The sequence below is a fragment of the Leiobunum rupestre genome, chromosome 2 (genome assembly GCF_980474605.1).
Source record: "Leiobunum rupestre chromosome 2, qqLeiRupe1.1.hap1, whole genome shotgun sequence".
Classification (NCBI taxonomy): Eukaryota; Metazoa; Arthropoda; class Arachnida; order Opiliones; family Sclerosomatidae; genus Leiobunum; species Leiobunum rupestre.
In genome coordinates this window covers 23,510,090-23,768,177 of record NC_143385.1, presented here as the reverse complement: position 1 = coordinate 23,768,177, position 258,088 = coordinate 23,510,090, and the positions used below count along the sequence as shown (strand labels likewise).

General features: G+C 38.5%; 10 protein-coding genes and 242 non-coding genes across 252 annotated transcripts; 249 read left to right on the top strand and 3 right to left on the bottom strand.

Annotated features, from left to right (window-relative positions):
- Positions 1–34,243: 34,243 nt before the first annotated feature.
- LOC149956602 (acetylcholinesterase-like) lies at positions 34,244–43,657 on the bottom strand. Its single transcript, XM_090166882.1, has 5 exons — positions 43,252–43,657; positions 37,224–37,538; positions 36,936–36,979; positions 35,276–36,402; positions 34,244–34,460 (listed from the first exon to the last, which is right to left on the bottom strand). The coding sequence occupies exons 1-5, from the start codon at positions 43,655–43,657 to the stop codon at positions 34,244–34,246; spliced, it is 2,109 nt and encodes a 702-aa protein (XP_090023008.1).
- Positions 43,658–44,603: 946 nt separating this feature from the next.
- On the top strand, positions 44,604–44,676 carry TRNAM-CAU (transfer RNA methionine (anticodon CAU)). Its single transcript has one exon. It is a non-coding gene; the product is annotated as a tRNA-Met (tRNA).
- Positions 44,677–44,743: 67 nt separating this feature from the next.
- TRNAM-CAU (transfer RNA methionine (anticodon CAU)) lies at positions 44,744–44,816 on the top strand. Its single transcript has one exon. It is a non-coding gene; the product is annotated as a tRNA-Met (tRNA).
- A 207-nt stretch (positions 44,817–45,023) lies between these two features.
- On the top strand, positions 45,024–45,096 carry TRNAM-CAU (transfer RNA methionine (anticodon CAU)). Its single transcript has one exon. It is a non-coding gene; the product is annotated as a tRNA-Met (tRNA).
- A 67-nt stretch (positions 45,097–45,163) lies between these two features.
- Positions 45,164–45,236, top strand: TRNAM-CAU (transfer RNA methionine (anticodon CAU)). Its single transcript has one exon. It is a non-coding gene; the product is annotated as a tRNA-Met (tRNA).
- Positions 45,237–45,863: 627 nt separating this feature from the next.
- TRNAM-CAU (transfer RNA methionine (anticodon CAU)) lies at positions 45,864–45,936 on the top strand. Its single transcript has one exon. It is a non-coding gene; the product is annotated as a tRNA-Met (tRNA).
- Positions 45,937–46,842: 906 nt separating this feature from the next.
- Positions 46,843–46,915, top strand: TRNAM-CAU (transfer RNA methionine (anticodon CAU)). Its single transcript has one exon. It is a non-coding gene; the product is annotated as a tRNA-Met (tRNA).
- A 67-nt stretch (positions 46,916–46,982) lies between these two features.
- TRNAM-CAU (transfer RNA methionine (anticodon CAU)) lies at positions 46,983–47,055 on the top strand. The gene has a single exon. It is a non-coding gene; the product is annotated as a tRNA-Met (tRNA).
- Positions 47,056–47,402: 347 nt separating this feature from the next.
- On the top strand, positions 47,403–47,475 carry TRNAM-CAU (transfer RNA methionine (anticodon CAU)). The gene has a single exon. It is a non-coding gene; the product is annotated as a tRNA-Met (tRNA).
- Positions 47,476–47,542: 67 nt separating this feature from the next.
- Positions 47,543–47,615, top strand: TRNAM-CAU (transfer RNA methionine (anticodon CAU)). Its single transcript has one exon. It is a non-coding gene; the product is annotated as a tRNA-Met (tRNA).
- A 67-nt stretch (positions 47,616–47,682) lies between these two features.
- Positions 47,683–47,755, top strand: TRNAM-CAU (transfer RNA methionine (anticodon CAU)). The gene has a single exon. It is a non-coding gene; the product is annotated as a tRNA-Met (tRNA).
- A 67-nt stretch (positions 47,756–47,822) lies between these two features.
- TRNAM-CAU (transfer RNA methionine (anticodon CAU)) lies at positions 47,823–47,895 on the top strand. Its single transcript has one exon. It is a non-coding gene; the product is annotated as a tRNA-Met (tRNA).
- A 207-nt stretch (positions 47,896–48,102) lies between these two features.
- TRNAM-CAU (transfer RNA methionine (anticodon CAU)) lies at positions 48,103–48,175 on the top strand. Its single transcript has one exon. It is a non-coding gene; the product is annotated as a tRNA-Met (tRNA).
- Positions 48,176–48,242: 67 nt separating this feature from the next.
- TRNAM-CAU (transfer RNA methionine (anticodon CAU)) lies at positions 48,243–48,315 on the top strand. The gene has a single exon. It is a non-coding gene; the product is annotated as a tRNA-Met (tRNA).
- A 67-nt stretch (positions 48,316–48,382) lies between these two features.
- Positions 48,383–48,455, top strand: TRNAM-CAU (transfer RNA methionine (anticodon CAU)). Its single transcript has one exon. It is a non-coding gene; the product is annotated as a tRNA-Met (tRNA).
- Positions 48,456–48,662: 207 nt separating this feature from the next.
- Positions 48,663–48,735, top strand: TRNAM-CAU (transfer RNA methionine (anticodon CAU)). The gene has a single exon. It is a non-coding gene; the product is annotated as a tRNA-Met (tRNA).
- A 485-nt stretch (positions 48,736–49,220) lies between these two features.
- On the top strand, positions 49,221–49,293 carry TRNAM-CAU (transfer RNA methionine (anticodon CAU)). Its single transcript has one exon. It is a non-coding gene; the product is annotated as a tRNA-Met (tRNA).
- Positions 49,294–49,500: 207 nt separating this feature from the next.
- On the top strand, positions 49,501–49,573 carry TRNAM-CAU (transfer RNA methionine (anticodon CAU)). Its single transcript has one exon. It is a non-coding gene; the product is annotated as a tRNA-Met (tRNA).
- A 207-nt stretch (positions 49,574–49,780) lies between these two features.
- On the top strand, positions 49,781–49,853 carry TRNAM-CAU (transfer RNA methionine (anticodon CAU)). The gene has a single exon. It is a non-coding gene; the product is annotated as a tRNA-Met (tRNA).
- Positions 49,854–50,200: 347 nt separating this feature from the next.
- Positions 50,201–50,273, top strand: TRNAI-GAU (transfer RNA isoleucine (anticodon GAU)). Its single transcript has one exon. It is a non-coding gene; the product is annotated as a tRNA-Ile (tRNA).
- A 346-nt stretch (positions 50,274–50,619) lies between these two features.
- On the top strand, positions 50,620–50,692 carry TRNAM-CAU (transfer RNA methionine (anticodon CAU)). Its single transcript has one exon. It is a non-coding gene; the product is annotated as a tRNA-Met (tRNA).
- Positions 50,693–51,038: 346 nt separating this feature from the next.
- TRNAM-CAU (transfer RNA methionine (anticodon CAU)) lies at positions 51,039–51,111 on the top strand. Its single transcript has one exon. It is a non-coding gene; the product is annotated as a tRNA-Met (tRNA).
- Positions 51,112–51,318: 207 nt separating this feature from the next.
- Positions 51,319–51,391, top strand: TRNAM-CAU (transfer RNA methionine (anticodon CAU)). Its single transcript has one exon. It is a non-coding gene; the product is annotated as a tRNA-Met (tRNA).
- Positions 51,392–51,458: 67 nt separating this feature from the next.
- On the top strand, positions 51,459–51,531 carry TRNAM-CAU (transfer RNA methionine (anticodon CAU)). Its single transcript has one exon. It is a non-coding gene; the product is annotated as a tRNA-Met (tRNA).
- Positions 51,532–52,018: 487 nt separating this feature from the next.
- TRNAM-CAU (transfer RNA methionine (anticodon CAU)) lies at positions 52,019–52,091 on the top strand. The gene has a single exon. It is a non-coding gene; the product is annotated as a tRNA-Met (tRNA).
- A 67-nt stretch (positions 52,092–52,158) lies between these two features.
- TRNAM-CAU (transfer RNA methionine (anticodon CAU)) lies at positions 52,159–52,231 on the top strand. Its single transcript has one exon. It is a non-coding gene; the product is annotated as a tRNA-Met (tRNA).
- A 487-nt stretch (positions 52,232–52,718) lies between these two features.
- TRNAM-CAU (transfer RNA methionine (anticodon CAU)) lies at positions 52,719–52,791 on the top strand. The gene has a single exon. It is a non-coding gene; the product is annotated as a tRNA-Met (tRNA).
- Positions 52,792–52,998: 207 nt separating this feature from the next.
- TRNAM-CAU (transfer RNA methionine (anticodon CAU)) lies at positions 52,999–53,071 on the top strand. The gene has a single exon. It is a non-coding gene; the product is annotated as a tRNA-Met (tRNA).
- Positions 53,072–53,138: 67 nt separating this feature from the next.
- TRNAM-CAU (transfer RNA methionine (anticodon CAU)) lies at positions 53,139–53,211 on the top strand. Its single transcript has one exon. It is a non-coding gene; the product is annotated as a tRNA-Met (tRNA).
- Positions 53,212–53,558: 347 nt separating this feature from the next.
- Positions 53,559–53,631, top strand: TRNAM-CAU (transfer RNA methionine (anticodon CAU)). Its single transcript has one exon. It is a non-coding gene; the product is annotated as a tRNA-Met (tRNA).
- A 67-nt stretch (positions 53,632–53,698) lies between these two features.
- TRNAM-CAU (transfer RNA methionine (anticodon CAU)) lies at positions 53,699–53,771 on the top strand. The gene has a single exon. It is a non-coding gene; the product is annotated as a tRNA-Met (tRNA).
- Positions 53,772–53,978: 207 nt separating this feature from the next.
- Positions 53,979–54,051, top strand: TRNAM-CAU (transfer RNA methionine (anticodon CAU)). The gene has a single exon. It is a non-coding gene; the product is annotated as a tRNA-Met (tRNA).
- A 1,669-nt stretch (positions 54,052–55,720) lies between these two features.
- Positions 55,721–55,793, top strand: TRNAM-CAU (transfer RNA methionine (anticodon CAU)). The gene has a single exon. It is a non-coding gene; the product is annotated as a tRNA-Met (tRNA).
- Positions 55,794–55,860: 67 nt separating this feature from the next.
- On the top strand, positions 55,861–55,933 carry TRNAM-CAU (transfer RNA methionine (anticodon CAU)). The gene has a single exon. It is a non-coding gene; the product is annotated as a tRNA-Met (tRNA).
- Positions 55,934–56,140: 207 nt separating this feature from the next.
- On the top strand, positions 56,141–56,213 carry TRNAM-CAU (transfer RNA methionine (anticodon CAU)). Its single transcript has one exon. It is a non-coding gene; the product is annotated as a tRNA-Met (tRNA).
- A 347-nt stretch (positions 56,214–56,560) lies between these two features.
- On the top strand, positions 56,561–56,633 carry TRNAM-CAU (transfer RNA methionine (anticodon CAU)). The gene has a single exon. It is a non-coding gene; the product is annotated as a tRNA-Met (tRNA).
- Positions 56,634–56,840: 207 nt separating this feature from the next.
- Positions 56,841–56,913, top strand: TRNAV-CAC (transfer RNA valine (anticodon CAC)). Its single transcript has one exon. It is a non-coding gene; the product is annotated as a tRNA-Val (tRNA).
- A 67-nt stretch (positions 56,914–56,980) lies between these two features.
- On the top strand, positions 56,981–57,053 carry TRNAM-CAU (transfer RNA methionine (anticodon CAU)). The gene has a single exon. It is a non-coding gene; the product is annotated as a tRNA-Met (tRNA).
- Positions 57,054–57,260: 207 nt separating this feature from the next.
- On the top strand, positions 57,261–57,333 carry TRNAM-CAU (transfer RNA methionine (anticodon CAU)). Its single transcript has one exon. It is a non-coding gene; the product is annotated as a tRNA-Met (tRNA).
- A 347-nt stretch (positions 57,334–57,680) lies between these two features.
- TRNAM-CAU (transfer RNA methionine (anticodon CAU)) lies at positions 57,681–57,753 on the top strand. The gene has a single exon. It is a non-coding gene; the product is annotated as a tRNA-Met (tRNA).
- A 207-nt stretch (positions 57,754–57,960) lies between these two features.
- Positions 57,961–58,033, top strand: TRNAM-CAU (transfer RNA methionine (anticodon CAU)). The gene has a single exon. It is a non-coding gene; the product is annotated as a tRNA-Met (tRNA).
- A 67-nt stretch (positions 58,034–58,100) lies between these two features.
- Positions 58,101–58,173, top strand: TRNAM-CAU (transfer RNA methionine (anticodon CAU)). Its single transcript has one exon. It is a non-coding gene; the product is annotated as a tRNA-Met (tRNA).
- A 2,136-nt stretch (positions 58,174–60,309) lies between these two features.
- On the top strand, positions 60,310–60,382 carry TRNAM-CAU (transfer RNA methionine (anticodon CAU)). Its single transcript has one exon. It is a non-coding gene; the product is annotated as a tRNA-Met (tRNA).
- Positions 60,383–60,589: 207 nt separating this feature from the next.
- On the top strand, positions 60,590–60,662 carry TRNAM-CAU (transfer RNA methionine (anticodon CAU)). Its single transcript has one exon. It is a non-coding gene; the product is annotated as a tRNA-Met (tRNA).
- A 67-nt stretch (positions 60,663–60,729) lies between these two features.
- On the top strand, positions 60,730–60,802 carry TRNAM-CAU (transfer RNA methionine (anticodon CAU)). The gene has a single exon. It is a non-coding gene; the product is annotated as a tRNA-Met (tRNA).
- Positions 60,803–60,869: 67 nt separating this feature from the next.
- On the top strand, positions 60,870–60,942 carry TRNAT-CGU (transfer RNA threonine (anticodon CGU)). Its single transcript has one exon. It is a non-coding gene; the product is annotated as a tRNA-Thr (tRNA).
- A 207-nt stretch (positions 60,943–61,149) lies between these two features.
- TRNAM-CAU (transfer RNA methionine (anticodon CAU)) lies at positions 61,150–61,222 on the top strand. Its single transcript has one exon. It is a non-coding gene; the product is annotated as a tRNA-Met (tRNA).
- Positions 61,223–61,289: 67 nt separating this feature from the next.
- On the top strand, positions 61,290–61,362 carry TRNAM-CAU (transfer RNA methionine (anticodon CAU)). Its single transcript has one exon. It is a non-coding gene; the product is annotated as a tRNA-Met (tRNA).
- A 66-nt stretch (positions 61,363–61,428) lies between these two features.
- Positions 61,429–61,501, top strand: TRNAM-CAU (transfer RNA methionine (anticodon CAU)). Its single transcript has one exon. It is a non-coding gene; the product is annotated as a tRNA-Met (tRNA).
- Positions 61,502–61,707: 206 nt separating this feature from the next.
- TRNAM-CAU (transfer RNA methionine (anticodon CAU)) lies at positions 61,708–61,780 on the top strand. Its single transcript has one exon. It is a non-coding gene; the product is annotated as a tRNA-Met (tRNA).
- A 207-nt stretch (positions 61,781–61,987) lies between these two features.
- Positions 61,988–62,060, top strand: TRNAM-CAU (transfer RNA methionine (anticodon CAU)). The gene has a single exon. It is a non-coding gene; the product is annotated as a tRNA-Met (tRNA).
- A 626-nt stretch (positions 62,061–62,686) lies between these two features.
- TRNAM-CAU (transfer RNA methionine (anticodon CAU)) lies at positions 62,687–62,759 on the top strand. Its single transcript has one exon. It is a non-coding gene; the product is annotated as a tRNA-Met (tRNA).
- Positions 62,760–62,826: 67 nt separating this feature from the next.
- Positions 62,827–62,899, top strand: TRNAM-CAU (transfer RNA methionine (anticodon CAU)). The gene has a single exon. It is a non-coding gene; the product is annotated as a tRNA-Met (tRNA).
- Positions 62,900–63,245: 346 nt separating this feature from the next.
- TRNAM-CAU (transfer RNA methionine (anticodon CAU)) lies at positions 63,246–63,318 on the top strand. The gene has a single exon. It is a non-coding gene; the product is annotated as a tRNA-Met (tRNA).
- A 67-nt stretch (positions 63,319–63,385) lies between these two features.
- On the top strand, positions 63,386–63,458 carry TRNAM-CAU (transfer RNA methionine (anticodon CAU)). The gene has a single exon. It is a non-coding gene; the product is annotated as a tRNA-Met (tRNA).
- A 207-nt stretch (positions 63,459–63,665) lies between these two features.
- On the top strand, positions 63,666–63,738 carry TRNAM-CAU (transfer RNA methionine (anticodon CAU)). Its single transcript has one exon. It is a non-coding gene; the product is annotated as a tRNA-Met (tRNA).
- A 485-nt stretch (positions 63,739–64,223) lies between these two features.
- On the top strand, positions 64,224–64,296 carry TRNAM-CAU (transfer RNA methionine (anticodon CAU)). Its single transcript has one exon. It is a non-coding gene; the product is annotated as a tRNA-Met (tRNA).
- A 67-nt stretch (positions 64,297–64,363) lies between these two features.
- On the top strand, positions 64,364–64,436 carry TRNAM-CAU (transfer RNA methionine (anticodon CAU)). Its single transcript has one exon. It is a non-coding gene; the product is annotated as a tRNA-Met (tRNA).
- A 67-nt stretch (positions 64,437–64,503) lies between these two features.
- Positions 64,504–64,576, top strand: TRNAM-CAU (transfer RNA methionine (anticodon CAU)). Its single transcript has one exon. It is a non-coding gene; the product is annotated as a tRNA-Met (tRNA).
- Positions 64,577–64,783: 207 nt separating this feature from the next.
- TRNAM-CAU (transfer RNA methionine (anticodon CAU)) lies at positions 64,784–64,856 on the top strand. The gene has a single exon. It is a non-coding gene; the product is annotated as a tRNA-Met (tRNA).
- Positions 64,857–64,923: 67 nt separating this feature from the next.
- On the top strand, positions 64,924–64,996 carry TRNAM-CAU (transfer RNA methionine (anticodon CAU)). The gene has a single exon. It is a non-coding gene; the product is annotated as a tRNA-Met (tRNA).
- A 206-nt stretch (positions 64,997–65,202) lies between these two features.
- TRNAM-CAU (transfer RNA methionine (anticodon CAU)) lies at positions 65,203–65,275 on the top strand. Its single transcript has one exon. It is a non-coding gene; the product is annotated as a tRNA-Met (tRNA).
- A 67-nt stretch (positions 65,276–65,342) lies between these two features.
- On the top strand, positions 65,343–65,415 carry TRNAM-CAU (transfer RNA methionine (anticodon CAU)). Its single transcript has one exon. It is a non-coding gene; the product is annotated as a tRNA-Met (tRNA).
- Positions 65,416–65,481: 66 nt separating this feature from the next.
- Positions 65,482–65,554, top strand: TRNAM-CAU (transfer RNA methionine (anticodon CAU)). The gene has a single exon. It is a non-coding gene; the product is annotated as a tRNA-Met (tRNA).
- A 66-nt stretch (positions 65,555–65,620) lies between these two features.
- Positions 65,621–65,693, top strand: TRNAM-CAU (transfer RNA methionine (anticodon CAU)). Its single transcript has one exon. It is a non-coding gene; the product is annotated as a tRNA-Met (tRNA).
- Positions 65,694–65,759: 66 nt separating this feature from the next.
- Positions 65,760–65,832, top strand: TRNAM-CAU (transfer RNA methionine (anticodon CAU)). The gene has a single exon. It is a non-coding gene; the product is annotated as a tRNA-Met (tRNA).
- Positions 65,833–65,899: 67 nt separating this feature from the next.
- On the top strand, positions 65,900–65,972 carry TRNAM-CAU (transfer RNA methionine (anticodon CAU)). Its single transcript has one exon. It is a non-coding gene; the product is annotated as a tRNA-Met (tRNA).
- A 67-nt stretch (positions 65,973–66,039) lies between these two features.
- TRNAM-CAU (transfer RNA methionine (anticodon CAU)) lies at positions 66,040–66,112 on the top strand. Its single transcript has one exon. It is a non-coding gene; the product is annotated as a tRNA-Met (tRNA).
- A 205-nt stretch (positions 66,113–66,317) lies between these two features.
- TRNAM-CAU (transfer RNA methionine (anticodon CAU)) lies at positions 66,318–66,390 on the top strand. Its single transcript has one exon. It is a non-coding gene; the product is annotated as a tRNA-Met (tRNA).
- Positions 66,391–66,457: 67 nt separating this feature from the next.
- Positions 66,458–66,530, top strand: TRNAM-CAU (transfer RNA methionine (anticodon CAU)). Its single transcript has one exon. It is a non-coding gene; the product is annotated as a tRNA-Met (tRNA).
- Positions 66,531–66,596: 66 nt separating this feature from the next.
- Positions 66,597–66,669, top strand: TRNAM-CAU (transfer RNA methionine (anticodon CAU)). The gene has a single exon. It is a non-coding gene; the product is annotated as a tRNA-Met (tRNA).
- Positions 66,670–66,735: 66 nt separating this feature from the next.
- On the top strand, positions 66,736–66,808 carry TRNAM-CAU (transfer RNA methionine (anticodon CAU)). The gene has a single exon. It is a non-coding gene; the product is annotated as a tRNA-Met (tRNA).
- Positions 66,809–66,874: 66 nt separating this feature from the next.
- On the top strand, positions 66,875–66,947 carry TRNAM-CAU (transfer RNA methionine (anticodon CAU)). The gene has a single exon. It is a non-coding gene; the product is annotated as a tRNA-Met (tRNA).
- Positions 66,948–67,013: 66 nt separating this feature from the next.
- Positions 67,014–67,086, top strand: TRNAM-CAU (transfer RNA methionine (anticodon CAU)). The gene has a single exon. It is a non-coding gene; the product is annotated as a tRNA-Met (tRNA).
- Positions 67,087–67,153: 67 nt separating this feature from the next.
- Positions 67,154–67,226, top strand: TRNAM-CAU (transfer RNA methionine (anticodon CAU)). Its single transcript has one exon. It is a non-coding gene; the product is annotated as a tRNA-Met (tRNA).
- Positions 67,227–67,571: 345 nt separating this feature from the next.
- TRNAM-CAU (transfer RNA methionine (anticodon CAU)) lies at positions 67,572–67,644 on the top strand. The gene has a single exon. It is a non-coding gene; the product is annotated as a tRNA-Met (tRNA).
- A 207-nt stretch (positions 67,645–67,851) lies between these two features.
- Positions 67,852–67,924, top strand: TRNAM-CAU (transfer RNA methionine (anticodon CAU)). Its single transcript has one exon. It is a non-coding gene; the product is annotated as a tRNA-Met (tRNA).
- Positions 67,925–68,130: 206 nt separating this feature from the next.
- TRNAM-CAU (transfer RNA methionine (anticodon CAU)) lies at positions 68,131–68,203 on the top strand. Its single transcript has one exon. It is a non-coding gene; the product is annotated as a tRNA-Met (tRNA).
- Positions 68,204–68,269: 66 nt separating this feature from the next.
- TRNAM-CAU (transfer RNA methionine (anticodon CAU)) lies at positions 68,270–68,342 on the top strand. Its single transcript has one exon. It is a non-coding gene; the product is annotated as a tRNA-Met (tRNA).
- A 67-nt stretch (positions 68,343–68,409) lies between these two features.
- TRNAM-CAU (transfer RNA methionine (anticodon CAU)) lies at positions 68,410–68,482 on the top strand. Its single transcript has one exon. It is a non-coding gene; the product is annotated as a tRNA-Met (tRNA).
- Positions 68,483–68,549: 67 nt separating this feature from the next.
- On the top strand, positions 68,550–68,622 carry TRNAM-CAU (transfer RNA methionine (anticodon CAU)). Its single transcript has one exon. It is a non-coding gene; the product is annotated as a tRNA-Met (tRNA).
- Positions 68,623–68,689: 67 nt separating this feature from the next.
- On the top strand, positions 68,690–68,762 carry TRNAM-CAU (transfer RNA methionine (anticodon CAU)). The gene has a single exon. It is a non-coding gene; the product is annotated as a tRNA-Met (tRNA).
- A 67-nt stretch (positions 68,763–68,829) lies between these two features.
- Positions 68,830–68,902, top strand: TRNAM-CAU (transfer RNA methionine (anticodon CAU)). The gene has a single exon. It is a non-coding gene; the product is annotated as a tRNA-Met (tRNA).
- Positions 68,903–68,969: 67 nt separating this feature from the next.
- TRNAM-CAU (transfer RNA methionine (anticodon CAU)) lies at positions 68,970–69,042 on the top strand. Its single transcript has one exon. It is a non-coding gene; the product is annotated as a tRNA-Met (tRNA).
- A 66-nt stretch (positions 69,043–69,108) lies between these two features.
- TRNAM-CAU (transfer RNA methionine (anticodon CAU)) lies at positions 69,109–69,181 on the top strand. Its single transcript has one exon. It is a non-coding gene; the product is annotated as a tRNA-Met (tRNA).
- Positions 69,182–85,627: 16,446 nt separating this feature from the next.
- On the top strand, positions 85,628–89,899 carry LOC149956517 (uncharacterized). The gene has a single exon (XM_090166881.1). The coding sequence runs from the start codon at positions 85,628–85,630 to the stop codon at positions 89,897–89,899; it is 4,272 nt and encodes a 1,423-aa protein (XP_090023007.1).
- A 12,600-nt stretch (positions 89,900–102,499) lies between these two features.
- Positions 102,500–102,572, top strand: TRNAM-CAU (transfer RNA methionine (anticodon CAU)). Its single transcript has one exon. It is a non-coding gene; the product is annotated as a tRNA-Met (tRNA).
- A 67-nt stretch (positions 102,573–102,639) lies between these two features.
- TRNAM-CAU (transfer RNA methionine (anticodon CAU)) lies at positions 102,640–102,712 on the top strand. Its single transcript has one exon. It is a non-coding gene; the product is annotated as a tRNA-Met (tRNA).
- A 67-nt stretch (positions 102,713–102,779) lies between these two features.
- Positions 102,780–102,852, top strand: TRNAM-CAU (transfer RNA methionine (anticodon CAU)). The gene has a single exon. It is a non-coding gene; the product is annotated as a tRNA-Met (tRNA).
- A 209-nt stretch (positions 102,853–103,061) lies between these two features.
- On the top strand, positions 103,062–103,134 carry TRNAM-CAU (transfer RNA methionine (anticodon CAU)). The gene has a single exon. It is a non-coding gene; the product is annotated as a tRNA-Met (tRNA).
- Positions 103,135–103,202: 68 nt separating this feature from the next.
- Positions 103,203–103,275, top strand: TRNAM-CAU (transfer RNA methionine (anticodon CAU)). Its single transcript has one exon. It is a non-coding gene; the product is annotated as a tRNA-Met (tRNA).
- Positions 103,276–103,343: 68 nt separating this feature from the next.
- TRNAM-CAU (transfer RNA methionine (anticodon CAU)) lies at positions 103,344–103,416 on the top strand. The gene has a single exon. It is a non-coding gene; the product is annotated as a tRNA-Met (tRNA).
- A 69-nt stretch (positions 103,417–103,485) lies between these two features.
- TRNAM-CAU (transfer RNA methionine (anticodon CAU)) lies at positions 103,486–103,558 on the top strand. The gene has a single exon. It is a non-coding gene; the product is annotated as a tRNA-Met (tRNA).
- Positions 103,559–103,625: 67 nt separating this feature from the next.
- On the top strand, positions 103,626–103,698 carry TRNAM-CAU (transfer RNA methionine (anticodon CAU)). Its single transcript has one exon. It is a non-coding gene; the product is annotated as a tRNA-Met (tRNA).
- A 68-nt stretch (positions 103,699–103,766) lies between these two features.
- On the top strand, positions 103,767–103,839 carry TRNAM-CAU (transfer RNA methionine (anticodon CAU)). Its single transcript has one exon. It is a non-coding gene; the product is annotated as a tRNA-Met (tRNA).
- A 209-nt stretch (positions 103,840–104,048) lies between these two features.
- On the top strand, positions 104,049–104,121 carry TRNAM-CAU (transfer RNA methionine (anticodon CAU)). The gene has a single exon. It is a non-coding gene; the product is annotated as a tRNA-Met (tRNA).
- Positions 104,122–104,189: 68 nt separating this feature from the next.
- Positions 104,190–104,262, top strand: TRNAM-CAU (transfer RNA methionine (anticodon CAU)). Its single transcript has one exon. It is a non-coding gene; the product is annotated as a tRNA-Met (tRNA).
- Positions 104,263–104,330: 68 nt separating this feature from the next.
- Positions 104,331–104,403, top strand: TRNAM-CAU (transfer RNA methionine (anticodon CAU)). Its single transcript has one exon. It is a non-coding gene; the product is annotated as a tRNA-Met (tRNA).
- Positions 104,404–104,471: 68 nt separating this feature from the next.
- On the top strand, positions 104,472–104,544 carry TRNAM-CAU (transfer RNA methionine (anticodon CAU)). The gene has a single exon. It is a non-coding gene; the product is annotated as a tRNA-Met (tRNA).
- A 350-nt stretch (positions 104,545–104,894) lies between these two features.
- On the top strand, positions 104,895–104,967 carry TRNAM-CAU (transfer RNA methionine (anticodon CAU)). Its single transcript has one exon. It is a non-coding gene; the product is annotated as a tRNA-Met (tRNA).
- A 68-nt stretch (positions 104,968–105,035) lies between these two features.
- TRNAM-CAU (transfer RNA methionine (anticodon CAU)) lies at positions 105,036–105,108 on the top strand. The gene has a single exon. It is a non-coding gene; the product is annotated as a tRNA-Met (tRNA).
- A 68-nt stretch (positions 105,109–105,176) lies between these two features.
- On the top strand, positions 105,177–105,249 carry TRNAM-CAU (transfer RNA methionine (anticodon CAU)). The gene has a single exon. It is a non-coding gene; the product is annotated as a tRNA-Met (tRNA).
- Positions 105,250–105,458: 209 nt separating this feature from the next.
- On the top strand, positions 105,459–105,531 carry TRNAM-CAU (transfer RNA methionine (anticodon CAU)). Its single transcript has one exon. It is a non-coding gene; the product is annotated as a tRNA-Met (tRNA).
- A 68-nt stretch (positions 105,532–105,599) lies between these two features.
- On the top strand, positions 105,600–105,672 carry TRNAM-CAU (transfer RNA methionine (anticodon CAU)). The gene has a single exon. It is a non-coding gene; the product is annotated as a tRNA-Met (tRNA).
- A 68-nt stretch (positions 105,673–105,740) lies between these two features.
- Positions 105,741–105,813, top strand: TRNAM-CAU (transfer RNA methionine (anticodon CAU)). The gene has a single exon. It is a non-coding gene; the product is annotated as a tRNA-Met (tRNA).
- Positions 105,814–105,881: 68 nt separating this feature from the next.
- On the top strand, positions 105,882–105,954 carry TRNAM-CAU (transfer RNA methionine (anticodon CAU)). The gene has a single exon. It is a non-coding gene; the product is annotated as a tRNA-Met (tRNA).
- A 350-nt stretch (positions 105,955–106,304) lies between these two features.
- Positions 106,305–106,377, top strand: TRNAM-CAU (transfer RNA methionine (anticodon CAU)). The gene has a single exon. It is a non-coding gene; the product is annotated as a tRNA-Met (tRNA).
- A 209-nt stretch (positions 106,378–106,586) lies between these two features.
- Positions 106,587–106,659, top strand: TRNAM-CAU (transfer RNA methionine (anticodon CAU)). Its single transcript has one exon. It is a non-coding gene; the product is annotated as a tRNA-Met (tRNA).
- A 68-nt stretch (positions 106,660–106,727) lies between these two features.
- TRNAM-CAU (transfer RNA methionine (anticodon CAU)) lies at positions 106,728–106,800 on the top strand. Its single transcript has one exon. It is a non-coding gene; the product is annotated as a tRNA-Met (tRNA).
- Positions 106,801–106,868: 68 nt separating this feature from the next.
- Positions 106,869–106,941, top strand: TRNAM-CAU (transfer RNA methionine (anticodon CAU)). Its single transcript has one exon. It is a non-coding gene; the product is annotated as a tRNA-Met (tRNA).
- Positions 106,942–107,009: 68 nt separating this feature from the next.
- TRNAM-CAU (transfer RNA methionine (anticodon CAU)) lies at positions 107,010–107,082 on the top strand. The gene has a single exon. It is a non-coding gene; the product is annotated as a tRNA-Met (tRNA).
- Positions 107,083–107,290: 208 nt separating this feature from the next.
- Positions 107,291–107,363, top strand: TRNAM-CAU (transfer RNA methionine (anticodon CAU)). Its single transcript has one exon. It is a non-coding gene; the product is annotated as a tRNA-Met (tRNA).
- A 68-nt stretch (positions 107,364–107,431) lies between these two features.
- TRNAM-CAU (transfer RNA methionine (anticodon CAU)) lies at positions 107,432–107,504 on the top strand. Its single transcript has one exon. It is a non-coding gene; the product is annotated as a tRNA-Met (tRNA).
- Positions 107,505–107,572: 68 nt separating this feature from the next.
- TRNAM-CAU (transfer RNA methionine (anticodon CAU)) lies at positions 107,573–107,645 on the top strand. The gene has a single exon. It is a non-coding gene; the product is annotated as a tRNA-Met (tRNA).
- Positions 107,646–107,713: 68 nt separating this feature from the next.
- TRNAM-CAU (transfer RNA methionine (anticodon CAU)) lies at positions 107,714–107,786 on the top strand. The gene has a single exon. It is a non-coding gene; the product is annotated as a tRNA-Met (tRNA).
- Positions 107,787–107,854: 68 nt separating this feature from the next.
- Positions 107,855–107,927, top strand: TRNAM-CAU (transfer RNA methionine (anticodon CAU)). The gene has a single exon. It is a non-coding gene; the product is annotated as a tRNA-Met (tRNA).
- A 67-nt stretch (positions 107,928–107,994) lies between these two features.
- TRNAM-CAU (transfer RNA methionine (anticodon CAU)) lies at positions 107,995–108,067 on the top strand. The gene has a single exon. It is a non-coding gene; the product is annotated as a tRNA-Met (tRNA).
- Positions 108,068–108,134: 67 nt separating this feature from the next.
- Positions 108,135–108,207, top strand: TRNAM-CAU (transfer RNA methionine (anticodon CAU)). Its single transcript has one exon. It is a non-coding gene; the product is annotated as a tRNA-Met (tRNA).
- Positions 108,208–108,274: 67 nt separating this feature from the next.
- TRNAM-CAU (transfer RNA methionine (anticodon CAU)) lies at positions 108,275–108,347 on the top strand. The gene has a single exon. It is a non-coding gene; the product is annotated as a tRNA-Met (tRNA).
- A 68-nt stretch (positions 108,348–108,415) lies between these two features.
- TRNAM-CAU (transfer RNA methionine (anticodon CAU)) lies at positions 108,416–108,488 on the top strand. The gene has a single exon. It is a non-coding gene; the product is annotated as a tRNA-Met (tRNA).
- A 68-nt stretch (positions 108,489–108,556) lies between these two features.
- TRNAM-CAU (transfer RNA methionine (anticodon CAU)) lies at positions 108,557–108,629 on the top strand. Its single transcript has one exon. It is a non-coding gene; the product is annotated as a tRNA-Met (tRNA).
- A 68-nt stretch (positions 108,630–108,697) lies between these two features.
- On the top strand, positions 108,698–108,770 carry TRNAM-CAU (transfer RNA methionine (anticodon CAU)). The gene has a single exon. It is a non-coding gene; the product is annotated as a tRNA-Met (tRNA).
- A 68-nt stretch (positions 108,771–108,838) lies between these two features.
- TRNAM-CAU (transfer RNA methionine (anticodon CAU)) lies at positions 108,839–108,911 on the top strand. Its single transcript has one exon. It is a non-coding gene; the product is annotated as a tRNA-Met (tRNA).
- A 68-nt stretch (positions 108,912–108,979) lies between these two features.
- TRNAM-CAU (transfer RNA methionine (anticodon CAU)) lies at positions 108,980–109,052 on the top strand. The gene has a single exon. It is a non-coding gene; the product is annotated as a tRNA-Met (tRNA).
- Positions 109,053–109,120: 68 nt separating this feature from the next.
- On the top strand, positions 109,121–109,193 carry TRNAM-CAU (transfer RNA methionine (anticodon CAU)). Its single transcript has one exon. It is a non-coding gene; the product is annotated as a tRNA-Met (tRNA).
- A 66-nt stretch (positions 109,194–109,259) lies between these two features.
- Positions 109,260–109,332, top strand: TRNAM-CAU (transfer RNA methionine (anticodon CAU)). The gene has a single exon. It is a non-coding gene; the product is annotated as a tRNA-Met (tRNA).
- A 68-nt stretch (positions 109,333–109,400) lies between these two features.
- TRNAM-CAU (transfer RNA methionine (anticodon CAU)) lies at positions 109,401–109,473 on the top strand. The gene has a single exon. It is a non-coding gene; the product is annotated as a tRNA-Met (tRNA).
- A 208-nt stretch (positions 109,474–109,681) lies between these two features.
- Positions 109,682–109,754, top strand: TRNAM-CAU (transfer RNA methionine (anticodon CAU)). Its single transcript has one exon. It is a non-coding gene; the product is annotated as a tRNA-Met (tRNA).
- A 350-nt stretch (positions 109,755–110,104) lies between these two features.
- TRNAM-CAU (transfer RNA methionine (anticodon CAU)) lies at positions 110,105–110,177 on the top strand. The gene has a single exon. It is a non-coding gene; the product is annotated as a tRNA-Met (tRNA).
- Positions 110,178–110,385: 208 nt separating this feature from the next.
- On the top strand, positions 110,386–110,458 carry TRNAM-CAU (transfer RNA methionine (anticodon CAU)). Its single transcript has one exon. It is a non-coding gene; the product is annotated as a tRNA-Met (tRNA).
- Positions 110,459–110,949: 491 nt separating this feature from the next.
- On the top strand, positions 110,950–111,022 carry TRNAM-CAU (transfer RNA methionine (anticodon CAU)). The gene has a single exon. It is a non-coding gene; the product is annotated as a tRNA-Met (tRNA).
- A 68-nt stretch (positions 111,023–111,090) lies between these two features.
- On the top strand, positions 111,091–111,163 carry TRNAM-CAU (transfer RNA methionine (anticodon CAU)). Its single transcript has one exon. It is a non-coding gene; the product is annotated as a tRNA-Met (tRNA).
- A 67-nt stretch (positions 111,164–111,230) lies between these two features.
- On the top strand, positions 111,231–111,303 carry TRNAM-CAU (transfer RNA methionine (anticodon CAU)). Its single transcript has one exon. It is a non-coding gene; the product is annotated as a tRNA-Met (tRNA).
- A 68-nt stretch (positions 111,304–111,371) lies between these two features.
- TRNAM-CAU (transfer RNA methionine (anticodon CAU)) lies at positions 111,372–111,444 on the top strand. The gene has a single exon. It is a non-coding gene; the product is annotated as a tRNA-Met (tRNA).
- Positions 111,445–111,511: 67 nt separating this feature from the next.
- TRNAM-CAU (transfer RNA methionine (anticodon CAU)) lies at positions 111,512–111,584 on the top strand. The gene has a single exon. It is a non-coding gene; the product is annotated as a tRNA-Met (tRNA).
- A 68-nt stretch (positions 111,585–111,652) lies between these two features.
- TRNAM-CAU (transfer RNA methionine (anticodon CAU)) lies at positions 111,653–111,725 on the top strand. The gene has a single exon. It is a non-coding gene; the product is annotated as a tRNA-Met (tRNA).
- Positions 111,726–111,934: 209 nt separating this feature from the next.
- On the top strand, positions 111,935–112,007 carry TRNAM-CAU (transfer RNA methionine (anticodon CAU)). Its single transcript has one exon. It is a non-coding gene; the product is annotated as a tRNA-Met (tRNA).
- A 634-nt stretch (positions 112,008–112,641) lies between these two features.
- Positions 112,642–112,714, top strand: TRNAM-CAU (transfer RNA methionine (anticodon CAU)). The gene has a single exon. It is a non-coding gene; the product is annotated as a tRNA-Met (tRNA).
- A 493-nt stretch (positions 112,715–113,207) lies between these two features.
- On the top strand, positions 113,208–113,280 carry TRNAM-CAU (transfer RNA methionine (anticodon CAU)). The gene has a single exon. It is a non-coding gene; the product is annotated as a tRNA-Met (tRNA).
- Positions 113,281–114,057: 777 nt separating this feature from the next.
- On the top strand, positions 114,058–114,130 carry TRNAM-CAU (transfer RNA methionine (anticodon CAU)). Its single transcript has one exon. It is a non-coding gene; the product is annotated as a tRNA-Met (tRNA).
- A 68-nt stretch (positions 114,131–114,198) lies between these two features.
- Positions 114,199–114,271, top strand: TRNAM-CAU (transfer RNA methionine (anticodon CAU)). The gene has a single exon. It is a non-coding gene; the product is annotated as a tRNA-Met (tRNA).
- Positions 114,272–114,481: 210 nt separating this feature from the next.
- On the top strand, positions 114,482–114,554 carry TRNAM-CAU (transfer RNA methionine (anticodon CAU)). The gene has a single exon. It is a non-coding gene; the product is annotated as a tRNA-Met (tRNA).
- Positions 114,555–114,764: 210 nt separating this feature from the next.
- Positions 114,765–114,837, top strand: TRNAM-CAU (transfer RNA methionine (anticodon CAU)). The gene has a single exon. It is a non-coding gene; the product is annotated as a tRNA-Met (tRNA).
- Positions 114,838–115,047: 210 nt separating this feature from the next.
- On the top strand, positions 115,048–115,120 carry TRNAM-CAU (transfer RNA methionine (anticodon CAU)). The gene has a single exon. It is a non-coding gene; the product is annotated as a tRNA-Met (tRNA).
- Positions 115,121–115,188: 68 nt separating this feature from the next.
- On the top strand, positions 115,189–115,261 carry TRNAM-CAU (transfer RNA methionine (anticodon CAU)). Its single transcript has one exon. It is a non-coding gene; the product is annotated as a tRNA-Met (tRNA).
- Positions 115,262–115,470: 209 nt separating this feature from the next.
- Positions 115,471–115,543, top strand: TRNAM-CAU (transfer RNA methionine (anticodon CAU)). Its single transcript has one exon. It is a non-coding gene; the product is annotated as a tRNA-Met (tRNA).
- Positions 115,544–115,611: 68 nt separating this feature from the next.
- Positions 115,612–115,684, top strand: TRNAM-CAU (transfer RNA methionine (anticodon CAU)). The gene has a single exon. It is a non-coding gene; the product is annotated as a tRNA-Met (tRNA).
- A 351-nt stretch (positions 115,685–116,035) lies between these two features.
- Positions 116,036–116,108, top strand: TRNAM-CAU (transfer RNA methionine (anticodon CAU)). Its single transcript has one exon. It is a non-coding gene; the product is annotated as a tRNA-Met (tRNA).
- Positions 116,109–116,176: 68 nt separating this feature from the next.
- TRNAM-CAU (transfer RNA methionine (anticodon CAU)) lies at positions 116,177–116,249 on the top strand. Its single transcript has one exon. It is a non-coding gene; the product is annotated as a tRNA-Met (tRNA).
- Positions 116,250–116,458: 209 nt separating this feature from the next.
- TRNAM-CAU (transfer RNA methionine (anticodon CAU)) lies at positions 116,459–116,531 on the top strand. Its single transcript has one exon. It is a non-coding gene; the product is annotated as a tRNA-Met (tRNA).
- Positions 116,532–116,598: 67 nt separating this feature from the next.
- TRNAM-CAU (transfer RNA methionine (anticodon CAU)) lies at positions 116,599–116,671 on the top strand. The gene has a single exon. It is a non-coding gene; the product is annotated as a tRNA-Met (tRNA).
- A 351-nt stretch (positions 116,672–117,022) lies between these two features.
- Positions 117,023–117,095, top strand: TRNAM-CAU (transfer RNA methionine (anticodon CAU)). Its single transcript has one exon. It is a non-coding gene; the product is annotated as a tRNA-Met (tRNA).
- A 210-nt stretch (positions 117,096–117,305) lies between these two features.
- Positions 117,306–117,378, top strand: TRNAM-CAU (transfer RNA methionine (anticodon CAU)). The gene has a single exon. It is a non-coding gene; the product is annotated as a tRNA-Met (tRNA).
- A 68-nt stretch (positions 117,379–117,446) lies between these two features.
- TRNAM-CAU (transfer RNA methionine (anticodon CAU)) lies at positions 117,447–117,519 on the top strand. The gene has a single exon. It is a non-coding gene; the product is annotated as a tRNA-Met (tRNA).
- A 209-nt stretch (positions 117,520–117,728) lies between these two features.
- On the top strand, positions 117,729–117,801 carry TRNAM-CAU (transfer RNA methionine (anticodon CAU)). The gene has a single exon. It is a non-coding gene; the product is annotated as a tRNA-Met (tRNA).
- Positions 117,802–117,869: 68 nt separating this feature from the next.
- TRNAM-CAU (transfer RNA methionine (anticodon CAU)) lies at positions 117,870–117,942 on the top strand. Its single transcript has one exon. It is a non-coding gene; the product is annotated as a tRNA-Met (tRNA).
- A 209-nt stretch (positions 117,943–118,151) lies between these two features.
- Positions 118,152–118,224, top strand: TRNAM-CAU (transfer RNA methionine (anticodon CAU)). Its single transcript has one exon. It is a non-coding gene; the product is annotated as a tRNA-Met (tRNA).
- A 68-nt stretch (positions 118,225–118,292) lies between these two features.
- On the top strand, positions 118,293–118,365 carry TRNAM-CAU (transfer RNA methionine (anticodon CAU)). Its single transcript has one exon. It is a non-coding gene; the product is annotated as a tRNA-Met (tRNA).
- A 68-nt stretch (positions 118,366–118,433) lies between these two features.
- TRNAM-CAU (transfer RNA methionine (anticodon CAU)) lies at positions 118,434–118,506 on the top strand. The gene has a single exon. It is a non-coding gene; the product is annotated as a tRNA-Met (tRNA).
- A 210-nt stretch (positions 118,507–118,716) lies between these two features.
- Positions 118,717–118,789, top strand: TRNAM-CAU (transfer RNA methionine (anticodon CAU)). The gene has a single exon. It is a non-coding gene; the product is annotated as a tRNA-Met (tRNA).
- Positions 118,790–118,857: 68 nt separating this feature from the next.
- TRNAM-CAU (transfer RNA methionine (anticodon CAU)) lies at positions 118,858–118,930 on the top strand. The gene has a single exon. It is a non-coding gene; the product is annotated as a tRNA-Met (tRNA).
- Positions 118,931–119,139: 209 nt separating this feature from the next.
- Positions 119,140–119,212, top strand: TRNAM-CAU (transfer RNA methionine (anticodon CAU)). Its single transcript has one exon. It is a non-coding gene; the product is annotated as a tRNA-Met (tRNA).
- Positions 119,213–119,422: 210 nt separating this feature from the next.
- Positions 119,423–119,495, top strand: TRNAM-CAU (transfer RNA methionine (anticodon CAU)). Its single transcript has one exon. It is a non-coding gene; the product is annotated as a tRNA-Met (tRNA).
- Positions 119,496–119,563: 68 nt separating this feature from the next.
- TRNAM-CAU (transfer RNA methionine (anticodon CAU)) lies at positions 119,564–119,636 on the top strand. Its single transcript has one exon. It is a non-coding gene; the product is annotated as a tRNA-Met (tRNA).
- Positions 119,637–119,845: 209 nt separating this feature from the next.
- Positions 119,846–119,918, top strand: TRNAM-CAU (transfer RNA methionine (anticodon CAU)). Its single transcript has one exon. It is a non-coding gene; the product is annotated as a tRNA-Met (tRNA).
- A 68-nt stretch (positions 119,919–119,986) lies between these two features.
- Positions 119,987–120,059, top strand: TRNAM-CAU (transfer RNA methionine (anticodon CAU)). Its single transcript has one exon. It is a non-coding gene; the product is annotated as a tRNA-Met (tRNA).
- A 210-nt stretch (positions 120,060–120,269) lies between these two features.
- Positions 120,270–120,342, top strand: TRNAM-CAU (transfer RNA methionine (anticodon CAU)). Its single transcript has one exon. It is a non-coding gene; the product is annotated as a tRNA-Met (tRNA).
- Positions 120,343–120,551: 209 nt separating this feature from the next.
- On the top strand, positions 120,552–120,624 carry TRNAM-CAU (transfer RNA methionine (anticodon CAU)). The gene has a single exon. It is a non-coding gene; the product is annotated as a tRNA-Met (tRNA).
- Positions 120,625–120,692: 68 nt separating this feature from the next.
- TRNAM-CAU (transfer RNA methionine (anticodon CAU)) lies at positions 120,693–120,765 on the top strand. Its single transcript has one exon. It is a non-coding gene; the product is annotated as a tRNA-Met (tRNA).
- Positions 120,766–121,115: 350 nt separating this feature from the next.
- TRNAM-CAU (transfer RNA methionine (anticodon CAU)) lies at positions 121,116–121,188 on the top strand. The gene has a single exon. It is a non-coding gene; the product is annotated as a tRNA-Met (tRNA).
- Positions 121,189–121,820: 632 nt separating this feature from the next.
- TRNAM-CAU (transfer RNA methionine (anticodon CAU)) lies at positions 121,821–121,893 on the top strand. The gene has a single exon. It is a non-coding gene; the product is annotated as a tRNA-Met (tRNA).
- A 68-nt stretch (positions 121,894–121,961) lies between these two features.
- On the top strand, positions 121,962–122,034 carry TRNAM-CAU (transfer RNA methionine (anticodon CAU)). The gene has a single exon. It is a non-coding gene; the product is annotated as a tRNA-Met (tRNA).
- Positions 122,035–122,102: 68 nt separating this feature from the next.
- TRNAM-CAU (transfer RNA methionine (anticodon CAU)) lies at positions 122,103–122,175 on the top strand. Its single transcript has one exon. It is a non-coding gene; the product is annotated as a tRNA-Met (tRNA).
- Positions 122,176–122,243: 68 nt separating this feature from the next.
- On the top strand, positions 122,244–122,316 carry TRNAM-CAU (transfer RNA methionine (anticodon CAU)). Its single transcript has one exon. It is a non-coding gene; the product is annotated as a tRNA-Met (tRNA).
- Positions 122,317–122,384: 68 nt separating this feature from the next.
- On the top strand, positions 122,385–122,457 carry TRNAM-CAU (transfer RNA methionine (anticodon CAU)). The gene has a single exon. It is a non-coding gene; the product is annotated as a tRNA-Met (tRNA).
- A 68-nt stretch (positions 122,458–122,525) lies between these two features.
- Positions 122,526–122,598, top strand: TRNAM-CAU (transfer RNA methionine (anticodon CAU)). The gene has a single exon. It is a non-coding gene; the product is annotated as a tRNA-Met (tRNA).
- A 68-nt stretch (positions 122,599–122,666) lies between these two features.
- Positions 122,667–122,739, top strand: TRNAM-CAU (transfer RNA methionine (anticodon CAU)). Its single transcript has one exon. It is a non-coding gene; the product is annotated as a tRNA-Met (tRNA).
- A 67-nt stretch (positions 122,740–122,806) lies between these two features.
- Positions 122,807–122,879, top strand: TRNAM-CAU (transfer RNA methionine (anticodon CAU)). Its single transcript has one exon. It is a non-coding gene; the product is annotated as a tRNA-Met (tRNA).
- A 68-nt stretch (positions 122,880–122,947) lies between these two features.
- On the top strand, positions 122,948–123,020 carry TRNAM-CAU (transfer RNA methionine (anticodon CAU)). Its single transcript has one exon. It is a non-coding gene; the product is annotated as a tRNA-Met (tRNA).
- A 68-nt stretch (positions 123,021–123,088) lies between these two features.
- On the top strand, positions 123,089–123,161 carry TRNAM-CAU (transfer RNA methionine (anticodon CAU)). The gene has a single exon. It is a non-coding gene; the product is annotated as a tRNA-Met (tRNA).
- A 67-nt stretch (positions 123,162–123,228) lies between these two features.
- TRNAM-CAU (transfer RNA methionine (anticodon CAU)) lies at positions 123,229–123,301 on the top strand. The gene has a single exon. It is a non-coding gene; the product is annotated as a tRNA-Met (tRNA).
- A 68-nt stretch (positions 123,302–123,369) lies between these two features.
- Positions 123,370–123,442, top strand: TRNAM-CAU (transfer RNA methionine (anticodon CAU)). The gene has a single exon. It is a non-coding gene; the product is annotated as a tRNA-Met (tRNA).
- A 68-nt stretch (positions 123,443–123,510) lies between these two features.
- On the top strand, positions 123,511–123,583 carry TRNAM-CAU (transfer RNA methionine (anticodon CAU)). Its single transcript has one exon. It is a non-coding gene; the product is annotated as a tRNA-Met (tRNA).
- A 632-nt stretch (positions 123,584–124,215) lies between these two features.
- On the top strand, positions 124,216–124,288 carry TRNAM-CAU (transfer RNA methionine (anticodon CAU)). Its single transcript has one exon. It is a non-coding gene; the product is annotated as a tRNA-Met (tRNA).
- A 68-nt stretch (positions 124,289–124,356) lies between these two features.
- Positions 124,357–124,429, top strand: TRNAM-CAU (transfer RNA methionine (anticodon CAU)). The gene has a single exon. It is a non-coding gene; the product is annotated as a tRNA-Met (tRNA).
- A 68-nt stretch (positions 124,430–124,497) lies between these two features.
- Positions 124,498–124,570, top strand: TRNAM-CAU (transfer RNA methionine (anticodon CAU)). The gene has a single exon. It is a non-coding gene; the product is annotated as a tRNA-Met (tRNA).
- Positions 124,571–124,638: 68 nt separating this feature from the next.
- TRNAM-CAU (transfer RNA methionine (anticodon CAU)) lies at positions 124,639–124,711 on the top strand. The gene has a single exon. It is a non-coding gene; the product is annotated as a tRNA-Met (tRNA).
- A 632-nt stretch (positions 124,712–125,343) lies between these two features.
- Positions 125,344–125,416, top strand: TRNAM-CAU (transfer RNA methionine (anticodon CAU)). Its single transcript has one exon. It is a non-coding gene; the product is annotated as a tRNA-Met (tRNA).
- Positions 125,417–126,329: 913 nt separating this feature from the next.
- TRNAM-CAU (transfer RNA methionine (anticodon CAU)) lies at positions 126,330–126,402 on the top strand. The gene has a single exon. It is a non-coding gene; the product is annotated as a tRNA-Met (tRNA).
- A 913-nt stretch (positions 126,403–127,315) lies between these two features.
- Positions 127,316–127,388, top strand: TRNAM-CAU (transfer RNA methionine (anticodon CAU)). Its single transcript has one exon. It is a non-coding gene; the product is annotated as a tRNA-Met (tRNA).
- A 209-nt stretch (positions 127,389–127,597) lies between these two features.
- On the top strand, positions 127,598–127,670 carry TRNAM-CAU (transfer RNA methionine (anticodon CAU)). The gene has a single exon. It is a non-coding gene; the product is annotated as a tRNA-Met (tRNA).
- A 350-nt stretch (positions 127,671–128,020) lies between these two features.
- On the top strand, positions 128,021–128,093 carry TRNAM-CAU (transfer RNA methionine (anticodon CAU)). The gene has a single exon. It is a non-coding gene; the product is annotated as a tRNA-Met (tRNA).
- Positions 128,094–128,725: 632 nt separating this feature from the next.
- On the top strand, positions 128,726–128,798 carry TRNAM-CAU (transfer RNA methionine (anticodon CAU)). Its single transcript has one exon. It is a non-coding gene; the product is annotated as a tRNA-Met (tRNA).
- Positions 128,799–129,007: 209 nt separating this feature from the next.
- On the top strand, positions 129,008–129,080 carry TRNAM-CAU (transfer RNA methionine (anticodon CAU)). Its single transcript has one exon. It is a non-coding gene; the product is annotated as a tRNA-Met (tRNA).
- Positions 129,081–129,288: 208 nt separating this feature from the next.
- Positions 129,289–129,361, top strand: TRNAM-CAU (transfer RNA methionine (anticodon CAU)). Its single transcript has one exon. It is a non-coding gene; the product is annotated as a tRNA-Met (tRNA).
- A 632-nt stretch (positions 129,362–129,993) lies between these two features.
- TRNAM-CAU (transfer RNA methionine (anticodon CAU)) lies at positions 129,994–130,066 on the top strand. Its single transcript has one exon. It is a non-coding gene; the product is annotated as a tRNA-Met (tRNA).
- A 1,335-nt stretch (positions 130,067–131,401) lies between these two features.
- TRNAM-CAU (transfer RNA methionine (anticodon CAU)) lies at positions 131,402–131,474 on the top strand. Its single transcript has one exon. It is a non-coding gene; the product is annotated as a tRNA-Met (tRNA).
- A 209-nt stretch (positions 131,475–131,683) lies between these two features.
- On the top strand, positions 131,684–131,756 carry TRNAM-CAU (transfer RNA methionine (anticodon CAU)). Its single transcript has one exon. It is a non-coding gene; the product is annotated as a tRNA-Met (tRNA).
- A 349-nt stretch (positions 131,757–132,105) lies between these two features.
- TRNAM-CAU (transfer RNA methionine (anticodon CAU)) lies at positions 132,106–132,178 on the top strand. Its single transcript has one exon. It is a non-coding gene; the product is annotated as a tRNA-Met (tRNA).
- A 491-nt stretch (positions 132,179–132,669) lies between these two features.
- On the top strand, positions 132,670–132,742 carry TRNAM-CAU (transfer RNA methionine (anticodon CAU)). Its single transcript has one exon. It is a non-coding gene; the product is annotated as a tRNA-Met (tRNA).
- Positions 132,743–132,951: 209 nt separating this feature from the next.
- On the top strand, positions 132,952–133,024 carry TRNAM-CAU (transfer RNA methionine (anticodon CAU)). Its single transcript has one exon. It is a non-coding gene; the product is annotated as a tRNA-Met (tRNA).
- A 68-nt stretch (positions 133,025–133,092) lies between these two features.
- On the top strand, positions 133,093–133,165 carry TRNAM-CAU (transfer RNA methionine (anticodon CAU)). Its single transcript has one exon. It is a non-coding gene; the product is annotated as a tRNA-Met (tRNA).
- A 209-nt stretch (positions 133,166–133,374) lies between these two features.
- Positions 133,375–133,447, top strand: TRNAM-CAU (transfer RNA methionine (anticodon CAU)). The gene has a single exon. It is a non-coding gene; the product is annotated as a tRNA-Met (tRNA).
- A 68-nt stretch (positions 133,448–133,515) lies between these two features.
- TRNAM-CAU (transfer RNA methionine (anticodon CAU)) lies at positions 133,516–133,588 on the top strand. Its single transcript has one exon. It is a non-coding gene; the product is annotated as a tRNA-Met (tRNA).
- A 68-nt stretch (positions 133,589–133,656) lies between these two features.
- On the top strand, positions 133,657–133,729 carry TRNAM-CAU (transfer RNA methionine (anticodon CAU)). Its single transcript has one exon. It is a non-coding gene; the product is annotated as a tRNA-Met (tRNA).
- Positions 133,730–133,938: 209 nt separating this feature from the next.
- On the top strand, positions 133,939–134,011 carry TRNAM-CAU (transfer RNA methionine (anticodon CAU)). Its single transcript has one exon. It is a non-coding gene; the product is annotated as a tRNA-Met (tRNA).
- Positions 134,012–134,361: 350 nt separating this feature from the next.
- TRNAM-CAU (transfer RNA methionine (anticodon CAU)) lies at positions 134,362–134,434 on the top strand. Its single transcript has one exon. It is a non-coding gene; the product is annotated as a tRNA-Met (tRNA).
- A 68-nt stretch (positions 134,435–134,502) lies between these two features.
- TRNAM-CAU (transfer RNA methionine (anticodon CAU)) lies at positions 134,503–134,575 on the top strand. Its single transcript has one exon. It is a non-coding gene; the product is annotated as a tRNA-Met (tRNA).
- Positions 134,576–134,643: 68 nt separating this feature from the next.
- TRNAM-CAU (transfer RNA methionine (anticodon CAU)) lies at positions 134,644–134,716 on the top strand. Its single transcript has one exon. It is a non-coding gene; the product is annotated as a tRNA-Met (tRNA).
- A 68-nt stretch (positions 134,717–134,784) lies between these two features.
- TRNAM-CAU (transfer RNA methionine (anticodon CAU)) lies at positions 134,785–134,857 on the top strand. The gene has a single exon. It is a non-coding gene; the product is annotated as a tRNA-Met (tRNA).
- A 209-nt stretch (positions 134,858–135,066) lies between these two features.
- On the top strand, positions 135,067–135,139 carry TRNAM-CAU (transfer RNA methionine (anticodon CAU)). Its single transcript has one exon. It is a non-coding gene; the product is annotated as a tRNA-Met (tRNA).
- A 68-nt stretch (positions 135,140–135,207) lies between these two features.
- Positions 135,208–135,280, top strand: TRNAM-CAU (transfer RNA methionine (anticodon CAU)). Its single transcript has one exon. It is a non-coding gene; the product is annotated as a tRNA-Met (tRNA).
- A 209-nt stretch (positions 135,281–135,489) lies between these two features.
- TRNAM-CAU (transfer RNA methionine (anticodon CAU)) lies at positions 135,490–135,562 on the top strand. The gene has a single exon. It is a non-coding gene; the product is annotated as a tRNA-Met (tRNA).
- Positions 135,563–135,630: 68 nt separating this feature from the next.
- Positions 135,631–135,703, top strand: TRNAM-CAU (transfer RNA methionine (anticodon CAU)). The gene has a single exon. It is a non-coding gene; the product is annotated as a tRNA-Met (tRNA).
- Positions 135,704–135,771: 68 nt separating this feature from the next.
- Positions 135,772–135,844, top strand: TRNAM-CAU (transfer RNA methionine (anticodon CAU)). Its single transcript has one exon. It is a non-coding gene; the product is annotated as a tRNA-Met (tRNA).
- A 68-nt stretch (positions 135,845–135,912) lies between these two features.
- TRNAM-CAU (transfer RNA methionine (anticodon CAU)) lies at positions 135,913–135,985 on the top strand. Its single transcript has one exon. It is a non-coding gene; the product is annotated as a tRNA-Met (tRNA).
- A 68-nt stretch (positions 135,986–136,053) lies between these two features.
- Positions 136,054–136,126, top strand: TRNAM-CAU (transfer RNA methionine (anticodon CAU)). Its single transcript has one exon. It is a non-coding gene; the product is annotated as a tRNA-Met (tRNA).
- Positions 136,127–136,194: 68 nt separating this feature from the next.
- Positions 136,195–136,267, top strand: TRNAM-CAU (transfer RNA methionine (anticodon CAU)). The gene has a single exon. It is a non-coding gene; the product is annotated as a tRNA-Met (tRNA).
- A 68-nt stretch (positions 136,268–136,335) lies between these two features.
- Positions 136,336–136,408, top strand: TRNAM-CAU (transfer RNA methionine (anticodon CAU)). Its single transcript has one exon. It is a non-coding gene; the product is annotated as a tRNA-Met (tRNA).
- Positions 136,409–136,617: 209 nt separating this feature from the next.
- TRNAM-CAU (transfer RNA methionine (anticodon CAU)) lies at positions 136,618–136,690 on the top strand. Its single transcript has one exon. It is a non-coding gene; the product is annotated as a tRNA-Met (tRNA).
- A 68-nt stretch (positions 136,691–136,758) lies between these two features.
- TRNAM-CAU (transfer RNA methionine (anticodon CAU)) lies at positions 136,759–136,831 on the top strand. The gene has a single exon. It is a non-coding gene; the product is annotated as a tRNA-Met (tRNA).
- Positions 136,832–137,040: 209 nt separating this feature from the next.
- Positions 137,041–137,113, top strand: TRNAM-CAU (transfer RNA methionine (anticodon CAU)). The gene has a single exon. It is a non-coding gene; the product is annotated as a tRNA-Met (tRNA).
- Positions 137,114–137,181: 68 nt separating this feature from the next.
- On the top strand, positions 137,182–137,254 carry TRNAM-CAU (transfer RNA methionine (anticodon CAU)). Its single transcript has one exon. It is a non-coding gene; the product is annotated as a tRNA-Met (tRNA).
- Positions 137,255–137,463: 209 nt separating this feature from the next.
- Positions 137,464–137,536, top strand: TRNAM-CAU (transfer RNA methionine (anticodon CAU)). Its single transcript has one exon. It is a non-coding gene; the product is annotated as a tRNA-Met (tRNA).
- A 68-nt stretch (positions 137,537–137,604) lies between these two features.
- On the top strand, positions 137,605–137,677 carry TRNAM-CAU (transfer RNA methionine (anticodon CAU)). Its single transcript has one exon. It is a non-coding gene; the product is annotated as a tRNA-Met (tRNA).
- A 68-nt stretch (positions 137,678–137,745) lies between these two features.
- Positions 137,746–137,818, top strand: TRNAM-CAU (transfer RNA methionine (anticodon CAU)). The gene has a single exon. It is a non-coding gene; the product is annotated as a tRNA-Met (tRNA).
- A 209-nt stretch (positions 137,819–138,027) lies between these two features.
- On the top strand, positions 138,028–138,100 carry TRNAM-CAU (transfer RNA methionine (anticodon CAU)). The gene has a single exon. It is a non-coding gene; the product is annotated as a tRNA-Met (tRNA).
- A 68-nt stretch (positions 138,101–138,168) lies between these two features.
- On the top strand, positions 138,169–138,241 carry TRNAM-CAU (transfer RNA methionine (anticodon CAU)). Its single transcript has one exon. It is a non-coding gene; the product is annotated as a tRNA-Met (tRNA).
- Positions 138,242–138,309: 68 nt separating this feature from the next.
- On the top strand, positions 138,310–138,382 carry TRNAM-CAU (transfer RNA methionine (anticodon CAU)). The gene has a single exon. It is a non-coding gene; the product is annotated as a tRNA-Met (tRNA).
- A 68-nt stretch (positions 138,383–138,450) lies between these two features.
- TRNAM-CAU (transfer RNA methionine (anticodon CAU)) lies at positions 138,451–138,523 on the top strand. The gene has a single exon. It is a non-coding gene; the product is annotated as a tRNA-Met (tRNA).
- A 68-nt stretch (positions 138,524–138,591) lies between these two features.
- Positions 138,592–138,664, top strand: TRNAM-CAU (transfer RNA methionine (anticodon CAU)). The gene has a single exon. It is a non-coding gene; the product is annotated as a tRNA-Met (tRNA).
- Positions 138,665–138,732: 68 nt separating this feature from the next.
- TRNAM-CAU (transfer RNA methionine (anticodon CAU)) lies at positions 138,733–138,805 on the top strand. The gene has a single exon. It is a non-coding gene; the product is annotated as a tRNA-Met (tRNA).
- Positions 138,806–139,014: 209 nt separating this feature from the next.
- Positions 139,015–139,087, top strand: TRNAM-CAU (transfer RNA methionine (anticodon CAU)). The gene has a single exon. It is a non-coding gene; the product is annotated as a tRNA-Met (tRNA).
- Positions 139,088–139,155: 68 nt separating this feature from the next.
- TRNAM-CAU (transfer RNA methionine (anticodon CAU)) lies at positions 139,156–139,228 on the top strand. Its single transcript has one exon. It is a non-coding gene; the product is annotated as a tRNA-Met (tRNA).
- A 68-nt stretch (positions 139,229–139,296) lies between these two features.
- On the top strand, positions 139,297–139,369 carry TRNAM-CAU (transfer RNA methionine (anticodon CAU)). Its single transcript has one exon. It is a non-coding gene; the product is annotated as a tRNA-Met (tRNA).
- Positions 139,370–139,437: 68 nt separating this feature from the next.
- TRNAM-CAU (transfer RNA methionine (anticodon CAU)) lies at positions 139,438–139,510 on the top strand. Its single transcript has one exon. It is a non-coding gene; the product is annotated as a tRNA-Met (tRNA).
- A 67-nt stretch (positions 139,511–139,577) lies between these two features.
- On the top strand, positions 139,578–139,650 carry TRNAM-CAU (transfer RNA methionine (anticodon CAU)). The gene has a single exon. It is a non-coding gene; the product is annotated as a tRNA-Met (tRNA).
- A 68-nt stretch (positions 139,651–139,718) lies between these two features.
- TRNAM-CAU (transfer RNA methionine (anticodon CAU)) lies at positions 139,719–139,791 on the top strand. The gene has a single exon. It is a non-coding gene; the product is annotated as a tRNA-Met (tRNA).
- Positions 139,792–139,859: 68 nt separating this feature from the next.
- On the top strand, positions 139,860–139,932 carry TRNAM-CAU (transfer RNA methionine (anticodon CAU)). The gene has a single exon. It is a non-coding gene; the product is annotated as a tRNA-Met (tRNA).
- Positions 139,933–140,000: 68 nt separating this feature from the next.
- On the top strand, positions 140,001–140,073 carry TRNAM-CAU (transfer RNA methionine (anticodon CAU)). Its single transcript has one exon. It is a non-coding gene; the product is annotated as a tRNA-Met (tRNA).
- Positions 140,074–140,141: 68 nt separating this feature from the next.
- On the top strand, positions 140,142–140,214 carry TRNAM-CAU (transfer RNA methionine (anticodon CAU)). Its single transcript has one exon. It is a non-coding gene; the product is annotated as a tRNA-Met (tRNA).
- Positions 140,215–140,281: 67 nt separating this feature from the next.
- Positions 140,282–140,354, top strand: TRNAM-CAU (transfer RNA methionine (anticodon CAU)). The gene has a single exon. It is a non-coding gene; the product is annotated as a tRNA-Met (tRNA).
- A 68-nt stretch (positions 140,355–140,422) lies between these two features.
- On the top strand, positions 140,423–140,495 carry TRNAM-CAU (transfer RNA methionine (anticodon CAU)). Its single transcript has one exon. It is a non-coding gene; the product is annotated as a tRNA-Met (tRNA).
- Positions 140,496–140,563: 68 nt separating this feature from the next.
- On the top strand, positions 140,564–140,636 carry TRNAM-CAU (transfer RNA methionine (anticodon CAU)). Its single transcript has one exon. It is a non-coding gene; the product is annotated as a tRNA-Met (tRNA).
- Positions 140,637–146,180: 5,544 nt separating this feature from the next.
- On the top strand, positions 146,181–150,632 carry LOC149956358 (acetylcholinesterase-like). The gene is made up of 3 exons (XM_090166880.1): positions 146,181–146,623; positions 147,841–148,967; positions 150,416–150,632. Exons 1-3 carry the CDS (start codon positions 146,249–146,251, stop codon positions 150,630–150,632), a joined length of 1,719 nt encoding a protein of 572 aa, XP_090023006.1. The 5' UTR covers positions 146,181–146,248.
- Positions 150,633–155,887: 5,255 nt separating this feature from the next.
- Positions 155,888–158,393, top strand: LOC149956357 (acetylcholinesterase-like). The gene is made up of 3 exons (XM_090166878.1): positions 155,888–156,274; positions 157,397–158,335; positions 158,385–158,393. The coding sequence occupies exons 1-3, from the start codon at positions 155,888–155,890 to the stop codon at positions 158,391–158,393; spliced, it is 1,335 nt and encodes a 444-aa protein (XP_090023004.1).
- Positions 158,394–158,457: 64 nt separating this feature from the next.
- LOC149956356 (acetylcholinesterase-like) lies at positions 158,458–161,890 on the top strand. The gene is made up of 2 exons (XM_090164712.1): positions 158,458–158,523; positions 161,644–161,890. Exons 1-2 carry the CDS (start codon positions 158,492–158,494, stop codon positions 161,858–161,860), a joined length of 249 nt encoding a protein of 82 aa, XP_090020838.1. The 5' UTR covers positions 158,458–158,491; the 3' UTR covers positions 161,861–161,890.
- Positions 161,891–193,554: 31,664 nt separating this feature from the next.
- LOC149956355 (uncharacterized) lies at positions 193,555–198,520 on the bottom strand. The gene is made up of 4 exons (XM_090166877.1): positions 197,668–198,520; positions 197,158–197,299; positions 194,944–196,807; positions 193,555–193,806 (listed from the first exon to the last, which is right to left on the bottom strand). The coding sequence occupies exons 1-4, from the start codon at positions 198,518–198,520 to the stop codon at positions 193,555–193,557; spliced, it is 3,111 nt and encodes a 1,036-aa protein (XP_090023003.1).
- Positions 198,521–206,091: 7,571 nt separating this feature from the next.
- LOC149956354 (uncharacterized) lies at positions 206,092–207,883 on the top strand. The gene is made up of 2 exons (XM_090166876.1): positions 206,092–206,856; positions 207,431–207,883. The coding sequence occupies exons 1-2, from the start codon at positions 206,092–206,094 to the stop codon at positions 207,881–207,883; spliced, it is 1,218 nt and encodes a 405-aa protein (XP_090023002.1).
- Positions 207,884–221,183: 13,300 nt separating this feature from the next.
- On the top strand, positions 221,184–222,011 carry LOC149956353 (very long chain fatty acid elongase 6-like). The gene has a single exon (XM_090166875.1). The coding sequence runs from the start codon at positions 221,184–221,186 to the stop codon at positions 222,009–222,011; it is 828 nt and encodes a 275-aa protein (XP_090023001.1).
- An 18,395-nt stretch (positions 222,012–240,406) lies between these two features.
- LOC149956352 (uncharacterized) lies at positions 240,407–245,359 on the top strand. The gene is made up of 14 exons (XM_090166874.1): positions 240,407–241,055; positions 241,114–241,633; positions 241,701–241,845; positions 241,904–242,045; positions 242,103–242,421; positions 242,478–242,578; positions 242,634–242,942; positions 243,000–243,122; positions 243,179–243,265; positions 243,328–243,438; positions 243,523–243,665; positions 243,725–244,101; positions 244,159–244,439; positions 244,500–245,359. Exons 1-14 carry the CDS (start codon positions 240,407–240,409, stop codon positions 245,027–245,029), a joined length of 3,837 nt encoding a protein of 1,278 aa, XP_090023000.1. The 3' UTR covers positions 245,030–245,359.
- Positions 245,360–247,875: 2,516 nt separating this feature from the next.
- On the bottom strand, positions 247,876–249,207 carry LOC149956351 (uncharacterized protein F54H12.2-like). Its single transcript, XM_090166873.1, has 2 exons — positions 248,696–249,207; positions 247,876–248,563 (listed from the first exon to the last, which is right to left on the bottom strand). Exons 1-2 carry the CDS (start codon positions 249,205–249,207, stop codon positions 247,876–247,878), a joined length of 1,200 nt encoding a protein of 399 aa, XP_090022999.1.
- Positions 249,208–258,088: the final 8,881 nt, after the last annotated feature.

The following is a 258,088-nucleotide window of genomic DNA, read 5'->3' as shown; positions in this document are numbered from 1 at the left end:
TTATTTTATTCATAGATAAAAGTTAATCGACTGCCGAACACTAGAAGCATTATAATTTAAAAACGTATATTTAAATAAATAGGAAAAAATGAACGATTCGATCGGAGGCATATCATTAATTTAACGTATTGAACGTAGAGTAAGAGGCTTTTGTAGTAATTACTAACTATATTTGCATTTCAGAAATCTATTTTAACATATTGAACGCCAAGAAAAGAGGCTTTTGTAGTATTTACTACCTATATTTGCATTTCAGAAATCTATTTTAACATATTGAACGTCAAGAAAAGAGGCTTTTGTAGTATATTTCATCCTATATTTACATATTGGAATGTAATTTAACGTATTGAAGGTAGAGTATAGAGATTTTGTAGTATTTACTACCTATATTGGCATTTCGGAAATATATTTTAACGTGATGAATGTAGAGTATAGAGATTGTTGTAGTATTTTTTTTTATGCTCTATACGTGAAGGACGTTGTAAGCTTAAATTCATAATGGTTAATGTGTAGTATTTTTCTACCTTTTTATATTTTATAGTATTTCTTTATCTATATTTGGGTATCGGAAATGTATTTTAACGTATCGAACGTAGAGTAATTTTTTTTAATATTTTCTGTATATATTTGCGTATCAGAGTTGTGTGTTGTCGTATTAAAAGTAGAAAAAGGAATTTTTCATAGTGTTATTCTACCTATTTACATATCGGAAATGTATTTATATTTTACCGTATTTAAAATATAGGTAATTGTTTTTATTATCTTGACTTAAATAAAGCGTGAAAGTTATTAGTTTCAAAATGATATTTACAAATCTTATCCACACAAATTTAATTTAATTTTAATTTTAGTGTTTTATAGTATCTTTCTGACTATATTTGTGTATAAGAATTATATTTTACCGTATTTAAATAGTAAAAAAAGCGAATTGAAAGTTTGAAGAAAATATGAATTTAGTTCGTAAATAAAATCCTTTTATAGTACTTTGAAGGACTCTTAATACGTTTTCAACTTGAATTAAATTAAAAACAATAATCTAAGATACCCTTTAAAGTTAAATTCCTTTAGAGTTTATCAGTAAAACCACTTACTTTAAGTATTTTTTCAATTCTTATACCTATATTTACATATTGGAATTGTTACAAAAGGTTCTTTTAAACGTAACTTAGTAAAGAAAAAAACTTGCGGTCCAATTTTGGTTACATACTCGTGAGATATGGGTTCAAGTGTCAAGCATACTACAATGATATTAAAATGAAGTTTAAAAATGTTTCCATTCTACTTTAACAACGAATATTCCATGACGTCAAAACACTCAAATCCATGTTTTAAATTCAAATTAACCGCGCCCCAATCCGCGCACGTTAACCGCGTCCCATATTCCATAACGTCAAAACACTCTTAAATTCAAATTAACCGCGCCTCCCGGGTAATCCGCGCCCCAGGAAATCCGCGCACGCGCGCTATCTCCCACGCAGGTTATCACTTTTTACATCATTTCAACTTATTCCGTACGATAAAACGCGATAAGATATACGTTCAAGTATCTTTCGAGATAAGCGGAGATATATGAACAAGTTAGCCTGAACACAATATGTTGATATACGGGAAAACAAATCGTCGCGAGGAATACCATAAATACATTGACTTTTCGACGATTTTACCCCCATTTCACCCCTTAAATCCCGGATCTCGATCCCGAACCTAAACCTGAACCTGGGATCGACGCCACACCCTCACTTTCCTTCTACTCACTTGCTTTAAGAATTGTATTTGTAAATTAAAATAATTTAATTTAAATACGGTTGTGCCCAGAAATCCGGCCCCGGGTCATGTTTTTAGCAGGAGGATATTTAACCTCTAAGCTGTTGACGTTTATCCAGTTTTAGAGGAATCTTTATAGTGTATACATTTGGTTTCAATATAATAACGTCAAAAATTCGTATTTGTGAATGGTAAGGTGTTGCGTTTCTTGATATTCTATTTTCTATTGCTTGGTTTCTAAGTATTTCAATTATTTACTGCTTGACTGCGTAATAATATTGTTCTATGAGTTATTTTGAAAAAACCGAGTGAAGAATCACTGTGCGCCTAAGATGGAGGAAATGAGCTTGGACGTCGTTGATCGAGGTAACAGCCAGAAATGTTGGTTGTGTTAGCTCAGAAGGTATCTTGGACCGGTTCTTGTGCTAGGACGATATCCTCGGATATGTTCCTCTCGTGTGCTTGGATCGAAGAGGCGAGCAGGATGGAAAAGCGGTCGACTATCAATCAACATTGTATCATATTGCATTCAGGATCAGTATCTTGGTTCCTAATGCAGACATTGAGTTCCTGGGTGCGCGAGTCATATATGATATTGGAAATTGGACGGCATTAGTATTTTTCACGCGGTATGTGTGACAACGTCAACAGAAAGTCTACGAGTCTTCAACTACCTTCATCAAGGGCAAGTGTTGAAGTAAATTCAGCGTCAAGGATGCGACAAGTATTTCGTAAGCGATAAAACAACAAATACCCTCTGTAGATGTTTCTTTTATTATAATTTGTTTCGTATTATATTTAGTTGATAAACGTGTGCTGTAAATAGGGTTAAATTCAATTGTGCATTTGATTTAGTACGTCTATCTCACTGTTGTAACTACGTAATTTATAATATTCTGAATAATTTATTCTCAGTTGTTTCGTCTCAATTATTTTAGTTATAATAATGTTATATTGGGCGGGATTGAACCGGGATTACGTTTTTAGTAAATAACTTTGAATTGCGGAGATATATCTTTAAGAGTTATCTCGAGAGATTAATACCACTAGGGACAATTCTTCCGAGGAGAGGTATATTTTGGCTTGCCAACTTGTTTGCTGTAACGTGAGCAGTTTGTTTGGATAGACAACTGTTTTCTGTTATTGATTTCTTCAAATTCTCCACAAGTTCTTGTTTATTCATATTATCAATTCTTGGTTTTTTCACTGGAGGCATTTCATCATTAATTTCAGCTTCACGCTGCTTCAGGCCCGTAGCCAGGGGGGGGGGGGGCAGTACTATGATCTCTTTCGGCCGACCTAGCCTTTTCTGCAACTCAACTCCGACGCCCCTTTTGGGACAATTCGCCCCTCCTAAAAATATGATTCGCCCGCTCTATATCGATGTCCTGGCTACGGCCCTGCGCTGCTTGGAGATCATTGCATAAAGTCCGAAGAGCGATTTCGTGTTTTTTTTTGCATTTTTAGAGCATAAACTGACTTTTTTATCCAGATATTTTGCATTAACTTGAGGCGATTTGTTTATTTCACGCTGATAGCCTTCCACTCTATGTAAGTGATCCACGTTTTTTGCATTTGTCATTTTGAGTTTCTAGGAAACTATTTTGAATTTCACATTTCGCATTTTGCGGTTTGATATGTGGAAAACAATTTTCAAAATCCTTTTTAAAATTTGTGTACTTTGGTTCCATTATCGCAGCTCTTGTAGAGAAAGATTATCTGCATGGCTAAACTCACTTACTCATAAGCAGACGGACCTTTGTACAATTTCAAACACTTCATTCCCACGCTGGCAGCGAGAATGACGAATTCATAACTAATTTTTGATTTTAATAATTACAAACTGTGGTATCTAATTAATAATTATTTACAACAGTTAGTAGTAAAAGTGAACAGAGTATATTTAATCAAACATTTTTAATTTTGAAAAACCATTTTCAAAATGCATTAGGTATTTTTATTTCGAGCTGCAAAAACCAATTAACATTTTGCATTTAGAAAAGTCCATTTTCAAAATGCATTTTGCATTTTGCATTTTGAGTTACGGAGAAAGTATTTTCATTTTACATTTTGAATTTTGAGTAATGGAGAAAATATTTTCCATTTCAAGAGTCCTCTTAAAGGTCGCTTAACGCTTAAACGGTATTGCTGGTCCTTTACCAAAAGTAATTCGATATTTGGCAACACCTTTGAAATTTCGTACACATTAGAACCACCACATTCAGTTTTCTATGATTCGTACAGCCAGTATTTACGCGCATTTTGGTTTTTGGTTTCCGAAGTGTTGATATGTACAGGGTGTTTCGGATAAGCATGTCGTGAATTTGAGGGCGTGTTCTTTGGGTCCAGCTGGGTGCGAAATGTCATATATACATGGCTCTTACAGTGCTTGGTTTCAGATATATGGGCTCCCAAAACGTACAGTCTAAAGCAACTAAAATCGCTCATATGTAAGAATGATATTCTGCCTTCAACCAAACTGTTTCCATTAAAAAAGCATTGTTGATTAGCGAAATGTCAGAAGTATGTTTTGTTTAATAATGATTTTACTAATGACAACCCAATTTAAATTACAGATACCATTCAAAAACCAAGTTGGTAATTTTATTTTGCCAAACATTCATATGGTACTTATTAAATCTATATTAAATTTCGCGCCCTCGTTTTGAACAGACTTTTAGCGTCCCTTAACAATTTTAGGGGGTGGGTATATTGTAGCCTTGTTTCACCCCGTTCCTACGCCACTGAGCGTCAAACGGTGCTGCCGGAATCCGGTTCGCCACCAATATTTATGTGCTCGGAAATCAAATAATAAAAACATTATTTTAATATTGTTTATAGTGTTAAAGATGCACTTATACAAATGGAAATAACGACTAAAAGACACCTTATAGAGAGAAAATGAATTTATTTCAATACGTGCGTTACAGCTAGTTATCCCGACTTTAAAACTTTTAAATATTAATCCATTAAGGAATTGATCGTCCAGTTTGCAGCAGTAATTTTTAAATTTAATATTTTAAAGGTCGTGGTCATCATTAAGACACCAATTATCTCAAAATTAATGTTCACTACATTTAAGAAGACAAATCTGCAGACATTATTTTGAGGGCCGTTCACAAATTACGAAATGCGCTATGGGGCAAGAGATTTGCGTAATGCTACTATATTTAACAGAGGGAGGGGAGGATATCGTTTGCTTGGACTCACTATAAGTTTGAATCATATATAGGTTGTACATGTAAAGCGATTTCTCCCAAGTAGAGGGAAAGTAAGGTCGGGATTTTAGATGTCAAATGAGGGTAAAATCGTTGGAAAGTCAATGTATTTTAGGGTATTTGTTTTTTCTCAACATGTTGTGTTCAGGACCAGCTTGTTTTGCGTTATCTTTATCTCCGTGACGATACACTTCTGTGGTACTTGAACCTAAGTAAAGCATACATTTTCAGGTTTGGCTTGTTTCTACTTATCTCATTTTTTAAATAGCGTACGGAATATGTTGAGAATGTATTGAAATGGTGTAAGTTGTAAATAGTGAAACATATGTTCTTGATAACCTGGGTGGGATATAGTGTGCGCGTGATAACATTGCACGCGCGGATTACCCGGGACGCGGTTAATTAGAATTTAAAACGCATATCGTGGTGAAAGAGTAAATCATTTATGTGCTTAGGGCGGGCTTGTTATTTAAAATCTTAAGTTTTAGTAGCGCTTGGACCTATTTTGGATTCCACTTTCACAATTGGAAAAATACGCTAAAATACATTTCACATTACGTAAAATTTAAACTAGGCCTAAAAGCCATCAAAGTGTAAATAGCTAAGACTAAATTTCTAAGCCTAACTTCTTAAAGTACAATTTCCATAAACCATATCCTAACAGGAGGGCATTTTGTATTTTTTTTACTTTTAATAACATGAAATACATTTACCAACACGTAAAATTTAAACTAGGACTAAAAACCATCAAACCGTAAATAGCTAAGACTAAATTTCTAAGCCTAATAATGAGTATATCAATTATACAATTATCTATTCATAAGAGCTAGAGACTGAATTATAATAAAAAAAACAATGCAGAAATGTATATGATATTAATTTAAGAAAACTCAAACAATCGACTGGCATCCCTTTTCTGTTTTAAATCAACAATTTTATTATTCTTTCTTATCATTTTATTTACAACCATTTCCTTTTATATAGTTAACCTGGGGTCGGCTATAATATGGACATATACCTAGAAGAATTTTCATATCAAGGAGATAAACATAATCAAAGATACTCAAAGTTTTCAGTCTGTCTAGGTTCATTATGAAAAAAGAAATGTTTTATTAGGTTGCCCTAGAAGAAGTACATTCGGAAAAATTTTAAAGTTTGTAAATTTGTTCAGAAATTATCTTCAAACGGCTATAGACCGAATATTTTACCCGGCGAGGAATTGTACACTAACTCATATACAAATTAAGACGTTAAACAAAATACACATTTGTAAAGTATTGTAAATATTTTAAGTCAATACAGAAATTAAGAAATGTTTTAAATAATATCTCTTCTATTTTCTACAATAGTCACCTTTTATTTCTTTAAATATTTCAATATTGATATTTACATATATTATTATTATTTTAATATTAAATCGCAAAATTTTAACAGGACTTACGCCAGTTCTAATGCTACTGATTCACGATGTCAATTATTATAGATTTCGTTTTGAACTGAGAGACGCTTTAAACTAGTTCGCGTGTTTCTAGTTCTCTGCTCTCTTCCAACTATCTTGCAATATTTTCAATCCAATTATATCTGTCTTTATATCTTTAACTTTATTTCTCAGTACAATTTATCTTTGACTAGCTTCTTCTAACTTTAATTTCCACTCTTCTATATGCTTTTCCATTTCTTCCAAATGCTTTCTTGTTTCTTGCACATCTAGCCACGTCTCATTATACTCTTCCACTATTTCACTCGCTTCTTGAAATGTATTGAAATCCATACGGTTATAAGTAACAAAACACAATTAAAATAAAAAGTTCAGAAATGCTAAAATGTATGTCATTTGAAAGACCCTTCTCTCTCTTATTATTGCTGCTATTTCAGGAAAAACGACACTATGACGCGTAAACGTCCAGCTTCTACGTTTATATGGCTTATAGTAATATGACGGTTCAATTGTGATTTAAACAATGGACACGATTAAAGTTTACATTTATGGATTTATGAAAGTATAATTTTCATATCAAGGAGATAAACAAAATCAAAGATAATAAAAAAGTTTTCAGTCTGTCTAGATTGGATCCATAACCAAACTATCGTCTTTATTAACTGGTTTATGGAACTCCCTAACGGGATTCTTTGAAACTTAAGAATATCACGTGTTGACGTATATACTTCACGAAAAACAGTATTTTTAGGTTCGCAGATAAATAGTTCATTCCACAACTTCGATAACATAACATAATCGCACACTCTTAATAAAAGTACATTCTTGTATTAAATTTATTTCTTCAGAGGCATCCTAATAAAAAAAATCTTAAAATATTGAACACTGTCTGTAAGTGCCGTCTGCCCTGAATCGAATACTAACAATGTAAGTGAAAAAAAGAATGTACTTTTATTAAGAGGGTTCGATTATTTTATCTTGGCCCGGCAACGAGCTAGAGGCGAGGAGAAAACGCGGGTTATTATCACGACGGTAGCTAAATCTTGGAGGTTAAGTAAAAATATTGCTCGTGTCGGGGTCCAGTTGTAGAAGGCGGTAATGTTTCCGAATGACAGTCTCGATCCGACACATCTGAGGATGGCACGTTAGAACTACAGATGCCCTTTCATTGGTAGACTTCATTCCATGAGACAGTGGACACCCTGTCAAGAGCCGACTGCAAGACCGTATCAGATAAACCCGTTGCCGTCGTCATCTGAAGAGCAAATTCTACGTAAACGGAGAAACTGGGAATAAGGAATAACATTAGTGGTGTGCCTAGGATGGGTAGAAGTCGGCCAAAGATAAGAACGTGAATCTGTTAGCTCGCGATACAACGTGGTTGAAACGCCATCACCAGAAACCAAAATAGTTAAATCCAAAAAAACAACCGTAGTTTCAGAGACATCAAGAGTGAATTCCAGAGAAGGATGCATGGCACAATAGGCAGTAAGGAACGTATCAAAGTCATGACGACTACAAGAGGCAAACTGGGTGACTTCATCGATGAAACGACCATAAAATTCCGGAATGGGACCAGCATAACCTGAAAAGAAGCGCTCCTCGACCCAACCAACAAATAATTTCTCAAAACTAGTTCCCATAGAAACCCCGCTAACCTGTCTGTAGAACTTACCATCAAAAGAGAAAGCGTTCAAAGTCAACACCAGCTAAGCGAGATGAACTACAGTTTCGGTGGGAGGGTATTAGTCGGTTCTCTGGTCAAAAAAAAGCTGAAGGGCGCAAAGTTCATCAGCGTGGGGAATCATCGTGTATAAAGATTTGATATCCATTGAAATAAGCCCCCTGTTAGCTCCTGTTCTCGTTTTCTTGTATTATAAAATTATGTTTGTAAGTAAATCCCTATTAATAAATGTATGACAGGTTTTCTAAAGGTAAAACCAAAATGATTTAATTTTAAACTCATGATGCTAGTTTAAATTAGGATTTACTTATTTGGGGTTGGGTTTTCCGTGAAAAATTTTGTGAACAGCCCTTCGGATGATGTTCATAATAAACGTCCTATATTCAAAATATTCTACCTTTGCTACGTTTTCCCAACTGCTCACGCATTAATCATTTTACAACTAGATGTTTTCCTTCAACGTAACTAATAATTAAAATATCTAGTCGGATAACCAAGTCTGTTAGCATCTACTGTTTTTTGCCACTCGGTCGAAGCACGAAACTCAGACAACGCCACGTTACAGCACAGGTAATTGCTTAGATATAATCAACTTTTTATATAATGAAGAATATATTTATCCTGTTATAGCAGAAAGGCTTTGTTTAAACGATCCAAGGCCATCATGGCCAATTTTTCTTTAGTGAGAGGAAGACGTTAGTTTTTGGGAATAAATGACATACCGGACGGATTGATTTTTTTGGGAAAATAATTTACTCTTTGAGCATGAAGTGGATTAGGAGCAACACCTTAATTAAAATAATCATTCGCATAATCATTATTCTAACTACTTTGTTCGATAGTGACAGATATCAAACAAATGTGTCGTTGGTTTATCTCCTTTCTATATGAACAGTTGAACACGAACTAAGTAAAACTTTAACAGCGGGTTTTGGTTCGCCAAAGTAAACTAGATAGGTAGCGCTATTAGTTTTTCCTCTACGATATTCGTAAATTTTACTTTATAAATAATGATTGTTCCATTGTTATATAATTTTTGGTTTATTAAAAAATGTGTTTTTAAAAATATACAAAAAATAACTGCAATATAATGGGGGAATTCAACCTTGTAAATTTTGATTATGATTTTTTGCAATATGATGCTTTTTTTTTAACTTAGTTGACATTTGATTGGAATATCATGCCCAATATCTCAAAATAATTCAAACGTAATCATTTCGACGCCAATCGTAGTTTGGCGAAGTAAAAGTGACGTCAGACAAACCAACGTTTTTATTTTTCTGTTGATGAAGAAATAATTTTTAAAATTTAAGAGTTGGTTTCTTGAAGAAACAGGGGGTTCTTTGTTTAAAATTTTAGTTTCGCACAGGAAGGTCCATAGATAAGTGTTACGGCATCTAGTGCCCAAAGCCGCTAAAAACAACCCTTAAGTTTCATGCTCGTGTCATTTATATCACTAAGTGTGCAATAGTTATGGTTTTTAGGTATTATATTAAAAAACTCAAATTCGATATATTACCCGATATTTTCTTTCTTAATTTTACAGAGCAAGCTATATTGTAAAACATTGCTAAGATTTCTTATTCCAAGATGAAGTCTCTTAACATCCATGCAGTTGTTTTCTGTCTTTTGATTTGTATTCTTTACCAGGGTGAAGCCAACCCAAAGGGCAAGTATTTAATTTATATCTGTGTTATTCAGTGTCGTAGCAAGAATGTATTTATTTATACTTGGAGAGAATGTGAAGACGATTGTTTTCTAGAACTATTGAGATACCAGGCTGATTATTTTCCCGTGTAAGTAGCATGCTCTTCGAGCAAAAAGTGGGATTTAGTCATATAGTCATTCCATCTAAGTATAAATTAATCTATTCTTGGTCGTAGAGATAAATTTGTCAGGAGTTGTAAAAATTTGTAAATTTGGGTGCACCAAGGTTAAATCACATTTTCAAATAGGCCTTCCACCAAAGGTCATAGGTAAAAAAAGGTCGACATTCGAGGGGGGGGGGGGCGATTTTTCCCTCAAAAGGGGGAATGGAATTGAAAAATTATCTCCAAACGAGTAACGATGTAGAACTGAAAATCATTCAGTTTAAAGTATTTGGGGGGAGTTAAATAGCCACTGCGCACGTCCGCAAAGTGTTGTAATGACCTAGGGCGTAGCCGTATTTGAAAATTTTCAAGAACGTCCGGTTCGATTTAAGTAATTCGAAAAAACAGGTTTTTTTACCACTTCGAAACCAATATTGTAATACGCCACTGAACATGACTTTTGGTACGTATGATTGCCTATTGAATGATGCGATACCAAATATTTTGAAGCCATTAGATAAGGAGATACGAGCTCTTAAATACGCCCTTTTTCAGATTGACATCCCCCTGTTGAAGGGGAAAATCCCCCTCAAATTCCAAAAATTATTTCGATGACCTTTAAGTGTAGGTGTTCTGTAAAGTAATTAAATATTTAAGAATGCACGCTTCGATTTGAGTGACGTTATTAATTTTTTCAATGCTTTTCATCCAGACTAACTCCCGAACGGTGCGTTTTACGGCACTGCATCACGAAACTACGGTTGATTGCGTATCCAATGCACTGATTTTCAGTTCAACATCGTTACTTCTATTGGAGATAACAAGGCTTAACATGGCGATATTTAATTCAATTTTTTATCATCCCTTTGGGAGGGAGGAGAAATCTACCCCCTACGAATGCCCACCTTGGTGCGCCCATTGGTACTGCCAAGCCCATTTTCATATGTATCACATCTGTATGTCTTTTCCTTATCTTTAGCGTGTTTAATTTCTATTCGTAATTATTTTTAGAATGATTTTTAATTTTTTGTGGTCATCTGATTAAATGGGCGTTATAGTGAGCGTTTGCCGGAAATCGTGCAAAGGCGACTGAAAATTTTATTCGATTTTGTCCAAATTTATCACTAGATGCGGTTAGGTTTTCAGTTATTAATAATGACATAAATTTGGTTTTTGTAAGTATACAATGCATCAACAAATTCTGTAACAACTTAAAATCCAACATATATCATCTAAATAATTAAACGTCGTTGGCATAAACTAGAATCACAGCTAGCTGCTACGTACAACCACTGCACTGGCAATGGCTGTGACAGTTCAGTCTTTTAGGTAAAGTGATCACTCTGAAGAAATATTTGATCAGAGTCGGGTTAAAAATTCGGTCTCTTATTATCGGAGACAAACTTCAGAAGGCCAGGGATTCAAACTTTCGCCTAACCGTTTTTGAATTAAAATTAAAAGTATAAACAAAATAATCAACATGAACATTTTAATATATAATAAAATTAATTAATTAATTAATATATTATATATTTTATATATTTAATAATACATATAAAATTTGTTGTAATTTTTCTCTTCAATTAATATTTCGTGGTTTTCATTGTGCATTTGTACAAAATCTCCCAAGAATATATTAAAATTATGACGTAGTTATGTCGTGTTTCTTCCTTATTTCCGTTTTCTCTGCAAAGCGTGGATGACCAGGGCTACGAGGAAACTCAGCCAGTACCCCCCCCCCATTGTAGTTTGTGTGGTTGGAAAAAGTACATTTCCCCGGTCTTTGAAATGTTTCGCTACGTCCTTGTTTAGTGCTCCGGAGCCGGAGCCAGGAGCCGGCTCCGATTGCATTAATTATTTTAAGGGCATGTATTTATTAAGATGACACTAATGTTTCTGTGAAAGAATACACTATTGTGTTTCAAAAGCTAATCAAAGCGTTAAATAAACTTCACAACATCATCATTCATCAATACTAAAAAAATATTTTATTTCATTTTTACACAATATCAACTTTCAAGATAGATAACTACCTGACAAAGCCTAAGTTAAAATCGAAACAGTAGGACTCATGAGTTAAATGAAAGAAACAGAGAAGTAGATATGAAATATTTCTGAAAATAATAAATGACGATTGCTATGACTTACAGACCTAGAAATCAGAAACTTTGAAGCCTGCGTTATAAATAATTTCAAATACTATTAAAAAAAAATGTATATATATATATATATATATATATATATATATATATATATATATATATATATATATAATTAGTTTGTGAGTTTTGGTGGTTAAAGAGTGATCGCTAAAAATTAACATAAAAGTATTGGAGCCTGCTCTTGGAGCCGGAGCCATGTGGAGCACTATCCTTGTTAATGCCGCCTATTTTATTTCACGCTATATATTTTCACTTACCTTGAAGTTTGTCACATTTAGGAAAACTCTTTATATAGCATACTATTGATTTACATTCATTACAAAGCATCACGACCGAGACCCATAAGTCGTTTACATGGTATTTCAGTAGATAGTCAGAGATAACAAGATTTTCCTAAATAAGAGCTCGGTCAAACAGATAAATTAAGTGAAAAAATTTCAAATTATACGCTTTGTCGGTTTCAAACGATAATGACACGCAGCGCCTCTCGTGGTTAGATCACGCGTAACTTGGTTAAAAGTTTTTACCCGCCCCCATTGAAATTAATGTAAAGTTGGTGATAATTAAACGTTAATTAACCTACCAAATGGTATATGAAATATTCCACTGACAATTTTTTCCGTTTATATGAACTTAAATGTAATATAAATTCGTCGTGAAAAATCGTTTATCGCTTTATAACGTTCCAAAAATAATAATTACGAAACTGAAATTAAGTATTTTCGGGCCAAATGAATGATATTCAGATTTTAGAAAATTCTGAAAAAACAGTAATTCTAAAATATTGCACCAATTTTGCTCCATTTTGCTCTGTAGGATTTAAATTGCATCTATGGATTTTCAAAAATTCCCTAGCTTACTAAGCGTTGAGTATGAAGTAAATACATTTATTAGCGGGCTAACTTAATGAAATGTAAAAGCAGTTAAATTATCTTAAAACACAAACCATATTATTGGTCCAATTTTGCTCTATTTTGCTCCGTATCCATCTAATTTTGCTCTGCATCCGTGTTAATTACGAAACTGAAATTAATTATTAGCGGGCCAAATCAATGATATTCAGGTTTCAGAAAATTCTGAAAAATCTACAATTCTAAAATATTGCTCCAATTTTGCTCCATTTTGCTCCGTAAGATTGAAATTTTGCTCTATTGTGGTTTGCCTCTAAATTATTTTAAAAAATTCCCCAGCTTACTAAGCGTTGAGTATGAAGTAAATACATTTATTAGCAGGCTAACTTAATGAAATGTAAAAGCAGTTAAATTATCTTAAAACACAAACCATATTATTGGTCCAATTTTGCTCTATTTTGCTCCGTATCCATCTAATTTTGCTCTGCATCCGTGTTAATTACGAAACTGAAATTAATTATTAGCGGGCCAAATCAATGATATTCAGGTTTCAGAAAATTCTGAAAAATCTGCAATTCTAAAATATTGCTCCCATTTTGCTCCATTTTGCTCCGTAAGATTGAAATTTTGCTCTATTGTGGTTTGCCTCCAAATTATTTTAAAAAATTCCCCAGCTTACTAAGCGTTGAGTATGAAGTAAATGCAATTATTAGCGGGCTAACTTAATGAAATGTAAAAGCAGTTAAAATTTCTTAATACAACAACATATAATTACTTCAATTTTACTCTAATTTGCTCCGTATCTATCTAGTTTTGCTCTGCATCCGTGTTAATTACGAAACTTAAATTAATTATTTGCGGGCCAAATCAATGATATACAGTTTTTAGAAAATTCGGAAAACTCTGCAATTCTAAAATATTGCTCCCATTTTGCTCCATTTTGCTCCGTAAGATTGAAATTTTGCTCTATTGTGGTTTGCCTCCAAATTATTTTAAAAAATTCCCCAGCTTACTAAGCGTTGAGTATGAAGTAAATGCAATTATTAGCGGGCTAACTTAATGAAATGTTAAAACAGTTAAAATTTCTTAAAACACAAACCATATTATTGCTCCAATTTTGCTCTATTTTGCTCCGTATCGTTCTAATTTTGCTCTGCATCCGTGTTAATTACGAAACTTAATTTAATTATTTGCGGGCCAAATCAATGATATTCAGTTTTTAGAAAATTCTGAAAAATCTGCTATTCAAAAATATTGCCCCGATTTTGCCCCGTATCTAGCTAGTTTTGCTCCACAATGTGTTAAATAAAAAACCTAATTTATTAATTTTGTGGAGATATTGTGTTAATTTTACACATTCAGATATTGACGTACATCTAAAATAAGATAGATACATTGCTAACAATAAAGAATTTTAATTATTCGGCATTCAGGTACAGTAATGGATCATTGATTAAAAGTGATTATTTTTGCTCTTAGGTACCGTCGAAGAAACCGAATTAGCCTTTCAAAAACATATTGTTACGTGTCCCATGCTAGTCTTATCTATTTTTGATATATCTTCGCGAGTCAGACTTTACTATTTAATGAACAAAACGTTACACAGCTGATATTGACTATTCTTCAAACCAATTTTGTATAACACATCAAAAAAGAATTTTGAGGCTAAAGCTGGGTACCTGACAACTGTTTCAGTGATTAGATATTAGCAAGGACAGTAGATACAGGGACGAGAAAGTGTACTGTTAGTGTAGTTTAGCTTTGCTGTCTACATTGGATTTAGAACTCCAATAAAGCGATTAAAGCTTTTACCCGAATAATTATCTGCAGGTGGCTCGGTCGGACATTTTGACGGTAAAATCACTCGTATCCCAACTGTACACTCTTTTTCAAAAGTCTTTGGCCGTGGGCGATTTTGCAGTAAGAACTGAATATTTCAAAAACCGTTAATCGCACTGAAACTAAACTCGAGATAATCAATATGGGTATCGTTGTCCATCATGTTGAGCTGTTTCCGTGACGTTATTTTAGGAAAAAATAAGTATGATTTTCAGAATCAGCGGCGTCGATTTATATTTAGAAAGTGTCACTGTATTTGTGGTATCTTCATTATTTCACGAGAAATTCGCGCGTGAAGAAATTTCAGATTTTAGGGATTGCCTACTTTGCTCACTATGAAACATTGCACCTAATATTAAAACATTATACTAAAGATTATTTAATAATGCCGTTATTTTTTTATTTGTGGTAACATGTTATATTTTAACTATCTAAAAAACACAGAAATTGTTTTTTAATTTCACAGCCGCGACTCGAGTTCGGATCCGATAAACCTTTTTTTAGGCGACAACGTTGAAACACACATGTTCATTAAAAAATTATTTTGTTATCATTAATGTGACGAATGTATAGAAACAAATAGAAAGTTCATAACAATAAAAAACGTCACCAATAAAACTTAAACAATAGTTATATTTTTATTATAAACGAAAGCAAGTAATTGTAGGAAATAAAAACGAATCATAAAAATGTGACGGAATTTGAAGCGAAAAGACTCTTCTCGAAGGAGGTACCAGGAGGAAAAGAGTTAAGCACCGAAGCCGCGTTGCTCTGTTTGACAGCGATAGTTGCTTTTGAAAAATGATTGTTGAGAAATAGCGCGAACTTCAAATATTTTAAAATAAGAAAATTTTTTCAACTGGAATTTTAAGGGCCCAACCGGTGTTTGAAAAATGCACCCACAAAATCACGTAGCAGACGACGTGTCGTAGGTTTCCCTCCGTCCGCAATTCCCGGTTGAAACTGATGAAATTCAAACGCCGGTGGGGCCCTTTAACAAAATGACTATTTATCCAGAACCAAGATCTTATCGACGTAAGAGTCAGAACGTCAATTTTGCCCGAAAATAATTGCCATGTGACGCGCTCTTACGCGCGCTATTAGAAGCTTTGGTTCGACAGATTTGGTCCGCTTGCGCCGTATGTTTATTCCTTTGGGTTGCTTTCCCGGTTAGCCGACATTACTCATGTTGTATACTATTCTGTACCAAAGTGACATAATTACCAAAAGTGTGACAATCCCTATACATTCGTATGCTAAAGGTTTAATGAATGCTCGACCACATAAATTTTGGGCGCCCTTTTTTTTCTGGTATTATATCGTAGATAAATGGCGATACCGTCTCCACAGAACATCGAAAAATAAAAATAAATAGGAGACGCTATTTCTTTGTTTTAACTTCTCCCCTCCCAACTTTTATTTCGCTCGTAACATTAATTAACAACTTGGCAAGCCAAAGTATACCTCTCCTCGGAAGAATTGTCCCTAGCGGTATTAATTTTTCGAGATGACTCTTAAAGATATATCTCCGCAATTTCGAGTTATTTACTAAAAACGTAATCCCGGTTCAATCCCGCCCGGTATAAAATTTTAATTATAATTAAAATAATTGAGACGAAACAACCGAGTATAATTTATTCAGAATATTATAAATTAAGTAGTTACAACAGCGAGTTAGACGTACTAAAACAATGCACAATTGAATTTAACCCTATTTACGGTACAAGTTTATCAGTTAAATATAATACGAAGCCAATTTTAATGAAAGAAATATCTACAGAGGGTATTTGTATTTTTCTCGCTTACGAAATACTTGCCGCATCTTTAACGCTCATTTTATTTCAAATTAAACATCTTAATCAGTCGAGAAAACGTTTAAAATAAATTACGAAGTAATGACGACCCAGTTTCAAACCAGACCAACATAAGTGTAAGCGCATGATGTATAAAACTCGATAAAAATATACGACTGAAAAAACGAAATAAAATACAAATAAAACGAAAGATATTTAAAATTAAAAAAACTGATCCTAATTAAACGTGAAAATACCCTCCACGTCACGCACATTCGAAATACGCAGAAGTAACGTTATACTATATCCAGTTTAATATATTAGAGTATCAAAAAATAAAAATAACGAATAGAAAAATACACAATAACAACCCAATCAATCAGACTTCAGAAACAAAACTCATAGAAAAATATTATAACGCAGTCAAGCAATAAATTAGTTCAAATACTTAGAAATCAAGCAATAGAAAATATAATATCAAGAAGCGCAACACCTTACCATTCACAAATACGATTTTTCAAGTTATTATAATGAAACCGGATAAGCTTTTTGGCATGACTTACGCTCTTAAAGGTTCCTCTAAGACTGGACGGCTTTGCGGGAAAACTAGCTAGATACGGGGTAAAATCGGAGCAATATTTTAGAATTGCAGATTTTTCAGAATTTTCTAAAAACTGAATATCATTGATTTGGCCCGCAAATAATTAATTTAAGTTTCGTAATTAACACGGATGCAGAGCAAAATTAGAAAGATACGTAGCAAAATAGAGCAAATTTGGAGCAATAATATGGTTTGTGTTTTAAGAAATTTTAACTGCTTTTACATTTCATTAAGTTAGCCCGCTAATAATTGCATTTACTACATACTCAACGCTTAGTAAGCTGGGGAAATTTTTAAAATAATTTGGAGGCAAACCACAATAGAGCAAAATTTCAATCTTACGGAGCAAAATGGAGCGAAATTGGAGCAATATTTTAGAATTGTAGATTTTTCAGAATTTTCTGAAACCTGAATATCATTGATTTGGCCCGCTAATAATTAATTTCAGTTTCGTAATTAACACGGATGCAGAGCAAAATTAGATGGATACGGAGCAAAATAGAGCAAAATTGGACCAATAATATGGTTTGTGTTTTAAGATAATTTAACTGCTTTTACATATCATTAAGTTAGCCTGCTAATAAATGTATTTACTTCATACTCAACGCTTAGTAAGCTAGGGAATTTTTGAAAATCCATAGATGCAATTTAAATCCTACAGAGCAAAATGGAGCAAAATTGGTGCAATATTTTAGAATTACTGTTTTTTCAGAATTTTCTAAAATCTTAATATCATTCATTTGGCCCGAAAATACTTAATTTCAGTTTCGTAATTAACACGGATTTAGAGCAAAACTAGATAGATACGGAGCAAATTAGAGTAAAATTGAAGTAATTATATGTTGTTGTATTAAGAAAATTTAACTGGTTTTTAGATTTCATTAAGTTAGCCCCTTAATTAAATGTTTTTACTTCATTCTCCTCGCTTAGTAAGCTAGGGAATTTCTGAAACCACTATAGAGCAAAATTTAAATCTTACGGAGCATAATGGAGCAAAATTAGAGCAATATTTTTGTTTGGATGTGCGTTTTCATTTTAGGTACATATTATTATAATTAAGTTGGCCCACACTGTTTCAAAACATTTTATACTTTCACCCGATATGGTGCAAAACTTTAATCTAATGGAGCTAAATGGAGCAAAATGAGAGCATTATTTTTGGAATGATGTACATTGATTTTTCATAAGTATTTAATTATAATTAAGTTAGCCCACAAAGTTTCAAAAACGTTTAGTTTTTTACCTAATATGGTGCAAAATTTTAATTTATGGGAGCAAAATGGAGCAAAATGGGAGCATATTTTGTGTGAGGAGTTTTTATTGTAAATGTGAAATTTTAGGTTACCGTTAATTTAGCCCACCGCTTGAAAAATAATTATCAAGGCTTAACCGAATTGGAGCAAATTCGGGTTTCGATGGAGCAAATTAGAGCAAAATTGGAGCAATATTTTGATATTATCCTATTTGGAAAATTTCCATTTCGGCGGGCTAGCATTTAGTTGGCCCTTAGAAACTAAAGTTAATTTTGTCAGTTAATTGATATGGAGCAATATTTAAAAACGATCGGAGCAATATTAGAGCATTTTTATAGGACACTTTTTTTCTTTTATCTTTTACGCCCGGGCCAACTTAATCGAGCCGGAATGTTTAAATTTTTTGTTGCCACGGCAAAACGGTTAAAACGGTTGCCCATTGTTTAAATTCCCTTTAGGATTTTTCAAGTTACATGGAGGTCTACCAATCCCCCGAGTTTGCACAAAATCGGTGGGTTACACTTCGGGATGTCTCCTTGTTAGTTGTTAACAGTTTAAGCTCTAAAGATAAAGTATTTTAATAACTTTGTTTTTACCAAACAGATTGCGCTGAATTCAACACGTTAAAGAAACAAGGCGAAACCAATGCATTTTGTTCCGCATGCCAAAATAAAGGTTTTAAACGCGTAGGTATAAGAAGGGGCATTCAAGAATTATGCTTACATTGCTGCCCCGATTCGACCTTTTCAAAAAACCAAACTGTAACTACCACATACAAAGTGTATAATATATGCCCAAACAAAATGAACGACCAAACCGACGACACGTGTGGATCCACCGTCTGCAAAACTGGCCTTTGCAACATATCTCTTAAAGATCTGAAGAAGCGCACCAAGTCAACGACCGACAAAGCATTCGAAGAAATTGCAAATAGCTTCTGCAACATCTGTTGTGGGTGCAATTTTAATTTTAACTCATAAATATAACATCTTGTAAGAGATAATAGTTTCAAAATAAAGATTGACTTCATTTTGAAGGTTGAATTTTTACCTGTCCGAGGGGACTTTGTACCCTAGGAAGGGATATACAACCACCGTGTCTGTCAGACCTGCGAACGCATTCGCCTTTTCGGGGCAAAGGGTAATCACTGCGTACCCAGTTTCTTAGAATCAGGGAAAAGGTTTTTCCAAAAGCGCCCTCTTTTTGTCATTGGGTGTAGTATAATTTTTTAATCAGCCGGGATTCGAAACCGAGCCCTCTTGCACGACAGGTGAGCGTTCTACCGCAGAACCACGGATACAGTTACGCTTCATTGAAAATTAAAAACTCTTCCGAGGAGAGATATATTTTGGCTTGCCAACTGGTTATATTAAGCACACTATGCTGGTGATAGCCTGATAGGGGCGCGAAAATTATTATAAAAGGTTAAAAAATTTGGTTAAACAATAGATCGTAGATAACAAGTTGGCAATCCAAAATATACCTCTCCTCGGAAGAGTTTGCCCTTGGGCGTATTAACTACTGGACACGGCACTCAACGATATTCCGCCATATTCGGAACGTCCTCTTAAAAACGTGATCCCGGTCCTATCCCGACCGGTAGAATATTTTTATTATAATTAAAATAAATATTACAAATGTTATTGCCTTAAACAATTTTCAATATTAATAGAACAATAAACCTACTTTAGACCTTAAACGTTATTAAATTAATTAGGCAACATAAATAATAATAAAAACAGAATTAACAATTATTAGAACGCTCAAGAAACGTAATATATACGTGCGGGAAACTATTTTAAAGACAAAAACTTAAAATATAAACGTACGAGAAACTATTTTAAAGACAAAAACTTAAAATATAAACGTACGAGAAACTATTTTAAAGACAAAAACTTAAAATATAAACGTACGAGAAACTATTTTAAAGACAAAAACCAACATATTGTATTAAAGCTCTTAAATAATCAAATATATACGGAAAACGAAAGTTAAAGCGAAACACAAAAATATAAGTGAAAGCATTAATTGAAGCAGAGTGGGCTCACCACGACCACCCAACGAAGCCAGTAAAATTCAATGCAAATAAAAAAAACGTAGACATTAATTATTCCTCACATCATCAACACTTTCGAGAAATGAAAGAAAAACATAAAATAAAGGCGGATGCACACATACGGTCGCGAGCGAGTTTCTCGCGAAATATTCGCGCACGATTCACATTGTCCGTCGCGTGCGCTAAGCAGAAATCTGGATTCATATATTTCATACCGAACAAATTCATTTCTACAAAAATGGAATTCCATGAGTTTGTTTTTGACATCTTGATGGTAGAATAATTTATGATTTATGTTATATAGACGTTTTCTAGTAATTTAAGTTATTTTTACATTTTCTGTTAATTTAATTTCTTTTTACATTTTCTATTAATTTGTTTTCTATATACATTTTCTATTAATTTAATTTCTTTATACATTTTCTGTTAATTTAATTTCTTTTTACATTTTCTATTAATTTAATTTCTATGTACATTTTCTATTAATTTAATTTCTTTTTACATTTTCTATTAATTTAATTTCTATGTACATTTTCTATTAATTAAATTTCTTTTTAAATTTGTTTTCGATAAAAACCGACATAACCACTACACGTGCTTAGCTCCAAACAACCATGAAACAACGAAAGAAAAGATTGCATCATGAACGCGACCATTCTATTGGCTAGCTCGGGTGAGACGAGCGAGGCTCGCGCGTGAAAATAGAAAGAAATCCTATTCCCGGCGACGCTTCGCATGCTCGCTGGCGAGACCGATATTTTTCCACGGCGCATGCGTTCGCGCGACATGTGCGAGCGAAACTCACTCGCGACCGTATGTGTGCATCCGCCTTAACTCAACCAAGCAACAAGTTCATTCAAATAACTAGGAATCAAGAAAATGTCAATCCAAATACCCACAGTAATACAAATTTTAATAGCAGAAATAAGAAATATAGAAATATATAATGATAACCCAATCAAACAACAACGTAATTCAAATACTTAAAAATCCAGAAAAAGTCAATTCATATACCAACGGTAATGGAAATTGTAATAGAAAAACCAAAAACCCCTAACCGTTAACAATTCCCGGCTTATAATACACAAAAAACCCTGAACTGAATAGTGAAGGCTAAACAACAGCGCGTATCTCAATATAAATAAAACCAAAGTAATCACATTAATCAAAATGTATCACACATTTAAAGTCGATAAGAAAAAACGTAAAATAAATTAAGAAGTTACGAGTACGGTAAGCAAAACGAAAGGCATAAGAGCGCGATGTAAACAACTTGAAACTGTTTTCATAAATGACCGAATTCACTTGAAAAATAAATACCGATAGACCAAAAACTATGTAGACCACCCAAGGATTCTAAACTTTGTCCCTCTTATTTCAATATCTCTTCCGACCGCGCTAAAACAAGATTTGATCTTTAGAATTTCAAATGTAAAACAAGATTTGACATTTAAAATTTCATACGTAAACAAGTTGGCAAGCCAAAATATACCTCTCATCGGAAGATTTGTCCCTAGTGGTATTAATTTCTCGAGACGACCCTTTAAGATATCTCCGCAATTCGGGGTTATTTACTAAAAACGTAATCTCGGTTCAATCCCGCCCGGTATAAAATTTTAACTTTAATTAAAATAATTGGGACGAATCAACCGAGTTTAATTTATTCAGAATAATATAAATTAAGTAGTTACAACAGTGAGTTAGACGTACTAAAACAATGCACAATTGAATTTAACCCTATTTACAGAACAAGTTTACCAGTTAAATATAATAAGAAGCAAATTTTAATGAAAGAAATATCTACAGAGGGTATTTGTATTTTTCTCGCTTACGAAATACTTGCCGCATCTTTAACGCTCATTTTATTTCAACACTCGCCCTTGATGAAGATACCGTAGAATAGCTATATTCGACATCTGGTAGTGGACGACTCGTTGACTTCCTGTTGACGTTGTGACACATGAAAAAGACCATGGGTCAATCGATTTTTTTTTAAATTTTAAACACAGACAGATCTGTCTAAAAAACTTTGATATCCAAGGTTTTAGCTGAAAATATTATGAAGTTTTAGAATAAACACAGTTTAACCGAAACCCCACATTTTTTGGTATATCGTACCTCGATTTCAGTACCCCTTCGCTTTAAGTTTAATAACTTTTTATAAATATATTTTATTTTAACAAAATAACACAATCTTACACATTTTGGCAAGGCCAATTCAATGGTGGAGTTTATATAGTCCTAACTAGAATTGATACCAGGTTATTGGATGTCAAAATGTTCATTTTTATTTTTGGGGGGTCTCATTCGAGGGTTTAAAGGGTCATGTGCGCGATTGAAAACACGAAATATAAATACACTTTTAGATAGCTCTATAAAAGAGCTTTAAAATAAGCTTCCTTGTTTTTATTTGATAAATCAATAACCATTTTCTTGAAATTCAACACTTTTGAAAATTTTTATTTTTGATATCATACAAAAAATGGTTTTAATCTTTTAGAAATTATTAATACGTATTTAACGATGTGTGATAAATAATGCTCGAATATTTTCTAAATCATAATCTTTTAGAATAAAGGATCTAGCCCTGGAAGAAGTCGCTGTAGGCGTTGATATTAGTCGCAAAATCAAGTTAAGAGGTACACTCTGTCTGAAAAGTTTGTTCGTCCTATAATTTAAAAATTTAAATGGGGATAATTTATTTTCTAGAAATGCTAGTAACAGAGTTCCTAGCTTGTTGAAAAGAACAGAAAAAGCCCTACAAAACGCATATTTTGACATAAGGAAACTTATAGGTTTTGACCTATTTTCGTCTAAACTTTCCAAAATGTGGAATAGTAACTTTTTTTGCCGCTTAGGAATTGGATTTTTTATTGTGATTTTCATTTTCCTCTGGGTTGATTTAAATTGGAAAAGTGTTTGAATTTTTAAATTTCAACCAATAGTTCGCGAGGTACGGCCATTTAAATATTAGGAGAGAATACGCATTTAACTAATTGGCGCAGCACGCAATACTAACGTATCAAGAAGTCGATGAATAAAAGTGCGACGCCGAAACAACCTTCTTGATATGTTAGTATTGCGTGCTGCGCCAATTAGTTAAATGCGTATTCTCTCCTAATATTTAAATGGCCGTAGCTCGCGAACTATTCGTTGAAATTTAAAAATTCAAACACTTTTCCAATTTAAATCAACCCAGAGGAAAATGAAAATCACAATAAAAAATCCAATTCCTAAGCGGCAAAAAAAGTTACTATTCCACATTTTGGAAAGTTTAGACGAAAATAGGTCAAAACCTATAAGTTTCCTTATGTCAAAATATGCGTTTTGTAGGGCTTTTTCTGTTCTTTTCAACAAGCTAGGAACTCTGTTACTAGCATTTCTAGAAAATAAATTATCCCCATTTAAATTTTTAAATTATAGGACGAACAAACTTTTCAGACAGAATGTACATGGCATTTGTCTTCCCGCTTAGGCCATGACAGACTGTTAACTTATGTATATATTTTTCAACCCTTAATTTTGAGTAGTAAATTGATAAATAGAGGCATTGTTAAATAGAGGCATTGAACTTTTAAGTGTCGCCTGTAATGATTGTTGTGACTGAAAAATAAAACTAATCTATAAATAACTAGAAAAAACCTTATACCCTTCAGTATTGATGTTTTCTAATCCACCATTTTGGTTAGCTTGGAAAATACATTAAGAAACACATTTTATATCATCTATAATGTGTGATAGGTTCAATTTAACCTTCTCATGGACAGCCTCGACTGTGACTAGTTCGTTTAACTAACATTACGTAATTTCTCAAGTACTAGCAATTTTTAAAACTAAGGGTGTTTTTAAATGATTGTGTACCTTCCTAAAATAATCATTTATAAAATTAATAACAACCTGAACTATATATTTCTTCACACTAGATTTTATCTACTCACAACCAGCCTTTGTTCATTTATGCAATAAATACCAATTCCTCTTATAAATGTTTATTTTCCGTGACTGGCACATGCCCAGTTTACATACCAAAATGCAAATTCACAATGAATTATTTTTGAAAAAAATTTAAATTATTTTAATTAATTTAATTGTTATAAACTTTTTTATGTAAGCCTAACTGCTTGTTATTACCTTATTATGTTGTGCAAATTCTAGGAAGGTACCCAATCTTTTAAAAACAACCTTAGTTTTAAAAATTGTTAGTTCAATTAAATTTCGTCAGAAGTAAATGAACCGAAGCTATCCGACTGCTATACTCCCCAAGTTGGAGGCGTTTTCCTTATGAAGTAACATTTTGACCTCGAATTTGAAATTTTGCGCGCTCCTAGGCCGAAAAAAAGTTTTTGTGTTTATGAAACCAATTTTTTATACATGGGAACTGTTGGTATAGCTATTTCTAAGAGCAATTTATCACGTCGAAAGACGGGGATGGAAATTAGCTTTTATTTGACTCGATTTTCTCATCATTTTCATAAGGAAAACGCCCTCCGATTCTGAGCGCTATTTCAATATCTTCGGTTCATTTACTACTGATTTCGTCTTTTATTAATTATTTTAACGTTGACCTTATTTTTAATCATTTTAAACTGGTGCCTCAAAAACCATTATAGAAAATCATCTCTTCCATAAGCAGATATATAAAAAGGTGAGTTTTACGAAGTGAGAAACATGAGCCGCTGAGTATTATTTTAACACAAATTTAGTTTTGTGATTGTATACGTAGTTAAAAATAACATTGTTTTAGGGTTAGTAATTGAAAATATTTCAAAGAACCACTCCTGACTATACATATAAATAATTATTTTTTCTTTAAATTATGAATTCCGCCAAAGATTCAGTGAAAAATGAACTAGTCACAGCCGAGGATGCCACCTAAGAAGGTTAAATTGAACCTATCACACATTATAGATGATATAAAATGAATCTTTTGCACGTGTTGATACTTATGGGAGCTTGGTATTACAAAAGGTAAAAATAAAATTCGGAAGCATTTATTGTACCATGTGTTTCTTAATGTATTTTCCAAGCTAACCAAAATGGTGGATTAGAAAACATCAATACTGAAGGGTATAAGGTTTTTTCTAGTTATTTATAGATTAGGTTAAGTTTTCAGTTACAACAAACATTACATGCGATACTAAAAGTTCAATGCCTCTATTTAACACGCAATTATTTTCAATTAAATATTTTATCAATTTACTACTCAAAATTAAGGGTTGAAAAATATATACATAAGTTAACAGTCTATCATGGCCTAAGCGGGACGACAAACGCCATGTACCTCTTAACTTGATTTTGCGACTAATATCAACGCCTACAGCAACTTCTTCCAGGGCTAGATCCTTTCTTCTAAAGATTATGCTTTAGAAAATATTCGAGCATTATTTATCACTCATCGTTAAATACGTAGTAATAATTTCTAAAAGATTTAAACCATTTTTTGTATGATATCAAAAATTAAAAATTTCAAAAGTGATGAATTTCAAGAAAATGGTTATTGATTTATCAAATAAAAACAAGGAAAATACCCCCTTTTTTAAGAACTTATTTTAAAGCTCTTTTATAGAGCTATCTAATAGTGTATTTATATTTCGTGTTTTCAATCTTCCACATGACCCTTTAACCCTCGAATGAGACCCCCCAAAAATAAAAATGAACATTTTGACATCCACTAACCTGGTATCAATTCTAGTTAGGACTATATAAACTCCACCATTGAATTGGCCTTGCCAAAATGTGTAAGATTGTGTTATTTTGTTAAAATAAAATATATTTATAAAAAGTTATTAAATTTAAAGCGAAGGGGTACTGAAATCAAGGTACGATATACCAAAAAATGTGGGGTTTCGGTTAAACTGTGTTTATTCTAAAACGTCTCAATATTTTCAGCTAAAACCTTGGATATCACCGTTTTTTAGACAAATCTATCTGTGTTTAAAATTTAAACAAAATCGATTGACCCATGGTGACATGAGTGGTTGAAATCGTATGGAATGACCCCAATACCGTCCAATTTCCAATATCTCGCACACCCAGGAAAAATTTACTAAACGACAGCCCGTATATCAATAAATGACCGTAGACGGAATAGTTAGGGCTCTTTATAAATAAAAACAATCGAACCCAATTGATGAACTGCATTAAACATTTTAATCCGTCGAGAAAACGTTTAAAATAAATTACGAAGTAATGAAGACCCAGTTAAAACCAGACCAACATAAGTGTAAGGGCACGATGTATACAACTCGAACTTTTCTTCATAAATGAACTATTACGCTTGAAAAATAAATACGCTAAGCACACAATAGATAAAAATGTACGACTGGAAAAACCAAATAAATTAAAAAAAAGAACTGGGTGGACCACCCACGGGTTCTACCCTCTAACCATCTTATCTCTGCTGACTGCGCTAAAGCAAGATATGACCTTTAAATTTTCATACGTAAAAAATGGTAGACTTTAAAAACTATTAATATACTCTTCCGCTTAAGCTGAGCTTATAATTTTCAAAATCACCTAACGTGTACCGGTGGTTCTGTGGTAGAACACTCGCCTGTCATGCAGGAGGGCTCGGGTTCGAATCCCACCCGAAGTTTTCGCAAATTGATAATAAGTGATTTTTGACGTTGAGACGTTTATCGTAACCCTCAGCACTCGGTCCGTCCGAAAGTCAATAAGATGAAGTTGGAGAGAAAACACCCATACATACAAAAGCATACAATAAAAACTCATCACCCACAACCGCCATAAAAACAAGTTGGCCAGCCAAAATATACCTCTCCTCGGAAGAATAGTCCCTAGTGGTATTAATTTCTCGAGATAACTCTTTAAGATATATCTCCGCAATTTAGAGTTATTTTTTTTTAAATGTTATTCCAGTTCTATCCCGCCCGGTATAAAATTATAATTATATTTAAAATAATTGAGACGAAACGACCAATTTTAATTTATTCAGAATATCATAAGTTAAGTAGTTACAACAGTGAGTTAAACGTAGTATAACAATGCACAATTGAATTAAACCCTTTTTACTGTACAAGTTTGTCAGTTGAATATAATACAAAGCAAATTTTAATGAAAGAAATATCTACAGAGGGTATTATAACGACCGTTCGCTTTTTGGTTTATAATTTTAACGGAATCGCGCCGATTTGAATTAAAGGATAGTTTATCGAAATTTTGTTAAATGAATATTCCCAAATTTCCCGTCGCCGTTATATCGAAAATTTAGTTGATTCGGGATTGCCAGAACTTTAATGTTGTGGGAGAGTGATTAGAAAATAAAATGGCAAACAGAATTATGCAAAATTATAAATGTTTGTTTTTATTCAGAACAGTCTATGGAACGTTCTAGATTTAACTTTCATCAATAACCCAACAATATATATCCCTTCTACGTAATTGTACAGAACTGGTACTCAAGTGTCTAAGACTAGATTTGTCTTAGTTCATCGTGATTGAAAAATAAACCAAAACTCACTTACACTTAAGTAAATATCATAAATTATATCAAAAGTCAAAATTTCAGCCAAAGATTCTAACAGTAGACCGGTTTCACCCTTTTGGGGCTCATCATTGCTGTGTAGGAACTCTGGCTATCCTCGGAAATCTGCCGATATCAGTAAAACTAATAAACAATCAGAGTGCCCTATATGTGAGCAGTCCAGTGCAATTCATAGTGAAATTCTTCACCAGTTATTGCATGGCGGTCGCTATTCAGCAGACATCTTTTACGCTCGGGCTTCCGTTGAAATCCAACGTTACTGATATCGGCAGATTTCCGAGGATAGCCAGAGTTCCTACACAGCACTGATGAGCCCCAAAAGGGTGAAACCGGTCTACTGTTGGAATCTTTGGCTGGAATTTTGACTTTTGATATAACTATCTTAACGTTGGATTTCAAAGGAAGCCCGAGCGTAAAAGATGTCTGCTGAATAGCGACCGCCATGCAATAACTGGTGAAGAATTTCACTATGAATTGCACTGGACTGCTCACATATAGGGCACTCTAATTGTTTATCATAAATTATACTGAGTAATTTTAACTAAATTCAAACTACCTTACTATAAACTCTTAATTAACAGCTGAGAGCTGTTCGCTACTAATTACGTCCAATCTACTTAATTAGCCTCACAGGTTGATTTGATAATTTCAAGGGTATAATTAGGTTATTCCAATTCAAAAAATAAAAACAATCAATTTTATCTTACAGCTGACTTGAGTTAGTTCACAATTACTTTAACACTTTCAGTCTTAAACACGCACTGTTCATACACTTAAGTCCATTCACTCACGTTCCAAACGCGAAACACAATTTAACTCTTTTCTTGACCGAAGACCGAACATACTAATTAAAACCGCAAAGTTACCTCATAACTTTTGACCGACACCAGGACCCCGTCCTGTAGTAGTTCGTCTGACAGCCAAGAACTAAGAAAGACTAAATCTTCTAAATTGACGGCAACGGCTTTATATACTTCTATTTGGTGTTTTTTAGACCTGTCAAGATTTGACTAAAGTTCAAAAAATTGAAAAGATTATATTTTTTATCCGGTTTGATTGATTGTTATCCACACGGTGGCGCTATATTATTACTTTGATATAGTTTCCGCGGGAGTTTTGAATAATTATCCTTTTTCTAAGCGTTATTATAAAAGGTAAAAAACCCGCCTTACCATAATGGTTTCTTTACTTTCTATTTTCCTAAAGGAAGTCAATGGCTCGGCGGTAAACTATCTGCATTGTAACGATGCGACCCTAGTTCAATTCCTGAACACGATCAAATAAATTAAATATGAGATTAATATAATTTATAAATATTTAATTAAAGAAATCGGTGTGTAACACCTCGGGTAGTCTACTTGTTAGTAAATGTTACCTCTGTGGCGCCATGTGGCGATAAGTTTTTTTTTATCTTTTAATTTTTTCTTGGTTTAAATGCCCTCAATCGAGGAAGAAAATTTGTTTTGCGTTTATTGTACTAGTAAATCTAATAAATAAAATAAACAATTTAAAACCCATAATAAATTAAATCATTGTCATAAATATTGTTTGTTTCGTTTGTTAAGTATTAAGTCTGTGTTTTTCGTTGTGTGTCCCATTAATGAATGTTAATAGAATTAAGATTGTTTCTCATTTGTGTATCCCAAACTCCTATATTTGATCAATTTCCATAACATACATCAAATATAATAACAAATCCCCAAATGATTAAAAATCCTTTAATAAACTTAATTAACCCCTACGATACTTGGTATGTCATGCGTGGTATGGTTAGAAAGCCCCAGAAAAATCCCAGAAGATGGATATAATTTTAAACTTCTAAATATTAAAATTAAATTAAAAAACCCATAAAACTGAAAAGTTTATTTAAAAACCATAATTTAGCGAATCTATTCTATTCATTGTCCCACCTTAGTGTTACTTACCCCCAGATAGACAATCCGGCGCCAGGAAAAAATAGAAAATCCACCCAGAAGGTCAAATTGCACCATGAGTCGACAGTTCCAACATGAAAGAACGTCCGAATTCCCCCCCCTTTCCCATGCAAACTGTATAGCGGCCGACCTTACCCCTGCCTTACAGTATGAAAGGTCATATTTAGCTCTGGAAAAATCCCTCAAACTTAGTTGCCAAGGACGAAAAATAGAAAGTCATCCAAAGGGGTAGAAACAGAGACCCCTCCAATAGAAAATAGCACCGCCTTCCAAACCCCGAGAAAGTATAACCGCAAGTAAAAACCACTACCAAGCCTACACTTCCGACCCCCGATTTTCCCACCCCCCCCCCTAGACGGAAGAACAACAAAACCAGAGAACGCAAGGAAACAGGAGAGACATTGACAGGAACAGTTCGACCAGAATCGGAACTAGGAGAGATCCCCAACCCAGTCCGGGCTTAGGCCGCGATATCCCCAGAACCTAGTCCCCGATGTCCCAATAAAAGATGCATAATGCACAAATTTAACGGTCAAACCAAAAGAGGCGAAATGCCCATCGCGTTTAATTTCGAATGAATCCCTAAATCCAAGAACTTTTTTCCGTGATGGAAAAACTATCAGCAGATCGAGTCAACTAAAGGCACCCCTCCAAATCCACCGGTCGTTGAAATATCATCCCACTGGCAAAGGACATTCCTGGGTTCCGTCCCCTTCTTATCGAGAAATAAGTCGTCCAAGTCGCTTATGCAGTATCCAGATATTCGAGACACCAAGAAACAGAGCCAGCGAAAAGAAGACAACATCCCCTGACAGCGAAACCGTAACTTTGAAAATTTCCTTGAAAACCCCCCTTACTATTCCCTGAAAGGAAAAAACTACGTTTAAGAATATACGCTAATCCCCGACAGGTTAAAAGATTGAGTCTAGAGTCCCTAAATCCATGTTAAATCGATACTCAACAATAATTCCTCTAATACCAAGTTGAAGTGTTTTGTCAATTTCCTGTCCCGAGAGCGAGAAAAGCCCCGTGTCGAGAGCCCCAAACAATACCCCTTTATCCCGACTAGTATAAAAACCGAGCCCCCAACCCTTAAAGGTATCTTGAGCCACCCCGATAAATAATATTAAAACTAAGTAAATTTAAGCGCTTAACGCAAGTTTTTTCTATTTTTCCTTATTATTTTTCTTTACCGCCCCCATTTGTAAGTGTATAACCCCCACCATGGCTGCCAGGTATCCCGAGGATACGCCAGATTTACGTAAGAAATCCCATTTTTGATTTACCTGTTATTTTGTATTTTTTCTGTTTTATTATTTTTATCTATCAATAAAAGCATTTCAATCGAGAATTTCATTGAGTATCCTAATAACTGTCCGATATTATAATCTTTCTTTTACTTATTATCATCAACGCACTGCTACGTCATAATTAAACGATACGCGCGGAGCGAAGGGGTAATATAAACTAAAGACATCTTGGGTACTCCAAACTAATCAAAATGTGATCAACACGGCGCAAAGGAAAACAACCGCTCTATTTTCATTTATTCGCGCGGGAACCTTTTATCTTTTAGTTTTGGAAGTCCCCGTCACTAAATTGTACCCCTTTCAGCCACGAAAGTGTAGACGTCGTTATACAAGGCGTAAATATCTAAAATAGTTTACATATTTAAGAAGATATTCTGAAATTAAAAAAATTAGTAATGGAAAAACTTGCTTTAAAACAATAGATTTACAATATATCTGACTGTTTAACTATGTTATACTAATTTACCACGTAATATAATTACATATTTGATTACATTGCTTATTTCATTTTCGGTTTGTTTATTAATTTCATATTTGATTACATTGTTTATTAATTTCATATTTGATTACATTGTTTATTAATTTCATATTTGATTACATTGTTTACTAATTTCACATTTGATTACATTGTTTATTAATTTCATATTTGATTACATTGTTTATTAATTTCATATTTGAATACATTGTTTATTAATTTCATATTTGATTACATTGTTTATTAATTTCATATTTGATTACATTGTTTACTAATTTCACATTTGATTATATTGTTTATTAATTTTATATTTGATTACATTGTTTATTTCATTTTCATGTCTCGGTATATCATTACATTTCACGGTTTGTGTACATTTTCGGTTTGTCACTATTCGTTAGCTGCTAATATTCTATTCCGTTGCTTATTCTTTTGTTTTGTTTTCTTTTGTTTATTTTATTGCGAGATATGCATTCAGGTTACATGGACAGTAAGGAAATAAAAAAAAATTAAAGCTAGAGAAAGGTATGCCACCAAAAAACGAGATCCCGCATTCCGCGAACGTGAAAACCTTAGGCAACGGTTGGCTTAGCGTAACCATCTATTAATTATTTAACTTATGATTCTTACGCAGGGGCGTATTAACCATTAGGCAGAGTAAGCACGTGCCTAGGGCGACATATTTCTAGGGGAGCCAAAATTCTGAGTCTCTGATAAACCCCCACGGTCGAAGTACTTACTGGCCCTACTTAGCTGACAATGCCAAGAAGCGGCAATTTTGTTTGTGCCTAGATGCGCCGAAAGGGTTAATTCGCCCCTGTTCTTACGTTAAGTCACTTTTGACACTAACCTATTACTTCAAAATTTTTGAATAAGTGGCCTGGTATGCCTACAGATTTGTGAGCTTGTAGGAGAGATGGTATACACTCTTTTTTTGGGAATTTTGCTGGGCGCGTTTATGTTGAGTTTACCCACCTTAACCCCCATTCTCCATATCCTGGGACCAAAGACCCGAGCCTAGACCACCCACCGGTGGTTCCAGGTAATGGCCGACTAGCGCGCGGCCAAAAAGAGGGGTCGAAAAGACCGCGAAAAAGAGTGTATTGGTTGGTGCTCATTTCCTGGAAGCATTTCGTCTATAAAACGCAATAAAAAGTCGCTTGCTGACTTGGGGCTGGTTAATGATATCCCCCATAACAGCAAAGTATATAAAGGAAATGGTTCCTATTGAACAGAGTGATCCTAAATTTAGTTTAAGCAATGGATTTATGGTGCCAGTTATTAAAAATAGACCAAGAGGTAAACGGAATTATATTATCGCCTTAGCAAACTTGTTCAATATAAGGAGCAAATGTTTTGTTAATCGTCGAAAACTATTCTCCGCCTGAACTGTATTTTGGAGGCGGCTTGAGAGGATTTTGAAGAACTGCTGAACTGGGGCTTATTTTAGAATTAGGGGGAAGTTTGTGAAAGCTTGGACGTTGACAAACCGAAAGACGCTGCATTTACTCTTATCCCTGGAACTAGGCTGTGCCTGAATTTCCCTGATTCAGCGTAGAAGTCTGAGCTCTACGGTTATACTAAATAAAAGCTCTTAACAATCGTCGACTAAATATGCGATAATTATGCAACATTGAGATTTAAGGCTGCGTCCGTAAACTGCCAGGCAGAAAAATTTGTAATTTTAAAACAAAATCTTCTACCTATGAATTTCTTCAATATAAATTACGATTGATATTATAGATTTATGCCTTCGAATACAGTAATTTCGGTCAATGGAGGGCCCCTTGCTAGGATGGGCCCCTAGGCCACGGCCTAGGTTGGCCTAGGCGGAAATACGGCACCGGAAAGACGGAGATAATATCAGAGGTCATTCATTAGATATAAATTACGCCCGCCTTTTAGACTTTCTTTGCCAGAGAGGGCGCAAAACGATTTTGAGAAATAATAAACCCGTATTTCAATTTCTACGAATCGCCAGTTGCTCTTTGGTGCTGTATGGCGTAAGCTGTTTTAGTCTGAGAACAATTTGACGAAAAAATATTGAAATTATAATTTTATGGAACACTTGGCCGAGCATTTGGCACATGCCTTAATACGGCCTTGTTCGTTGTAGAAATAAAATAAAACATTCTACATATTATGTAGAATGTATAAAAATGTAATAATTTGAAAGTTTTTTTTTATTAAACAGAATTAATTGCATAAAATTTCGTTGTATCTTCAAAGATGTTGCTGAATGAATTCCATAAAGGTATTAATATTTATATAATTAATATTATTTTCTATGCATTTAATAATTCCATAATTATTTTTTGACCAACACATTTTTCAATACCTCTTGATGCTGTCCTTCAAACGGATTTGCAAATAAGCATGTTTTTTAGAAATTTCTTAAGTAATACGTTAGTGCCAATAAGTCACAGGAGAAGTTAAAAAATAACTATGATGACGCGAACAACGTTCCGTGTTCCTTTACGGTACAATTACTTGTTATTATGTTACACGTATTCTTACATTTATTTTAGCTTATTTTTAAATGATAGAGTGTCAAGTGTGACTCCTGGAGATATCTCCAATTGGCGTTTTTCCTTCAATCGGTTTTTGGATTTGAAGTAACTGAGGAATAATTTTCCTCCAAAAAGTGCAAATTTTCTTCCTGAAATAACGACCGACTGCGCTCGAATTGGGATGCAACACCAAGTACTCTTCGTTCTCCGCCGTGTATCGAGGCCAAACTATATTCGTGTCCTCGCCGTTTGGGTTCCTGCAAGAAGAATTTGCCAACAATATTAATGAATTCGATAATTACAAAGATCTTCAGCGCCTATTTTTAGGGTTTTTTACCACAACCCAAAATATCCCAAATTAGGATAATAATTTTTAATTATATTACGTTTGCACAGACTAGCTGTCCTAGCCAATTTTCCCACTACCCAAATTTATCTACAGATTGTACGTTTTGAGGTAGTTATCAATTTTTGAACTAACCAAAAACGGCAGAACTGCCCACTTTTTTTACACAGAATAGATTTAAGCGACTGTTAAACTATAAAAACTTGTAGAGATTATAGGGAATAGTTAGTGTAGGGAGCTGTTGGCTCGCGTGGCATGCAGGGCTTGCCACCACGCTCCTACGCATTGTAACCCGGCCACCTGAATTTATGGCTTTAAAAGTGGCTTGATGACTTAAGCCTAAGGTGGTGCCTCAGGTATTAGCCTAGATGATGATGATTATTATTATTATTATTATGATGTTATACGACAGTTTAACAGTCTTTAACTATTTCGTATGTTTTTACGATCCACGGAAAATCCCATCATATAAGTGAGCCAAACAGCTAAAGGAATTTAAAGATGCTGAAATATGTTACGGCAATTATCATAATACTGTATTTGACTCTAAATTGTCAATGAAATTTACAACTAACAATCTCAATTTAAAACTTGATTTTCTCATTTAGTTTCTACAAATAAAACAAAAAATAAATGAGCTTAGCTAAGACGTAATTTAGGAAGTGGCGGTGTTTCCAACTGCTACCCTTTCTTTACGGGTGTTATTGCGTAGTTTAAAAGTCTTACCCAGTTTTGGCGAAATTTGTCAAGTATCGCATAAATCGCCGGGTGAATTGTTTTTCGAAATTTGGTCGGTGGTCAGCGGGATCCAAAGCGTGTCCGAAGCTGTACTGCAGATCTGACCCGTGAGCCACGCCAAACCACTCTGGGAAGGGTACGTTTTCCGGCCGATAAGTGAAGTAATACTTGAAGACATTGCGGCCGTTGGCGGCGTAGACCTCTTCGACATCCGCCAGAGGACAATGGAAGCCGACGTCGCTACAGACCTTAACTGTCATGTCCCTGAAGACATTGGGATCGTCTTTCTTAGAAGGGTTGTCGTAAATCGCTCTCACGATGTCGGCAGTGACGCCTCTGAGATCAAATACGTCACTGAAGACATTGTTCATGTCGTTCACCGATATTTGAAACTGATCGCGTACCTGGAAAATGAACGGATAAAAAGATGACAAAAAAACGGACGCCTCATCTATCACAGACCCGATCAGTATGTCCACTTTGTTGATGGCCGTAGCGTTATTTAGTATATTCAGCGGATGGTCGTAAATAAAGTTTCCATCAGCCACCGGTTTGAACACGTAGAAGTTACCGTAGCGCACATTAGGTTCATTGTCTAACAAGTCGTAAGGGTCCTTTCCTCGCAGACACTCGAGTACCTTTTCCACGTTGGCGACATTTGAAGGGCAACCGACGTTGGAGGCTAATTGAAAAGCTCGTCTAAGTAAAACGGACTTTGTCTCGAAGGCGAAACTGGCGTGTGGTGCTCCGCTTTGCATGATGGCTCTGTGGAACAAGTGGCGGCTCTGAGGAAGCAGAAGATGGTAACCGACGCTGGAAGAGCCCGCACTTTGACCAGTCAAGGTCACCGAACCGGGATCTCCACCGAAGAAGCCAATGTTTCGTTGAACCCATTCCAAAGCCAACAATTGGTCCATCAGACCGACATTTCCGGGCGCGTCGGGGTGGTCCATGAACAGGAACCCGAACGACGCCACTCTGTAGTTGAACGTCACCACGATAACATTCCCCTCAGTGGACAATGTTGAGGCATCGTACCAAGTCATTTCTGCAGCTCCAGCAGAAAAACCACCCCCGTTGATCGAAACGATAACCGTTGATTTCTCTGGTAAAATCTGTAATCAAAATATACAGCGTACATCAGGCCAACAACGTAAAGTGTATTAATTATGAACTGAAATCATTGGTGGGCCGAAATACGTTTTTGTATTTAAAGAAACACGGAATCTATTTTTATAGTTAAAACCAGAATTTTGAAACCAAACATTTTGCGGTGCTATGGTGCTTATTTTCGACTCTTCTAGCGCGTAAATACTCGTTTGCTCTTAGGTTCTTTAACTGCAAATAATTTTAGCCATTATTTTTCATTTTATTTTATACATATCGGCTTTGTCTCAGGATACCTAAGCTAGGTGTCATTAAACTGCAGGTTGAGATTGGGTATCAGAAAATTAAGTATTAGCTACCTGTTATGACATTTAGAAATGAAGATCCAAATTTATAAACATTAACAATGATGTAATACGCATAAAAATATAAACCTACAAATGAGGTTTAACTCTACTTACGTGATTACGTAACTGATTACAAAGTTATGATTACTCTTTTATACATATGACTGTCAGTGCTGTGTACAGATTGTTAGCACCTTGTTTGAGTTTCTTTGATTTGTATCTTCACTTAAGTCATGCCCTGCAAGTTTTTTTGTTTTATATCCATAACCGAAAACTATTCGAATAAAAACTTATTTTTTGCATATTAAATGGTGGATTTGATCGATTCCCAAAAGATCGAGCGGTCCCATTCGATCGAATTTGCATTTGACCGATTGTACCTAATTTTGATCGAACGAAATCTGATCGAAAGCTGTTTTAGGGTAAAACTACTGGTTCTTGGGAGAAGATCGAAAATGCAAAATCTAGTCAGAATGAGATACAGGTTGAAGGTGGTGAAACTGAAGGCGATGAAGGTAAAGGTGGTAAAGTTGGTGAAGGTGAAGGTGGTGAGGTTGAAGTTGGTGAAGTTGAAGGTGTTGAAACTGAAGGCGATGAAGGTAAAGATGGTGAAGTTGGTGTGGGAAAAAGTGGTGACGTTGAAGGTGGTGAAACTGAAGGCGATGAAGGTAAAGGTGGTGAAACTGAAGGCGATGATGGTAAAGGTGGTGAAATTGAAGGTGGTGAAACTGAAGGTGTTGAAACTGAAGGCGATGAAGGTAAAGATGGTGAAGTTGGTGAAGGAAAAGGTGGTGAAACTGAAGGCGATGAAGGTAAAGGTGGTGAAAGTAAAGGTGGTGAAGTTGGTGAAGGTAAAGGTGGTGAAACTGAAGGCGATGAAGGTAAAGGTGGTGAAACTGAAGGCGATGATGGTAAAAGTGATGAAGTTGAAGGTGGTGAAACTGAAGGCGATGAAGATAAAGGTGGTGAAGTTGGTGAAGGTGAAGGTGGTGAAACTGAAGGCGATGAAGGTAAAGGTGGTGAAGTTGGTGAAGGAAAACGTGGTGAGGTTGAAGGTGGTGAAACTTATGGCGATGAAGGTAAAGGTGGTGAAGGTGTAGAAGGAGAAGGTCGTGCAAGAGAAGGTGTTGAAGGAAAAAGTGGTGAAGGTGAAGGTAGTGAAATTGAAGGTGGTGAATGTGAAAGTCAGGGCCACCTTAGCACTTTTCCAGACCTTAGGTCAAGTCTTCTAACCGGGCCCCAGTGTGTCAGAATTTATAGCCCAGTGTACCTAGCAACAGGGGCCAAACCACCGGAGGCCGATCATCATAGTGCCAGACGCCAGCGTCCCCAAGAACGGACATGTGACAAATCCAGCATGGGTAGTAGTACCCTACTACTGATGGTCGCACCTTAGACGCAAGCCACTCAACCCAGCAGAAGGTGCAGCAATAGATGGACCAATCCCCACTTCGCACACAGCAACAGGGCTGGCGCTAGGATGATCGGGCCCTAGGTAATTTTTACTCAAAAATTAGGTTTTTTGGAAATTGTCAGATAATTTTAGTTAAGCACCCTTTCCGGCGGGCCCCTTTTGGAGGTCCGGGCCCGGGGTACTTTTGCCCCGCTTACCCCCCCTAACGCCGGCCCTGCACGGCAGTGGGAGTAAGAGTGGATGCTATAGCAACTCCAGCCGACACCCTACCTGCCAGAAATATCTACACGGTGTCTGATTTTATTGAGGTTACACAATGCGAAATTATGAAACGTCACACTTGGGGGGGGGGGGGCAAAAATGTATGCTACTGCCATCTTCGAATTCCGGTTTATTTTTCTCAGTTGGTAGTTCGCCATCTTGTGAGGGATTTTGGTATGTTAGATCATAGGATATGGGTAAAACTCATCATCGTTGTTATGTGGCTAATTGTCAAGGGGGGAAACAGTATCAGGAAAAGAAGAATTTGTAGGGTTTTTTAAAATACCAGCCGTTATAAAAAACCAGGGTGTACAACAGGAAGAATTGTCTGCTAAAAGACAAAGCGTGTGGTTGAGAAAGCTAAGGCTTAACTCTTTTAAAGATTTGAACCAAGTTAAAAATGTTCAAGACATTTTTACTCAGGTATGTACCGTATATTAACTATGTTCTTCAAAAATTATAATTTTTGATCCGAGAAATACACACATATATATATATATATATATATATATATATATATATATATATTGTAGGTAAACCCTCATAGCTATATGATAAAACCCATCCAGATTGGGTACGAAACTTGAATTAGGGTTATAAACCCAATCAATCATCCAACGATGTCGCGGATATAGGCATGCAAAACTTCAGAGGCACAAAAGAAGAATTAATCATTTCAATGCGTAACACCGGTTTCTTCCAAACAAAAGCTATCATTAATTAATCCAAATGCTGTATAAAAAAATTGAATATTAGACTATTTAATCAAGTTAAATTATTGTAAATAACTTAGTACTTACAGTGGCTATAACGAGAATTTTAAGTCCAATTTTTTTCACTAACACGTCTCTAACAAAGCCGCACACAAATTGGACACACAGTCGTCTGTGTATATATAGGTAGTCTCGAGTTTAACATTAAATCCTCTTCCTTCACCCACCGTAACGCTATGGAAAAATTAACCCGTTTTTCCACCAAATGCTATGGGACTTTCTAATGGGCTTCACGCTATGGCAAAATCAATATGCCCTACACTAATTTTTGCGCATTTTTAACTTAAGAATGGTTTATCCGATTGTTTTAATTTTTTTTAAGGAATCTTCGTTTGGGAGTAGGTTGTGTGATTTTATTAAATTAAATACCAAATAAGTCTTTAAAAATTAATTTACAAACGTTCTTGTAAAAATTGATACCACCAGATGTCGATGTTGATTATGTCTCTACTCTATCATAAAAAAATAAAATGGCGCGCGTATCGCCACGATGCACCAAAGAGTATAAAAACTACGTAACCTAGAGATATAATGACGGTCGAAAGCAGTAAAGGAAGTTGTAGCAACCGGGGGGGAAGGCACTCAGTGAATTTGCACTTTAAATTTCGGTACCGCAGCGCCACTACGGCAGTTTTAAGTGGCAATCATTTTGATTTAGTTCAACATTCTTGAAAATTCCTTAAGGACTTGGCTACCTTTAGGACTTCGCAACGTTAGAGAACAAACGCCTTATTCTTCACTTTTTGAAAATAAACACCGAAACAACGAATCCACAAATTCTAACTAAAAAATCACGAAACAGTAACCAATTACTGTCACTTTTTTGAATTGACAGATATTAGACAATTAAATATCCAAAATGCCAAATTTAGCACCTCCGCAACACCGTAACTGCCATTTTTCTCCGGTATTATTATTTATTGTACTAAAAACTGCCGTAGTGGCGCTGCGGTACCGAAATTTGAAGTGCAAATTCACTGAGTGCCTTCCCCCCCGATTGCTACAACTTCCTTTACTGCTTTCGACCGTCATTATATCTCTAGGTTACGTAGTTTTTATACTCTTTGGATGCCTTGGCTTACACTTAGACTTCGATTATTAAAATTTTTGTACATTCCTAATTGTCATCCGAGCGTGGTCGAATGGTTAAATGTGAGGAATCTTCGCTAAATGCGGATGAGGGATTAACGAGTTCGAATCTCACCAAAAGAGGAAAAATATTTTTATATTTCAGATTTTAATTTGATATACATAATAATTTATATCCTGTTTACTTAATCTATACAAGACGAAATCATATTATTTTAATTATTATTATTAATATTCCCTGTCCTTGGGCCTAGCTTTGACTGTACTACATTTTCACCCCCTTCTCGACCCCCTCCTAACATTGGCCCACGAGGGGTCGGAGTGTGCAATAACTGGTGGCTTTACCGGGGAGTCGGGGTCCGGCTCTTGTAACCCAGCACGGGCGGTGGCGCACTGGGAGATGTTAGCTCCGTCCAAATGGTCCTATCTCCACTTCCGACTTCGGTCCGGTGTGGGCTGGATACTGGGCTTCGGCCCAGGCTAACGGAGAGGGGCTGGGCAAACTGGCCGTCTCGGCGGATTGAGTAGCCTGCTGTGGGGATATCCGGTGCCAGCTGTGCCGGGTTATGGGGGCTGCCGTTCCCCTTTAGGAGCTCCTTCCAAAGGGCTTGGCTCTCTACCTTTCTAGGTAGGGTGTCGGCTGGTGTTGCCAGAGCATCCGCTCTTATTCCCGCTGCTGTGTGCGAAGTGGGGGCTGGTTGACCCATTGCTGCACCTTCTGCTGGGTTGAGTGGCTTGCGTCGAGGGCGCGACCATCAGTAGTGGGGTTCTGCTACCCATGCTGGTTTTGCCGCCTGTCCGGGTCTGTGGACGCTGGCGTAGGGCATAATGATGACAGACCTCCGGTGGTGTGGTTTCAATCTTACCGGGTAGCCCGGGCTATAAATCTGACACATGTCCTCTCTTAACATTCACATACTTAGACCCCCTTTGTCGAATTTCTGGCTACACAGTTTTGGGTAAAATACTTTAATTTCGGTATTAAAAAAACTGAATACTCCAACGATAAAGTATTTTAAATAATAAAATACTAAATACTCCTACTTTAAATGATTTAAAATATAGTACTAAATACCCACAGCATAAAGTATTTAAAATAAATAAAATACTGTGATTTCTTGAAAAGCGGAAAAAATGAAAGACAGTTCGAAAGATTGAAAATATTCCACTTTTATGCGCGATCTAAAAGACAGATTGTCTCGTAAGTCTCGAGTAGTCGCTACTCCAACGCCACCACGTGCGATAAGCGGAATTTTTCACGAGTTTGTGCGTGAGCATGAATAAGGCGTATTTCTTCCGCTTGATGGTTTTGTGTGGCGACTATTTGATGGATAAAGTATTTTTGCTAAAAAAATGTATGTCTAACATGTAGAAAGCCTTATCGGGAACATTCAGCCCCACTTTTTTCAAAACCCAGGGTACAATATGCAAACGTATGCTTAGGCTTTCTGATATTTATTTTTAAACAATTTTCGTTCTTTATCTGTCACATTTATACTGGCCAAACTTTAAGTTACGTGAATGCTCCATTTGCCAGAACTAGTAAAAAATGAGTGTCTTTTACAAAGGAGTAAAAATTAACCAGTGTCTTTTGCAAAATAGTAAAAATGTACCAGTGTCTTTTGCAAAATAGTAAAAATTACCCATGTCTTTTGCAAAGGAGTTGAAATTAACGGGTGTCTTTCGAAAGGAGTAAAAATGAACCAGTGTCTTTTGCAAAGGAGTCGAAATTAACAACTGTCTTTTGCAAAGTAATAAAAATGAACGAGTGTCTTTGCAAAGGAGTAGAAATGAACGAGTGTCTTTGCAAAGGAGTAGAAATGAACGAGTGTCTTTGCAAAGGAGTAGAAATAAACGAGTGTCTTTCCAAAGGAGTAAAAATCGACGTGTATCTTGGCAAAGGAGTAGAAATTAGCGCGTGTCTTTTAAAAAAGAGTAAAAATGAACGAGTGTCTTTGCTAAGGAGTTATAATTTACGAGTGTCTTTGCTAAGGAGTTATAATTTACGAGTGTCTTTGCTAAGGAGTTATAATTTACGAGTGTCTTTAGCAACAATATTTTGCAAATTTAAAATGAGCAATTATCCTTTAAAAGTTAAAGTAGCTTATATTTGTTTTATCTTTTAACTACTTATTCTAGTCAAGAAATAATTGTATCGTGTATGTTAGTTGTATGAGCGTGCCAATAAAAATATGATTTTCTGCTAATATTATTAACTTATTTTTGAAAATGCGTTTTGGACGAAAACCTATTGAATAGCTTAAAGCACCATATAGTGACTTTTAACGGGTTTTGTATTTATTGTAATAATTTATATGATAAGTTTATATAACTTTTTCTAGAGAAAGATTGACATTTTCTAACATACGAAGACACATGTTTCATTTCATGGATACTTAACTCGTAAGAGGTATACTGTAAACATGTATACGAGTGTATACTTAATTATTGTGTACGTCTCTTAGGAAGTGATTCATAACTTTGTATACAGGTCAGCGGCTCGGCCGGGACAAATGATGATAAAACCCCTGTAATGCTTAGGCGGTGGACGGGGTATGTAAATACAATTGTCTGATGTAAACATGTGTTATGACTGAAATTTTTGGAATTGGGTGTATAAGATTAGACGAAAACCTAATCTATGGCCAACAATTTCATTGATTTGAGCCAAGGAAATTTTACTGCTATTTGCAATGGCCGTCCCCATTGCTAGGAGTACGACACTTCGTAAGTACTCTCCATATGCAAAATGATAAACTGTTTGGTCATTGACCATATAAATCATTACGGGGATAAAGACAAAAACAACCCAGAAAATTGACGAAGTTAACTGCCGATGTAAATTTATTTATAGAATTAGCAAATGCTTATTGAAAATTGAAAGGCTTTCCTTTTACGCAACCACAAACAAACACAAACCAAAATCGTTCACTGCTGTGCATATATTTATTCGGTTACTTACGCTACTCGTACGAATAACTTGAGGCCTGTACACGTTCACATGAAGACAGTCCTCCGAAGGATTCGTAACAGAATCCACATCGAATCTGCTCATGTACTTATCCAGAATTCTAATTGGAAGTGTCGATTGTATGCAGGCGGACTTGAGCGAAGTAGCGTCGAAGACATTGGTCCAGTTCTTGGCGGGAACCGGTGGCTTGAAGCGAAGTTTCCCGACGGGGGGTTCGGCGAATGGAATCCCGTAAAACACCACCAACTGCTTTCCCAGCGTGGACACCTTCTCGACACCCTGAACCAAACCGGTCTCGATTTTCACTACGTTACCAGGCGCGTCACCACAATCACCGATTTTAATAACCAATAGAAAAAGCGCGATTTCAATGAAGGTGGCTGCTACCCAATTCCTTCCGAACCACATCATTCAGCGATTGCAAAGTTCAAAATAAGTAAGATTTATTTCAAATTGCATCTTAAAAGATAATTTTAATTGGCAGTTTTGAACGAAATCGCTAAACCTATTATTAAGATATTTATTATATTGAAATTTAATACTAGAAAGAATATACGGGGAAATAAAACAATGCAGTAGTCCTCGTTCTCATGCGTGACGAAAATGCTATTCACAAGGACATATTGGCGCATATTTTATAAATAAATCCAAAAGTTCGGCTATACTATAAAATCTTCAGCACGCCCGCAAGATTTGTGGACAATGTTGCAATTATTTCCATTTTAAGGAAGGTGTATTTGAAAAATAATCATGGTCGTTAAAAACAGTTGGCAATTGTTGTGCTTAAGAAAAATACTTATAATTAAGAGGATAATTAAAACCAGCGGCAGCTCCAAAACACACCCTTGAATACTATCTATAATTACATCAAAAAGACCCTGTGGAGTATAGACCCAAAATATTGGTTGCAGTTCTATACGTAGATGATCTAATTGATAGCGCAGATGGCAGTACGTCAGTCTCATCATCAAAATGTCATGAAATCGAACTTTGATCCTCACTCGGAGTATCAGCATTTTACTTGGGTGTCATTATCCCCAAAGATATTTTAATTGACGTTTCGAGTACCGTCAAACGCCTCGATAGCGTAGATGGCAGCACGTCAGTCCTATAATCTCAAGGTCGTGTGTTCAATCCTCACTCGGGCATCTCCGATTTACTTAGGTGACATTATTTCCCAAGATATTTGGTTTTTCGTTTCATTTGCCGTCAACCGCCTCGATAGCGCAGATGGCAGCGCGTCAGTCTCATAATCTGAAGGTCGTGAGTTCAATCCTCACTCAGGGTATCGCTGTTTAATTTGGGTGACATTATTTCCTAAGATATTTGGTTGTCGTTTCATATGATAATGACCGCCCCGATAGCGCAGATGGCAGCGCGTCAGTCTCATAATCTGAAGGTTGTGAGTTCAATCCTCACTCGGGGCATCTCCGCTTCATTTGGGTGACATTATTTCCCAAGATATTTGGTTTTTCGTTTCATTTGCCGTCAGCCGCCTCGATAGCGCAGATGGCAGCGCGTCAGTCTCATAATCTGAAGGTCGTGAGTTCAATCCTCACTCGGGGCATCTCCGTTTTATTTGGGTGAAATTATCGCCCAATATGATTGGTTTTTCGTTTCAAGTGCCGTCAACCACCTCGATACCGCAGATGGCAGTGCGCCAGTCTCATAATCTGAAGGGCGTGAGTTCAATCCTCACTCGGGGCATCTCCGTTTTATTTGGGTGACATTATTTCCCAACATATTCGGTTTTTCGTTTCATATGCCGTCAACAGCCTCGATAGCGCAGATGGCAGCGCGTCAGTGTCATAATCTGAAGGTCGTGAGTTCAATCCTCACTCGGGGCATCTCCGTTTTATTTGGGTGACATTATTTCCCAAGATATTTGGTTTTTCGTTTCATATACTGTCAACTGCCTTGATAGCGCAGATGGCAGCGCGTCAGTGTCATAATCTGAAGGTCGTGAGTTCAATCCTCACTCGGGGCATCTCCGCTTTATTTGGGTGAAATTATCGCCCAATATGATTGGTTTTTCGTTTCAAGTGCCGTCAACCACCTCGATACCGCAGATGGCAGCGCGTCAGTCTCATAATCTGAAGGTCGTGAGTTCAATCCTCACTCGGGGCATCTCCGTTTTATTTGGGTGAAATTATCGCCCAATATGATTGGTTTTTCGTTTCAAGTGCCGTCAACCACCTCGATACCGCAGATGGCAGCGCGTCAGTCTCATAATCTGAAGGTCGTGAGTTCAATCCTCACTCGGGGCATCTCCGATTTACTTAGGTGACATTATTTCCCAAGATATTTGGTTTTTCGTTTCATTTGCCGTTAACCGCCTCGATAGCGCAGATGGCATAGCGTCAGTCTCATAATCTGAAGGTCGTGAGTTCAATCCTCACTCGGGGCATCTCCGTTTTATTTGGGTGAAATTATCGCCCAATATGATTGGTTTTTCGTTTCAAGTGCCGTCAACCACCTCGATACCGCAGATGGCAGTGCGCCAGTCTCATAATCTGAAGGGCGTGAGTTCAATCCTCACTCGGGGCATCTCCGTTTTATTTGGGTGACATTATTTCCCAAGATATTTGGTTTTTCGTTTCATATACTGTCAACTGCCTTGATAGCGCAGATGGCAGCGCGTCAGTCTCATAATCTGAAGGTCGTGAGTTCAATCCTTACTCGGGGCATCTTTGTTTTATTTGGGTGACATTATTTCCCAAAATATTTGGTTTTTCGTTTCATATGCGGTCAACAGCCTTGATAGCGCAGATGGCAGCGCGTCAGTCTCATAATCTGAAGGTCGTGCGTTCAATCCTTACTCGGGGCATCTCTGTTTTATTTGGGTGACATTATTTCCCAAAATATTTGGTTTTTCGTTTCATATGCGGTCAACAGCCTGGATAGCGCAGATGGCAGCGCGTCAGTCTCATAATCTGAAGGTCGTGAGTTCAATCCGCACTCGGGGCATCTCCGTTTTATTTGGGTGACATCATTTCCTAAGATATTTGGTTGTCGTTTCATATGTTAATAACCGACCCGATAGCGCAGATGGCAGCGCGTCAGTCTCATAATCTGAAGGTCGTGAGTTCAATCCTCAGTCGGGGCACCTCCGCTTCATTTGGGTGACATTATTTCCCAAGATATTTGGTTTTTCGTTTCATTTGCCGTCAGCCACCTCGATAGCGCAGATGGCAGAGCGTCAGTCTCATAATCTGAAGGTCGTGAGTTCAATCCTCACTCGGGGCATCTCCGATTTACTTAGGTGACATTATTTCCCAAGATATTTGGTTTTTCGTTTCATTTGCCGTTAACCGCCTCGATAGCGCAGATGGCATAGCGTCAGTCTCATAATCTGAAGGTCGTGAGTTCAATCCTCACTCGGGGCATCTCCGTTTTATTTGGGTGAAATTATCGCCCAATATGATTGGTTTTTCGTTTCAAGTGCCGTCAACCACCTCGATACCGCAGATGGCAGTGCGCCAGTCTCATAATCTGAAGGGCGTGAGTTCAATCCTCACTCGGGGCATCTCCGTTTTATTTGGGTGACATTATTTCCCAAGATATTTGGTTTTTCGTTTCAAATGGCGTCAACTGCCTCGATAGCGCAGATGGCAGCGCGTCAGTCTCATAATCTGAAGGTCGTGAGTTCAATCCTCACTCGGGGCATCTCCGTTTTATTTGGGTGACATTATTTCCCAAAATATTTGGTTTTTCGTTTTTTTTGCCATTAACCGCCTTGATAGCGCAGATGGCAGCGCGTCAGTGTCATAATCTGAAGGTCGTGAGTTCAATCCTCACTCGGGGCATCTCCGTTTTATTTGGGTGAAATTATCGCCCAATATGATTGGTTTTTCGTTTCAAGTGCCGTCAACCACCTCGATACCGCAGATGGCAGCGCGTCAGTCTCATAATCTGAAGGTCGTGAGTTCAATCCTCACTCGGGGCATCTCCGTTTTATTTGGGTGAAATTATCGCCCAATATGATTGGTTTTTCGTTTCAAGTGCCGTCAACCACCTCGATACCGCAGATGGCAGCGCGTCAGTCTCATAATCTGAAGGTCGTGAGTTCAATCCTCACTCGGGGCATCTCCGTTTTATTTGGGTGACATTATTTCCCAAAATATTCGGTTTTTCGTTTCATATGCCGTCAACAGCCTCGATAGCGCAGATGGCAGCGCGTCAGTGTCATAATCTGAAGGTCGTGAGTTCAATCCTCACTCGGGGCATCTCCGTTTTATTTAGGTGACATTATTTCCCAAGATATTTGGTTTTTCGTTTCAAATGCCGTCAACTGCCTCGATAGCGCAGATGGCAGCGCGTCAGTCTCATAATCTGAAGGTCGTGAGTTCAATCCTCACTCGGGGCATCTCCGTTTTATTTGGGTGACATTATTTCCCAAGATATTTGGTTTTTCGTTTCAAATGCCGTCAACTGCCTCGATAGCGCAGATGGCAGCGCGTCAGTCTCATAATCTGAAGGTCGTGAGTTCAATCCTCACTCGGGGCATCTCCGTTTTATTTGGGTGACATTATTTCCCAAGATATTTGGTTTTTCGTTTCAAATGCCGTCAACTGCCTCGATAGCGCAGATGGCAGCGCGTCAGTCTCATAATCTGAAGGTCGTGAGTTCAATCCTCACTCGGGGCATCTCCGTTTTATTTGGGTGAAATTATCGCCCAATATGATTGGTTTTTCGTTTCAAGTGCCGTCAACCACCTCGATACCGCAGATGGCAGTGCGCCAGTCTCATAATCTGAAGGGCGTGAGTTCAATCCTCACTCGGGGCATCTCCGTTTTATTTGGTTGACATTATTTCCCAAGATATTTGGTTTTTCGTTTCATATGCGGTCAACAGCCTTGATAGCGCAGATGGCAGCGCGTCAGTCTCATAATCTGAAGGTCGTGAGTTCAATCCTTACTCGGGGCATCTCTGTTTTATTTGGGTGACATTATTTCCCAAAATATTTGGTTTTTCGTTTCATATGCGGTCAACAGCCTGGATAGCGCAGATGGCAGCGCGTCAGTCTCATAATCTGAAGGTCGTGAGTTCAATCCTCACTCGGGGCATCTACGTTTTATTTGGGTGACATTATTTCCCAAGATATTTGGTTTTTCGTTTCAAATGCCGTCAACTGCCTCGATAGCGCAGATGGCAGCGCGTCAGTCTCATAATCTGAAGGTCGTGAGTTCAATCCTCACTCGGGGCATCTCCGTTTTATTTGGGTGAAATTATCGCCCAATATGATTGGTTTTTCGTTTCAAGTGCCGTCAACCACCTCGATACCGCAGATGGCAGTGCGCCAGTCTCATAATCTGAAGGGCGTGAGTTCAATCCTCACTCGGGGCATCTCCGTTTTATTTGGTTGACATTATTTCCCAAGATATTTGGTTTTTCGTTTCATATGTGGTCAACAGCCTTGATAGCGCAGATGGCAGCGCGTCAGTCTCATAATCTGAAGGTCGTGAGTTCAATCCTTACTCGGGGCATCTCTGTTTTATTTGGGTGACATTATTTCCCAAAATATTTGGTTTTTCGTTTCATATGCGGTCAACAGCCTGGATAGCGCAGATGGCAGCGCGTCAGTCTCATAATCTGAAGGTCGTGAGTTCAATCCGCACTCGGGGCATCTCCGTTTTATTTGGTTGACATTATTTCCTAAGATATTTGGTTGTCGTTTCATATGCCGTCAACAGCCTCGATAGTGCAGATGGCAGCGCGTCAGTGACATAATCTGAAGGTCGTGAGTTCAACCCTCACTCGGGGCATCTCTGTTTTAATTGGGTGACATCATTTCCTAAGATATTTGGTTGTCGTTTCATATGTTAATAACCGACCCGATAGCGCAGATGGCAGCGCGTCAGTCTCATAATCTGAAGGTCGTGAGTTCAATCCTCACTCTGGGCATCTCTGCTTCATTTGGGTGACATTATTTCCCAAGATATTTGGTTTTTCGTTTCATTTGCCGTCAGCCGCCTCGATAGCGCAGATGGCAGAGCGTCAGTCTCATAATCTGAAGGTCGTGAGTTCAATCCTCACTCGGGGCATCTCCGATTTACTTAGGTGACATTATTTCCCAAGATATTTGGTTTTTCGTTTCATTTGCCGTTAACCGCCTCGATAGCGCAGATGGCATAGCGTCAGTCTCATAATCTGAAGGTCGTGAGTTCAATCCTCACTCTGGGCATCTCCGCTTCATTTGGGTGACATTATTTCCCAAGATATTTGGTTTTTCGTTTCATTTGCCGTCAGCCGCCTCGATAGCGCAGATGGCAGAGCGTCAGTCTCATAATCTGAAGGTCGTGAGTTCAATCCTCACTCGGGGCATCTCCGCTTCATTTGGGTGACATTATTTCCCAAGATATTTGGTTTTTCGTTTCATTTGCCGTCAGCCGCCTCGATACCGCAGATGGCAGTGCGCCAGTCTCATAATCTGAAGGTCGTGAGTTCAATCCTCACTCTGGGCATCTCCGCTTCATTTGGGTGACATTATTTCCCAAGATATTTGGTTTTTCGTTTCATTTGCCGTCAGCCGCCTCGATAGCGCAGATGGCAGAGCGTCAGTCTCATAATCTGAAGGTCGTGAGTTCAATCCTCACTCGGGGCATCTCCGTTTTATTTGGGTGAAATTATCGCCCAATATGATTGATTTTTCGTTTCAAGTGCCGTCAACCACCTCGATACCGCAGATGGCAGTGCGCCAGTCTCATAATCTGAAGGGCGTGAGTTCAATCCTCACTCGGGGCATCTCCGTTTTATTTGGGTGACATTATTTCCCAAGATATTTGGTTTTTCGTTTCATATACTGTCAACTGCCTTGATAGCGCAGATGGCAGCGCGTCAGTCTCATAGTCTGAAGGTCGTGAGTTCAATCCTTACTCGGGGCATCTTTGTTTTATTTGGGTGACATTATTTCCCAAAATATTTGGTTTTTCGTTTCATATGCGGTCAACAGCCTTGATAGCGCAGATGGCAGCGCGTCAGTCTGATAATCTGAAGGTCGTGAGTTCAATCCTTACTCGGGGCATCTCTGTTTTATTTGGGTGACATTATTTCCCAAAATATTTGGTTTTTCGTTTCATATGCGGTCAACAGCCTGGATAGCGCAGATGGCAGCGCGTCAGTCTCATAATCTGAAGGTCGTGAGTTCAATCCGCACTCGGGGCATCTCCGTTTTATTTGGGTGACATCATTTCCTAAGATATTTGGTTGTCGTTTCATATGTTAATAACCGACCCGATAGCGCAGATGGCAGCGCGTCAGTCTCATAATCTGAAGGTCGTGAGTTCAATCCTCAGTCGGGGCACCTCCGCTTTATTTGGGTGGCATTATTTCCCAAGATGTTTGGTTTTTCGTTTCATATGCTGTCAACTGCCTCGATAGCGCAGATGGCAGCGCGTCAGTCTCATAATCTGAAGGTCGTGAGTTCAATCCTCACTCGGGGCATCTCCGATTTACTTAGGTGACATTATTTCCCAAGATATTTGGTTTTTCGTTTCATTTGCCGTTAACCGCCTCGATAGCGCAGATGGCATAGCGTCAGTCTCATAATCTGAAGGTCGTGAGTTCAACCCTCACTCGGGGCATCTCTGTTTTAATTGGGTGACATCATTTCCTAAGATATTTGGTTGTCGTTTCATATGTTAATAACCGACCCGATAGCGCAGATGGCAGCGCGTCAGTCTCATAATCTGAAGGTCGTGAGTTCAATCCTCACTCTGGGCATCTCCGCTTCATTTGGGTGACATTATTTCCCAAGATATTTGGTTTTTCGTTTCATTTGCCGTCAGCCGCCTCGATAGCGCAGATGGCAGAGCGTCAGTCTCATAATCTGAAGGTCGTGAGTTCAATCCTCACTCGGGGCATCTCCGATTTACTTAGGTGACATTATTTCCCAAGATATTTGGTTTTTCGTTTCATTTGCCGTTAACCGCCTCGATAGCGCAGATGGCATAGCGTCAGTCTCATAATCTGAAGGTCGTGAGTTCAATCCTCACTCGGGGCATCTCCGTTTTATTTGGGTGACATTATTTCCCAAAATTTTTGGTTTTTCGTTTCATATGCCGTCAACAGCCTCGATAGCGCAGATGGCAGCGCGTCAGTCTCATAATCTGAAGGTCGTGAGTTCAATCCTAACTCGGGGCACCTCCTATTTATTTGGGTGGCATTATTTCCCAAGATATTTGGTTTTTCGTTTCATATGCTGTCAACTGCCTCGATAGCGCAGATGGCAGCGCGTCAGTCTCATAATCTGAAGGTCGTGAGTTCAATCCTCACTCGGGGCATCTCCGTTTTATTTGGGTGAAATTATCGCCCAATATGATTGGTTTTTCGTTTCAAGTGCCGTCAACCACCTCGATACCGCAGATGGCAGCGCGCCAGACTCATAACCTGAAGGTCGTGAGTTCAATCCCCACTCGGGGCATCTCCGTTTTATTTGGGTGACATTATTTCCTAAGATATTTGGTTTTTCGTTTCATATGCCGTCAACTGCCTCGATAGCGCAGATGGCAGCGCGTCAGTCTCATAATCTGAAGGTCGTGAGTTCAATCCTAATTCGGGGCACCTCCTCTTTATTTGGGTGGCATTATTTCCCAAGATATTTGGTTTTTCGTTTCATATCCTGTCAACTGCCTCGATAGCGCAGATGGCAGCGCGTCAGTCTCATAATCTATAGGTCGTGAGTTCAATCCTCACTTGGGGCATCTCCGTTTTATTTGGGTGACATTATTTCCCAAGATATTTGGTTTTTCGTTTCATATGCCGTCAACTGCCTCGATAGCGCAGATGGCAGCGCGTCAGTCTCATAATCTGAAGGTCGTGAGTTCAATCCTCACTCGGGGCACCTCCGCTTTATTTGGGTGGCATTATTTCCCAAGATGTTTGGTTTTTCGTTTCATATGCTGTCAACTGCCTCGATAGCGCAGATGGCAGCGCGTCAGTCTCATAATCTGAAGGTCGTGAGTTCAATCCTCACTCGGGGCATCTCCGTTTTATTTGGGTGAAATTATCGCCCAATATGATTGGTTTTTCGTTTCAAGTGCCGTCAACCACCTCGATACCGCAGATGGCAGCGCGCCAGTATCATAATCTGAAGGTCGTGAGTTCAAACCTCACTCGGGGCATCTGCGTTTTATTTGGGTGACATTATTTCCCAAGATATTTTGTTTTTCGTTTCATATGCCGTCAACCACCTCGATACCGCAGATGGCAGCGCGCCAGACTCATAACCTGAAGGTCGTGAGTTCAATCCTCACTCGGGGCATCTCCGTTTTATTTGGGTGACATTATTTCCCAAGATATTTGGTTTTTCGTTTCATATGCCGTCAACCACCTCGATACCGCAGATGGCAGCGCGCCAGACTCATAACCTGAAGGTCGTGAGTTCAATCCCCACTCGGGGCATCTCCGTTTTATTTGGGTGACATTATTTCCTAAGATATTTGGTTTTTCGTTTCATATGCCGTCAACTGCCTCGATAGCGCAGATGGCAGCGCGTCAGTCTCATAATCTGAAGGTCGTGAGTTCAATCCTAACTCGGGGCACCTCCTCTTTATTTGGGTGGCATTATTTCCCAAGATATTTGGTTTTTCGTTTCATATCCTGTCAACTGCCTCGATAGCGCAGATGGCAGCGCGTCAGTCTCATAATCTATAGGTCGTGAGTTCAATCCTCACTTGGGGCATCTCCGTTTTATTTGGGTGACATTATTTCCCAAGATATTTGGTTTTTCGTTTCATATGCCGTCAACTGCCTCGATAGCGCAGATGGCAGCGCGTCAGTCTCATAATCTGAAGGTCGTGAGTTCAATCCTCACTCGGGGCACCTCCGCTTTATTTGGGTGGCATTATTTCCCAAGATGTTTGGTTTTTCGTTTCATATGCTGTCAACTGCCTCGATAGCGCAGATGGCAGCGCGTCAGTCTCATAATCTGAAGGTCGTGAGTTCAATCCTCACTCGGGGCATCTCCGTTTTATTTGGGTGAAATTATCGCCCAATATGATTGGTTTTTCGTTTCAAGTGCCGTCAACCACCTCGATACCGCAGATGGCAGCGCGCCAGTATCATAATCTGAAGGTCGTGAGTTCAAACCTCACTCGGGGCATCTGCGTTTTATTTGGGTGACATTATTTCCCAAGATATTTTGTTTTTCGTTTCATATACCGTCAACCACCTCGATACCGCAGATGGCAGCGCGCCAGACTCATAACCTGAAGGTCTTGAGTTCAATCCTCACTCGGGGCATCTCCGTTTTATTTGGGTGACATTATTTCCCAAGATATTTGGTTTTTCGTTTCATATGCCGTCAACTGCCTCGATAGCGCAGATGGCAGCGCGTCAGTCTCATAATCTGAAGGTCGTGAGTTCAATCCTCACTCGGGGCACCTCCGCTTTATTTGGGTGGCATTATTTCCCAAGATGTTTGGTTTTTCGTTTCATATGCTGTCAACTGCCTCGATAGCGCAGATGGCAGCGCGTCAGTCTCATAATCTGAAGGTCGTGAGTTCAATCCTCACTCGGGGCATCTCCGTTTTATTTGGGTGAAATTATCGCCCAATATGATTGGTTTTTCGTTTCAAGTGCCGTCAACCACCTCGATACCGCAGATGGCAGCGCGCCAGTATCATAATCTGAAGGTCGTGAGTTCAAACCTCACTCGGGGCATCTGCGTTTTATTTGGGTGACATTATTTCCCAAGATATTTTGTTTTTCGTTTCATATGCCGTCAACTGCCTCGATAGCGCAGATGGCAGTGCGTCAGTCTCATAATCTGAAGGTCGTGAGTTCAATCCCCACTCGGGGCATCTCCGTTTTATTTGGGTGACATTATTTCCCAAGATATTTGGTTTTTCGTTTCATATGCCGTGAACTGCCTCGATAGCGCAGATGGCAGCGCGTCAGTCTGGGGGTTGCGTTCGAGCTTTTGGAGAGTGCAGGTCGTTCGATTTTGCGCTCCGTGTTTTCGTCGCTCTAAGCCTAAGCGGGGTATTTTACCAATTTATTTTTCTTTCGGTTATTATTCGTGCATTTAAATCTATAGTTGTTAATTTATTAATTTGGTAAGCCCTCCTGGGTGTTTCTACCCAGGATGGACGCATTCAAGAGATCGGTTTTTATTGATTTTAAACGAAATCTACCAAGTTTTGAAGTTGTGTCTACGGCGGTGATTGCGAACTTTGGTCTCGATTGTGCATCTGCTTTAGTTGTCTGTGATGAGGGTGGTTACATTCTCACCTTGAAGACTTTGGCCGATGTCGAGGGCGTTATTGATTCGGGCTTGGATATTGACGGTGAGATATATGACATTTCAAGCGTTTCTGCGAAGACGGTGACTGTCGCCTTTTCGGACTTACCTGAGTTTGTGACTGATGAAGCCGTTTTATCCAAATTAACGTCGCTTGGCTGTGAAATCAAGGGTCCGCTTGTTTGGCATAGAAAGGCATCATTCTATTGCGGACTTCGTACCGTTCGTGTTACCTTACCTGAGAGTCTGTCATCATTACCATATCGCTTACGAGTTGCCGATGCTGTTGGTCGGGAGAAGTTTTACGCTGTCCGACATGATTCTCAGTTGAAAATATGTAATAAATGTTATTCTCCTGACCATATTTATCGCAATTGTCCGGATTTCAAGTGCTTCAAGTGCGAGAAGCAGGGTCATGTTGTTCGGGAGTGTCCACTTTGGCCGCGTATGGCGTCCCGCGACTCTGATACGGCGGCTGTCGGTGGTGCGGCCGGTGACGCGATGGTCGTTGATCCTGTCTCAGTCGCTATTCCTCAAGGTTCTTCGGTCCGGGCTGGTGGCGGTGAGTCTTCAGTCGTCGGCGCCGGTCTCAAGTCTGATCCGCGTCGGAGTGCTAAGCATTCGTTGTCGTCTAGTGATGGTGATTTCGGAAAGAAAATGTCTTCTTCTGGCTCTGCTCCGAAAGTAAAGAAAGTTCCATCTAAAATGCCTCTGGTCCCTTTCGAGGGTCATCGCCGGTTCTAAGCCTTTGCTTCCCATTTTCAATAAGGAGTGTTTTTTCGTTAATTTATTTCTTCTTAAACGTCTTTAATGCTGTTTAATATCTACTAATGCCTATTTTTGTTCATGAATTATTTCTACAACATGTACTGCCTGATAGTGTTTGATACGTTGCTTTAATTTTTTTTTATTTCTCGCTATTGTTTAATCAATATTATCTAATCGTTTTTCTTTCTTTATCGATGTTCATTTTCGCGACCGATTTATCAAATATTACTTTGTATTTTTTTCCTTGTTCTATTATCTTGGTGCATTTCGCTTTTTGTACCATACACGCGTCGTGTATTTTTTTAATGATATAAATAAAGAAAAAAAAAAAGAAAAAAAAAAGCGCGTCAGTCTCATAATCTGAAGGTCGTGAGTTCAATCATCACTCGGGGAATCTCCGTTTTATTTGGGTGACATTATTTCCCAAAATTTTTGGTTTTTCGTTTCATATGCCGTCAACAGCCTCGATAGCGCAGATGGCAGCGCGTCAGTCTCATAATCTGAAGGTCGTGAGTTCAATCCTAACTCGGGGCACCTCCTATTTATTTGGGTGGCATTATTTCCCAAGATATTTGGTTTTTCGTTTCATATGCTGTCAACTGCCTCGATAGCGCAGATGGCAGCGCGTCAGTCTCATAATCTGAAGGTCGTGAGTTCAATCCTCACTCGGGGCATCTCCGTTTTATTTGGGTGAAATTATCGCCCAATATGATTGGTTTTTCGTTTCAAGTGCCGTCAACCACCTCGATACCGCAGATGGCAGCGCGCCAGACTCATAACCTGAAGGTCGTGAGTTCAATCCCCACTCGGGGCATCTCCGTTTTATTTGGGTGACATTATTTCCTAAGATATTTGGTTTTTCGTTTCATATGCCGTCAACTGCCTCGATAGCGCAGATGGCAGCGCGTCAGTCTCATAATCTGAAGGTCGTGAGTTCAATCCTAACTCGGGGCACCTCCTCTTTATTTGGGTGGCATTATTTCCCAAGATATTTGGTTTTTCGTTTCATATCCTGTCAACTGCCTCGATAGCGCAGATGGCAGCGCGTCAGTCTCATAATCTATAGGTCGTGAGTTCAATCCTCACTTGGGGCATCTCCGTTTTATTTGGGTGACATTATTTCCCAAGATATTTGGTTTTTCGTTTCATATGCCGTCAACAGACTGGATAGCGCAGATGGCAGCGCGTCAGTCTCATAATCTGAAGGTCGTGAGTTCAATCCTCACTCGGGGCACCTCCTCTTTATTTGGGTGGCATTATTTCCCAAGATATTTGGTTTTTCGTTTCATATGCCGTCAACTACCTCGATAGCGCAGATGGCAGCGCGTCAGTCTCATAATCTGAAGGTCGTGAGTTCAATCCTCACTCGGGGCATCTCCGTTTTATTTGGGTAACATTATTTCCCAAAATATTTGGTTTTTCGTTTCATATGCCGTCAACAGACTGGATAGCGCAGATGGCAGCGCGTCAGTCTCATAATCTATAGGTCGTGAGTTCAATCCTCACTTGGGGCATCTCCGTTTTATTTGGGTGACATTATTTCCCAAGATATTTGGTTTTTCGTTTCATATGCCGTCAACTGCCTCGATAGCGCAGATGGCAGCGCGTCAGTCTCACAATCTGAAGGTCGTGAGTTCAATCCTCACTCGGGGCACCTCCTCTTTATTTGGGTGGCATTATTTCCCAAGATATTTGGTTTTTCGTTTCATATGCTGTCAACTGCCTCGATAGCGCAGATGGCTGCGCGTCAGTCTCATAATCTGAAGGTCGTGAGTTCAATCCTCACTCGGGGCATCTCCGTTTTATTTGGGTGAAATTATCGCCCAATATGATTGGTTTTTCGTTTCAAGTGCCGTCAACCACCTCGATACCACAGATGGCAGCGCGCCAGACTCATAACCTGAAGGTCGTGAGTTCAATCCCCACTCGGGGCATCTCCGTTTTATTTGGGTGACATTATTTCCTAAGATATTTGGTTTTTCGTTTCATATGCCGTCAACTGCCTCGATAGCGCAGATGGCAGCGCGTCAGTCTCATAATCTGAAGGTCGTGAGTTAAATCCTCACTCGGGGCACCTCCTCTTTATTTGGGTGGCATTATTTCCCAAGATATTTGGTTTTTCGTTTCATATGCTGTCAACTGCCTCGATAGCGCAGATGGCAGCGCGTCAGTCTCATAATCTATAGGTCGTGAGTTCAATCCTCACTTGGAGCATCTCCGTTTCATTTGGGTGACATTATTTCCCAAGATATTTGGTTTTTCGTTTCATATGCCGTCAACAGACTGGATAGCGCAGATGGCAGCGCCTCAGTCTCATAATCTGAAGGTCGTGAGTTCAATCCTCACTCGGGGCACCTCCTCTTTATTTGGGTGGCATTATTTCCCAAGATATTTGGTTTTTCGTTTCATATGCCGTCAACTACCTCGATAGCGCAGATGGCAGCGCGTCAGTCTCATAATCTGAAGGTCGTGAGTTCAATCCTCACTCGGGGCATCTCCGTTTTATTTGGGTGACATTATTTCCCAAAATATTTGGTTTTTCGTTTCATATGCCGTCAACAGACTGGATAGCGCAGATGGCAGCGCGTCAGTCTCATAATCTATAGGTCGTGAGTTCAATCCTCACTTGGGGCATCTCCGTTTTATTTGGGTGACATTATTTCCCAAGATATTTGGTTTTTCGTTTCATATGCCGTCAACTGCCTCGATAGCGCAGATGGCAGCGCGTCAGTCTCATAATCTGAAGGTCGTGAGTTCAATCCTCACTCGGGGCACCTCCTCTTTATTTGGGTGGCATTATTTCCCAAGATATTTGGTTTTTCGTTTCATATGCTGTCAACTGCCTCGATAGCGCAGATGGCAGCGCGTCAGTCTCATAATCTGAAGGTCGTGAGTTCAATCCTCACTCGGGGCATCTCCGTTTTATTTGGGTGAAATTATCGCCCAATATGATTGGTTTTTCGTTTCAAGTGCCGTCAACCACCTCGATACCACAGATGGCAGCGCGCCAGACTCATAACCTGAAGGTCGTGAGTTCAATCCCCACTCGGGGCATCTCCGTTTTATTTGGGTGACATTATTTCCTAAGATATTTGGTTTTTCGTTTCATATGCCGTCAACTGCCTCGATAGCGCAGATGGCAGCGCGTCAGTCTCATAATCGGAGCTTTTGGAGAGTGCAGGTCGTTCGATTTTGCACTCCGTGTTTTCGTCGCGCTAAGCCTAAGCGGGGTTTTTTGCCAATTTATTTTTATTTCGGTTATTATTCGTGCATTTAATTCAATAGTTGTTAATTTATTAATTTGGTAATCCCTCCTGGGTGTTTCTACCCAGGATGGACGCATTCAAGAGATCGTTTTTTATTGATTTTAAACGAAATCTACCAAGTTTTGAAGTTGTGTCTACGGCGGTGATTGCGAACTTTGGTCTCGATTGTGCTTCTGCTTTAGTTGTCTGTGATGAGGGAGGTTACATTCTCACCTTGAAGACTTTGGCCGATGTCGAGGGCGTTATAGATTCGGGCTTGGATATTGATGGTGAGATATATGAAATTTCAAGCGTTTCTGCGAAGACTGTGACTGTCGCCTTTTCGGACTTACCGGAGTTTGTGACTGATGAAGCCGTTTTATCCAAATTAACGTCGCTTGGCTGTGAAATCAAGGGTCCGCTTGTGTGGCATAAAAAGGCATCATTCTATTGCGGACTTCGTACCGTTCGTGTTACCTTACCTGAGAATCTGTCATCATTACCATATCGCTTACGAGTTGCCGATGCTGTTGGTCGAGAGAAGTTTTACGCTGTCCGACATGATTCTCAGTTGAAAATATGTAATAAGTGTTATTCTCCTGACCATATTTATCGCCATTGTCCTGATTTCAAGTGCTTTAAGTGCCAGAAGCAGGGACATGTTGTTCGGGAGTGTCCTTTATGGCCCCGGATGGCATCCCGTGATTTAGAAGCGGCGTCTGGCGGTGGTGGTGACGGTGAAGCGATGGTCGTCGATCCTGCCTCAGTCGCTATTCCTCAAGGTTCTCCGGTCCGGGCCGGTAGCGGTGAATCTTCCATCGTCGATGCCGGTGTCAAGTCTGATCCGCGTCGGAGTGCTAAGCATTCGCTGTCGTCAAGCGATGGCGATGTCGGTCAGAAGCTGTCTTCTTCTTCTGGCTCTGCTACGAAGGTTCAAAGGGTTCCCGTTGCTATGCGTCTGTACCCTTTCAAGGGTCATCGCCGGCCTGAGTGGTGGCCTAAGGAGGTTGCTTGGCCGCCATCTTCAGAGAACGAATTTTTTGCTCGGGCGTGTCGGTATCAGGGTCAGCCTGTTACCAGTCCTCTGTATAAGGACTTTGTGATCCCGGATGATTACGGTTTCAAAGTATAAGTTACAAATTAATGGTGTTGGATTTTCTTAATGTTTTGCGGCCTTTTCTGTGTTCTGTCGGTTCTAAGCCTTTGCTTCTCATTTTCAATAAGGAGTTTTTTTTTTCGTTAATTTATTTCTTCTTAATCGTCTTTACTGCTGTTTAATATCTAATTTAGCCTATTTTTGTTCATGAATTCTTTCTACAACATGTACTGCCTAATAGTGTTTGATACGTTGCTTAATTTTTTTATTTCTCACTATTGTTTAATCAATATTATCTACTCGTTGTTCTTTCTTTATCGATGTTCTTTTTCGCGACCGATTTTTCAAATGTTACTTCGTATTTTTTTCTTGTTCTATTATCTTGTTGCATTTCGCTTTTTGTACCATACACGCGTCGTGTATTTTTTTAATGATATAATTAAAAAAAAAGCGCGTCAGTCTCATAATCTGAAGGTCGTGAGTTAAATCCTCACTCGGGGCACCTCCTCTTTATTTGGGTGGCATTATTTCCCAAGATATTTGGTTTTTCGTTTCATATGCTGTCAACTGCCTCGATAGCGCAGATGGCAGCGCGTCAGTCTCATAATCTATAGGTCGTGAGTTCAATCCTCACTTGGGGCATCTCCGTTTTATTTGGGTGACATTATTTCCCAAGATATTTGGTTTTTCGTTTCATTAACCGTCAACTGCCTCGATAGCGCAGATGGCAGCGCGTCAGTCTCATAATCTGAAGGTCGTGAGTTCAATCCTCACTCGGGGCATCTCCGTTTTATTTGGGTGACATTATTTCCCAAAATATTTGGTTTTTCGTTTCATATGCCGTCAACAGACTGGATAGCGCAGATGGCAGCGCGTCAGTCTCATAATCTGAAGGTCGTGAGTTCAATCCTCACTTGGGGCATCTCCGTTTTATTTGGGTGACATTATTTCCCAAGATATTTGGTTTTTCGTTTCATATGCCGTCAACTGCCTCGATAGCGCAGATGGCAGCGCGTCTGTCTCATAATCTGAAGGTCGTGAGTTCAATCCTCACTTGGGGCATCTCCGTTTTATTTGGGTGACATTATTTCCCAAGATATTTGGTTTTTCGTTTCAGATGCCGTCAACTGCCTCGATAGCGCAGATGGCAGCGCGTCAGTCTCATAATCTGAAGGTCGTGAGTTCAATCCTCACTCGGGGCACCTCCTCTTTATTTGGGTGGCATTATTTCCCAAGATATTTGGTTTTTCGTTTCATATGCTGTCAACTGCCTCGATAGCGCAAATGGCAGCGCGTCAGTCTCGTAATCTGAAGGTCGTGAGTTCAATCCTCACTCGGGGCATCTCCGTTTTATTTGGGTGAAATTATCGCCCAATATGATTGGTTTTTCGTTTCAAGTGCCGTCAACCACCTCGATACCACAGATGGCAGCGCGCCAGACTCATAACCTGAAGGTCGTGAGTTCAATCCCCACTCGGGGCATCTCCGTTTTATTTGGGTGACATTATTTCCTAAGATATTTGGTTTTTCGTTTCATATGCCGTCAACTGCCTCGATAGCGCAGATGGCAGCGCGTCAGTCTCATAATCTGAAGGTCGTGAGTTCAATCCTCGCTCGGGGCACCTCCTCTTTATTTGGGTGGCATTATTTCCCAAGATATTTGGTTTTTCGTTTCATATGCCGTCAACTGCCTCGATAGCGCAGATGGCAGCGCGTCAGTCTCATAATCTGAAGGTCGTGAGTTCAATCCTCACTCGGGGCATCTCCGTTTTATTTGGGTGACATAATTTCCCAAAATATTTGGTTGTCGTTTCATAGGTTATTAACCGCCCCGAAAGCGCAGATGGCAGCGCGTCAGTCTCATAATCTGAAGGTTGTGAGTTCAATCCTCACTCGGGGCATCTCCGTTTTATTTGGGTGACATTATTTCCCAAAATATTCCGTTTTTCGTTTCATATGCCGTCAACCGCCTCGATAGCGCAGATGGCATAGCGTCAGTCTCATAATCTGAAGGGCGTGAGTTCAATCCTCACTCGGGGGATCTCCGTTTTATTTGGGTGACATTATTTCCCAAAATATTTTTTTTTCGTTTCATATGCCGTCATCAGCCTCGATAGCGCAGATGGCAGCGCGTCAGTCTCATAATCTGAAGGTCGTGAGTTCAATCCTCACTCGGGGCATCTCCGTTTTATTTGGGTGAAATTATCGCCCAATATGATTGGTTTTTCGTTTCAAGTTCCGTCAACCACCTCGATACCGCAGATGGCAGCGCGCCAGTATCATAATCTGAAGGTCGTGAGTTCAATCCTCACTCGGGGCATCTGCGTTTTATTTGGGTGACATTATTTCCCAAGATATTTTGTTTTTCGTTTCATATGCCGTCAACTGCCTCGATAGCGCAGATGGCAGCGCGTCAGTCTCATAATCTGAAGGTCGTGAGTTCAATCCCCACTCGGGGCACCTCGGTTTTATTTGGGTGACATTATATCCCAAGATATTTGGTTTTTCGTTTCATATGCCGTGAACTGCCTCGATAGCACAGATGGTAGCGCGTCAGTCTCATAATCTGAAGGTCGGGAGTTCAAGCCTCACTCGGGGCATCTCCGTTTTATTTGGGTGACATTATTTCCCAAGATATTTGGTTTTTCGTTTCACATGCCGTCAACAGCCTCGATAGCGCAGATGGCAGCGCGTCAGTGTCATAATCTAAAGGTCGTGAGTTCAATCCTCACTCGGGGCATCTCCGTTTTATTTGGGTGACATTATTTCCCAAGATATTTGGTTTTTCGTTTCATTTGCCGTTAACCGCCTCGATAGCGCAGATGGCAGCGTGTCATCCTCATAATCTGAAGGTCGTGAGTTCAATCCTCACTCGGGGCATCTCCGTTTTATTTGGTTGACATTATTTCCCAAGATATTTGGTTGTCGTTTCATAAGTTATTAACCGCCCCGATAGCGCATATGGCAGCGCGTCAGTCTCATAATCTGAAGGTCGTGAGTTCAATCCTCACTCGCGGCATCTCCGTTTTATTTCGATGACATTATTTCCCAAGATATTTGGTTTTTCTTTTCATTTGCCGTTAACCGCCTCGATAGCGCAGATGGCAGCGCGTCAGTCTCATAATCTGAAGGTCGTGAGTTCAATCCTCACTCGCGGCATCTCCGTTTTATTTCGATGACATTATTTCCCAAGATATTTGGTTTTTCTTTTCATTTGCCGTTAACCGCCTCGATAGCGCAGATGGCAGCGCGTCAGTCTCATAATCTGAAGGTCGTGAGTTCAATCCTCACTCGGGGCGTCTCCGTTTTATTTGGTTGACATTATTTCCCAAGATATTTGGTTGTCGTTTCATAAGTTATTAACCGCCCCGATAGCGCATATGGCAGCGCGTCAGTCTCATAATCTGAAGGTCGTGAGTTCAATCCTAACTCGGGGCATCTCCGTTTTATATGGGTGACATTATTTCCCAAGATATTTGGTTTTTCGTTTCACATGCCCTCAACTGCCTCGATAGCGCTGATGGCAGCGCGTCAGTCTCATAATCTAAAGGTCGTGAGTTCAATCCTCACTCGCGGCATCTCCGTTTTATTTCGATGACATTATTTCCCAAGATATTTGGTTTTTCTTTTCATTTGCCGTTAACCGCCTCGATAGCGCAGATGGCAGCGCGTCAGTCTCATAATCTGAAGGTCGTGAGTTCAATCCTCACTCGGGGCGTCTCCGTTTTATATGGGTGACATTATTTCCCAAGATATTTGGTTTTTCTTTTCATTTGCCGTTAACCGCCTCGATAGCGCAGATGGCAGCGCGTCAGTCTCATAATCTGAAGGTCGTGAGTTCAATCCTCACTCGGGGCGTCTCCGTTTTATATGGGTGACATTATTTCCCAAGATATTTGGTTTTTCGTTTCACCTGTCGTCAACAGCCTAGATAGCGCAGATGGCAGCGCGTCAGTCTCATAAACTGAAGTTCGTGAGTTCAATCCTCACTCGGGGCATCTCCGTTTTATTTGGGTGACATTATTTCCCAAAATATTCGGTTTTTCGTTTCATATGCCGTCAACATCCTCGATAGCGCAGATGGCAGCGCGTCAGTCTCATAATCTGAAGGTCGTGAGTTCAATCCTCACTCGGGGCATCTCTGTTTTATTTGGGTGACATTATTTCCCAAGATATTTGGTTTTTCGTTTCATTTACTGTCAATTGCCTTGATAGCGCAGATGGCAGCGCGTCAGTCTCATAATCTGAAGGTCGTGAGTTCAATCCTCACTCGGGGAATCTGCGTTTTATTTGGGTGACATCATTTCCTAAGATATTTGGTTGTCGTTTCATCTGTTAATAACCGCCCCGATAGCGCAGATGGCAGCGCGTCATTCTCATAATCTGAAGGTCGTGAGTTCAATCTTCACTCGGGGCATCTGCGTTTTATTTGGGTGACATTATTTCCCAAGATATTTGGTTTTTCGTTTCATTTACTGTCAATTGCCTTGATAGCGCAGATGGCAGCGCGTCAGTCTCATAATCTGAAGGTCGTGAGTTCAATCCTCACTCGGCGCATCTCTGTTTTAATTGGGTGACATCATTTCCTAAGATATTTGGTTGTCGTTTCATCTGTTAATAACCGCCCCGATAGCGCAGATGGCAGCGCGTCAGTCTCATAATCTGAAGGTCGTGAGTTCAATCCCCACTCGGGGCATCTCCGTTTTATTTGGGTGACATTATTTCCCAAGATATTTGGTTTTTCGTTTCACATGCCGTCAACTGCCTCGATAGCGCTGATGGCAGCGCGTCAGTCTCATAATCTGAAGGGCGTGAGTTCAATCCTCACTCGGGGCATCTCCGTTTTATTTGGGTGACATTATTTCCCAAAATATTCGGTTTTTCGTTTCACATGCCGTCAACTGCCTCGGTAGCGCTGATGGCAGCGCGTCAGTCTCATAATCTGAAGGGCGTGAGTTCAATCCTCACTCGGGGCATCTCCGTTTTATTTGGGTGACATTATTTCCCAAAATATTCGGTTTTTCGTTTCATATGCCGTCAACCGCCTCGATAGCGCAGACGGCATAGCGTCAGTCTCATAATCTGAAGGTCGTGAGTTCAATCCTCACTCGGGGGATATCCGTTTTATTTGGGTGACATTATTTCCCAAGATATTTGGTTTTTCGTTTCATATACTGTCAACTGCCTTGATAGCGCAGATGGCAGCGCGTCAGTCTCATAATCTGAAGGTCGTGAGTTCAATCCTCACTCGGGGCATCTCCGTTTTATTTGGGAGACATTATTTCCCAAGATATTTGGTTTTTCGTTTCATATGCCGTCAACTGCCTCGATAGCGCAGAAGGCAGCGCGTCAGTCTCATAATCTGAAGGTCGTGAGTTCAATCCCCACTCGGGGCATCTCCGTTTTATATGGGTGACATAATTTCCCAAGATATTTGGTTGTCGTTTCATAGGTTAATAACCGCCCCGATAGCGCAGATGGCAGCGCGTCAGTCTCATAATCTAAAGGTCGTGAGTTCAATCCTCACTCGCGGCATCTCCGTTTTATTTCGATGACATTATTTCCCAAGATATTTGGTTTTTCTTTTCATTTGCCGTTAACCGCCTCGATAGCGCAGATGGCAGCGCGTCAGTCTCATAATCTGAAGGTCGTGAGTTCAATCCTCACTCGGGGCGTCTCCGTTTTATATCGGTGACATTATTTCCCAAGATATTTGGTTTTTCGTTTCACCTGTCGTCAACAGCCTCGATAGCGCAGATGGCAGCGCGTCAGTCTCATAATCTGAAGGAGGTGAGTTCAATCCTCACTCGGGGCATCTCCGTTTTATATGGGTGACATAATTTCCCAAGATATTTGGTTGTCGTTTCATAGGTTATTAACTGCCCCGATAGCGCAGATGGCAGCGCGTCAGTCTCATAATCTGAAGGTCGTGAGTTCAATCCTCACTCGGGGCATCTCCGTTTTATTTCGATGACATTATTTCCCAAGATATTTAGTTGTCGTTTCATAGGTTATTAACCGCCCCGATAGCGCAGATGGCAGCGCGTCAGTCTCATAATCTGAAGGTCGTGAGTTCAATCCTCACTCGGGGCATCTCAGTTTTATATGGGTGACATTATTTCCCCAGATATTTGGTTGTCGTTTCACATGTTAATGACCGCCCCGATAGCGCAGATGGCAGCGCGTCAGTCTCATAATCTGAAGGTCGTGAGTTCAATCCTCACTCGGGGGATATCCGTTTTATTTGGGTGACATTATTTCCCAAGATATTTGGTTTTTCGTTTCATATACTGTCAACTGCCTTGATAGCGCAGATGGCAGCGCGTCAGTCTCATAATCTGAAGGTCGTGAGTTCAATCCTCACTCGGGGCATCTCCGTTTTATTTGGGAGACATTATTTCCCAAGATATTTGGTTTTTCGTTTCATATGCCGTCAACTGCCTCGATAGCGCAGAAGGCAGCGCGTCAGTCTCATAATCTGAAGGTCGTGAGTTCAATCCCCACTCGGGGCATCTCCGTTTTATATGGGTGACATAATTTCCCAAGATATTTGGTTGTCGTTTCATAGGTTAATAACCGCCCCGATAGCGCAGATGGCAGCGCGTCAGTCTCATAATCTAAAGGTCGTGAGTTCAATCCTCACTCGCGGCATCTCCGTTTTATTTCGATGACATTATTTCCCAAGATATTTGGTTTTCTTTTCATTTGCCGTTAACCGCCTCGATAGCGCAGATGGCAGCGCGTCAGTCTCATAATCTGAAGGTCGTGAGTTCAATCCTCACTCGGGGCGTCTCCGTTTTATATCGGTGACATTATTTCCCAAGATATTTGGTTTTTCGTTTCACCTGTCGTCAACAGCCTCGATAGCGCAGATGGCAGCGCGTCAGTCTCATAATCTGAAGGAGGTGAGTTCAATCCTCACTCGGGGCATCTCCGTTTTATATGGGTGACATAATTTCCCAAGATATTTGGTTGTCGTTTCATAGGTTATTAACTGCCCCGATAGCGCAGATGGCAGCGCGTCAGTCTCATAATCTGAAGGTCGTGAGTTCAATCCTCACTCGGGGCATCTCCGTTTTATTTCGATGACATTATTTCCCAAGATATTTAGTTGTCGTTTCGTATGTCATAAGCCGCCTCGATAGCGAAGATGGCAGCGCGTCAGTCTCATAATCTGAAGGTCGTGAGTTCAATCCTCACTCGGGGCATCTCCGTTTTATTTGGGTGACATAATTTTCCAAGATATTTGGTTGTCGTTTCATAGGTTATTAACCGCCCCGATAGCGCAGATGGCAGCGCGTCAGTCTCATAATCTGAAGGTCGTGAGTTCAATCCTCACTCGGGGCATCTCAGTTTTATATGGGTGACATTATTTCCCCAGATATTTGGTTGTCGTTTCACATGTTAATGACCGCCCCGATAGCGCAGATGGCAGCGCGTCAGTCTCATAATCTGAAGGTCGTGAGTTCAATCCTCACTCGGGGCATCTCCGTTTTATTTGGGTGATATTATTTCCCAAAATATTTGGTTTTTCGTTTCATATGCCGTCAACAGCCTCGATAGCGCAGATGGCAGCGCGTCAGTGTCATAATCTGAAGGTCGTGAGTTCAATCCTCACTCGGGGCATCTCCGTTTTATTTGGTTGACATTATTTCCCAAGATATTTGGTTGCCGTTTCATTTGTTAAAAACCGCCTCGATAGCGCAGATGGCAGTGCGTTAGTCTTATAATCTGAAGGTCTAGAGTTCAATCCTCACTCAGGGCATCTCCGTTTTATTTGCGTGACTTTATTTCCCAAGATATTTGGGTTTTCGTTTCAAATGCCGTCAACAGCCTCGATAGCGCAGATGGCAGCGCGTCAGTGTCATAATCTGAAGGTCGTGAATCAATCCTCACTCGGGGCATCTCGGTTTTAAATGGGTGACATTATTTCCCAAGATATTTGGTTTTTCGTTTCATCTACCGTCAACAGCCTCGGTAGCGCAGATGGCAGCGCGTCAGTGTCATAATCTGAAGGTCGTGAGTTCAATCCTCACTCGGGGCATCTCCGTTATATATGGGTGACATTATTTCCCAAGATATTTGGTTTTTCGTTTCATCTACCGTCAACAGCCTCGATAGCGCAGATGGCAGCGCGTCAGTGTCATAATCTGAAGGTCGTGAGTACAATCCTCACTCGGGGCATCTTTGTTTTATTTGGGTGACATTATTTCCCAAGATATTTGGTTTTTCGTTTCATACGCCGTCAACAGCCTCGATAGCGCAGATGGCAGCGCGTCAGTCTCATAATCTGAAGGTCGTGGGTTCAATCCTCACTCGGGGCATCTCCGTTTTATTTGGGTGACATTATTTCCCAAAATATTTGGTTTTTCGTTTCAAATTCCGTCAACAGCCTCGATAGCGCAGATGGCAGCGCGTCAGTGTCATAATCTGAAGGTCGTGAATCAATCCTCACTCGGGGAATCTCTGTTTTATTTGGGTGACATTATTTCCCAAGATATTTGGTTTTTCGTTTCATATGCCGTCAACAGCCTCGATAGCGCCGATGGCAGCGCGTCAGTCTCATAATCTGAAGGTCGTGAGTTCAATCCTCACTCGGGGCATCTCTGTTTTATTTGGGTGACATTATTTCCTAAGATATTTGGTTGTCGTTTCATATGGTAATAACCGCCCCGATAGCGCAGATGGCAGCGCGTCAGTCTCATAATCTGAAGGTCGTGAGTTCAATCCTCACTCGGGGCATCTCCGTTTTTTTTGGGTGACATTATTTCCCAAAATATTTGGTTTTTCGTTTCATATGCCGTCAACAGCCTCGATAGCGCAGATGGCAGCGCGTCAGTGTCATAATCTGAAGGTCGTGAGTTCAATCCTCACTCGGGGCATCTCCGTTTTTTTTGGGTGACATTATTTCCCAAAATATTTGGTTTTTCGTTTCATATGCCGTCAACAGCCTCGATAGCGCAGATGGCAGCGCGTCAGTGTCATAATCTGAAGGTCGTGAGTTCAATCCTCACTCGGGGCATCTCCGTTTTTTTTGGGTGACATTATTTCCCAAAATATTTGGTTTTTCGTTTCATATGCCGTCAACAGCCTCGATAGCGCAGATGGAAGCGCGTCAGTGTCATAATCTGAAGGTCGTGAGTTCAATCCTCACTCGGGGCATCTCCGTTTTTTTTGGGTGACATTATTTCCCAAAATATTTGGTTTTTCGTTTCATATGCCGTCAACAGCCTCGATAGCGCAGAAGGCAGCGCGTCAGTCTCATAATCTGAAGGTCGTGGGTTCAATCCTCACTCGGGGCATCTCCGTTTTATTTGGGTGACATTATTTCCCAAAATATTTGGTTTTTCGTTTCAAATTCCGTCAACAGCCTCGATAGCGCAGATGGCAGCGCGTCAGTCTCATAATCTGAAGGTCGTGAGTTCAATCCTCACTCGGGGCATCTCTGTTTTATTTGGGTGACATTATTTCCTAAGATATTTGGTTGTCGTTTCATATGGTAATAACCGCCCCGATAGCGCAGATGGCAGCGCGTCAGTCTCATAATCTGAAGGTCGTGAGTTCAATCCTCACTCGGGGCATCTCCGTTTTTTTTGGGTGACATTATTTCCCAAAATATTTGGTTTTTCGTTTCATATGCCGTCAACAGCCTCGATAGCGCAGATGGCAGCGCGTCAGTGTCATAATCTGAAGGTCATGAGTTCAATCCTCACACGGGGCATCTCTGTTTTATTTGGGTGACATTATTTCCCAAGATATTTGGTTTTTCGTTTCATATGCCGTCAACAGCCTCGATAGCGCAGATGGCAGCGCGTCAGTCGGGGGAGAGCTCTGCTGACTCTTGACCTAGGCGGTTCGTTAATTTTTCGCTCCGCTTTCTTCCGCCTCGGTTTCGCCATTTTCCCCATTATTTTACATTAATTTATAGTTTTCTTAATATTACATTTCCCTTGGTTTTTAACTTTGTTTTTCCTCCTGGTTTCTCGGGCGAGAGCCAGGATGGATTTATTAAAACGTACTAATTTTATAACCTGCTATGACGCCGCTGTTTCCGAAGATGCCGTTCACGTTGCTATCCAGAAGACCTTTGGTTTGGATGCTGTTACGTCCGTTGTTCCCTCGGACGGTGGGTTTTACGCTACTTTTGTTTCGGCGAGTGATGCCGAAGCGTGCGTTGCTGAAGGAGTGGAGGTAGGAGGAATAGTTTTTGCAGTGTCGAATGTTGCCGTGAAGGTGATTACTGCTTCTTTCTTTGGTATGCCTGAAATCGTTACCGATGAATGTTTGAAGGAGAAATTACAGTCTATGGGCTGTGAGCTTAAAAGTGAAATAATTTGGCTTAAGAATAAGAAAAATCTTTATACAGGGGTACGTCGAATACATTTGGCCCTCCCTGAGAAGGTCCCGGCTCTCCCTTATCGCATCAAGATTCGCGATTTGTTGGGAGTGGAGAGTTTTTATGAAGTCCAACATGAAAAACAGAGCCGGGTATGTACGGGGTGTCTGGCTTCGGACCACATTTACCGTGAGTGTCCCAATTTTATCTGTTTTGCTTGTAAAACACAAGGTCATACGGCCCGTAATTGCCCTCAACGCAATACCCCCATTATTGTTGAAGATTCCATACCAAAGGACAACGCAGGTAGCACCAGACAGGTTGCTTTCTTGAATGACGAGATACCGGTGGCGGACAAACAGCCTTTTGGGGGTGAAAAACGCGCGTTGTCCAATGACGACAATGAATTTTCATCCAAGCCCCGTCGGAATAAGTCTAATTTTAGACCTACCGTTTCAAATGCTGTTCGCCGTCAAACCGAGAAAAACCAAGCCAAGTTAAATCAATCCTCTAATAGGCCAACTTTAAAAAAGTCTTCGTCTAATAGTATGGGAACCGACGCAATAAATCATAATTCTGATAGTCAGGAAGTCTCGAATAATCCCGATAATTCCCATGGCTCTCCGAGTGCTGTCGTTGAACATTAAAGGTCTACGTGATCGTCAAAAGATGTTAGAATTAATAGATTGGATAAAAATGGAAGATATTATTTTTTTACAAGAAACTCATTGGAAATCTGACCACGTCGCGGTTTTTAAATCACTTTTTAGCGGTAAAGTGTTTGTCGATTTGGACATTGATACGGGTTATCGCGGAGTCGCTATCTTAATTCGTGCCGGGGTCGATTGTACCGCCCGTCGCGTTGTCAATCATTCGAAAGGTCGATTTTTGCATGTTTCTCTCTCCATACATGACGATACTGTTGATTTAGTTAATGTTTACGCGCCGAATGATCGCGCCGCCCGCGCGGATTTTTTTACAGACATTTCCTCTACTATTCTCACTCTCGCCAAGCCTATTATTTTTGGGGATTTCAATGACGTTATGTCTGCCGTAGCCGACCGTCGCCCCGCTACGGTCTTTGATAATCGAGCATTATTCTCCCTGCGTGCCATGGTACGCCAACTGTCGCTCTCTGATGTTTGGAGACACTATCACAAAGACCAATACGATTACTCCTGGGCGGGTTTTGCCTTTGGCCATTACCGCTTCTCTCGCATTGACTATTTGTTCGCCTTACCAGCCGATCTTCCGAAATTTTCTCGTAGTTCCTACAAAGTCTCACCGTTTTCTGATCACAAAGCCTTCACCGTTCTATTTGATCCTAAAGAAATTCCCCGGGGTCCTGGCACCTGGGCTTTTAACGCGTCCCTTTTAACCGAAGCTACGTTTTATCAAGCTCTTTCTAGAATCAGATCCAGAAGCAAAGAGACTCTCGCGTACCGTGAAGATATCTTTTGTTGGTATGAGTCGCTTAAAGTTTCGCTCCGCGATTACGCCATGTTTTTTTTCGATGAATTTGGCCGCGTCGCGTCGTTAAGACAAATCTGCCATTCAGGTGCGAATCAATGCACTGAGCAATAAAGGTCCTCTTTCAGTTGCTGACGCGGACGAGCTCGCCGACTGCAATCGTCGCCTTAAGGACCTGGTGACATACGAGGTTCAGGGGGAATTTCTGCGCTCTAGAGCGAAGCATAAACTTGATGATGAGCGGCCTACTAAATATTTTTGCGCTTAGAAACGTATCGTCAAATTAATAAACTGTCTTCAAGTTTGCAGCTTCCTTATGGCACTATCACTAATGACAGACAAACTATTCGTAATGAAATTTTTCGCTTTTACGCCAGCTTGTACGAGAAGGAACCTGTGGATCCCGCTAATGTGGCCAGTTTCTCTCATCTGGTATCCGGTCGGGTAGAAGAGGCTGATATGGAGGCTTTGGAGCGAGATGTCGAGTGGGCTGAGCTGTTGCTGGCTCTTAAAAGTATGCCCCGAGGAAAGAGCCAGGGAAAGGATGGTCTCAGCGTCGAATTTTGGTCTTTTGTTTTACCTAAAATCAAGGACGGTTGTATGCGTATGGTCTCGAAAATTAAATCGGAGGGAATTTTACCCCCTAGTATGCATGAAGGCATGATAATCTTGTTGCCAAAGAAAGGAGATTTAAATCTTTTAACGAACTGGAGGCCTATATCGCTCTTAAACATTGATTACAAGATTATCGCCAAGGTGCTTGCCAGTAGACTGTCGGCTCTTCTCCCCCGTATCACGTCTCCGAGTCAGTCGGGAGCCATCAAAGGACGGGATCTCTCTCGTACTACGCGCCTTCTCAACGACATTTCGGACCTTTTGCGCTCACGCGAAGAACGAGGAATTGTCATGCAATTAGATTTGCACAAAGCATTTGATCGCGTGAACTGGTCGTATCTTTTCGCGGTCTTGCAATCAATGGGATTTGGACCTCGGTTTCGGATATGGATTCAAATTCTGCTCACATCCTTGAAGTCGTGTATCAAAGTTAATGGGTACCTAACTAACGTTTTCAGCCTTGGAAAGTCCGTTCATCAAGGCTGCCCGCTCAGCCCCCTCCTGTACGTATTATCTACAGAGCCTCTTTGCGCTGCGTTAACTACTTCGTCACGTATTCCTCGGATCCCAATCGGGCTGGATTCGTATGTTCCTCTAATTTACGAATATGTTGATGACACCACGATCCTGACTTCTAGCATTAATGGCATTCGAGAGTCTTTAGTTATTTACCACGATTATTGCCAAGCATCTGGAGCAATTTTAAATCGGGGTAAGAGTAGTGCCATGTGGCTTGGTTCATTGAGACACACGGAACCGACAGTGGTGGATGGTGTCACAATTTCTAATGGCCCCCTGAAGATTTTGGGCATTCATATCTCGCATAACCAGGAGGATTCTGAGCAGTTAAATTGGCAAAACCGTTTTGAAAAGTTCACGGGGGTCTTACGTCGCTGGCGGCAACGTCATTTGAATACGTGTGGTAAAGTCATCGTCTTGAACATACTGGCGTCTTCTGTTCTTTGGCACGTTCTGAACTCCGTTGCCATTTCTCAGTCGTGGGCGCAACGTTTCAAAAAGGCTTCGCTGGAGTTTATTTGGGGCACGGGGCCTCATCACGTCGAAGATGGCATTTTAATTCGTCCAAAAAATGCCGGAGGCTACGGTCTTGTTGACGTCACCACGAAATGGCAGCATTTCGCGTCAAAGAAATTGTAGCGCTTCTTACTGCCACAGCCACGTCTTATGAAGTCGATCTCGTCGCGGCGCTTCTCTCAATTTACGGCGCGTACGACGGTCTTGGCCTTCAAGTCTTTCGTTTGACCATCGCGAAAAAGCATTTCGGCGCCATGAGCCCTCGGATCGCGAGCCTTTTAACATCATGGCAAGCGCTGCTATCAGCCACTGGCTGGGAAATTTCGCCGCATTCCAGTCCCGCGCTCGAACCTCTCTTTTTCAAACCGCGCATTTCGGCATTTCTTTTCCGGCTATTGATAGGCGAATTTTTATCCAGGCGGGTTTTCTGCTCGTGAAGGACATCGCGTACGAGCTAATTCCGGGATTTCTTCCGGTAACTGTGGTTTTGGACGCTTGGGCGGAGTCCGCGCCGTCATTCACGGGAGTCACGATTTCTCGTTCGTACGAATCGTTACGTAACGCTCTTCCGCCGTCGTGGCGGTCTGCCATCAAGACGAAATCGTCATGGCCTAACGCGGTTTGCTCCGGCGAAGTTGTGATCCTTCGCGATCGCGATCGGGAAATGGTCGACCTAGACAAGCTCACGACTCGCGCACTCTACCACTTGCTTTGGCGCGCCTTTGGTACAATCGAGTCTCGTGGTGAAGAACAATGGCGTGGATATTTTGCGGCTCCGTTACCTGAAGTCAAGTGGGGCATGGTCACTTGTTCTCTGTTTGGACCTCGACTCAATGACGTGAATTTGAAGCTTATTCACAAAGGCTTTCCAGTGAGGACTCGGCTGGTGCATTTCGGCGTTGTTTCTGATTCTACGTGCGTTCTCTGCACTTCCGCTCCCGAATCGGTGGAACACTTGTTTCTCCGTTGCCCAGTGTCAAATCGCTGGTGGTCTTGGCTGTTCCTTGAGACGTTTGGATTACCCAGTGAACTTTTTAATTATGTTACTAGGTTAAGTGATTTATGCATTGTTTTTTCTATTTTACCAAACCAAGTTTTAAAAGTCAAAGGTGCAATCTTTTGTAAAATTGTCAGATTTTTCATGTCAGTGCTCAAACAAGAAATTTGGTTAAGTCGTTGTTTAATAAGCTTCGGAAAAATTAATAATTTAATTGTGTTAAGCCTGGTTCACACGATGCGATTTTATCGCGCGCGACGGGCAGCTTTGGTAGTATTAAAAGTGGGAGTAAACGGGAGACATTCCTTTGGAAAAATTCTAAGTTTCTTTCACGCGACGAAATTCTATTTTAGCATATGCACCGGGGCTTTTCCCTCTTCTTTCGACGGATTTATGCTAGCATAAACGAAAATGTCCATAATAAATGGACAAAGTGGGAATTTATATTTCATTTGGGAGAGCTTTTTTTGTCCATCGTACCCGTTCGAAATTTTCCGCTAAAATGAGGGCCCTATTCAAGAAGCAAATGGTTGAATGATGCGATGGATTATCTATTTGGAGGCTACGACTTGTTTCATTTATGGTCATTGCTTTCTTCTTTGTTATCGACGCGTTGTGTGAATGAAATTCTGGTGCGACCGCGTTCTGAATCGCGTACGACAAGGAGTCGCGTACGATAAAATCGCATCGTGTGAGCCAAGCTTTAGAAAAGAAAATAAAAGCTCGAATTAAGTTGGCTGCGCTTAACCTTGTTAAAAATGACCATTTATCGAATTTACTGCGCACCGAATTACAAAGCCAACTAACAAAATTTTTTCGCCTTAAATAATTTTTTTCGTATCTAAAACAAAATATATATTCCATAAAGCCTAAATTGTTGTTGATAAAATTGGTTTATGTCGAAAAATAATTGTAACTTTAAATGTGTCAAACGCAGTGCCTTGTTCTTCTTTTTAACAAACTTTTACACTTATTAACGTTATTTGTATAATAAAAAGTTTTAATAATAAAAAAAGCACGTCAGTCTCATAATCTGAAGTTCGTGAGTTCAATCCTCACTCGGGGCATCTCCGTTTTATTTGGGTGACATTATCCCCCAATAAATTTGGTTTTTCGTTTCGTGTGGCATCAACTGCCTCGATAGCGCAGATGACAGCGCGTCAGTCTCATAATCTGAAGGTCGTGAGTTCAATCATCACTCGAGGCATCTCCGTTTTATTTGGGTGACATTATTTTCCAAGATATTTTGTTTTTAGTTTCCTATGCTATTAACCACCTCGATAGCGGAGATGGCAGCGCGTCAGTCGGAGTCTCGCTTGAGCTTTTCTAGAGTGCGGTTGCCGATTTTCCCGCTCCGTTTTCTAGTCTCTTTCGGCGTTTAAGCCTAGGCTTAGTGTTTATTTTAAATATATTTGCTTTTCTATAATCCCAGTTTATTGAATTGTTTATTAATTTTAATCTTTGACCCTGCATTGCAGGGTCTGTAACCCCTTTAACTAATTTTAATTATGGAAAATTTACGACGTACGGTTTTCGTCGCTTCTGAAGCGACGGCCGTTAATTTGCTAGAAGATGATTTGAAAGAGCATTTCGGTTTGGATTCATATTCGTCAGTGGTCGCTACTTTGGGTGGATTGTTCGTCACATTTATAACATTGGAAGATGCAGATACTTGCGTTGAACATGGTATGGAGATTGGAGGCGTAGAATGCGTCGTTACGAAGGTTGCGAGCCGTGAAGTTTTGATGACGTTATCTGGTCTACCGGAATTTGTCACTGATGAAGCGGTGAAAGATAAGTTTGTCAGCATGAAATGCGAGATAAAGTCTGACGTGATGTGGGCGCGGGAAAATGGAAAATATTTCGGTCAAAGGTCGCTAAAAGTGTCATTACCGGAAGGTGTGTCAAGCTTGCCTTATACTATTCGTATTCGTGATGTCTTGGGTCTTGAAACTAATTACCGTCTCCGCCCCGACCGTCAGGCCAAGGTCTGTAACAAATGTTTTTCCACATCCCATTTATATCGCCAATGCCCCGATTTTCGTTGTCGAAAGTGTGACCTTCAAGGTCACGGAATCCGTCAATGTCCGAAATGGGAGAAGGGCGCCCAAGGGCGGGCTGCACAAGTCAACGAAAAAGAGGGCCACGTTGTTTATCACGACCCGTTAACTTTCGGGAGTGATCATCTTGTTATTTTTCTACTTTTTATCGTTTTTTCCCTCAGTATAGCCATCTAGGGACCACTCATATATTGTTTTTTTTTGTTTCATTTCGTTTCTCTGGCCTATTCTGGCAGCCCCGTAGCTTTTTCAGTTATTTACACACCCCGATAAGATAAGGGGTCATCTATTTATCTAGTATATAAAGCCAAGTCAGCTTTGGACAATTCAGTTTTTCTTTAGTTTGGTTTCAATCGTGTCTTCAAGATTTTAGTGATCAGGATGTGGTATACAGCATCCGGTGACGCGGTTCGACGTGAAGGTTAAAGCGGGTATTTCGCGTCGGATTCGTCGTTGTTCGTGATAATTCTTGGTGAAGAGAATTATGTGCGGTTCGTTCCTTGGTTTAAGGACGGTTACATGAAGAACGATAAGTACTTTTTAAACTATTGTTATTTTTCCATTCTATTGTTTTTCTAAAGTGTATTTTGTATAAATTTAACTTAAAGATTTGGCCAACCATAGCCAATCTACTTAATTACCCAACCAAAGTCACCCCTGCTATCTTCATTGTACACCCCAAAGAGCCGCCATAGCCTTTAAGCATTAATAATCTATTAATAATTACCTATGTTATATAATATTACCATAATTGAACCTGTTGTTACCAAGTCCAATAATAAACCAAGAGTTCTATTTTTTTCATAACTACCATTGATTTCATTGACCTACACTGTAACAATAACGACTCTAAGGATCCCGAACAAATAAATTCGATACATACGGCACGGGGAACTTTTGAGAAGGCTATCGCTATCAGGCGGTTTGGTTCGTGGGAAAAGCTTCGGATGGAGGCGCCAGAGAACGGGGATCAGTTGGCGGCGACGGAGAAAGTGGATGGCGGTGGGCACTAAGTCTCTATGATGCGTTTGACCAGTTGTAATATTCGTGGACTGCGGGATGATCAGAAGATTTTAGAGTTTTTGGAACTTAGTAAGCCTTCAGGAGACGCATTGGTTAGCGGAGCACGCGTATCGGTTTAAGTCTCTTTGGCGTGGTCAAGTATTTTTTGACAATGATTCGACGACCGGTTTTCGCGGCGTGGCTACCCTAATTCGTCCGGGTTTCAACGTTACCGTTTCCCGCGTTGTCGTCAGTAATGAAGGACGGTTCGTGATTGTTTCACTTACATTGGATGACGTGGCTTTTGATGTTGTCAACGTGTACTTACCCAACGACGCGAATGATCGGGTGCCGTTTTACGCGCGTCTCCGGGCGGAAATATCTCGTTTGCAGCGCCCCGTGGTTGCGGGGGATTTCAATGACGTTGTTCTTCGCAGTCAGGATCGTTGTCCTATTCCTTTGGTCACCACGCGCTTCCGACATACTGATCTGTTTCGCTTCAAAAGTGTCTTAAATCTTGTCGATGTCTGGAGGGACACACACCCCCATGTTTTCGACTGGTCATGGGCTGGTTATGTTTTTGGGAACTATGTACCATCTCGGATCGATTATATTTTTGTACCGGCGTCGGAGCGTAAGAATGTAAAGCTTTGCCAAATTATACCATGTTCACTTACGGATCATAAACTAGTCGAACTCCGCTTCAATTTGGACGGTGTCGCTATGGGCCCGGGCACATGGTATTTCAACGCGAGCTTCCTCGACTTAGACTCGTATCGTGACGCGGTGGCTCGTATTATTCGTTGAAGTCTTACGTGGCCGGAATTTTCTACGTCGGTTATTGACTGGTACGAAAAGTTAAAGTCTTCTTTGCGTTATCACGCGATGTTTTTTGGTAAAATACAAGCGGCGCGCTCGCGTGATTATCGTACGGCTTTGCGGTTAGCGGTGGTCCGCGCTCAGGAGGACTTTACGAATGGACTAATTGAAGTGGTGGAGTTAACTTCCAAGCTGGACGATCTGAAAATGTTCGACCGGAATGTCCTTCGTGGAGCTGTAGCTCGTTCTAATCAACTGTGGCGCATAGAAGGTGAACGGCATACGGCGTATTTTTTACGCCTTGAGAAGTATCGCCAAAGTAAGAAAAATTTACGATACATTTATTCCGCGTCCCAGACTCTTCTCGAGGATCCGTTATGTGTCAGGCGCAGTTTTTTTGACCATTTTAGCGACATGTACCGCGGTAGACCTACTAATAACGGCAGTGCTGAAGAATACGTATCATATATCCCGACCCGGTTGTCGGAGGCCGATTTCGCTATCTGCGAGAGTTCAGTGACTTGGGCGGATGTAACCTTAAGCCTCCGGAACCTTCCAAATGGTAAGAGTCCCGGAAAAGATGGCCTAACTAATGAGTTTTGGAAGTTAATTTTCCCGCAAATCAAGGACGAATTTTTAGCGTTAATTGCCTTTTGTCAAAGTGAGGGTCGTTTGCCACCGAGTATGAAAGAAGGCATGATCGTTCTGATTCCGAAGACTGGCGACTTGCGGCACATATCTAATTGGCGACCAATTACCATCTTAAATGCGGATTATAAGATTTTAGCGAAAATCCAGGCAATGCGACTTTCAGCGGTCTTACCAACGATAATTTCTGATCGTCAAACGGGAGCCATCAAAGGTCGCGGGTCATTTAGTACCCCCGCGCTTTTATTGGACACGATTGAGTATCTCAATCGCGTGAACACTAGCGGAATTCTTTTGAAGTTGGATTTAGCCAAAGCGTTTGATTGTGTTTCTTGGCCATATTTATTCGCTGTCTTGCGCGCTTTCGGTTTTGGTCCCACTTTTTGCGGCTGGATTCAAACTTTTCTTATCGGTAGTCGGTCGTGCTTGAAGATAAACGGTTATTTAACCGATTTTTTCCAATTCGGTCGTTCGGTTCGTCAAGGGTGTCCGCTGAGCCCACTTTTATACGTGCTGACGTCGGAAGCCTTGTGTTTCGCGTTAGAGAGTCGTCGAGCGATTGTCCGGGTCAATTGGCCTGGTCTTCATTCCGCCCCGTTATTGCGCATCCACATCGACGACAACACTGTAGTCGTTCGGAACCGGAAATCGGTTGAAGAAGTTGTGGCCGAGTATCATCGCTTTTCGGAAGGATCGGGCGCGGTATTAAATCTGAGCAAGTGTCGCGGCTTATAGCTTGGGTCGGAACGCGCTAATGTCCCCGAGGTCATTTCCGGAATTTCTATTTCTTCTGAACCGCTCCAGGTTTTCGGCGTGTATATTGGTTCATCGTATACCGATGCGATTGATCTAATTTGGACTTCACGGTTAGAAAAATTCAAGAAAGTCTTACGGGTTTGGCAGGCGCGGCGTTTGACGGTCACCGGAAAGGTTATCTTAATTAATACTTTGGCCATGTCGCTTTTGTATCATACTCTTGTCTCGGTTCCGTTTCCTGATAGTAAAGCCACTCAGTTTCGCAAAGTCGCGCTGGACTTCCTATGGGGGTCTCGGGCTCATCAAGTTTCGTATACCACTCTCACGCGCCCTACTCGTCTGGGTGGCTATAGACTGGTCGATCTAAAACGGAAGACTTACGCTTTCCGCTTCCGGGAGTTGCAGACTATTCTTTCTCCGGAAAGCCCTTCGGCTCAGCGAGATCTCGTGATTGCCCTTTTAAACCCATTTGACGGAACGGCAAGTCCCGGTATCAACATTCTGCGTTGCGTGCTACCTCAGTCATGGCTAAGTCGGCTTTCTCCGCGTTATCGAGAAACGTGGATCGCGTGGCGGACGTTTATTGACTCTCAGAATATGCGACTCCAGCTATCTGATAATCTGTTACACGAACCAGTTTTCTACAGTAGGCACATTAACTTGCCCGACTTATCGTATCGACAGTGCCTTCCTTTTCTGTCTCACGGTCTTCTATGTCTTCGCGAGTTTTGTTACGAGGTCATACCAGGCTTTTTACCGGAAGTCAGTATGTTAGAACTGTGCGATATTTCTAACACTGAAGTGCCCGCGTCGGCAGTCCTGCGTGATTATTCGGCCATTAAAAGTGCGCTACCCCAGAATTTTTTAGCCCGGGTACACGCTATTTCGAATGCGCAGCTGTCCAGTCCCGAGATTAAGATTGATGCTCCGAATGGATCTATATACGACTATGCATCCGCTTCGCTATATCATCGGTATCTTACGATTGGCGCTTTTGAATCGGCCGGTGAACTCAAATGGCGGGAATATTTCGGGGGTCCATTACCCGAACCAGGGTGGAATTCGCTAAATGGAAAAATGTTGGGTCCCGAACAACGAGATACTAATTTAAAAATTGTCCATCGCGCTTATTTTCTAAATGCCCGTTTACATGCCTTTGATCCACAGACTTCTGCAGATTGTACATTTTGTAAGAGTGCGGATCAAAATTTAGGGCATTTACTATTAGACTGTAGCGTGGTAAATAGTTGGTGGTTGTGGTTGTTCGTTGTAAAACTAAAAATAAAAGTTAATTGGTTCACTACCCCGGGATATGTTCGAAATGTATTTCTTGTTTTTCAAGGTAAATGCCCTTTAAATATCAATCCTCTCGAGCGGAAAGTGTTACACTTTTTAATATCCATATTTAAATATTTTATCCTCAATAGTAGTTCTTTTTATATTACACATAATAATGTCCCGCTCTTTATTGTGAAAAAACGATTTATGGTTAAAATTATGTGTGAAATTGGTAAAACCATTGCACTTTATAAAGATAAGGAAAAAGATTTTCGTAACCTTTTGTTGAAAATATTTTAAAACTCAAGGGTCAATATTTTAATACTTATTTATTTATTGGAAACAAAAAAGAGAAATGTCTAGACATCTTTATTTTTATTTTAATTCTGTTTTGTACAGAAACAAAATTTACTACTATGTTGTCAAAAATATTTGAAGAATTCTAATTTAAAAGTAGCAATAGTTTTTTTAAACGCAAACCAGTCTGTTTTACGGGGTTTCACTATTGTTCTTTAATTGATTTCATAAATATAGCATTCCAAAAGTATTTGTTTGTTTTTGGGTTAATATATATCGCCACATTAGCATTCCTGTATTTTTATGATAGTTGCTCTTTTTTTGTCAAAATTGTTCTCGAAACTTTTGTGATATACACTAACAATGTATTTTTTAATGATATAATTAAAATTAAAAAAAAACGTCAGTCTCATAATCTGAAGGTCGTGAGTTCAATCCTCACTCGGGGCATCTACGTTTTATTTGGGTGATATTATTTCCCAAAAAACTTTGGTTTTTCGTTTCGTCTGTCATTAACCGTCTCGATAGCGCAGATGGCAGCGCGTCAGTCTCATAATTCGAAGGTCGCAAGTTCAATCCTCACTCGGGGCACCTTCGTTTTATTAGGGTGATATTATTTCCGAAATAATTTGATTTTTCGTTTCGTGTGCCATCACCGCCTCGATAGCGCAGATGGCAGCGCGTTGAGAGCTTGGTGTCTAAGGCTCTAGCCGACACCATACTGTGTGACTCTCAAAAAAATAAAAATTAAAAAGCACGTTGAGAGCTGTTTTGGTTTTCGTGGAGAGAGGTCGTTTTTCTTTCTAGCTCCGCCTTGGTTGTTAAAGTTTGTTTTTATAATTTAACCCTAATTTAAATCGTTATAATATTTGAGTTTTCTATTAATTTTCGTTCGTGTGGCTCTGCCGTTGCAGGGCCTCGAGCTTTTTTTACTAATTCAACATGGAAGCCTTTAAAAAATCTGTTTTTATTGAAACGAAGGAGAAAACGTTGCGTATTCTTGAAGAGGAAATATCAAGCAATTTTGGAGCTGACGCGTATTCATCTATTATCCCTATCAATGGCGGATTTTTCGTTACCTTTGTTTCGCTTGAAGACGCTGAAACCTGTGCCGAACATGGCTTGTCTGTTGGCGAAGACGATTGCAATGTACGGAAGGTAGGAAGCCGGGAGGTAATTGCAACGTTTTTGGGAATTCCAGAATTTGTAACTGACGAGGCTATAAGGGCGAAATTGATTGAGTTTAATTGCGAGCTGAAAAGTGAAATTAAATGGCGTTTCCTGAATGACAAATATTACGGTCAAAGGTCGGTGAAGTTGATATTACCTGAAGGACTATCGTCGTTGCCATACGGTATTCGTTTACCTGATTGTACGGGCCGAGAAGCTTTTTATCAAGTCCGTCATTTATCCCAGAATAAAATTTGCAATAAATGTCTGTCTCCTGACCACCTATATAAAACTGTCCCAAATTTATTTGCAACCGTTGCAAAGAACAGGGCCTTATTGCTCGTCATTGTCCCACTTTGAAGATTCCGGAAGTTGTCATTCCCTTGAATGCCAATATTGACAATGTTGATGGGAATGAAGTTGTTCATGGAAAAGAGATCGAAATACTTCCTAAGACAACAGGGGTCGCTCCTGATTCGATTCGCGCTCAAGATGTGGGCGCTAAAGATGTCGGCGCTAAAGATGTTAATTCTATGGAGATTGACGAGGCCACTACTTTATTGAAGACCGTTAAGGGCGCCCCTAAGCGACATTTGACGACTTCTACTGGTAGTGAAGACGAGCGGCACAAGGAGAAGCAGATGGAATATCTTTCCAGCACGCTGCTTAAAGGGGCTTCTCTGAAAAAGCTCTGTAATAGTAGGACGTTCCAGAAGGTTGCCTTTGAAGGTAGTTTCGGTCAGTGGGCGTCACCGGAGTCTAGCAATAATAATGGTCCGAATCACAACTCTTAATGTCAAAGGGCTCCGTGATTTGCGGAAAATGGACGAGGTGTGTACTTGGCTACAGTCACATGATATTATTTGTTTACAAGAGACTCATTGGTCTGGCTGGCATGTCCAACAGTTTCGAAAATTATGGAGAGGGCGTGTTTTCGTTTACAATGATTCGGCAACAGGATGCCGTGGAGTTGCCATTTGTTTTCGCGCTGGTCTGCAAGTTACCATAACCAGCGTAACTAGGAGCCAATGTGGGCGTTTCCTGATCATTTCTTGTGACTTGGATGACGAGAATGTGGACTTAGTCAATGCTTACATGCCGAATGAGGAAGGCGGAAGAAATGCTCTTACATTACATTTTTGTCAGCGACGCCGATAGGCAGAACATTTCGATAAGCCAAATTGATGATTGCCCTTTCTCGGACCACGATGCTGTTGAGTTGCGTCTTGATTTAGAGGGAATAAAATTAGGGCCTGGCTCTTGGTATTTCAACGCGCAACTTCTACAAAATCCAGTATTTTTTAGCTCCGTTGACAGAATTATATCACGCAGTCGCTCTTCGTCCGAATGGCGCGAAGATATCATTACTTGGTATGAAAGTTTGAAGCGTCGCCTTAGAGACCATGCCATGTTTTTTGGTAAGGTTCGAATTCGCAGGCAGCGTGAAAGGCGCGCGGCACTGCGAGTCGCTTTGGATGAAGCTCGGGAGCAATTTGCTCGTGGCCTGACAGATGGTACGGAATTGGCGAGATTGGGTGATTCCCTCAAAGACTTCGACCAAGAGGACTTGCGTCGGGCAGTTGTCCGGTCCAATCAAGAGTGGCGCGTATTTGGAGAGCGTCCATCGCGTTATTTTCTGTGCCTGGAAAAATATAGGCAAAGGAAGAAATTAATCAAGTTTATTTATACCAAGGACGGAGGGTTAGAAACAGATCCCCGAGGCGTCCGGGAACGAATTTTTAATCATTATTCGGAAATGGGCCAACGTGAAGCTGTCGATCCCCGTCTTCGCGATTATTTTCTTCAGCACGTTTGTAATCGTCTTCCTGATAATTTGCGTTCCACGTGTGATGCGGATGTCACTTGGGCTGAGGTTTTGGCGATCGTGCGGAAACTTCCCAATGGTAAAAGTCCCGGAACTGATGGTTTAACAAATGAATTTTGGAAGGTGGTTCTGCCTAAAATTAAAGATGAGTATCTCCGTCTCATCGCTACTTTTGATGAGCTTCACACACTGCCGCAGTCGATGCATGAGGGGATGATAATTTTATTGCCTAAGAGCGGGACTTACAGGTTATTAAGAATTGGCGGCCGATCACCCTCATGAACGCCGATTATAAGATTTTGGCCAAAATATTTTCTTCCCGACTATCTGTTGTTCTCCCTGACATTATTTGTGACGCTCAAACTGGAGCTATCAGGGGTCGTGACGCTTCGTCTACGCCGACGCTTTTAGCTATGGCTATTGAGTTTCTCAATTCTACCAACCAGCCGGGCATTTTTCTGAAGGTGGATGTCTTCAAGGCTTTTGACTGCGTGTCATGGGACTATTTGTTCGACACTCTTGAAGCTTTTGGCTTTGGCCCTCGGTTCCGTACTTGGATCCAGATGTTTCTCGTGGGCAGTCGTTCATGTCTCAAAATTAATGGTAACGTGACCAACTTCTTTCAATTGGGCCGTTCGGTTCGACAAGGGTGCCCACTTAGTGCTCTTCTGTATGTTCTCACTACGGAACCACTTTGCGCGGATACCTTGGCCTGGTACGGCTTTTCACGTTGATGATAATACACTGTTGGTCCACGACGACGCCTCCATACTACGTATTATTGAAGAGTATCACAAATTTTCGAAGACATCGGGCGCTGTTATTAACGATCTCAAGAGTCGTGGGCTTTGGTTGGGTAGCCAGAAGTACAGAGGCGATTGCTTATTATCTGGGATTCCTATTTCTTCGGGCCCTTTGGAGGTTTTGGGCGTATTTGTTGGACATGTGGAATATCCCAATGTATTTTTTGTTTTCTTGGTTTTGTTTTTTTATTAAAGGGTATTATGGTGTATAAAAATATAATTAAATGTCTTAAAATTAAATTTAACTTAACAACTTTCCCTTAACGTCCCCCTAACCATTTCCGAGAATTTTACTTTCGACTGCGTAAGCGAGTGAAGCGACAGAGAGAATATCGGCGATTTCGCTGGACAACTTTTATTACTGTGTTGTTCTAGCGGCCAGCGTTGTCAAAGCCGGTATTCTCCCTCGAGCTATTTCACGTTCATGGGAAAGGTTTCGACCCTACCCTCTCTAGGTCAGCAGTACGGAATCTCGACCGTTATTGTTGCCCTATTGTTCAAGGCTTGCGAGACACTGTGAAATTTGTATTGAGGCAGGGCATGTTGAAGCTCTCCAGAAGAGAGAACTGTTTTTTTTTTGTAAGCTCCAGATGAGCAGTGAATGGAAATTGAAATTAAAAGTTTAAGTTGAAGTAAATTGTGTTTAGTTTTCTCAAATAGTTAAGATATAATCACCGTCAGTCCCCATATTGGTTTTTCAGTCGGCCGTATGGGGCTCTATTAATCTGCTCTCCCAGAGTCAGGACGTCACGACAAAAACGATTTTATATGGTGCCGTGAAACCCGGGAAAAGACCCGAGAAACATTTGTGACTGTTGGTGATTAAAAAAATTAAGTTGAAAAGTCGGAAAGTAAAATAATGTCGGATGCCGCGGAATTAAAAAAGTTGAGACATGTTCGAGGAACTATACGGACTATGGCTACAAATCTTAGAAAGGCGTTGGAGAACTTGTTGATTGACGATACAGCGACAATGGTCACGATAGAAAGTAAAGTAGTGACATTAAATCAGAAGCAAGAGGCGTTAACGGAAATAGATATTAAAGTGCTAGCATTGGTTCAAGACGAAAAAGAACTAACAGCAGAAATTAATGAGTCGGTGAAATATCAAGAGGAAATCGGAGTACTAGTAAGCAAGGCTAAACGGAAGTTAAACTCATTATCGGAGAAACCACCGTGCCAACAAAATTCTATGCCACCACAAGTCATCACCATCGAGAAGGACGACATAAGATTTCCCCAGCTGTCCTTAGCGAAGTTGAACGGAGATCGAACGGAGTGGATTGGATTTTGGAGTCACTATGAAACCATCGTTCATAATAAAACAAAATACACTAAGGTACAAAAATTCAGTTATTTAAAATCTTACTTAGGCGGAGAAGGGTTACAAATGCTGGTGGGAATGAAACCGTCAGATGATAATTATGACGAAGCTGTAAAATTGTTAACTAGTAGATATGGTAATGAAGAGTTAATAGCGCATGCACATATGAGAATATTAAAGAAATTAGAACCCGTTGAAAATGCAGAGGACGTGGTCGCCTTGCGCAGGTTGTACGATAAATGCGAAGTTAATATTAGGAGTTTGAAATCCCTCGGGATGAATATGAAAGAAAATTGTACATTCTTGTGTCCCACTATAATTGATTGTTTACCTCTAGAAATTAGGAAAGAATACACAAAAGCACTAAAGGGCGCCCCCAAATGGGACATAGATAAATTAATGGAGTTTTTGCGAGAAGACGTTCAAAGTTTAGAAACATGCGATTTGTTGGGGAATTTAAGTAAAAGCGGCAAACGTGAAAGCGAAAAATCCTCAGATAGGAACAGCCACCGACAAGAAGAGAAATTCGGAAGACAGAGGGTCGAAAATACCCGCTCTGTCCCACAGATCTCCGCGGCGGCGCTACAAAATAGCGTCATTACGAAAAACATATATTGCATATTTTGCAAAGCAACTGGCCATTACACTTCGAACTGTAGAAGTTATAGCTTGGAAGAAAAACAAAAGCTGGTCAGGGATTCTGGTCGATGCTTTATTTGCTTACGTTATGGACACGATTTGAGATCCTGCACGTCAAATTTTAGAACGTGTAAAATATGTCGAAAGGCGCATAACGCGGCTATATGCCGAGAAAACGAGACCAACAAAATAAAAAGGGACCCAAAAGGTTGTGAAACTAAAGTAAAGGAGGTAGAATACGCCCGAGAAACGTCTAGGGAGGAACCGGTCGTAGGGGTGTTCGCCCCCGTTTCTTGTGGGGGGACGGTACTTTTACAAACCGCTCAGGCGATGGCGAAAAACCCCGACGGAGGAGAGAAAAGCGTAAAAATACGTTGCCTTCTCGACGGCGGAAGCCAAGCTTCGTTCATAAAAGAAGAAGTCTCCCGGCGTTTAGAGCTACCTAGCGCGGAGGAAAAAATTGTCACCATTCATAATTTTGTAAATGAAAACCCTTCCGACGTGAGAAGAAAAAGAGTTAAAGTTAAATTACAGAGTCTCTATGACCCTACGCAAGTTGTGGAAATTGTCGCTATAGAGGTACCGTTTCTCTGTAACGCGGATACTTCGGTTCATTGTGAAGAATTGCAAAATATAATGAAAAATAAAGGTTTAGTACTGGCGGACGAAGCTACTCGAGAAACTCCAAGTAGCAGTAGCATAGATATATTAATTGGCTCAGATTATTATTGGGGAATAGTCCAAAGAGGAATCGAAACATTGGGAAGAAATTTGGTAGCTTTGAAAACCAAATTTGGATGGGCCATACAGGGACCCGTAAATGGGGCTCGACAAGATGTTGGGGGCTACCAAATAGCGGTTATGAAAGTTGGCGTTGAAGAGCAAGAAATTTCAAAGACCCTCCGCGCCTTTTGGGAAACAGAAGCTATCGGTATAAATGGCGAGAAAGAAATGGATCCAACGGCGATCGAGTTTTATGAAAATTTCCAAAAATATATTATATTTGAAGACGGTCGCTATCAGGTGAAGTTGCCTTGGAAGGCGGACAAGACGCAACTCCCTAACAATTTATCGTTGGCTACAGGTAGAATGAAAGAGTTAGTAAGGAGATTTAAGTATGACCCAATTTTATTCCGAGATTACAGGGAAATTATAGAAGACCAATTAAAACAAGGAATAGTAAAAGAAGTTAAGAATTGCGACCCAAATATAGCGGGAACTTATTTCATGCCGCACCAAGCGGTAAAACGAGCGGAAAGCTCAACCACAAAACTACGCGTCATCTTCGACGGATCAGCCAGCCTTAGGGGGTTGCCGTCGTTGAATAAAATGTTGGCAGTTGGTCCCAATCTGTATCCAGACATGTTATTTCTAATCTTGAGTTTCCGTAGACGTCGTATTGCGGTCATGGCCGACATAGAAAAGGCCTTCCTGCAGGTTTCATTACAGGAGGAAGATAGAAAATCAGTCAGATTCCTTTGGGTCGAGTTTGATAAAAACGGAGATTTACTGGAAAATCAATTTAAGATCCTCGAAATGTGTAGAGTACCCTTTGGATTGTCTCCTAGCCCTTTTCTATTGGTGGCCACCATAAAAGTTCACCTTAAAAGCATGGAAGACGTTGAGTCTGAAGCCGTAGCTGCGTTGAATAAAGATTTCTATGTTGATGATTTCGGAAGTGGACAAGACGATGTTAAAAGCGTTTTCGAACTTTCAAAAGGGACGTCGTTGGTAATGAGAAAAGCGAACATGAAATTGAGAAAATGGAAAACAAACTCGGACGAGCTACGTCAAATGTGGGGTCACCAAGCGGCGGAAGCAGGTTCAGTTGGCCAATTTGAATGCGAGGAGAATTCCGAAGAGCAAAGGGTTTTGGGGCTTCTATGGAAGCCTGTGGAAGATTTTTTCGCCTTTGACTTACAAAACCTAATTGGATTTTTGACGGGAGTCAAAGCTACTAAACGCTATGTGCTAAGTGCAGTAGCGCAAATATTTGACCCGGATGGTGTCTTAACGCCATACACCATCCGGGCTAAAATGCAATTTCAATCGTTGTGGGAATGGGAAGAAGAAAACTCAAAGAGAAAATTAGACTGGGATGAAAAATTGCCCGAATTAATATTTGAACAATGGTGTAAAGAGCTTCCGACAATTAGAAACGTGACTTTATCAAGATGTTACTATGATGTAAAAAAAGGAGACATTGTCGAAAAGAAATTGCATTGTTTTTGCGACTCGAGCGCGAAGGCTTACGGAACTGTTCTTTACTTAAGATTTGTCACTTCAGCAAATAGAATTGGAATTTCATTCGTGGCGGCCAAAGCGCGAGTTGCTCCCCTAAAAAGACAAACGCTCCCAAGATTGGAGTTACTGGCTTGCGTTCTTGGAGCACGATTGGTAGAGTACGTAAAAGATGTCTTTGATGAAAATGTGGGGGTACGTATGTGGACTGATTCCACAATAGCGCTGTCGTGGATAAAAGATCCAGAAATGAACTTTTTAACCTACGTACGAAATAGAGTCGTAGAAATCAAGAAGTTGACGGAGCCACGCCTTTGGTCGCATTGCCCTGGCGTCAAGAACCCAGCGGATTTACTTACGCGTGGTACGACTGCTGAAGATATCCATAAAAAGCAAATATGGTTTAAGGGTCCCACATGGTTATCCGAAGAACGAACAAGTTGGCCACCCGATATAACAGCGATTAAAAGGGTCAAAGAAGTAGAAGACGAAAGAAGGAAAACGGTCCTTCAAGTAGAATGCGAAGAAAAGGCGGGGATAGATCAATTAATAAATTTGCAAAGATATAGTAACATAAATAAAGCCTATAGAATAACAAGTTTAGTTTTGCGTTTTACGGACAGAGCTAGAAAAATTGATAGGAGAACCGGTGCAATTACAACCGAAGAAATGGCAAGATGCGAAAATTTATGGGTCAAAGACGTTCAAAAAATTAACTATCCGGAAGAATTAGCGGAATTAAAAGAAAAGGGGACGGTATCAAGAAATTCTAAAATCGCATCACTTCAGCCCATATTAAATCAAGCGGGTTTGATCTGCGTCGGCGGACGTCTCTCAGAATCAAGTATGAGCTACAGCTTAAAACATCCCATTATTGTTAAGAAAGACCAACGTTTTTCGGAACTCATCGCGCGACAAGCCCATGAGCAATTATATCATTCAGGGATCAACAACACTGTTACTCAAATTAGAGAAAAATATTAGATTACAGCCGTACGTCAGCTGGTCATATCAGTCTTGAAAAATTGTGTAGTATGCAAGAAATTTAGCGCCAAAGCAGCGGAGGCCCCGATGGCCAACCTTCCGAAGGAAAGAATAGAACAAGCGAGACCACCCCACGTGGTAGGAGTCGACTTTGTCGGTCCCGTCTTCGTTAAAATTGGAAAAAGTTAGAAAAATCATATATTTGTTTGTTCACGTGTGCCGTTACACGAGCGGTACACCTAGAACTTGTACCTTATCTAACTACAAGTGAATTCCTTTTCGCACTAAGAAGAATGATATCCCGTCGAGGAATACCACAAATTATATACAGCGATAACGCCCGTACGTTCCAAAGGGCCGACAAAGATTTACAAATGATATGGAAGAACATTAATAACGAAGAAGCGCGCAAGTTCTATGGTGCAAAAGGCATTTCGTGGCGATTTATTGTTGAAAGAGCAAGCTGGTGGGGTGGCTATTGGGAGAGGGTCGTTAGAACGGTGAAATTATTATTTCCTTTAGATATAACTGATAGAAAATAAAATTAAAATTATGTAAAAAAAAATGTTCTTGGTAATACAAAGTATTACGCGGGGGAGTGTGGAATATCCCAATGTATTTTTTGTTTTCTTTGTTTTGTTTTTTTTATTAAAGGGTATTATGGTGTATAAAAATATAATTAAATGTCTTAAAATTAAATTTAACTTAACAACTTTCCCTTAACATTGTAAACTTCCTAATTTAACGTCCCCCTAACCATTTCCGAGAATTTTACTTTCGACTGCGTAAGCGAGTGAAGCGACAGAGAGAATATCGGCGATTTCGCTGGACAACTTTTATTACTGTGCAGTTCTAGCGGCCAGCGTTGTCAAAGCCGGTATTCTCCCTCGAGCTATTTCACGTTCATGGGAAAGGTTTCGACCCTACCCTCTCTACGTCAGCAGTACGGAATGTCGACCGTTACTGTTGCCCTATTGTTCAAGGCTTGCGAGACACTGTGAAATTTGTATTGAGGCAGTGCATGTTGAAGCTCTCCAGAAGAGAGAACTGTTTTTATTTGTAAGCTCCAGATGAGCAGTGAATGGAAATTGAAATTAAAAGTTTAAGTTGAAGTAAATTGTGTTTAGTTTTCTCAAATAGTTAAGATATAATCACCGTCAGTCCCCATATTGGTTTTTCAGTCGGCCGTATGAAGCTCTATTAATCTGCTCTCCCAGAGTCAGGACGTTACCACAAAAACGATTTTATAGGACACACAGCGGTCGAACTAAACGAACTCAATTGGTCCGCGCGGGCAGCGAAGTTTCAGACCACTTTACGTATTTGGAAGATTCGGACCTTAACTTTGATCGGTTAAGTCGTTATCGTTAATAATCTCACCTTATCGTTGTTATGGCACAAAGTTCGGTCACTCACGATACCTAAGGAGTACGAAGCTCGTTTTCGGCGAATAATCAAGGACTTTATTTGGGGTGAGCGAGCTCATTCTGTTTCCTACGACACGCTTTTTCGACCTCGGCGGTCCGGTGGTTACGGGCTCATAGATATTCGTTTGCAGACATTCGCATTTCGTCTTAAAGATATGTGCCGGGTGTTAGGGTGCTCTAGTCCGCTTTATCTTCGCGATATTGTCTATTACTTTTTAAAGGGTTTTTCGGTAAATGCGGTCAATTTGAGGACGTTCTTCGTTGTCGCTTTGACGGTCGTTTATTGGCTCGGCTTTCTCCGCTTTTTCGCGAGATGCACATTGCGTGGAACAAGTATCTCAAGAGCGCAGACTATGCGATTGTGCCGTGTCCTGATCCCTTTCACGAGCCTCTCTTTTTTCATGTTTCCTTTCCTTTATTAGAGGTTACGGCGACGGACAAGTTATATTTTCAGTCAAAAGGGTTTAGTCGCCTCCGTGACATTTGCTACGAGGTTATTCCAGGATTTTTAAGAATGGACGCGATAATAGAATCGTGTGATTCCGGAGATAAATCGGGTGAAGCTACATTGCGGCGCGTATTTACTATATTAAAAGACCAACTTCCGGAGCGGTGGCTATCGCGAGTTTTTCACGAGCATGTGGACGAACCCGTTGCCTTTTCGGAGGCGGATTCGCTTGTTATAGCGCAACGTAATGATGTAAAAGAACTTGACAGACTGGCAGTCAAGGACTTTTACTTAACACTTTTGTTGTCGCAGTGTACCGAATCGTCGGGCGAAGAGCAATGGCGCCGTTTTTTGGAGGTCCTCAGCAGGCAGTCAATTGGACGAAATTAACGAACTCGTGGTGGCCAGTTTCTTTAATTAGTTCCAATTTACAAGTGGTACATCGGGCAGTATTTCTAAATCACCGTCTAATGCTAATGGCTTTAATAACCAGTTCTTTATGTACTTTTTGCAAAAAAGAAAGTGAGACTCATGAACATGTCATATTACAGTGTAAAATTGTTAATAATTGGTGGAATTGGATTTTTCACGATAAATTTCAATTACCTAGCAATGTCATGGGAACATCTAACCCCGACAGGGACGCGCTTATTGTTTTTGGACGTTTTCCGGCGGTGTTAAAGAAATATAAAACCTGTACTCAAGCTATTTTATTTTAAAGTGCGTTGTTTAAATTTCTTATTTTAGAGGAGTAGAAGGAAAGTAAGGGCGAGGCTCCGAACCCGGGTTCGGGTTTGGGTTCGGGATCGAGATCCGGCATTTATGGGGTGAAATGGGGGTAAAAACGTCGAAAAGTCAATGTATTTATGATATTTCTCGCGACGATTTGTTTTTTCGTATATCAACATGTTATGTTCAGGCCCAACTTGTTTATTTATCTACGCTTATCTCGAAAGACACTTGAACGTATATCTTATCACGTTTTATCATACGGAATAAGATGAAATGATGTAAAAAGTGATAACCTGGGCGGCGCGCGTGCGCAGATTCCCCGGGAGGCGCGGTTAATTTGAATTTAAGAGTGTTTTAACGTCATGGAATATGGGACGCGGTTAACGTGCGCGGATTGGGGCGCGGATAATTTGAATTTAAAACATGGAGTGTTTTGACGTCATGGAATATTCGTTGTTAAAGTGACGTAGAATGGAAATATTTTTAAACTTCATTTTATTATGTCGAGTGATTCAATACTTTAAAGAGGTAAACTGTTATATAAGACGCGTGTGGCATTGGGTAGTGGGCGGTTTTTCCGGGAACTTTCCCGCATACGAGTGCGTTTACCGCGTATATTTCCGTATAAGGGCGTTTTCCGCGCAGTTTTTCCGCGAATGAGCACGTTTTTCGACACCGGCGCGTTTTCACGTAGTTTTCTGCATTGGGGATCTTGTTTCTTGGTATGATGATGAAAACTCAGAAAAATTTGTGATATACTGATAAAATATTACTCTGATTGACGGGAATTCTCGTCACTGCTTATCGAATGTATAACACCTTTTAAGGAAAATAAATTTTTGAGACAAGGCTGCCATCTATAGAAGCGTTTTAGAGTTCATTGAAAAATATAATTTTTTTTAAATCATCATCTCGTTCGTAATTGCCTTTCTATCTCTTCAATTTTAAAAGTATATCCTAATTAATTCTATATTTTTAACATTAACAAGTCTCCAAATTATACCAACTTTTAACCAATTTTCCCCAATTGTACTAATTTTTAACAGAATTTCCTAAATTATTCTAATTTTTATCATAAGCCAACTAAATTTCAAAACTATTGTCTATTTATGAAAATTAAGTGTTGTACGTATTTGGAATCGTTTCATTTTTATCCCTAAAATGGGTGATTTGTAGGAAATTTATATTATTTTTATTGGCTTTACGATATTTCAAGTTAATTTATAAAATTTATAAATGAGTTTAATTAAATTAATAATTAAGTTTCGTTCGTATATTGAATCGGTATTTATTTATAATAATTTTTTCACCTAGATTAATTTTTTTATCCCCACACTCTCGATCCAGCTCCCTACTATACGTGTTCATTTATAAAATCATAATTGAACCGTCATGAATAATCCATATAAACGTAAAAGACGCGGGCGTCTTGAAGTCCAAGTTTCGTTTCCACTGAAATAGAAACAACAAGAGGAAAGGGTCTTTCTGGTGACCTAACTTTAACATTGCTGGACGTTTTATATTTATTGTGTTCTGTTACTTATAGTCATATGGATTTCCATTCATTCGAGGAAGTTAGTGAAATAGTGAAAGAGTATAATAGGACGTGGTTAGATATGCAAGAAATAAAAGAGCATTTGGACGAAATGGAAAAAAAGTGGGAATTGAAGTTAGAAGAAGCTTGTCAAAGGGAAATTGTACTGAGAAATAAAGTTAAAGATATAAAACCAAATACAATTGGATTGAAAATATTGCAAGATAGTTGGAAGGGAGCAGAGAAGTAAAGGGATAATATTGTATGTCATTGATTGGCTTAAGACCTGTTATATAAAATATAAAATAAAATATAAAATAAAATATGAAATAAAATAAAATATAAAATAAAATATGAAATGAAATAAAATATAAAATAAAATGAAATAAAATAAAAATATAAAAATATAAAAATATTAAAATATTAAAATTACTAATTTTTAACAGAATTTCCTAAATTATTCTAATTTTTGCCATAAGCCAACTTAATTTTAAAACTATTGTCTATTTACGAAAATTGAGTTTTGAAGATATTTTGAATAGTTTCATTTTTATCCCTGGTTAAAAGTTATTATAATTGGGGATATTTTGTTAAAAGTTAGTATAATTTGTGAGATTCTTTTAAAAAAAACTGCTTAGTTTTGGTTATTTTCAAACAAAAATAGAAAATTAAAGCCTGCTTTTTGATTTTGGATACCTCGGAGCTTAATAACAACGCTAATCACTTGCATCTTGTAAAAAACAGTAACCTGAGATTAGAATTAAAATTTGCCAAACCGTTACCGGAGCCGATTTTCATTCTAATTTACGCTGAGTTTCTTTAAGTATTTTTTCAATCCTTATACCTATATTTACATATTGGAATTGTTACAAAAGGTTGTTTTAAACGTTACTTAGTACATTAATTTATTTTGGAAGTTCAAAACGTATTATGAGCCCTTCAAAGTACTATAAAAGGATTTCTTTACAAACTCAATTAATATTTTCTTCAAACTTTCAATTCGTTATAATTTGAATTTAAATGAAAACATCATGGATTATAGGTGCGTAATCTACTATTAGACTGAACGGAATTAAAAATACTTAAAGTAAGTGGTTTTACTTATAAACTCTAAAAGAATTTAACTTTAAAGGGTATCTTAGATTATTGTTTTTAATTTTATTCAAGTTCAAAACGTATAAAGAGTCCTTCAAAGTACTTTAAACGGATTTTATTTACATACCAAATCCATATTTTTTTTCAAACTTAGAAGTTAGTTTGTATGAAATACTTACTAATACCTGAAAAATGGACTTTAGAGTGGATAAGATTTGAAAATATCATTTGAAACTAATAATTTTCACGCTTTATTTAAGTCAAGCAATTACATTTTTAAAAATGAAAGAAGTTAAACAATATATCAAGGTATTACACTCAGGTAAAAAAAATTAGTTGCATTATGTTTTTATATTTCTTTCTTAATTACAGTGATGCTTAAAAGCAAACCTCAAATCTAGAAAACAAAGTTTTTTTTAACAAGGGATAAATTTATTTAAATAGATGCTTTGGTGACATCTAACGGCGGCAAGGGAAAATAATAAACAAAATACTAAAAGTATCATGTGTTATTAAAATTTTAATTGCTATATTATATTTATGGTATGTACTTGAACCCATTATGGTATTTGAAATAGCTTAATATATGAAGAAAGTAAACATATTTCTTAAAGCATAGAAAGCGTTATTATTTTTATAATTTATTAATTAACTATTAATATGGTTACATTATTTACATAGGGTTCTTAGTTAAAAAGATCCAAGTACCTTTAAAGCTCACCAATACATAAATGTAATATTTAGTTGCATTTGTACTTTAAACAATACCTGCATTTGAAATTATATAGCATAAAAACCCACAGCTTATAAATAAAATTACATTTAGGTTTTCAAATCAGTATTATCAGTTAAAAGAATTAAATTATTTGCATTGAGTTTTATATTCTTCAATTGTGTTGAAATCCATACGGTAATAAGGATCAAAACGCGATAATATAAAAAGTTCTGCAAAACTAATCCTTTATCGAAAAGTCATCTTAGTATTGTTGCTATTACAGTATAAACAAAACAATAACCAAAACTAAATCCTATTCCCCATTTTTCTTATGGTGAAGGACGAGGTTTTTCTTGTAGCATTTACGGATGGAGGTTCAAAAGAAATCTGGAAAATTCGTTCGCTATGTCATTTTCTGTTTAGCTGTAGAACGAATAATCGTAATCTTATCATTTCAGGGTAATTAAAGCCTATTTAAGCTGTACCACACGATCTTCGCCCCGATAAACGAAGGTATGCTCTATCCAAATGCATACAGATGGAAATTAAATTTAAAAAAATTAGATACGCAGACAGAGTAATATAGGCACGCTGCATAAATTGTTTATAATATTTGATAAAAAGTACACTGGTTGTTTGCGAAAACATCTGCCACCTTTAATTACTATAAATATTATTTATTAAACAGATATTGAAAACATTATTATTTATTTTAATTTTCTATTCAGAACTGTTTTATATACAACTTACTTATCTCTTAATCATAGTTTCGTACCTTTGGAAAAATTATAAATATTGTAAATTTGTGCAGAAATTATCTCCAAATGGCTATGGACAGAATATTTTACCCGACGAGGAATTGTACACTAACTCATATACAAATTACGACGTTAAACCGAATCAAAATTTGTAAAATATTGTAAATATTTTAAGTCAATAAAGAAATTAAGAAATGTTTTAAAAAATAAGATATCTTCTATTTTCTACCTTTTATTTCTATAAATATTTCAATATTGATATTTATATATATTATTTTTATTTTAATATTAAATCGCACAATTTTAACAGGACTTAAGCTAGTCAATGGTATACAACATTACAAAAAGTTCTAATGGTACTGATTCACGATGTAAATTATTCTAGATTTAGTTTCGAACTGAGAGTCTGTTTAAACTAGTTCGCGTGTTTCACTTTATCTTTCAAGTTCTATGCTCTCTTCCACTATGACGCGTAAACGTTCGGTTTCTACGTTTATATGGTTTATAGTAATATGACGGTTCAATTGTGTTTTAAGTTTTTTTTTCCGCGCCGCACTCTAGGGTAATCCGCGGTTGGGTCTGAGCGGAGCGCGGTGGGCTCCCCTGAAAGTTTTTATTATCTTTGATTATGTCAATGTGTTTATCTCCCTGATAAGAAAATTCTACTTTCAAAAATCTATAAATGTAAACTTTAATCGTGTCCATTGTTTAAATCACAATTGAACCGTCATATTACTTTAAACCATATAAACCATTTAAACAGTCTCTCAGTTCGAAACTAAATCTAGAATAATTGACATCGTGAATCAGTACCATTAGAACTTTTTGTAATGTTGTATACCATTGACTAGCTTAAGTCCTGTAAAAATTGTGCGATTTAAAATAAAAATAAAAATAATATATATAAATATCAATATTGAAATATTTATAGAAATAAAAGGTAGAAAATAAAAGGTAGAAAATAGAAGATATCTTATTTTTTAAAACATTTCTTAATTTCTTTATTGACTTAAAATATTTACAATATTTTACAAATTTTGATTCGGTTTAACGTCGTAATTTGTATATGAGTTAGTGTACAATTCCTCGTCGGGTAAAATATTCTGTCCATAGCCATTTGGAGATAATTTCTGCACAAATTTACAATATTTATTATTTTTCCAAAGGTACGAAACTATGATTAAGAGATAAGTAAGTTGTATATAAAACAGTTCTGAATAGAAAATTAAAATAAATAATAATGTTTTCAATATCTGTTTAATAAATAATATTTATAGTAATTAAAGGTGGCAGATGTTTTCGCAAACAACCAGTGTACTTTTTATCAAATATTATAAACAATTTATGCAGCGTGCCTATATTACTCTGTCTGCGTATCTAATTTTTTTAAATTTAATTTCCATCTGTATGCATTTGGATAGAGCATACCTTCGTTTATCGGGGCGAAGATCGTGTGGTTCAGCTTAAATTTGCTTTAATTACCCTGAAATGATAAGATTACGATTATTCGTTCTACAGCTAACCAGAAAATGACATAGCGAACGAATTTTCCAGATTTCTTTTGAACCTCCATCCGTAAATGCTACAAGAAAAACCTCGTCCTTCACCATAAGAAAAATGGGGAATAGGATTTAGTTTTGGTTATTGTTTTGTTTATACTGTAATAGCAACAATACTAAGATGACTTTTCGATAAAGGATTAGTTTTGCAGAACTTTTTATATTATCGCGTTTTGATCCTTATTACCGTATGGATTTCAACACAATTGAAGAATATAAAACACAATGCAAATAATTTAATTCTTTTAAATGATAATACTGATTTGAAAACCTTGATGTAATTTTATTTATAAGCTGTGGGTGTTTATGCTATATAATTTCAAATGCAGATATTGTTTAAAGTTCAAATGCATAATTTAATGTATCAGGTTTTGTATTTTTGTGTTTATTGATAATATAAATACCGATAAGATTATGCAACTAAATATTACATTTATGTATTGGTGAGCTTTAAAGGTACTTGGATCTTTTAACTAAGAACCCTATGTAAATAATGTAACCATATTAATAGTTAATTAATAAATTATAAAAATAATAACGCTTTCTATGCTTTAAGAAATATGTTTACTTTCTTCATATATTAAGCTATTTCAAATACCATAATGGGTTCAAGTACATACCATAAATATAATATAGCAATTAAAATTTTAATAACACATGATACTTTTAGTATTTTGTTTACTATTTTCCCTTGCCGCCGTTAGATGTCACCAAAGCATCTATTTAAATAAATTTATCCCTTGTTAAAAAAAACTTTGTTTTCTAGATTTGAGGTTTGCTTTTAAGCATCACTGTAATTAAAAAAGAAATATAAAAACATAATGCAACTAATTTTTTTTACCTGAGTGTAATACCTTGATATATTGTTTAACTGCTTTCATTTTTAAAAATGTAATTGCTTGAATTAAATAAAGCGTGAAAATTATTAGTTTCAAATGATATTTACAAATCTTATCCACTCTAAAGTCCATTTTTCAGGTATTAGTAAGTATTTCATACAAACTAACTTCTAAGTTTGAAAAAAAATATGGATTTAGTATGTAAATAAAATCCGTTTAAAGTACTTTGAAGGACTCTTTATACGTTTTGAACTTGAATAAAATTAAAAACAATAATCTGAGATACCCTTTAAAGTTAAATTCCTTTAGAGTTTATCAGTAAAACCACTTACTTTAAGTATTTTTTAATCCGTTCAGTCTAATAGTAGATTACGCACCTATAATCCATGATGTTTTCATTTAAATTCAAATTATAACGAATTAAAAGTTTGAAGAAAATATTAATTTAGTTTGTAAATTAAATCCTTTTATAGTACTTTGAAGGGCTCTTAATACGTTTTGAACTTCCAAAATAAATTAATGTACTAAGTTACGTTTAAAAGAACCTTTTGTAACAATTCCAATATGTAAATATAGGTATACGGATTGAAAAAATACTTAAAGAAACTCAGCGTAAATTAGAATGAAAATCGGCTCCGGTAACGAATTGGCAAATTTTAATTCTAATCTCAGGTTACTGTTTTTTACAAGATGCAAGTGATTAGCGTTGTTATTAAGCTCCGAGGTATCCAAAATCAAAAAGCAGGCTTTAATTTTCTATTTTTGTTTGAAAACAACCAAAACTATAAGCAGTTTTTTTAAAAAAATCTCACAAATTATACTAACTTTTAACAAAATATCCCCAATTATAATAACTTTTAACCAGGGATAAAAATGAAACTATTCAAAATATCTACAAAACTCAATTTTCGTAAATAGACAATAGTTTTAAAATTAAGTTGGCTTATGGCAAAAATTAGAATAATTTAGGAAATTCTGTTAAAAATTAGTAATTTTAATATTTTTATATTTTTATATTTTTATTTTATTTCATTTTATTTCATATTTTATTTTATTTCATATTTTATTTTATATTTTATTTTATTTCATATTTTATTTTATATTTAATTTAATTTCATATTTTATTTTATATTTTATATAACAGGTCTTAAGCCAATCAATGACATACAATATTATCCCTTTACTTCTCTGCTCCCTTCCAACTATCTTGCAATATTTTCAATCCAATTGTATTTGGTTTTATATCTTTAACTTTATTTCTCAGTACAATTTCCCTTTGACAAGCTTCTTCTAACTTCAATTCCCACTATTTTTCCATTTCGTCCAAATGCTCTTTTATTTCTTGCATATCTAACCACGTCCTATTATACTCTTCCATTATTTCACTAACTTCCTCGAATTAATGGAAATCCATATGACTATAAGTAACATAACACAATAAATATAAAACGTCCAGCAATGTTAAAAGTTAGGTCACCAGAAAGACCCTTTCCTCTTGTTGTTTCTATTTCAGTGGAAACGAAACTTGGCCTTCAAGACGCCCGCGTCTTTTACGTTTATATGGATTATTCATGACGGTTCAATTTTGATTTTATAAATGAACACGTATAGTAGGGAGCTGGATCGAGAGTGTGGGGGATAAAAAAATTAATCTAGGTGAAAAAATTATAATAAATAAATACCGATTCAATATACGACGAAACTTAATTATTAATTAAATTAAACTCATTTATAAATTTTATAAATTAACTTGAAATATCGTAAAGCCAATAAAAATAATATAAATTTCCTACAAATCACCCATTTTAGGGATAAAAATGAAACGATTCCAAATACGTACAACACTTAATTTTCATAAATAGACAATAGTTTTGAAATTAAGTTGGCTTATGATAAAAATTAGAATAATTTAGGAAATTCTGTTAAAAATTAGTACAACTGGGGAAAATTGGTTAAAAGTTGGTATAATTTGGAGACTTGTTAATGTTAAAAATATAGAATTAATTAGGATATACTTTTAAAATTGAAGAGATAGAAAGGCAATTACGAACGAGATGATGATTTAAAAAAAATTATATTTTTCAATGAACTGTAAAACGCTTCTATAGATGGCAGCCTTGTCTCAAAAATTTATTTTCCTTAAAAGGTGTTATACATTCGATAAGCAGTGACGAGAATTCCCGTCAATCAGAGTAATATTTTATCAGTATATCACAAATTTTTCTGAGTTTTCATCATCATACCAAGAAACAAGATCCCCAATGCAGAAAACTACGTGAAAACGCGCCGGTGTCGAAAAACGTGCTCATTCGCGGAAAAACTGCGCGGAAAACGCCCTTATACGGAAATATACGCGGTAAACGCACTCGTATGCGGGAAAGTTCCCGGAAAAACCCCCCACTACCCAATGCCACACGCGTCTTATATAACAGTTTACCTCTTTAAAGTATTGAATCACTCGACATAATAAAATGAAGTTTAAAAATATTTCCATTCTACGTCACTTTAACAACGAATATTCCATGACGTCAAAACACTCCATGTTTTAAATTAAAATTATCCGCGCCCCAATCCGCGCACGTTAACCGCGTCCCATATTCCATGACGTCAAAACACTCTTAAATTCAAATTAACCGCGCCTCCCGGGGAATCTGCGCACGCGCGCCGCCCAGGTTATCACTTTTTACATCATTTCATCTTATTCCGTACGATAAAACTTGATAAGATATACGTTCAAGTGTCTTTCGAGATAAGCGTAGATAAATAAACAAGTTGGGCCTGAACATAACATGTTGATATACGAAAAACAAATCGTCGCGAGAAATATCATAAATACATTGACTTTTCGACGTTTTTACCCCATTTCACCCCATAAGTCCCGGATCTCGATCCCAAACCCAAACCCGAACCCGGGTTCGGAGCCTCGTCCTTACTTTCTTTCTACTTAAAGGCCCGCTCCTTTTATTTAAAAAATGACAATTTTGAAATAATCGTTATAACAAATTGGTTTTACGCTAAGGTTAAAAAAGAAACACGCCTATTCCAAACTCATCTAATTGACCAAAAGTATAAAAATCCTTTGCTGTTAAAAACGTGAGACAAAATATTTTAATTATAGATAACTCTGTTTTACCGATTTTATATAGATACTTATCATGATATTATGTTGGGATATATTACAAACAACGTATTGTAATTGTTGTAATCACAATTTTTAATAAAAAAAAAGAAAAAAAAGCTCGTCAGTCTCATAATCTGAAGGTCGTTAGTTCAATCCTCACTCGGGGCATCTCCGTTTTATTTGGGTGACATCCCCCAAGAAATTTTGGTTGTCGTTTCCAATGCTTTTAACCGCCTCGATAGCGCAGATGGCAGCGCGTCAGTCTCATAATCTGAAGGTCGTGAGTTCTATCATCACTCGGGGCATCTCCGTTTAATTTGGGTGACATAATCGTCCAAGAAATTTTGGTTGTCGTTTCATTTGGCATCAACCGCCTCGATAGCGCAGATGGCAGCGCGTCAGTCTCATAATCTGAAGGTCGTGAGTTCTATCCTCACTCGGGGCATCTCCGTTTAATTTGGGTGACATAATCGTCCAAGAAATTTTGGTTGTCGTTTCATTTGGCATCAACCGCCTCGATAGCGCAGATGGCAGCGCGTCAGTCTCATAATCTGAAGGTCGTGAGTACAATCCTCACTCGGGGCATCTCCGTTTAATTTGGGTGACATAATCGCCCAATATGATTGGTTTTTCGTTTTATTTACCGTCAACTGCCTCGATAGCGCAGATGGCAGCGCGCCAGTCTCATGATCTGAAGGTCGTGAGTTCAATCCTCACTCGGGGCATCACCGTTTTATTTGGGCGACATTATCCCCCAAGAAATTTTGGTTGTCGTTTCATTTGGCATCAACCGCCTCGATAGCGCTGATGGTAGCGTGTCAGTCTCACAATCTGAAGTTCGTGAGTTCAATCCTCACTCGGGGCATCACCGTTTTATTTGGGTGACATTATCCCCCGAGAAATTTGGTTTTTCGTTTTTTTTTTGCCATTAACCGCCTCGATAGCGCAGATGGCAGCGCGTCAGTCTCATAATCTGAAGGTCGTGAGTACAATCCTCACTCGGGGCATCACCGTTTTATTTGGGTGACATTATCCCCCGAGAAATTTGGTTTTTCGTTTTTTTTTGCCATTAACCGCCTCGATAGCGCAGATGGCAGCGCGTCAGTCTCATAATCTGAAGGTCGTGAGTACAATCCTCACTCGGGGCATCACCGTTTTATTTGGGTGACATTATCCCCCGAGAAATTTGGTTTTTCGTTTTTTTTTGCCATTAACCGCCTCGATAGCGCAGATGGCAGCGCGTCAGTCTCATAATCTGAAGGTCGTGAGTACAATCCTCACTCGGGGCATCACCGTTTTATTTGGGTGACATTATCCCCCGAGAAATTTGGTTTTTCGTTTTTTTTTTGCCATTAACCGCCTCGATAGCGCAGATGGCAGCGCGTCAGTCTCATAATCTGAAGGTCGTGAGTACAATCCTCACTCGGGGCATCACCGTTTTATTTGGGTGACATTATCCCCCGAGAAATTTGGTTTTTCGTTTTTTTTGCCATTAACCGCCTCGATAGCGCAGATGGCAGCGCGTCAGTCTCATAATCTGAAGGTCGTGAGTACAATCCTCACTCGGGGCATCACCGTTTTATTTGGGTGACATTATCCCCCGAGAAATTTGGTTTTTCGTTTTTTTTTGCCATTAACCGCCTCGATAGCGCAGATGGCAGCGCGTCAGTCTCATAATCTGAAGGTCGTGAGTACAATCCTCACTCGGGGCATCACCGTTTTATTTGGGTGACATTATCCCCCGAGAAATTTGGTTTTTCGTTTTTTTTTGCCATTAACCGCCTCGATAGCGCAGATGGCAGCGCGTCAGTCTCATAATCTGAAGATCGTGAGTACAATCCTCACTCGGGGCATCACCGTTTTATTTGGGTGACATTATCCCCCGAGAAATTTGGTTTTTCGTTTTTTTTTGCCATTAACCGCCTCGATAGCGCAGATGGCAGCGCGTCAGTCTCATAATCTGAAGGTCGTGAGTACAATCCTCACTCGGGGCATCACCGTTTTATTTGGGTGACATTATCCCCCGAGAAATTTGGTTTTTCGTTTTTTTTTGCCATTAACCGCCTCGATAGCGCAGATGGCAGCGCGTCAGTCTCATAATCTGAAGGTCGTGAGTACAATCCTCACTCGGGGCATCACCGTTTTATTTGGGTGACATTATCCCCCGAGAAATTTGGTTTTTCGTTTTTTTTTGCCATTAACCGCCTCGATAGCGCAGATGGCAGCGCGTCAGTCTCATAATCTGAAGGTCGTGAGTACAATCCTCACTCGGGGCATCACCGTTTTATTTGGGTGACATTATCCCCCGAGAAATTTGGTTTTTCGTTTTTTTTTGCCATTAACCGCCTCGATAGCGCAGATGGCAGCGCGTCAGTCTCATAATCTGAAGGTCGTGAGTACAATCCTCACTCGGGGCATCACCGTTTTATTTGGGTGACATTATCCCCCGAGAAATTTGGTTTTTCGTTTTTTTTTGCCATTAACCGCCTCGATAGCGCAGATGGCAGCGCGTCAGTCTCATAATCTGAAGATCGTGAGTACAATCCTCACTCGGGGCATCACCGTTTTATTTGGGTGACATTATCCCCCGAGAAATTTGGTTTTTCGTTTTTTTTTGCCATTAACCGCCTCGATAGCGCAGATGGCAGCGCGTCAGTCTCATAATCTGAAGGTCGTGAGTACAATCCTCATTCGGGGCATCTCCGTTTTATTTAGGTGACATTATCCCCCAAAGAAATTTGGTTTTTCGTTTTTTTTGCCATTAACCGCCTCGATAGCGCAGATGGCAGCGCGTCAGTCTCATAATCTGAAGGTCGTGAGTACAATCCTCACTCGGGGCATCACCGTTTTATTTGGGTGACATTATCCCCCGAGAAATTTGGTTTTTCGTTTTTTTTTGCCATTAACCGCCTCGATAGCGCAGATGGCAGCGCGTCAGTCTCATAATCTGAAGGTCGTGAGTACAATCCTCACTCGGGGCATCACCGTTTTATTTGGGTGACATTATCCCCCGAGAAATTTGGTTTTTCGTTTTTTTTTGCCATTAACCGCCTCGATAGCGCAGATGGCAGCGCGTCAGTCTCATAATCTGAAGGTCGTGAGTACAATCCTCACTCGGGGCATCACCGTTTTATTTGGGTGACATTATCCCCCGAGAAATTTGGTTTTTCGTTTTTTTTTGCCATTAACCGCCTCGATAGCGCAGATGGCAGCGCGTCAGTCTCATAATCTGAAGATCGTGAGTACAATCCTCACTCGGGGCATCACCGTTTTATTTGGGTGACATTATCCCCCGAGAAATTTGGTTTTTCGTTTTTTTTTGCCATTAACCGCCTCGATAGCGCAGATGGCAGCGCGTCAGTCTCATAATCTGAAGGTCGTGAGTACAATCCTCACTCGGGGCATCACCGTTTTATTTGGGTGACATTATCCCCCGAGAAATTTGGTTTTTCGTTTTTTTTTGCCATTAACCGCCTCGATAGCGCAGATGGCAGCGCGTCAGTCTCATAATCTGAAGGTCGTGAGTACAATCCTCACTCGGGGCATCACCGTTTTATTTGGGTGACATTATCCCCCGAGAAATTTGGTTTTTCGTTTTTTTTTGCCATTAACCGCCTCGATAGCGCAGATGGCAGCGCGTCAGTCTCATAATCTGAAGGTCGTGAGTACAATCCTCACTCGGGGCATCACCGTTTTATTTGGGTGACATTATCCCCCGAGAAATTTGGTTTTTCGTTTTTTTTTGCCATTAACCGCCTCGATAGCGCAGATGGCAGCGCGTCAGTCTCATAATCTGAAGGTCGTGAGTACAATCCTCACTCGGGGCATCACCGTTTTATTTGGGTGACATTATCCCCCGAGAAATTTGGTTTTTCGTTTTTTTTTGCCATTAACCGCCTCGATAGCGCAGATGGCAGCGCGTCAGTCTCATAATCTGAAGATCGTGAGTACAATCCTCACTCGGGGCATCACCGTTTTATTTGGGTGACATTATCCCCCGAGAAATTTGGTTTTTCGTTTTTTTTTGCCATTAACCGCCTCGATAGCGCAGATGGCAGCGCGTCAGTCTCATAATCTGAAGGTCGTGAGTACAATCCTCATTCGGGGCATCTCCGTTTTATTTAGGTGACATTATCCCCCAAAGAAATTTGGTTTTTCGTTTTTTTTGCCATTAACCGCCTCGATAGCGCAGATGGCAGCGCGTCAGTCTCATAATCTGAAGGTCGTGAGTACAATCCTCACTCGGGGCATCACCGTTTTATTTGGGTGACATTATCCCCCGAGAAATTTGGTTTTTCGTTTTTTTTTGCCATTAACCGCCTCGATAGCGCAGATGGCAGCGCGTCAGTCTCATAATCTGAAGGTCGTGAGTACAATCCTCATTCGGGGAATCTCCGTTTTATTTAGGTTACATTATCCCCCAAAGAAATTTGGTTTTTCGTTTTTTTTGCCATTAACCGCCTCGATAGCGCAGATGGCAGCGCGTCAGTCTCATAATCTGAAGGTCGTGAGTACAATCCTCACTCGGGGCATCACCGTTTTATTTGGGTGACATTATCCCCCGAGAAATTTGGTTTTTCGTTTTTTTTTGCCATTAACCGCCTCGATAGCGCAGATGGCAGCGCGTCAGTCTCATAATCTGAAGGTCGTGAGTACAATCCTCACTCGGGGCATCACCGTTTTATTTGGGTGACATTATCCCCCGAGAAATTTGGTTTTTCGTTTTTTTTTGCCATTAACCGCCTCGATAGCGCAGATGGCAGCGCGTCAGTCTCATAATCTGAAGGTCGTGAGTACAATCCTCACTCGGGGCATCACCGTTTTATTTGGGTGACATTATCCCCCGAGAAATTTGGTTTTTCGTTTTTTTTTGCCATTAACCGCCTCGATAGCGCAGATGGCAGCGCGTCAGTCTCATAATCTGAAGGTCGTGAGTACAATCCTCACTCGGGGCATCACCGTTTTATTTGGGTGACATTATCCCCCGAGAAATTTGGTTTTTCGTTTTTTTTTGCCATTAACCGCCTCGATAGCGCAGATGGCAGCGCCTCAGTCTCATAATCTGAAGGTCGTGAGTACAATCCTCACTCGGGGCATCACCGTTTTATTTGGGTGACATTATCCCCCGAGAAATTTGGTTTTTCGTTTTTTTTGCCATTAACCGCCTCGATAGCGCAGATGGCAGCGCGTCAGTCTCATAATCTGAAGGTCGTGAGTACAATCCTCACTCGGGGCATCACCGTTTTATTTGGGTGACATTATCCCCCGAGAAATTTGGTTTTTCGTTTTTTTTTGCCATTAACCGCCTCGATAGCGCAGATGGCAGCGCGTCAGTCTCATAATCTGAAGGTCGTGAGTACAATCCTCACTCGGGGCATCACCGTTTTATTTGGGTGACATTATCCCCCGAGAAATTTGGTTTTTCGTTTTTTTTTGCCATTAACCGCCTCGATAGCGCAGATGGCAGCGCGTCAGTCTCATAATCTGAAGGTCGTGAGTACAATCCTCACTCGGGGCATCACCGTTTTATTTGGGTGACATTATCCCCCGAGAAATTTGGTTTTTCGTTTTTTTTTGCCATTAACCGCCTCGATAGCGCAGATGGCAGCGCGTCAGTCTCATAATCTGAAGGTCGTGAGTACAATCCTCACTCGGGGCATCACCGTTTTATTTGGGTGACATTATCCCCCGAGAAATTTGGTTTTTCGTTTTTTTTTGCCATTAACCGCCTCGATAGCGCAGATGGCAGCGCGTCAGTCTCATAATCTGAAGGTCGTGAGTACAATCCTCACTCGGGGCATCACCGTTTTATTTGGGTGACATTATCCCCCGAGAAATTTGGTTTTTCGTTTTTTTTGCCATTAACCGCCTCGATAGCGCAGATGGCAGCGCGTCAGTCTCATAATCTGAAGGTCGTGAGTACAATCCTCACTCGGGGCATCACCGTTTTATTTGGGTGACATTATCCCCCGAGAAATTTGGTTTTTCGTTTTTTTTGCCATTAACCGCCTCGATAGCGCAGATGGCAGCGCGTCAGTCTCATAATCTGAAGGTCGTGAGTACAATCCTCACTCGGGGCATCACCGTTTTATTTGGGTGACATTATCCCCCGAGAAATTTGGTTTTTCGTTTTTTTTGCCATTAACCGCCTCGATAGCGCAGATGGCAGCGCGTCAGTCTCATAATCTGAAGGTCGTGAGTACAATCCTCACTCGGGGCATCACCGTTTTATTTGGGTGACATTATCCCCCGAGAAATTTGGTTTTTCGTTTTTTTTTGCCATTAACCGCCTCGATAGCGCAGATGGCAGCGCGTCAGTCTCATAATCTGAAGGTCGTGAGTACAATCCTCACTCGGGGCATCACCGTTTTATTTGGGTGACATTATCCCCCGAGAAATTTGGTTTTTCGTTTTTTTTTGCCATTAACCGCCTCGATAGCGCAGATGGCAGCGCGTCAGTCTCATAATCTGAAGGTCGTGAGTACAATCCTCACTCGGGGCATCACCGTTTTATTTGGGTGACATTATCCCCCGAGAAATTTGGTTTTTCGTTTTTTTTTGCCATTAACCGCCTCGATAGCGCAGATGGCAGCGCGTCAGTCTCATAATCTGAAGGTCGTGAGTACAATCCTCACTCGGGGCATCACCGTTTTATTTGGGTGACATTATCCCCCGAGAAATTTGGTTTTTCGTTTTTTTTTGCCATTAACCGCCTCGATAGCGCAGATGGCAGCGCGTCAGTCTCATAATCTGAAGGTCGTGAGTACAATCCTCACTCGGGGCATCACCGTTTTATTTGGGTGACATTATCCCCCGAGAAATTTGGTTTTTCGTTTTTTTTTGCCATTAACCGCCTCGATAGCGCAGATGGCAGCGCGTCAGTCTCATAATCTGAAGGTCGTGAGTACAATCCTCACTCGGGGCATCACCGTTTTATTTGGGTGACATTATCCCCCGAGAAATTTGGTTTTTCGTTTTTTTTTGGAATTAACCGCCTCGATAGCGCAGATGGCAGCGCGTCAGTCTCATAATCTGAAGGTCGTGAGTACAATCCTCACTCGGGGCATCACCGTTTATTTGGGTGACATTATCCCCCGAGAAATTTGGTTTTTCGTTTTTTTTGCCATTAACCGCCTCGATAGCGCAGATGGCAGCGCGTCAGTCTCATAATCTGAAGGTCGTGAGTACAATCCTCACTCGGGGCATCACCGTTTTATTTGGGTGACATTATCCCCCGAGAAATTTGGTTTTTCGTTTTTTTTTGCCATTAACCGCCTCGATAGCGCAGATGGCAGCGCGTCAGTCTCATAATCTGAAGGTCGTGAGTACAATCCTCACTCGGGGCATCACCGTTTTATTTGGGTGACATTATCCCCCGAGAAATTTGGTTTTTCGTTTTTTTTGCCATTAACCGCCTCGATAGCGCAGATGGCAGCGCGTCAGTCTCATAATCTGAAGGTCGTGAGTTCTATCCTCATTCGGGGCATCTCCGTTTTATTTGGGTGACATTATCCCCCGAGAAATTTGGTTTTTCGGTTTTTTTTGCCATTAACCGCCTCGATAGCGCAGATGGCAGCGCGTCAGTCTCATAATCTGAAGGTCGTGAGTACAATCCTCACTCGGGGCATCACCGTTTTATTTGGGTGACATTATCCCCCGAGAAATTTGGTTTTTCGTTTTTTTTTGCCATTAACCACCTCGATAGCGCAGATGGCAGCGCGTCAGTCTCATAATCTGAAGGTCGTGAGTTCTATCCTCATTCGGGGCATCTCCGTTTTATTTAGGTGACATTATCCCCCAAAGAAATTTGGTTTTTCGTTTTTTTTGCCATTAACCGCCTCGATAGCGCAGATGGCAGCGCGTCAGTCTCATAATCTGAAGGTCGTGAGTTCTATCCTCATTCGGGGCATCTCCGTTTTATTTAGGTGACATTATCCCCCAAAGAAATTTGGTTTTTCGTTTTTTTTGCCATTAACCGCCTCGATAGCGCAGATGGCAGCGCGTCAGTCTCATAATCTGAAGGTCGTGAGTACAATCCTCACTCGGGGCATCACCGTTTTATTTGGGTGACATTATCCCCCGAGAAATTTGGTTTTTCGTTTTTTTTTGCCATTAACCGCCTCGATAGCGCAGATGGCAGCGCGTCAGTCTCATAATCTGAAGGTCGTGAGTACAATCCTCATTCGGGGCATCTCCGTTTTATTTGGGTGACATTATCCCCCGAGAAATTTGGTTTTTCGTTTTTTTTGCCATTAACCGCCTCGATAGCGCAGATGGCAGCGCGTCAGTCTCATAATCTGAAGGTCGTGAGTACAATCCTCACTCGGGGCATCACCGTTTTATTTGGGTGACATTATCCCCCGAGAAATTTGGTTTTTCGTTTTTTTTTGCCATTAACCGCCTCGATAGCGCAGATGGCAGCGCGTCAGTCTCATAATCTGAAGGTCGTGAGTACAATCCTCATTCGGGGCATCTCCGTTTTATTTGGGTGACATTATCCCCCGAGAAATTTGGTTTTTCGTTTTTTTTTGCCATTAACCGCCTCGATAGCGCAGATGGCAGCGCGTCAGTCTCATAATCTGAAGGTCGTGAGTTCTATCCTCATTCGGGGCATCTCCGTTTTATTTAGGTGACATTATCCCCCAAAGAAATTTGGTTTTTCGTTTTTTTTGCCATTAACCGCCTCGATAGCGCAGATGGCAGCGCGTCAGTCTCATAATCTGAAGGTCGTGAGTTCTATCCTCATTCGGGGCATCTCCGTTTTATTTAGGTGACATTATCCCCCAAAGAAATTTGGTTTTTCGTTTTTTTTGCCATTAACCGCCTCGATAGCGCAGATGGCAGCGCGTCAGTCTCATAATCTGAAGGTCGTGAGTACAATCCTCACTCGGGGCATCACCGTTTTATTTGGGTGACATTATCCCCCGAGAAATTTGGTTTTTCGTTTTTTTTTGCCATTAACCGCCTCGATAGCGCAGATGGCAGCGCGTCAGTCTCATAATCTGAAGGTCGTGAGTACAATCCTCACTCGGGGCATCACCGTTTTATTTGGGTGACATTATCCCCCGAGAAATTTGGTTTTTCGTTTTTTTTGCCATTAACCGCCTCGATAGCGCAGATGGCAGCGCGTCAGTCTCATAATCTGAAGGTCGTGAGTACAATCCTCACTCGGGGCATCACCGTTTTATTTGGGTGACATTATCCCCCGAGAAATTTGGTTTTTCGTTTTTTTTTGCCATTAACCGCCTCGATAGCGCAGATGGCAGCGCGTCAGTCTCATAATCTGAAGGTCGTGAGTACAATCCTCACTCGGGGCATCACCGTTTTATTTGGGTGACATTATCCCCCGAGAAATTTGGTTTTTCGTTTTTTTTGCCATTAACCGCCTCGATAGCGCAGATGGCAGCGCGTCAGTCTCATAATCTGAAGGTCGTGAGTACAATCCTCACTCGGGGCATCACCGTTTTATTTGGGTGACATTATCCCCCGAGAAATTTGGTTTTTCGTTTTTTTTTGCCATTAACCGCCTCGATAGCGCAGATGGCAGCGCGTCAGTCTCATAATCTGAAGGTCGTGAGTACAATCCTCACTCGGGGCATCACCGTTTTATTTGGGTGACATTATCCCCCGAGAAATTTGGTTTTTCGTTTTTTTTTGCCATTAACCGCCTCGATAGCGCAGATGGCAGCGCGTCAGTCTCATAATCTGAAGGTCGTGAGTACAATCCTCATTCGGGGCATCTCCGTTTTATTTGGGTGACATTATCCCCCGAGAAATTTGGTTTTTCGTTTTTTTTTGCCATTAACCGCCTCGATAGCGCAGATGGCAGCGCGTCAGTCTCATAATCTGAAGGTCGTGAGTACAATCCTCACTCGGGGCATCACCGTTTTATTTAGGTGACATTATCCCCCAAAGAAATTTGGTTTTTCGTTTTTTTTTGCCATTAACCGCCTCGATAGCGCAGATGGCAGCGCGTCAGTCTCATAATCTGAAGGTCGTGAGTTCTATCCTCATTCGGGGCATCTCCGTTTTATTTAGGTGACATTATCCCCCAAAGAAATTTGGTTTTTCGTTTTTTTTGCCATTAACCGCCTCGATAGCGCAGATGGCAGCGCGTCAGTCTCATAATCTGAAGGTCGTGAGTTCTATCCTCATTCGGGGCATCTCCGTTTTATTTAGGTGACATTATCCCCCAAAGAAATTTGGTTTTTCGTTTTTTTTTGCCATTAACCACCTCGATAGCGCAGATGGCAGCGCGTCAGTCTCATAATCTGAAGGTCGTGAGTACAATCCTCACTCGGGGCATCACCGTTTTATTTGGGTGACATTATCCCCCGAGAAATTTGGTTTTTCGTTTTTTTTTGCCATTAACCGCCTCGATAGCGCAGATGGCAGCGCGTCAGTCTCATAATCTGAAGGTCGTGAGTACAATCCTCATTCGGGGCATCTCCGTTTTATTTGGGTGACATTATCCCCCGAGAAATTTGGTTTTTCGTTTTTTTTTGCCATTAACCGCCTCGATAGCGCAGATGGCAGCGCGTCAGTCTCATAATCTGAAGGTCGTGAGTACAATCCTCACTCGGGGCATCACCGTTTTATTTAGGTGACATTATCCCCCAAAGAAATTTGGTTTTTCGTTTTTTTTGCCATTAACCGCCTCGATAGCGCAGATGGCAGCGCGTCAGTCTCATAATCTGAAGGTCGTGAGTTCTATCCTCATTCGGGGCATCTCCGTTTTATTTAGGTGACATTATCCCCCAAAGAAATTTGGTTTTTCGTTTTTTTTGGCCATTAACCGCCTCGATAGCGCAGATGGCAGCGCGTCAGTCTCATAATCTGAAGGTCGTGAGTTCTATCCTCATTCGGGGCATCTCCGTTTTATTTAGGTGACATTATCCCCCAAAGAAATTTGGTTTTTCGTTTTTTTTGGCCATTAACCGCCTCGATAGCGCAGATGGCAGCGCGTCAGTCTCATAATCTGAAGGTCGTGAGTTCTATCCTCATTCGGGGCATCTCCGTTTTATTTGGGTGACATTATCCCCCGAGAAATTTGGTTTTTCGTTTTTTTTTGCCATTAACCGCCTCGATAGCGCAGATGGCAGCGCGTCAGTCTCATAATCTGAAGGTCGTGAGTACAATCCTCACTCGGGGCATCACCGTTTTATTTAGGTGACATTATCCCCCAAAGAAATTTGGTTTTTCGTTTTTTTTTGCCATTAACCGCCTCGATAGCGCAGATGGCAGCGCGTCAGTCTCATAATCTGAAGGTCGTGAGTTCTATCCTCATTCGGGGCATCTCCGTTTTATTTAGGTGACATTATCCCCCAAAGAAATTTGGTTTTTCGTTTTTTTTGCCATTAACCGCCTCGATAGCGCAGATGGCAGCGCGTCAGTCTCATAATCTGAAGGTCGTGAGTTCTATCCTCATTCGGGGCATCTCCGTTTTATTTAGGTGACATTATCCCCCAAAGAAATTTGGTTTTTCGTTTTTTTTGGCCATTAACCGCCTCGATAGCGCAGATGGCAGCGCGTCAGTCTCATAATCTGAAGGTCGTGAGTTCTATCCTCATTCGGGGCATCTCCGTTTTATTTAGGTGACATTATCCCCCAAAGAAATTTGGTTTTTCGTTTTTTTTGGCCATTAACCGCCTCGATAGCGCAGATGGCAGCGCGTCAGTCTCATAATCTGAAGGTCGTGAGTTCTATCCTCATTCGGGGCATCTCCGTTTTATTTAGGTGACATTATCCCCCAAAGAAATTTGGTTTTTCGTTTTTTTTGGCCATTAACCGCCTCGATAGCGCAGATGGCAGCGCGTCAGTCTCATAATCTGAAGGTCGTGAGTTCTATCCTCATTCGGGGCATCTCCGTTTTATTTAGGTGACATTATCCCCCAAAGAAATTTGGTTTTTCGTTTTTTTTGCCATTAACCGCCTCGATAGCGCAGATGGCAGCGCGTCAGTCTCATAATCTGAAGGTCGTGAGTACAATCCTCACTCGGGGCATCACCGTTTTATTTGGGTGACATTATCCCCCGAGAAATTTGGTTTTTCGTTTTTTTTTGCCATTAACCGCCTCGATAGCGCAGATGGCAGCGCGTCAGTCTCATAATCTGAAGGTCGTGAGTACAATCCTCACTCGGGGCATCACCGTTTTATTTGGGTGACATTATCCCCCGAGAAATTTGGTTTTTCGTTTTTTTTTGCCATTAACCGCCTCGATAGCGCAGATGGCAGCGCGTCAGTCTCATAATCTGAAGGTCGTGAGTTCTATCCTCATTCGGGGCATCTCCGTTTTATTTAGGTGACATTATCCCCCAAAGAAATTTGGTTTTTCGTTTTTTTTTGCCATTAACCGCCTCGATAGCGCAGATGGCAGCGCGTCAGTCTCATAATCTGAAGGTCGTGAGTACAATCCTCACTCGGGGCATCACCGTTTTATTTGGGTGACATTATCCCCCGAGAAATTTGGTTTTTCGTTTTTTTTTGCCATTAACCGCCTCGATAGCGCAGATGGCAGCGCGTCAGTCTCATAATCTGAAGGTCGTGAGTTCTATCCTCATTCGGGGCATCTCCGTTTTATTTAGGTGACATTATCCCCCAAAGAAATTTGGTTTTTCGTTTTTTTTTGCCATTAACCGCCTCGATAGCGCAGATGGCAGCGCGTCAGTCTCATAATCTGAAGGTCGTGAGTACAATCCTCACTCGGGGCATCACCGTTTTATTTGGGTGACATTATCCCCCGAGAAATTTGGTTTTTCGTTTTTTTTTGCCATTAACCGCCTCGATAGCGCAGATGGCAGCGCGTCAGTCTCATCATCTGAAGGTCGTGAGTTCTATCCTCATTCGGGGCATCTCCGTTTTATTTAGGTGACATTATCCCCCAAAGAAATTTGGTTTTTCGTTTTTTTTTGCCATTAACCGCCTCGATAGCGCAGATGGCAGCGCGTCAGTCTCATAATCTGAAGGTCGTGAGTACAATCCTCACTCGGGGCATCACCGTTTTATTTGGGTGACATTATCCCCCGAGAAATTTGGTTTTTCGTTTTTTTTTGCCATTAACCGCCTCGATAGCGCAGATGGCAGCGCGTCAGTCTCATAATCTGAAGGTCGTGAGTACAATCCTCACTCGGGGCATCACCGTTTTATTTGGGTGACATTATCCCCCGAGAAATTTGGTTTTTCGTTTTTTTTTGCCATTAACCGCCTCGATAGCGCAGATGGCAGCGCGTCAGTCTCATAATCTGAAGGTCGTGAGTACAATCCTCATTCGGGGCATCTCCGTTTTATTTAGGTGACATTATCCCCCAAAGAAATTTGGTTTTTCGTTTTTTTTGCCATTAACCGCCTCGATAGCGCAGATGGCAGCGCGTCAGTCTCATAATCTGAAGGTCGTGAGTACAATCCTCACTCGGGGCATCACCGTTTTATTTGGGTGACATTATCCCCCGAGAAATTTGGTTTTTCGTTTTTTTTTGCCATTAACCGCCTCGATAGCGCAGATGGCAGCGCGTCAGTCTCATAATCTGAAGGTCGTGAGTACAATCCTCACTCGGGGCATCACCGTTTTATTTGGGTGACATTATCCCCCGAGAAATTTGGTTTTTCGTTTTTTTTGGCCATTAACCGCCTCGATAGCGCAGATGGCAGCGCGTCAGTCTCATAATCTGAAGGTCGTGAGTTCTATCCTCATTCGGGGCATCTCCGTTTTATTTAGGTGACATTATCCCCCAAAGAAATTTGGTTTTTCGTTTTTTTTGCCATTAACCGCCTCGATAGCGCAGATGGCAGCGCGTCAGTCTCATAATCTGAAGGTCGTGAGTTCTATCCTCATTCGGGGCATCTCCGTTTTATTTAGGTGACATTATCCCCCAAAGAAATTTGGTTTTTCGTTTTTTTTTGCCATTAACCGCCTCGATAGCGCAGATGGCAGCGCGTCAGTCTCATAATCTGAAGGTCGTGAGTACAATCCTCACTCGGGGCATCACCGTTTTATTTGGGTGACATTATCCCCCGAGAAATTTGGTTTTTCGTTTTTTTTTGCCATTAACCGCCTCGATAGCGCAGATGGCAGCGCGTCAGTCTCATAATCTGAAGGTCGTGAGTACAATCCTCACTCGGGGCATCACCGTTTTATTTGGGTGACATTATCCCCCGAGAAATTTGGTTTTTCGTTTTTTTTTGCCATTAACCGCCTCGATAGCGCAGATGGCAGCGCGTCAGTCTCATAATCTGAAGGTCGTGAGTACAATCCTCATTCGGGGCATCTCCGTTTTATTTAGGTGACATTATCCCCCAAAGAAATTTGGTTTTTCGTTTTTTTTGCCATTAACCGCCTCGATAGCGCAGATGGCAGCGCGTCAGTCTCATAATCTGAAGGTCGTGAGTACAATCCTCACTCGGGGCATCACCGTTTTATTTGGGTGACATTATCCCCCGAGAAATTTGGTTTTTCGTTTTTTTTGCCATTAACCGCCTCGATAGCGCAGATGGCAGCGCGTCAGTCTCATAATCTGAAGGTCGTGAGTACAATCCTCACTCGGGGCATCACCGTTTTATTTGGGTGACATTATCCCCCGAGAAATTTGGTTTTTCGTTTTTTTTGGCCATTAACCGCCTCGATAGCGCAGATGGCAGCGCGTCAGTCTCATAATCTGAAGGTCGTGAGTTCTATCCTCATTCGGGGCATCTCCGTTTTATTTAGGTGACATTATCCCCCAAAGAAATTTGGTTTTTCGTTTTTTTTGCCATTAACCGCCTCGATAGCGCAGATGGCAGCGCGTCAGTCTCATAATCTGAAGGTCGTGAGTTCTATCCTCATTCGGGGCATCTCCGTTTTATTTAGGTGACATTATCCCCCAAAGAAATTTGGTTTTTCGTTTTTTTTTGCCATTAACCGCCTCGATAGCGCAGATGGCAGCGCGTCAGTCTCATAATCTGAAGGTCGTGAGTACAATCCTCACTCGGGGCATCACCGTTTTATTTGGGTGACATTATCCCCCGAGAAATTTGGTTTTTCGTTTTTTTTTGCCATTAACCGCCTCGATAGCGCAGATGGCAGCGCGTCAGTCTCATAATCTGAAGGTCGTGAGTTCTATCCTCATTCGGGGCATCTCCGTTTTATTTAGGTGACATTATCCCCCAAAGAAATTTGGTTTTTCGTTTTTTTTTGCCATTAACCGCCTCGATAGCGCAGATGGCAGCGCGTCAGTCTCATAATCTGAAGGTCGTGAGTACAATCCTCACTCGGGGCATCACCGTTTTATTTGGGTGACATTATCCCCCGAGAAATTTGGTTTTTCGTTTTTTTTTGCCATTAACCGCCTCGATAGCGCAGATGGCAGCGCGTCAGTCTCATAATCTGAAGGTCGTGAGTACAATCCTCACTCGGGGCATCACCGTTTTATTTGGGTGACATTATCCCCCGAGAAATTTGGTTTTTCGTTTTTTTTTGCCATTAACCGCCTCGATAGCGCAGATGGCAGCGCGTCAGTCTCATAATCTGAAGGTCGTGAGTACAATCCTCATTCGGGGCATCTCCGTTTTATTTAGGTGACATTATCCCCCAAAGAAATTTGGTTTTTCGTTTTTTTTGCCATTAACCGCCTCGATAGCGCAGATGGCAGCGCGTCAGTCTCATAATCTGAAGGTCGTGAGTACAATCCTCACTCGGGGCATCACCGTTTTATTTGGGTGACATTATCCCCCGAGAAATTTGGTTTTTCGTTTTTTTTTGCCATTAACCGCCTCGATAGCGCAGATGGCAGCGCGTCAGTCTCATAATCTGAAGGTCGTGAGTACAATCCTCACTCGGGGCATCACCGTTTTATTTGGGTGACATTATCCCCCGAGAAATTTGGTTTTTCGTTTTTTTTGGCCATTAACCGCCTCGATAGCGCAGATGGCAGCGCGTCAGTCTCATAATCTGAAGGTCGTGAGTTCTATCCTCATTCGGGGCATCTCCGTTTTATTTAGGTGACATTATCCCCCAAAGAAATTTGGTTTTTCGTTTTTTTTGCCATTAACCGCCTCGATAGCGCAGATGGCAGCGCGTCAGTCTCATAATCTGAAGGTCGTGAGTACAATCCTCACTCGGGGCATCACCGTTTTATTTGGGTGACATTATCCCCCGAGAAATTTGGTTTTTCGTTTTTTTTTGCCATTAACCGCCTCGATAGCGCAGATGGCAGCGCGTCAGTCTCATAATCTGAAGGTCGTGAGTACAATCCTCACTCGGGGCATCACCGTTTTATTTGGGTGACATTATCCCCCGAGAAATTTGGTTTTTCGTTTTTTTTTGCCATTAACCGCCTCGATAGCGCAGATGGCAGCGCGTCAGTCTCATAATCTGAAGGTCGTGAGTACAATCCTCACTCGGGGCATCACCGTTTTATTTGGGTGACATTATCCCCCGAGAAATTTGGTTTTTCGTTTTTTTTTGCCATTAACCGCCTCGATAGCGCAGATGGCAGCGCGTCAGTCTCATAATCTGAAGGTCGTGAGTTCTATCCTCATTCGGGGCATCTCCGTTTTATTTAGGTGACATTATCCCCCAAAGAAATTTGGTTTTTCGTTTTTTTTTGCCATTAACCGCCTCGATAGCGCAGATGGCAGCGCGTCAGTCTCATAATCTGAAGGTCGTGAGTACAATCCTCACTCGGGGCATCACCGTTTTATTTGGGTGACATTATCCCCCGAGAAATTTGGTTTTTCGTTTTTTTTTGCCATTAACCGCCTCGATAGCGCAGATGGCAGCGCGTCAGTCTCATAATCTGAAGGTCGTGAGTACAATCCTCACTCGGGGCATCACCGTTTTATTTGGGTGACATTATCCCCCGAGAAATTTGGTTTTTCGTTTTTTTTTGCCATTAACCGCCTCGATAGCGCAGATGGCAGCGCGTCAGTCTCATAATCTGAAGGTCGTGAGTACAATCCTCATTCGGGGCATCTCCGTTTTATTTAGGTGACATTATCCCCCAAAGAAATTTGGTTTTTCGTTTTTTTTGCCATTAACCGCCTCGATAGCGCAGATGGCAGCGCGTCAGTCTCATAATCTGAAGGTCGTGAGTACAATCCTCACTCGGGGCATCACCGTTTTATTTGGGTGACATTATCCCCCGAGAAATTTGGTTTTTCGTTTTTTTTTGCCATTAACCGCCTCGATAGCGCAGATGGCAGCGCGTCAGTCTCATAATCTGAAGGTCGTGAGTTCTATCCTCATTCGGGGCATCTCCGTTTTATTTAGGTGACATTATCCCCCAAAGAAATTTGGTTTTTCGTTTTTTTTTGCCATTAACCGCCTCGATAGCGCAGATGGCAGCGCGTCAGTCTCATAATCTGAAGGTCGTGAGTACAATCCTCACTCGGGGCATCACCGTTTTATTTGGGTGACATTATCCCCCGAGAAATTTGGTTTTTCGTTTTTTTTTGCCATTAACCGCCTCGATAGCGCAGATGGCAGCGCGTCAGTCTCATAATCTGAAGGTCGTGAGTACAATCCTCACTCGGGGCATCACCGTTTTATTTGGGTGACATTATCCCCCGAGAAATTTGGTTTTTCGTTTTTTTTTGCCATTAACCGCCTCGATAGCGCAGATGGCAGCGCGTCAGTCTCATAATCTGAAGGTCGTGAGTACAATCCTCATTCGGGGCATCTCCGTTTTATTTAGGTGACATTATCCCCCAAAGAAATTTGGTTTTTCGTTTTTTTTGCCATTAACCGCCTCGATAGCGCAGATGGCAGCGCGTCAGTCTCATAATCTGAAGGTCGTGAGTACAATCCTCACTCGGGGCATCACCGTTTTATTTGGGTGACATTATCCCCCGAGAAATTTGGTTTTTCGTTTTTTTTTGCCATTAACCGCCTCGATAGCGCAGATGGCAGCGCGTCAGTCTCATAATCTGAAGGTCGTGAGTACAATCCTCACTCGGGGCATCACCGTTTTATTTGGGTGACATTATCCCCCGAGAAATTTGGTTTTTCGTTTTTTTTTGCCATTAACCGCCTCGATAGCGCAGATGGCAGCGCGTCAGTCTCATAATCTGAAGGTCGTGAGTTCTATCCTCATTCGGGGCATCTCCGTTTTATTTAGGTGACATTATCCCCCAAAGAAATTTGGTTTTTCGTTTTTTTTTGCCATTAACCGCCTCGATAGCGCAGATGGCAGCGCGTCAGTCTCATAATCTGAAGGTCGTGAGTACAATCCTCACTCGGGGCATCACCGTTTTATTAGGGTGACATTATCCCCCGAGAAATTTGGTTTTTCGTTTTTTTTTGCCATTAACCGCCTCGATAGCGCAGATGGCAGCGCGTCAGTCTCATAATCTGAAGGTCGTGAGTACAATCCTCATTCGGGGCATCTCCGTTTTATTTAGGTGACATTATCCCCCAAAGAAATTTGGTTTTTCGTTTTTTTTGCCATTAACCGCCTCGATAGCGCAGATGGCAGCGCGTCAGTCTCATAATCTGAAGGTCGTGAGTACAATCCTCACTCGGGGCATCACCGTTTTATTTGGGTGACATTATCCCCCGAGAAATTTGGTTTTTCGTTTTTTTTTGCCATTAACCGCCTCGATAGCGCAGATGGCAGCGCGTCAGTCTCATAATCTGAAGGTCGTGAGTACAATCCTCACTCGGGGCATCACCGTTTTATTTGGGTGACATTATCCCCCGAGAAATTTGGTTTTTCGTTTTTTTTTGCCATTAACCGCCTCGATAGCGCAGATGGCAGCGCGTCAGTCTCATAATCTGAAGGTCGTGAGTTCTATCCTCATTCGGGGCATCTCCGTTTTATTTAGGTGACATTATCCCCCAAAGAAATTTGGTTTTTCGTTTTTTTTGCCATTAACCGCCTCGATAGCGCAGATGGCAGCGCGTCAGTCTCATAATCTGAAGGTCGTGAGTTCTATCCTCATTCGGGGCATCTCCGTTTTATTTAGGTGACATTATCCCCCGAGAAATTTGGTTTTTCGTTTTTTTTTGCCATTAACCGCCTCGATAGCGCAGATGGCAGCGCGTCAGTCTCATAATCTGAAGGTCGTGAGTACAATCCTCACTCGGGGCATCACCGTTTTATTTGGGTGACATTATCCCCCGAGAAATTTGGTTTTTCGTTTTTTTTTGCCATTAACCGCCTCGATAGCGCAGATGGCAGCGCGTCAGTCTCATAATCTGAAGGTCGTGAGTTCTATCCTCATTCGGGGCATCTCCGTTTTATTTAGGTGACATTATCCCCCAAAGAAATTTGGTTTTTCGTTTTTTTTGCCATTAACCGCCTCGATAGCGCAGATGGCAGCGCGTCAGTCTCATAATCTGAAGGTCGTGAGTTCTATCCTCATTCGGGGCATCTCCGTTTTATTTAGGTGACATTATCCCCCGAGAAATTTGGTTTTTCGTTTTTTTTTGCCATTAACCGCCTCGATAGCGCAGATGGCAGCGCGTCAGTCTCATAATCTGAAGGTCGTGAGTTCTATCCTCATTCGGGGCATCTCCGTTTTATTTAGGTGACATTATCCCCCAAAGAAATTTGGTTTTTCGTTTTTTTTGCCATTAACCGCCTCGATAGCGCAGATGGCAGCGCGTCAGTCTCATAATCTGAAGGTCGTGAGTTCTATCCTCATTCGGGGCATCTCCGTTTTATTTAGGTGACATTATCCCCCGAGAAATTTGGTTTTTCGTTTTTTTTTGCCATTAACCGCCTCGATAGCGCAGATGGCAGCGCGTCAGTCTCATAATCTGAAGGTCGTGAGTACAATCCTCACTCGGGGCATCACCGTTTTATTTGGGTGACATTATCCCCCGAGAAATTTGGTTTTTCGTTTTTTTTTGCCATTAACCGCCTCGATAGCGCAGATGGCAGCGCGTCAGTCTCATAATCTGAAGGTCGTGAGTACAATCCTCACTCGGGGCATCACCGTTTTATTTGGGTGACATTATCCCCCGAGAAATTTGGTTTTTCGTTTTTTTTTGCCATTAACCGCCTCGATAGCGCAGATGGCAGCGCGTCAGTCTCATAATCTGAAGGTCGTGAGTACAATCCTCACTCGGGGCATCACCGTTTTATTTGGGTGACATTATCCCCCGAGAAATTTGGTTTTTCGTTTTTTTTTGCCATTAACCGCCTCGATAGCGCAGATGGCAGCGCGTCAGTCTCATAATCTGAAGGTCGTGAGTACAATCCTCACTCGGGGCATCACCGTTTTATTTGGGTGACATTATCCCCCGAGAAATTTGGTTTTTCGTTTTTTTTTGCCATTAACCGCCTCGATAGCGCAGATGGCAGCGCGTCAGTCTCATAATCTGAAGGTCGTGAGTACAATCCTCACTCGGGGCATCACCGTTTTATTTGGGTGACATTATCCCCCGAGAAATTTGGTTTTTCGTTTTTTTTTGCCATTAACCGCCTCGATAGCGCAGATGGCAGCGCGTCAGTCTCATAATCTGAAGGTCGTGAGTACAATCCTCACTCGGGGCATCACCGTTTTATTTGGGTGACATTATCCCCCGAGAAATTTGGTTTTTCGTTTTTTTTTGCCATTAACCGCCTCGATAGCGCAGATGGCAGCGCGTCAGTCTCATAATCTGAAGGTCGTGAGTACAATCCTCACTCGGGGCACCACCGTTTTATTTGGGTGACATTATCCCCCGAGAAATTTGGTTTTTCGTTTTTTTTGCCATTAACCGCCTCGATAGCGCAGATGGCAGCGCGTCAGTCTCATAATCTGAAGGTCGTGAGTACAATCCTCACTCGGGGCATCACCGTTTTATTTGGGTGACATTATCCCCCGAGAAATTTGGTTTTTCGTTTTTTTTTGCCATTAACCGCCTCGATAGCGCAGATGGCAGCGCGTCAGTCTCATAATCTGAAGGTCGTGAGTACAATCCTCACTCGGGGCATCACCGTTTTATTTGGGTGACATTATCCCCCGAGAAATTTGGTTTTTCGTTTTTTTTTGCCATTAACCGCCTCGATAGCGCAGATGGCAGCGCGTCAGTCTCATAATCTGAAGGTCGTGAGTACAATCCTCACTCGGGGCATCACCGTTTTATTTGGGTGACATTATCCCCCGAGAAATTTGGTTTTTCGTTTTTTTTGCCATTAACCGCCTCGATAGCGCAGATGGCAGCGCGTCAGTCTCATAATCTGAAGGTCGTGAGTACAATCCTCACTCGGGGCATCACCGTTTTATTTGGGTGACATTATCCCCCGAGAAATTTGGTTTTTCGTTTTTTTTTGCCATTAACCGCCTCGATAGCGCAGATGGCAGCGCGTCAGTCTCATAATCTGAAGGTCGTGAGTACAATCCTCACTCGGGGCATCACCGTTTTATTTGGGTGACATTATCCCCCGAGAAATTTGGTTTTTCGTTTTTTTTTGCCATTAACCGCCTCGATAGCGCAGATGGCAGCGCGTCAGTCTCATAATCTGAAGGTCGTGAGTACAATCCTCACTCGGGGCATCACCGTTTTATTTGGGTGACATTATCCCCCGAGAAATTTGGTTTTTCGTTTTTTTTTGCCATTAACCGCCTCGATAGCGCAGATGGCAGCGCGTCAGTCTCATAATCTGAAGGTCGTGAGTTCTATCCTCATTCGGGGCATCTCCGTTTTATTTGGGTGACATTATCCCCCGAGAAATTTGGTTTTTCGTTTTTTTTTGCCATTAACCGCCTCGATAGCGCAGATGGCAGCGCGTCAGTCTCATAATCTGAAGGTCGTGAGTTCTATCCTCATTCGGGGCATCTCCGTTTTATTTGGGTGACATTATCCCCCGAGAAATTTGGTTTTTCGTTTTTTTTTGCCATTAACCGCCTCGATAGCGCAGATGGCAGCGCGTCAGTCTCATAATCTGAAGGTCGTGAGTTCTATCCTCATTCGGGGCATCACCGTTTTATTTGGGTGACATTATCCCCCGAGAAATTTGGTTTTTCGTTTTTTTTTGCCATTAACCGCCTCGATAGCGCAGATGGCAGCGCGTCAGTCTCATAATCTGAAGGTCGTGAGTTCTATCCTCATTCGGGGCATCTCCGTTTTATTTGGGTGACATTATCCCCCGAGAAATTTGGTTTTTCGTTTTTTTTTGCCATTAACCGCCTCGATAGCGCAGATGGCAGCGCGTCAGTCTCATAATCTGAAGGTCGTGAGTACAATCCTCACTCGGGGCATCACCGTTTTATTTGGGTGACATTATCCCCCGAGAAATTTGGTTTTTCGTTTTTTTTTGCCATTAACCGCCTCGATAGCGCAGATGGCAGCGCGTCAGTCTCATAATCTGAAGGTCGTGAGTACAATCCTCACTCGGGGCATCACCGTTTTATTTGGGTGACATTATCCCCCGAGAAATTTGGTTTTTCGTTTTTTTTTGCCATTAACCGCCTCGATAGCGCAGATGGCAGCGCGTCAGTCTCATAATCTGAAGGTCGTGAGTACAATCCTCACTCGGGGCATCACCGTTTTATTTGGGTGACATTATCCCCCGAGAAATTTGGTTTTTCGTTTTTTTTTGCCATTAACCGCCTCGATAGCGCAGATGGCAGCGCGTCAGTCTCATAATCTGAAGGTCGTGAGTACAATCCTCACTCGGGGCATCACCGTTTTATTTGGGTGACATTATCCCCCGAGAAATTTGGTTTTTCGTTTTTTTTTGCCATTAACCGCCTCGATAGCGCAGATGGCAGCGCGTCAGTCTCATAATCTGAAGGTCGTGAGTTCTATCCTCATTCGGGGCCTCTCCGTTTTATTTGGGTGACATTATCCCCCGAGAAATTTGGTTTTTCGTTTTTTTTTGCCATTAACCGCCTCGATAGCGCAGATGGCAGCGCGTCAGTCTCATAATCTGAAGGTCGTGAGTTCTATCCTCATTCGGGGCATCTCCGTTTTATTTGGGTGACATTATCCCCCGAGAAATTTGGTTTTTCGTTTTTTTTTGCCATTAACCGCCTCGATAGCGCAGATGGCAGCGCGTCAGTCTCATAATCTGAAGGTCGTGAGTTCTATCCTCATTCGGGGCATCACCGTTTTATTTGGGTGACATTATCCCCCGAGAAATTTGGTTTTTCGTTTTTTTTTGCCATTAACCGCCTCGATAGCGCAGATGGCAGCGCGTCAGTCTCATAATCTGAAGGTCGTGAGTTCTATCCTCATTCGGGGCATCTCCGTTTTATTTGGGTGACATTATCCCCCGAGAAATTTGGTTTTTCGTTTTTTTTTGCCATTAACCGCCTCGATAGCGCAGATGGCAGCGCGTCAGTCTCATAATCTGAAGGTCGTGAGTACAATCCTCACTCGGGGCATCACCGTTTTATTTGGGTGACATTATCCCCCGAGAAATTTGGTTTTTCGTTTTTTTTTGCCATTAACCGCCTCGATAGCGCAGATGGCAGCGCGTCAGTCTCATAATCTGAAGGTCGTGAGTTCTATCCTCATTCGGGGCATCTCCGTTTTATTTGGGTGACATTATCCCCCGAGAAATTTGGTTTTTCGTTTTTTTTTGCCATTAACCGCCTCGATAGCGCAGATGGCAGCGCGTCAGTCTCATAATCTGAAGGTCGTGAGTTCTATCCTCATTCGGGGCATCTCCGTTTTATTTGGGTGACATTATCCCCCGAGAAATTTGGTTTTTCGTTTTTTTTTGCCATTAACCGCCTCGGTAGCGCAGATGGCAGCGCGTCAGTCTCATAATCTGAAGGTCGTGAGTTCTATCCTCATTCGGGGCATCTCCGTTTTATTTAGGTGACATTATCCCCCAAAGAAATTTGGTTTTTCGTTTTTTTTGCCATTAACCGCCTCGATAGCGCAGATGGCAGCGCGTCAGTCTCATAATCTGAAGGTCGTGAGTTCTATCCTCATTCGGGGCATCTCCGTTTTATTTGGGTGACATTATCCCCCGAGAAATTTGGTTTTTCGTTTTTTTTTGCCATTAACCGCCTCGATAGCGCAGATGGCAGCGCGTCAGTCTCATAATCTGAAGGTCGTGAGTTCTATCCTCATTCGGGGCATCACCGTTTTATTTGGGTGACATTATCCCCCGAGAAATTTGGTTTTTCGTTTTTTTTGCCATTAACCGCCTCGATAGCGCAGATGGCAGCGCGTCAGTCTCATAATCTGAAGGTCGTGAGTTCTATCCTCATTCGGGGCATCTCCGTTTTATTTGGGTGACATTATCCCCCGAGAAATTTGGTTTTTCGTTTTTTTTTGCCATTAACCGCCTCGATAGCGCAGATGGCAGCGCGTCAGTCTCATAATCTGAAGGTCGTGAGTACAATCCTCACTCGGGGCATGACCGTTTTATTTGGGTGACATTATCCCCCGAGAAATTTGGTTTTTCGTTTTTTTTTGCCATTAACCGCCTCGATAGCGCAGATGGCAGCGCGTCAGTCTCATAATCTGAAGGTCGTGAGTTCTATCCTCATTCGGGGCATCTCCGTTTTATTTGGGTGACATTATCCCCCGAGAAATTTGGTTTTTCGTTTTTTTTTGCCATTAACCGCCTCGATAGCGCAGATGGCAGCGCGTCAGTCTCATAATCTGAAGGTCGTGAGTTCTATCCTCATTCGGGGCATCTCCGTTTTATTTGGGTGACATTATCCCCCGAGAAATTTGGTTTTTCGTTTTTTTTGCCATTAACCGCCTCGATAGCGCAGATGGCAGCGCGTCAGTCTCATAATCTGAAGGTCGTGAGTTCTATCCTCATTCGGGGCATCTCCGTTTTATTTAGGTGACATTATCCCCCAAAGAAATTTGATTTTTCGTTTTTTTTGCCATTAACCGCCTCGATAGCGCAGATGGCAGCGCGTCAGTCTCATAATCTGAAGGTCGTGAGTTCTATCCTCATTCGGGGCATCTCCGTTTTATTTAGGTGACATTATCCCCCAAAGAAATTTGATTTTTCGTTTTTTTTGCCATTAACCGCCTCGATAGCGCAGATGGCAGCGCGTCAGTCTCATAATCTGAAGGTCGTGAGTTCTATCCTCATTCGGGGCATCTCCGTTTTATTTAGGTGACATTATCCCCCAAAGAAATTTGGTTTTTCGTTTTTTTTGCCATTAACCGCCTCGATAGCGCAGATGGCAGCGCGTCAGTCTCATAATCTGAAGGTCGTGAGTTCTATCCTCATTCGGAGCATCTCCGTTTTATTTAGGTGACATTATCCCCCAAAGAAATTTGGTTTTTCGTTTTTTTTGCCATTAACCGCCTCGATAGCGCAGATGGCAGCGCGTCAGTCTCATAATCTGAAGGTCGTGAGTACAATCCTCACTCGGGGCATCACCGTTTTATTTGGGTGACATTATCCCCCGAGAAATTTGGTTTTTCGTTTTTTTTTGCCATTAACCGCCTCGATAGCGCAGATGGCAGCGCGTCAGTCTCATAATCTGAAGGTCGTGAGTTCTATCCTCATTCGGGGCATCTCCGTTTTATTTAGGTGACATTATCCCCCAAAGAAATTTGATTTTTCGTTTTTTTTGCCATTAACCGCCTCGATAGCGCAGATGGCAGCGCGTCAGTCTCATAATCTGAAGGTCGTGAGTACAATCCTCACTCGGGGCATCACCGTTTTATTTGGGTGACATTATCCCCCGAGAAATTTGGTTTTTCGTTTTTTTTTGCCATTAACCGCCTCGATAGCGCAGATGGCAACGCGTCAGTCTCATAATCTGAAGGTCGTGAGTTCTATCCTCATTCGGGGCATCTCCGTTTTATTTAGGTGACATTATCCCCCAAAGAAATTTGGTTTTTCGTTTTTTTTGCCATTAACCGCCTCGATAGCGCAGATGGCAGCGCGTCAGTCTCATAATCTGAAGGTCGTGAGTTCTATCCTCATTCGGAGCATCTCCGTTTTATTTAGGTGACATTATCCCCCAAAGAAATTTGTCTTTTCGTTTTTTTTGCCATTAACCGCCTCGATAGCGCAGATGGCAGCGCGTCAGTCTCATAATCTGAAGGTCGTGAGTACAATCCTCACTCGGGGCATCACCGTTTTATTTGGGTGACATTATCCCCCGAGAAATTTGGTTTTTCGTTTTTTTTTGCCATTAACCGCCTCGATAGCGCAGATGGCAGCGCGTCAGTCTCATAATCTGAAGGTCGTGAGTTCTATCCTCATTCGGAGCATCTCCGTTTTATTTAGGTGACATTATCCCCCAAAGAAATTTGATTTTTCGTTTTTTTTGCCATTAACCGCCTCGATAGCGCAGATGGCAGCGCGTCAGTCTCATAATCTGAAGGTCGTGAGTTCTATCCTCATTCGGGGCATCTCCGTTTTATTTAGGTGACATTATCCCCCAAAGAAATTTGATTTTTCGTTTTTTTTGCCATTAACCGCCTCGATAGCGCAGATGGCAGCGCGTCAGTCTCATAATCTGAAGGTCGTGAGTTCTATCCTCATTCGGGGCATCTCCGTTTTATTTAGGTGACATTATCCCCCAAAGAAATTTGGTTTTTCGTTTTTTTTGCCATTAACCGCCTCGATAGCGCAGATGGCAGCGCGTCAGTCTCATAATCTGAAGGTCGTGAGTTCTATCCTCATTCGGAGCATCTCCGTTTTATTTAGGTGACATTATCCCCCAAAGAAATTTGGTTTTTCGTTTTTTTTGCCATTAACCGCCTCGATAGCGCAGATGGCAGCGCGTCAGTCTCATAATCTGAAGGTCGTGAGTACAATCCTCACTCGGGGCATCACCGTTTTATTTGGGTGACATTATCCCCCGAGAAATTTGGTTTTTCGTTTTTTTTTGCCATTAACCGCCTCGATAGCGCAGATGGCAGCGCGTCAGTCTCATAATCTGAAGGTCGTGAGTTCTATCCTCATTCGGGGCATCTCCGTTTTATTTAGGTGACATTATCCCCCAAAGAAATTTGATTTTTCGTTTTTTTTGCCATTAACCGCCTCGATAGCGCAGATGGCAGCGCGTCAGTCTCATAATCTGAAGGTCGTGAGTACAATCCTCACTCGGGGCATCACCGTTTTATTTGGGTGACATTATCCCCCGAGAAATTTGGTTTTTCGTTTTTTTTTGCCATTAACCGCCTCGATAGCGCAGATGGCAGCGCGTCAGTCTCATAATCTGAAGGTCGTGAGTTCTATCCTCATTCGGGGCATCTCCGTTTTATTTAGGTGACATTATCCCCCAAAGAAATTTGGTTTTTCGTTTTTTTGCCATTAACCGCCTCGATAGCGCAGATGGCAGCGCGTCAGTCTCATAATCTGAAGGTCGTGAGTACAATCCTCACTCGGGGCATCACCGTTTTATTTGGGTGACATTATCCCCCGAGAAATTTGGTTTTTCGTTTTTTTTTGCCATTAACCGCCTCGATAGCGCAGATGGCAGCGCGTCAGTCTCATAATCTGAAGGTCGTGAGTTCTATCCTCATTCGGAGCATCTCCGTTTTATTTAGGTGACATTATCCCCCAAAGAAATTTGATTTTTCGTTTTTTTTGCCATTAACCGCCTCGATAGCGCAGATGGCAGCGCGTCAGTCTCATAATCTGAAGGTCGTGAGTTCTATCCTCATTCGGGGCATCTCCGTTTTATTTAGGTGACATTATCCCCCAAAGAAATTTGATTTTTCGTTTTTTTTGCCATTAACCGCCTCGATAGCGCAGATGGCAGCGCGTCAGTCTCATAATCTGAAGGTCGTGAGTTCTATCCTCATTCGGGGCATCTCCGTTTTATTTAGGTGACATTATCCCCCAAAGAAATTTGGTTTTTCGTTTTTTTTGCCATTAACCGCCTCGATAGCGCAGATGGCAGCGCGTCAGTCTCATAATCTGAAGGTCGTGAGTTCTATCCTCATTCGGAGCATCTCCGTTTTATTTAGGTGACATTATCCCCCAAAGAAATTTGGTTTTTCGTTTTTTTTGCCATTAACCGCCTCGATAGCGCAGATGGCAGCGCGTCAGTCTCATAATCTGAAGGTCGTGAGTACAATCCTCACTCGGGGCATCACCGTTTTATTTGGGTGACATTATCCCCCGAGAAATTTGGTTTTTCGTTTTTTTTTGCCATTAACCGCCTCGATAGCGCAGATGGCAGCGCGTCAGTCTCATAATCTGAAGGTCGTGAGTTCTATCCTCATTCGGGGCATCTCCGTTTTATTTGGGTGACATTATCCCCCGAGAAATTTGGTTTTTCGTTTTTTTTGCCATTAACCGCCTCGATAGCGCAGATGGCAGCGCGTCAGTCTCATAATCTGAAGGTCGTGAGTTCTATCCTCATTCGGGGCATCTCCGTTTTATTTGGGTGACATTATCCCCCGAGAAATTTGGTTTTTCGTTTTTTTTTGCCATTAACCGCCTCGATAGCGCAGATGGCAGCGCGTCAGTCTCATAATCTGAAGGTCGTGAGTTCTATCCTCATTCGGGGCATCTCCGTTTTATTTGGGTGACATTATCCCCCGAGAAATTTGGTTTTTCGTTTTTTTTTGCCATTAACCGCCTCGATAGCGCAGATGGCAGCGCGTCAGTCTCATAATCTGAAGGTCGTGAGTTCTATCCTCATTCGGGGCATCTCCGTTTTATTTGGGTGACATTATCCCCCGAGAAATTTGGTTTTTCGTTTTTTTTTGCCATTAACCGCCTCGATAGCGCAGATGGCAGCGCGTCAGTCTCATAATCTGAAGGTCGTGAGTTCTATCCTCATTCGGGGCATCTCCGTTTTATTTGGGTGACATTATCCCCCGAGAAATTTGGTTTTTCGTTTTTTTTGCCATTAACCGCCTCGATAGCGCAGATGGCAGCGCGTCAGTCTCATAATCTGAAGGTCGTGAGTTCTATCCTCATTCGGGGCATCTCCGTTTTATTTAGGTGACATTATCCCCCAAAGAAATTTGATTTTTCGTTTTTTTTGCCATTAACCGCCTCGATAGCGCAGATGGCAGCGCGTCAGTCTCATAATCTGAAGGTCGTGAGTTCTATCCTCATTCGGGGCATCTCCGTTTTATTTAGGTGACATTATCCCCCAAAGAAATTTGATTTTTCGTTTTTTTTGCCATTAACCGCCTCGATAGCGCAGATGGCAGCGCGTCAGTCTCATAATCTGAAGGTCGTGAGTTCTATCCTCATTCGGGGCATCTCCGTTTTATTTAGGTGACATTATCCCCCAAAGAAATTTGGTTTTTCGTTTTTTTTGCCATTAACCGCCTCGATAGCGCAGATGGCAGCGCGTCAGTCTCATAATCTGAAGGTCGTGAGTTCTATCCTCATTCGGAGCATCTCCGTTTTATTTAGGTGACATTATCCCCCAAAGAAATTTGGTTTTTCGTTTTTTTTGCCATTAACCGCCTCGATAGCGCAGATGGCAGCGCGTCAGTCTCATAATCTGAAGGTCGTGAGTACAATCCTCACTCGGGGCATCACCGTTTTATTTGGGTGACATTATCCCCCGAGAAATTTGGTTTTTCGTTTTTTTTTGCCATTAACCGCCTCGATAGCGCAGATGGCAGCGCGTCAGTCTCATAATCTGAAGGTCGTGAGTTCTATCCTCATTCGGGGCATCTCCGTTTTATTTAGGTGACATTATCCCCCAAAGAAATTTGATTTTTCGTTTTTTTTGCCATTAACCGCCTCGATAGCGCAGATGGCAGCGCGTCAGTCTCATAATCTGAAGGTCGTGAGTACAATCCTCACTCGGGGCATCACCGTTTTATTTGGGTGACATTATCCCCCGAGAAATTTGGTTTTTCGTTTTTTTTTGCCATTAACCGCCTCGATAGCGCAGATGGCAGCGCGTCAGTCTCATAATCTGAAGGTCGTGAGTTCTATCCTCATTCGGGGCATCTCCGTTTTATTTAGGTGACATTATCCCCCAAAGAAATTTGGTTTTTCGTTTTTTTGCCATTAACCGCCTCGATAGCGCAGATGGCAGCGCGTCAGTCTCATAATCTGAAGGTCGTGAGTTCTATCCTCATTCGGAGCATCTCCGTTTTATTTAGGTGACATTATCCCCCAAAGAAATTTGGTTTTTCGTTTTTTTTGCCATTAACCGCCTCGATAGCGCAGATGGCAGCGCGTCAGTCTCATAATCTGAAGGTCGTGAGTACAATCCTCACTCGGGGCATCACCGTTTTATTTGGGTGACATTATCCCCCGAGAAATTTGGTTTTTCGTTTTTTTTTGCCATTAACCGCCTCGATAGCGCAGATGGCAGCGCGTCAGTCTCATAATCTGAAGGTCGTGAGTTCTATCCTCATTCGGAGCATCTCCGTTTTATTTAGGTGACATTATCCCCCAAAGAAATTTGATTTTTCGTTTTTTTTGCCATTAACCGCCTCGATAGCGCAGATGGCAGCGCGTCAGTCTCATAATCTGAAGGTCGTGAGTTCTATCCTCATTCGGAGCATCTCCGTTTTATTTAGGTGACATTATCCCCCAAAGAAATTTGATTTTTCGTTTTTTTTGCCATTAACCGCCTCGATAGCGCAGATGGCAGCGCGTCAGTCTCATAATCTGAAGGTCGTGAGTTCTATCCTCATTCGGAGCATCTCCGTTTTATTTAGGTGACATTATCCCCCAAAGAAATTTGGTTTTTCGTTTTTTTTGCCATTAACCGCCTCGATAGCGCAGATGGCAGCGCGTCAGTCTCATAATCTGAAGGTCGTGAGTACAATCCTCACTCGGGGCATCACCGTTTTATTTGGGTGACATTATCCCCCGAGAAATTTGGTTTTTCGTTTTTTTTTGCCATTAACCGCCTCGATAGCGCAGATGGCAGCGCGTCAGTCTCATAATCTGAAGGTCGTGAGTTCTATCCTCATTCGGAGCATCTCCGTTTTATTTAGGTGACATTATCCCCCAAAGAAATTTGATTTTTCGTTTTTTTTGCCATTAACCGCCTCGATAGCGCAGATGGCAGCGCGTCAGTCTCATAATCTGAAGGTCGTGAGTTCTATCCTCATTCGGGGCATCTCCGTTTTATTTAGGTGACATTATCCCCCAAAGAAATTTGATTTTTCGTTTTTTTTGCCATTAACCGCCTCGATAGCGCAGATGGCAGCGCGTCAGTCTCATAATCTGAAGGTCGTGAGTTCTATCCTCATTCGGGGCATCTCCGTTTTATTTAGGTGACATTATCCCCCAAAGAAATTTGGTTTTTCGTTTTTTTTGCCATTAACCGCCTCGATAGCGCAGATGGCAGCGCGTCAGTCTCATAATCTGAAGGTCGTGAGTTCTATCCTCATTCGGAGCATCTCCGTTTTATTTAGGTGACATTATCCCCCAAAGAAATTTGGTTTTTCGTTTTTTTTGCCATTAACCGCCTCGATAGCGCAGATGGCAGCGCGTCAGTCTCATAATCTGAAGGTCGTGAGTACAATCCTCACTCGGGGCATCACCGTTTTATTTGGGTGACATTATCCCCCGAGAAATTTGGTTTTTCGTTTTTTTTTGCCATTAACCGCCTCGATAGCGCAGATGGCAGCGCGTCAGTCTCATAATCTGAAGGTCGTGAGTTCTATCCTCATTCGGGGCATCTCCGTTTTATTTAGGTGACATTATCCCCCAAAGAAAATTGATTTTTCGTTTTTTTTGCCATTAACCGCCTCGATAGCGCAGATGGCAGCGCGTCAGTCTCATAATCTGAAGGTCGTGAGTACAATCCTCACTCGGGGCATCACCGTTTTATTTGGGTGACATTATCCCCCGAGAAATTTGGTTTTTCGTTTTTTTTTGCCATTAACCGCCTCGATAGCGCAGATGGCAGCGCGTCAGTCTCATAATCTGAAGGTCGTGAGTTCTATCCTCATTCGGAGCATCTCCGTTTTATTTAGGTGACATTATCCCCCAAAGAAATTTGGTTTTTCGTTTTTTTTGCCATTAACCGCCTCGATAGCGCAGATGGCAGCGCGTCAGTCTCATAATCTGAAGGTCGTGAGTACAATCCTCACTCGGGGCATCACCGTTTTATTTGGGTGACATTATCCCCCGAGAAATTTGGTTTTTCGTTTTTTTTTGCCATTAACCGCCTCGATAGCGCAGATGGCAGCGCGTCAGTCTCATAATCTGAAGGTCGTGAGTTCTATCCTCATTCGGAGCATCTCCGTTTTATTTAGGTGACATTATCCCCCAAAGAAATTTGGTTTTTCGTTTTTTTTGCCATTAACCGCCTCGATAGCGCAGATGGCAGCGCGTCAGTCTCATAATCTGAAGGTCGTGAGTTCTATCCTCATTCGGAGCATCTCCGTTTTATTTAGGTGACATTATCCCCCAAAGAAATTTGGTTTTTCGTTTTTTTTGCCATTAACCGCCTCGATAGCGCAGATGGCAGCGCGTCAGTCTCATAATCTGAAGGTCGTGAGTACAATCCTCACTCGGGGCATCACCGTTTTATTTGGGTGACATTATCCCCCGAGAAATTTGGTTTTTCGTTTTTTTTTGCCATTAACCGCCTCGATAGCGCAGATGGCAGCGCGTCAGTCTCATAATCTGAAGGTCGTGAGTTCTATCCTCATTCGGGGCATCTCCGTTTTATTTAGGTGACATTATCCCCCAAAGAAATTTGATTTTTCGTTTTTTTTGCCATTAACCGCCTCGATAGCGCAGATGGCAGCGCGTCAGTCTCATAATCTGAAGGTCGTGAGTACAATCCTCACTCGGGGCATCACCGTTTTATTTGGGTGACATTATCCCCCGAGAAATTTGGTTTTTCGTTTTTTTTTGCCATTAACCGCCTCGATAGCGCAGATGGCAGCGCGTCAGTCTCATAATCTGAAGGTCGTGAGTTCTATCCTCATTCGGGGCATCTCCGTTTTATTTAGGTGACATTATCCCCCAAAGAGATTTGGTTTTTCGTTTTTTTTGCCATTAACCGCCTCGATAGCGCAGATGGCAGCGCGTCAGTCTCATAATCTGAAGGTCGTGAGTTCTATCCTCATTCGGAGCATCTCCGTTTTATTTAGGTGACATTATCCCCCAAAGAAATTTGATTTTTCGTTTTTTTTGCCATTAACCGCCTCGATAGCGCAGATGGCAGCGCGTCAGTCTCATAATCTGAAGGTCGTGAGTTCTATCCTCATTCGGGGCATCTCCGTTTTATTTAGGTGACATTATCCCCCAAAGAAATTTGATTTTTCGTTTTTTTTGCCATTAACCGCCTCGATAGCGCAGATGGCAGCGCGTCAGTCTCATAATCTGAAGGTCGTGAGTTCTATCCTCATTCGGGGCATCTCCGTTTTATTTAGGTGACATTATCCCCCAAAGAAATTTGGTTTTTCGTTTTTTTTGCCATTAACCGCCTCGATAGCGCAGATGGCAGCGCGTCAGTCTCATAATCTGAAGGTCGTGAGTTCTATCCTCATTCGGAGCATCTCCGTTTTATTTAGGTGACATTATCCCCCAAAGAAATTTGGTTTTTCGTTTTTTTTGCCATTAACCGCCTCGATAGCGCAGATGGCAGCGCGTCAGTCTCATAATCTGAAGGTCGTGAGTACAATCCTCACTCGGGGCATCACCGTTTTATTTGGGTGACATTATCCCCCGAGAAATTTGGTTTTTCGTTTTTTTTTGCCATTAACCGCCTCGATAGCGCAGATGGCAGCGCGTCAGTCTCATAATCTGAAGGTCGTGAGTTCTATCCTCATTCGGGGCATCTCCGTTTTATTTAGGTGACATTATCCCCCAAAGAAATTTGGTTTTTCGTTTTTTTTGCCATTAACCGCCTCGATAGCGCAGATGGCAGCGCGTCAGTCTCATAATCTGAAGGTCGTGAGTTCTATCCTCATTCGGGGCATCACCGTTTTATTTAGGTGACATTATCCCCCAAAGAAATTTGATTTTTCGTTTTTTTTGCCATTAACCGCCTCGATAGCGCAGATGGCAGCGCGTCAGTCTCATAATCTGAAGGTCGTGAGTACAATCCTCACTCGGGGCATCACCGTTTTATTTGGGTGACATTATCCCCCGAGAAATTTGGTTTTTCGTTTTTTTTTGCCATTAACCGCCTCGATAGCGCAGATGGCAGCGCGTCAGTCTCATAATCTGAAGGTCGTGAGTTCTATCCTCATTCGGGGCATCTCCGTTTTATTTAGGTGACATTATCCCCCAAAGAAATTTGATTTTTCGTTTTTTTTGCCATTAACCGCCTCGATAGCGCAGATGGCAGCGCGTCAGTCTCATAATCTGAAGGTCGTGAGTACAATCCTCACTCGGGGCATCACCGTTTTATTTGGGTGACATTATCCCCCGAGAAATTTGGTTTTTCGTTTTTTTTTGCCATTAACCGCCTCGATAGCGCAGATGGCAGCGCGTCAGTCTCATAATCTGAAGGTCGTGAGTTCTATCCTCATTCGGGGCATCTCCGTTTTATTTAGGTGACATTATCCCCCAAAGAGATTTGGTTTTTCGTTTTTTTTGCCATTAACCGCCTCGATAGCGCAGATGGCAGCGCGTCAGTCTCATAATCTGAAGGTCGTGAGTTCTATCCTCATTCGGAGCATCTCCGTTTTATTTAGGTGACATTATCCCCCAAAGAAATTTGATTTTTCGTTTTTTTTGCCATTAACCGCCTCGATAGCGCAGATGGCAGCGCGTCAGTCTCATAATCTGAAGGTCGTGAGTTCTATCCTCATTCGGGGCATCTCCGTTTTATTTAGGTGACATTATCCCCCAAAGAAATTTGATTTTTCGTTTTTTTTGCCATTAACCGCCTCGATAGCGCAGATGGCAGCGCGTCAGTCTCATAATCTGAAGGTCGTGAGTTCTATCCTCATTCGGGGCATCTCCGTTTTATTTAGGTGACATTATCCCCCAAAGAAATTTGGTTTTTCGTTTTTTTTGCCATTAACCGCCTCGATAGCGCAGATGGCAGCGCGTCAGTCTCATAATCTGAAGGTCGTGAGTTCTATCCTCATTCGGAGCATCTCCGTTTTATTTAGGTGACATTATCCCCCAAAGAAATTTGGTTTTTCGTTTTTTTTGCCATTAACCGCCTCGATAGCGCAGATGGCAGCGCGTCAGTCTCATAATCTGAAGGTCGTGAGTACAATCCTCACTCGGGGCATCACCGTTTTATTTGGGTGACATTATCCCCCGAGAAATTTGGTTTTTCGTTTTTTTTTGCCATTAACCGCCTCGATAGCGCAGATGGCAGCGCGTCAGTCTCATAATCTGAAGGTCGTGAGTTCTATCCTCATTCGGGGCATCTCCGTTTTATTTAGGTGACATTATCCCCCAAAGAAATTTGGTTTTTCGTTTTTTTTGCCATTAACCGCCTCGATAGCGCAGATGGCAGCGCGTCAGTCTCATAATCTGAAGGTCGTGAGTTCTATCCTCATTCGGAGCATCTCCGTTTTATTTAGGTGACATTATCCCCCAAAGAAATTTGGTTTTTCGTTTTTTTTGCCATTAACCGCCTCGATAGCGCAGATGGCAGCGCGTCAGTCTCATAATCTGAAGGTCGTGAGTACAATCCTCACTCGGGGCATCACCGTTTTATTTGGGTGACATTATCCCCCGAGAAATTTGGTTTTTCGTTTTTTTTTGCCATTAACCGCCTCGATAGCGCAGATGGCAGCGCGTCAGTCTCATAATCTGAAGGTCGTGAGTTCTATCCTCATTCGGGGCATCTCCGTTTTATTTAGGTGACATTATCCCCCAAAGAAATTTGATTTTTCGTTTTTTTTGCCATTAACCGCCTCGATAGCGCAGATGGCAGCGCGTCAGTCTCATAATCTGAAGGTCGTGAGTTCTATCCTCATTCGGGGCATCTCCGTTTTATTTAGGTGACATTATCCCCCAAAGAAATTTGGTTTTTCGTTTTTTTTGCCATTAACCGCCTCGATAGCGCAGATGGCAGCGCGTCAGTCTCATAATCTGAAGGTCGTGAGTTCTATCCTCATTCGGAGCATCTCCGTTTTATTTAGGTGACATTATCCCCCAAAGAAATTTGGTTTTTCGTTTTTTTTGCCATTAACCGCCTCGATAGCGCAGATGGCAGCGCGTCAGTCTCATAATCTGAAGGTCGTGAGTACAATCCTCACTCGGGGCATCACCGTTTTATTTGGGTGACATTATCCCCCGAGAAATTTGGTTTTTCGTTTTTTTTTGCCATTAACCGCCTCGATAGCGCAGATGGCAGCGCGTCAGTCTCATAATCTGAAGGTCGTGAGTTCTATCCTCATTCGGGGCATCTCCGTTTTATTTGGGTGACATTATCCCCCGAGAAATTTGGTTTTTCGTTTTTTTTTGCCATTAACCGCCTCGATAGCGCAGATGGCAGCGCGTCAGTCTCATAATCTGAAGGTCGTGAGTTCTATCCTCATTCGGGGCATCTCCGTTTTATTTGGGTGACATTATCCCCCAAAGAAATTTGGTTTTTCGTTTTTTTTGCCATTAACCGCCTCGATAGCGCAGATGGCAGCGCGTCAGTCTCATAATCTGAAGGTCGTGAGTACAATCCTCACTCGGGGCATCACCGTTTTATTTGGGTGACATTATCCCCCGAGAAATTTGGTTTTTCGTTTTTTTTTGCCATTAACCGCCTCGATAGCGCAGATGGCAGCGCGTCAGTCTCATAATCTGAAGGTCGTGAGTTCTATCCTCATTCGGGGCATCTCCGTTTTATTTAGGTGACATTATCCCCCAAAGAAATTTGATTTTTCGTTTTTTTTGCCATTAACCGCCTCGATAGCGCAGATGGCAGCGCGTCAGTCTCATAATCTGAAGGTCGTGAGTTCTATCCTCATTCGGGGCATCTCCGTTTTATTTAGGTGACATTATCCCCCAAAGAAATTTGGTTTTTCGTTTTTTTTGCCATTAACCGCCTCGATAGCGCAGATGGCAGCGCGTCAGTCTCATAATCTGAAGGTCGTGAGTTCTATCCTCATTCGGAGCATCTCCGTTTTATTTAGGTGACATTATCCCCCAAAGAAATTTGGTTTTTCGTTTTTTTTGCCATTAACCGCCTCGATAGCGCAGATGGCAGCGCGTCAGTCTCATAATCTGAAGGTCGTGAGTACAATCCTCACTCGGGGCATCACCGTTTTATTTGGGTGACATTATCCCCCGAGAAATTTGGTTTTTCGTTTTTTTTTGCCATTAACCGCCTCGATAGCGCAGATGGCAGCGCGTCAGTCTCATAATCTGAAGGTCGTGAGTTCTATCCTCATTCGGGGCATCTCCGTTTTATTTGGGTGACATTATCCCCCGAGAAATTTGGTTTTTCGTTTTTTTTTGCCATTAACCGCCTCGATAGCGCAGATGGCAGCGCGTCAGTCTCATAATCTGAAGGTCGTGAGTTCTATCCTCATTCGGGGCATCTCCGTTTTATTTGGGTGACATTATCCCCCGAGAAATTTGGTTTTTCGTTTTTTTTTGCCATTAACCGCCTCGATAGCGCAGATGGCAGCGCGTCAGTCTCATAATCTGAAGGTCGTGAGTTCTATCCTCATTCGGGGCATCTCCGTTTTATTTGGGTGACATTATCCCCCGAGAAATTTGGTTTTTCGTTTTTTTTGCCATTAACCGCCTCGATAGCGCAGATGGCAGCGCGTCAGTCTCATAATCTGAAGGTCGTGAGTTCTATCCTCATTCGGGGCATCTCCGTTTTATTTAGGTGACATTATCCCCCAAAGAAATTTGGTTTTTCGTTTTTTTTGCCATTAACCGCCTCGATAGCGCAGATGGCAGCGCGTCAGTCTCATAATCTGAAGGTCGTGAGTTCTATCCTCATTCGGGGCATCTCCGTTTTATTTGGGTGACATTATCCCCCGAGAAATTTGGTTTTTCGTTTTTTTTTGCCATTAACCGCCTCGATAGCGCAGATGGCAGCGCGTCAGTCTCATAATCTGAAGGTCGTGAGTTCTATCCTCATTCGGGGCATCTCCGTTTTATTTGGGTGACATTATCCCCCGAGAAATTTGGTTTTTCGTTTTTTTTTGCCATTAACCGCCTCGATAGCGCAGATGGCAGCGCGTCAGTCTCATAATCTGAAGGTCGTGAGTTCTATCCTCATTCGGGGCATCTCCGTTTTATTTGGGTGACATTATCCCCCGAGAAATTTGGTTTTTCGTTTTTTTTTGCCATTAACCGCCTCGATAGCGCAGATGGCAGCGCGTCAGTCTCATAATCTGAAGGTCGTGAGTTCTATCCTCATTCGGGGCATCTCCGTTTTATTTGGGTGACATTATCCCCCGAGAAATTTGGTTTTTCGTTTTTTTTGCCATTAACCGCCTCGATAGCGCAGATGGCAGCGCGTCAGTCTCATAATCTGAAGGTCGTGAGTTCTATCCTCATTCGGGGCATCTCCGTTTTATTTAGGTGACATTATCCCCCAAAGAAATTTGATTTTTCGTTTTTTTTGCCATTAACCGCCTCGATAGCGCAGATGGCAGCGCGTCAGTCTCATAATCTGAAGGTCGTGAGTTCTATCCTCATTCGGGGCATCTCCGTTTTATTTAGGTGACATTATCCCCCAAAGAAATTTGGTTTTTCGTTTTTTTTGCCATTAACCGCCTCGATAGCGCAGATGGCAGCGCGTCAGTCTCATAATCTGAAGGTCGTGAGTTCTATCCTCACTCGGGGCATCACCATTTTATTTGGGTGACATTATCCCCCAAGAAATTTTGGTTGTCGTTTCATTTGGTATCAACCGCCTCGATAGCGCAGATGGCAGCGCGTCAGTGTCATAATCTGAAGGTCGGGAGTTCAATTCTCACTTGGGGCTCCCGTCTAACCACGTGATTCCCTAGTTGCGAGGCCAATGCTATAGCGTGGGGGTAAAAAGTCTGAAAAATTCAGTTCGGTTCAGTTTTAAATCTCGTATCCGCGGTCGGTGCTGGCTGCTGGCAGTCTAAAGAAAAAAAATCAGGACTGGAGGACGAGGCCCGAGGGGTTCGACCAAGTTTGATTTGAAGCGTAAATTTTCTTTATTTTACCAAGAATGTATTTATTTATACTCAGGGAGAATGAATATGTCGAGATTATTTTTAGCGTTTCTCCAATTCCACCGCTTAAATAATATCAAATAATACTGCAATCTCATTGGTTCTTAAAAATTACGTTTTTCGACGCGATTAACGCTGCAGCGAGGACGCAAAAAATAAGACCGCCTCCTTTATCCCTCCCCCCCCCCTTTAGCGCGACGGGGTTAGGGGCTCAACGTGTCCGTCGATAGTCTCGACCTATTCATTCTCCCTGAGTATAAATAAATACATTCTTGATTTTACTGATTGGATTTCAAAGGTATTTGTTTTAAGTCACATTAACCAGATATAATATTAAACTAAGGTTTATTTTATTTTACCAATGTGTAAATTAAATATATAAAAATCTTGCCAATTCAAGAGTTGTAAGAACTATCACAAGTCATCTTTAATCATAAGTTGGGTTAAATTGAAATTGTAGCGAAGTATATTGGGGTTTAGAAAACGGGAACAAAATGCACTTTACTTTAAATATGCAAATTAAATTACTTTTAAATAGTAAATAGCAATTTTTTTAAATTGCAAACGTGCAGAATATCATATCTTGTAATATTAACATATATTTGATTTCTTTGATTAGTTTAAGATGTAATTATGATAAAGCGTTTTTGTACACAATATTTTTAGTTTCTCCGAGTAAGTATGTACAGGTTATTTGCAGCTTCAACTCTTGAGCACGCCACATAAAGCATGGGTTTCCCGCAGTTTTAAGTGCCTGCCCTTGTGCTTTATTAATTGTCATTGCGAAGCTAAGATTGATTGGAAATAGACCATTCTATAAAAGATTGAGTTCGGGGGTGGGGTTTTGCAAGAATGATTTACATCGACCTTAGTATGTATTCTCGTGTTTTACTCTTATATATCGATGGTTGCAGGGTAATTTAACAAAGAGTAAATATGCAATATTTACCTTCGAGATTTGATGACAACTATAAAAATACGCCCTGTTATTCATCGGTTAATTAAACGTAAAATTGTTAAAATTACCAAATATAAGATAAGAACAAGTTGGCAAGCCAAAATATACCTCTCCTCGGAAGAATTGTCCCTAGTGGTATTAATTTCTCGAGATAACCCTTAAAGATATATCTCCGCAATTAAGAGTTATTTGTTAAAAATATTAACCCATTTCTATCCCGCCCGGTATAAAATTTTAATTATAATTAAAATAATTGAGACGAAACGACCAATTTTAATTTATTCAGAATATCATAAGTTAAGTAGTTACAACAGTAAGTTAGACGTACTATAACAATGCACAATTGAATTAAACCCTTTTACAGAACAAGTTTATCAGTTAAATATAATACGAAGCAAATTTTAATGAAAGAAATATCTACAGAGGCTTTTTGGAATTACTCGCTTACGAAATACTTGCCGCATCTTTAACGCTCATTTTATTTCAACACTCGCCCTTGATGAAGATACCGTAGATATCTGGTAGTGGACGACTCGTTCACTTCCTGTTGACGTTGTGACGCATACCACATGAAAAATACCAATGCCGTCCAATTTCCAATATCATATAATGACTCGCACACCCAAGAAATCATTGACTGCGTTAGAAATCGTAGATATCCAAATATCCACACCAAATGTATTTACAAGAAGCAAAAACCTTACCATCAACAAAGCACAGAGAGCCACTTGACTAACCGCCAGCTCTTAAAGCAATTAACGTTAATTTATCTCCTTTGAATTAACAGAACTATATATAGGTCGTTAAAAAAGTGGACCACCCACAGGGTCTACCCTTTAACCCTCTAATCTCGGCTGACTGCGCTAAAACAAGATTTAACCTTTAAAAAATACCAGATTAGGCCTTCATAAATTCATTAATAAAAAAAGACTTTATTACCTATTATGCTTACGATGCCTGTCTTAATTTCAGTGAATCTAAGCAGCTATCGGTGGTTCTGTGGTAGAGCGCTCGACTGCCATGCCGAATGGTCTGGGTTCGAAACCTGGGTGGCGCATTTGTTTTTAATCAATAGAGAAACGCTAAATTAGAATTTCTTCGATGCAATAATTTCAATTTCAATTCTATTTCAATTAAACCAAAATTTCGTACTCTATTAAATACGCTTCCGATAAAGCTGAAGGTCTAATTTTCAATAAGGCGTAACAAGTGTCGGTGGTTCTGTGGTAGAACGTCCGCCTGTTAATCAGGAGGTCTCGGGTTCAAATCCCGCCCGATGCGATCGCAAATTGATACTAAGACGAATACCGTGTACAACTGGTGGAAACCCTGCCATTGGACGTTGAGAGGTAGCATTACACTCAGCACTCGGTCCGTCCCAAAGTCATTAAGAAGAAGTTGGAGAGAAAACGCCCATATAAACACAACAGACTCAACATGCACAACCATCAGAACACAAACACAACAAATTCGACACTCACAACCTACGCATAAAAACGTAACACACTAAACCGTCACGACGGTGAGCGAAAAAACACCATCCGATGAAACCGCAAATGCATCCGTTAACGCTCACCGTCACACGGTGGTTTTGCCAACCCTTTGAGAAACTGCGTACGCAGTGATTACACTTTGCACCGAAAATGCGAACGCGTTCGCAGTCCTGACAGACAGACAGACCCACCCACAGACCCACCCACAGACCCACAGACAGACACGGTCGTTGTATAACCCCTCCTAGGGGACTTTGTCCCCTCGGAGAGGTAAAAACAATTTTTAAATGACGTTTAGTTTAAAAAATCTTTATAAAATCACTAAGCCTAATTATGGCATATCGGTTGGTATTATGGGTATGCGTGGAATGAATACGGCCCGGACAAAGGTGTCTGCGTGACACGGATAGAGAGGGGAAGGGGTGGGCTGCGAAAAGAGAACGAACGCGAGCGAAACGGGTCGAAGGTCGTGCCATTCAGCAGCTAAGTGAGGCAATTAGAGCCAGAGAGGTAAACTCCCGTCTCTCTTAATAACCGCGTCTCCTGACAGCGTGAGGTCAGGGGTTTCGGTCTTGCGGTCACCGGTTATTGGTCCCGTGGTCAAAAACTACGAAGGTTAGCAATCTCAAGATGCCCCTATAACCTGACGGCAGGGGCCACAATGCCACAGGCCAAATTTCGTGCGAATCGGACAATTATCTTGGGCGTGCATAGAAGGTAACAAACCAATATATATACATCAGATTTTATTTATATAGATTACCGTGATGTCATTATCACGATATTGGAAGCCAGTGACGAAAATAGGCCAACGCACCCAATCGCGTACATTGGAACGCGCAAAAATTTACATGTCACAGGGGCCCATTTTCTTATCTTACATTGGAGCCCAATTTTCCTGGCTACGCCACTGGGTGAGAAATGTGAGATATGTGTAAAGGCCACGCCAACAGGGGGGATACCTGGGGATAGAAGTGGGACACCCGTGGTGGAAGTATTCCGTCCACCCGTTGGAGGATAGGTGGTCGTACTCAAACAGCCATCCACAAACTCTGCCTCCCAGACACTTGGGATTACAGGAGTACGCCACTACTCCCGGCCTCGGGTGCAATTAACCTCGTTGAAATTTTCATTTCACTAGGAGTCTAGGTGGACAGTTGGAGCAGTGGCGATGGAAATTTGACTTCAGATTTCGGTACTTCGCGAAACAAGTTTTGAAAAATACGAATGTGTCGTGAGTCTCGTGACTGCCGTCTGCTCTAAAATGACGAGAAAATTTTATCATTCTACCCGTGTGGCCATCTATCGCGTTTGTCGGCCAATAGATTTAAGATCCCTACATTAAAAAGCGGATGGCGGCACGAGTCGAATTAGAAAGTTTTCTCGTCAATTTAGGGCAGACAACACATTCGTAATTTACAAAACTGGTTTCGCGGTGAGCAGATTTGATTGGATCTCTAGATTAATATTCCCAACTCAATAGGCCTTTCTATAAAGTCATTACGTTTGCCGAACTTGTTTTAATGTATCGCTTTCGTCACGAGATACGTAGGAGTTCAGTTCAGTTTTGAAAGTTAGATCTTTATAAAAAGGATGACTCCTCGAATTTTCATAGTGAAACGTCATTTCTACGTCACGAGTGACGCGCCCGATACATCTAAACAAGAAGGCCAATGTTACTTTATAGAAAGGCCTATTGCTAAACCTACTGCTTTGAAATTCATAGGCCGCTGAAGCCATTTATTTTTTAAATATAACCTTTAATTTAGATGAAATTATGGAATAGTTGAAATAATTATTTTAACCCTATTTTTTTTCCACCTGCAGTGATTCCCACCTCTTCTGGTTCGCGATCGCGATGGGGCCCCCAAAAGGTCGGGGGCCCAGGGAAAGCTGTCCGGCAAACCCCGTGTACGCTACGCCACTGTCGTGAGTTCAATCCTCACTCGGGGCATCACTGTTTTATTTGGGTGACATCCCCAAAAACATTTTGGTTATGGTTTGATGGCCATAAACAACCTCGATCTAATTTCCAGAAAATTTTCCGCAAATCGGAAAAATAAAAAATTTAAACATAAATTACTTCTTAAGGGTTTTTGATTTCTTTAACTTTGTATAGATATAAAACGTATAATAACAGTAAACATTCTTCAAAACATTACTAGTGTTACATTGATAATCATTTTAAAGCTAGTCTAGAGGTTTAGCTTTACTTTTAGAATCGAAAAATAAGCCGAAAATGCCGGTTTATTTAAATTTGCAAATAATATTAGACTAATCATGGAATGAAATCTTTTCTTTTATTTTTTCCGTAAAAATATTCCGGAAAAAAGGCCTCGGTCATTTTCCGGAAATTTTTTCGACTTACAACACTAGTTGAGATCCCCATTGATAACAATTTTATCGATGTTTACTAAAAAATAGTCTAAATCGTTACTAGAGACTTTCAACGTTAAGCCCCACCACAAAGATTATTTATTTAAAAGTTCATAATCTACATTTAAATTTGAAAATATAAAATAAGGAAATTTTTGAAGAACTAAAACCATTTATATTTTCATCTTACAATAAGTCACATCTCGCGACATTTCCCAAAAAAAAAATTCTTCTGATATTAAATATTTTTCTAGTCAAAATTATCTTTTGTGATGTCAAAACTTCCCTGTTTGGTCTTTCATTTAGAAAATGTAAAATTTTATAATAATTTAATGGACAAAATATGTTTCGTTCAAGGACTAAGAAGTTATTCGTTCTAAGTAAACGTTGTCTGGCATTTTAATTTGAGCCCTCGATCAAAAAAGATGAGGATCTTTGAAATCGCGTTGATTTTATGCGGGACTGGATTTGGTCAAATTAACGGTCTTCCAGCCAGTAGCGTCGTGAAAATCGAGACCGGTTTGGTTCGGGGTATCGAGAAAGTGTCCACGCTGGGAAAGCAGTTGGTGGTGTTTTACGGGATTCCATTCGCCGAACCCCCCGTGGGAAGACTTCGCTTCAAGCCACCGGTTGCCGCCAAGAGCTGGACCAATGTCCTGGACGCCACTTCGGTCACACCCCATTGTGTCCAAAAGAGATTTCCTTTTAAACTGCCTACTGATTATTTGAAAACATTTGACATCCCGATCGCCGCCAAACCATCGGAAGATTGTCTGCATCTCAACGTATTTGTACCAAAGGTAAAACCTCGTGAAAAATCTTCACAATTAAGACAGTCTGTTCAGTTTCGTTTTATCTGGATTTTTGTCCAATACTGCAAAATGTAGAAATTCTGGTGTATAATTATGAACAATCAAAGAATGATATGAAATCTTTTTCATTACCTTATAGTTCTAGAATTTAATTTTAGACTTAGGTCGGGCGCCTAGGAACGTTTTGGAATGAAGTATATAGTTTTAAATACAAAATTTGAATACCGGATTAAAATATCATTATAATTATAAATTGGTAAAAACTACTTTATAAAGAAAAATTGCTGCTTAAAATTAATTTATTATAAAAATTGGTAAAAATGAATTTATTATAAAAATTTTGCAAAAGTTATTTTTTAGAAAAAATTGGTAAAAATTAATAAATATTAATTTATAAGTAAAAATTGGTTAATATTTATTTTTAAGTAATAAAATTAATTGGTCAAAATTAATTTATAAGTAAACCTTTATACATATTAATTTAAAAGTAAAAATTGATAAAAATTAATTTATTATAAAATTTTAGAAAAAACCAAAATTAAAAACTTAAACAAAATTATAATTAAGATTTAAAAAAATAATTAAAAGTTATATATTTATAATTAAAAATGTGGAAAAATTAATATATAAGTAAAAAGCTGGAAAAAATAATAAAGCCTGGTAATATTTAAGTAAAAAGCTGGAAAAATTAATATAACCTGTTAATATATAAGTAAAAAGCTGGAAAAGTTAATATAGCCTGGTAATTTATTTTACATAGCTAAATTATTTTTAAATAAAGTTCAAACGTGATTGTGGCCATTTAAGCCTAAAATGAAAAGGTTAAGAAAAAGAGAGTTAGGACTAACAAAATAAAGGCCCTTACTTCTGAGAAAATCGAAAAATATACATAGGCGTACCCTAATGGATTGGGTCATATTGAGTATTATTTTAAGGACTTTGGCCGGCCGAATTTACTATAAGGCACATGAAGCACAGTGCTTAGGGCCCACGAAGGAGAGTTTAGGGTCGACCAGCTCATTTTAATATCCAGCATTTTTGCTGAAGTACATCATAGGATATTGCAGCAGTTTACAAGTTTTACGGTAGTTGTATTATATGTAACATAATCCCTCATAACATTGTCACTTTTCGCCTCGAGGAGGGAAAGCAAAAATAGTGGGTTGAAATTGTGGAAATTGTAAAACGTTCCATTCTCTTGACAGAACTTACCGGAAAAAGCGACAGTACTTGTTTGGATATACGGAGGTGGTTTTTCTCGAGGTGGTTCAAATGTACCTCTTTACGAAGCTTCAACCTTGTCTACCGAAGGGAATATCATCGTGGTGACGTTCAACTACAGAGTGGCATCGTTCGGGTTCCTGTTCATGGACCACCCCGACGCGCCCGGAAATGTCGGTCTGATGGACCAAGTGTTGGCTTTGGAATGGGTTCAACGGAACATTGGCTTCTTCGGCGGAGATCCCGGTTCGGTGACCTTGACTGGTCAAAGCGCGGGCTCTTCCAGTGTCGGTTACCATCTCCTGCTTCCTCAGAGCCGCCACTTGTTCCACAGAGCCATCATGCAAAGCGGAGCACCACACGCCGGTTTCGCCTTCGACACAAAGTCAGTTTTACTCAGACGAGCTTCGCAATTTGCCTCCAACGTCGGTTGCCCTTCAAACGTCGCCAGTCCGGAAAAGGTTCTCGAGTGCCTGCGAGAAAAAGATGCTTTCGAGTTAATGGAAAATGAACCTCAGACAGGTTACGATACCGTCTACATGTTCAAGCCGGTGGCAGATGGGACCTTCATTGCTGATCACCCTTTGAAGATATTGAACAACGCCACAAATATCCACAAAGTGGACATACTGATTGGGTCCGTGAAAGACGAGTCTTCCATATTATTGGCCGCTTTAGACCCACTAACTTTCCGGTTCCGAGAACAGTTTCGAACATCGATGACTGATTTCACGCACGTGGCCACTGGCATTTTAGCGCTAACATCCGCGACCACCGACGTGGTCCAGGCAGTTTACGAGAACCCTTCTAAGGTACACGACCCTGACCTTGCTCGCGATATGACCATCAGGATGTGCAGCGATAGCTTTTTCGATTGTCCTCTGGCTGATGTCGAAGAGGTATACGCCGCCAACGGCCTCAACGTCTTCAAGTATTACTTCATTTACCGACCAGAAGACTTACCGGTCCCAAGATGGCTCGGAGCTCATCACGGTTCCGATTTGATGTACACTTTCGGACATATGTTAGACCCTGCTAAAAACAGGTCAGAATTTGAAAAACAATTCACCAGACGAATTATGCGCTACTGGATAAACTTCGCCAAAACTGGGTAAGACGGAAAAAGGAAATTACTTTTTAATATCTTTAATAATATGAAAGAAATAATAGATTTAAGCGACTTTTAATTATTGGTCGGGCTAACAGTCCTTCTTTTAGCAGTCAAATTGAGAGAAACTTCGAAGAATGCGTTGTATAAGAAAGTTCTTCGAAACCAAAAATCAAATAATCTTTAGAACATTTCATGATAATCATTTAATCATTTTATCATTAATCCTAAAACAAACATTTGGTAATATTACTGTTAGGTCTAAAGTGGTGCCTAGGGTATTAGCCTAGCTGATAAAATAAAATAAATTAAATGGATTAATACTTCGTAGTATCTTGATACCGAGGAAAACAGTACATTATGCGGTTTGTCAAATATTCACTTGACCACCATCAACGTGGTAATGTCATAGCAATGACAACGAGACCACACCCACGAGCAACTTTCGAATAATTATTTTCATAATTAAGTGATTATATAAACATCTCTAGCCCTAATCCAAAGTTTTTCGCAGTCGCTGAATAACCATCCTTAATTGTAGAAAACAAATTGCCCCTGAATGCTACGCTTTCTTTCGGTTAAACAATATATAATTACATTTATCTTGAATTTTAAAGTTTCGATTCATGGTTCCATTTTAAAATGGTAAAAAAGATTTATGATAAAAAAAACTGCTACTTCATGGAATTAAAAAATATTTTCATCAAAATAAATATTTTTTAATTCCATGAAGTAGCAGTTTTTTTATAAGTACATTTACTTACCAGGAGACTATCCGAGGTGGTTATCACCGATTTTGTTGAAACTCGGGGGTCAGGTAGATCTTATGGTAGTTTGGTAGTATGAAAATTGGCCAAGGGAAAAGTTGCAATTAGCTTTAGTTTTCCTATGGCAACCGAAAATGTTATTAACCTCTCAAAACGAAAAAGTCTGAATTTAAAAAAGCATGGGATTTTCTCGGTTTCACAGGATACTTACTTAAAAAATTTTAAAAATAAAATTTTCAAAACTTACTCAAAAAGATAAATTTGACCTATTTTGGTTAAATTTATCAAGGATTTTCGGTAAAATTTATCAGTTTTGGTTCAATTTTAACAAAATTTGGGTAACCGAGAAAATCCCATACTTTTTTAAATGGAGAGGTCAAAAACATATTCGGTTGCCATGGTAAAACAAAAGCCCATTGCAATTTTTTCCTTAATGAATTTTCATACTACCATAAGGTCTACCTAACCCCCGAGTTTCAATAAAATCGGTGATAACCACATCGGGTAGTCTCCTTGTTAGATTTCCCCATTTTTGAAGGCTTTTCCTTAATAATTATTATTGAAATTAAGTTGAATTGGTGAAACGTTTGTCGTTGTAGGGGGGTTTTTATACATCTGTAATAAAAATTGAAGGTTGGCGGATTTCTGTCTTAAGAGTGATCTGAAGGTGACTTCTTCTTACAGAAACCCAAATGACGAGGCGACTAAAATATTATGGCCTCGATACACGGCGGAGAACGAAGAGTACTTGGTGTTGCATCCCAATTCGACGGCCGTCGGACATCATTTCAAGAAGAAAATTTGTACTTTTTGGAGGAAAATTATTCCTTTGTTACTTCAAATCCAAAAACCAACCAAACAGGAAGAGTTTGTAGTGGATTTGTCCAGAAGTAACACTTAGCAGGAGTTATCGGTCCAATTTAAAAATTATGAATTTGTAGAGGAATTTTTTGATTTATTAACAATATTCCTTTAAATGAAGTAACATTGGCCTTCTTGTTTAGATGTATCGGACGCGTCACTCGTGACGTAGAAGTGGCGTTTCACTATGATAGCCAATAGACGCTAGCATAAACTCAATTTATGTATTATTCAACTTGTTAAAAAGTTCCACGCGCGTCTTGATATTTTAGCGTAAACGGGCTCGAGCGATTTCACGCGTGCTCCCTGAAGTAAAATAAATGCGCGTGCCTTGTACGCTAAAATATGAAAGAGCGCGTGGAACATTTTAACAAGTTGAACAAGACATGAATTAAAATTCAAGGAGTCGCCCTTTTTATAAAGATCTAACCTTCAAAACTGAACTCCTACGTATCTCGTGACGAAAGCGATAAATTAAAACAAGTTCGGCAAGCGTAATGACTTTATAGAAAGGCATATTCTTAATTTCATTTATTTCACTTAGAGTTCGGCGTTTGGATAGAAATAACCGTTTTATTGGTTTTTATCCATAACCGAAAATTATCCGGAATAAAATCTAATTTTTTTCATATTAAATCGTTTTATAACCGCGAAAAATATACATAAATAAACAGTTACCCGAAATGTTTACGAATAATCGAAATTTTGGTGGTTAATTTATCTGTTTCACAGAGCGCTATTTTTACTGCATTTATGTCAGGAACGAATCTAAGCAACTTAAAACATACAATTGGGTATCCACACGTTTCCTGGTGCACTCTTTTAGAATATTTAGGCCGGACCTTATTTGTCAAGCATGTCGTAGTCGATAATACTACTATATTAGACAAAGAGCGAAAAGAATTGAATATAAATATAATTTCATAATTTTATTTAATAAATTGATAAGTTAGCAATTAAAAATTACAAATCATATAATTTAAATATTTTTTAAATATACATAATTATATAACACATAATTAACAATAATTATTGTGTAAATTAAACTTTTAACTTTTGATATTATTTTATTTCAGTATATAAATATTTGTATCAGTTAGTTTTAACTTGTACCTTCGCCTTGAAGGCTTATCGGCCTAAGTACCGCTTATCGGTTTAATTTAATAAATAAATATATTTTAGTTTCCCCAAACGTTGTTGGTCTTTTTGACCTCTTCAGCCGTGTTCATTGTTACCTTTAGACCAACGGTGGTTCTCGTTTTCAAATATTTGTTTTAAACCTTTAAAATTTTAAGACGACATTTGTAGTGGCATTTCAATCAACAGAGGGCGCCATGAAATGTTTCGTAGGCGGGGCCTGATAAATATGTAGTAGATCATGCCCCCACACACACATGCTACGTTTATTTATTTGCTCACACATTACACAAAAACGTTGCTGAGATTTGGCGCGTGAACCGTCGAAGAAAATGAATCGTAATTCTGTAAGGAATACTTCTTTCACTACCAAATTTTGTCATATTATCTTAATAAAAGTAATTCATTGTAATGTTATCATTTATTATAATAATAGCAGTATATTACAATTACAGTATACACTTATTGGACCCTGTGTTTTGTTCGTTAATAAAATGAAATTAAAACAAAAATGACATATTTTACAATTTTAATTAAATTTTAACTAAATTACAGATTTAGTATTATTTATTGGAAGAATATTATTGTAGGCATATTTATTGGTATTAGGCATAATTCTATTTAAAATATTTGAAATTCGTAGGTCGCCGTGAAAACACTTCATATTTCTGTTATCGGGGGATTGCAATTTATAAACAAACATTGAAGAATTTCGGGACATTGTAACGTTTTAAAATTGTATTCAAGGTTACATCGTTTTTATACTTCCTTAAGGTTGGCGAATAATGTAAAGTAATTTTAGGACTACCGGCTGTTAGGAAAGATATATCTTTCTTTGGATAGTTTAAATTTTCGCTAAGTTTATGTTACTGAACAATAAACTTGAATTTGTATAGAGCTACAAGACAAGGAAAAGATTAAATTTGCTTAGAAATTTTCCAAGTAGTTTATTTGCTTAATAATTATTTAAATAACATTATTAGTAAATAAAAGTTTAGAATGAAAATACGCCCCAATCTTTAAGATTTTCTTGTCGATTCAATATTTTGTCGTTAATATTAATTTAATTTTTCTTTCGTTTTCATAATATATTAAACGATTATTATTTTATAATTATTGATTGGTATATTATTTTGGTAGCTCCGTAAATTTAAATTATATAGTTCGTATAGAATTGGTCAATATTCAGGAAGTGATTGTTTTGAATGTGTAAAGAGTTTATGGTCTGAATAATAATTTAAATAACATTATTAGTAAATAAAAGTTTAGCATAAAAAATTCGTTCGAATCTTTAACATTTATTTGTAGATTCAATATTATGTCGTTGATTTTATTTTTTGTTGTTTTCTTGATATATTAAACGATTATTGTTTTATCATGATTGATTGGTATATTATTTTGGTGTCTCCATAAATTTAAATTATAAAGTTCGTCTTGAAGTTATCAACAGTTAGGAAGTGATTTAACAATTTTATAAATATTATGGCCAGCGGATAATTGTGAGAGTTTTGAATGTGCAAAGAGGGCGGGATTTCTCAAATACATTGACCAAAAGGAGACCTAAAAAAGAGCCCTGAGGTCAGTGGCGCACCCAGGAAGGAAAATGTTAATTAAAACCACTAATGAACTATAATACAGTTAAATTACGCGAAAAGATTTTTTTCATAAGAAAAAGGGGGAAAAAGGCTAAGCCCTATCAAATTTAAAGTTATGATCAAATATATCTTCGAGTCAAAAACCAATTAAAATGGAATTATTGGGAGTTGAAGATGGACGGTAATTGGTCTCTAATTTGACGGATCGCCTTGAAATCCTTTCTTGGAGATTGAAGATATTATCAAAGGTACAACCTTTGATAATTAAATTCGGTAAAAAATCTTTTCCGGGTACAGTCGTTGGTTTCAACTTCTTAATAGCTTCTTCAACATAATTTCTGGTGATATGCGAGTTAAAGATATTATTTGGTAGTATATCGGGCAATTTATTAACGTCGCTATGCGGATAAATATGAATTTGCAATTCATAGGTAATATCTACATTGCTGTTGAGTAGTTGGCCATTATTCATAAGTTGAGAAACTTCTTTCTATCTCGGTCGACTGAATCAGGTTTAGAGAATTCCTGGAAAGTAAGATGTTAGCAACTGCCTAGGGCCTCCGAAAATTTTAGGAGACATTGGGGCCTACGATTCCATATAATAGGGCCTACGAAGGTCGGAAAAGTCGTGAAATGAGAGATTTTAAAACGGCCTTGCAACTGTCTAGTGTATTCAGTTGAGATCGCGCGCTTTAATTTCCTGTGTAAGTATTTCTTCAGTTTTTGAGCTTTTGTGAGGCCATCCGAGAACCAACTGGGCAAAGATAGTTTATTTTACCTCTTGGAGACAGTGGAGTTTATAGATTTTGTAGGAATATAGTTCCATGGCATACATGTACTAAATGTGTGTGGATAGTCTTCCTCGAATATTAGTCAGTAGTTCGAGTAAGGTTGACGCGAGTGTCCGGAATATCATGATCCGTTATAGAAGAAAACGGGATGATATTTATCCTGTTTCACAAAGTCCAGGGTAAATTTTCTTTTGATTATCGAAACAAATTAAGATCCAATATATTTCCCTCAAAGTTACGTAATTGGTTCTTTTGAGTTAAGTATAAATATAATGAGAAATGTAACGAAATGTAATGTAATGTAACGTTAAGTAACGTAATGTAATATATGTATATTAAAATATATTATAGATACATTCAGAGACCATATATACTGCGTGTATCACAACGCCAAGCTGTGTTAACAAAGGGGACAATATACTTTGCACTTTTCAGGGGGCCATGCCCCCCCCCCAAAATAGTTGATATTTACGATGAGTATCATTTTAATATACGTGTAAGAAATCAATACAGCTTACTGTTTACATGCCATCAAGGTCTTTTACATGCAAGAGATACTGCAACTAAAGAAGAGCTATACGTAACGTATACCTGCGGAGATAAATTTGCCAGAGCTTTAACAGCGGAACTTCGGCCGTTAACTATATGCTAAAGCTCTTGCAGCTGCAGGCCGAGTCACTGACTCACTTCTGGAAAATCGAGACCCGTATTCGGAGATAAATTTCAAAGCCGCGGCAGCTGCAGCGCTTAACGGCGAGGCGTTGACGGCCGTTTTCATTCCTTCTTCTAGAGGAGGCAAGGGCGCGAGCCAGGCCAATGGAAAATGTACGATACATTGTGTTTTTTTTATTAAACTTCAGGAAATGTTATTGTTATTTATAATTACAATTTATAACTACACAAAAACCTCGTTTTTGGCGCTGCTTCAACTTGTTTTTGGTGCACGTATGCCGCTATGCGATTATGGTAAGTCACAAGTATCTTAGTGATAAAATTATTTTAGTAAACCTATTTATGAAATTACGGTTGTAGTGCAACTGTTCAACGATGGCGTCGTAATTTTCGTCGAAACTAAACCTAGTAGGCCTATATATAACGGACAAACAATAAGTTTTATGGGAACTTTAGAATATCAAATGCAAGTGCTTTCTTATAAAATATTCTAAAAATGTCTAAAAAGCTGTATAGAGTTTTATGGTTTTATAGAAGGCCTATGGTGCACTAATACCTACTGTGCCATGGGTGGACTCTCTTGACCTAAATCAAGGCCCAGTATTCCTCTTTCCCCTTCACCACCTTTCTAGTACTGTAAGTAGTATTACGGTGCATGGGTATACAAATCCACAAGTGTCTGTTTTCTATGTCTTGAAAAAAATCTACGACGGTGGCCCTCCCTAAAATATTTGTCTGGAGCCGCCCATGGCACTTTTGGTATTGAATACTTCGGTCTAGGCAAACTTTGTCTCTTAACCTTCACACTCCCGCATACGGCTTGAGGAAAATACAATAGAATCAAAAATGAAACACTTCGCTAAAACTGTAAATTTAATTTTTAAAATGGTTGTAAAAGGTGTTTTTCGTCACGCATGAGACTTCCATTCTAACAAGCGCAACAACTGTATTATTTTATTTCCCTGTCTACTATTTCCAACATTGAAGTTTAATTAAATAAAAATTCGGGATTTCATTAACCAAAGACCACTTAAATGCGAAATATTTACTCTTTAAAATATAATGATAAGAATTATTTTGAAAGTTCCAACGGCAGGATGATGTGGTTCGGAAGGAACTGGGTAGCGCCAGCCCTTGTTAAAACCGCGATGTTCTTGCTGGTGATTAAATTCGGTGAGTGTGGGAACGTAGTGAAAATCGAGACCGGTTTGGTTCGGGGTATCGAGAAGGTGTCCACGCTGGGAAAGCAGTTGGTGGTGTTTTACGGGATTCCATTCGCCGAACCCCCCGTCGGGAAACTTCGCTTCAAGCCACCGGTGGCCGCCAAGAACTGGACCAATGTCTTCGACGCCACTTCTCTCAAGTCCGGCTGCATACAATCGACACTTCCAATTAGAATTCTGGATCGGAGTAATCTCAGATTTGAAGTGGATTCTGTTACGAATCCTTCGGAGGACTGTCTTCATGTGAACGTGTACAAGCCAAAGGTAAGTGTTACTAGTAGCGTAAGTAACGCAATAAATATAACTGGACGATTTCGGAGTGATTGCGTAAAAATAGTTTTCGTTTGAGGAAACTAGTCACACCATACTATCTTCATTGGTGAGCTTACTGCCAAATTACTATGATTGCGATATAGAAGCCAAAAACGTAGGAGATACTTGTAATAGTCAATTTAAATATTCAATTTAATTATTTACATTTGCTTTCGCAAAGTGAACGTTATTTTTAATGTTGAAAACCTTGTTTTCAATAAACCTTTGCGGATGCTTTAAATAGGTTACTGGCGGCAGTTTTTGGTTCCCCATTACCTGACGTTTCCAAAGACTAGTAACAGCTCGCGAATAATTGTTAGTCTTAAGCCACGTAATCACTATAATTGCTTATTTGCTCATTCACGTAGGGAGAGAACGAAGCGTAATATTTATATTAATTTAACTAATTTCCAAATGAAGTAAAACCTTCGGTCCTAAACGCCAAACGGGCAATCTCGGAAATTCCTTAAACCAATAATTTATTTATACGTCGGGATAATGATTATGTAGATTTTTCGCCTAGCTCCCAAACCCTCTCATGCTCAAACATGCTCCTTTACCTTAAAAATATCAAAATCTACCATAAGGCGTCTAAATCCTTTCGTCATAGTCATTGATCCCTAAGAGATATATTGTACGTAATTAAGGTCATAAGTAATACCAGAAGCGCATAAAATGTTTCTTCCAAGCTCCATGCATCGAACAACTTTAACTTATAAAATTAATTATAAATTTTAAAATTTTGTTCCATGGTTATTTTGAATAGTAAAAATTTTTAAAAAAGACTGATACTTCATGGAGTTTTAAAATATTTTATTTATTTACAAATATTAGAAGCTTTCGGACCGTGGTCCTTCCTCAGCTAGAAAAATGTATAATTGACTAGCTGAGGAAGGACCACGGTCCGAAAGCTTCTAATATTTGTAAATAAATAAAATATTTTAAAACTCCATGAAGTATCAGTCTTTTTTAAAAATTTTAACAATTATAAAATTAACATTACTTATGACCAAATGTCTTCTGGTAGTACGCAATGCGCTTTAACTTTTAGTCCTGATGTAATATTTATTTCAGACTTTACCAGAGAAATCAACGGTCATCGTTTCGATCCACGGCGGTGGTTTTTCCGCTGGGGCTGCAGAAATGTCTTTGTACGATGCCTCAACTTTGTCCACCGAGGGGAATGTCATCGTGGTGACGTTCAACTACAGAGTGGCGTCGTTCGGGTTCCTGTTCATGGACCACCCCGACGCGCCCGGAAATGTCGGTCTGATGGACCAAGTGTTGGCTTTGGAATGGGTTCAACGAAACATTGGCTTCTTCGGTGGAGATCCCGGTTCGGTGACCTTGAGTGGTCAAAGCGCGGGCTCTTCCAGCGTCGGTTACCATCTTCTGCTTCCTCAGAGCCGCCACTTGTTCCACAGAGCCATTATGCAAAGCGGAGCATCTCACGCCAGTTTCGCCTTCGAGACAAAGTCCGTTTTACTCAGACGAGCTTCGCAATTAGCCTCCAACGTCGGTTGCCCTTCAAACGTCGCCAGCGCGGAAAACGTTCTCGAGTGTCTGCGAGGAAAGGACCCTTACGAATTGATGGACAATGAACCTGATGTGCGATACGGAAACTTCTACGTGTTCAAACCGGTGGCTGATGGAAACTTTATTTACGACCATCCGTTGAATATACTAAATAACGCAACGGCTATCAACCAAGCGGACATACTGACGGGTTCCGTGAAAGATGAGGCATCCATTTTTTTGTCATCATTTTATCCGTTCGTTTTCGAGCTACGGGATCAGTTTCAAATATCGGTGAGCGACATGAACAAGGTCTTCAGTGACGTATTTGATCTCAGAGGCGTCACTGCCGACATCGTGAGAGCGATTTACGAGAACCCTTCTAAGAAAGACGATCCCAATGTCTTCAGAGACATGACAATGGAGGTCTGTAATGACGTTGCCTTCCATTGTCCTCTGGCGGACGTCGAAGAAGTCTACGCCGCCAACGGCCGAAATGTCTTTAAGTATTACTTCACTTACCAACCAGACGACGTACAATTCCCAGAGTGGTTAGGAGTTACTCACGGGTCAGATCTGCAGTACAGCTTTGGACACACTTTGGATCCCGCTGACCACCGACCAGATTTCGAAAAACAATTCACCCGGCGATTTATGCGATACTTGACCAATTTCGCCAAAACTGGGTAAGACTTTTTAAAAAAAAGTAATTAAAAAACTTTAAATACATATTCATACAACGCTCCATTGGCGAATGCTTCTGCAGAATCAGGCGGTGCTTAAACTATGTCGAATGTTAGACATTGGGCGCATTTTAAAATGTATTGGCTGGTTAACCACCACCAATTCTACGAGAACCCTGAGCATCACCATAGTCTTGTTAATACGCCACGTACCATAATAGTTGTATTCCATTTTCAGTAATTAAAAAAAACTGTGTTAAGGCTGGTACTCAGTAAGTTAAAAAACACCACGACGGCGAGCATCGACGCAAAAAATTATATTTGGCCTTAGGAGAGTTTTTAGTATTTTTTCCTTTAGCACAGGCAAGTTGTATTGGAACCCGGAAAAAATGGGAACAAGCAACTCTCAACGGTTTTGGGTTCTAAATGGTCTCCTTATCATGTAAAAAAAGTTATACCACTTTATGTGAAGGGGAACATGTCTAAAAATGGCCGCCATTTTGTCTATTTTTAGTTTTTTGACGTTCTTGCGTGAACGATACTACATAGGCCTATAGTTCCTTAGGCAAAGTTGTTCAGACTATAATTGTCTATCGTGCCATATCTCATTTGTTAACATAGCATGAGCGCCACCTGGTGGGCATAGACTGAACATGTGTAACAACCGAAATCTACCCTTTTTTAGTTTTTTTTAACATGCTTGCGTGAACGATACTATATTGGCCAATAGCTCCTATAGCAAAGTTGTCAAGAAACACATTTGCTATCGTTTGATATATTATTTGTTAAAATAGCGTAAGCACCTCCTGGTGGGAAAAGATGGAGACAAGGTCCCTATGAACCCTTCACAGCTTTTCAATCGTATTATTTGTACTAACACAACTACAGAAGATTTAAAGGAATGTTTCAAATACGAACTGTCTTCATTCCCTTCCTCAATTTTTGTTGATGGGTACTTGAGAAAAACCACCAAGTCTAATCTTTTGAAGGAACCAGATAAACTTGAAACTCCAACTAATTCGGTCATACAGAATGTTAATAACATCTTTGTGATTGATAGTGGGCATTTACTATACAAAGTTGTTTGGCACCGACCTTCAACTTACTCCAATATTGTAGAACAGTACATTCACTCCTCAAAATATCACCACGGATCAAATAATTCGAATATTACAGTAGTATTTGACGGCTATGATTTAGAACACAGAAGTACCAAGTCGAAAGAACACCCAAAGAGACCAAAAAAATATTCCAGATATAGTTATTAAACCAGAACTGTTTTTCTCAGTACCTCAAAGCGATTTCCTCTCAAACTTGAACAAGAAAAAGGCACTCGTAAAAGATCTCGTAAGGAATTGGTAAAAGGCTAAAATTAATGTCACTCACGCTCCCTCGGACGCAGATACTGTATTAATAACAACTTCGTTAGGACTGAAACGAAGAAATAACCACGTATTTATTGTTGCTGACGACACAGATATAATGGTTTTGCTAATATATCATTGTAAAAAAAAGGATTTTTTATGATAAGACCTGGAAAAAATTCCAAACCTGACAAAATTACAGATATTCACAGTTTGAAGACGAAACTTTTCGGCCTTTTATCCATGCCTTTTCGGGTTGCGAAACTACGTCTTCTTTTTATAAGAAAGGAAAGAATAGAGTCCTTAAACTTTTCGTGGATAACCCAAGTTTAATTCAAAATGCAAAATTCTTCAACATAAGAAACTCAGATCGTCAAGAGCTTATGAAAGCTGGAGAGGTAATTATTTTAAAACTTTACGGTGCAAATGCTAGAACCAAAACTCTTCACGAACATAAATTTCTTACGTACAACTTCGCTTCGAAGCAACTTTTGAAAAGTTCTTTTGAATTAGCCTCGCTTCCTCCCACGTCGCAAGCTGCAAAAAATCATATCAAAAGGGTATACTACCAAACCCAAGAATGGCTAGGGGAAAGTTTGGAACCCGAATTATGGGGTTGGAAAATATATAATAACGTTTTGGAACCTATTCGTTCCGAAGTAGCTCCAGCTCCGGAAAGGATTTTACATTTTATATTTTGTGGATGTAAAGTTAGTAACTGCGGTAAAGCTTGTTCTTGTCGAAAATATGGCATAAACTGTTGGGCCATGTGCGGTGAATGCAACGGAATCGGCTGTCTCAACTCTTATAAAGAAAATGAGGAACAGAATGAAGACGTGTCCGATTGTGAAGAATTATAACAAACAAAAATATATTTAATATTTATGTTTCATCTTAAAATAGTTACTTAAACTTATATAAAATTTGCTATAGGAGCTATTGGCCAATATAGTATCGTTCACGCAAGAATGTCAAAAAAAAACAAAAAAGGGTAGATTTCGGTTGTTACACATGTTCAGTCTATGCCCACCAGGTGGCGCTCATGCTATGGTAACAAATGAGATATGACACGATAGACAATTATGATCTGCACAACTTTGCCAAAGGAACTATAGGCCTATGTAGTATCGTTCACGCAAGAACGTCAAAAAACTAAAAATAGACAAAATGGCGGCCATTTTTAGACATGTTCCCCTTCGCATAAAGTGGTATAATTTTTTTTACATGATAAGGAGACCATTTAGAACCCAAAACCGTTGAGAGTTGCTTGTACCCATTTTTTTCCGGGTTCACTGGAAATTTATTTTATTTTGACTGTGCTACTTATGAAATTGCAAATTAAATATACTGGCTACTAATAAGATACCATTGTCCAATTCTGAAGGTCGTGTATTGTTTAAATTGGCTGCGTCCACTGTCCAGTAAAAGAGGCCGTAAAGTGTCGCCCCCTTTCGTTGCAGGAAATCAGTTTAACCGTTGAAAAAATCTATGTTGATACACACAAAAGAGGCGTGTACATTTAGATATTTTAACTTTATTTTGTTCAATCGAAAAGATGTTAATCATAATTTATCAAAAACATTTTGATGTTAAGCTTTGGTTGGACCAAATACAATATGTCGGACTTATCTGCCAACAACGACATCTATTGAGCCATCAAGGTACTCCACTAGGGAGGCCACTGGCTCTAATGGGTGTAAAGCTATCGTGTGACAGTGCCTTAAGTCTACGGTGTTAAAAAAACGTTGACATATTGCAGGAACCCAAACGGCGAGGACACGAAAATAGTTTGGCCTCAATACACGGCGGAAAACGAAGAGTACTTGGTGTTGCATCCCAATTCGAGCGCAGTCGGTGGTCATTTCAAGAAGAAAATTTGCACTTTTTGGAGGAAAATTATTCCCCAGTTACTTCAAATCCAAAAACCAATTGAAGGAAAAACGCCCATTGGAGATATCTCCAGGAGTAACACTTGACACACTCATTTAAAAATAAGTTAAAATAAATGTAAGAATACTTGTATATAACACCATATGTAACATAATAACAAGTAATTATAATTAAATAATTTAAATTTCGCGCCATTTTCGTCTCTTTTGTCGAATTAGTAAAACCATAAGTGGATAATATGGTTACATAAGATGATAATTGTGACACTTTCTATTCTTCACATGCAAAAATTTGACTGAGAGATATTCACAAGACAGACTGCATTACGGGCTTCGTCGCCGTTTTGCGTCCGCTTGCTAACGCGTCACACGTAGCCTTTGAAAGCGCCTCGCTAGGGGGATATTTTCATCTGTTGATGGCGTCACTCCGTTACTAGCTCTCAGTGAAATATGCCCCAAAGTGACAACCTTATGGAACAATATTATAGACTTATGATAAAACCAACACCCCAACGCCCGTCCGATTTTTATATATATAATTTTAGGATACATTAGACGATACTAAACATTTCCAGGTCAATATTATTTTGCGGAAATGAAAATACGTGGAGATATTAATATTGTAATATTTATGTGTTTTAGCATTTCTTTTCGGCAAAATTCGGCCCGCCTTATTGTGGTAGGTGATGTAGAATACGCGATGGGCATAAAATCAATAAATATGCAATAAAAGTAAATCATTTCCCAATTTTTTTTGGCGGAAATGGTTAAACTTCCGTACGTTTAATGTTACAAACACTTTTAACATGGTCAACGAGCAAGGGAGTGTTGCCTTCAAAAATGCCCTTGACATGTTCCTTCGAACATTACTGCAAGATAATAGTGTAGGGAGCTGTTAGCTCGCGTGGCATGAAGGGCTCTCCACCACCCTCCTACGCATTGTAACCTGGCCACCTGTTTAAGGCATTTTAAGTCGCTAGATGACTTGGGCTTAAGGTGGTGCCTTGGGTATTAGCCTAGCTGATTATTATTATAAAACGTTTCCTTCAATCAGAGGAAGAAGGGCCCTTTCTAGAGTTATCCCAAAGCAAGGTCCGTCGAGAATAATACACGAAAGTCCTTATAAAAATCAAATGTAGCAAAGCAACGTTGCAATTTGGTTAAATTTTGGTAATCTGGTTGAAATATCGTTATGAGTTGTTTTTCAACTTTCTACTAATGTTGAATTGTAGTTTATAAATTTAACTGATTCGAACCAAACTTTTGCAATAAACCTTTCAACGTTAAAATAACGTTGTTTTCAATAAATGTCTTGCAAGTTTCTTTTTTGAGGAAAAAATAATGTTTATTTTTGGTTGTGTTAAAAATTATTTTATCATCAACGACAACTAACAAAATAAACTTTTTTATAGAAATTAATTCAGCGAGAAAGTTTCAAAATTTAACTTAGTATTTTTCCCTAGATCAAGCATAGCTCAAGTGAAGTGTTCTAATAATTAATTTTATTGTCAGGTTTAGAAAGAGATTGAACACTTATTGTGCCCCGAAACGGGATTCTAGATGTTATAATTACAATGCGCGTAGGAGTGTGGGGCAAGCCCTTCGTGATACGCGGACCAAAAGCTCCCTACTTACTATTGCTGTTAAAGCCGAGGGTAAACCTCAGCAACTCTTTATGGACTAAATAAGTTTGAGGAAATCATAAATGTTATTATTGTTTTAATTTGAAGTTTTTTCTGTTGTCAATAGGAAGCTAACTTGACCGCTAGGGGTCGCGTGAAAAAATATTTAGATTTGACAAATCCAGGTATTCTGAATATACGAAATATGTACAATTATTTATTATACGCAATCTTTAAAATTTTGGCCCAAAATCGCGTTTTGGAACACTGTGCATTTTGAAAGTCGAGATTATGGTATTATTTTTTATTTTAAGGTTATAGCAACAATGAATTTAGTTACACTTGGGGAAAATTAATATGAATTTGTCCAAAAATTTGGCAGCACTGTAATTTTTTATCGTGCTGAACAGGGGAGTCAATGTATGTTAAATAGAAGCGCTAGCAGTCTTCGTTTGAGGAACTTATTTTGAAACATAAATCAACGAAGTGTTCGTTTGATTTCATTAAACAGAGATAAGTTATTGAAAAGCTGACTTCTTCTTATTTTCCAAATTTCTAAACACGCTCTCGAAGATGTCACGTCATTGTTTGTTTATATCGACTCCCTTATCCTCTGAATGCGCGAAAAATGATGCGCAGAAAACAAAGACATTAAAGGCGCCATTTCTTCGAGACAGTCTTTCGTCCTGGCATTAGCGGCATAATTACCCTTAGTGTGTCAGCTAGGACCAACAAACACAACACCCCACACAAGGAGAACGCAACCCGTCAAAAGTCATGGATTTTCTTGTGTACGTTTTTCATTGGCTAGACGCTTTAGCACCTGCTGCCGTCGGAAGGGGAAAATTCGGAAATTGTCTTCCCCCACGCCCGTAAAACGTTCAGCGTAAAGGCTCGTGACGCTCGTCCAATGAAATTCGTACACAACCCTTCGTTAGCGTGTTTAAAGGCTAGCTGCGTTCTCCTTGTGTTTGTTGCTCCTAGGTGTCAGTAAGATAAATTTTACAATCATACCTTGTTTAACGGAAATGACGTAAATGACGTCACTTTATTCGGGGACGAAATTGGCAGGAACATTACAAAGAGCACATAGGGTACTAGATCGGTATTCGCGAGTCCTACGTTTCTTTGGTCCGTGTAGAACAAGCTCTCATTGATGCATTTCAATGGGAAACGCTCTTATTGGCACACTTAGGGGAATTATGCCACTTATGGTCCTGGTAATAAATTATCCGTGCATATGCAGACAGTCCTCAGAAGAATTCCTAACAAAATCCACTTCGAATATGTTAATACACTTATTGGGAACTCTAACTAAATGGAATGCATTTGAGTACGCGGATCATGACTCAAGGTGCATCACCGGATATATCGAATCTAATTAGCAATATAGAAAGTGATATAGAAATAAATTAATAAATCGAAAGTCAATGTTAAACGAAAAGAAAACTAAATTTATGATTATCTCTTCTCAACTTAAACACGTTTTACCAGATATTAAAAGCCTACCTAATCATGGTATTGGAAGAGTATCATCCTTTAAATACTTATGTGTTATGATCGATGAAAAATTATCATTTAGAGTTTACCTGCACCCTAAAATTAAAATTTAATATTTTATTAGATTATGGATAGTTGTCAACACTGTCAAAATTTCATATTAAAATATGAATTATTTTATAAGTTATTCCAAATAGAAAATGTGAATTTTAGCCGACAATCTTCCGCGTTCAATTGACCCGAAAACACAAAATCTTGAATGTATGACGCAGAAGAAGCCATACAAAATATGTTTTACTTAAACCGCCAAATTGGCTAGATAATGATTACGTATGGCTACACCCTAGAAATTAAAAAGCCAAATTTCCAGGACAAGTTATGTCGCGTTGTACGATGAAAACATACTAAACATTAAGAAATAAATGCTCTGATTACCGTATCATGGTATTAAATACGAGTGGATGAAACTATCTTTACCCCATCTGTATGAAAGTACCATTTCTACCAGGGAATAATTATTTCACGGTTGGCGCTGCTGTAGTCTAAATGAGTACATTAGCGACACGAATTAAATCTTATTTACATTCGAGCCCGCCAAATTAACTAGCATCTGTGACCTCAGTGATGCTATAAATTAAGTAACGCGCACTTTTGAAAACTGAATTAATTTCTATAAAAGGGCCATAAGGAGATGCACCGAGAAAATAGGAGACAGTGCAGGTAGACTTTAATAAACCCATTGACTATACCATAAAAGAGGTGAAATCAAGACAGTAGCTTTTACGGCCACTGCAAAGATCTTTAAGCGTTAAAACATTGAATATACTATATAAATCCGTAATATTACCTATAAAAACTTATATAAATAATTTTATTTATCAACAAGTTCAAAACAAATTAATAAATTAGCGTCGGTTTATAATTACGGTGCCCGCTCTGTATTGAAAATGACAAAGTTCCAAGCTTTAAAATGGCTAACCCTAAAATATCTACATTCACTTGTTCTTATACAATTTATGTATAAACTCAAAACAATAATCAACCCGATTATATTCTAAACCATTTTCAAAATGGGAATTTATTGCACAGTTATAACACACGTGGGAGCGGATATAACTTTTATAGAATAGCATAAAATAAAAAACCCTATGCAATAAGATTATGAAAGAAAATGGCATAAAACTATGGAATTTCATCCCTGATAAAATTAAAAATGTAAAAACTTAGATAGTCTTAACAGAGAGTTAATTCAATCTTTGTATCAATATGTTAATTTGTTTGTATTTAATCTAAGACCCTTTTATAACACTGAAAAGTATATCTAAATAAAAAGCTTTTATTATTATTATTATTATTATTGTATACAGTCGAAGACACTGGTTCTTGGCGGAAATCGGTGGCTTGTAGAAAGTGGAATCCCGTCAATCACCACCAACTTCTTTCCAAGCGAGGACCCTTTCTCAACACCCCAAACCAAGCCCGTGCGTCCCCCCCTTTCACCGATTTTAATCACCAGCAAGAACATAGCAGTTTCCATGACAGATAGCGCTACCCAGCTCCTTCCAAACCACAAATTGCCGTTGCAACTTTCAAAATAATTCTTGAAATTGAAATAGCAAAACTTATTATTAATTCATTTTTTAAATTAAACTTCAATGTTGGAAATAGTAGACAGGGAAATAAAACAATACAGTCGTTGTGCTTGTTAGAACGGAAGTCTCATGCGTGACGAAAACGCCTTTAACAAGGTCCATTTTAAAAATGAAATGGACAGCTTCATCGAATAGTTCCATCTTGATTATTCTTCTTTATTTTCCTCAATCCGTGTGTATAGAGCGAAGTTAAGAGGCAAAGAAACATTCAATATCAGAAGTGCATAGTATATTATCAATTATATATTATAATTTTACATTATTGTATTGTACTGTATTATATTTTATTACACTACACTACACTTCACTACACTACACTGCATTGACTGGAGTCTTGAGGTAAACTCTGCCAAGAACAAATTAATTAGGTCCGATAATGACAACAACTTTTTATAATGCTCAAGCTAATTCCCTCGAATCACACCAGTCAACATTTTTACAATATGGCACACCATCCAGGTCAAAATTAAAAAGAAAAAAAACTGTTTTTCGCTGAGAAAAAGAAATATTTTATTTTTTTCCAAAAGTATTTTTTTCTCCAAAAACAATTATAATTTAAAAAAAAATAACGTTTTTTTCTTTTTTTGGTAAAAATATCCAATCTTTCTTTCTTTTTTTTTCGGCGAAGAAACCCGTTTTTTTTTTAAATTTTGACCTAGATGGCGTGCCATATCGCAACCCAAGTTCTTCATTGAGAATGGATAAAAAATTTGGACATCGTGTTGCCCTCACAAAAGCTTTTAAGAACGGTCTATTTTTGTGACCGAGGCTTAGCTCTAATTATTGGAACCTTATAATTTTCGTATCCATCTATTTGAAAATTTAAATATCATTCCATAAATTTTATTGTTTATCTTAAATTTAAAAATCAATCCTTAAATTTGATTGCTTATCTTAAACTTATCATATTAATCAGCTGGGCTAATTTCCAAGGACCTAGTAATTTAAATGCAGTACCTTCAATCTTGATTGTTAATCTTATACTTAAATGCAGTATTTTTGTTTAACAATCTCCATGCAATTCTGAACTTTTTTGTTTTTACTGTTATTGTGATTATTATTGTATTTCCTGTACAATGAACACCTATTATTATAATAAATGATCACATTAAATACCTTTATTAATAAAAATGTTCATATTTTGAAGTAAAAGAAGTATTCCTTAAAGAATTAAGATTCATTTTCTTCAAGCGCTAAATATCGGAAACTTTCTTTTGAAGCGTGTGAACGAAAAGGCAAAGTGTTTTACAAACTCATGCCAGAAACTTTGTTCACCAACAAAATTGGGCAAAAATTTTGGTTCGTGTAAATAGGCTTTAAGAATAAACTCCTAATAGTATTAATTCCGGTTCTTTGTAAATATATCGCTTTTAAACACCAAATAAATTTATAATAAATGTAAACAAGAACCAGATTGAGCTAAAATAATAGAATTATTAGCCCGACATAATTAAAATTTGCTTAAATCTTTTATTTCTTTGAAAAACATTGAATTTTATACAATTTTTTTCAAAACAAATTTCTTTTTTTTTGGTTTTCAAATTGTTAATGTAAATTATAAGATTTTGAATGAATAACTTTTATTATTTATCTCGGTTTAATGTTGAAAGTCTGTATTGACCATTTAGGCTATTCTTTAGTAAATGACGAGAAAACCTTAAAAAATGGTGATCTCAGCCTTCAGAATTTTTACCTTCATAATATAATAAAATTAAGGAAATTGGATCAATTTTGACATTCAAAATGGGGATCTTTAGTATTGGAAATTTGAGCGTAGGTACTCGCAGGAAGAGCTCAATGTGATAAGGCCTCGTTAGATCTTCTCAGAAATATAACTTCTAAATTATACATCATAGTTCTAAGTTAACATATATAAAAAAACGAATACAAACTAGAGCGAAATAATGTAAATTATTTAATTTAAGAAGCTTATTTTTCAATTTGGCGCGACCACCCCCCGTGAAACACATTTTTTTTATAAATCTACCAAAAAATGATTCAACACGAGGTACTTACCTTATTTAAGTGATAGGTAGGTAGATACGATTTAAAAAACCAGGAATCCATACGTCTACTTGGAATGCTTATCGATAAGCATTAAAAGTAGAGGTATGGATTCCCGATAAATAAATAACATTAAATACAATATACCAAAAATTTAATATAAAATTTTGGGTCAAAATAAAATACAAATCATTGAAAATTAAAAATCACAGTAAAAGTCGCACAAAGAAAATCACCTTACAAATTGAGAAATGACGGCAGAACAAAGAGGCGCGAGTAGTTCTGAAACAAATCCTAAAAACCGTAATATTAAGCCATACACACTAAATGCCAAAGTTAAATCAGAGGTGCTCCAAATCAGCTTAAGGCCCTGCAATCTAATAATAATAATAATCAGCTAGGCTAATAACCAAGGCACCAAATTAGGCCTAAGTCATCAAGCGACGTATGAGGCCTTTAATTCAGGTGGCCGGGTTACACTGCGTAGGAGGGTGGTGGCAAGCCTTGAATGCCACGCGATCGAGCCAACAGCTCCCTACACTGGACATGCGTCAGATTTATAGCCCGGTGTACCCGGTAAGATTGAAACCACACCACCGGAGGTCTGTCATCATTATGCCCTACGCCAGCGTCCACAGACCCGGACAGGCGGCAAAACCAGCATGGGTAGCAGAATCCTACTACTGACGGTCGCACCCTCGACGCAAGCCACTCAACCCAGCAGAAGGTGCAGCAATGGGTCGACCAGCCCCCACTTCACACACAGCAGTGGGAATAAGAGCGGATGCTCTGGCAACGCCAGCCGACACCCTACTTAGGAAGGTAGGGAGCCAAGCCCATTGGAAGGAGCGCCTAAAGGGGAACGGCGGGCACACGCAGCCCGCATAACCCGGCACAGCTGGCACCGGATATCCCGGTGGAACCCCAAAAGGCCGGGAGATGGGTCCGCCGTGCCCTCATACGGAGGCCCGCAGCCCCACAGCAGGCAACTCAATCCGCCGAGACGGCCAGTTTGCCCGGCCCCTCTCCGTTAGCCTGGGCCGAAGCCCAGTTACCAGCCCACACCGGACCGAAGTCGGAGGTGGAGATAGGACCATTTTGACGGAGCTAACATCTCCCAGTGCGCCACCGCCCGTGACGGGTTACAAGAGCCGGACCCCGACTCCCCGGTAAAGCCACCAGTTATTGCACACTCCGACCCCTCGTGGGCCAGCTCCCTACACTAACTATTACCGTTAACCTCAACAAGTTTTTAAGCTGGGATCGAACCCGGCTCCTCTTGTTGCGAGGCGTAACTGCTAACCACTCCGCCACCCCACCCCACCCTGCACTATCGTAGCGGTTGACAGTGCATTCAATTTTATTAGAAAAACCCAAAAACCTAGCGCTCTCAGACATTGAATTTAAATTAAATATACTTGAATCACTGGAAATATTTAAAAAAAAAACAAAACGTAAACAGTAGTTTAAACCGTCATTATCGCCCGGAAGTTTTTTGGTTGAACTTTGTATGAACTGTATGAGATGGCGAAACTAGTCGTACGCTCTTTGTAGCGGTTTTAGTATATTATATTAAGTTTTTACTGTGTAACTAAAGTTTTCTCTTCAATTTTTGGGGCTTGCCTTTTAAGACTTGCAAGCCGACAATTCCTTCCCCTCTCTATTAGTTTAACCTCAGCAAATTAGTTTATCTGAGGATTTGGTTTTTTAACTGCTTTGTTTTAATGCTTTAACATGTTGAAAATTGTTTTACTGTAGACAAATTTAAAATGAAAACAAATCTAATGGGTCTTTCTATAAAGTAATTTGGTCTTCTTATTTCATTGTTTCTTTTACGACATTAGGTGAAAACTATTCGCCAGTCTCGAACCGCTCGAGCGGTCCGTGGGCAGTCTATTCGCCAGGAACAGCATTTTTGAACTGTTCAGGCGCAGACTATTGGCTACCGAAAACCGTTTCTCGAATCGTTCGGGACTGTCAAAGCAGTACTTACTCAAAAGCAGGTACCATCAAGAACCCAAGGCTGAACTCTCTTAAATTCGTCTGCAATAGTTTTTTGGGCTAGTTAATACGTGCTTTTAGAATGGAATTTCAGACTAGTCACCTACTGTCTCTCTAGAGGAGCGCGCGATAGATAGAGTCGCGAGAAATATCAGATTTTCTAGTGCGCGAGCTACAGGTCTCAACGAACTTTTCTGTGGGGAAAATTATTACAGCCAATGGCAGTAAAGTTGATATTCGGACCGCTAAAAATTAAGACTATTCACTTTTTATTACGCATTTATAACGCCCGAGATAGGAAAGTTAACAACTTTAATTACTACTGTCGACTTCAACAAAGTTTAGTTGACCGTAGTTAAAAGGCTTTGACTATATTTTGTCTTAGTGTAGTATATTTGACATGGAATGCTTTAAATTCAGGCCACAAATTGCAATAAATTGAATTTGGACAAATTCCATTTTACCTTGTTTTTCACAATTTACAGAAGTAATAAACCTTACACCTAATTAAAAATTTTAGGTCAAAATTTTCATCACAGTTATTTAATTGTAATCCATCTAAAACCTGTTCACCTCTGCTTTCGTAAAAACACTAAGCCCCTAAAATTCTATTAGTTGACACGTTTTAGGTTAACTGACTCTACGAATTTAAAACTTTCAAGAAAACTAATTATATCTTGTACTGTAACACAAAATTACTGGAGGTTAATTGGTTACATTTAATCTAAGAGTATTGATTATAGCCTTTATAGGGTTAATTTTGTACAAGACGTTTGAGATTGGGTCTTCCTGTAGCAGAACGTAATGCCATCTCTGATCTTTCCAAAGTTTTATAACAAACTGACTTTTTCATATAGAGAAAAATCTCCACTGTTGAGTGAGACCTGCATTTTGACCACTTTTTATATGTCTCTAGGATTAATTTTATTATAATTATTATTATGATAAAATCAGAATCTGATGCTTCTAAGCGACAGAAGAAGAAGCATCTTACTGAAGAGATAAAATGCTTCAGCCCATAAAACGTTTTTAACTGCTTCTGAACGAGGTCTAGCTGAAATATGAGACGAATCTTCCGTAATTCCACCCTCAAATTTGTCTGCTAGATTGTTTCGGAAATCATATTGTATTTCTAAACACGATTTAGTTTATGGGTCCCAGAGTAAAAGGGTTAGCATTTGAACATGTTCCGGTAGGAGTGTAGATCTTCTTGATGTTATCATAGAGAAAGAAGGAAGGGGAGAGATGGTGAAGGCGAATTTCAATGTATTTCCCCTTTTCACGAAGTGGCTCTTCGCGTCATATGGCTACCATGGTTACCGACTGAATCTTGTACAATAACGCGCATCGTTGTGCGCAACTACGACATAGTCAAGAGAGAGCTTTCTCTGTTCCTTTGCGTTTTTTGGCAAAGACTTACCAAAGTTCGGTAGAATCGGTAAAAATTTAATATAGAACTAAAAGTAAGTTATAATTTTATATGGCATAATTTACATTTCTTGACTAGTATATCTAGTGTTGCTATTGCAATTTTTATAGCAGCACTTTGAGTGGTAAATCATTTTAATTAAAAACTCACTACCTATAGGCACGTGGCAGAACCACAGCTGTCTCTTTCACCTTGGATTAACAATAGTAGTGCCTACCGGGATATATCACTTGGAAAAAACCCTATCAAGTAAATGACTTTTGCGACAGCAGCGCCGCTTTGGCGAAGTTAACAGAGAATTTCCGAAACTCCCGTAATACGAAGCCTTTTACAACGCAGAACCCGTAACAAACACTTAGGAAATGCACGCAGAACGCTAGGTAGGCACTACTATTGTTAATCCAAGCTTTCACTGTGAGAAAGTTTCAAATTCTCACATATTATGACGATGCGCAACGGCGATGCGCGTTAGTGTACGAGCTTCTCTCTACCGTCGAGTTTACGTCGCCCCCTTTCTAAATATCTCTCCCCTTCCTTCTTTCTCTATGAAGTTATGTTATTACCGGTCCCCGAAAACATTCTTTCGCTGGCTGCTGATGATGCTGGTATTGAGAGATATTTTAGGGCAAGACTGGCAAAAAAGGGGTATTTTTCCTTTTTTCCCATCCAATAACTAAAGATATTTACATCTTCTGGCTCAACAGCTTCTTCCAAATAAATGTTTATTTGTTCACTTGAACTTAAGTTTTGATGTCGATTATGATGACTCTTCTCGCTCTTTTCCAAATTCCCAACTTGTGGCTTTTGCTTTTCTTCACTTCTTGGATATCTTCCTGGACATCTTCCTGGACATCTTCCTGGACATCTTCCTGGACATCTTCCTGGACATCTTCCTGGACATCTTCCTGGACATCTTCCTGGACATCTTCCTGGACATCTTCCTGGACATCTTCCTGGACATCTTCCTGGACATCTTCCTGGACATCTTCCTGGACATCTTCCTGGACATCTTCCTGGACATCTTCCTGGACATCTTCCTGGACATCTTCCTGGACATCTTCCTGGACATCTTCCTGGACATCTTCCTGGACATCTTCCTGGACATCTTCCTGGACATCTTCCTGGACATCTTCCTGGACATCTTCCTGGACATCTTCCTGGACATCTTCCTGGACATCTTCCTGGACATCTTCCTGGACATCTTCCTGGACATCTTCCTGGACATCTTCCTGGACATCTTCCTGGACATCTTCCTGGACATCTTCCTGGACATCTTCCTGGACATCTTCCTGGACATCTTCCTGGACATCTTCCTGGACATTACACGCAGCATTTGTGTTTGGATCAAACTGGCTTTTCAATAATGTTGAAGCTACTAGTTTTTCCAAAGCTTTAAGGAGTAATTCTTGATACGTGGATCTAGTAGCCAAAGATGGGCACTATCATATCTTTTTTGAATCTGATACTTTTTTTGACCGATTTAAGAAATTTTCTTTAAAATTCTATCAATTTTGATATGCTTTTTAACACACAATGTTCTATACAAAGAAAAATTGATTTTGAAAGGTTTCAGAATACCGTAGAAAATTGATTGATTTGTGATTCCGCATATTTATCGTTACGAAAATTTGATTTTAATGGGATAGGACACGTGTCGACAACTATTGAAAAAAAATTGAAATTATATTCATGTTTACAGGCCAAGTTAAATTTGATTTGAAAGTGATAGAGGTCGCCATCTAACGAAAAAAATTGAAACGAGATTGATTTTCGTAGGTTAGGTGAATCTTAACTTTTGATAGTTTCGAAAAACTAAGTTAAAATATTGATTTGAATTTAATATAATCTTCGGCTCTCGGTCAAAAAGTTGATTGCTAATAGTCTTTTTCATTTTCATGGTTACGTGAAAGGGCGGAGGGGTAAACCGTTGTGTTTTTATTATACGGCAGCTCGTCCATGCTTCCTCTAAAACATGTCTTTTGATGAGAGTCACGTGATTTCGCGTGCAATGAATTATTTTCGGCATGGGTAAAGCCGTGGGCAAAGAAAAACTAAACCAAAACCGTAGTTCACATTATTCCGGTGGATTAGGGATTAGCGTCGTAAATTTCTATTTAAGGTATTCGGAGAAAAGAGTGCCTATTTGATTTTGATTTGATATATAAACTTAAGTGACTTTAGTGGAAAATTGATTCGAATTTAATAGAGGTACCTTGTAAAGATTTTTGAAAGGAACAAAATTGATCTGGTAGAAAGTACTCATTTGATTTTGTTTTGATATATAGACTTAACCATTAGTTAAAAATGTATAGGAATTTGAAAGTGGTGTTTACTCAAATTTTTGAAAGGTAAAAATCTATTGGATAGAAAGTACTCATTTTTGATTTTCATTTGATATTTACACTCTTTGGGATATTGATAGAAAAATTGATCGTAATAGTGATAGCGGCGCTATATGAAATTTTTGGGAGGAAAGAAAATTGATAAAGAAAAGTTACTCATCTTTGATTTTAAATTTATATTTAAATGTTGTGGGGTTTTAAAAAAATTGATCGGGATAGTGATAGTGGTGCCATCTTAATGATTTTGAGAGGTAAAAAGATAGATAGGAAAAACAAGTGCCCATCTTTGCTAGTCAGCGCCGGCCCTAGCCCTTGGTCAGGGTAGAGCGAGATTGTGCAAATTCATTTTATCCCCAGCGGCTCCGCCGTCTGACACGCCGCCCCGCGCCTCTCAAAAGGAATTTTGGCGCCCCTTTCAACCTGGAACCTAGACCGACCACTCCACTTGCTCTACCCTAGGGCCGGCGCTGTTGCTAGTAGCATTGATATTAGATATAGATTTTCCTTATTGTAGCCGGGAAATCGAGTTTTTAAATTGGCCAAGAAGATGGATGCTATGTTGTGTTCTAGCATTTGTGGCATTGAACTCACAAGGAGAGTACCCGAGGTGTTTATTGCCGATTTTGCTCAAAGTCGGGCGTAATGTAGACCTATATGAGATATGAAATTTCCCAAAAGGAGACGTTGCACTACCCATTCGTTTTGCTATAGCAACCGAAATTTTTTTGATCGCTTAAAACAATAAAATCTCCATTTAAAAAAGCATGGGATTTTCTCGGTTTTGAAAAATTTTGAAAATCACGAAATGTGTAATTTGGACCACATTTAGGTAAATTTCATAAATTTTGGGTAAATTGAAACATTTTTAAGGTAAATTTGTAAAAACATTTGGGTAAAATAAGGGAAAAATCTTATTTTGGTTGTAAGTGGTCCAAAAAATTTTCGGTTGCCATGGCAAATCTAATGGGTAGTGCAACGTCTCCTTTTGGAAAATTTCATATCTCATATAGGTCCACATTACGGCCTACTTTGAACTAAATCGGCAATAAACACCTCGGGTACTCTCCTTGTCAGTTTTAAAAGTTCGGATTCTATAAAATGTAATACTGGATAAACAAGATTGATTGTGGGATTGAGGTCCGCTTCCAGATCTCTAGTGGAAATTTCAAAAGGCTACAAGGTCTCTAAAAGAGTTTTCAGTATGGCCCATTCATACGAGCTGAGTTTTGAATACTCTTAGATTGAGAGAGTGCTTGAATTAGTGGCTGTCGAAGCTCATTGATTCTTTCTAATATGTAGTATTGTGAGTTCCATCTTGTTTTACAATCTTGAATAAGCTTTTTTGCTTGGGATTGAGGAAAACCTAGGAGCAAAAAAAGGAGAATGGTCATGAGAGAGTACAATGAAAACGGGAACAAGTAAAAATAAAACGAGTACCATATAACTGGGAAAAAATTAGCTGTATTACGGTAAATAAGCGGTACTTCGGCCGATAGGCCTTCGAGGCGGAATATTACTTGAGACTAGAGTAGACTAACTGGTTAGTCTTCTATTAAGTTCTTAATTCTTCACTTTCTTAATTATTAAAAATATTTCGCCTCAGTCTATCGGCCTAAGTACCGCTCATTTATCTTAATAACACTTAGATTTTTCACTAGCTATAAGGTCTACTCTTTTTCCCTGTTGGCGTTTTTATTGAATACCTAGAAGATAACTTGGTCTTGATACAAGAGCTTGTCTGCGTTAAGGCTGTGTTTAAAATGTCCTACAATGGCTCTTCATTTAGTTAAGAGAGAACCTATAGTACTTGATCCTTCAACGCGTGTTTTATCTATAACACCTTCGACAACCAATTGCATTGAATGACAGAAACAAGGGACGTGCGTCCAAACTGATTCCATAATAGCCTTTTTTCATGTTTGATGCGTTGTCAGTCACCACATAAACAGGAATGTTTTCATCTGCTTTTATTATGGTCTGCAGCTAATCATGTATTGCTAACTGAATATTCTCAGGGCAAACTCCCCTTTTTTCCCATGTGATAATTACCGTGGTACCCACCTCCCCCTTTTTCCCATGTGATAATTACCGTGGTACCCACCTCCCCCTTTTCCCCATGTGATAATTACCGTTCCTCCCCTTTTTCCCATGTGATAATTACCGTGGTACCCTTTTCCCCATAGTAGAACCACCCCAGTAAGGCCCTTCCTCCCCTTTTTTCCCATGTGATAATAACGGGGTACCCCTCCCCATTTTTCCCATGTGATAATTACCGTGGTACACCCTCTCCGCTTTTCACATGTGATAATTACCATGGTACCCTCTCCCCCTTTTCTCCATGCGAGAATTTCCGTAGTACTCCCCTCCCCCTTTCCAACGCGAGAATTTCCGTGGTACCCTTTTCGATGCGCTTAAGACTCGTGTTCTGTTATGGTACGGATGACGTCGTTGGACCTAGGAAGGTTCACTTGTGGTTGCGGGGGGGGGGGTGATGCCAGAGGGTCTCGGGGTTGTTTTTAGATTTGTTTCCTAGCGGGAACTCCGTGTGCTCCCGCGACCTTGTGGCGGCAGACTTGGATAAATCGCGCTTTTGTTGGGGTCTTATTACATGGTAGTAGGTCTGAGGCCTGTAAACATCAAAATGGTTTCATGGGGTCGCTGTGAGCTGAGGGAACGTTGGTGGTCCCGTTCTTTTGTCCAACTCATAAAGTTTTGGGTTTGGGAATGTAGAAGATTTTATTTTACATGGTCTTGTGACAGAGAGAAAAACACTTTAATTAGCGAGGGATTTAATTTTAGCCTTGCTGAACGCAGGGATTTAGTTTAGAATTTATTTTACGAGAGCTGTTTATTTTATCAACTTACTTTTTTTATTTCATGGTGAGGGTAGATCGACTTCTATAATCTGTATAAACTATATTTAATTCGTATGCACTATTGAAATGATATTTAAGTTTTAAACTAACGTTAATTTTAATTATTTTTTAACAACTGGGATTATTTTTATATACTAGATCTTTGAATGCTAACACATAGGGTATATTGGTTTTTAGGAATAATCAAGAATACATCAATAAATAGTTAAATTAGTATCAAAATGGTCAAGAGTGCGGGGGGGATGTAATGGCAAAAGTAAATAACTTTGTAAGTATGCGGGGGAAGATGAACCTGAAGGGTTACAATAGTGTGTGGTATACAAGCGCGCTAGCTATAAACCCTCGGCGTACACATGTACTGGTTTATAATTAAATATCTTATCAATTTACTATTACGGTTTCAATTCTCAAATTTAAGCAAATGCTTTTAAAATATAAACATTTCAATCTGATAAAAATTTAGACGAACGTTGACTACAATTATTTTCAAACTAAAACATTATTTTTTAATTATCGTAAAAAAATAGCTCTTAATCTTATATATCATTATTATCTGATCCTTGATAGGTCCCAGCCTAGTCCAAAACCCCTTATATCTGCCTTTAAACTGCTTTGGAAAAAGCATTTTTGTTTTAGTACTAATAAGGCTCTGTATTGTGACGTAAGAGAGACATTTTTTATTTATATTTTTTTCTATTTATTTTATAGAAAAATCTATTATTGTTTGTTTTACCACATTTTTTTCTGAAACACCCAGCATTTGTTAGAATGGTGTGACAAAACGTGGCAACGGTTTCCATTACTTATTGCTCACAATTCGTTACTCTAGCCTTAGTAATGTTTTAAGCAGATCTCAATGTTCTTATACTAAACTAATTTAAATTACGTTGAAAATTTAGAAAATAATTTCGAATTTATTTTCGAATTTTTCAAAGTCTAATATGCACAAGACAAAAATGCACGTTAATTATTCAATAATTTAAACTACCTATTCGCAACCCAAACGAGTCTAGATGACGTATCGGCGCTAGCTTCTCCGAGGTAGCTCCTATGATTTAGGGTCTGCTACAGACAAATTAAAAAGTTATAAGATCGTGTTTTATTAAATAATCTTATCAAATTATAAGCAAACGATGAAAATATTGTAAAATATTGTAAGTATCATTATGTATAAAGTCAAATTTACGAATAACGATGAGGGAAGACTAATAGCGTCTGCCTTAGCCGCTACCTATCCAGGTTAAAAATGGCGAACCAAAGGGGGCGAGAGTTTTCGGTCACGAAAACCCTTAACCTAAAGAACCATATTTTTAAAGTAACGTATCCTTAACCTTAAGCCAACATAACCTTTACCAAGATAATCTTAAACTAACCTTACATTAACCTAAACTAACCTAATCCTAAATGAACACTTCAAAAAACTTACCTGAATTTAATACACTTTCTAAGTAGCCAAGTACGTCTATGACGTAATCAGCAGCCAATGAAATTGGGAACTGTGGCTACTAGGGCTGTGCGATTAGTTGTTTTAGGCAATCGAGTCGGTTATCGAGTATTAGGGTCAAGTAATAAAAAAAACTACGAGTAATATTTTTAACGAGTCGGGTTATCGAGTACTTAATTAGGAGCTGGTTTTATTCAAGTAATTATGAAATTAAGTTTTAAAGGAGTATAAAGTAACTTTCAATGTTGAAAAAGATTTTTCCAAATCGCCAAAACTTTTGACGATCTGATCACGTGACCGTAATGGTCACTAGCGTAAGTATCCGTTACCGTGTCGTTGTCCTGTTCCCGTAATCCATCTCGATAGTGGTGCAGCAAAGCGTCTTTCGCGTCTAAAACTAGGCTCGCGTGACCCGGCAAAGGTCTTCCGACGAAATGTATCGCCTGCTCTAAGACGGTTTCTGGTTTCACAATCACTTTGGATCTTTCTCTCGGCTCCCAAATTGGTTTGTGCCGCTCGTTGTAGTTCAAAATTTTACTCAAACCGAAATATTGGTTAGATTCGTTGCTTTTGACACTCTCGCTGAAGAAGACGTTCCTAAACATGAAACTACCGATCCAAGTCATGTCCTTCTGCCAGATAAGGTTCAAAAGAGATCGATAAAGCGCTCGCGGTACGATAAACTCGTCCAAGTCCACAAGGGCGACGTACTTGTAACGAGGCGTAAGTTTCAGAACGCAATACTGGTTGGAAACCACTTGTCCAAACTCCCAAATATCCAAATTTGTTGGCAAATTCCACGGTTGGAAATTTATGGTAAATGATTTCGGTTGCGCGTTTTTCAAGGCTGTGACGAATCTCTTCACCTCGGAAGAAGTATTCAAGTCCAAGAAATGAAAATGAGTCGCTCCCATTGCCGTGTAAAACGCCACGAATTCGGCCAGTTGGAAAGAGTTGTTGAACGGTCCAAAAAATGGACGAACGCAAACCGCCAAATTGTCGAGGTTTCTATCAAGGATAGTTAAATTTTGTACCGCTTTCCAGATAGTATTTGTACTGTTTAAATTATCGTTAGTTAAAGTCACTGACAAAGGCATTACGTCACTTTCGGCCAAGCAGATGAAGAAGACAGCCGTGTGGTTCAAATTCCAATGTTCTATTAAGATTCTCTTGTATACCTCGACGCGCATTGCGTAGCTTCCGAAGTTAACAAAACACGATAAATTCGACTGAGTTGCGTCATCTATTCTAAGAGCAATTGCCAATATTCGAACTATGGCTGGACTTGATCTCTCATCCCAGTATGCCGAGTGAATGAACACATTGGGTGTCACTTCCCGGAAGATGTCCTCGTTGTCAATATCGACGGTTCCATTGAGGAAGAACAGTGCCCGAGGCCGAGGTCTGTCCGACGAAGGCATTATAATATACCAAGCAGGAGTAACCGTGAGTAAAAACGATAAAAATATTTTTATATATCGATTCATGTTGTTCAAACTCTTTTTTCATGTCATTGATATATTTTACATTTATTGACATGGATATAAAATCGAATTAAAGACGACGCAGGAACTAGTTAAATTACAGATCCACAAAATTATTTTTTTTGGTTATAATTTAATCCACAAATGCAGTATTATTACCAGAAGTATATTAGATATATTTCAGAATTAAGTATTCATCTTCCCATATAACTGCTAATGTTGTTTGATTGAAACATGTACCTTCGCAAGTTCGCAGGCTCCCGTTAATTTATAAACATTCATTTTGAACGAAAAATAGTTGTATTTCTTTAAAACATTACTGTTTACAAGTAAGACAACATCCGTAAGGTGTGAAATTGCATTTAACATCTACAGGCGGAGTAATACACGCGGTTAATGTCGAGCCGTGATTCGGTGTACACATCTGCGGTTTGTCGGAAATTGTATCCCCTTAAAAACTCCTTTTGAATGTTTCATTTTCACATCCAAGATGAATTCGTCTGTCGAAGAATTAATATTTTAAAGTCCTGGTATTACGTAGTTTTCCGCTCAATTAAGGATTCAAAAGAGAAAGTCAATGTTCGCGATGACCACCATCTGTTTGTATCGACCGGTGTCTTGTCCAGTTGTTAAATATTTCTTGTATCCTATAATGTTTAAAATATACCATTAATTGTATGAACTTTTGCTGAGACATTTATTATATTATTATTCATTAATATTAGTAAATTTCCCACAACACTTACCAGTCTTTTTATGGGGTAGAGTGTCTTTGCAAATGTTACTCTTCGTTACAAGGGGGTGTTGAAAAACACTTTATTTTGCTTTCCGTAAATTGTGAACGGCCAAGTTTTACAGATTTAAAAAGGTCAATCAGAAACGAAGGGTTTGTTTGTGGTAGTGGAATTTTATATTCATATTCAAATATTTATCATTATATCTCCAAAGTCAGTTTTATGTTACCGATCAAAATATTTAAAGTTTCAATCGGTGTGATCTGTAAAAATCTGTTAGCTTTGATTTCTTGGGTGTTGTTATCCAAAGACTATTAATAAGCGACTAAAATTTGTCTGTCCTTAGCCACGTTATTATTTATATAGTCATTGGCTAAACAGAATATCATTATAAAAATTAACGTTGGAAGGATAGGAAGTGTCATTCTTATGGCAATTATGTTACTTATGGTATAACGAAAACTCAACAATTTTCAAGTTATTTTAGTGATATGTTATTGACGCATTCACATATTGCATACAGGGAAATATTCAAAAAGGGGCGAAATCCACCCGAGGTACCTTCCTATATAATAATGTTTGAGGTAGATGCCGACACTATAAAGTTTATGAAAAATAAACTTCTTTAATAAGTTATTAATTAATTACTAAATTATAGTAATTTAAAAATTCTAGCTACTTGTGCAAGTTAATATAAGAAAGAGTGAAAAACAACGAAAGTTAAAATGTGCACAAAAATTTTTATTTAAAATTTAAAATATTCGACCCGACTAGTTTCGGTCACGTTATTGTGCCGTCTTCAGGGGTGTGTACCGTTTTACATTTGTGTCAATTATTTATAACCTCCTAATATAAAATTTACTTTAGAACCCATGAATAAGAATGCCCTTGCCTATCTTGATGTAAATGTCCAAAAAATTAATGATCAATAGAAACTTCAGTCTATAGAAAGCCCTTTTCTCAAAAAATGTCTTCTTTTTACACATTAGTATACAGAGCTGTAAATATTTGTTCCAACGAAAATAATTTAAATTCAGAATAAGACTTCCTTAGACTTGTAGCTATCGACAGAGGTTACTCTCCGCGAATTGTAAATCTAGCAGTCAATAAATTTGTACACTCCAATGACGTAGCTAAACGCACCACCTTGAAACCGTTCGAAAAAAACCGCCTATTTGTGTGTATTCCCTATTACCCCACACTGTCGTCGAAAATCGCGAATAACTTAAAAAGCTCATTTGATTGTAATATTGCTTTCAAACCTATAAATAAACTAGTAAACTGTTTAAAAACACTAAAAGATCCGATAAAAAATCTAGATAAATCAGGTGTATATATTATAAAATGTGAATGCAATAAGGAATACATAGGTCAGACTGAACGAAGTTTAAAAAAACGTCTTAAAGAACATTGTGCTGATGTAAAATACAAGAAAATAGAAAAATCTGCCTTAGCTTCACACGTAGCTACAACCAACCATATAATTAATTTCGAATCAACTATACTTAAAAAACAATGTAAAAACTCTATTGAGCTAGACATCACTGAATACTATTATATTAAAAAATCATTAGAAAAAAATTGCCTAAATCGCGACTTTGGACCTGGTATTGACAGGCTTAATAATTGGAAAAAATTGTTATAACGAGGTTATAAATAATTGACACAAATGTAAAACGGTACACACCCCTGAAGACGGCGCAATAACGTGACCGAAACTAGTCGGGTCGAATATTTTAAATTTTAAATAAAAGTTTTTGTGCACATTTTAACTTTCGTTGTTTTTCACTCTTTCTTATAAATTCTAGTACTTTCAATTCTTATTAAAAATATATAATTTTTGTAATTTAAATTAACAATTAATTTTAAAAGAAGTTAACACTCTTCGCCATAGATGACACTGTAATACGATTTTAAACTATCCAATCAGGGAAGATAATTTTGTATTTTAAATCTCGACAAAACCGTTCTCCACTAAAACTGAAAACTTTCAACCAATCGTTGAAAATCAAAATTATGACGTCATGTTGCTATTAGAGCGCCATCTACTAACAAATAACGCCATCACCACGTTACCTCGGATGAATTTTACCCTTTTAAAGTCGTCTTTGCCCGTTATAAATTGTAAATCGATCTATTACCTAGAACGGATCGAAGCAAATGCGAACAACAGAATATATCCATAAAGTAATCAATAATTCAAATATAATATATTTTTGTGCTTTTTATTAAAATTTTATTATTTTCCGATAATAATAATATTTGTAATAAACATTTAAAAATTTTAATTTTGATATTAAAATGTTTTTAAAATCCGTGAAGTAGCAGTCCTTTTATATATATTTTTAAATAAATTTTAAATTAAAACGGATCTAAAGATTAACATTTATATTTATATTTATAATAGTGTTATAATTAATATTAATTATTTAAATGTTTATTATGTAACTAAAATATAGATCCTACTTTTAAAAAAGTATCTTTAAATTAAACATTACAATGACTTTATTTTGTATTAATATTTAATATTAACAACTGTAAAAAGAAATGTAGTTCTCTTTTAGTCAACAGAGGACGACACGAAATGTTTAGTAGGCGGGGCTTGATTCATAACATGAACCAAGAAACTAAGGAGACTCACTGTCCCCGATACTTTTACACGGTAGGCGTGGCCTAAATCGGAAAACTTACTGAGTTACATCAAAGCGGAAAGAATTCTGTTCAACTATCACTACGAGAGGCTTAGTCGGGGCAAGGATCCTATATGTTAGAAGGATAGGTAGCCCTCCGGCCAGTGCGTGCTTTCAAAACGCCGGCCTCTAAACGTGGGACGTCTCGTTTCTATTCCCTCAAGGACAAATTTTGGCGGTGCTTCCTCCATGTTTTGTCCTTGACGGAATCTAAAGACGGATTCTCTATCGCGCATGACCCACCGACAGCGCTGCCATTTTTCGTCCCTCGCCTCATATCCTTCTAACATATAGGATCCTTGGTCGGGGCTTAGGCGATAGTACGTGCGATAAAGTTAGGTTAGGCTTAGTTCATAAAATTTTTCAAGCTTAGAAATGAAATGGATTCCAGTTAATTTCCAGCCATATGCGGCTTACAGGTTATTTTACTTAAAACAATGGTTAATTACTAAAGAACCAATTTCAAAAATAATAGGTCTAAAACTTAATCCTAATCATTCATCCGACAACAAGGCGCCATTTGGTCAAAATTCAACGTGACCGCTCCAGTTTCTTTACTACGTCGGAAATTGACTTCAGCGACGCCAAGTTTGTCCACATTGAACTAAAATTACCGTGATTTTCCTATTCCCAGTATTAACACGTGCTATTCAAAGCCTGAACAGAGAGTCGCCTTAGATTCTTGGTTCATGTTCATAAGTAGATGACCACAACACCGTACCCTGATGTCATTTTAGTTGTTTCGAAGCGTTTTTTTAATGCGATTGTAACGTGTGGGACATCATTTAGTCCGCTCGTCCACCTGATTAATCAGGGCGAGATATGTGTAACGGCCACGCCAACGGGGTGATACGTGGGGACAGGGATGGGGACACCCGTGGCGGAAGTGTTCCGAATACCCGTTGGGGGATCGGTGGTCGTCCTCAAACGGCCATCCACAAACTCTGCCTCCCAGACGCTTGGGATTACAGTAGTACGCCACTACTCCCGGCGTTTCGAAGCGTTCTTTTTATTACTAAAATCCTCTATAAATATTATAACAAAATAGTTGTCGTAAAACATTTACCTTGAATGTCATGGTCTTCCAATTGTAATAACAAATTGCACCCTTAATTATAATTTTAGGCGAAATCTCGAACTAAGAAGCGAAACGACTTTCATCCGGCGTTACTGTCGCTATGATGACGAAAAATGCCTCCCGTAAGAGTGACTGCGAAATTCCGTAACAATTTAGGCTTTTGTTAAATAGTGACACTCTTTGTTCGTAAATGAATTCCCTCCTACATGGTGATCTGGCAGTTTATACAAGTACTATATATTCTTACTATACGTTTATTAATCTTGATAGTGAGCCAAAAAGAATTAGGAGAGCATATGGGCAATTTAACGAAAACGTCAAGCTCATACTCAAAATAAATTAGATTAGATAATTATGTAAAATGTTTTATTATTGTTTTTAAATAGATGTTTCTATAAAATAAAATGAATAAAAAGTAAAAAAAATTATAATATGTTGCTCTTACGTCACAAAACACGGCTTTATTAAGTCTTTGCACGCGCGATTTCCACGCGCACTAGAAAAACCTAAATAAAAAATAATAATAATCAGCTAAGCTAAAACCCTAGTCATCTTGCGACTTTTACAGCCATTAATTCAAGTGGCCGGGTTACAATGCGTAGAAGGGTGGTGTAAGCCCTTCATGCCACGCGAGCCAACAGCTCCCTACACTAACAATTACCGAAGGTTAGCCTCTACAAGTTTTTATGTAACGCGCACTCGTAGACTTGTAAAGGCAACATACTCTATTTTTCACTTTTTATTCATTTGATTATTTAGAAACATATATTAGAAGAAATTTTATTTTCCAATTATTCGTGTTTTATTTATTAATTTAATTGGAAGTCAACAGCGTTAGGCTAGAACTATCAAAAAATAAAATTAGATTTATTTCACACAAGTTGCTCGCATGGAGCAGCCAGGGGTTACCATTGTGTTCATTATATTTATTTTTATTATAAGATTTTAGTTTATTTTCGTCGTAACCAATTTGACGGTCACCATTTACTAAAGATCGCCCATTTGGACAGTGGCGTAGTCAGAAATTCGTCAAGGGTGGGTCGAACTATGTGAAAGTTAAGAGGGTTCGAGAAGGGGTGACAATTTAGTACAGTCAAAGGTAGTTCCAAGGCGGTCTGGAATCGGAACCCCCCTTGTCTACGCCACTACATCTGTGTACAAATTTACTTATTTTAATTTATTTTGTTTTATTTTCTTTATTACATTTTTTTTACTATACAATAACAAAATATAATATCCAGAAAATTTCAACATAGAAAAGAAACGCAGGAAAATTAATATTTATCCTGGTTTTTAGATAATTTAAGACTGTTGGCGCCATATAGTAAATACTTGCGGTACCTAAATATATGCCTCTAACATTTGGATTCAGAAAGTCAAGGAGTGAAAATTTATTTCCCTCTTTCTTGTGAATAGTGGCTTGCGTTGTTTGAGATTCATATAGTATGGACGATAGAAATGAAAAAAATAAAAAATGTTGACAGCTTTGTAAGGGCGTAGTTTGGGGGTTGGAGGTGGTGGAAGTTTTCACTTCCCATTTGGATTTTAATTTATATTTAATTAATGACCTACTAATTAAGAAGACAAGGACAGCGATATTAAAAAGTGCACATTGGTCATTTTAAATAGTGTATTAGCACAAGTAGCTAGAATTATTTTTAATGAACTACTTACCGTGGAAAGAAGAGTTAGGGATTTTTTTAAATTTGTTTTAAAGTTACAGTAGCATTAATGACAGTAATTTTATATCATTTAATATTAATTTTAAAATAATTTTCTTTATAACTATAAGTCCATTGGGCACCCAAAAAGGTTTTATTTTGGACTATAGATAGAATAGTCGATTTTTGGCGCAATTTAAAATGCACGCCCTACCTAGGATTTCTTTGCTTTATTCCATTTAAATTGGGCTTAGAAACCATTTTAATAAAACCAGAAGTAAATGAACCGAAGTTCATTATCTTTTGATATTTTTCTAATTACCAACTTAATGTAGAAAAAATACTCAAAATCTTCATGAAAATTAAGGTCAGAGTAAATAATTTAATTTTTTTCTAGATTGCAGTTGCTATATTTGGGTTATGGCAGAACCACGTATCCTTTCGATTTAGACACAAGAAAATTTATTTAATTTTTTTTAAATATGTTTTATTTATAAATATTTTCACGTTTTATATCGTAGTTAAATAGAAGAATTTTGGCGCAATTTTGAATATATCCCCTTCTTAATCCAAATTATTTTTGATAGGGAACTGAACAATTTCTTCAAATGAGTGGCATACGACTTGATGATTTGTTATCACACCCATAGCTCAAGTTGTCTTTTAGCGCCCCCCTCCCCTTGATTTTTTCTGTATCCGCCACTGGAGATGCCCCAAGGCGATTTTCACCGATTTTGTTTATATTCGGGGGATAAATAAACATTCATGTTACTTGAAATTTCATCAAGGGTAAAAGTTTCGATTGGCTTTAGTTTGGCCATGGAAAACAAAAATGTTTTTGATAACTTAAAACCTACTTTTCCTTATGGATATTTAGGGTCCCCCTTTTAAAATATTTAAAATATTTGGCATTTACAAATTTTACTTCCATAACCAAAATTTTGACAATTTACTTGCATTTACCTAATTTATACGTTTTAGTAATATTTACCAAATTTTCTTATTTTTTCGCAAATTTACTTGTATTTACCAAATTTGCTTATTTTTTCGCAAATTTACTTGTATTTACCAAATTTGCTTATTTTTTCCCAAATTTACTTGTATTTACCAAATTTGGTTATTTTTACCAAATTTACTTGTATTTACCAAATTTGGTTATTTTTTTACCAAATTTACTTGTATTTACCAAATTTACTTATTTTTGCCCAAATTTACTTGTATTTACCAAATCTGCTTATTTTTTTCCCAATTTACTTTTATTTACCAAATTGGCTTATTTTTGCCCAAATTAACTTGTATTTACCAAATTTGGTTATTTTTACCAAATTTACTTGTATTTACCAAATTTGCTTTTTTTTACCAAATTTACTTGTATTTACCAAATTTGCTTATTTTTGCCCAAATTTACTTTTATTTACCAAATTTGCTTATTTTTGCCCAAATTTATTTTTATTTACCAAATTTGCTTATTTTTTTTCCAAATTTACTTGTATTTACCAAATTTGCTTATTTTTGCAAAAATTTACTTGTATTTACCAAATTTGCTTATTTTTGCCCAAACTTACTTGTATTTACCAAATTTGGTTATTTTTTACCAAATTTACTTGTATTTACCAAATTTGCTTAAATTTCACGCGTTGACCCAAATTCACCTGAATTTACCCACCCAATGTATAATTTTTTTAAATAATTTTTTTAATATTTTAAATTTTTTTTTAAAAGGGACCGCCCTCAAATTGTTGTTAATGTTAATTTCCATAGGGAAAAGTTGGTTTTAAAATATCCAAAAGCCTTTTTGGTTGCCATGGCAAAACTAAATCCCGTCGAAACTTTTTGTTTTGGGAAATTTTAAGTTATATTAAGGTCTACCCATCCCCCAAAATTAAACAAAATCGGTGAAAATCACCTCGGTTCGTCTCCTTGTAAGTGTACCACTTCCTTTTCTTCAATTTGACAAAAGATGAAAAGTTCTTTATCCTTTATTTCTGCATACAGGTTTTACTTTCGATGACATGAGAGATTCAAGTTCAAGTTCAAGTTTATTGAATTTTTCTATTTAAATACAAATGTGATGTAGGGCTAGTTACTTGAGAAAGGTTTTCGAAATTGGAAAGTCCTGTCTCAACACTTAATTTTTCTGAGCGTTTTTAGCCTTCTCTTGGTGTCCCTTCATTTTTAGTTTATTATTATCTTATTTTTAAAGTTTAAAACAAAAGCCTGTTTTTCTCAAATATTGTTTTTCAGACTCGTTTGACTTTTGCTCTCAGATAGAGTGCACTCTTTCCTTTTTTATGGTTTATCCATAGAAACTCAAGACAGTGGCGTAGCGAATTGACGTGGGGGCCAGGGTTGAACGCGAAAAAGGGGCCCCCACCCTAAGTGTTTTTAAAACGCACCCATAAAGGTCAACTTAAAAAGTTCAGGCTATTAAAAAATTCTAAACGGTTCAGATTTGAAGTAATTTGGTTAAAATGATGACTACAAATTTACCAATTCATAAAATTATGGCGCAAAGCCCATGCAACATCACTTGTATAACCCTTTAATATACGTTGCCGCACGAAAGATACAAAATTAGTTTTCAAGAGAAAAAATTTTACCCTCGACTTCACGTGACAAAGTGACTTTAGTTCAGACACATTTTACATTTTCATGTACCCTGCTTTACCTAAAGCTTTAGTAATTTTTTCAAGGTCAAACCTATGAATTTCAGGTAGGCCTAAAAACGTAATCACAATAAAACATATACCATTCCATTAGCCTCGTAAGGGGATGACAGTTGGCGGTGGGGGATTGCACAATTTCTTTAACGTAGAAGGAGACACATTTTTGGTAATACGAAACTTTACAAAACACATGGTCATTTCGCAGAAATTCGGATTTCGATATCGGTCGCAACGGTCGGAGTTTTTGTCGCCTTGGCCTAGTTTGCTTTTATTGGAATTTAATTAGAATTAATATGGAACGTTGTTCTTGTTCAACGAATTGTCTTAGTGGTTGATTTTCTTTTCGTTTGTCATGTATTTTATTATTACCATTAATTTCATTACTCGACATTATTAAAACCGAAAATTTAAAAAAAAAGACTGGCGGAGGAATACTACGCCGTCATCGTATATTCGTTTAGCGCGACGTGCGCCATCTAGTGGCGGTAATCGAAATCAAAATCCGAACTGGCTAGGCTGATGGAACTCTTTAAGTCTGAAATGAAATAAGAAACAATTTTTGAAAACTACTTGTGCAAGAAAAGCAGAATATCGCATTGTTTGCTATGGTTTCCTACTGCAATAATATCCAGCTTTGAATGGGTCACTACTCATAAAAATTAAATGTGTAGAATAATTTATAAATTTAGACTTTCAAACATACTTAAATAATTAAAAGTTTTAGAAAAGATTGATACTTCATGGAATTAAAAGCATTTTATTTACAATTTTGAAGCTTTCAGACCGCGGTCCTTCCTCAGCTAGTCAATAATACATTTTGAAGTTAATTACATTTTTAAGGTTATATATACTTAAATAACATAAATAATATAGTATAAGTTTAAAAGTTTAGTAACAGTACAGTACCTGTGAAAATTATTGAATTGATGATTTGAGGCTAAATAAGCTAATATTTAGAAATGATTTAAAAAAAAAACCTTATTGCCATTCAATATTCAGAGCATCTTGAGCTCTCCAGCGCAATTTACTTAAAAAAATGGGACAGTACAGTCCGCTAACCGCTATGTGATTAATCGGCGGTGAGATATGTGTAAAGGCCACACCAACGGGGGGATACTTGGGCTTAGAAGTGGGACACCCGTGGCGGAAGTATTCCGGTCACCCGTTGGGGGATCGATAGTCGTCCTCAAACGGCCATCCACAAACTCTCAACTCTGCCTCACAGACGCTTGGGTTTACAGGAGTACGCCAATACTCCCGGCCTCGGGCGTAATTACCCCTGTAGCAAATCGAAGTCGGGCCGACGACGGCGGCAGACGTAATTCGCGGAGTCGGGTGGACGTTGCATGGCCCACTGCACGATTTAAGGTCGAAATGTCCTACTTGATTTAGGGTCGGCCCGACGTCGTATGTTCGACTTCTGCCGATTCTAAATGTTCGTCGTATGTACTCCGAAACATCGGTGGGCCGCCTTGGTAGTAAGTCTTATTTTCGCTGTAGCGTGAGAGATCAAAGTTGGCCGTGGTTGGATAGTCACTTTGCATTATGGGAATCAACATTTTTCGAAACTTGCCTGTTTAGTTCGTCGAGTTCAGTCGAGTCGTCTATTTCGCAACATTAGGCTAAGGCTTAAAGTTCTTAGCCTTATTTTTAGAATTGTAAAGATCATGGAACGAAATAAAAATTAAATAATTATACACATTTTAAATTAAATTATTGAATGTGTTTAATGTAATGAAAGTAAAATATTGACAGATCTTTAGAAACTCCAAAAATGGAGGGACAAGGTGTTGTGTTGTGCTGGCTGACGAAAAACCCGCTATAACAGCAAAACAAGTTTCCATTTATTTCCCAAATATAAAACTTTGAAAGATGAATGGATTAGTAGAATCCAATCTGCTCGTCGAGATTTCGGTAAATTTTCAAACTGGATGACTTCACCAACGACCAAAATCTGTGGACAACATTTTAATCCGTCTGGAATCAAACACTATAACGATGTTCTGCCTCGATATTTCCCTGGAAAAAACATTTGAAAACGTTGTCTTAAAGTCTTATAAAGGTAGTAAATTAATTGAAATATATATACAGGGTGTTTCGAAAGATTATGGAAATATTTTAAGGAGTTGTAGGGGTGAGTTGAGAAGTATGCCTGTTTTCCCCCATTTTCCTACGATGAGTTAAAAGAGTGCTTCAGAGTGTGGCCTACTAGCCCCTGAATGTAGGCTGCAACAAGCCCAAAACCAAGTAGCATCGAAATGCGAACATTAGGGTTTGGGTTCGTGTGATAGGTAAAAGAGGACTATGTAAACAAATCGAGGTAACCAGCGTAAAAAAGTTATTTTAAACAGTATTTAAAGTCGTGATGGACCGCAATTTCTCATCACTTTCAAACTGAAACATTGAAATTCACTACGGAAGAACTGGCGGTTATTCATTTCGTGTATGGAAGTAGTGTAATATTGCCGCTTCTGGCAGCTAACATGATAACAATGAAAGCGCGAAATTTGGATGCCATGTTATTATTGTATTTTCCCGTGAACTTATCTATGATTAGAGGGCATTTGTTTTTTATTAATGATTTTGGCTTTGGTTGGTGACCATTTTGTTTTCTAACATGTTTAGTCCTCTAGAGGGTATTTGGTTTTTTGTTCAGAGGTATCTAGGCTTTAGTTGGCAGTCATTTAGATTCTTTTCTAACCTAGTTCAGGGTTGACAATTCGTTTGTTGGCTATGGGATAAATAAGCTTAAAATTAAATTAAAAAATCAGTTTTTAGTATTATTCTTTATTAATACCATGCAATTATTTTAATACAAACCAATTTAACTAGATATTCATATTATAATTTATGTTACTAAATGTGTTATGACTTTATTTAATCTTTATTATTGAATGATGCAATACGATAATTTCCAAATGCTAGTGTTTCAATTCCATCTATAACATATCTCTTACTATCAAAAGGGCCTAACGCGATTTTAGTAGAATTTGTTGTATATAGCTCATGATTTTGTGATACTATTTTATTTGTATTCGCTAACGTTATGCGTTGCGTAAATAGACATTCCCGATAGCAGTTATGTTTAATATTTTTCTTGACAAAACGTCTATCAACACCTTTGGCATTATTTTTTATCTTCACCCTCACTCTGCAGTGAATACATTTTTGGCTTTAGACCAACGAAAGAGAGGCCAAGTCTGCCACACAATTCATCTTTCTTAAATCCGAGTTTTTTTTTGTTAGTTTCACTAAATAGTTTATGATCTTTAGGATAGTCCGAAAAATCATAAAGATGGGTAGGCGTTGCCATGTCGTTGTAAACATCATCGGTCTGAATTAGATAACATAGTGAATCAGTGTCTGTGAAACACAGCTTTGCATTTGATCCATAGCGTTGCATTATCTCATTATAATGAAACTCATACATGCAGGTTTTGCTGACATCTAGGATACTAAATCCAACATATATTGGCCGATTAAGCAGCATCCTAATTCAAAATAACTTGAAATAGTACACAAAATTCTTACAAAATAAATTATTTCATTACTTTTTCTATTCCTACGAGATTTTCATTAAAAATTCTAGCTCTTGTGAACCGAGGTGATGAGCACGTTCGTTGTACTTGTTTTTCATTATGAATTAGTTGGATGTCTCGGTGTTTCCTAAGATTCTCCATGGTTTTTCCTACAAATAAATATTTTCTTTTATGTATATATATTTAATAAATATCAACTTACCAAAGAAAGCGTTGTTCATAAGTTTGAAAAATGACTTGCTGAACTCATCTTTTGCTTCTTTTCGACGCTGAGTGTTGAATTCGATATACTTCTTAATCCATGGGCTTTGATTGAACTTTAAACCTCGGTGTATTTTAGTAAGGCGAAGACCAAGCGATAAGTATAATTTTAAATTTCTGTAGTGGATAATATAGTTATTCCTATTTTCTAAAGTTGGTGTTAGCTTTGGTTGATTCTCCATAAATTTTGCACCGAGAATCTGCAATTGCTTTAAAGAATACGCAGATAGTTCTTCCTGTTTGACAGCTTTTCTAATGGGAGCGAGTGGATATTCATCATGCAGATCGTGAATTTCCTGAGGGTACTACAAATCAACTTGTAGAATATAGCCTTCTGGACTATCATCCCCGACTTTTATTACATCAAACGAATCTATTTCTTCTTCATCCATCCACTGGAATCCATCTGTTGGCATATGCTGACTCATTGCCCACCCATAAAGATTAACAGCGTCGAAATACATAAGATAGGAGCTTGGTTTTGAGGAATCATAGTTTTCTATGTATCTATTATTAGCTTCAGCGTAGCGCAAAGCAATCATAGAAATTCCTCCACTAATGTCGTCCTCAATGAAAAGATATTGATCGACATCTGTCAAGAGCTCCAGTTTCACACCAGTCATCAAAAGACACGCTTGCCAAGCTAATCCTGGAGAACTGTACACATAGCAGGGATCTAGCCTATAGTATTGCATACTAAGATTCCTAAAAGCTTTCGAAAACGTCAGCGAGCAGAAGCGTATCAGTTAGCACGTAAAGATTTTGGTATTCCTCAAGATTATTAACGTTAAATTTTTCTCAGATCAATTGGGCGTAGTCATAGTCCTCTTGAGATATATGCTCATTGGTAAGACAATTGAAAAATTCTTCCTTGGGAGGTAGTGACGATTCTTCGAACCTGTTGAATCCATCCATATACTCATATGGGAAAACACCCTTTCTGGTCAAATTTTCGGCATTGTCCTTGAAATGCTCCACAAGCAACGGAAAAGCGTTTGAACATTGAATTCGGAGATTAGCAACCAAGGAGTCTAAGGACGCATTTAGAAACTGTAACGAGTCCAAAAATCGCAACCTTCCCAATGTTAAAGTTAAATATTTCTCCATATTGTGCGGTATGCAAGTAATCCGACGGTTTTTGAAGCATCCAAGACTCTCCATTATTATATGCGAATCATAATTCCGCAAGTTATGTATCACGACCGGAATGTGGAAGAGAGGTTTTCTGTTGATGTTACAAGAATTATGAGCAGCTCCTTAATATAGTCCGGTATGATGTTCGTGGTCTCGAACCTTTCTGTCACTATCTTCAAACTTCTTTCGGCAAATATAGCAATTAGTACAAGAGTCGAATTTTCTCTGTTCCTCCACCGACAGATTCATGGGAATGTTAATATGCATTAAAGAAAATTGGATGAGGGGGGAGTGCCGAAGTATGGAAATCAGATTCCTTTGGTGGACTGTTTTCTTTTCCTATGCTGGGTTCGTTGGGGAGAGCGAACGTCGAGCTAATATTCCGGACTGAAACAGTATATTAGCTATGCGATAATACGTCGAAATTTTAGTTTCAACCATCCATGGATCCCGATTTACTCAGACAAGCCGTTGTGGTGAAAATAAATCTGCCAAATTTCCGTTATAACTGTTATTTTTAATTTCGATAAGACTCCTCTTTTTGAAACAACTTTTCAATTCAAAACGTACATCGAGACTGACTCGTTACATATCACGAGGAGCGCGCTTGCTCGCGTAATAAAAGGCAGTCTTTTTTATATACAATACATATACATTAATTTTATTTACTGCGCGTACAAATACTAAGAATATGATACAATACATTTACATGTACATTATCCAATTAAGTGACACGTTATAAATTTCTACACTCCCCCCAGGTGATACCTGCAGTATCACCTAAGGTTCATGACGTGTCACTTCCAAATTACAAAGATGTTGAACAGCGGGTTGAATGGTGTTTCCATTCGTCGTTCTTACTACGCAAAATCTGACGAGATCGTCTCTTCCTTTAACTACCTCTACAATTACACCAAGCTTCCACATTAGGCGTGGAAGCTTGTCTTCGTGGATTATGACCACGTCACAGTTTTGAAATTCACCCTTCTAATTTGTTTGTTTTGAGTGGTGGGTGGACCGTAATTCTTTTAAGTATTCGTTCCGCCATCTCACCCAGAAATTTTGCATTAAAGTTTCGCGATACTGATTTCTTTTAATCAATTCTTTCCTCGTAGAAGGTACATTCTCACGTTTAAAAGTTAGAGGGGGCAGAGAAGTAACTCTACGACCAAGCAAAAACTCTGAGGGGGTCAGAGGAGTAGGCTCGTTCTGATCATTGTAGGTGTATGTTATAGGCCTAGAGTTGATTATTCCCTCAGTTTCTGTTAACGCGGTTTCGAGTTCAGTGTAAGACAAGGAGGCGTGGCCGAGCATTTTTTTTAAAGAGGTTTTCGTTGACCTCACTAGGCGCTCCCACCATCCTCCGTGCCACGCTGCTCGTTCTACGATAAATTTCCATTGAATACCCCGTATTCCGAAAAATTCTTTGAGTGACTCTGCCTTTAGGTTCTGAAAAATAATCTTGAGATCGGTATTAGCTTTTTTAAATGTTTTAGCGTTATCTGTATAAACAGAGGTGGGGACCCCTCTTCTAGCAATTATACGCCTGAAAGCAATGAGAAACTCGTCGGTGCTTAGCGCGGGTACCAACTCCAAATGAATCGCGCGGGTCACGGCGCAGGTGGCGAGACAAATGTACGCCTTTGTAATTTCTTTTTTATTTTTAACCCGCAAAGGGTCAGCGAAATCTACACCTATAATCGGGAATGGAGGGCTTTCATCAATCCTATCGTGTGGGAGGGGTGCGGTAGGAACATATCCAGGTTTCACGCTGATCCTTTTGCATATAGTGCAATCCTTTACTACAGTTCGCGCTATCTGTCTGGCGCTAGGTATCCAATACCTCTCTCTAAGTTGGGTAATGGTGTCGTTAATTCCACCATGAAACACTTGAAAATGGCTTCTAACAATTATCATTTTAGCGAGTCTCTGATTTTTATCTAAAATTATGGGATGCTTTTCCGCGTAAGACAGCGAAGATTCTTCGAGACGCCCTCCTACACACATTATCCCTGCTTCATTAAAAACGGGACGAAGGGACGCCAGTTTTGAACCTGATTCTAGAGCTTTTCCCTCTTTAAGCCTTACTAATTCGGATTGAAAATCTTCGCCTTGTACTGATTTTAACCATAAAATTTCGGCGTTTTCCATTTCTTCCGCGGTAATGGGACCCGTAATTCTTTCTAAACCTTTGGTTCTCACTTTTGTTTTGGTAAATTTTGCGAAGCGAAATATATACGCGGTTATTCTAAGGACAGTGTTTACGTGGTAGTAATTCTTTAAATTTATTACATTCTGAACCCCTAAGCCTTCTTTGGTAGCTACGACTAGAGTAGGTAGCTTGCGCCTTTCTTCGGCAACGGAAGTCATATCTACTTTTTGGGGTTCGAATTTTGGCCAAGTGTTTTTAGGTCCCCTGAGGAATTCTGGACCCTCCCACCAAGTTTTATTATCAACTAGGTTTTCGGCTTTGATACCTCTGCTAGGTAGATCAGCCGGGTTGAGAATTCCTGGGCAATGGTGCCAACGTTCCTTGTCCGTAAGCTTTTGTATCTCGCTAACTCTATTACTCACAAAGGGCTTCCAATGTTTGGTGTCATCGCTAATCCAAGCTAAAGCGACGGTTGAGTCCGTCCAAAAATATGTGTCTGGTAAATTTTCCTCGAACGTACCTTTGACGTAATTTGTCAATCTCGCTCCTAGCACGCAACCCATTAACTCGAGTCTAGGTAAGGACAACTCCTCGTCTTTAATTGGGGTGACTCGGGTTTTCGCGGTTACTAAGCTTACACCTACTTGACCTGAATCAGTGGTGTACCTAATATAAACCGCCGTAGCGTATGCCTTTTTGCTAGCGTCTACGAAACAATGTAACTCCTGACTAGTTATTTCCCCGCTCGCTGCTTTAAGGTAATGCCTGTTAATTTGGATTTATTTAACATTGGTAATTCTTGGGACCAACTAGCGAATAATTGACTAATTTCCAGGGAAAGCTGATCATCCCAGTCTGCCTTGCATTCCCATAACTTTTGAAAAAGCATTTTTGCCCTAATGGTGTAAGGTGACAACAGACCAATTGGGTCGAAAATTTGGGAGATAAAGCTAAAGAGGTTTCTTTTGGTCAATTTTAAATTTTTTAGAATTTCGATTAAATCATTCACATCGAATGAGAAAATATCTTTTTGGGGGTTCCATTTCAAACCTAAAATTTTGGTATCGTCTGTCGCTTTAGTCTGCTCGAATAAATTATCTCCTTTATTATCCAACTGGTTTTTCCATAGTTCCCTTAATTCTTCCGAATTTGTTCCCCATTTCCGGAATTTCATTCCAGCTCCCTTAACTAGCTTCGCCACGCCTGTTGACGTTGCAAAGGCCGTTTCTACATTTTTCTCTCCACCCGTCAGATCATCTACATATAGGTCATTGTTTAGAGTTTCCTTAACCCTTGGATCAACATTTTCCGACTTTTGGACATGGTACTTAATTGTGCAAGCTAGTAAAAATGGGCTAGGCTTTACTCCGAAAGGGACTCGAGTCATTCTCAATGTGCTAAACTCATTGGGTTTAACTACTCCATTTTCTTCCTAAAGCCCCATTTTCATGCTCGCTGGTAGCGGGTAAAAATCGACAAAATCCGCTTCAGCTATACACTTTTTCACTTTCCGCGTCGATCTGTTTCAAACAGATATTTTAGCTTTATTTTCACGCTTGCGAGTGGCGGATGCGAATTTTGACGATTTTTATCCGCTACCAGCGAGCATGAAAATGGGGCTTTACTCCATAGAAATCGCACGGAGTCTTTATCGGGGGTATCTAACGCTACTTGCAGAAAAGCGGCTTCTATGTCAGCGACCATTGCTATTTTGTTTCTTCTAAATCTTAAAAGTAAGAGAAGTAGATCGGGGTTAAGATTTGGACCAGGCGCTAGGCAATCGTTGAGAGAGGGGTTTCCATATCCATGCGACGACGCGTCGTATACTATTCTAAGCTTGGTGGTTTGCGCTTTCTCTCTTACAACACCTTGATGAGGGATATAGTAGGTTCCTGGGAGTCTCATTTCGACCTCGCAGGGGGGTACAATTTCCACTATACCCTTTTTAAGCTGATCATCGATGATGCCTTTGTATTCTAGGTAGTACTTTGGGTCTTTTTGAAACCTCTTTTCTAGTGTTTGCCATCGTTTCACAGCTTGCCCATAGTTATCTGGGAGGGTCTCCTTACTCGTTTCCCAAGGAAATTTCACTACATATCTATCCCCATTGTGATCTACATTTTTGAAAAACGTAGCTACTGTTCTATCATTGGTGTTTTCTTTTATCTCCCTTCTGTCAATGCCTAGACTTTCTAGGTCAAAGAACGATTTTAAAGTTTCGTTAACTCTTTTTTGGCCAAGGTACACCAACATGGTTGATACTGCATTGTTGTTTTTTCCATTTATAGGACTACATTTTTGGCCCTGAATACACCATCCTAAAACGGTTTCCGTGGCTACCAAAGAACGAGTAAATCTCTCAGTTTTTCCCGTTACCAACTCCCAATATTGGTCGGACCCTATCAGTAGATCTACTTCCGGATCGACTGAATTTGAGCCTTTGGGTTCATCTGCTAATTGTAAATTTTTGGATTTCATTAATTGTTCCAAACCTTCATCATCTATTTGGGTATAATTTCAGCTTTTCGATTGGGGTTTTCCCTGTTCTCTAAAGTTACTCTGACTAAGTTTACCGTGCGTTTCGAAGAAGTTTTGCTACCAAAGGTAAATACTTCTTGATTATGAAGTTTTCCAACAATAGGCAAATTTAATTTTTTAGCTAATTCTTGCTTTACAAAGCTAGTTTGGCTTCCACCATCAAAAAAGCATTTTGCTTCCTCTACATTTCCAGGGCTGGTGGGGTCTCTAATAATAGCTAGAGCGGTTTGCATAAGGACTTCCCTTTGAAGGTTCTTACCTGGCGATATCGCTGAAACCATTGCCTTCTTTTCATTATCTTTTCTCACTTCCGGTTTTTTATGGCAAGGGTTATTTTCGCATACGGCGAAATTGCGCTTCCTTTTACAATTTTTACAGTTTCTAAATTTCGACCTACAGTTTCTGAAGACGTGACCCAGGCGTAAGCAAATGTAACACCTACCACTATCATTAATTATAACTTGCTTTTGATCACAAGTATAATTCGGGCAATTATTGGTTCTATGGCTATCATTTTTGCAGAAAATACAAAATATAAAATCCGAATTTGGTGAGGACACAGTGAGGGTGGAAGCGGAGGATCTAGATTGATATCCACTGTTCGCATTTTTACCCCTGGGTCTATTTAGATCATTGTCATTATTTTTTAAGAGCTCGACTTTTCCCGGTGCTACGCTAAGCAACTTAGCCATTTCTCGACTTTCTATTTGTTGGCGTACAAAATTAAGTAATTCATCGGCGTTCCATTCTATATTATGATTGGTCGTTATTTGAATGCAGAAAGCGGTCCTAATCTCATTTGGCAGGCACCTAAGCAGAGCCGGACAAAGAAACGAAGCCTTTTCGGCCGTGTTAACCCCTAGCGCTCTCAAACTTCGTAGGCTTGTCTCGCAAGTGTCTAATAAATTTCTAAGCTCTTTTAAATTATGGGCGTTAGCTACTGGCTGAATATCTAGAAGTTTGTTTATGTGGGTGTGGACTGCCAAATCTCGGCGATCATATCGCTTTTTCAGTAATGCTATTGCTTGGTCGTAGGAATCATCTATTTCTTCGAATCCGATTAGCGCTTTCAGAGCGTCTCCCTCTAGATAAGACGTGAGATATATAAATTTTTCTACCTTCTCGAGATTTGGATTTCGGTCAATGGTAGCTTGAAATCTTCCCCAAAAGCTGTTCCATTTCGAGATGTCCCCGCTGAATTTAGCGATGGTTAACTGTGGTAGGCGTACCTCGTGGCTGGAACTGGTTGTGGGTTGGATACAACCAGGGTTTCCTGAAGAATTGGTGCCAGGCGGTGGGAAAATTCCGGTGTGTTGCAGAGGCGATGGCGGTGGTGCGAAGACTCCGGTGTGTTGCGGAGCCGATGGCGGTGGTGCAAAGACTCCGGTCGGTTGCGGAGCCGATGGTGGTGGTGCGATGACGCCGGTGTGTTGCGGAGCCGATGGCGGTGGTGCGATGACGCCGGTGTGTTGCGGAGCCGATGGCGGTGGTGCAAAGACTCCGGTTGGTTGCGGAGCCGATGGTGGTGGTGCGACGACTCCGGTGTGTTGCGGAGCCGATGGCGGTGGTGCAAAGTTTGGGTTCATCGGCAGTTTAACTGTGGTGGCTGATGAATAACTGGGTACGGATAAGGCCTGACCGTGGGTTTTGCTGATGATTCTTTTGACGATGATTTTTATCTCGGATATCTCCTCGCGTCGTTCTAGGGCGCCATCTGTTTCTACCTCCATTTCGACTTCGTCTTGGATGAGGGCTTCCACTCGGGCGTCACTTTTAATTAGATCGTCTTCCCTCTCTAGTAGGGCGGTCAAGGCATCTTCGTACTTTTCCAATGGCGTTGTTGAGTCGAGGAGTAACACTTTGATTTGGTTGATTTTCCTCGTGGCGGCTTTTCTAGCGCTAGTTCTGATGGACTTGGCGAGCTTAATTTCTTTCGAATTGGTAGGTACGTAACTCGGTATGTTGGCTGGGTTAGGAACGTTGTTATACCCGCCTCCACTGGTGGTTGGATCCGCGGCGTTTATGGTGATTACCGTGGTGTTCGGATCCGAGGCGTTTCCGGTGGTATCGGTGGTCTGGTTCGTCCCTACAACGGCATTTGTATCGGCAGGCATGATGATTTTCTAACGTTATTTCGCGACAGAATGGTTAGCTATCTTCAGTTGTCCCGGGTTTCGGCACCATAAAGAAAATTGGATGAGGGGGGAGTGCCGAAGTATGGAAATCAGATTCCTTTGGTGGACTGTTTTCTTTTCCTATGCTGGGTTCGTTGGGGAGAGCGAACGTCGAGCTAATATTCCGGACTGAAACAGTATATTAGCTATGCGATAATACGTCGAAATTTTAGTTTCAACCATCCATGGATCCCGATTTACTCAGACAAGCCGTTGTATTGAAAATAAATCTGCCAAATTTCCGTTATAACTGTTATTTTTAATTTCGATAAGACTCCTCTTTTTGAAACAACTTTTCAATTCAAAACGTACATCGAGACTGACTCGTTACATATCACGAGGAGCGCGCTTGCTCGCGTAATAAAAGGCAGTCTTTTTTATATATAATACATATACATTAATTTTATTTACTGCGCGTACAAATACTAAGAATATGATACAATACATTTGCATGTACATTATCCAATTAAGTGACACGTTATAATTTTCTACATGCATTATCTCCAATAGTTCATTTTCTTCCTCTTGAAGACACTCCAAAAATGCTTTGAAGCATTATTTCCATTGTAAACCACGGGCTGCTTGATCAATTTTCCCTCGGGACCAATTATTACGTACGCAAAACCGGAAGGACGATGTTTCCCAATATTGGTTGTACTTGACTTCACTGGATCTGGCTTAGGAGTCTCAATTTTCTCAATAATAAATTCAAAGTCCGCATATATGACGTAATCAACTCTCGTTTGCATAATATGCTTGTTAAATGTCAGCCATTTTTCACTCTCATCAGGCAATTCAACCCTCATAGGACCATAAGCTTTGCAATATTTCATATGCTCTTCCAATATTCCTTGGCTTTGTAGACAGTAGTGACAGTAAAAGCAGGCGTGCTTGTTCTTTGTTTGGGAAAATAGTAGCTTGTTTAAGTTCTTCATCAAAACAAAGTGTTTTTTCTCGTCATCCGCTATCATCATTAAATTAACCCTTCTAACTTCCTCGCATATATTTTCACTAACATAAAGCGGATATATTTCATTCTCGTATGCAAAAATGTCAACCGAAAGATTGTTCTGCTTCTCGAACTTTTGCACTTGTTTTATCTCCATTGGGAAACTAATACCACTGAGATCAAGCTCATTCTCATATTGAAAGTATTTTCTTACTAAATGGGCATTTCTTTCTACTGGATGTAAAGCTGCCACAATCAGGGCCGTCTTTACATACTGTTGGGCCCCTGGCACTTTTAATTTTGGGGGCCCCTTCGAGTGGCGTAAAAATGGGGGGGGGGGTTTAATGTACCCCCTTAATTTTTAGAAATAGCACCAGCCCTCCCCGTTGAATAGTAAAAAGTGGTGGGGGCCGGCAAATTCACCTTCTAAACTGCACCCACTAAATCTAAAACTTCCATAAAATATTCGCCTCTAGGAAATTGGGGGGTATACAGTGATTTCAGTATCACGTGACACGACGTCACCTTTCCTTTTTCCCATAGAGAAAAAATCCCGCACAAAATGGCGGCCATAGCCAAATCTACGAATAAAATATATTCGTATATTATATACTCTGTAGAAGAAAACAACATCTTCTAATCTGTAATTTTTACTTTATCTGATTTTACTTCTTTAAAGATGTAACAGAAGTTTTCAAATTAATCAGTCGAAGCTCCAGAGAAGGGGCAATGTGTTTAAGATATTCCCAATATCTCTTCGAACTCGGTGGCGAATTTTCGTTACAGAAAATTTTCTGTACTCCGAATTTTCCCACCGGCTATCGGTTAATAATTTACAGCAAATTTTTCAACATCAAGCTTTACTATAGCTAACCCTAGACCCCATTATATGAAATACAGTTTAATTAATCGCAGGTGGCAGAAAGTGAGACTAGAGATCGGCGTAACAAATAAATTAACTAGCAAAATTAAATTAATCATAAAAATTACGGTTAACCGTTTATCCATGGATAATATCCATGGATAAAAACGATTTAATATGGAAAAAAGCCAAAATAACTGATTATTTGTTGGATAATTTTTGTTTATGGATATTATCCAAATAAACGGTTAATTTTTATCCAAACGCCGACCTCAAAGTTAGACTGAAACGATGGCATAGGCCTAACAAGCAACTAAGTCGGTATAGCACCTAGGAATTGAAATAAATAACTGTAGAAAAGTTAAAAACAAAAATAATTCTTATAAACTTTTATATTTAAAAATTAATTACCATTCATGAAACGCATCGGAGAAAAACAATTATCCCATAGTGCTCAAACTATGTCAAAATATTTGTGTATGATAGCAGACGTTACCGACTTAAGTTATTACATTATTTCGGAAGTTTATAAAAACCAACTCTTGGAATCCGACGACCACAAAAATCGGTTCCATAATCCCGTGGGAAATAAGGCGGTGGCAGGGGGCAAATGACCATTTTAAAAATTTCCCGGACCAGTTTATTAATTAAATCGGAGGGGGTCAGTGGTCCACTGGACCACTTAATTAATCCAAGGTAAATATTTTGAAATGGGTAGGTCCAAATGTTATATTATGAGTCCTTGGATTTGAAGGTCTGTGTAACGGCGGCTGCGGCATGTTAGTACATTCCAATTCGAATTCACTAAGGCTGTGCGAGTAGTGGTTTTAGGCAATCGAGTCGGGTATCTAGTACGAAATATTTTTTTATCGAGTATTCGAGTCGAGTAATATTGAAGTGGGATATAAAAGACTAGTATACTATCCAACTAGCCTAATTATAGTAATTAATAGTAAAATAACAATATTTTTTTAATTATTATTGTACCTTCTCTCCGTATATTGCTTAGGAAGTTAAGACTCAAACTTAATAATATTGTTTGAAGAACAACCGCGCAGGCGCAGTACGTATAAAAAACCGTGATCCATCCCCAAGGTCATTCAAAGTATTTGTTGTTTCTACCCTTGTACGTACCGTTTATTATTTTACCCCAAAAAGTTGCAAAAACCATCTTTGAACTTACAGCAGCTTAATCGAGTTATCGGATATCGGACTATGCAATTTTTGGTACTAGATAATCGACGAGTATTTTACAATTACTTATTTGAGGTCCAGTTCGAGTACTCGAAAATGACGAGTAATCGATGACGTTCGAGTACTCGCACAGCCCTAGAATTCAAGCTATTCAAAACGTTTAAGAGTGAAAACACGCTATTCTAATGTAGCAGACGACGTGCACTGGTCGCGGTCCAGTTTATTTATTCTAGGCCAGGTGGGTCACTGGTCACCTGTCCACTTTAAAAAAATCCTTATTTCTCCTGTCCATAATGCTATTAAACTTACTTTGAGAAACGTTTCAGTTGAACAGCTAATTTAAATCATTTTGGCCTACTAGTTTATAAAAATAGGCTGTGGCCGAAAAACTGTTAGTGATGGAAAACAAATTATCGAGGGTAGAAATCAGCTTAGACTAAAAATGCGGCGTCGTTGTCCGCCCGCGGTCATAAATCGTCTGAGTGAAATACAAAATTAGGGCGAAGATATACCTTCGTTTAGTCATTATTTCAAAGATAAATTTTTAATATTTAATTTTTTTTATTAGGCCTGAGGGGGGCCCTCTTGAACTCGGGGCCCTGGGCCAGGGCCCAACGGGCCCAATGGGAAAGACGGCACTGGGGCCCACAATAGACCACACGAAGCACTTGTTGTCCTCATTCTGAATATTTATTAACGCTTTCTTATTCCGCAACTCCTGGGGCAGGGAAATGAAGCTGGAACCTTTAAAGAGATAATTTTAGTATCTAAAATATTAACCCATATTAAATAAAGGTTCTTACCATTTAGTGGCTTATAGGGAACCAAGGTTAGTTCTCCATACAAAAGTTCTTCAAGGGTCCATCCGCTGCCTTCTCTCTCATACTCCTCCATTGATTTTTCTATTTTCGCGAAGGCTTCGGACATGTGAGCGTCTAGTATATCTCCCCGGAGAGTGGTGAAAGCTGTGCTATGAAAATACGGTGAAGTTTCCACAAGAACTCCTCCCTCGGTGTAAACCGTTGCCTTGGAGTATCGTCCTTGAAGACTTATATACCATTTTAAACCACGCCATGTTTCCAATTGGTTTAAAAGAATATCTCCAAATCTTGCGGAAGCTTGAGAGGAGAAGGTATTAATATATTTCAAATCATCCTCACCACTTGGAAATATCTTATATTTTGAAACATATCCACTCAATGCACGAGTTATAGTAACGTCGACATCAGGATGGAATTCATCATCGGGTGGAATAGGGTAACGGTTTCCAGTCAACTTCTGTGGAGAGTGAAGCTCGTCTCTATGTTTGTTAAACTCGGTGATCACGGTGAATGATTTATTACAGTTAATACAATTATATCTAAAAGCTCCCGCAAAATATATATTTTATTACGCTATCGAGAAAATATTTTAAATAAAAATCAACAACTTACCGGGGTTTCTTATAATATGGCGTATATATATTATGCCGACGCTTGTGACGACTTAGGCAAGATGCGTAACGGAAGTCACTACCACATTCATCACACAGGAAAACGTTCCCACCAATTCTATTAGACTTCATTCTAGAATGTAAATACCAAGAAATGTTTTAAAACCTGTATTTAATTAAATAAGAAAAAAAATGGTTTTAATTTCATACTTTTTGAAACATTTCTTACTATAACTCGTGCATTGAGTGGATATGTTTCAAAATATAAGATATTTCCAAGTGGTGAGGATGATTTGAAATATATTAATACCTTCTCCTCTCAAGCTTCCGCAAGATTTGGAGATATTCTTTTAAACCAATTGGAAACATGGCGTGGTTTAAAATGGTATATAAGTCTTCAAGGACGATACTCCAAGGCAACGGTTTACACCGAGGGAGGAGTTCTTGTGGAAACTTCGCCGTATTTTCATAGCACAGCTTTCACCACTCTCCGGGGAGATATACTAGACGCTCAGATGTCCGAAGCCTTCGCGAAAATAGAAAAATCAATGCAGGAATATGAGAGAGAAGGCAGCGGATGGACCCTTGAAGAACTTTTGTATGAAGAACTAACCTTGGTTCCCTATAAGCCACTAAATGGTAAGAACCTTTATTTAATATAGGTTAATATTTTAGATACTAAAATTATCTCTTTAAAGGTTCCAGCTTCATTTCCCTGCCCCAGGAGTTGCGGAATAAGAAAGCGTTAATAAATATTCGGAATGAGGACAACAAGTGCTTCGTGTGGTCTATTGTGGGCCGGGTGTGGCAGCTTTACATCCAGTAGAAAGAAATGCCCATTTAGTAAGAAAATACTTTCAATATGAGAATGAGCTTGATCTCAGTGGTATTAGTTTCCCAATGGAGATAAAACAAGTGCAAAAGTTCGAGAAGCAGAACAATCTTTCGGTTGACATTTTTGCATACGAGAATGAAATATATCCACTTTATGTTAGTGAAAATATATGCGAGGAAGTTAGAAGGGTTAATTTAATGATGATAGCGGATGACGAGAAAAAACACTTTGTTTTGGTGAAGAACTTAAACAAGCTACTATTTTCCCAAACAAAGAACAAGCACGCCTGCTTTTACTGTCACTACTGTCTACAAAGACTTTCAAGCCAAGGAATATTGGAAGTGCATATGAAATATTGCAAAGCTTATGGTCCTATGAGGGTTGAATTGCCTGATGAGAGTGAAAAATGGCTGACATTTAACAAGCATATTATGCAAACGAGAGTTGATTACGTCATATATGCGGACTTTGAATTTATTATTGAGAAAATTGAGACTCCTAAGCCAGATCCAGTGAAGTCAAGTACAACCAATATTGGGAAACATCGTCCTTCCGGTTTTGCGTACGTAATAATTGGTCCCGAGGGAAAATTGATCAAGCAGCCCGTGGTTTACAATGGAAATAATGCTTCAAAGCATTTTTTGGAGGGTCTTCAAGAGAAAGAAAATGAACTATTGGAGATAATGCATATTAACATTCCCATGAATCTATCGGTGGAGGAACAGAGAAAATTCGACTCTTGTACTAATTGCTATATTTGCCGAAAGAAGTTTGAAGATAGTGACAGAAAGGTTCGAGACCACAAACATCGAGTGTGGGGTGGCGGAGTGGTTAGCACTTTCGCCTCGCAGCAAGAGGAGCCGGGTTCGATCCCAGCTTGTGGCACTGGGTGAAAACTCGGAACAACTCCTTCTGTGTTGAGTTTGCAAGTTCTCTCCCCACTGGTTTAAGGGGTTTTCCCTCGAGTTCTTCGGTTTCCCCTTCCATAAAAACTTGTCGAGGTTAACGGTAATAGTTAGTGTAGGGAGCTGTTGGCTCGATATCGTGGCATGCAGGGCTTGCCACCACCCTCCTACGCATTGTAACCCGGCCACCTGAAATTATGGCTTCAAAAGTCACTTGATGACTTAGGCCAAAGGTGGTGCCTAGGGTATTAGCCTAGCTGATTATTTATTTATTTTATTTACTATATTTAGGAGCTGCTCATAATTCTTGTAACATCAACAGAAAACCTTTCTTCCACATTCCGGTCGTGATACATAACTTGCGGAATTATGATTCGCATATAATAATGGAGAGTCTTGGATGCTTCAAAAACCGTCGGATTATACTTGCATACCGCACAATATGCAGAAATATTTAACTTTCACATTGGGAAGGTTGCGATTTTTGGACTCGTTACAGTTTCTAAATGCGTCCTTAGACTCCTTGGTTGCTAATCTCCGAGTTCAAGGTTCAAACGCTTTTCCGTTGCTTGTGGAGCATTTCAAGGACAATGCCGAAAGTTTGACCAGAAAGGGTGTTTTCCCATATGAGTATATGGATGGATTCAACAGGTTCGAAGAATCGTCACTACCTCCCAAGGAAGAATTTTTCAATAGTCTTACCAATGAGCATATATCTCAAGAGGACTATGACTACGCCCAATTAATCTGGGAAAAATTTAACGTTAATAATCTTGAGGAATACCAAAATCTTTACGTGCTAACTGATACGCTTCTGCTCGCTGACGTTTTCGAAAGCTTTAGGAGTCTTAGTATGCAATACTATAGGCTAGATCTCTGCTATGTGTACAGTTCTCCAGGATTAGCTTGGCAAGCGTGTCTTTTGATGACTAGTGTGAAGCTAGAGCTCTAGACTGATGTCGATCAATATCTTTTCATTGAGGACTGCATTAGAGGAGGAATTTCTATGATTTCTTTGCGCTACGCTGAATCTAATAATAGATACATGGAAAACTATGATTCCTCAAAACCAAGCTCCTATCTTATGTATTTCGACGCTGTTAATCTTTATGGGTGGGCAATGAGTCAGCATATGCCAACAGATGGATTCCAGTGGATGGATGAAGAAGAAATAGATTCGTTTGATGTAATAAAAGTCGGGGATGATAGTCCAGAAGGCTATATTCTACAAGTTGATTTGGAGTACCCTCAGGAAATTCACGATCTGCATGATGAATATCCACTCGCTCCCATTAGAAAAGCTGTCAAACAGGAAGAACTATCTGCGTATTCTTAAAAGCAATTGCAGATTCTCGGTGCAAAATTTATGGAGAATCAACCAAGGTAACACCAACTTTAGAAAATAGGAATAACTATATTATCCACTACAGAAATTTAAAATTATACTTATCGCTTGGTCTTCGCCTTACTAAAATACACCGAGGTTTAAAGTTCAATCAAAGCCCATGGATTAAGAAGTATATCGAATTCAACACTCAGCGTCGAAATATATATATATATAAATACCTTTAATTCTAAAAGAAAATATTTATTTGTAGGAAAAACCATGGAGAATCTTAGGAAACACCGAGACATCCAACTAATTCATAATGAAAAACAAGTACAACGAACGTGCAAGTCAAGTTCAAGTTTTTATTGACAATCTAATATATTTTTATACATAAGGTATTCTAGGGCCAAGTCAATGAGCGACTTATCACCTCGGTTCACAAGAGCTAGAATTTTTAATGAAAATCTCGTAGGAATAGAAATGACTAAGAAAAAGTAATGAAATAATTTATTTTGTAAGCATTTTGTGTACTATTTCAAGTTATTTTGAATTAGGATGCTGCTTAATCGGCCAATATATGTTGGATTTAGTATCCTTGATGTCAGCAAAACCTGCATGTATGAGTTTCATTATAATGAGATAATGAAACGCTATGGATCAAATGCAAAGCTGTGTTTCACAGACACTGATTCACTATGTTATCTAATTCAGACCGATGATGTTTACAACGACATGGCAACGCCTACCCATCTTTATGATTTTTCGGACTATCCTAAAGATCATAAACTATTTAGTGAAACTAACAAAAAAAACTCGGATTTAAGAAAGATGAATTGTGTGGCAGACTTGGCCTCTCTTTCGTTGGTCTAAAGCCAAAAATGTATTCACTGCAGAGTGAGGGTGAAGATAAAAATACTGCCAAAGGTGTTGATAGACGTTTTGTCAAGAAAAATATTAAACATAACTGCTATCGGGAATGTCTATTTACGCAACGCATAACGTTAGCGAATACAAATAAAATAGTATCACAAAATCATGAGCTATATACAACAAATTCTACTAAAATCGCGTTAGGCCCTTTTGATAGTAAGAGATATGTTATAGATGTAATTGAAACACTAGCATTTGGAAATTATCGTATTGCATCATTCAATAATAAAGATTAAATAAAGTCATAACACATTTAGTAACATAAATTATAATTTGAATATCTAGTTAAATTGGTTTGTATTAAAATAATTGCATGGTATTAATAAAGAATAATACTAAAAACTGATTTTTTTATTTAATTTTAAGCTTATTTATCCCATAGCCAACAAACGAATTGTCAACCCTGAACTAGGTTAGAAAATAATCTAAATGACTGCCAACTAAAGCCTAGATACCTCTGAACAAAAAACCAAATGCCCTCTAGAGGACTAAACATGTTAGAAAACAAAATGGTCACCAACCAAAGCCTAAATCCTTAATAAAAAAACAAATGCCCTCTAATCATAGATAAGTTCACGGGAAAATACAATAATAACATGGCATCCAAATTTCGCGCTTTCATTGTTATCATGTTAGCTGCCAGAAGCGGCAATATTACACTACTTATGGACTAGCGGATGGCAATGCTTTGGCTGCTCAACGTCTTTACCTGAATCAGCGCATCCCCGTCTCACGGACTTTTACCAATATCCATCGTCGATTACGGGAGACAGGCACATTCTGGGTACTTTACTTAATTTTGTACGTTAAGTTTTGTATTGTTCGTTTTACAGAACAGGAACGAAGTAGGTCAACCACGGGTTGCCCACAATGTTCAATTAGTTTTGTGCTTGTTGCAGCCTACTTCCAGGGGCTAGTAGGCCACATTTTGAAGCTTTCTGGCGCTCTTTTAACCAATCGTGGGAAAATGAATAAAAAACAGGCATACTTCTCAACTCACCCCCTACAACTCCTTAAAAATTTTGCATAACTTTTGAAACATCCTGTATATGAATTTTAGTTTCTAAATTTTGTTGGTAATTTACAGAACGCCTGGAGAAACTTTGTCCCTAGGAGCAAGCTACACAGTTAAAGTGTTGGTTGCACGAAAAATCGATAGTAATAAAAACGGATGAATGCGGGCTTGTTTTGAAGCCCAGGACGTTCTCTTTCCAAAAATGTCATTGTCGAAACAAATTTCCAAGCCTAAGTGTATTAACTTTGAGTCCGAAACTGACCTTTTTCGCTCCTCAAAATCCTGAAATTTTCGGCGAATTTCTCTCCTTCGTAGCACGAGCAATTTGCGGCAAATCAAAGCTGTAGTTTTATTCCTAAAATAGAAGGAACTGAAGTGGAGGGATTCTGTTTACTTGTAGAAGTTTTCAAACCAGAGGTTATAATCATAAAATTAGGCTTATTATCGAAATAAAAAATATTTTTTTACGCGCGCGCGACCCGACGTTTTAAGAAGAATTTACAAGGAGCCTTCGGTTTCATATCGTTTTTCTACTATTTCAATTACTACTGCGTAGGACTTTTTCCTGGGTGTTAAATCAACCTGTTTTTAATCCCAGATGTAAAGAAATGTATTACAGACAATTAGCCAATTATACGCTTCGCATTTTCTGACGTCATGGGTGCCGAGAAGTCTGGAAATTCGCCGAAAAACTCGATTTCCACCATTTCGACTTCTTTTTATAATAATTCAAAGACCACTTAACCGATTTTGATTAAATTTTCTGTACTTGCTATAAAATGTTTGCTCTTTCTAATGAACCATTAATTAGCCATAGCTAAAATTTCGTGCAACCAACACTTTAACAACAGTGAGAAGACATCACCGGTGAACAAGGCGTCATTGCGAACACCCAGGTGATAAATGGCCACTACTCGTTAATTATCAATCAGAAAGACGCCCAAATTAAACAGCTGATATTGGAAAACAACCAACTTAAAGAGAAGGTAGTATCCCTTGAAACAACTAATGGGAACTGTTTAAATGAGTTAACGAACTAGAGAAAGGGAAAATAAAATTTGTATCTCTTCTCGAACGTGAGTGAGGGGGGAGTGGAAATGAACAACGCGTCAGAAACAAGATGTGCAAATTTATCCTAGCTATCATTTACCTCTCAAATCATATAGATGGCTAAAATATCACTATCGCGATCAATTTTTTTTTCAAAACCCCGCAATGTTTAAATATCAATTTAAAATAAAAAATCAGTAACTTTTCTCGATCAATATTATTCCTCTCGAATTTGTTAATATTCCGATCAAATTTCTATCAATAAAAATCCTTGGAATCACAACCAATCAATTTGTATATAATTTTTTGGGTATTTATTAAATCGATCAAAAAAAGTATAAGATTCAAAAAAGATATGATAGTGCCAATCTTTGGACACGATTGGGGTATCATTAAATATACCATGGATCAGTTAAGTTTGGAAAAAGAAATGGAAACCAGAAATATAACTAGAGTTAGAATCCATGTAGAAAGGGTAAAAAGGAGAGTGAAATCATTTAGGCTGTTGAAGTGCGTCTTCCCAAACAGCAGCACGATAAACTGGATAATATCTGGAAAATACGCTGTTATCGTGTGAATTTTATAAGTGATGCCTTGCTTGATATGACACGTTTTTAAAATGAGTACGATAAACTTATAACTTAAATATAACTTTGCCAATAATTTTATTGCAAATATTATTACAAAACTTGGTTCCTCGTACCTCAAACTCAGTATCTCATTTACAAAAACAATAACGTTTTTAAATAAAAAGTTGAAAACATACGCACGTATTTCATTTATTACCATTTATTGTGCTTTTTTACGAACTTTAAATCTTGACTTTCATAATAATTTGCTAGAAATTTATCAAAACTTACTATTAGAGCATCTCTACAAATCTACTAAAAATCTCATTATATTTTGGCCAAATGTGCAGATTAAAAACTAGATAATTTTGGCGGTATTTCAATCTCCCACAACTGTGGGTCAAAATAAATTATTTGCCAGAGTATACTTATAAATCACACCAAATGAGGCCAGTAAATTCAATTGAACTATTACGCTGAAAGCTGGTTTCAGCTGACTTATTGCTTCCTTAACAGTCAAACCTAGTTCTTTAGCTTTGGCTAATGTCTTGATCTACATTAAAACCCATTCGTTAATATTACTGCCATAAATGAGTCTATCGGGTGATGTGCAAATAAACGGTAAGCCTGGTTTCACACAAAATCTAACAAGGACTCCTCTCGATATATTTTTATGTTTGCCAGCGTTCATTTGAGTAACAGGCTCTTCGGAGTTTAAGCCTTTGACCAGGTAGCGACTAGAAAACATTTTTTACTCATTTTTCACAGATTTTAATTATAATATTATCAAATAATCAGCTAGGCTAATACCCAAGGCACCACCTTAGGCCTAAGTCATCAAGCTACTTTTAAAGCCATTAATTTAGGTGGCCGGGTTACAATGCGTAGGAGGGTGGTGGAAAGCCCTTCATGCCACGCGCTCAAGCCAACAGCTCCCTACACTAACTATTACCGTAAACCTTAACAAGTTTTTATGGAAGCTGAAACCGAAGATCTCGGGGGAAAACCCCTTTAAACAGTGGAGAGAGAACTTGCAAACTTAACGCGGGAGAAGTAGTTCCGAGTTTACACCCAGTGCCACAAGTTGGGATCGAACCCGGCTCCTCTTACTGATAGGCGAAAGCGCTAACCACTCCGCCACCCCACTGGCTGGCATCCCTGGAAAGGGTTTTAAACGTTCTTCTTTCACTTCAACAAATTTTCTTTTACTTTTGCTAAAGCCTCTCTATAGTTCTTAGTTTTCTTGGTTGGGTCATGTTTATCGAAATACAAACTTGAAATTATTACCACAGTTTAGATTATCCAGAATTATAAATTTTGCAATGACATGACAACATGTCCCACCTACATAAGATTTGCAGTCACAATACCCTCCTGATACACTATGCAGGTTTTTTGCGAGGAATATGACGCTTGAACCAGAACTTTATCTCAAATTATATTAGGGTCATAATGTAAAACTACATTACGCACTTTTTTGGATTTAGCCATTCGGTAGCCTTTAGTTAGGGCTGTGCGAGTACTAGAACATCATCGAGTACTCGGCATTTTTTTGGGGTCGAATACTCGAACTCGACCTCGATTAAGTAATTGGAGAATACTCGTCGATTACCGAGTAACAAAAAATTTCATATTCGGGTACCCGATTACTCGAATAAGCTGCTCTCTAAACTCGTCGAGTATTAGTTTTTTTCTATCATCGTTGCTTCAAAGTTCCAAGAGGGTTTTTTACAATATTTTGGGGGACTATAAACGGTACCTACAAATTTGTGGAAACTGGTTCATTTAAATTAAAGGAATATTTTTCAGCATTGAAAGCTCAATATTTCTCGACTCGAATACTCGATGAAAAAATATTTGATACTCGATAACCGACTCGATTGCACAGCCCTACCTTTAGTGTAATGTTGGCCAGCTTTAGGTTTATCTTTGTGGTTAATAATTTATTTATCACTAAATGTTTTAGGGAATTTGGACAATTGCTTGGTCTAGTTTACAACTGGGATACTTGGTTTCATTGTCGAGAAAAGACCTAAGTTAATCTATTATAAAAATAATTGCATATAACTAAAAGAATAATAATCTGTAATAATTAATATAAAAAATGCTTTCTTACCTACAAATTAGAAGGGTTTACTCATTGAATTGGGAATAATACTGCTAGAATGACAATTACGATTTCGGTTGCCATGGTTACGCGGGACCTGTTCTGAGAAGACTGTACGAAATTCATCTTTATAATTAGGCGGTAGCGCCACCTATATTTTGTAAAGTTATATGGCTAAAAATAAATAATTATTAGCTAACTCACCGTAACTTGTGTTAAAAAGGATTGTGTTGACAGAATAAAATTATTTTTAAACAAACGTAACGTAAGCAGACGACAGTAGCTTAAAAATAACAGGTGACTCTGGGTAAAATGTGGTTTCCCATAATTCTCAGAATAGTTTGAATTTATTTCCATAGGTGTCGTATTCAAACGATATAGAACTATTAGCGCGTTCTAAGAATTGTAATAAGTTAAACGTAAACTGCGGAAGCCAGATTTTACCTTTTTTAAACACAGACGAATCATTAACGGCTTCGGAATCGTTATACTTTTTCCGCTCGTAAAATCTTTACTTTCTAGTTCTTGATAACGATTTCCATGATAACTAATTTCAAGTGCCAAGTTATTGAAATGTTGCCCTCCATATTCGAAACATAAGTGCTATAAGGATAAAAACTCTAGTTGATCTTAAATCAATTTAGGGGTTTAAGGGGTTTTCCCTCGAGCTCTTCGGTTTCCCCTTCCATAAAAACTTGTTGAGGTTAACGGTAATAGTTAGTGTAGGGAGCTGTTGGCTCACGTGGCATGCAGGGCTTGCCACCACCCTCCTACGCGTTGTAACCCGGCCACCTGAATTAGAAGGCTTCAAAAGTCGCTTGATGACTTGGGCCTAAGGTGGTGCCTTGGGTATTAGCCTAGCTGATTATTATTATTATTGATTATTATTATGAAATTATATTTTAAGTAGTATTTAAAACCATTGAATATATCAAATATTGGTAAAAAACCTTAACACCACTAATCTTTCTAAATACAGTATAATACACGATTTTTAACTAATGAACATATTCGAATACCTATTGGGAATTATAGATTAATACGGATCAGTCTATTGTATTTGGGACCTAAGCTTTTTAATAATTTGAATAGATATTTAAAAGCTGTTATGTCGAAAAGCTTGTTTAAAATTAAATTTAAAAAATATATTAAGGCCAATGGAATTGAGATTTAAAACTATATTAGGAAAATAGAAATGTATTAATAATAATTTTATTGTAGCTACTGCTATTAAAAATCCCTCCTGCGAGTCTAGGGGGGAAATAGTGTGTATTATAAACGCATAATTTTTAAATGTAAATGGTTTTGCACAAATAAATAATAAAAATAATAATAATAATAATAATTTAGCATAATATATTATTTATTGAATTATTTTTAATCTAACAAATTATACACTCAGAAAAATCTGCCTCAATCATCATTTTCCTTTTAGATCTAAAACAAAGAACCGGGGTCTATCTTGTGAAACTCACTATCCCTACGTCAGAGCGACGTATGTTACGTCATCCTATCCCCCACTCTCCGAAGCTTAAGAGAAGATGTCGCAACAGATGACGTTGTGCCATAAGAGAAGTTATGCTTCACAAGAGGGAGTTTTCACCGGCTATTTAAAATGAACCAATTAAAACTAATCATTATATTTAATACAATTAGAACAGACTACTTTAAAATCATAAAGGAAAATATAAAAAAATTCGTTAAATTTGCATGTATTTAAAAAAATTATAATAGGCTGGTTAAGCCCATGTCTTACTAGTTTCGGTTAGCTTATCTCTGAATAAAAAAGAAATTTTTATTTTATGATTTTAACTACTCATATAATTATTTAATGTAGTTTGGTTAACATTCCCGATGTACACTAATTAGCAATACATTTTCGTATAAAAAGGTGACTTAAAATGTTTGAATATAAATTAAAATAAATGAACTATAATACGAATGTAAATTAAATATATCGATTTTTAGACCATTGAATTTTACATTTTTACAACCACCTTTAGTTTAAATTGGGGCTAGTTACGTTAATGACAAATCCTAACGCATGCTGCTATAGCAGACGATTTGGTTTCTACTTCCCTTAATAACATAAATAAAGTTGTAAATATTTTTAGATTTATATAGATACGCCACTGTGTTGCTATACATCTCAGAAGCTCTGTGATATCTCAGTTTAACCGGTGAAGAAAATTAGTGGTAACTCTTTAAAGAGATTATAACGCAAGCGGGAAAGGTGCAACCACCGACAATACTCACTGGTGGCGCGACAGTCTAGAACATTGAAGAAATTCTTGTTGTATATCGCCCAGCGATATTTCTATACATTTTCTAGCTAGATGATAAACATAAATTTTCTACTGAGCTCTAGACAGTCGCGCCTCCAGTGAGTATTAACGGAACTTTGACTTTCCCTGCTAAGGTTATACTCCCTTTAAGAAATAGCTAACCCTCTACAATCTATTTTGATAAACATAATAAATGCAGAAATCATAGCAGGAACCGAGCCAAGATTTTGTTTATCTCTGTCTAAAGCCCAATTTTTCTGTTCACACTATTCAATTTTCTTGCTTACAATTAGTTGGTTTCAATTAAGTGGTCCAATTAATTGTATAGTGTGAACTGGGCTTAAGTTTCTTAATCAAGTCGTGTACATTTTCATATTATGATCAATCGAAAATATGTTAATAATAATCAACGAAATACAATTGGTCATTAAGCCTCGTTCGGATCTAATACATAAGCTAGGTTTCACCTGCCGACAACGTCATCTAATGAGCCACCGAGACACTATACTAGACAATAGTTAAGAAAATAAAATTTATTTATAATAATAATGTGAGTACCGTTCAGGGTCACGTATTTTCCTCCTCCGAAGATTACAAATGATTAAAGTCACTTCAGGAGAAGCATCCGAGAAAGAAAGTGAATAAATCACTCTTTTCAATCCAACAGAATCCGGAGTGAGTACCCTTTTAAGAACAATCTTTAAACAATTCGCTTCTCTGGGTCATATCGAGTGGAAAATTGATAACTTTAAGCTTATTAACTATATTATATTTAAATATTTCAATCTATAAAAAAATTGAATAAAAATTATGGGTGTTTTATTAGTGGGAAAATGTGTAAACATTTAGTTAAGTCCCCCCCCCCCCCCCTTTGAGTAGTCAAAAAGGTGTTCAATATAAGCTCCTGAAATGGGAGTGAAAGGGTGTAAACACCTTTAACACACCTTCTCGTGGTTTTTGAAAAATGGTTTATGGTAGTATTAAGGTGTAAATGGGTATATCATTATTTTATCATTTCAAAAATAAACCAAAATCATGACTTTTTCCTGTATTAAAATGAAAATCATGATGAATGAAATATATTTACTCAACAATAAATAGCCAATATTAACATAACCTTTTTTACCCTATTTAAATGAATATTTTCAACTTAAAATAATTTTAACGGTTAAATTAATTATTGTTTAGTGAAATTCAGTTTTTTTAGAACAAAAGATTTATTTTGTCAGCAATGGATAACACCTATAAAGGAGAGTTTAAATGTCACAGATCGGAAATATTTTTGAAGATACAAATTTTAGTCACGTTAAAAAAATTAAATATTCGTAATATCTTTTAATATGTATCCTTTTAATCTATTTAATTTTAACAAAAAACCCTTAAAAATTGAACTTATTGGCATAAGTCATCTTAACAATTTTTTTCTTTTAATCTATTCAATTTTCACAAAAAAAACCTTCAAAAACTGCACCTATTGGCATAAGTCATCTTAACAATTTTTTTTCTTTTAATCTAATCAATTTTCACGAAAAACCCCTCAGAAACTGCACCTATTGGCATAAGTCATCTTAACAAATTTTTTTCTTTTAATATAATCAATTTTCACGAAAAACCCCTCAGAAACTGCACCTATTGGCATAAGTCATCTTAACAATTTTTTTCTTTTAATCTATTCAATTTTCACGAAAAAACCCTCAAAAAATGCACCGATTGGCATAAGTCATCTTAACAATTTTTTCATTTAATCTATTCAATTTTCACGAAAAACCCCTCAGAAACTGTCCCTATTGGCATAAGTCATCTGAACAATTTGTTTTCAATACTAATTAAAGAAAAAATTATTTACTAATTAAGGAAATTCCTGCTTTACTAATTAACAATATTTTAATTTCCTGATTAAGTAAATGAGTAATTAACTAATTAATGGAATGGGTAATTACAAAATTAAGGAAATGAGTAATAACAAAATTAAGGAAATGGGTAATTAACTAAATAAGGAAATTGGTTATTTCCTAAATAAAGATATTGTTTATTTCCTAAATAAAGAAATTGTTTATTTCCTAAATAAAGAAATTGTTTATTTCCTAAATAAGGAAATTGTTTATTTCTTAAATAAGGAAATTGCTTATTTCCTAAATAAAGATATTGTTTATTTCTTAAATAAGGAAATTGATTATTTCCTAAATAAAGATATTGTTTATTTCCTAAATAAAGAAATTGTTTATTTCCTAAATAAATTGTTTATTTCCTAAATAAGGAAATTGTTTATTTCTTAAATAAGGAAATTGCTTATTTCCTAAATAAAGATATTGTTTATTTCCTAAATAAAGAAATTGTTTATTTCCGAAATAAAGAAATTGTTTATTTCTTAAATAAGGAAATTGCTTATTTCCTAAATAAAGATATTGTTTATTTCCTAAATAAAGAAATTGTTTATTTCCTAAATAAAGAAATTGTTTATTTCCTAAATAAAGATATTGTTTATTTCATAAATAAGGAAATTGTTTATTTCCTAAATAAGGAAATTGCTTATTTCCTAAATAAGGAATTTGTTAATAATTTAATTAAAGAAACTGTTAATAAACTAATTAAATAAATGGTTAATAAACCAATTAAAGAAACTGTTAATAAACTAATTAAATAAATGGTTAATAAACCAATTAAAGAAACTGTTAATAAACTAATTAAATAAATGGTTAATAAACCAATTAAAGAAACTGTTAATAAACTAATTAAATAAATGGTTAATAAACCAATTAAAGAAACTGTTAATAAACTAATTAAATAAATGGTTAATAAACCAATTAAAGAAATTGTTAATAAACTAATTAAAGAAATTGTTAATAAACTAATTAAAGATATTGTTAATAAACTAATTAAAGAAATTGTTAATAAACTAAATAATTTTTTTAATAGACTAATTAATTTTTTTAATAAACAAATTAAAAAAATGTGAATAAACTAGTTAAAAAATTGTTAATAAACTAATTAAAGAAATTGTAAATTAGCTTATTATAAAAATTGTAAATTAGCTTATTATAAAAATTATTAATAAGCTAATTAGAAAAATAGTTAATAAGCTAATTTAATATATAATTAATTCGATAACTAAATGAACTGTTTATTAGCTAATTGAGGACATTTTAAAAATAAATAAATAACTATTTTACGCTTGCCGTAGCTGATTTTTTCCGTTTTAAATATTTTAATTTTTAAATGAATTGATATAAACTAGCTTATGAAGTAATTCAATTATTATAAAATAAATTCGAAAAACATATTGATTATGATAAATCTCAATATTAAGGGTTTCCAAATTCAACGCAAAAATACGTTATCGGGACTATTAAGATTTAATTAGCATCAGTTTGAAACAATAATTCTTCTTTTAAAAAACTAATTGTGTTTCAGTAACAGAACGATAATTTGATGAATCATCTTTAAACCACTTTTATCGAAATTTGTTGAAGGACAACAATTTTGAAAAAACAAGGAAGTGAAATGCAAAGGCCAAAGGGTATACTTCACAAGAAAATTTGGGGCAGCCGCCGTTACTGGCTTCGGCGGTTCGCAAATTGAATCAATTATTTTTTTGCACGCTTCCTTAAAGAAGATAATTTTATATTGTTTGCTCATTCATAAATGATTCTATAATGTTTTTCACAGAAAGGGCTCGAGAGACAGTATAGATAGTTAGCTTGAATACCTAAATAAAGCGGTTAAAACTACATTTATTTTCAGTCTTGCACTTGCGTATTTTTATTTACTTTCCAGAAACATTTTCAATTGTCCCTTGAGTGCTACACGATTCAAAATTACAATAGAGAGTTTCAGCAACCCATTTCTAGACGTAAACGCGAACGTCTACGTCTCTTCCCGACGTGTGGGTCCAAATTTCGTTGAGCGAAAATTGTTTAAATATTTTTACGTCTATACACTCTTTTACGGGCGTATTGATCCCCCTTCACAATCTCCCATGTTTCGGCCACCACCGCCGTACGAGCTCTGCCTCCACTATTGAATTTTTTCCCCCTAACGGGTCCCCTCCCCATGTAGTCAAGCTATGGATTCCCCCACGAATATTCTCCGTAAAAGAAACTATAGCGAAGTGGAATACTACGCCATCTCTGTTTCAAATAGGATACTGATAAGGCCACTTTGCCTCATGCACCAACCACATCTTTCTAACTTTAAAAAAAATGGTGTGAAGGCCACGTTGCCATATGCACCCAATAAAACTTCATTTAGAACAAAAAGTGACACAGAACATTTGTTTGCTGTACGACCTAACTAGTTAACAAACATAGCCTCTGTTGTTAGATTCACTCGTAGTCAAATGTTCCTGGGTTCCCGACGTTGCCAACTTCAGAACAATTTCTCGGATCTGGCGTAGACGTCCGTTTTTACGAGAGGTCGGGGACGGTTAATCATTATCCATGTTTAAATTGATTTTTTTCGGGAAAAAAAAGTAAGCAAAGAAATTTACCGGTTAATATTTCGGAAAATGATTAAGAAACATGTATTATTCGTAAAATTTGAGCTTTTTATCGAAAAAAACGTCGTTTCCCGATTAATTTTACAAATTTATCAAAAAATTAATCAGATTATATAGAAATATAAATTACTTCATCAAAACATTTTACGAATAATTTTGAGAGCTTTATCTATTGAATAAAAGTTAACCATCCCCGCCCTCTAGTTTTTACTCCTAGAATTCGGTTGCTGAAACTCTCTAATGAAGCACCTCAGAACTCTTTATAATCTCGCATTATTTTTTTCTTAGAATCAATTTGGTATGATTGAAGTAACCTGCAAGTTTATACGCGTAACCTTTCTTTATTCTTACTCAAGCGTAAAATTGTTATTATTTGTCACTTAGAAATAATTTAGTTAATTTAATAACATTTTCAGGAACAAGCGAAGGATCGAAACAATTTGCATTGTGTTCATTGGACCGCCGTAGAACATGTCGGGGAAAGATACTGACCAGTATTCCGTCGTCTTTCCCTTCGAGATCAACTACAACAGAACTCGAATTAACCAGTTTTACAGCGAACACGCCAATGTATCCTACTGGATAGTAGTTGTCTACGTTCTAGGCCTTTGGGCAAGTCAACGGTACATGCAATCGCGACCAGCGATGCAGCTTCGTGGTTTGCTGACGGGCTGGAACGTCTTCCTGTCCGTTCTCAGTTTGATGGGAGCTGTGAGATCTTGGCAAAACGTGAGCCACCTACTGAGGGAATACGGCTTCCACCACCTCGCTTGCGACAAAACGTTCCTTGTCGAGGACCCAGTGGCCTTTTTCTGGATGACGGTGTTTTGCTCTTCAAAGGTGCTGGAAATGGTGGACACGGGCTTCCTGGTGGCCCGGAAGAAGAACGTGACCTTTTTACATTCTTTCCATCACGCCAGCACCGCTTTCGTCTGGTCGTATTTTTTCGTCGACTCTCCGGCTTTCGTACGAATATTCAGTTGCCTCAACTTCACAATTCACACCTTCATGTACGCGTACTACGCCCTGATGGCCCTGAAAATTAAGTGTCCCCAGTTCGTAGCGAGATTCATTACTTGTGGGCAGATCGTCCAGATGATGATCAACTTAATGGCGACCCTGTACACCTTCGCGGTGGTGGCGAGAGGACACAAATGCGACGTTAAATTTCCTCATTTGTTCTTTTGTTCTTTGTTCTACGTGTATTACATTTATTCTTTCGGAAACTTCTTCAAGAAACGCTACTTACGAGTCCAACCGAAAAGTGACATTGCTAATGGATGGAAGAAACAAACTTAAACCAATACCCGCCTAAACACCACTGACAACTCTTTATATTTTATTCGTTACTATTCTCAAATTAAAATCCTTAACAACTATGACACTTAATACCACGATTTATAGATGGGCCAATGGTACTCTTTTCCCATCGAATTCCCTTCATCCTGAACTCGAATGATTGACGCTTCTGATGGATCTTTGATATTTTAGAGCGAGATGAAATTATTTATTTTGCTTCATCGAAAAGATGTTTATTATAATTAATTTATTTAGTTTATTACGTGAATAGAGTATTTTTTTGTCAAATTTGTAATATTATAAATATAATAATAAAGTAACATTGAGATGTCGTTATTTCTTTGTATAGCTAAGTTTATTTTAAAATATTTCAATATCTCAAGTTTAAAATAAATTTTAATTGTAAATCGGAAATTTACCGATACATTTTTGTCGGAAAATGTTCCTTTTTTTTTCCGAAACAGGAAAAAAAAATGATTTCATTTTTAGATTAGCTTAATATTGTTCGCAACTTTAAAATTCGCGGCATTTTCGCCTCATTATTTCGAATCCAAAAGTGCAACTAAACTTCTAGACTAATCTAGAAAAAAAAACCCTAAAAATAAATAAATATAGATTTTAATTTTTTTTTCTTCAGTTGTTTGCCGAAAAGTTCCAGCAATTCAGAAATTTTTCCGCATTTAGTTGTTTCGGAAAATTAACAACTTTTAACTATATGGAACATTAACACTTGTAATGAGTAAGATTTAACCATTTGCATTGGTTTGTTTCAAAATTTAACGGTTAAGTGATTAAAGTTTATTACTCATTGAAAATTATTGATAAAAATCGGTCCCAACCTTCGCACTTTCCTTCTTAACAGACAGAGAGTACTCCAACAAATTGAAGGATGGGAAAAATCTTGCAACCAAAATCTAAAATCTAGAATTTCCCTCCCATAGACATTATTTGGAAAATCGTTCAATTAAACTCCCGGATTTTGTTCAAAATACAAAATTCCGTAGATAAAATGTAAATGCCTGAACCTTTGACCTAAAATCAATGCTAATAAAGTATAGTCATTTTCTTTTTAGTCAATAGGTTAAGTATTTCTGATCATTCGGTTCGCTTTCTCCTCTAATAATATTGAGCGTACAAATCAATTACTGCTGTTTCTATGGTTAATTTACTTCGGTTCATACTGTTCAATGACTTCTGTTCATATGGATCACTTTTTTTACAATGGTTCATTTTCATTTGTTCATAGGGGACCAGAAAGGTACACGGTCCTTTTTTTATGCTTTTCAATCTGAATCTACAGGGCAACCGAGAGCGTACCCGAGCCAATGTAGCAAAAATATTCCTGGCCCCGTGAACGCCGTTATTAGCGGAGTTAACTTTACGTTTAGAGATAATAACTAATGAGAAAGGCCCTAGGAATATGCTGCTGACTTCACTCCTTAAAGGCCGACTTGTAATAACGGCTGACGAAGGACCGCGGTCTGGTGCCATGCAGTCAGCCTACTTCCAGTGAAAGACAGAGTAAACCGAGGATTTATGTAGTCGGCCTTTAAGGATATTTCTTCCAAAACGAGCAGCATCAAATTCCGAATTTACACTTCCACGCGATCGCCGATCAGTCTCACGACATTTAGTACCTTAAAAATAATGTAATTTTTAAATAATATATGTACAGGTTTTTCCAAAGTGAACGGGTAAAATATAAAATGCTAGGATGAAAAAGTCTGATCTTCGTGGGAGATAAATAAGACGTGAGAGATCTGTTTGGCAAACCAGACGGGTACCTGCTTAAATCATTTTTTGTTAGCTCGGACAAAGCGACATCAAAGGATGTTGCTTTACAATTAAATGAATAAAAGTAGAAATATAATTTTATGATCTTAAGTGACAAAGCTGAGCTTCAATATTATAGACAATAATGAATTCTGGTGAAAATAAAATATACGACCTGCACTCTGTTTTTGATTACAGGAAGAACAAGATGTCACTATATTTTAAATATATAATTTAAGTTTCAACAAATTTTCAATCATCTTGTTCATTAACTCAGGGCCGTCTTAAGGCATGGGCTAAGTGGGCTACAGCCCTGGGCCTCCAGCCAATTGGGGGCCCCCGGAAAGGCCATCCATACTCTAGGGATAAGGGTTTAGTTAATTAATTATTATTTATACTCATTTAATATTATGTATCTTTTAGTTACGTCTAAAGTAATTTGACTCATCGCCACATCACGCATCATACGGTACCAACAATTTCTAAAACCTAACAGCGAGTCACTGTCAGTAAAAATCTTATTTTCAGTAGGACTATGTTATACTTTTGAAATTAAAAGTTTGGTTTGATTATTGTGTAGTTGAATTTAGACAACGGACATGAAAAGGCTAACCGTTGGGGATTGCAAATGTCTTAAGAAATAATTTAGCCCATGGCCCCAAAAGGTCTTAAGACGGCCCTGCATTAACTTAATAAACCCAGGAGGAAATTTGTAGAAAATTAATTTTTCGAGTTACATGGTTTTGGAAATAAGGTAGCGGAACATGAACGCGTTAGTATAATTTAATTTTTAAACAAACCGAATTTTTAGAGTTACCTGGTTTTGGAAATAAGGTAGCCATGTTTATTGGAGTTAGATGGCGCCTGTATCAATTGTTACGAACTTTAATTATCAGAATAGTGCGTACGCGGGTTATGAGGTCCCGCGAACTTAAAATTAAAATTTCTTAATGAAACCGAAAACTTAGTTCAGTATTAACTAAAATTAAAATTTTCAATCAAGTCGGTCTTAATTTAAAAAGTACGTAGATTTTAAGTCGAAAATCTCGAAAAACCACTAATATGGAAAAATGATTAACTTTCATGACTCCGATCTCAAAAATTTATAACGAACTAACCAATTTTATATTAAATTTGCTCTTAAATAATCTATGCGTTATTTCACTTTGGTCTTTAACATATGGTAATACAAGCATGGGGGTAGTTTTCTACAAAGGTAAAGTTTCTTGGTGGTTATTTTTTACATTATGTGAATAGCTCTTTATTTAAAATACGAGAGGTCACGTGATTACGTTAGATTCATCGTGCAGTTAAAGTTAGAGAGGGCGCGCATATTTTTGTTTTTGTTGAGCTCGCGCGAAAACGCACGAGACCCTCTACACGGAAATATTAGGAAGCGCGCGCTCCAAAAAATAACACTTTTTATGTCACGTATGCGTGTATATTATTTTATAGAAAGAGCTATTATATTGAAGATGTTTTAAAAATTGAAATAAAACAATTTTTACATCCATTTTAAAATTATTATTATGTAGGTAAATATGAATAAAAAATCTGTTCATAAATGATGCTTTATTATTATTATTATTATTATTATTTAAAGTTTCTTTTTATAAACACTAATGGTCCAAAATAAAAAAAAAATAAAAAAATTCAAAGTAGGAACATATTTTGACAAAAACCTTAAAATTCATGTGAACTATAATCTAAAAATTCACTCTACTTCAAGTTTCTTTATTAAACACTAATGGTTCAAAATTGAAAAATAAAAGATTCAAAATAGGAGCATGTTTTGACAAAACATTAAAATTGATTTGTACTATAAATTCACTCTACTTTAAGTTTCATTATCAAACACTAATGGTCCAAATTAAAAAAAAATTACAAATAGGAGCAAATTTTTACAAAACATTAAATTTGATTTGTACTATAAATTCACCGTACTTAAAGTTTCTTGTGCGTGCTTCCCCGTATTGTGGAAATTAGTATTTTATTAGAGGTTTTCGTACCACAAAGTGCCACGACCTTTGCGTAAGGTCGACACGAAGATATAATTTTGATAATTTCCCAATTTCCTTTTACGGTGTCTTATTAACGCAAGCGCGACTCAGCGAAGCGCAACTGCCTATAGAAACGTAATTGTTTTTAACCATCATTTCTAAAGAAATTGCCGCATTTCTGTTCATACCAGTAATAAAACTATTCGACACGCCTGCTTGAGTAGCTCAGAAATGCTCAGTACTAACAAAAAATATAATTTCCAACCAAGTCGGTCTTAATTTAAAAAAAGTATGTACAGTCCCGGACAAAAGTTCCGGGCCGTTTAGTTTGTGTTGCCATTTTTGTGCAGCTCAAGCTAGAAATGTCAGTGATAGCTTTTTGGAAAGAACAACGTCGTGACCGTACAAATCTTTAAATATATTTGCGGTAAAACATATTGCGCCAAAATGAAACCGGAAGTGAACACACCCCTCGAAGTCAGCTTCTCATAACTCCTCAGGACCGTATCCAGAAGGGTTGCATTATACGCGCCTTGTTGCCCTGAATTCAAATATCTTTACAGATTTAAAATCGCTGAGGTATTTCAAAAGATATTAAACAAACAATTCAGCTTTTAAACTACAATTTAAGCCTTATGGTTATTTATTATTGTTTTACCCGTATTAACTTTTGCTACATAAATAACATTAGGGTTAAAATTTTAGTTTAAATGCTGAATTGTTTGCTTAATATCTTTTGAAATACTTTAGCGATTTTAAATCTGTAAAGATATTTGTATTCAGGGCAACAAGGCGCGTATAATGCAACCCTTCACGATACGTTCCTGAGGAGTTATGAAAAGCTGACTTCGAGGGGTGTGACCACTTCCGGTTTCATTTTGGTGCAATATGTTTTACCGCAAATATATTTAAAGATTTGTACGGTCACGACGTTGTTCTTTCCAAAAAGCTATCACTGAAATTTCTAGCTTAAACTACACAAAAATGGCCACAAAAACTAAACGGCCCGGAAATTTTGTACATTTAAAGTCGAATATCGCCAAAAAGCACTAAAACGGGCGAAAGACCATTTTGTGGATCCCCGACCTCCAAATTCATAACGGGCTACCGAGGGAATGATATTTCCTTTCGATTAAGAAATCCCTGGCCCTTCTAAGCCCAATTCGTGGAGAGTGACGTGGAATACGGTGGCATCGGCATCGACTACACTGTACGTGGTACCAGTGCACACAAATCTCTTAGCCATTGTGTATAAACACATTATCAAGCAATTGAAATTGTTTACTTTTTGAGACGCTAAATAGACTTTAACCTTAATATTTAAGGGGCTGCAATTTTTACCCTTCAGTGGCTTGCTTTTGGAGAAGTGACATCTGGATTTTAACCCCCAATTCCCAAAACGTAATTGTATATACATCAATTTTCATTATTTTTTTAATTTTGGCATTTTAAAATTTTTGAATTTTTTTCCAATTTTTCACAGTGGGTAAAACTGGGGATCCTTGAAATCGGTCAGAATCCCATGTTATGTTCAATGGGAAAATTTGGACTATATTTGGTCAAAACATTTTTCGTTGCCATGGCAAAACTTTCGCCCATTGAATAAATTCCCTTTAGGATTTTTCAAGTTAAATAAAGGTCTACCAATCCCTCGAGTTTGAACAAAATCGGTGGGTTACACTTCGGGATGATGTTAGAGAGAGCCAGATATCGTGACTGATGCCCACCCCCTTACCAGGAGAAAGGGGGGGGGGGAGAGTGCACGAGGAAAAGGGGATGGGGTGTAATTTTACTTTATGTAGTAACGAATTCTCTTTTGACCATAATATATACTTGTTAGAAGTTTAGAACAGTTTGATAAGGGTTTATCACAAAAACGAACAGGTTAAGCCAATCCTTGAAAACTTCTACCGCTTGACGCATTTGTAAGAATTAACACGATCTTTTAAAAGCGCACCGTGTGTCAATGCCGAAATCACTGTAAGTTATGATTTTGGGACATATCTCATACGTGTCTACAACCAGCCAACAGGATTAGACAGAATTTAATTCTGAACTGGAATGATTGCCAAACCTTTATTATTAAAACGATAAATAATAATATCTTATTCATGACGTTAATGTTCCATTTACAAGAATCCTATATAGTGCACCTGATGTAAATATAAATTCAGTTATTTGGGAAATACCTAGTGTTTCCAGGGAAAACTCAGGTAAAAGTTAAGTTACCTGAACTGAGAAAATAATTGTGCTAAAAGAGATATTCGATTACCAGATAAAGTCAAAATCCGAAACAGAAAGTTTAATTCCAAAACTAATCTGAATTCATTTTTAAACCGACGAACAATATGCTAGCATATTTAAGATGACCTACAGTTATCGATTTTACACATACTCCAATTAAAATTTCTATAACTATTTATTTAGATTTGCTTCCACCAGGTTAGATATTTACTAAACTTATAGTTAGGTAACTGTTCAGCTGACTGAATCGAATGAGAATAATTATAGCAGATGAGTTCAGATCGTTTTTTTGCGATATTGAATCAGTTACAAATTTACAATTTGAGAACAGAAGCTGGGGAGATAATATAGATAAACGTGATCTAATTAACTGAGTCAGATATCTCAAAATGACTGCTAAAATATCCGAAACTGTCCAATACGCTAGAAACACCAAATTTTAGAAAGTATTTGTAGTTTTTGTCAGCGAAACGATGCTAAGCCGCTGGTTGCAGATACTAGATTCAAGTGGAGTTAATTTACCTATGCAATCTCTTCTTCCGAATGAGAATGGTATATAAGCGCATGGGTGAAGATCTTTTATATTTTCAGATGAAAATCTTTCAGGTTTAAATTCCTCTGGATTTTCAAAATGATTCGTCAGACGATGAAGATGGCTGATATTTACTACTACCTCCGTTCCTTTCGGTATTGTTTTTCCTCCTGTAAATTAGTAAAAAATGTACTGTACAGAAGGAATAAATCATTTGGGGTTTTTTTCATATGTGCATGAATTATACCATAAGTTAATGATACCTCTAAGTAGACAAATAAGCCTTTTCAAGGTGGAATCTTTGTCCAGAAAATGTGATGTCTAATGTTGTCTCTCCGATTCCCGCGAAAATGATAGATTTGAAAAATATCTCGGACCCAGCGCCGCCGTGCGGTTGAGAATGAAACTATATTGGGCTGAGATAAATAAACCAATTGCAAAAAAACGTTCTTTTGCCTCTGTGGGGGGAACGAATTTTCTAAGGGAATACCGAAATTTATCTCTTTTGGGGAAGTTCAAGCTAGCCTTGCACCAAACGGGATTAAAGAAACGTCAGCTTCGGAAGTTCCAAGTGCATGTTAAGGCTACTTTGATACGCAGTACGGAGAGACATAGGTCGATTTGGACAGGCATATCCGCCATAGGCAGCATAGCCATTTGTCTACTTAGAGGTATCATTAACTTATGATTATACCAATTAGAGGTCGGGGATGGTTAACTTTTATTCAATAGATAAAGCTCTCAAAATTATCCGAAAAATGTTTTGATCAAGTAATTTATACCTCTGTATTATTTTTTTGATAACTTTGTAAAATTAATTGGAAAAACGACGTTTTTTACGATAAAAAACTGAAATTTTACGAAAAACACATGTTTTTTAATCATTTTCCGAAATATTAACCGGTAAATTTCTTTGTTTACATTTTTTTCCCGAAAAAAAATAAATTTAAACATGGATAATGATTAACCGTTCCCGCCCTTTAATACCAATAAAGGGGTTTTTCTTACTTAGGGAGAATGGCTGTGTCGTGCCTATGTGTAGCGTTACTCCTAACCCACCTCAGGATCAAACAGTAAGCTCCTCTTCTTTAAAGCCAATCAAATCACCCAGTATCTAATTGGTTCCCTGAAATGTACGCCTACCAGCGCGTGTAACACACGCAAATGGCTTTTTACCTCCGCCCCCCTGTCTCCTGCTTGGCGGAAATTGGACCATGGTGCCCATAGTGATTTGCCATATTAAATATAACTTAATACATTCTTGATTATATATTATAAGAAAATGGAGGAAGCCAGTGATGGACTAGAGAATGAAAACAATGAAATCAAAAAGACCAACGAATTAGGGGTACCAATTTTTATTGGGGTAATTTCTAAGGCACATTATCATGTAATAAACTTTGAATGATCCAAATGAATAAGAGAAGGGAAATAGAAAAAAGTTTATAAGAAATAAATGTTTTTGTGGGTAAATAATTTCCGCGTTTTTTTTTAAAATGGTTGGTCCAAAATTTTATGTTACGTTTCTCACCATGGTAGTCGCTATTAACAGTTTGTAATTCTTTAATATGATTATTTCACACAATGTCACACGAGCGACTGTGACGTAATTCACTGTTTAAAACATTCTGGACTAAATTAATTAACTATTTTTATACGCGCAGTGTAAAGGTACGGTTGAGGGGCGCTCAGATTATTCAATTTATAATGGCTAATTTGTTTCTCCGCCACGTTTGTTCACAACCCTTTTGAGGTAGGTGACCAATTTTTGGTTGTACAATATTTTTGCGATTTCAGGGTCGCCCGAGCCCTGAAACGTTTCACACGTCTGCTTAGAATAGAATATTGTTCATTTTTAAAATATCAGCTAAGAACTTAACTTTAGTCTAAATGGCAAAACTAATTTTGACAGGTTTAAGCTTAATTTATGAATTCCATATTAGAAATGGTTAAAAAAATGAATAGCAAAGCATAAAAACCACGAATAATCTCAAATGGTGACCCTCAGTTGGACAATTGATGTAAGGTTTTATTGTTGTAACCAACAAAAATAAAATAAATGGAATTTTTTCATAGAAAGGTGTGAGCACCTATTGATTAGTGCATCGACTTTGAACCATTTATTGGCAACCTATGAAATTGCCTATTCTAGGCTAACGTTAACACAGGATGATAAAATACGCGAAAAAGTAGATTAGTCCATAATTAAAAGGGATAATATAGCTAAATCCTAAACAAATTTGAAGAAATTAAAAAACTTACTAATAACTCGTACCAATAGGTCTTCGAGCACAAAACGCGAAACTCGGATCAAATAGATCTTCGAGTAATAAAATAAATTAAAATTAAATAAAATAGCCAGAAATTCCAACGGTAGACCGGTTTCGTTCTATTTGGAACTCATCAGTACCGTGCGGGAAATCTGGCTGGCGACTGACAAATCTAAAGGAGAAACTAAGCCTAAACATTAAAAATTTCAAAAAAATTTAATGTTTAGGCTTAGTTTCTCCTTTAGATTTGACAGTCGCCGGCCAGATTTCCCGCACGGTACTGATGAGTTCCAAATAGAACGAAACCGGTCTACCGTTGGAATTTCTGGCTATTTTATTTAATTTTAATTTATTTTATTACTCGAAGATCTATTTGATCCGAGTTTCGCGTTTTGTGCACGAAGACCTATTGGTACGAGTTATTAGTAAGTTTTTTAATTTCTTCAAATTTGTTTAGGATTTCGCTATATTATCCCTTTTAATTATGGACTAATCTACTTTTTCGCGTATTTTATCATCCTTCTCACAGTCCATAGGTGGTTTCTTTTAACTTAACTTAACGTTAACACATCCTTGAAATAGAAGTACAAAATGAACAATTCTTAACAATTACAGTGTCGGAGGCGAGTTGTCTTCCAATGAAAGGAATTGGTGGAAGTATGTGAATGTTAAGAGGGGGTCGAGAAGGGGGTGGAAATATTTAGTACAGTCATAGGTAGTCCCAAGGGGGGGAAGGGGGGTCTGGACCCGGAAACACCCCCCTTGTCTACGCCATAGTCTATAGTATCGGGACACCGTTGCCAAGGCCAGTGCAAGTTTTCAACTTTCAAGATCCACAAAAGAATATGGCGTTCCATAGTGCAAAACGTTTTAATATAACATATTTAAAAGGTAATTTACTGTGATAAGATTATTTAAAGAAGTTGCCGAGACTCGTGCAAAAGCCTTTGTAACAACGTAGGCAACGTTTTTTTTTCATAATGAAATCTATAAATAAAAATTTTATTTTAATTATTCTGGTCAATATTTCGTCTAAATACTTTTTTGATTCTTGAACGAAAGGTGTATTTCGAAAATTAGTTTTGGCATAACCTAAAAGAGAGTTTTAGCAATTCCCTTTCTAGGCGTTTACGCGAACGTCCACAACGTTCAGGAGATTGGTAGACGTTCACTTAAACTCTTAGAAATGGGTTTACCGAACCTCTCTTATATTGAAATTAAAGCGCATTTAAAACTACATTTATCTCAATCTAGATGCTACAAAAACGCTCCACTTTCAGATGACTTCTTACACTTAAATTATATTACTAGCCACCCATTTTATTATTTACCTGATGCGCCACTGGAAAAACTACGGGATTTTTTAACAATAGGTACGTTTTTTTTTGGGGGTTTGTTACTTGTCAAGGATTACAGTAATGCAAAAAGTTTTACCAGCAAATTATTATTTAAAAAGATGTTATTAATGTAAAATTGTTACTTGTCAGCAAATTTTACAACGTAAAATACTACATATTTCGAGATTTGTGTACGTGTTGAATGAGGTAGGTCTGATGACGAAAAAGAAAAAGGCTGAAATGCAAAACAGTACTAACTTTTAAAGGTTGGGAATTTTCCCCGTATGTCAACGAATTTTAGGCTTTTTTTAACAATACTATGTCATATTATATGTATTCTGTGTGATGTTGACTTATACAACGTCGAATGTATTCTTAAGTAATGGCGCCTGACGGCGCCGCGCACTCACTTTGCTCGCGCGCTGGGGAGCGCGGTGCCTCCCCAACCCAATACTAAAAAAAGGTTTGGGCCATCTATAACGCAACCTAGAGGACATAAAGTTATGTATTTGTACCCCGCCGTTCCGCTAGGCACTACGGCGGCCCACAACACTCAACCAGGTCCGGACAAAAATGCGCTTTGCGAAACAAACGTTCGGCCAGTGAGACAGCTATAAAAACCGGCTCACATATGGCAAACAAACGCCCTCATCACGGCCCAATAAAAGGCGACACCATGGGCCTGCCCGAGAACCCATCCTCGCACAGCTGAGGGCTAGAGAGACTTTCTCTTCCACTGCAAAAACCATCCCCGATAAGGTTATCAAATGACAGGTATGGAGCGAACCATCGCGCCAACCCAAAGTCCGAGCCCAGCAACCACGAACACACCCGTCCCCCCTCCGGCTGGCGGCGAAGGGGGCGATGCGAACTGGCGCGCAAGCCCAGAAATCAGGCCCGGCAGCCGCGAACGACACCAGTGACCCCATTAAGGACAATCCGGATAGGGACAGTGATACCTGTGCAAATCAGCCGCAGGTTATTAGTCATACGTTGCCCGGCTCTCGCCACGAGGAGGCTTTGCAATCAGGGTTTTCTAGAGGACAGCACCAAGCTGGACGCATCAAGTATCGTCAACCCGATATTAATCCAACGCTCCTAATAATATAAATAACCTAACCTATTTTCCCCGCCAAAACCCCTAAAATGCATTTAAATACGGCGAAAATACCTGAAATACAAAAGTAAGTTAGTAATGTTTTGCATTTCAACATTTTCCTTTTTCGTCATCAGCCCCACGTTATTCAAAACGCATTAAAATCAAGGAATTTAAAGAATCGTCCTAGGTAAAATTCCAGGTTCCTAGAAAAATCTCTTATAAAAATTCACTGCAAAAGGCCAATATTTAAAAATTCATATCTTTGTTAATATTTTTTTCCGCCAAAAAAATAAACATTAAAATAATCCCCATCTTGCCCTCTATCCAAAAAAAAATATATATAAAAAATCGGGTGGGGGGCAGCTATTCTACACTTTACCTAAAATTGCTGGCAAGTAACCATTTTATATTGATCATATCTTTCTTAATAATAAATTGCGGTTAAAACTTTTTGCATTATTGTAATCCTTGACAAAAAATAAATCATGGTCGTTAAAAGTAAGGGATTTTAAGGCCCGCTGACATGTACCAATAATCGGTTCTTAAGGCGTTTATTTTAACACATTTTAAGAGAACTATTTTATATAGTGAAGTTCTATACATACAAAACCTAAAAAGGCTATTAAACCATGGTACAGGTGTCTTTTTCTCGGTAAACCCTTACCATGTGTGAAGTATATTGAGATTAACTTTGAACTGTTACATACTGTAATATAAATTTATCCAAACTAGCTTAAGTTTATTTCCATAGTGTGTTGTATTTTACCTGAAGATCAATAAAGAGATTAGAGTCATTAAACATTCTATTTTTACTTTTTCAAAATTAAAAAACTTGTAGGGCTGGTAAAATCCTTTTCGGCTAGGGCCGCTGAAGATCTAAACCTGGCCCTGCCTTAAATAATGCTACATCTGTAATAACTAACTTAAACTTTTCTATAGACTAAAGTGAGTTAGCCGATATTAGTTAAAACACATAAACATAACACTTAATTTTTAGGAAAAAGACGATACAAATATTTGGAATGTTACACTCTCGCTTGCTTCTCTCGTTCTACCGCGTAAAAACGTTTCCTCTCTCTCTCTAACAAAAAAGAAACCTCTCAGACCCAGTAGATCGGGGCTTCCTGCATTTCACAACGCGAACGATTTTAACAACCCGATATTCTGAACTGTGGACCCGAGCTGGGTCGAGTGGTCCGAGCGAAAAACAAACACAAAATTGGGAACTTTAAAGGGATAGGAACATATTTTTTCTTTAACGGGAATATTTTTCACTTACAGACTTTAAAGTTACAATAAAAATGAAATAAATGAATGCTTTCTAAAATCAATTTCTACATCACTACAATCAAAGGTTCACTCGTTTACATCGGTTAGGAGTACTGATCAGTATCTGCTTATCACAAAATCGCCAATTTACTTTATACACGCAGAGTAGGTACTTCAGTTTGTTCAAATCTCTCAACGTAATTTCTCTATCGACGTCATTTCCGAACACTTCGTCCAATTCCCGGTGTAATTCCTTCTGAACATCCGGATGAGATCCAATTAGAAAAAGAGACCAAACTAGTGCAGTGGCGGTTGTATCGAAGGCCTATTCAAAAATTTTTTAACATTCATTATTTCTATTTCTGATTTACAATTCTAAATATGTAATTGCTTATTTAAAACAAATTTAGTGGGATATTTATTGAATTTTGGCTAAATTGTAATTTTCTATAAAATTGTTGATTATTTTAATGATCTTAAGCTTTTTAATTTTATCATTTTATTGATCTTTACCGTTTTAATTTGGTTGGTTTAATTGATCTTAAACCTTATTTTTTTTATAATTTTATTGATCATACGCCATTTAATTTTGATCATTATATTCATCTATAGAATTTTGATCATTTTTTGACTTAAGCTATTTTTGTACCATTTGAAAGCTTTGTCGTCTAGAATTTTTTCAACTTTTTCTGAAAATTTAATTAGCAATCTGTAGCACTAAGTATAAAATGTTAAATTGAGGTTTATTTTTATTAAAAACAAATTGCTTGAACTTTTTTAATTATTGTTCCAATTGGTATTTTTGTACAATTTGGGACTTTCATTTGCTCGATCAAGCTTTTTTTTTAACATTTACTTTACAAATATGATATTTGAATTCATTATCATATTTTGTCAAATGCTTACACATAATCGACATATACATTTTCACTTAAATTGGGGTAATACCGATCTTGTTTTTATGACCTTAAAATACCATGAACTAAATGCCTATTTCAACAGATCCAATTTTATTTGTATGACTCAGAGTTTGCTCTAAAACGTTTTCATTGAAATGTTTAGTCTACAACTTTCCGGTACAAAAATACATTTTCTAAAACTTCGAAGCATTTTCCGATTTTTCTGAAATTTAAAAATTTAATACATTTTCCCTTATCAATAAAAACCTTTAAATTTGTTATTTCTAGAGTAAATAGTTTCTTAAGAAAATTGCCTGAAGTAGCAAACTGAAACGCCCTGTATAAACACGCTATAATTTCGTGTAAATTATTGTTTTTCAGACTTAACGCCGAAACTTACGTAATCAATTCGTCTAAGATATCTTTTTCTGATAAATTTTTGTGAATCAATTGGTCGTAAATAAATGAATCCAGAATTGACATGTCCTCTGCCGGGTCGCTGTCGCAAGTTTCTTGAATGCTCTTCGTGGATAGCTCTCTTTCGATCACTTGCCGTCGGTTTTCAACTATCTAAAAATATTCAATAAGGAACTATTACGGATAATTAAATGCACTAGGCTTCATTAAAAAATTATTAATACTAGGGGAGAAAGACTTTGTTAAAAAGATTCCAGGGAATCATTGTAAAATCCCCCCCCCCCACCCCCAAGCACGTGACGTAGCGATTCAGCCGCGCGTGCTACAATCCCGTCGGAAGGATTCGTAAACACGCTGAAAACCGTTTCAATCAAGTCATTCTAACTAACAAGGAGACATCCCGAGGTGTTTCTTCCTGATTTTGCTCAAACTCGAGGGTTAAGTAGACTTGCGTGTACCTTGAAAGCTCCTAAAGGTAAAAGTTGCAATTGCCATTCTTTTTGCCGTGGCAACTCAAAATGTTTTTCACAACTAGCATGGGAAAATCAATCAATGACCTCATTGTGTTTTGCCAAAATTTAAATTTCTAGTTTTTTGAAAGAGACAATGGGGTGGGGGGGGGGGGGGTGACTCTTAGAAACCGTGATTTTCCGATGCTTGAAAGTTAAACTTGAGTTGTGTAAAAATATTTTTGGAATGACCAGTGAAACCTTTTCCTTTAGGAGCTTTGAAGGTACAAGAAGGTCTTCTCAACTCCCGAGTTAGAAACACCTTGGGAGAAAAATATTGAATAAATTCTATTGAATATAAGGAAAAAATAGGTTTAAAATACTAATAAGGCCTATTCAAAGGTAATTTGGATGAGTAATTGGCTGATTTCTAATTGGATAAAACGATATTGCCTTGTATCGGCTCAAATTGAACTTGTAATCGCGAATGCGTTTCATTTCCTATCGATATATTATACCTTTTTATAACCTTAAAGGTTTCGGCGTTATCTAATGACAAAATTAAAAGGCCGACAAAGAAGATACGGTTTCCCTACTAACAGAGATTTTCATGAGTCAGTAATTGTTGTTGAGAAAACAAGGTCTCAAATTTGAAGGGGCCCGAGGGCTTAAAGAGGTGACGCGATCGAATATTTGAAATTTCGAAAGCAAGAATCCCTGGCTTTCAATATTAGCAGCATTCGAAGCTAGTTACTTCTACCGTACGTGAAATGCTTGTGGTCATTTGCAAATTTAAAAATGTTTTTATTATCGTCAACGACAATAACATTATTTCACATAAGTAAGAACAGTGTTACCTTTCAAACAAACTACCCCTTCTAGTAAAAAATATTTAATTTCTTAATGAGTAACTTACCCAGGGAAATGTCAAGGGAACAGTTAACGATGTAGGAATTAACGGAGATTGTTGAGCCAGAAGGAACTTCCGACCATTTCTGGCACTTTATTGCCGATTGTCCGCTCATAATTGATTGATATTTCAATAAAGATTTCATTCCAAGGAATTTATTGACAAATTTTCGGTGAAACTTCCATTGATGGTCACCTCTGTTAAAAATTATCGTTAGCAAAAGTCAATATTCTAATTAGACCGATAGCCACGCGACTAATAATCTTAGGGAACCAGGAATTTATTTCATTTTCAGTAAGAGGACCATAAATGAGAGCAAATCTCAACTGCGCAGACTCCAACATGGCAGCGGATCCATTTTGATGAATGACGCTTTCGGCTCCGTCCAACCGTTTTGAATCAAATTAATCTTGGTTCAAAAGACAATTTGTTTGTATAAATATTACTTGCAGTGAGATAGTTATAATTATCTAACGGTTAACCGTTCACTAAAAGCAAATGGCGACTCTAAAGAATACCCCAGAGATGATTTCCCTTCTACACCAAATACTACCCGTAAAGTTTCGCCCCCAATCGTTGTCGCTGCGCCAAATACTTTTGTTTTGTCACGGTCGATAAACTCCAGCAATTTCTCAATTTTAACTGGCGAATGAATTTCACTCGTTTCAAAAATGGTCAATCGACTACAGTCACAGTTAATGGATATCTTAAAGATATATACCGTTTACCATAGTAACTTATTTGTGTTCAATCGAAAAGATGTTTAATAAAACTTGTACATTTTACGCTAAGCCTAGGCCCTAAGACGGTGATTGTGTTAAATTCGACGGCCTGAGACTCGAATGTTTGAATCATTCACAACTTAAACGCGTGGGCAGATGAACTCTGAATTTCCCGACCAAAACACGCAAGCCCAATTTTCATTAAAACGCGCTGTAAAAAGGACTGCTAATCAAAGAATTTTCCAAACGCTACGATCCGAAGCGAGAACAGAATGAGGCCAAACATTTTCCGGGGCACGTGTTACCTCGGCTATGGTTGCGTGTTTAGGTAGAATATCCATGTTCTAAGTATGACTTACTGAAGCTCTGAAAAACATTGCACTCTATAATGGTTTAAATGACTAGTTCAATGAGTGAATTACCTTCTGGTTACAAGTCCATCGCCAAAATACATTTTCATTGGTTCCGTACTTGACAGTTTCGTTAATTTATTTCCATTATTTCCCAAAAAATCATGTATTTAATAAATATAAACATTTCAATCAGAAGAGATCTTCTATCGGCGGAGCTCTAGAAACAACCGTCATTTTTTTACCAAATTTTATAAAATTATTTTGAGAACAACGATTGAAAAAGAAAATGTTCAATTATAAAAAAAATTAATTTGAATAGGTGTTTGATCAAGGATTCTCGGCGCTCGACCTTGGGCGGGTGGTTCGATTCCACCTCGAGACATTTGAAGTCGAGCTCAGGCTGAGAAACAATTTTCGTCATTAAAAATATCTGAGATAATTAATCGTAAATGGAGTTTGAAATTTGTTTCTGCCTTTAACGGTAAAAGAGTGATACTCATTTATATTCTCAATTAGGCCCCTAGGTATAAGGCTCACCCGCCGTGCACTTTCAAGCACCTTAAAGCTCAGCCACCAGCTTCACGGATTTCCCGCAGTGAGCTTTGGAAAAACGCTAGATTGCAGTTCGATCGGTGGGGTGAGCCTAGCGCGTAGGAGCCAAACATAAAATATAGAAAGATATAACTCTGTAACGTATAAAATAGAAAAACAATTTGAATTGCAAATATTATTTATTTTTTAGGGTTTTTCAAATGGCGAAAACTTGATTTCATCCTGAACCTTTCCTTTAAATTTAAGAAATCTAAACCCAAATGTACAGGCAGAGATTCCAACATGGCCCGCTTTCGTGTTTTTCTGCTCATCAATTCTTCACCAATATTTTACCCGACAACGTATTTCGACGTGTGCTGGAGCGTAAAATTTGTCATTTCGAAATCTGTTCAACTGCTTTGAGCCGCTCACTAATAGCGCTACAATTATTTCTTTTTACCTAAGGTAGCTGTTTAGAGAATCAAGTCGAACTTGCACGGTCTGCGTGTTTAATGGTAACAAGGAACATCTGGGGTCTATTTACTACGAATTTATGAATTTACCCACGCATGCGCAAAGGCAAGTGTTTAGTTCAAGACGAAGAACATCCCTTAAAGCTAAATGTCACCCTTGTGCAAGTAGAGCGTGTAATGAAAGAAAGCGTAAAATGAAACAAAATTCACTGAATTGCATTCGTTTCAAAACACCATAAAGTACATCAAGCTACTGCAAAAAGAAACCTTATAACATCGTGTAAGTGCAAAATGAAACTTAATATCGTCGTATTACTGAACATCAAAAGGATTTACATCTAGCTTGTGCACTTTCTTTTTAATTTTTGGGTACTTCTCTATATAATTAGCTCAAAAATAGGTTACTGTTGAAATTGCTGATAACGAAAGGGAGCTTTGATCTAGGTTAATTATCATTGACTGCAATAAGTAAATTAACTTTTATAAAATAATTATATAATCTCATAGACGAATATTTTTGTACGTCGAAATTGAAGTTGTTATAAAACGATGGCCGATAATTAAAACCAAAAAAATAAATAAATATTCAACAGACGTTTAAAGAATGTGCCTCACGTACATTTGGGAGCGAAATATAAGCCACAGTAAAGGGACGATCATGCTAGAGGTAGAGCCAGTAGTATAGAAGTGGGGGTATGGCTTCAAACCCCCCCTATGTTAAGTCTACGGGACCCTACCTATTCACCCTGTTATAAAAAGGAACTGTGCCTACCCCTCCTTTTTGGTGTTGAAGTGAAACATATCTTATAACGCCTACCCATCTTGTTTTGAGATTTGAGATAATTCCATACCGCTACTTAAGATGCGATAAATTCATATCTATTAGATTTGATCATATTGATGTTCGAAGTTTAATATGGAACGCGTATCGTTTTCCGATGTTGTAAGATACATATCGTTGCTCAAGACACTAATCTTGAGAATTCTCGTTTTGTGATTAGATACACCCCAAGAGCGACATTCAAAACACTTGTGTTTAATATAAAATGGGGTTCCTGAAAATGTCGTAGTCATTAAAGGTTAGTCTATTCACTCTTAGCGTATCCATATTTTTAGTATGCCTAAAGCGAATCATTCATGTCCTATTTGTGAAAAAAATTTCAATATAAAAAGAAGTCTAACTCGCCACATTCAAGAACAACATGGGGACAAAAAATTTAAGTGTGAGGTGTGTGATAGGAGCTTTACTAGACTAGAGCATATAACACGACATAAGCGTGTGCATGATCTAGACAAACCGGGTCCCTCAACTCCCAATCCAACACATAGTTCTTCGAGACCGTCCACTCCAGATCCAATACAATCCACATCCACACGTTCACCAGCCCCAGAGCCGACTTCACCTACTCTTGATGAGACACCTCCAGGGTCCCCTAGTTTTGCTCGGGCCTTAAACAATACGTTAGCGTCTGTCCGCTTCAATGCGGAAGAATACGATATTGATGTTGCTATGTTTATTAACAATCATAGGTGCGCTTTTCGAGATTTTTTGATGGAACAGCTTCAAAATAGACGCGGTGTTAAATGGTTTTTAATAGTTAGAGCCGTGTATTCGCGACCATTAACTGGCGATGAACAATCAGCGGAAGTACGCCCATATTTTCGCAGCACTATGTATACCACTCTGATGTCTGACGTCATAGAGGATCAGATGGACGATTGCGTGCAGGCAATTCAAACCGCCGCTGAAAACTTTGAGGGATCAGGTATTTTAATTTTTTAGTCTGTTTACCGTTGAAACTAAATATATTATTTTCAATATAGGATCAGGTTGGGTAATCGATCATCTGCTGTATGCTGAACTAAATATCACATCGTATCAGCCCTTACGCGGTGGTCATACCTCGTCATTTCTAGAAATACCCCCAAAATTAGCTAAACGTCATGCAATTCTCAACGTAAAAAATACGGATGATGAAAAATGTTTTTTGTGGTCAATACTGGCAAAGCTGTACCCTATTAATAAGAAAGACAATCCTAATCGTGTTTCTAAATATCGTCCATACGAGAACGAACTGGATACGAGTGGCGTGGTTTTTCCCTTTGAATTAAGCTCTCGAGTTCTTAAAAAATTTGAGTTAAATAATAATTTATCAATAAACGTGTTTGGATTTGCGGGGGATCTATATCCACTTTTTGTCAGTACAAACAAATGCAATAAAGATAGGGAAGTTGACCTTTTACTAATTTCCCGGGGGGAGTACAAACATTACTGCTTAATACGCAGCCTCAGCAAACTTTTACAACACTTAAATAAGCATCGAGGTACGTCATATTATTGCAGGTAATTAATGTTCTAGACTAATATCTGTACGAGGTGGACTACTTTATTACTTTTAATGTCTTATAAGGCTATGCTTACACCGGTTCAGTGGAAATGGAGCTGAATTACGACGCAACTCTCATATCGAAGAGTGTACACCTCATGGTGCGCAGAAAACATTTTTCCCGAAAGATAAGGTTCTATCCTATGAGAAGATTGCTTGGGAAATTAAGGTTAGTTATAATATCCGAATAATAAGAGTTATTATTTATTTTATAATAAAATGCGTAGGTGGGGTACACTTTGTACGCCGACTTCGAGTCCATCCTCCCCAAATTTCAAGGTTGTAATCCAGACCCTAACATGTCAAACACCACAAAATTAAACCAGCACATCAGCTGCGGGTATTCTTGGGTTCTTGTAGGACCAGATGGTAAGAAGTTACCGATTACAAGCCGTATATATGAATTTTAATGGTGATATATATTAGGTGCACCTGTTCGAAACGACTGTTACCTAGGTTTGGACGCGACTTCGAAATTTATTGAAGCGTTACTGGAATTGGAGAAAGAACTAACTGTCCTTCTAAAGACCAACGTACCGATAATTATGACTTCTGAGGAAGAACAACAATTTCGCACCGCTCGAGATTGCTACATTTGTCGAATGCCACTTAACCAATCGGATTCGTCGCCAGTGCGAGATCATTGCCATTTTACGGGGAAATACAGAGGACCGAGCCACGCTATCTGTAATCTAAAATTAAAGGTTCCAGATTTCATCCCCATTTTCATTCATAATCTAAGCCGGTAAGTTAAATAGTTGAACACTAAAAAAATTATAATAAAATTTAAAAACAACGTAGATATGATCTCCACTTAATATGTAAAGATATTGGACGATATAAGAATCAAAAACTTAGCTGCATCCCCTCTACAGACGAAACTTATATTTCTCTCTCTTTGGGTAATACTGTTTATATTTTATTAAAAACATGACTAAAATAAAATTGTGTTTATAGGGTCTTTCAGATTCCTAGACAGTTTTCGTTTCCTCCCTGATTCGCTAGAACATTTAGTTTCGAATCTAGCGAAGGAAGGACCAAGTAAATTTCCTATCATTGGGAAATATTTTGACAACGAAAAAATTCAGTTGTTATTGAGGAAGGGAGTTTTCCCTTATGAATATCTGGATACCGAAACTAAGTTTCAGGATAAAACCTTACCGCCTCGAAAGGCGTTCTACAGTTCCCTTAAAGGAGAGCATATTTTGGAAGCTGATTATTTACACGCTCAAAATGTTTGGGAAATCTTCAATATTCCCACTTTAGGTGAAATTACCTTTAAATAATATATTTCAAATGCATTATGTTTAATTTTTGTGTTAGGTGAATACACTAAACTCTATGTAAAATGCGATGCGTTGCTGTTAGCGGACGTGTTTGAAAACTTTCGAACCCTTTCCATGACCAATTTTAAATTGGATCCCGCTCACGCGTACACGGCACCAGGTGTGGCTTTATTATCTTCCTATAAATATTATTAAAATTAATACGCTTTTAATTAGGTTTAGCTTGGCAAGCGGCGTTGAAGATGACTGAAGTTCGTCTTGATCTTTTAGATGATATAGATCAACACTTATTTATTGAGAAAGGTATTTTAATTATTAAATTTAACTATACAATTAACTAATTTTATAAATATATAATTTTATAGGTATAAGAGGTGGTGTGTCTATGATATCCACTAGATATTCAGAGGCTAATAACAAATATATGCCCGAATCTTTTGATAAAACTATTGATAGTAGCTATATATGTTATTTAGGTAACATAATTTATTTTATTTTTATATTAATGATTTGTTTAATTTTTATGCTAATAATTTGTTCAATTATTTTATCGACGTAAGATTGTAATAATCTATATGGCACTGCTATGTGTGAGGCACTACCTCTAGGTGATTTTCAATGGGTACACGACGAAGACTTACAGTTGGTTGGAGATAATATTCAAAATATTCCAGACGATTCTGTAACCGGATACATTTTAGAGGTATGAACTATTCAATTGAACTTGATATTTACAATTTTTATTATTGTTATCACTTTCAGGTTGATTTAACTTATCCAACACAATTACATGAATTACACAATGACCTTCCCTTAGCCGCTGAATCTAAGGTCATAACGCGCGATATGTTATCCCCGTACTCTAAAGCTCTTTTAAAACATTTAAATATTAAGGAGAAGTCTAGTCTACCAAAGCTTCTCCCTAATTTAAACAATAAAGAGAAATACGTAGTGCACTATCGTAACTTAAAATATTATGTAGAGTTGGGGATGAAAATATCCAAAGTACATCGAGTTTTGTCATTCACTCAAGGAAAATGGCTCGAAAAATATGTTAGATTTAATACCGAGCAAAGGAAAATGGCTAAAAATACCTTTGAAAAGAACTTCTGGAAGTTGATGGTTAACTCCGTTTTCGGGTAAGTGATCTAAAATTTAATTAATTAAAGTAAAACTAACTATTTTTCTTTTCAAAGGAAAACTATGGAAAACTTACGTAAACATATTAACTTTGAGCTTATACACAAAGCTGATAGAATGTTAAAGGTGGCCAGTTCACCGACGTTTGATCATTTCAAAATATTTAACGAGGATTTAGCCGGAGTTCATAAAAAAAGAATAAAACTGAAGCTCAACCGACCAATTTATACTGGTTTCAGCATCCTTGATTTATCCAAGTTGTTTATGTACCAGTTCCATTACGGTTTTATAAAACAAAAATACGACAGTAAAGCCACTCTACTCTTCACAGATACAGGTACCACATAAAAAACGTACAAATTTATTTCAGGCGCTTTAATATAATTTTCTATTATAGATAGTCTAACCTACAACATACAAACCGAGGATTTGTACAGAGACCTCGAAAAATATGAGGAATATTTCGATTTTTCTGATTTCCCCTCAACCCACTTCCTCTATTCCATCAAAAATAAAAAAGAATTGGGGAAATTTAAAAGTGAAACGAATGAAAAACTAATTCAGAGCTTTGTTGGACTCCGTCCAAAATTATATTCCTTGAAACTGTATGGTGAATCGAAAGCTAAAAGCGAAATAGAAAAGGAGATGTTTTTGGGGAAATCGCTGGAGTCAATACTAAATCATAAAAAAGTCTGCAAGGGAATAGCTAAAAATGTTATAAGAAACGTCATTCGCCATGAGGATTATGAAAGATGTCTGTTTGATCAACAACTCACATTAGTCGACATGAAACGTATTGCCAGTTTCAAACATAACCTCTTCACACTCAACATACGAAAATTGTGTCTATCACCTAATGACGATAAAAGGTATATCTTACCTTGTGGAATCCGCACCCTGGCTCATGGACATAAAGATATCAAATAATTCCTTAAAGTTATCTATTAAATTTGTATTACGTACACTCCCTAAGTGTATTATATTAATTATCAAAGAAAAAGAAAAATAATTTCGTACATTATAGTACCATAGTCAAAAATGCATTTAATAAAGCATAAAAAATTACATTTTATTTTTTATTTTTTTTGGTACGGTGTAAAGCGTTTTGTAGAGGAATGTTTTTGTGCACCATCTTCAGCAACGTCCCCCCTATTTCCGGAAACGGAAGGTGATCCAAAAAGACGAGCGAAGCGAATTGCACGATCGGTTTCGTCTTTAGACATATTCGGGTCCAGCCTTACCACCTTAATGATAATAATATCATAGGATTTGCAATTTTTAATTGAAAATTTAAATATTTACCTCTATGAAATTGGATGCTGTCCCCAACATCTTCCGAGCGTTTTCCGTGCTCTTGGGGTACGGTAGAACTAAATCTAACGAATTTTGTTCTTCGTTTTCTATCACGTTGTCTTTCCAATTAAAAACAAAACTTATGAATTCCTTCATTTCCCTAAATTTAAAATCAAAAATTTCACATTTTTCCGGAAAAAAAGTAAAACGTAAAGACGTTTTTTCAACATTCTTATTTTCTCCCATTTTAAGACGGCTTTGAGGGGAACATTAATTTTCTTCACTTTGGTCCTCGATTTATATACTAAATCTTCGTGTATTTTTTAATCAAAACTATTAAGCCAAACGGATTGTGAAAATACTTGAAATAAGTGGTTTTACCGATAATTTCTAAAGGAATTTAACTTTAAAGGGCATCTTAGATTATTGTTTGTAATTTTACTAAAGTTCAAAACGTACGAAGAGTCCTTCAAAGTACTATAAGGAATTTAACTTTAAAGGGCATCTTAGATTATTGTTTGTAATTTTACTAAAGTTCAAAACGTACGAAGAGTCCTTCAAAGTACTATAAAAGGATTTTATTTGTGAGCTAAATTCATATTTCCCTTAAACTTAGAAGTTAATTTGTATAAAATATTTACTAATACCGGGGAAATGGACTCTAGAAACAAACTTCAATTTGTTAAACTTTCGGCAAACGCTTTTACGCCAACACGGGCGTCGGTGGAGTCGGCGGGTCTAGATTTACGTAGCGCGTATTGTTATGAATTACCCGCCGGAGAGAGAATTTTAGTTGAAACGGATATATGTATTGAGGTACCTGAGGGTACATATGGACGTATAGGTAATTATTTATGGTTGCTAAAATTATTTACCTTTAATTCATTCTATGAATTAAAAAATTAGCGCCGCGTTCCAGTCTGGCAATACGCAGCGGCATCGATGTTATGGCAGGTGTAATCGATAGGGATTACACTGGTCCTGTTGGAGTAATTTTGATTAATCACAGCCAACATGTGTTCAAAATATCGAGGGGTGACAAAGTGGCGCAGTTGATTTGTGAGCGGGTTCTATATCCGGAAGCCGTAGAGTGTACTGTAAGTCTGTTTATAACGTAATAATGCTTTTTTAAAGTATTATTTTATACAGGGACTAGGTGAAACTGCTAGAGGAAATAAAGGTTTCGGTTCAAGTGGCTTAAATTGAAAACCCAAGTTTCTGTATTTTCTACCAGATTAAAAAAATATTTCAAATTTTGTCTAAGTATGAAAAGTTTATTTAGATCTTCAAACTACTCTAAATATATTCCCAAATAAATCTTAGGCCAAAGTATGAATAGATAGGAGCTCCTGAAATTATAATAAAAGGGTTTTGCAGGGTAAAGTAAAATTCATTCTTTCTTTTACGGAACAATAAACGGCGCAAAATCAAATTATTGTAAAATGGCGTCGGCTTCTGTACCAGTCTATGCTCTCAGATATTCGTTAACATTTGCGGAGTCTGAACGACAAAACGAGGAGCATTGGACTGAATTTCTTTTACCTGACGTGCATGGACTTATATGCATAGCTTTGACAAATCACCCCGATGCAGTCATAGTTCATTCGGAACTCAGGGATAGATCCGTTCTAGTAATATTTGATTACGAAGTAAACCTAGAAGAAATCCGCTGGAAAATGCATTCTTTACAAGAATACATATGGGTGAGATATTTAAATAACTAAGTATCCAGTACCAAGGTCGTAACCAACAGAAATTGCATCCTGAGCGAGTGCTAGTTTGGTGCCCCTAACATAATTTAAATTGTTTATAGAAAATTATGTTTTGGTGCTCCTAGAACATAACACACCAGTGGCCTCCAGAGATCCGTGCTCTGCTTAGCTACGACCTTGTTCAGTGTGCCTTAATTTAAACATTATTCTCTTTAGGTGGAACGAGCATTAGTACCCCGAAATCTGCAATTTTAGAAATGAATAAATATTGTTTTAAAAGCATTTGTAAACAGAATAATAAAATTATATTTCACTTTATTGAATACTTTTTGTACATAAAATCTTTTATCATTTTTTCATTTACATTCTTATCATTCTTAAACCTCGAAACAATTTCATACATTTCAATTCCATTACACCTGTTTATAGCGAAATAGACACAAAATCCGCCGCATGTATTACTAGTACTACTCTGTAATTGCTTTGAACTGAAAGTTACAGTCTTACTATTTCGTTCAACAAAATCATTAAATTTAAAGTAGTCTGGTGGATTCCCGAAAGAGTCCCAAATCTCTGTACTGTAACTTTTTGAAAAGTATATTGCAATCCAGTGTTGACCCGGACCATTACTAGTATCAGTATTCACAATAAACAAAGAAGGATATGATTTAACATATTTAGGTAATTTATCTGAGGCAAACACACCTCGGAATAAACTTCTAGTATTCTTATCTACTTCGAGAATTTTAGATATTTGAAGTGAGTCCATCAATTACTGTAGTCAAAAATTACTGAACGGTTCTTATCTATTTCAATTAAATTTTGGAATTCGGCGTAAATTATTACCGACACCGTCTCAGGTAATGGTTTCGCGAATTTTAATTCTAATCTCAGATTACTGTTTTTCACGAGATGAAAGTGGTTTGCACTGCTGTTCAGATCGGATGTAAGATTATACGCAAATAAAGAATTTCCATTAGCGTAGTCTTCGCGACTTATCTGGTTCCCTTCATCAACATTCCATTGATTAGTTTGAATGAATAGATTGCAATAAGCTTGAATATATTGATTTTCCTCAAAATTTAAAGCCAATGCTTTGTGCGGTACGCTACCGCCATCCACATATAAACCAATGCATGACAAATCAAAATGTTGGAAGTTATATGGCGACTTTTTTAAGTCTCCCAAGAAGGCCCTCTGATCCACAAAACCGATAACGATTTTTTTCGGTACTTGCCCCGTGAATAAATGATCTTGCACACTAGCCATAAGTCCCTTCGGTATAGAAAATGAAGTACACTCGGAACGAGTTATTGGATATTTAGCGGTTCCGTATTGCAGAGCTTTGGCGTGAGCAAGCGACAACTCCGGTATCACTTTTATTTTTCTCAGATAAAGTGAAGCTGATGAAATCTCGACTTTACATTTGGAATCGGAGTGAACGCAAAATGCAGTTCTATTTTTATCGAATTTAAATTTTAAATCCACCATATTTAAAAGAAAACGCGGCTGTTGGCATATGTCTGTATGTACAATACCCATCATATCAATCACACCCTTTTGTGCGAAACTCGCACGCTTCGCGAACCCATCATTATCAAAATAAGAGTCTATTTTTCCAGGCGTGTCTCGATAGAACAGTGAACTCGTTAAATAACTTTGTTTAGCAGAATCTCCGAACGTTAAAAGCGTCTGTATAAAACTCTTAAAAGAGTAATTTTGACTGGAGGGTGTTATTGACCTTTCGTTAAGAAAAACGTGTACATCACTAAAAAGCGAGTGTAAGAACAAGTTCTCAGGCGCGATGTTATCAGCTGGAGTTCCAGCCACTTGTCCTGCACCAGCGACCGCTGCTTGAGGAAGGTCCCCATTATCTTTAGTAATTTTAACTTGAACGTGTAGTAGAGTTTGAGAGAGGTCAATGTAGGTTTCAGAATTACCGCTAATACAAAATGTAATTGAAGCGTTATCAGCGATATTTGATATTGGACTATACTGTACCCATTCACCGCCGATGATCGACGACTGGGTCATGGGCACTTGAAATAAATCTAACTCCGAATTCATACATTCAGTAGAATGTGGATGTAGAAGAGACATAATTATGAAAATATATCGGAACGTTTATGAAACCGTCTTTTCTTCGACTTGGCTGCTACTAAACTGGCACTTTTAGGCCGAGTACGTTTCTTTTTATAACCGGAACCTGTCATTCTCTTAACTTCATCGGCAGCGGAAGCTATGGTTTCTTTTCCGGCACTTAAAGAATGTGTTTTAAACGCCGTTTTAATGGGAATTCCGCTGACAACATCTGTAGCTACCTTAGCTCCGGTACTTAAAAGTTTTTTCCCTAGATACGAGGCACCTTTTTTTAGTAACGGTACCGCGAATCTAAATGCAGAAGCTAATATATTGCCCAATCCGTAACCTTTCTGAGTTGCTAACCCTCTATAGACGGGTATACCACCGAAGCCAACTTGGTTTAAATAGTAACTTTCGTAATCGGTTCTCGAAGGGGAATACGCTGGCTTCATGATGTTAACTCTCTGCTCTCCCTAGCTAGAATGATAAGATAGCGTGAGCGATAGCGCGGTTTATAATGAGTTCCACATTTTTCGAGGTCTAAAATGTAAGACGACATGAGCTTTTCCTCGCTGGAACTGTATTGGCTCGCCTAAGTCGTCCATAATATTAATTTCAATCATCTTGATATTATTAGACACGACTGAAAGATAATGAGGTTGTGAAAATATTTTCGTAACTGTTTTTCCGCTCGATTCGTTTTTCCCGTCCACACTTATGATTCTCAGTAAAGGTACTAATAAATCTCCTACAATACTTCTTGCAACTAGATCAGAGTAAACGAACAATGAATGTAAACCAGCATCCATGTCGACTGGGTAAGGGGCTAACATTGATTTATCAATGATGCATTCTTTATCTCTACTATCACTAAATCCTAACATAATCGCGAGTTCCGGATCTAATTCTACGGTAATTTTAGGTTTTGTTTTAACCTTTACACGACTGGAATAATTTATATATGCAAATGTTGCTTTATCATGTTCTAAATCGCCCATGGCTTGTATTAATTCTTCTGGAGTCTTGAAGTAACCGGTAGGTTTATCTTGACGTTCGTTAGCATTCATAACTTCTAGTAATTCTTGAGGAGTTTTATAATAACCCGCAGGGATCTTAACCTCTCTATCGGGGCTAAGAGGGTCCCTAATAGTCATTTTATTCCGTTTTCGTATGTTGTACCATGTTCGAGGATAGCTAATTTCCGCTAACCCAACTTCGTACGACTCCTCGAATCTCAACGGTTCAGGTAAATACGTTCGAAATTTACTAACCGTATTATCGGCATAATACATGGATGACGAATCGGAAGGTAGTGTAATGTAGAAACTCATTTTAAATCAACTTCCTGTATCCAAGAATTAAACGACGTGTCGTAATCTCTCCACTTTACGTAGAGTTCAGTTGCACCGCCTGATTTCTTTCTCTTTTTCAACACTTTCTCGATTTCGAAATAACAATCTTTCAAGTCTTTGCCAACAATCTGAACCTCCTCGCGGTAGAAAACACCGGAAATGGGAATTGAATTTAAATCTACCAGTTTATATACCGGTGGGTCACGTGGTAATCTTTCAGTTATTTTAAACAGTTCTGTTGTAAAATTTGGTTTATATTTTTTCTCAAACGTATTTAAATTTTTGCTTATCCGGCAAATGTCACCGATTTCGAAAGCGTAACTAAACGGTGGTGAAAAATTAACAGATTTGTATAGAGTTTTCCATATTTCAGCGGTTCTGTCAGGAGTAACTTCCACGGGCTTACATTTAATTGACCTGTGGTAACTGTGGTTATAAGCGTTTATTATGCGATCTAAAATATCTATGTATTTTAAAGTATTATATTGAGTAAAATAACGGTACAGTCGAGATTTTAATGTTCTTATAAAACGTTCCACTACCGACGCTTTCAATTCTGAATGAGTGGCGAAGAATTGTATTTTTCTTCTTTTTAATTCCAATTGAACTTCTTTACACACAAACTCATTACCGTGATCACTTTGTATTCTTTTAGGTAGACGTCCTAAATCAAGGATCTTATGTAATGCTTCTGCAATTGTTTTACCCTTTTTATCTTTAACTGTTACTACCATAGCTTGTTTACTAAACACATCGATTATACATAGCACGTAGCGAGACCCCGAATTATATCTCGATAGCTTTTGAAAATCGGCTAAGTCGGCTTGCCATTGATCATCGATTCCATAAACAATAGTACGATTTCGGGGGAACCGTCTTCTTGCGGGTTTATGTAACGTATAAGTGTTCTGCTTTGTTAAAAATTCCTTTACTTTTTTCAATGAAACTTTTAAGCCCTTATCTCGAGCGGAATTATAAAGTGCTCGAACGCTGGCGAAAGATCCGGAGTCTGATGGATCGGTGTAAATGTTTTTGAGTTCATCCATATCGAGTGATATTTTGGTGTAATGGTACGTAAAACCAAAATAGAAAATTAAATAACTGAAATATCATGAAAACTATAATAACTAATATCGCTGTAAGAAACTTTGGTGATTTTAAGTATGATTGAGTTAAATAGCTTAAAACTCCAACAGAGACGGTTTCAACGCAACCTTCCATGATAAGCTTATACTACGAAATGAAAATAAGTCATGAAATTTAATCAATTTTATTTAATGCCCAGCCAAGATCTGGGAGTTCTAGATGATGTCGAAGTTGGGATAGGGCTGCTTGAATGTGTGTGAAATACAGTAAGTGATTTTAATAATGACAAATTTTTCGGGTTTTTAATTAAGCGTTTTGGAATATTTGATTTATATATAGCATCGTAGAACTCAGTAGCTCCAATGGGATCACCCGCTATATTAGGTGTTTTTCTTACAGCGTCGTAGAGGAGATCAACTATATGAGATCCGCGTATTGTCTGCCCTCCAATAAAAAGTTCCCCCGAATCGGTCACTTCAATATATTTTGAATCTTCTATCGCTCTGTATAACGCAATCGCATCGTTAACGTATGTAGCCGGTACTGAATAAGATATTTGCGAAAACCAAGTTTTGGAACGGCGGGGGTTTTCAAGTTCAGGTGTTATCTGTTCTTTACGGATGAAAGTTAAACGTCGTTGGAGAGTTTGGTTGTATAACGCTAATTTCTCGGATTCATTTAGGTTCGGATTATCTAGAATTGATTTCATTTCCCCATCTAAATTCCTTGCTTTATCGACTTGAACAATTACTGTTTCTTTAGGTTCAGCCGTTGTTTCGCTCTTCAGTCTCTTCAATACATCTTCAGGTACAAGAAGCATTTTACGAGCCATTATCTACTTATAGCTCGGCTTATGGCACTTCCAGCGACTTAACTGACGATTGATAACAATGGAGCGAGTAAAAATGGTAGAAAACCGCCCTTTTGAACTAGAATCTTTCGTCGTTTAGAAACTGAAGGCTCTCGTGATATTTTCCGTATAACCGTACTATGCTTCTTCAACCGTTTCCGATGTTCATCTGGTAGTTTAACGGTTCCGTGTAAAACATTTATACAACATTCAACCAGAGCTAATACAGCTTCTTTGTTCGCGTATTTAATAGCTGTTTTTCTTTGACTGGGATTACATGAAGCGAGAAAGCGGAGAAAGTCTATATTCCCCCTAACTCGTTTTGAGATATCCATTGAACTAATTTTTTAGCTTTACGTAGTACGCAATGTGCGCTATTAGAATGAAATTTACAGTTAAAATCAATGTCTTCTAGATTAGATAATTTGGGGCAACTAAAATCCTCGATGTTTACCACTTCAACTCCTAAAAGCTTTGATAGTACAGCAGCCTTTTCTAAGCCTTTGGTGAAAAACGTTTCCGCTTTTCTCGATATTTGATTACCGATGTCTTGTCTCGTGTCGTAAGGACGTTCTCCGTCATCCCAACGCAAATCACAAATGTTATACGATATCCAACGGCATTGTCTTTTATCCTCGTAAGAAAGGTCCCTAAATGGGCAAGGTGGCTTGAACGTGTACACTTCAGACTCGCCGGTTCCTACTAGAACATAAGCTAACTCTTTCACAATCCATTGTTTATTTACCCGGAAAAAATTTCCTTCTATTACACATCTCATTTTGGAATAAAGACTGCAGCCTCCTCGTCCGGTAAAAGTCCGGTTCGAAGTAAATACTGATCTGGGGTATGAGGTTTCAAATCAACCATTAAATACCCAAATTGTCGTGACGTTGCTTGCTGAAACGCGTCAACAACGTATTTGCTATTGGTTGGAGATATTTGTTTCGCCAAATGAAAAATCGACGACTTGTCGCGAGGTGATTTAAAGATAAAGAGATAGTGCGCATTCAAATTTAAAGTTCTTATTTCTTTTCCAGGATAATACAGATTTTGCATTAGAATTAACACAGAACTGTTTCTGTGATGAGATCCTCGAATAAATAAATTGGTTACGTCTTTGTTATTAGATATCTCACATAATAAATCATCTAAAATAACTAAATTTTTGATTTGAGGATTTAATATATCAACATTGAGTAACCCTTCATGAAACTCTACTGTAGGGGTATGCTCTAATACTGTTTGAAATAGTTTCGACTGGTATTCTGTATAACACCAAATTATTCTTTCCGGAGAAGGAGTTATACAGGTCAGATTATGTTTAATAAGATTTGCCACAAAAAAACTTTTCCCGCATTGTGTGGCTCCGGCAATAAGTCCGTTCATAGGATGTTGTAAGCTTAAATCCATAATGATTAATGTGGAAAAGAGTAGAGTAACAACCTTTTTATTGTGTTTTTAACAAATTTTTAGCATTACACATAATTTGAGACACAATGCTATTTAAATATTCCTTTGATAAACCACATCGGAGGGTAAACATGTCAACCAAATTTTCACAATCGATAGACATAATTATATCATAAAAATGTAAATCAACGCGCTGATCTGCATTCATAGTCATACACTCGTGTTTGTTTTGAGACAGGTCATCCGTTTCACAAGCAAAACATGTTTTGCTTAGAGTCTTACGTAATTGTTTTAATACAATGTTAGATATAGCTCCCCTCGTTTCCTTAACGTGTTTTATACAGTTTCGAATCTGCTTATACTGGTTCAGAAAATTTATCCAAGATGAACTAGCGAGTGTTACCCCCACTTTAGTTGGGAATACTTTCCCGTAATTTGATCCAACACCATTGAATACTACTCGAATATCTAGAAGCTTCTGGTCAAAAAATCTATGAAGTTCCACTCGTCTAATCTCAGATTCCGAGAAGAACCACGTTGTGTTTGGGCGGTTTTCACCTTCGAAATATGAGGAGATGGTTTCCCTCTTGTCCCATAGCTCCTCCAGTTCCGTTTCCGTTAATTTAATGCCCTTAGAGAGGTCGAGCAGGCCGCAGTAGATCGATTCATCTGCGGTCACGACAAATCCTTTGTCGCTGGATACTTGGAATATGCAATTCCTATAAAATATAAGAAAATTTAATTTTAAATTTAAGCATACAAAAATTTATACTTACATAGCTTAATTCTGTAGTTACAACTTCAAGGTGAAACTCCAAATACCAATTCGCTATTGGGCTTACGTCCTTTTATAGTTTAAATTTCAAATACTTGACCTTACAACTTTTTTCTTAACCTTTTCGAGAATTGCGATAAGTATTGGCCCTAATATTAATTCTAATCTACATATACGCATTTTAAAGTGTAACGCGTTATTTATATGGAAATTTACACGGTTCTCATACGGGGTGAAGTTTATGATTACAACATCAGAAAATGATACATGCTTCATATTTAAGTTCAAGTAGTGATATGAAATTATCTCATCTTAAGTAGCGATATGATATATCTTAAGTAGCGGTATGGAATTATCTCAAATCTCAAAACAAGATGGGTAGGCGTTATAAGATATATTTCACTTCAACGACAAAAAAGGAGGGGTAGGCACAGTTCCTTTTTATAACAGGGTGAATAGGTAGGGTCCCGTAGACTTAACATAGGGGGGGTTTGAAGCCATACCCCCACTTCTATACTACTAGAGCCGTTTAATTTCCAGTTTAAATTAAGTTTCGATTAAATTTATAATACATTACGATGGGTTTTTTGCCTTCATTGAAGGATTTACCTTCACTGTTTCAGCTGACGTCACGAAAATATAATTTAATAATAATAATAATAATAATCAGCTAGGCTAATACCCAAGGCACCACCTTAGGCCTAAGTCATCAAGCGACTTTTGAAGCCTTTAATTCAGGTGGCCGGGTTACAATGCGTAGGAGGGTGGTGGCAAGCCCTGCATAACAGTCTCAGGTAGAAGAGACCATCATAAGAAAAGATGAGGCAACAGCCATTGAAAAGTTCATGTACTCCTGAAAATGAAAACCTCATATTTAATCCTTTTTAATTTTATTTAAAATTTTTGATAGTGTCGTCTTACACTATTAATTTTTTTTTTAAATATTAGCTGTAACGTCTAATTGTTCTTATTTGTTTTATCGCTAAAGTTGTATTGCTTTTTCCAATTAAGTGATATGTACAATAATTGGGCCTATCAAGATATTATTCGTAGAAGTCGTTCGATTTCTCGGGTTGTGTTGTAAAGACAAAATATTTCGAATTGAACGTCTGATATAAAGGATATAATTTGTGATCTACTAAAGCACATACATTTACAAAATTTAACTCCTTAATAATTGTAAAATGTTACTATATTTGAACAAATATTTTAGAACATATATGAAAAATATCTTTTCTCCTTTAAAAATGGATATACATATTTAACGGTAAAGCAAATATTTCATAAAGTTATTCTTAAATTTGAGCTTTATAACCGGAGCGGTAAACTACATCGCCAATTTCAAACGAGTTATATACTTAAAACATTAAAAATATTATGATAATTCGAAGAAATTTATTCCTAATTAGGATTACCAAAAATATTTACTCCGAAAAATTATGAATTTTTCAGAATTATTAATGTGTGCACCTATTTAGGATGATTTAACATAACTTGGTTGGCTGCCAGCTTTCTTGTACGCCACATTTAAATAAAGGAAGCAGAGGCTTAAGTTTAAAAGCTTTTTTTTCCGAAATATAAATTACTACTTTTTGGTTATACTATAATATCAAGCTACACACATTTTCGAAAAATATTCAAGGCCTGTTGCTTGTGCGACCGCAGAGTCGACCATTAAGAAAATGTAATCAAGAAATGAATACTAATATATTCCTGGATAACTGCAGATTATTGCAGTTATCGTTAAATATAATTAACATGGTGCGTGCTTATTTTTCGAATTAAATGTACCAAGGATTATTTGTTCTGCCAAGTGACTTTAGCCTATACCAGTGGCATAGCCAGGGGGGGGGGGGGGTAGTACGTACATATATTTTTAATTTTTTACTTTTTTTTTCAATGGTGTGTTTCGCCCCGAAACAAAATCCTGACTACGCCACTGACCTATACCCCTGTAGCACACGGGAGTTGGTTACGGGCCGGTCTTGGGTCAAAAATTCGTTTTAGGTCCATGACCCAAAAGTCTTAATCTTAAAAAGAATTACGTTCTTCAGACTTTTCTTCGTCAGGGTGCCAACGGAAATTTTTAGTGCAATTTCCGACTTAAAAAATACCTTACACTGTTTTCTGATAAGTGAGATTTTGGACATCTTATGGTTTTCATGAACCCAAAATATTACAAATAATAATGTGCTTACTTTTTGAATACGTATATATATACGATAAAATCGATAAAATTTACTGTGCTAGCTTTGTATATACTTAATAAAAGTTTGAAAATTCGTCCCTCGTGATATCGCAGCTCCATCGGCGGTCGTATAGTGCTGAGAAACGAATCAACCAAGAAACTTAGCCAGAAGTAAAATTACGATGTTACTGATGATGATTTAGATACTAGCGAATAGATTTTACCTCTCCGAGGGGTTATAGTTGAAGCCGAGCCCCCCTGCATGACAGGCGAGTGTTCTACCAGAGAACCTCCGACACAAGATACGCATCACTGAAAATTATAAACTCCTATATCCATTTTTACCTCTCCGAGGGGACTACTACAGAACCACCGAAAGATTAAGCGGAAGAGTATATTAATAGTTTTTAAAGTATTAAATTTTTTACGTATGAAATTATAAAGGTCAAATCTTGTTTTAGCGCAGTCAGCCCGTGGGCGTCCACTTAGTTATTTTTTTTTTGTCTATCGGCCCTTTTGAACCGTTAAGGGTCATTTATGAATACAATTTAATCAAAGTAATTTAAAGAAAGATGGCATTCTTTGAATATTAACGTGTTTTTAGTTTTTTCTTGTTCACAAATTGAGCCAATTGATTTAGGTAAATGAATTTATTTAATAAATTACTTAATTGATTTTATTAAATAATTAAACTGATTTGATTAAATAATTAAATTGACTATATAAAATAATTAAATTGATTTTATTAAATAATTAAATTGGTTATATAAAATAATTAAATGGATTATATTAAATAGTTTAATCGATTTTATTAAATACATAAATCAATTTTATTAAATAATTAAATTGATTTTATTAAGCAATTAAATCGATTGTATTAAATAATTAAATTAATTTTTATAGAAAACTAAATGGATTTCAAGAAAAAGCTATACTTACTTGTGGACAAAAAAGGTGAATTGATTTTATAAATTCTCAAGTGACCAGTTGGAAATACTTGTCTTGCAGACCAAACGGTTTTTATCGGCGATTGTCTCCACCAATAATAAGTGAACATATAAATGCTAAATAAAAATAATACAACGCACACTATCATATTTTGGTTCTTTTATAAGCTACTTATAACTTTGTTTAAATATGAATCTAATCTAATGAATTCAGGTGCTGAGTATTTGCTTACGGCAACCGCTTCTGCGTTCGAGTGAAGCCCGTCTGGAGCGATTCCAATCCAAAGACGA

Excerpts from the sequence above, each read along its gene's own strand:
- LOC149956602 (XM_090166882.1), bottom strand. The coding sequence starts at position 43,657 with ATGTGGTTCGGAAGGAATTGGGTAGCAGCCACCTTCATTGAAATCGCG. Across the intron at positions 36,980-37,223 it reads AGTTTCACCACCTTCAACCT|GGCATGACTTAAGTGAAGAT; the intron begins GTATCTCATTCT and ends AAAAACTTGCAG. Across the intron at positions 36,403-36,935 it reads ATCAAAGAAACTCAAACAAG|ATTTTACCAGAGAAATCAAC; the intron begins GTGCTAACAATC and ends TTTTGATTACAG.
- LOC149956517 (XM_090166881.1), top strand. The coding sequence starts at position 85,628 with ATGGCTACAAATCTTAGAAAGGCGTTGGAGAACTTGTTGATTGACGAT.
- LOC149956358 (XM_090166880.1), top strand. The coding sequence starts at position 146,249 with ATGAGGATCTTTGAAATCGCGTTGATTTTATGCGGGACTGGATTTGGT. Across the intron at positions 146,624-147,840 it reads TCAACGTATTTGTACCAAAG|AACTTACCGGAAAAAGCGAC; the intron begins GTAAAACCTCGT and ends TTCTCTTGACAG. Across the intron at positions 148,968-150,415 it reads ATAAACTTCGCCAAAACTGG|AAACCCAAATGACGAGGCGA; the intron begins GTAAGACGGAAA and ends TTCTTCTTACAG.
- LOC149956357 (XM_090166878.1), top strand. The coding sequence starts at position 155,888 with ATGTGGTTCGGAAGGAACTGGGTAGCGCCAGCCCTTGTTAAAACCGCG. Across the intron at positions 156,275-157,396 it reads TGAACGTGTACAAGCCAAAG|ACTTTACCAGAGAAATCAAC; the intron begins GTAAGTGTTACT and ends TATTTATTTCAG.
- LOC149956356 (XM_090164712.1), top strand. The coding sequence starts at position 158,492 with ATGCGATACTTGACCAATTTCGCCAAAACTGG. Across the intron at positions 158,524-161,643 it reads ACCAATTTCGCCAAAACTGG|GAACCCAAACGGCGAGGACA; the intron begins GTAAGACTTTTT and ends GACATATTGCAG.
- LOC149956355 (XM_090166877.1), bottom strand. The coding sequence starts at position 198,520 with ATGAAATCCAAAAATTTACAATTAGCAGATGAACCCAAAGGCTCAAAT. Across the intron at positions 197,300-197,667 it reads CTCCGTGCGATTTCTATGGA|ATGATCTGACGGGTGGAGAG; the intron begins GTAAAGCCCCAT and ends ACCTATATGTAG. Across the intron at positions 196,808-197,157 it reads AGGGAACTATGGAAAAACCA|GCATTACCTTAAAGCAGCGA; the intron begins GTTGGATAATAA and ends CCAAATTAACAG.
- LOC149956354 (XM_090166876.1), top strand. The coding sequence starts at position 206,092 with ATGGAGATAAAACAAGTGCAAAAGTTCGAGAAGCAGAACAATCTTTCG. Across the intron at positions 206,857-207,430 it reads GAGTGTGGGGTGGCGGAGTG|TTTCTAAATGCGTCCTTAGA; the intron begins GTTAGCACTTTC and ends GACTCGTTACAG.
- LOC149956353 (XM_090166875.1), top strand. The coding sequence starts at position 221,184 with ATGTCGGGGAAAGATACTGACCAGTATTCCGTCGTCTTTCCCTTCGAG.
- LOC149956352 (XM_090166874.1), top strand. The coding sequence starts at position 240,407 with ATGCCTAAAGCGAATCATTCATGTCCTATTTGTGAAAAAAATTTCAAT. Across the intron at positions 242,579-242,633 it reads TTATATTTCTCTCTCTTTGG|GGTCTTTCAGATTCCTAGAC; the intron begins GTAATACTGTTT and ends TTGTGTTTATAG. Across the intron at positions 243,123-243,178 it reads TCACGCGTACACGGCACCAG|GTTTAGCTTGGCAAGCGGCG; the intron begins GTGTGGCTTTAT and ends GCTTTTAATTAG.
- LOC149956351 (XM_090166873.1), bottom strand. The coding sequence starts at position 249,207 with ATGTCTCTTCTACATCCACATTCTACTGAATGTATGAATTCGGAGTTA. Across the intron at positions 248,564-248,695 it reads TCTTATTTTGATAATGATGG|AACTGCATTTTGCGTTCACT; the intron begins GTTCGCGAAGCG and ends CGATAAAAATAG.